Source organism: Cavia porcellus, unplaced genomic scaffold (genome assembly GCF_034190915.1).
Source record: "Cavia porcellus strain 051 isolate PalLab524CR breed Dunkin Hartley unplaced genomic scaffold, mCavPor4.1 scaffold_1, whole genome shotgun sequence".
Taxonomy (NCBI): Eukaryota; Metazoa; Chordata; class Mammalia; order Rodentia; family Caviidae; genus Cavia; species Cavia porcellus.
In genome coordinates, this window is record NW_026947484.1 from 44863814 (window position 1) to 45151357 (window position 287544).

At 41.8% G+C, this 287544-nt stretch overlaps 9 protein-coding genes, 1 non-coding gene and 2 pseudogenes across 16 annotated transcripts; 6 read left to right on the top strand and 6 right to left on the bottom strand.

Moving 5' to 3' along the window:
- Nucleotides 1-8916: 8916 nt before the first annotated feature.
- Nucleotides 8917-23274, top strand: Lrr1 (leucine rich repeat protein 1). Of its 2 annotated transcripts, none has more exons than XM_013154753.3 (4): nt 8917-9660; nt 12915-13016; nt 16110-16831; nt 22482-23274. In XM_013154753.3, exons 1-4 carry the CDS (start codon nt 9466-9468, stop codon nt 22720-22722), a joined length of 1260 nt encoding a protein of 419 aa, XP_013010207.1. In that variant the 5' UTR covers nt 8917-9465; the 3' UTR covers nt 22723-23274. The 2 variants fall into 2 exon arrangements, with proteins under 2 accessions (XP_013010207.1, XP_003471969.3); XM_003471921.5 differs by having other exon boundaries at nt 8919-9660; nt 12918-13016.
- A 4730-nt stretch (nt 23275-28004) lies between these two features.
- Rpl36al (ribosomal protein L36a like) lies at nt 28005-29442 on the bottom strand. The gene is made up of 2 exons (XM_003471798.4): nt 29295-29442; nt 28005-28424 (listed from the first exon to the last, which is right to left on the bottom strand). The coding sequence occupies exon 2, from the start codon at nt 28405-28407 to the stop codon at nt 28087-28089; it is 321 nt and encodes a 106-aa protein (XP_003471846.1). The 5' UTR covers nt 28408-28424; nt 29295-29442; the 3' UTR covers nt 28005-28086.
- Nucleotides 29443-29515: 73 nt separating this feature from the next.
- On the top strand, nt 29516-32008 carry Mgat2 (alpha-1,6-mannosyl-glycoprotein 2-beta-N-acetylglucosaminyltransferase). Its single transcript, XM_003471799.4, has one exon. The coding sequence runs from the start codon at nt 29968-29970 to the stop codon at nt 31309-31311; it is 1344 nt and encodes a 447-aa protein (XP_003471847.2). The 5' UTR covers nt 29516-29967; the 3' UTR covers nt 31312-32008.
- A 1391-nt stretch (nt 32009-33399) lies between these two features.
- Nucleotides 33400-43050, bottom strand: Dnaaf2 (dynein axonemal assembly factor 2). The gene is made up of 3 exons (XM_003471801.5): nt 40916-43050; nt 35560-35703; nt 33400-34527 (listed from the first exon to the last, which is right to left on the bottom strand). Exons 1-3 carry the CDS (start codon nt 42644-42646, stop codon nt 34027-34029), a joined length of 2376 nt encoding a protein of 791 aa, XP_003471849.2. The 5' UTR covers nt 42647-43050; the 3' UTR covers nt 33400-34026.
- Nucleotides 43051-48989: 5939 nt separating this feature from the next.
- Nucleotides 48990-84470, bottom strand: Pole2 (DNA polymerase epsilon 2, accessory subunit). The gene is made up of 19 exons (XM_003471802.5): nt 83234-84470; nt 79099-79199; nt 77882-77957; nt 75256-75333; nt 75028-75121; nt 71698-71772; nt 69266-69349; nt 68428-68484; nt 67688-67736; nt 66822-66894; nt 64243-64415; nt 63159-63248; nt 62563-62617; nt 61911-61970; nt 61746-61823; nt 60081-60189; nt 58303-58479; nt 56199-56266; nt 48990-49115 (listed from the first exon to the last, which is right to left on the bottom strand). Exons 1-19 carry the CDS (start codon nt 83497-83499, stop codon nt 49097-49099), a joined length of 1782 nt encoding a protein of 593 aa, XP_003471850.3. The 5' UTR covers nt 83500-84470; the 3' UTR covers nt 48990-49096.
- Nucleotides 76256-76363, bottom strand: LOC111757394 (U6 spliceosomal RNA). The gene has a single exon (XR_002791754.1). It is a non-coding gene; the product is annotated as a U6 spliceosomal RNA (small nuclear RNA).
- Nucleotides 84471-88509: 4039 nt separating the features above from the next.
- Klhdc1 (kelch domain containing 1) lies at nt 88510-136934 on the top strand. Of its 3 annotated transcripts, none has more exons than XM_013154696.3 (13): nt 88510-88827; nt 100097-100167; nt 100848-101031; nt 101388-101506; nt 108149-108227; nt 110712-110795; nt 113493-113576; nt 114186-114244; nt 121622-121734; nt 123355-123427; nt 128744-128828; nt 130463-130515; nt 135390-136934. In XM_013154696.3, exons 1-13 carry the CDS (start codon nt 88732-88734, stop codon nt 135571-135573), a joined length of 1284 nt encoding a protein of 427 aa, XP_013010150.1. In that variant the 5' UTR covers nt 88510-88731; the 3' UTR covers nt 135574-136934. The 3 variants fall into 3 exon arrangements, with proteins under 3 accessions (XP_013010150.1, XP_003471852.1, XP_063103280.1); XM_003471804.5 differs by having other exon boundaries at nt 88512-88827; nt 100848-100965; XM_063247210.1 differs by lacking the exon at nt 88510-88827 and adding an exon at nt 93358-93414.
- A 1796-nt stretch (nt 136935-138730) lies between these two features.
- Klhdc2 (kelch domain containing 2) lies at nt 138731-148589 on the top strand. Of its 2 annotated transcripts, none has more exons than XM_063247230.1 (13): nt 138731-138958; nt 140650-140729; nt 143098-143215; nt 144873-144988; nt 145120-145201; nt 145355-145438; nt 145926-146006; nt 146080-146138; nt 146402-146511; nt 146862-146895; nt 147860-147947; nt 148030-148082; nt 148278-148589. In XM_063247230.1, the coding sequence occupies exons 1-13, from the start codon at nt 138806-138808 to the stop codon at nt 148399-148401; spliced, it is 1182 nt and encodes a 393-aa protein (XP_063103300.1). In that variant the 5' UTR covers nt 138731-138805; the 3' UTR covers nt 148402-148589. The 2 variants fall into 2 exon arrangements, with proteins under 2 accessions (XP_063103300.1, XP_023421677.2); XM_023565909.2 differs by having other exon boundaries at nt 138733-138958; nt 146862-146934.
- Nucleotides 148590-149307: 718 nt separating this feature from the next.
- Nemf (nuclear export mediator factor) lies at nt 149308-194123 on the bottom strand. 3 transcript variants are annotated; one of them, XM_003471805.5, is made up of 33 exons: nt 193965-194123; nt 193092-193160; nt 192845-192947; nt 190613-190738; nt 187929-188077; nt 186428-186495; nt 184538-184624; nt 183263-183336; nt 182028-182098; nt 181872-181947; nt 181139-181201; nt 177904-177981; nt 177609-177817; nt 177006-177197; nt 176591-176654; nt 174907-174995; nt 169366-169469; nt 168723-168785; nt 167194-167306; nt 165157-165214; nt 162685-162743; nt 162462-162582; nt 160938-161214; nt 159540-159582; nt 159376-159425; nt 157042-157195; nt 154505-154582; nt 154175-154372; nt 151932-151964; nt 150436-150536; nt 150294-150337; nt 149998-150077; nt 149308-149765 (listed from the first exon to the last, which is right to left on the bottom strand). In XM_003471805.5, the coding sequence occupies exons 1-33, from the start codon at nt 194021-194023 to the stop codon at nt 149688-149690; spliced, it is 3231 nt and encodes a 1076-aa protein (XP_003471853.2). In that variant the 5' UTR covers nt 194024-194123; the 3' UTR covers nt 149308-149687. The 3 variants fall into 3 exon arrangements, with proteins under 3 accessions (XP_003471853.2, XP_023421676.2, XP_063103249.1); XM_023565908.2 differs by lacking the exon at nt 190613-190738; XM_063247179.1 differs by lacking the exons at nt 149308-149765; nt 149998-150077; nt 150294-150337; nt 150436-150536 and having other exon boundaries at nt 151936-152050.
- LOC100720072 (epidermal growth factor receptor substrate 15-like) lies at nt 194022-218900 on the top strand (annotated as a pseudogene).
- A 2739-nt stretch (nt 218901-221639) lies between these two features.
- On the bottom strand, nt 221640-222535 carry LOC111757368 (solute carrier family 35 member E3-like; annotated as a pseudogene).
- Nucleotides 222536-250122: 27587 nt separating this feature from the next.
- On the top strand, nt 250123-253467 carry Arf6 (ADP ribosylation factor 6). The gene has a single exon (XM_013154727.3). The coding sequence runs from the start codon at nt 250276-250278 to the stop codon at nt 250801-250803; it is 528 nt and encodes a 175-aa protein (XP_013010181.1). The 5' UTR covers nt 250123-250275; the 3' UTR covers nt 250804-253467.
- The last annotated feature ends 34077 nt before the right edge of the window (nt 253468-287544 follow it).

Genomic DNA, 287544 nt, shown 5'->3' on the forward strand with positions numbered 1-287544 from the left:
CCTCCTATCAGATATTCCTACTGCTGGGCTTGTTCTAAATCCAAAGTTATTACTTTATTCACCACAGAAACTTTCTTAAAGAGATCTGAATTTTATGATGGTGCCCACCTAAAATCCCAGTGCTTTGGGAAATTGAGGCAAGAGGATCATAAACTAAATATATAAATGAAGATATCTTCTAAAACTTTCAGGCTGAACAATAAAGGCGTTAGTTCAGCAAACAAGTTGTTTTGTTTTGTAGTAGTGAGGATGGAATGCAGAGGCTTCACACAACTTTAAAATTTTTTTATTTTCTTGCTTTTGAGAAAAAGCTTCCCTAAATGCCCAGGCTGGGTTCTTTGGGGGGGTGCGGTAAGGGGGTACAGTTCAAGACAGGATGTCACTATGTAGTTCAGACTGGTTTTGGATTCACTAGAACTCATTATGTAGCCCAGGCTGGCCCCAAACTCTCAGCAATCCTTGGTCTCAGCCTCCCTGGTGCTGGGATTACAGTTGGGTGCCACCATGCCCAGCAGTCTCAAACTTTTGATCCTCCTGCCTTACCTTCCCAAAGTGCTGGAATTATAGGTGTGTGCCCCCTGTCTGGCTTTTTATGAAATGTTAGATGACATTTAGCATTGTAAAAATACCTCCGGAATCTATTTCTAATGTTCTAGGTCAGACAAGTTTACTCTTACTCACAGATTATGCCTTGCTCTTGTAGACACTCACATGATAATGTTATTATCTCTAACCTAAGTGAGCTACAAATCAGAGTAAATTTCATGAAGGGCACAAAGGGAAAAGTCAGAGAGATTCAATTATCTGTTGAATGCTTAGTAAATGCCAGAAACCCACATAAATAAGTGAAATGTCATTTTAAGTGCAACTGGAGTCTACAAAAAGGAAGGGCATGATAGTAAAAAAGGCTTAGTGTAAACTGAACTGGATTTTGAAAAATTAATAGAATTAATTAGAATGAGCAGCAGAAAGGGGGAAATGAATGTGGCAATGCACCTCTGGAAGAAGAACTAATTTTACAGAAGAAAAATAAGTCTACATGTTACTTAATTCCTTTTGCAAAAAACCTGTAGCCCCATTTTTAATTGTTGTGAATTTCCATTTCACAGTCTTTAACAGACAGAAAAGATCAAAGGGCAGATTTTATTTGTATGATAATAAAGAGAAAAGTATAAATAGGTGCTCAAAGAATCCTTCCTTTCACAATTCTCTAAAACAAAAACGTGTGGGCACAAGAATATCAGAGCCAAGTATTGCAGTCTTTAAAATGTGGAAGCTTGGGAGGTTGAGAGTTCGAAGCCAGCCTGAACTGCATAGGGAGACTCTGTTGCAAAAAGACAAGCAAAACAAAATAAATAAAAAAACTCCAAATGTGCCAAGAAAAAAAAACAGAAAAGAGCTATAAACTTAGATACATATTTATTTTTACATTCATAGGAGTTTAGTTCAGTGGTGTTAAGTGCTTGGCAAATGCGAGGTCATGAGTTTGATCTCCTGCACAAACCAAACCAAACAAAAAACCCAATGTATTTTACAGTCAAATATTATCATTTCATTTTTTAAATAGGGCAATTTTGTTTTATTTTTGAGACAGGGTCTTGCTAATAATTGCCAAGAGGGCTCAAATTTTCAATTTTCCTGCATCAATCTTCCAGAGCTATGGGATTACAGGTGTGCACCACCACATTCAATTTAATAATCTTATTTAAAATATTTTTGTGACTAAGAGTACTATATAGCAAAATAGTAGTGTTTAGCTAATTTGAATAAGCACTGGGCTTAGTCTCCAGCACCATCAAAAAAGGTGGTGATAGTTGAAAATGTTTTGGCCCAGACAGGACTCTGTAGCCAAGAAAGCCTCAACCAGAACCAGGAAGCTCCTATTTCCCCCGCCCCTGGGAATTTACCTGTGACACTACCTTCCCACCCCTGGAAATTTACCTATGGCACCAAACCTAGGACCAATGGGCTACCTGTGCATCCCTAATGCCCACCTTAGGTTCCACCCCAAACCGAAGCTACTTATGTGCCTCACTCTACATGTTCCGCCAGAGAGAACACTGGACTCCAGCGGTGGGTGGTGCCGGTCATCTCTTTCCGTATTCTCACAATAAAGGCCGCTTTTTGTTTTATACTTCTCATCTTTTGGAAATATTTTTCATCTTTTGGAAATAATCCTATCATTTGGTGCTGTGACTCGATTGGCAGGCAATTGACTCCTGGGACACACCCACTTGAGTCCCCCAGCCGATTCACAAACCAGCTAACATCCTAGATTAATTCTGCGATTTTTCCTCTTCCGAGATGTCCTTGTCGCCAGCCGCCTGCACTCACCATTGGCCAGATTGATTTCAGGTGAGCACTCTCCGGGGAACTCTTGGCACTGGGCAGCCCCAGTCGACTGTTCTCCCCATTCTTGTGGGTCTGTGGCATTTTCACATCCTTAGGACAGCCCAGGGCAGAGTTCTTTCTGGGCGAAACTGTGTCCACAAGATAAAATCTCTCACATTCTTTGGGTTCAGATAGCCCAAAGCAGAGATTTTTGGACTGCCCACACTGAAAGGCCCTCACTTCCCTTAAAGCCTTGCACTTTCATGGGCAAAACTGTTACTGACCTCACGTGGGCTCCACTTGTAAATCTCTCAATGACGACTGGAATATATGAGTTTTTGGAACCTTAGCTGCCGTGTGGTGCCACAAATGAGTGACGGCTTGTTCTCTGGACCACAGCTTATTTCTTGCCTGAATCAGTCATGGGAAACCTATTTTCTAACTCCCAAAAGATGCCTTTACAATGCCTAATTTCCAATTTACATACTCTAAAAATTAAAAGTACCATAAAAACTAAACAATTAACTTTTTACTGCCAGGAGGTCTGGCCAACCTACCCACTTAGTGGCAATCGTTGGCCCAAGGAAGGAACATTTGACCCCTGCATTCTGAGGAACTTGTATGATTTCTGTCAGGCCGGCAACAAGTTATTAGAACTCTCTTATATTCAGGTCTTTCTTATTCTAAGAACACGCCCATCTCTCATTAAGTCTTGTGCTCCTGCTGAGATACTTTTAGCTAACTCTACTGCGCCGCAAACTTTTCCATCCTGCCCTCAGGATTCACTTGATGACGTTTCCCCGGTCTTTTCCTGGCCACCGCCTACCTACCCCCAAACTCGTTCCCTGCTATTGCCTCCTGCCGGACCACTCTCCCCTCCCCCTATGCCTGATTCTCTCAGCAGTCCTGGTCCAATGCATCACAGTTATCTCCTGCTGTGCGGTCCTCTCCCTCTCTGCCTTCCAGGACCCATAACTCTCCCAGCAACTCTAATCACTCTGTTAGTGCTTCCTCAAAGTCTCTGACTCTGTCTCCTGATAATTCTCTGACCTCTACAGAGAATTATTCTCACTGCCCGCCCACCATACTCAATCTTGGTCGCTATGTCCTTCTGGCAAGCTGCGTGACTGTTCCAGCTTGTGCCAGGAACGGTCACCATGTTGCAACCCTCTGCCACATGACAGGGCGCTGCCATCTTGGGATGGAACTCACGATCAATGGGTGCCCCTTTGTGGCTCCTCTTGTGAACAGCAACAGCCGCCCTGTTGCAGTCCACATGACAGTTCATTGTGCTGCCGACAGCAATTCTCTCGCTGCAAGGCACACAGTGAGACACCATCTGCCTGTGTTTCCTCATCCCAGGGTGAGCAGCAGCCACTCTGTAGCTGCTCTGCAGATAATTCCTCACACGCGTCTATCGGACAGATGGCTGCTCAATGGCCCTCTACTCCGCAATCTTCTCCTCAAGCTCTGCTACCACTTCAGGAGCAAGCTGGCCCTGAGGGACTTGTTAATATACATGTGCCTTTTCCCCTTTCTGACCTATCTCAGATTACTCATAAATTAGGTAGCTTCTCTGTTGACCCACAGAATTATATCAGGCAATTTGATAACAAACTTTTACAACAGGTCCAGGAGGCTAATCAAAACCCAGCTGTGTTCCTAAATCGGCTTTCTAATCCTCGCACCCCGAGAGCAGTTCCAGCTTCACACACTGCGTTGGGCTGCCTCCCAGCCCCTCCCCCGTGTGCCATCATCACTACCGCCTTACACATTTCCAGGGGCAGGCACAGCCCACCCCTGGGTACTATGTCCCGACGCTCGCCCCACCCCCACACTGGGCATGCTCTGCCAGCACGCCGCAAAACAGCAGCTCAGTGGCTCCGCTCAGGCATGCTTTTTTTTTACAATTCAGCTCCACTCAAAAGGTGCTATTTTTTATTACAATTCTCAAACCATTTAATCAAGATTATTGGCCAACTGCTAATTTTACCAGCCTTGTTTATCAATCAAAGCCTTCACCAATTTCCTGTTTAACAACTAAGGTTATAAATTCCTTTTTGCTGGAAACCACTAGCTCTGTTCCAAGTCAAGGGTTTTGTTAAAAGTTTTAATATTGTCTAAAAACAAAATTTTATTTGTTTTGGTTCATACTACCGCAAATAACAGCTTTAAAATAGTAAATGTGTTCAAAATTTGACAGTATTAGATCAGTTTTCATAGATTTATTCATAAGATTGGTAAACCTTTACTGAAAATGTTTCCATTAAAATGAGATTATACTCCAAAAGGGGGAGGGCAGAGTAAAGACTTTTTTATTAAATATATAATTCCACACAATACCCTAAAAGCGATATGCCATCCATATAAACTGCTCTCTGATCTAAAATGCCAATATTAAACTCCTGCATACTTACTTAATTCTACTGTAGTCCAAATCCCAAACAAAAGGCAAAATTTGACCTTCAAACCTTAGAGAGATCTTAATATGGTTTTTCATATTTTTAACACTTTTGACATTTGGAGTTCTGAAGCAGGTAAATCTGCACAAGGTGGAACTGCCTGCCCCCCCCCCCCGGACCACGCTCAAATACAGCAGAAGACATTGGGCCACAAAATGCCCCATCCTGGCATTCTTTGAGACCTTACTTCAGGGCTGCTGGACTGTCCTAGCTACCAGAGAGTGGGTAAGCCATCCTAACTTCTAGCCCTCACAGGAAATGTCAACACTGCCAGATTCATCGCCAACAACAATTACTGCTGAAGACTGAGGGGGTTCAGGGCAACAACAGCCCCCTTTAAGGTGTCCATCTCAGAGTCCAAGTTGACTAAAGTCTCAGGTAAGACAATTCTCTATATTTGTGGACATAGAGTCCATATATACAGAGTTCCACCTGAGTTTTCAGGCTGCTATATTAAGTCTTCAGTCTCTATGATGGGGTATTGATGGTCAACCTATGCCATTTACAAACAAGGCCTATTTCATACAGGTCCCAGTCCAAAATATACAGACTAACTTAGACACACTGAGGCCTCAACAGCTTCCACCTGTTATCGCTAGTAAACCTCTCCTCAGTGATATAAGACCACCCCCTTCCTTTCTTATTCACCAGTTTGTCAGACAATCCTGGTCAAGACTGACAGATATGTTTTGTTTACTCACTTTGTTTATACTTTTTCAGGATACATAAAAGCCTTTCCCACAACCAGGTAAACTGCTGATACAACCAGGTTACAGCGACCCATGCCTAAATCAAAGTTGCTAGACTGCCATCCTGGTTTCATGTTCACTCAGGTTAAGCGGTGCCCTTCCAGCCCTAATCTGATCATTCTGAGTGGTCATCTCATCTTCTGTCACCCACCCATCTCCGTTTCACAATTAACAGGCTAAGTCATGTTTTGTTATCCACTTTGGTTCCTAATTTCTTATGTTCTATTAATGATCATTTTTACAGCGGGACTCTTTTTGACAGTCTTTCCCAAAGACTCTCACATCATGCTTAAGATAATCTTCATAATGTTCTATGTGATGACTGTCATAGTTCTTTCTACCCTCAGCTGTCTGGTTAAACGTGACATCCCTAAAAGCCTGAGCCCTCACCTTCCCTATACTGGTACACCCACCACCTTCCATACTCCCCCTATTTTTTCCAGTTCAACTCCTGGACTGGAGACAAGTTTTACATGTCTAAATCAAAGGCACCTTTCCTTCTACCTCACCTGGGTCCTTAAATATGACAGTGCCATGTCTCCTCATAACATCTTGTCTCTTTGTTTTTCCATTCTAATATACGTGCATTCACCAGTGAAGTTGTCCTGGCTAAAACACCTGGCAACAGTGTCTACCTGGGCATCAACCTTCATCCTGTCGACTCCCCTAGGCTCCAGTACAGCACCCTCTGCCAGCAGGAAGTAAAGAGAGAAATCTTCGCCCCTTTTCATAATAATAATCATAAGACGGGATATGAAAGAGTTTTGGCCCAGACAGGACTCTGTAGCCAGGAAAGCATCAACCAGAACCAGGAAGCTCCCATCTCCCCTGCCCCTAGGAATTTACCTGTGACGCCATCTTCCCACTCCTGGAAATTTACCCATGGTGCCAAGCCTAGGACCAATGGGCTACCTGTGCATCCCTAATGCCCCCCCTTAGGTTCCACCCCAAACCGAGGCTACTTATGTGCCTCACTCCACATGTTCCACCTGAGAGAACACCGGACTCCAGCGGTTGGGGGTGCAGTCATCTCTCTCCGTGTTCTCAGAATAAAGGCCGCTTTTTGCTTTATACTTCTCATCTTTTGGAAATATTTTTCATCTTTTGGAAATAATCCTATCAATAGATAGGAGATAGCTCTTTATGATAGTGTAACAGTTATTTGTTAAGTATACATCATTGTTTTACCCAAAAATCACCACTGAACTGTTATGTAATTCTCAGGTACTTAAATTATTTAACATTTACTGAATTCATGCTTCAAAGTTAACACCAAATAAAGCAAAGTTAGCACCAATAAAGTTTTTTGCCTTTAGTTTTTGCTTATTTCTGCTCTTAATTACAGCCAGGCATGGGGATGGGTATCTCTAATCCCTGGATTCCGGAGGCTGAGGCAGGATAGCCAAGATTGGGCTACACTAACTGCAAGGTTAGCCTAAACTACACAGTGAGATTATTTCATTTTTTAAAAAATTATTCCTAGCTCTCAACTGCGCTTAGAGGCAAAACATATTTAGCATAGTTCTAATACTGTGATAGCTCGGACCCCAGAATAAAACCCAAGGAAGCAAGAAATTAAAATTTGGGGAGCAGGGGCTGGGAATTTAGCTCAGCGGCATAAGCGTCTGCCTTGCAAGCAGGCAGTCGTGAGTTCGATCCCCGGTACTGACAAAAAGGAAAAAGACAAAAAAAAAAAAAAAAAAAAAAAAATTGGGAGCAAAGGCTTTATTTTAGGCCAGGCTTTGGCTATGCAATCCCTGGGAGCCAATATGGAGACTGAGTGCCTGACAGCTAAAAGTCAGGGCTTTTATCTTGTAAAAATCACAAACAGCTGCTGGTCTCACAATGGGGGGTGGGGCAGGGCTGGGACACACTACAGAACAGGAATGTGGCTAGATTACATTGGGAAGAGCAAAGTTCAGATAAGGGTTGGGCTAACAAGCAAGCCTCCCTGCATACAAGCAAGTTTAGATTGGACAAACATCTTCTTTCCCTTAGCAGAGAATAGAGAAGTCTAGCAGTAATTAACAACCCCTGTTAGCTTGTCTTAGCACCACATCTGTTATTTATAGAGGGCAACAATGGTTAACATATCAATTAGGTAAGATTTTACAATTCTTTAAAGAGGAGAGCATTGATTAACATATCAATTAGGTCACCCAGAGGGAAAAGGAAAACAGAGTAAGGCGCAAGTTACAGGTATTTTGCTATGATACAAATATAATGAAGCTATTTTTCCTGCAGTACAACAGCAGAACTTCCTGTAATTCCCTTGAAGTTAAGCATTTCTTAAAGAACAGCACATTTTGTTACAGATAGCCGGATGAGGGGTAGGGAGGGGGTTACAGGAAACTGAAACCTAAGGCTTTTACAAGCTTTCTCAGGAAATTGAAACTTGACCTAAAAAGATAGGAAGGGAAGGGGGGGGGGGGCTGAGCGTCACTTACAAAACAGAAATGAGGTGCAAGGGTTAAAACTAGGCTATAACAATACTTTGAGCTATTTTATTTTCTTCTATATCATCCAAAGAACAAAAATAGTCTACAAAGTTCAGTAGTCCTTGAAAATCCTGGGTTAATTTCTCCTGTAGCCTACTGATGAACTGATACTAAATCCTGAGTAGTGTTTCAATGTTCTACTACCTATATATGAAAAAATATGAAATGGGGAGAGTCGTAATTTATTACCTTAATCACTACTTGTCCTAAATTACGGTTTTCAGAATATAGATTCAACTGTAACATTTTAGGTTCAATATGCTGGTAAACAAGGCTAAATCATAATTTAACAATAAATCATAATTTTGTCACATTTGAACTGAAAATTGGTATTTTTGGACCCAGGAATGGTGCTGTATGCCTGTAATCCCTGCAGGCTGGCAGGTTGAGGTAGGAAGATCAGAAAGTGTCAGTTAATAGCCGGGAGATCAATCCTCTTCACAAGGAAGGAAGAGGACAAGCAAAGCAAAGAACGGGATGGACAGAGAATATGTCTTAATGCAATTTCACAGTTATGAAAGTACAACTCAAACAAAATGTTTAAACACAAGGCCGGAACCACAGTAAGGCAAGGGAGGCGCAGGGCACAAAATTCAGCGAGGTAAGATTAGAAGCCCGAGGGTGGGCGCCTCCTTTAAACTTGCGCCCCAGGCCTCGCGCTCACACAAGCTCAATAAATGGAATATAGAGTCCGAGGAGCATGTAGGGTCTGGGGCGCCTTGCAAGCTTCAGCTAAGAGAAGCTTTCGCTCCTTCTGCCCAGCCACCAAGTACGATTTGCTCTATCGGCATCGCCAGATCCAACACAGTCTCTCCTCCAAAGGTTCGCTGACTAGAGAGTAGGGAGAGAAAGAAACCCTGTCCTTTCAAGAAATGCCGCGCTTGGGGCTGGGGATTTAGCTCAGCGGCATATGCACCTGCCTTGCAAGCAGGCAGTCCTGAGTTCGACCCCCGGTACCGATAAAAAGGAAAAAAGACCAAAAAAAAAAAAAAAGAAAAAAAAAAAAAAAAAAAAAAAGAAAAGAAATGCCGCGCCTTCGCGGGCTTTCTCGAAGGCTTGTAAGGTCCAGGCGCCCTTCCCAATAGACTCCAGGGGACCGTGCCGCCTAAAACACCACCTGCAACGGCAAGCGCGCGGGGCCTGACGTGGCGTCCTCGCTGAACGCCGGTTTCGAAAAGCACGGGCCGGGCGGCCAGGCTATTAGTGTCCGTACTTTGCCGGTCCGGGGCCATAGCAGGAGTTCCGGCTCGCATCGGGAGGGCGCACAGCCTCCGCAGAATCCGACAGGCGCGCGACGACCGCACGAGCAGCGCAGGCAGATCTGCGGGCAGCCCCGCAGGGCTGAGGACCCTGATGGCTGCGTGGGGAGGCGGGAAGGGGGAAGTTTCAAAGCCCTAGTAGCTGAGTTTCCGCTGCCCGGGAAAGATGAAGCTGTACTGTGAGGTGGAGGTGGTCAGCCGGCACTTGCCAACTTTGGGGCTGAGGAATCGGGGTAAGGGCGTCCGCGCCGTGGTCAGCCTGTGTCAGCTGCGGGGACCAGCGAAGAGCGAGCCGACCGGCCCACGCCCGGCCTGCCTTCTCGTCTCCACCCTGAAGGACAGGCGCGGGACCCGCTATGAGGTATGCGGAGCTCTTCCGGGACTGGGGAGGGGACGCTCTCAGGCTTCACGAAGGCAGTTGCCCTGCCTGTGTCCAAGCCTGAACCCCACTCCTCCTCAGCACTAGGGTCCAGCGAGGTTCCCTTACAACCTCGAGGAAAAAAGCTTTAGAGTTAGTTTATTTTTGGGTTAATTTTCTTGCCTTTTTCTGTGACTCAGAATTTACAGCTTTGCTGCTCTGTGTTAATAGCAACCTCACCCTTTGATTTTTGTAATTTCAACCTACGTGAAACTACTGCAAGTGAGGCTGCTGTCTACTTGGGAAAAGCAGAATCAGTGAAGCGGTCTAGCAGACTTTCTCCAGAGACTGTTAGAAGTTGAAGTAAAGTTTTTTTTAAAAATATAAGATTCATCAAGTGTCTTTATCAGACAGTTTGTAAACGTGCAGTACTTTTGTGCCTTGCATAAACAAAGCCGAGGGAACAAAGTTCATCGTTCATCCTTGCATCTGACACTTGGCTGGGTTTTACATAACTCTCAGGATTCTTTCTCTTACATCTTGTATTCCACAGGGAATATTTGGTTGCGAAAAGTGTTATTATCTCCCTGTCTCACTCAGAATCACCTAATGTTTAGTACAAGTCCTTGAAAGTTTACTCCTCTTCGTGGGATCCAAAATACGTATTTTTTTTCCTTAACTTCACTTCAAAATAATATATATTTTTTAATTGAAAGAACTTTACAAGTCACTCAATGTTTTATAGATCAGAGAACAGTTGGGTGACTGTTAACTTATAGCTAGAATTGGGTCTCCCATTTCAGGGTCGTTGCCTTCCACACACCAGACTTCTTTAACACCCAGTTCGGATTTTGCCTCTCTTAAAAACCTGTAATGTTTTCTCCCTTAAAACATCTACTGCATGAATAGACAATAGCTGGTGGGGATCCCAACCAAGGTTTTATTGTGAACCCCTAGGGGGAGACTTTTTTGCGTGCAAGGTGCTGTTCTAGATACTGTGGGAAATAGCAAACTTGGTATAGTCACTGACCCTCAGAGATTAGAAAGAAAGAAACCGAAACCACAATATACAAATAATACAAAATGGGTCATAATAAGTGTTCATAGTAGAACATCAAAAACAAAAGATAAATTTGGATTAGAGGAGCATAAGAGGGTGGCAGAATGCTCAGGATATGGTGGACATACAAACAGCTGATGCTAGGCCTGGCCTTGAAGAGTTGTTATTGGTGGCAGGTGAGGCAAGTACCTGGGCGCTCTTTCTTTCTTTTTTTTTTTTCTGGCTTTTTCTTTTTTATCGGTACTGGGGAATCGAACTCATGACTGCCTGCTTGCAAGGTAGGCGCTTACGCCGCTGAGCTAAATCCCCAGCCCCATGGGTGCTCTTTCTTAAACCCTTTATTTTTCTACTTCATGACTTGAGCTACCATATATCAAAGTATGACTTCTAAATTTGTGTTTTAGTTCTCTCCCTTAACTTTGGTTTTAAGTCTCCCTGCTCCTGGAAATCTCTTGGATGTTTCAGCATTTCAAAATCAGAATGTCTGGAAATTCATTTTCCTTGCAACCCTAAACCTGCCTGCTCTGCAGCTCATTAAATAGCAGAAATTTTAAAGCCTTTGCCTCCCCACATCCAGCATATCAATTCTACTTCCTAAGAGGTTTTTTTTTTCCCCGCACTTTATTCTTTTCTTCTTCTGGGGATTGAACCATGGTTATGCCAGGGTAGTGTTCTACCCCTCTCTTAAGAGTGAAGTCGAGGGGCTGGGGATTTAGCTCAGCGGCATAAGCATCTACTTTGCAAGCAGACAGTCGTGAGTTCAATCCCCGGTACCACCACCAAAAAAAAAAAGAGTTCTCCTTACTTCTACCATTGTTCCTCCCCAACTGCAACCCCCTCTCCTTCAGAGTTCCAGCTTAACAATGCAATTAGAGGGAATTCAGGTTTTATTCTTAATACCTGGGAACCCAGGGCCTCACCCATGCTAGACAAGTGCTGCACCACTGAGCTATATCCTCACCTTTTTTTTTTAACAGTTTTGATATATGGCCCACGCTGGCCTCAAACTTGCAATACCTTTGGTTTAGCCTCTCCAGTGCTGCAATTACAGGTATTGGGGATTGAAATTGCTTCAATGAATTTCATTGTGTTTAGGATAAAATCTAAATTTGTTTTGTTTTTTGAGACAGGGTTTGAGACTATGTAGTTGAGGTTGGTCTTGAATTCACTGTGTAGCCCAGGCTAGCCTCCAATTCTCAGTGATCCTCCTGCCTCAGCCTCCATCAGGTGTTTGCATCTCTGCCATATCCAAGTACTTTACTTCCACATCTGCCAACCTCTCAAGCTCCTCTAATCCACAGGTGCCTGGCCCCTTCACTTCAAATCTTTAAAGTCATCTTCCTGCCCCTAGAGTGGGTAAGATTTCCTTGATTGGGTTGTGGCATCTTGCACTTCTCTTAATGTTTTTCATGCTTATGATTACTTTCATCCGATTATTAACTTATTAAGTGTAGTTATCAGTATTTTTTTTTTTTTGGTAGTTTTTTGAGACCGGGTTTCACTCTGCAATTGACGGTGGCCTTGAACTCACTTTGTAGCACAACCTGACCTTGAATTTGTAGTAATCATCATGCCTCAGTCTTCCAAGGGCTGAGATTAAAAGCATATGCCATCTCATCAGTACTTTACCAGGCCAGTCTTATTTACTACTGTGTCCCCAGTCTTGTTTCCTAGTATATGGTGTCTTCTAGATAGTTGTTGAAGTCTAAAGAGGAAGCATCATGAAAAACTGTATCAATCACTGTTGCAGCTCTAGGAAGACAGTAGTAAGTGAGACAAGAGGTCTGAAACCCTCAGGAGCTGTCCATCTGAAAGCAATGGACTGAGACTGTGAAAACAAATTACTACTGGCTGTTCTTACTGTAGATACATAGTTGAAATAGGAAAAGAGCCACATTATCCAGAAAGATATAGGAATCTGCTCTCAGAAAAGGAGTCTGGACAGGGCAATAATCTACTATAATGTAGACAGAGGACTGAACTCAACTGCCAAAACTTCCAGACTTCAGGATTAAAAGCCAAACCAAGGCAGGGATGTAGCTCAGCAGCACAATGCCTGTCTGGCAAGCATGAGGTCCTGAGTTTGATTCCTGGTACAAAAAATAAAACCAAACCAAAATCTGGCAGAGTGATTGACTATAATACATATTGTTAAATAGCAGTGTTACTTTTGTCCTTTTTTCCTGTTGGTTTTAAGCAGCTAAAGGAGAACATTGAGCAGTTCTTCACCAAATTTGTGGATGAAGGGAAGGCCACTATCCGGTTAAAGGAACCTCCTGTGGATATCTGTCTAAGTAAGGTATGGTATTAAAAACAGCATTCTTTGGGTGTGGTGGTGCATGCCTGTAATCCCAGCACTCAGGAAGCTGGAACAGGAGGATTGCCATAAGTTTGAGGCCAGCCTGAACTACATAGTAAGATCCTGTCAATGAATGAATGAATGAATGAATGAATGCATAAACGATGTATATCAGTGAATCAGTCAGTAGTTTGTCTGTTTTCTTTAAAGAAGAAGCTGTTCAGATATCCCATACAGCTGGCCTAGAATAGACTTGTGGGTATATTAAAGAGTCAATGGAGGGAAGCAGCTTCCCAGGTATCTTTGCTTTCTAAGAAAGCAGAGATTGCTTTAGTTAGGATCCCAGAATGGGGAGGAAAAATGGGTTTGTATCTATGCCCATGGAAAAGCTTTAGGATATTCTAAGCCTGTAACTGTCTGGCACATCCCCTATCTTTTTAAAATGTATTTTGAGACAGGGTCTTGATAAATTTCCCAGACTGGGTTCAAACTCTCAATCCTGCCTCACCTTCCCAGAGTGCTGGGATTGTAGGCATGTGCCACCACACCTGGCTTTGATTTCTTGATCTTCATCTTAACCAATCAGAAACTACTTTCTATCTAAAAGCAAGCTGAGGTCTAACAATTTAAAAAACAACCAGGCTTGGTGATGTGTGCCTGTAATCCAAGCCCTTGGAACCTGAGACAAGAGGATTGCTGTGAGTTTGAGCCTAGCCTGGATGCCATTCTGGGTTCAAAGCCAACCTAAACTGCAAAGTAAGAGTCTGTCTCAAAAAATATAAAAAAAATAAAATAAAATAAAGCCATATGTGGTGGTGTAAAACGATAATCCTAGCTTTTCAGGAGGCTGAGGCTGGACTATTTACAACTTTTGAGGCCAGCCTATCTTAAAATATAAAAATTGGGCCAAGATGTAGCTCAGTAATAGAGCAGATACCTAGCATGCAGGAAGCCTGAGTTAGAACTCTAATCCTGAACTACACTAATTTCTGGAATGACAAAGCTGAGTCTGTTACTTCTAATTTTATACTCTGTCTGTGGATCATTATTTGTATTAGTTTATTCAAAGCACTACCTGAAAGAGCAGTAATCTCACAGACCTTAGTGTACACACTTCTACCATGGGAGGCTCAATCCACCCTGAGCAATGTAGCAACTTAGTGAGACGCTGTCTAAAAATAAAAAAAGCTGGGGATGTAGCTCATTCGAAGGCTCTGAATTTAATCCCTGGTCCTACCACTCCCCCAAAATGAGTGATTTCATTATTTGCCAATCATAGTGCCATTAGTTCCCATTCTTTTTAAACACTGTAGATCTTAGCACTAGTCATTCCTCTTCCCTTAGTAACACTAACTCCTTCATTAATAAAACCCTAATGTCTGTGGCAGAACACCATCTTGCTTTACCTGCAGTGTGCTCAGCTATTCATTTGACTCCTGTCTGAAAGGACATTTTTTTTTTCCTACCCCTGAAATAAAGGCTTTATTTCAGTCCTCTACTGTTCTCCCCATATCTGCCCTCCATAGTGGGTGACTTTTCCTGCTGTAACTGTTTGGCTGAGGTCTTCAGGCTTTCCACTCTTGGTCTTTGGTGACACTGCTGCCAAAATATTTTGCTTTTGTCACGTAAATCTCATGCTGAGAATGCTTCAGTGATTTCCCACAGCTAGACCTTAACATCCAGGCTCGTTCACAATGTACCCTAATCCTGTAGGGTACTCTTTCTAATCTTGTATTCCTGTGCACAGCTTCCCCATTCCAGCAAAACACGATTACATGCTTTAGTTTCCCAGCTTCTTGAAAGTTTGTTTATCATTCACTTTTTTTTTTTGGTCTTTTTCCTTTTTATCGGTACCAGGGATCGAACTCACGACTGCCTGCTTGCAAGGCAGGCGCTTATGCCACTGAGCTAAATCCCCAGCCCCTTATCCTTCACTTTTAAACTTTGTGAAGCTTCTAAAATATCCGTAAAACATTAGCTACTTTTATTGGTGATTTAGTTCAAATCATTGCTTTCTGTTCCTTGCCAGCGAGAAGCAATGTGCTTTGCCCTTCATGTTTCCTAGCACTTTGTTGCTTTTGAGGAGGGTTGTTACTCTGCCAGCTCCTGGTGTTTGTGAATGGTAACGTGGGCATTTTGTAGTACTCAGCAAGCCTGGCCTCCTGTGTCAGAGGCACTGAGGATTTGGGTCAGTTGATTTTATTTAACTAAATTAATTTGTTTTTAAATTTTATTTATTTATTTTTGGTCTTTTTGAGTCAGGGTCTCACTGTGCAGTTCAAGTTGGTCTTGAGTGCTCTTTGTAGCCCCGGCTGGTTACTCGAACTCACAATGATTCCCTTGCCTTGGCCTCCTAAGTGCTGGGATTACAGAAGTGTGCCACCATACCGGGTGGGTCAGTTGATTTTAAACCCCAGGTCTTAGATACAATCTTTATTGCTTTCTAGCCTTAGGTCTTTGAACAATTTTCTGTAGAATATGAACCCTCAGCATAACTTTTTTCTTTTTCTTTTTTGACACAGGATCTCACTACACAGTTCAGGTTGGCCTGGGGCTCACTATGTAGTGCAGGCTGGTCTTGACCTTGCAAACAATTCTGCCTCGGCCTCCCAAGTGCTGGGACTCAGCATAACTTTTTCTCAAAACTTTGAAAGTTGACATTTATTTTTTAGTTAAAGTGTAAATGTAAACTTTATTTTTTTTATTAGATTTCGTTGGTACATTTTAGATACACATAATGATCACATTCATTATCGAGAATCTGTACTTGTACGTGATATAACTTGTTTTTGTTTTTTTTCCTTCATTCCTCTACCCTCTTCTCAACCCCCTTCCCCTCCCTATAAAAATTGAAATTTAAATCAAATAAAATACTAAAAATTCATGTTTTACAGACAGTTTCAACCAATGGTTGTGTCACTTTGTATAACTGCGGAACTGTAACATCTTTTCCTCATTAAAGGACTATACATGAAGCACAAGGTCATGAGTTCAATCTCTAATACCACCAAAAAAAGACACATAATATTTGTTATATGATTGCATTATATAAGAGTGACTATATAATTATTTTAAATTATTCTTTTTCCTCAGGCCGATCCTGGCAGTTTAAAGAGTTTCCTTTCAGCTCTGAGACTGGCTCATAGAGGCTGTGATATCAACACATCACTTTCAACGCTCACATCAGTGAAGAGTTCAGAATTTGAAAAATTTAAAACTAAAATGATTATCACATGCAAAAAAGAATATCCCCTAAGCAAGAACTTTCCATACTCCCTGGAACATCTTCAGACCTCTTACTGTGGGCTAATCCGAATTGACATGCGCATGCTTTGTTTAAAAAACCTTTTGAAATTAGATTTGAGTCATAACCACATAAAAAAGCTTCCTGCTACAACTGGAGACCTCATACACCTTCAAGAACTTGACTTGAGTGACAATCACTTGGAGTCATTCAGTGTGGCCTTTTGTCAGTCTGCACTCCAGAAATCACTTCGAAGGTTGGATCTCAGCAAGAACAGAATCAAAGCACTCCCTGTGCAGTTCTGCCAGCTCCAACAACTTACCGATTTAAAACTAGATGATAACGAATTGATTCAACTTCCTTTCAAGATAGGACAGCTAAAAAATCTTCGTTTTTTGTCAGCAGCTCGAAATAAGCTTCCAGTTTTGCCTAGTGAATTTAAAAATTTATCTCTTGAGTACTTGGATCTTTTTGGAAATACTTTTGAACAACCAAAAACCCTTCCAGTTATAAAGCTGCAAGTGCCATTAAGTTTATTGGAGTCTACTGCAAGAACCATGCTGTGTAAGAGGTAAGGTTATCAGAGTCATAAAGTGTAGCACTTTGGTAGCATTGCAGTATTGTCATGAAAGTCAGAGTCACTGTGGGAGAGCTTCCAGTGCTGTGTCCAACTGACTCCTTGCCCTGCTGACCTTTTTCTGTTTTTTGGGTTTTGTTTGTTTGAGACAGTCTCACTATGTAGTTCAGGCTGGCCTTGAACTCACTATGTAGCCCAGGCTGGCCTCAGACTTGGGGAGGTCTTCCAGCCTCAGCCTTCTGAGTGCTGGGATTATAGGAGTGAGCCACCAAACCTGGTTAAATTTTTATTTTTTTATTTTTTGGTACCGGGGATCGAACTCACAATCTCATAGTTGCCAGGCAAGTGTCTGTGCTGCTGAGCTGAATCTCCAGCCCTAAATTTTTATTTTGTTTTACGATTTTTATCATTAGTAGCACATGTTTGCAATGTATGCTTTTTCACGTGTACTCTCTGCCCCCATGGCCGTCTTGATGTCTCTTACCTTGAGTAGTTTTTCTCAAGGAAGTCTCGTTTCTTACTTCCTCACTTCATTCAGTTTTCTGCCCAGATGTCATTCTAGAAGGGTCTTACCACAAGGCTTGGTGGGTTTGTGTGTGGGTTGTTTTGTTTTACTTTTTGGTCATAATACTTATTGCCTGGCCTGATACGTTTTTTAACTTTTGTTTGCTGTCAGTATTTCCCACAAGAATGTAAGATCTGTAAGGGCCGAACTTGGTTTACTGTCCATTATTCCCCAAGGCAGTGGCTTGCTGCAACGAGCTGTTTGTTACCATTGAGAGCTCTAAAAGCTTCGCCATCACTGTCCCGGGATCTCCATGGTGTTCCCTGCTCCTGGAGTGTCTTAAACCCTTAATAAATTATTTAATGAATGGTCTTGTCCCTCAAGATATAATCCCCTGAGCAGCAGCCACGTTGCTCCGAGCTTCTTAGAGGTACAGGTTTACAGCTGCACCCCAATCAGAAACTGAGTGGGGTCCAGCTCACTAAGTCACCCTTAAGTTTGAGAAATTCACTTTGGCATAATGATAGAGCTCAGTGTTTGGAATTAGGGCCTTGCCCCTTCATACAGCGTTAGCAAATTCTTTGGGATTTTTGTGTGAAATTTTCTTGCTTTTTGAGACTGCTGTGTGGTTTAGGCTAGCTTTTGAATGCAATAACCTCTTTGATTAAATTTTCTTATCTGCGAAATAAGAATAATACCTGCTTTATAGAGTTGTGAAGATAAATGAGGTAGTATGAAGCCAAAGCATTTGTCATACAGAGCGAGTAACTGTTGATTCTCCTCTTACCTTTAGACACTCACTACAGTTTGTTTTTTGGGACTCTGAACTGTCTTTACTCACTTTGTTCACACTTTCATATAGGTGTGAAAGTTAAGATGGAAAACAACTATTGAGTGCTATAAACTGGTAGGGAGATCATATTACAAAAGAGATGCGCACCTGTAATCCCAGCAAGTTTGAGGCCAGCCTCCGCTACATAGGGAGTTCAAGGCCAGTGTGAACTGCATAGTGAGACCCTGTTTAACAGACTAATCAGTCAGTAAAAAGATTGCTGGTGTGCAGAATTGGATGCAGTAAATGTGGGATAAGGCCGAAGGACTTGGATCTCTAGCGAGTTCCCGGCGAGTTCTCAATAATTATTAATTGGTTATATTACTTTTCTTATCTGACAAAGATAAGTGTGATGTTAGCTGTAGAGGAGCTTGTAGAGCATATGGCTGAGATACAGATCATGAAACTGTTCCTGCTGAAAAGTACGTTGTGGGTTGGTGAATAGTGGTGACAAAGCTAGGGCACGCGTGCAGCAGGCTGTTTGTATTAATGAGATCTGTTAAAGGTTTGCCGTCACTGGTGTGGACCCTTTTCAGATGATATTGGGGTAGAGTACTAAGAAATGAACCCAGAGCCTTTGCTCTGAGTGACACCCCCCTGCAAACCCTCCCCACTTTTCTTTTTTTTTTTTTTTTTTTTTAAATTTTATTTAAGGAGAAATAGAAAGAAAAAAAAAAAGAAAAAGGGTACAAGTTTTACAGAATTTCAGAAAAAACAGTAGGAAATCACTAGTTAATAGATTACATATTGTTATCTTAGAAATAGTTGTTCAAGTTATAAAATAAAAGCATATAAAGTGGATTTTCAAACAGTGAGACGGCAAACAGTTCTGTTTAATGATCCAACAAAAACTTAGCAACATGGTTATCTATCTTATACACTTAAATATACATGCAGTTATATCCTTTAGAGCACTTTCTTTTCCTTTGTTTTGTACAATGACAGTTACACATTTTGGGTTTTATTACTCCCACAGTTCTTATTACTTTTTTTTGAAGAGAGTAAAACCAAATGTGACAGGACAGAGTCAGTCAAATCAAAAGGATGGACATAATATATAATGTAAAAACAAAATACAAGGTGATCAACAATGGTTACCATACTACCTCTTGCTATCTTAAAAAGAATTGCCTGTATCATCAGTTATAATGAAATTGAACAAAACAGTAAAGAATAAAACCAAAACATTGGAGACATTACAGGACTTTAAAAGAAGGTAATAGTCAACCAGAATGGGCGTCATAACAAATCTTATTGTCTTCACAGTTGTTGCCTATACTTTCGAACTTGGTACTAAGCAATGCAGAATAGGGGAAAATCAGTCAAAACAAGATGGTGAGGGCAATACAGGGTTTCAAATCAAGTTAATAGGAAATCAAAGTGGGTTACTACAATATATCCTGCCATTTTTTATTTATTTTTCCCTTAATTAAAAAGGTAAAAATAAAAAATAATTAAAAAAAGAAGATTGAGATAAAAGAGGACATAACAACAAAACAGCGCAGGTCAAAACATAACCATTTAAGCAAAATAGTGTTTCACCACAAGATATCCTGACATAGAAGTAGTTACCATAGTGTCTCTTTCCTTGAAATCTTTGAGTATAACTTCGTATACTGTAGCACCAAACATATCAAGACACTATAAAACCATTCAAGAGAATGACCTTATTACAGGGTATTTAGAACCAGTTAACAGAAAATGAACAATGATTTCTGTATAATCTCCTTGTCTATAAACGTTTTTACTTATATTATCATATAATAAAATCCGATAAGATACAACCTTTTAAGACTGATGGAGACAGAAGAATACAAGTTTGATAGGACTTCAAAACAAGATGATACTAAATCAGCACTAGCTATTATGATGTCTTCTTTTCTCCAAAATAGCTGTTCCTACCATCCAACCTTCTCTGCCTCATTTCTGTTGAACTCTTTTTCTGTCTTGTCAGTTTGTCTTCTTCATTTCACTTTCTGCTCCATTCATTGTGGCCTCTCCACCACTGATTCTGGAATCTTGCTATTTTCCTTTTTTAGAATATCTTGCAGTATTCTCTGTAGAGTTGAATTGGTTATTGCAAATTCCCCTAGTTCCTCTTTATCCTGGAAGCACCTTGTTTTTCCATCAATTTCTAGGGACAGTTGTGCAGGATATATCCATGTTGGCTGAAGGTTATTATCTTTCAAAGCTTGAATTATTTGCCCCCCACGCTCTTCGTGATTTGATGGTTTGTGCCGAGAAGTCTGCTGTAATTCTGATGGGTGTTCCCTTGTAAGTGATCTGTTTCTTGTCTCTGATGGCTTTTAATATTCTGTTCTTATATTGGATTTCTGGAATTTTGATTATTATATGCCTAGGTATAGCTCTGTTTGGGTTGTAGGTGGCTGGGGTCCTGTATGCCTCATACATCTGAGTATCTTTACCTTTTGCTAAATTAGGGAAATTCTCTTGGATTATTTCTGTGAATAGCTTTTGTAGTCCATTTGTTTGTGTCCCTACTTCTTCTTCTTCTTTTTTTTTTTTTATCAGTACCAGGGATCGAACTCGCGACCACACACTTGCTAGGCAGGCGCTTATGCTGCTGAGCTAAATCCCCAGCCCCTCCTACTTCTTTTATGTTCTTAATTCTTAAGTTATAGATTCTCTTATCATCTTCTAGCCTTTGTATTATTGCTGTTTGTTTTCTTGTTATTTTTAAGAAGTTTTTCATTTAATGCTCCCACATTACAAATCTGCCCTCCAGTTCAGATAATCTATCCTTAGTTTCTTTCAAGCTGTTATGCCAGCTTTCAATAGAGTTTTTAGTTTCCTGGTAATCTCTTTGAACCTGCTTCACGTATTCTATGTTTTCTCTATTTTCTGTATCAAACAATTCTCCCCTTTTTTTCTGTTCTTCTACCATCTGTTTTTTTCTTGGGCAGTGCTTTGCATTTCTCTAACTATTATATCTTGCTTCAGGTCATTAATAACTTCATTCCTGAACTCGTCTATGAGGCTCTCAAGATAGCGCTTTTTGTCTATTGGTGCTGTGTCTGATATTGCATGTTTTCTGTCCTCCTTTGCATTTACCTTTCCTGGATCAGTGTTCTCAGGACTGGGGACTGAGGACCCTTTCTTGTTGCTCCCTCTTCCCATACTTTTTGTTCCTTCCATACAAGCATATATAGGAGGCCCAGTTTCTTTCTTTGTCGGTTACAGTTTGTTTGAATCCGCCGGCTAGGTGTTCCTGCCCACTGCAGTGCAGTAGGGAGACACAGACCCGGGCACCCTCTGCTGGGCCCGCCCCTCCAGGTCAACCTACTGAAGGTTTCACTGCTAGGGTGCATAGGCAGGTGCTGGGACCTGGTTTGGGCTAGCCTGCTGGGTCTTAGTCAGCAGTGTCACCCAGGCCAAGCGCTCTGCACCAATCCCGCTTGAGAGGGCAATATGTGACTAAAGTCCCTGCAACGTCCTGTTCCGCCTAGTCTGCCCGGTCCCAGAATGTCCTTTTTGGAGCCTCCTACTCTATGGAAGGGTCCCCATTCCGCTCACTCACTGCAGGTCAATGCAGGGCTCCCTGCCAGTCCCGCTTTCAACTCCATTCGCCGATTCCCACTCTCAGAGCTTTCATGTGTCTCTCTCCCTGCCGTGCCAATTTGGACACAGCAGCAGCAGCATGAAATTCAAATCACAGCTTCCCGTGATGTGGATTCCAGCTTCCGCACTGAGATTTTATCTGTTCCTGTTACAGCATGGGATTGCATTTCCAGTTGGTTTCTCTCAGCTTAGTTTGTTCCTGGGTCGGCAGGGTATATCTCCCTTGCTTAGGACTCCTTGCACCGCACCATTCCTGGATTCTAAGCGGGGTATCAGAAAGCCTCTGTAGCTGCTGTTTTCTATCCACCATGTTCTCCTGGAAGCCACTTTTTATTTTCAAATAAAGTCTCCCTGAGTTAACCAGGTGGGCCCTAAATTTGTAATCCTATTACCTCAGTTTACAAGCATTTGTCCTTATTCTTTTTTGTCTTTTTGAGATAGGGTCTTACTATGCAGTTCAGGCTGGCCTTGAGCTCGCTTTGTAGCCTAGGCAGGTCTCAAACTCGCAATGATCCTTCTGCCTAAGCCTCCCAACTGCTGGGATTACAGGCGTGAGCCACCACACCCAGCTCCATTTGTCCCCTTCTTACCATTTGGGAAAATAATATACTGAGTCCTCTTAAGTAAATCATTTTCTTTTTTCTCATAATTCAGTGTCCTAGTAATTCTTGTACTTACGTATAAAGTTCTGCTTCATCTAGTAACACACGATTATTTTTTCCCAACAGGATTCCGTATGCCTCTCATCTCATTCCTTTCCATCTCTGCCAAGATTTGGATACTGCAAAAACCTGCATTTGTGGAAGATTTTGTCTAACGAGTTTTATTCAAGGAACTGCCACCATGAACCTGCACTCCGTCGCCCACACTGTGGTCTTAGTGGATAACATGGGTGGGACTGAAGCACCTATTACCTGTTATTTCTGTTCTTTAACCTGTTACATTAACTCCTCAGATATGTTCAAGTGACGCCACGCTGTGGAAGAAACTTCACTTTAGTTACAGATCAGTCAGGGATTAATTAGCTTGACCATGTTGGTTTGGAGACAGGGAAGCTTTCTGTATGCTTGCTTGCAGAGGAATGGGTATGGGCCAATGTTAAGTCCTCTAAGACTTTGATCTCATTGAAACCAAATTTTATTGCAGGGTTAACTTATATTGTAGTGTAGGTTGTAGGGTTATCTTTTGTATTTACTTTATTCATTCATTTTTGCAGTACTGGGGCTCAAGCCCAAGACCTTCTAGCCAAACTACATCCCCAGAGAATTATTTTTTTTAAACTTTATATTTCGAGACAGGGTTTTGCTAAGTCACTAAGCAGTCCTCCTGCCTCAGCTTCCCAGAATGCAGGGACAACAGCGTTGTAACACTGCAGCCAGCTGTTTTCTCCTTCAGTAGTGGAGATCAAAACCTGAGCTGTGTGTATTAGAGACAAAAGCTGTATTATCAAGCTATGTCCCCAAAGCAAAGCGAAGTTTCTATATGCCAGAAAAATAAACTTCTGAGTATTAATGTTCTAAATGATAGTGAAGACTTCACTGTTAAACTGTGTACAGGTTGGTCACCCTTAATTCAAAATGTGAAACTTCATACTTACTTGGTGGGATGTCCCAAGTGGAAGATTGCACCCTAGCTCATGACAGGTAACAGTCAAACTCAGGCCTTCTAGAAGTGTGGTACTGTAGGAAGTTACCTTCAGGCTATGTGTACACAGAGATAGGAAACACAAAAGAATTTCGCCCCACCCCCAGAATAGCACATGTTGTGTATACAAATAGTTGAAATGTAGAAGAAAATCCTGAAATCCAAAATACTTCTAGTTCCATGCATTTCAGATGAGGAGTACTTGATATACTGCTTAATCTCACCACTCTGTATTCCTCACACATTTCACATACACTAAGCATTAAGTAAGAATTGCTTTGGGAAAAAACTTCAGCTTTTACAGGTTTTGGAATAGCCATCACCTGTCTTTTTGTGTGTGTGTGTTTTTCCTTTTTATCAGTACCAGGGATCGAACTCATGACTGCCTGCTTGCAAGGCAGGTGCTTTTGCCACTGAGCTGAATCCCCAGCCCCCAAATGTCTATTTTTTTTTGTCTTTTGTCTTTTTCCTTTTTATCGGTACCGAAGATCGAACTCACGACTGCCTGCTTGGAAGGCAGGCGCTTATGCTGCTGAGCTAAATCCCCAGCCCCCACATGTCCATCTTGATTCTAATTTTTTTCTTTTTGGAGTTGAGAGGAACCAGAAACTTGGTGCATTATTGATTGTATTCTGTTTGTTTTTGTTGCCTTGAGGATTGAAACCAGGAGAGCTCAGCTACATTCTCAGCTGTTTTTCTTTTCTTTTCCTTCATTTTCTTTCCTTTAAGACAGGGTCTCAGTAAGTTGCTGAGGCTGCCCTGGAACTTGGCAGTCTTCCCTCCTAAGCTTCCAAATAGCTGCCACAGTGCACTGCCATTCCTGGCTTTCCACCCAGATTTTAAATTAAAAACTGACACAGCCATTTTTTAAGTGTGCATGGCTTTAATCCCAGCTACTTTTTGGGAGGCTGAGGCAGGAGGATTACAAACTGTAGGCTAGTCTAGGCACTTTATTGAGACTGTTTTGAGGGGAGGGGATGGAACTCCAACAACAAAATAAACTGAAAAGGAATGGACTTGAAAACATTGTGGAAAAGAGAATCAGTACTAACTGTTCCATCTGTTCATTCCCACTACCCCACTTCCAGTCACTCTCTCCACCAGACCATTAAAAAACAGCCTCTTCACTGGTTTTGGGGAATAAAGGAAAATATAAAAGTTTCCAGAGACAACTGTCTGGGTTAACATCTTACTACTTGGGAATAGAGTCTCTAGGTTATTTTTTTTAAAACTCCTGTTTTTGTTTGTCTAAAATGTGTCTCACTTTGATCATTTTTTTTTTCTGAAAATTCAAATTATTCCTGAGTAAATACTGTTTTAAATGTTAGAACACTTTAATTAAAACTTTACTGCTATATGATCTTTAAAACATAATTTTCAATGCTGATTTCTCTGGGAAACGGTATTGGACCAGAGGTTGAATTTAAACTTGTATTGAGGGGCTGGGAATTTAGCTCAGCGGCATAAGCACCTGCCTTGCAAGCAGGTGGTTGTGAATTCGATCCCCGGTACTGATAAAAAATGAAAAAGACAAAAAAAAAAAAAAGAAAGAAAATTACAAATAAATTTGTATTGATGAGAGCGGGGTGTGGTGGTACACACCTGTAATCCCAGCACTACAGAAGGCTGAGGCAGGGGGATCCCTATGAGTTTGAGGCCAGTCTGGATTACAAAGTGAATTCAAGAGCAGCCTGAATTACATAGTGAGACTCTGTCTCAAAAATCTTTTTAAAAATATTTGGGGGACAACCCACTCAGGACCCCTTCCTTCTCTCAGACAGAAGCTTTCTTTTTCTCAATAGATATGTTCTGCCCCTGGTCTCTGATGTTTTTAGAATTCTTCGATTCTAGAGAAGACAAGCTTATGCCACATATCTAGTAGGTTGGGAGTTTCATTCCCCTCTATCAGTTGGAGGGTTCCACCAACATCATGGACGGAAACTGAAAGCTGTACGCCTACCCAGGAGAAAAACGCCTGGTGTCTTTGAGGGCCTTTGACTGCTGATCAACAGCTATGACCCCTTCAGCCTGGAGAAGCCAGATCGGTGTTCACCATTACACAGCAGTCTGGTTACTTCTGCAGAGGGGGTTGTTATAGGCAGCTGAATTGGACAGAGGGAGTGTGAGCAGTCAGTCAGGGCTGGGACCTTGGAACCAATGCAAAAGGCCAGATACCCAGCAACTATGGGGGGACAGACCTCAGGACAAAGGAGGAATCCGGTGCACCTACATGCTTTCTAGGAATGAGCATCAGGAATTGATATTCAGCTGGTTCTCTGTTGCCTTGGGGAAGCTGAGGGCTCGCTGTCCCAGCCTCCTACAGCAAGAGTCCCTGCTCTTTATGCATGGCTGCTTGCTGCGTGACTTGCTCCCCCATTTGTCCCAATTTGGTCAGTTTTGCCTGAGCAGTTACAATTTTATTAGTTGTCCGTGGTCCTGTCCCACCTCATGACCATCTGCCTTGTGAGTTCCCATTTTCCCCTACCGTGCGCCTGCCTCACTTTGGGGTTTTTCCTTGTGAAAGTCCCTAGAAGGAACAGTCTCTGGAGCCAACTCAGGACCCCTTCTGTATCTCTGACAAACGCTTTCTCTCAGTACATATATCCTGCTTAAAAAAAAAAAAAATAGATTGGCAGGTTGTAGAGATGCTTGCCTGTAATCCCAGCACTTGGGGGGCTGAGGCAGGATTGCTGGAGTTGAAGGCCAGTTTGGGTTACATAGTTCAAGACCAGCCTGAACTGCATAGCAAGAGCCTGTTTCAAAAAATTTTAAAACATTTTATATAGCTAGTGATCAGTTAAACTCTTGCAGCAAAAATTATATTATAAAATAGTGTATTATTGGGACTGGAGGTACAGCTCAGGAGCACAAGCGCCTGCCTGGGAAGCACAAGGACTTGAGTTCAACTCCCAGTACTGAAAAAAACAATACAATATTTTATATCATGGTCCCTTTAAATTTGAAAAAAAAAAAAAAACAACTGCCATTTATTTGTCCCCTACCCTGTCCCAGGTGCTTTACATGCTGGATTTTAAGTCCAGGCTCCATGCTGCCTTCTATAGTTAATTCAGATTTATACACGGTAAGTGGCAACTACAAGATAGCACATTGGCAGTGTGTCACAGTACTAGGGATTGAACCCAGGGCTTCATGAATGCTAGCCAAATGCTCTACCACTGTATTACCAGCCCCATGCATATATGGATTGATTGGGGTTATTTTATTGTTTATGGGTAGATTGGTTGAGACAGGGTCATGTATAGTTCAGATTGGCTTTCAACTCACTGCCATATAACCCCGGCAGACCTCAAACTCATTGTGAATCTCCTGTCTCAGCCAACTGCTGGAATTACAGGAATTACAGGCTGGAATTACATACACTACATCTGACCTGACCCCTTTAATTTTGCCATATAACCCCGGCAGACCTCAAACTCATTGTGAATCTCCTGTCTCAGCCAACTGCTGGAATTACAGGAATTACAGGCTGGAATTACATACACTACATCTGACCTGACCCCTTTAATTTTTGATATAGGTTCAGTTTCTTAGGGTGGCCGGCCTTGAACTTGTACTCTTCCTGTCTGGACTTTGAGTAGTTGTAATTAGGTGTGTACCTCAGACCTGACAATTGTCAGCTGTCCCCCAGTTGAGGTCTTTACCTCATCTAGTTCGTCACACACAGGTCTGATAGCCTTTATTTCTTAATCTGATCAACTCTTCCCAGCTGCTCAAAAATTATGAATCCACCCAACCTTATACCAGAGTCCCCTTTATCCAGTCTTGAGTTACCCAATCAACTCCAGCCTGAAACTGTGAAATGAGAAAATTCCAGAAATGAACACTTCCATGTTTTAAATTGACAATGAGTAGTTATGACACTTTGCCATCTTGCCTGCCAGGTGACACCTTTGTCCCAAACATCCAGTCTATCAGCCTGGCCTGCAGTAACCTCCCCTCATTTTACTCAACATTGCCCCCCAACATACAACCATAGTGATGCTGGCACTTTCATTACAGTATGATCATTTGTGTTTTTATTATTGTCCCTAGTCTTTACCTTATGTATAAAGAAAAAAAAAGATGCATTTAGGGTTTAGAACTAGAGGACTTCAGGCATCCATTAGGGGCATCTCACAAGTAACCCCAGTTGATGCCCCCTGTTCTACTTAACACAAAATTAACCAGAAAACAAGTATTGGCTTTTCCTCCTTAGTGACTAACCTCTAAAACCTGATTATAAAGTTTGAAGCAAAACTCCTGTCCTTACAAATATAAAATTCCACTCCTGTGAACCAAATTTAAAGGAAGAATTTCAGAGGAGGATGCATCTTAATTTACTTTCATATAATTTTGTCATTTTATTTTTGTGGTACTAGGGTAACACAGAACCTTCCCACTGAGATACATCCCAGCCCTATTTGAGGCAGAATGTCACTAAGTTGCCCAGTTTTGGCTCAAACTTGTAATCCTCTTGCCTTAGCCTCTGGAGTTTTGGGATTATAGGGGTGTCAGTCACTATGGCCAGGCTGCCCTTTCCTTAATTAAAAACTACATATGAAAAAGAAAATTTACGTTAAATATGCAATTGAATCAAGAAACAAAGATTGAGGTTATGGTTACTACTGCATTTATTTTCCTACAGCCTGTCTTCCCACAGCTTCAACACTTTTGCCTTAAACACAAAGTTTAGAACTGGATCACTTGGCCCTTCCTCTTCTTGTCTCCTCCTAGTTCAAAATGCTTGCATCTCTTAATGGCCAGCATCCTCTTCGATCTGCAGTTAGGTTCCACACACTCCAGCCTGAGCACAATCTTCTTGGTCGTTTTAGCCTTCTTCCGGAAAATAGGTTTCGTTTGCCCTCCGTAGCCACTTTGCTTCCGATCGTAGCGCCTCTTTCCTTGGGCATACAGGGAATCCTTGCCCTTCTTGTACTGGGTCACTTTGTGAGGCTGATGCTTGCCGCACTTCTTACAGAAAGTCCTTCGGGTTTTAGGTACGTTGACCATCTTGGCAGTAAAGCGGTCTACACGATGAAAAAGGCAATAAATATTTTAAAGTAGAGAACATGAAACATGAAAAGTTAAAGTGCTTTACAATTAAAACACCATCACATAAATCAGTCGTGTAATCTACCCATTTTTTTTTTTAAACACAGGATCTCGCTGTGTAGTGCAGGCCCGTCTTGAACTATGTAATTCAGGCTTGCCTCGAATTCATACCAATCCTCCTGCTTCAGCCTCCTACGCGTAGAGATTACAGGCGCGCACCCCCACATTTTTGGACCGTTTCCATTCCTGGAAGGGTCTGGGGAAGCGCTTTCTGTAGTGTGAGGCCTGGCTTTCCGACTCTCAGCACTGCACGCACACACACACGGGGAGCACCAGGAGTCGCCAGGACAACCGGTTCTCTGTCCAAAGTGGCTTTCCTTAACGCTTTAACTTGTGGCTGCCCAGGAAACATAAAATGTGGTGCCGCTCTCTCCTCCGCGGAAAAGATAAAACCGAGTTTCCTGAGGACTCCGTCCCCTCCCCCACTTCCTCCATTTTCTAGGCTCTCCCGCATGGCTGGCGCAGTCCACCGAGTAGTAACTTCTGCGACGACCCGCCCCGCTCCTTCTCCAGAATTCCATGGACCTGGTTTCACTTCTCCCTTCCGCAGTACGCGGGCCCGGCAGCCGCCCTGAGGGCTGACGTGTCCTTAGCCAGCCGGCCGGCCGGCTTCGCAGTCCGGGCCGCCACGCGGGCCGCTCTCGGGATGGAGGAGCCAGGCTCAAACGCCATTAAATCACGGTTGCGGGTCTCCTCCGCCACCTTCTGTAAAAGTCCACCCCACCCTTGGGTCCTAAGCACTGGGGGTTCCTGTCCCAATCGCCTAGGTCCCTTTCTCCACTTACCGATAGATCCGAAGCCCTCACTCCTCGCCTCTCGCCGCTCGCGCCTCACAGGAAAGGAACAAACGGGGCGGAAGTAGGAACTGAACTTAAGCGACAGGGCTGTAAGCCAATAGGAAGCTGGCTGCTGCGGCCGGAGGCCTCAGGACGCGTCTGCGAAGCGCCAACCCGCGGCCTCGGGGGGCGGGCCGGAGGGTGTGGGCCGGGGATCCGCGGCGCTCTTTGGGCCAGTCGCGGGTTGTCAGAGCGGTATCCGCTGGAGCGGTGCGAGTCTGCGTCGCTCTGTCTTGCAGGTCCCCATCCCGAGTCAGGATGAGAACGCGGGGGACGCAACGCCCTTGGAGGCGCAGGTAACCAAGCTGGGGTGTGGTGGGTCCGTGGCTGGGATTCTTCCGGAACCCGTGGTGCTGAATGGAGAGGACCGAGGCGACGCCGAGCCGCGGCTCCTAGCGGCTGCAGCTGCCAGACCAGGATGTGCGGAAACCGGGCGACGCGGGGCAGCTGAGAGCCTTCGGGCCCTGGGACCCGCGGGGCCCGGAATGATGTAAAGAGGACAGCCGCGGGGGCCAGTTCCTACCGCCGCAGGCCCAGGCAGTGGCCGCCGCCCGCCCGCCCCTTCCGTATAGAGGCCGCCAGCTGCTTTCCGCGCCCGCCCTCGCTCCCGGCCTTGGAGACCATGAGGTTCCGCATCTACAAGCGAAAGGTGCTGATCCTGACACTCGTGGTGGCTGCCTGCGGTTTCGTCCTCTGGAGCAGCAATGGGCGTCAGAGGAAGAACGAGGCCTTGGCCCCTCCGCTGCTGGATGCCGAGCCCGCTCGGGGTGCGGGCGGTCGGGGCGGGGACCACCCCGCCGTGTCGGTGGGCATCCGCAGGGGCTCCAACGAGTCGGCGGTTCCGCTGGTCCCTGCCGCCCCGCAGGCCGAGACGGACAACCTGACGCTGCGGTACCGGTCCCTGGTGTACCAGCGGAACTTTGATCAGACGCTGAGAAATGTAGAGAAGGCTAGCACCTGGGCCCCACGGGACCTGGTGCTGGTGATCCAGGTGCACAACCGGCCCGAATACCTCCGACTGCTGCTGGACTCACTTCGAAAAGCCCAGGGCATTGACGACATCCTAGTCATCTTTAGCCACGACTTCTGGTCTACAGAGATCAACCAGCTGATCGCTGGGGTGGATTTCTGTCCGGTTCTGCAGGTGTTCTTTCCTTTCAGCATTCAGTTGTACCCAAATGAGTTTCCAGGCAGTGACCCCAGAGATTGCCCCAGAGACCTGCAGAAGAATGCAGCTTTGAAATTGGGGTGCATTAATGCTGAGTATCCCGACTCCTTTGGTCATTATAGAGAGGCCAAATTCTCCCAAACCAAACATCATTGGTGGTGGAAGCTGCATTTTGTATGGGAAAGGGTCAAAGTTCTTCGAGATTATACTGGCCTTATAGTTTTCCTAGAAGAAGATCACTACGTAGCCCCAGACTTTTACCATGTCATCAAAAAGATGTGGAAATTGAGACAGCAAGAGTGTCCGGAGTGTGACGTTCTCTCACTGGGGACCTATACTGCTAGTCGTAGTTTCCACGGCATTGCTGACAAGGTAGATGTAAAAACTTGGAAATCCACAGAGCACAATATGGGTTTAGCCTTGACCCGGGAGGTGTATCAGCAGCTGATTGAGTGCACAGACACTTTCTGTACTTATGATGATTATAACTGGGACTGGACTCTTCAGTATTTGACTGTATCTTGTCTTCCAAAATACTGGAAAGTGCTGGTTCCTCAAGCTCCCAGGATCTTTCATGCTGGAGACTGCGGTATGCATCACAAGAAAACATGTAGGCCATCCACCCAGAGTGCCCAGATCGAGTCGCTCTTAAATAGTAATAAGCAGTACATGTTTCCAGAAACTCTGCTGATCAGTGAGAAGTTTAATATGGTAGCCATTACTCCACCTAGGAAAAATGGAGGGTGGGGAGACATTAGGGACCATGAACTCTGTAAAAGTTATAGAAGACTGCAGTGAAAAAAAAATTTCAGAAGCAAAAGTGACAGTCTTCTATTTTTGATATTTGTCTCAACAGGATATACAATTGAGTAATAAAAAGGTTTAGGAACTGGTTTCTGCTTTAATGCAAAAATCTTTTTCTTGTAAAAGGTGTCCAAATATATAGTAATCTTTTCAGTTATGTCTGGTTAAGATTTAAAAGAAGTTTTCATTTTGGGAGTTGGGTTTTGAAGTTCAGACCGTCTGCTAAAGGTCATGATTATTGGCATTTCATAGGAGAGATAAGGAAAAGTTTTAAGTTGCATCTTAGTCTTTTTATCTAAAATTTTGTACACTTTTCCACTTTCAAAACATATTTTAAGTACAGCAGAATTTAAAACTCATAGCAGTAAAAAGTATTACAATGAAATTAATAGAGTATTAATGGAACAAGTCCAATTTCACTGACATGGTTATTAGCAAGGAATTGCTTCAGTGGTTTAAGAACTCAAAGGTTAAGTCTGTTAAAACACCCTCAGAGCAGTCATTTTCAGTATTATGGATTCTTGAACTGTTGTGTTAAGATTTGCCTGTGCTTTGAAAACTTCATAGAACACTTTCTTTTGGAATGTATTTGATAAGAAATTTTAAATATTGTTTTCACCTCAATGTAGAAACAGTGTTTTTTTTTTTCTTTTAGTGCTACCAAAATAAAATACTCATTTTTGCATAAAAAGATTCCTAATCATTTTGCAGAGTAAGTTTTAGTTAAAACTTAAATTCAAGACATTCTAGGTTTTGAATGTTAGTTTTACAACTAACGTTTATTTACTTATATGTACATGATATGAGTTTAAAATAAAACCCTATTCATGAGTCCATTCCCTATGACTTTCAAATTAGTCAGGCATAGATAAAGAACAATAAAAAGCTGCTGCATAAGGGAAATACAGCCCAAATTGTTTTTGAAGACCAGAAATGTTACAAAGTTCAGTGGTGCCAAAGTGCAATATCTAGTGCCAACTTTAACTAAAGTCATACTTTTAAGAACAAATACAGGGATGGGGGGTGCACAACTGTAATCTGAGCTATTGGTACACTGAGGCAGAAAGATCACAAATTTGAGGCCCACCTAGATTACATAGTGAGACTGTCTCAAAAATGAAACAAAGCCACTGTGAGGTGCACACATGTAATCCCAGCACTCAGGAGGTTGAGGCAGGAAGATTGCCCTGAGTTTGAGACCAGCCTGGACAATATAGTTCAAGGTCAAGCTAAACTACATGAGACCATCTCAAAAAAAAGCCAAAATACAGTAGATGTAAGTTCTAGGGGTTTAGTTAAATGGTAACAGAATTTGCTTTCATGTTCCTGGATTCAATTTTCAGCACCAAAGGGCAGGTGTAGTAAGTAACAAAAAACAGGCTTAAAATTTACTCCACATATTGTCTTTAACTGTATTCAACCAAAAACTATTCATAAGACTAATTTCTGTGCAATGATATTACTATAGGAAATTTTAACCCCAGAAAATTTAAGACAGTCTCAACAGTTATTAATTTAAGATTGACAGGGTGGTTGAAAAATGGATGCATTCATCAAAGGTGAGGCAAACAGTTCCCTTGCTGTGGGACACATTCACACTACCCTCACATCCCAGGCTGGTGCCCATTTCCATTTCAGCCTGAGGTTCTAAATGTAAATCAGAGTGAATCACCAGGCTCTACAGCAGCTTTTGGCACCCTGACCTATCTCCTTTTCAGTTCAAAGAACTGATTCCCAGAAACACTGTACATCGGCTCATGGCTTGGGTCAGTGCTATGTCAACAAATTTTTTTTTACTATTTTTTTTCATACTGTCTAAAAAGTTTTGTGTAAAAAATCTGGTTAAACTTTTTGTCTCATACTTTTGTGTTATAAAAGAAACTGTCTTGATGTAATAATAGGACAGTTTGCCTACTGGAGCAAATTGCCTGATTTTAAAAATTCCGTTGAGATTCTTAAATGTGTTCTTTAATACTAAAATGTTTTGATGTTTAGTAGTAACTTCAAAAACTGAATTTTGAAAGTCATTAACCATATATTTCTAATATATATCTTGTGTGACAGGAAAAGAGTAAAACATAATTGATGCAAAAATACTAAATTTTATTTGGTATATTTGTAATTATTTAATCATTAATACAGATTAAAAGTTCTTTTGCCTCTAAGAACCTGTCTTCAACATAAACGTATCACACTTGAAACAAGTAGTTTTGAAATTCCATTCTTGCACAGATACTTATATTTCTACTTCCAATCTTGAAAACTCCTTTGTGTGACAAACACAACTTATGATTATTTACTTTGAAACTTTATTAAACAAAGAGAAAATAAACATCAGAAGTCAATAAATAGATTGTATTAAAACTAAATGTTTTACTCTCCACTAGAAAAAAACCTCCAGACTAATCACAAAACTAGTATTTATATCATTAAGAAAACTGTTTAAATAAAAATATCTCCAGTTCTCCCAATTTAAAAATTGCAAATTTTAATTTATATTTTGTATTTTTTGGAATATCTTCAGTTTTAGTAAACTATTTCAGATTCCCCAAGTTTTTTTTTTTTTTTGGTCTTTTTCCTTTTTATTGGTACCAGGGATCGAACTCACAACTGCCTGCTTGCAAGGCAGGCGCTTATGCCGCTGAGCTAAATCCCCAGCCCCAAGATTCCCCAAGTTTTTAAACATTCAAACTGCAAAAATACACTGAATTAATCCAAATCATACAGCAAAGAATTCTGAAAACTGAATGCACAATGAGTCACATGATCTTTAATAACCTGCACACTACCGTCTTGCATATTGGTTTCCTTTATGCTGTCAAAATCAGTTGTATTATGAACTACAGTTTTGTTCAGGGACGAAGATTGGTGGCCGCCATCTAGATTTTTTTCTGCAGTTATGACAGGTTCCTTTAAATTATCTTCCTCATTGGAATAAGTAGCAGTTTTTTCCTTTACAAATTCAGGTTCCATTTTTGCCTCAGGTTCCATTTTTCCTAGTATCGTTTGAGAAGCATCAAGAGGGTCCTGCTGCAAGCCTGCAGCTGAACCACAAGTATCTATTTCTGGTGCTTTAACTGACATGGATGAATCAGAATCAATTGTAGACGCTGTAAGATGGTCTATATTTTCATTTTCAGTGAGAGGACATCCTTCATTGATTATTTTTTCCTTTCCTTGCAGCTGATCAGGATTACTACATTCTTGGAACTATCAAAGAAAAAATGAGATTAATAATTCTTTGAAATACATCAAACTGTACCACTGCAAAATGGTTTTTAAAAAGCTATATTGTAAGAACCCTTGCAGATCTGCAAATATACTTCCATGCTTTCTCCTCAAAGTTATCCTTGAAATGCCACCATTTCTAACTGCTAGCTTGGCTTTCATTATCTGATTGAATCCTTTCCATCACTCATCTTCAGTATAAAATAGTGCAAGCTTTTAAACAATGGTCTGAAGCTGGGGATTTAGCTCAGTTGCTTAAGTGCTTGCCTAGCAAGCGTGAGGTTGTGAGATTGATCCCCAGTACCAAATAAACAACATGACAAAACAAAACACATGGGCTGCAAAACCCTTAACAGTCACTAAAGGATATGGTTAGATTTCTTGAGCTTTCTTGAATTTCTGTGATTCTTTTTTTTTTTTTTTTTTTTGTGGTACCCGGGGATCGAACTCATGACCTCACACTTGCCAGGCAGGTGCTTAGGCTGCTGAGCTAAATCCCCAGCCCAAATTTCTGTGATTCTTCAGAGCCATCTCTCCCCTAATTCATGTATCAGTGGTGCTTGTCACTGTTATTTTTGTGTCCAATACTGATGACTACAAAAATGATCAAACTTAAGGGTTGGGGCTGGGGATATAGCTCAGAATGAAGCTGTGTTAGGCCCCTGGTACCACCCCCTCAAACTCCACTTCCCTCCAAAAACATCACAAAAACAGGAGCAATCCTCCTGCCTCAGCTTCCAAATGCTGGCATTACACAGTGCAAATTTAAGTCTTAACTGGAAGGAATGGATAAATACTATGACATAACTGCCATAACTTGAAAGTCAAAAGAGACTTCTATCTTCTAACCATGGAATGTTTAAGCACATAAAAATATACAGACAAAAGTCTTTTTTCTTCCACTATGCCCAGCCATATATAGTACATTTTGTTTTTAAGTCATGACATTATGAAATCAAGAACTAGGCCTTAATCTTGTTAGTCATTCCCCCCAAAAGCCCACCGAAATCTTACCTTTGCATGAATCTGAATCTTCTCATCAGTAACCTGAAGAACTTCAATTAGTGGTGGTGTTGGGGACACTGTCTGTTTGAATGGAGGGTTCAGGACCTCTTCAAGAAACAAATTAACATTATCTTCACTGACAAATAACCTTTCCTAAAATAAAACGGAAGAAAAAATATTCTGCCTTATAAGGCATACCTGACACAGTTGTATCCAAAAGCAATTTATAAAAGCCCACACAGTTCTGGATAACTTTTTGAAATATTATTTGTTTTGTTTTGGTTTTAATGAGACAGGGTATCCTTGTATAGTTCAGGCTGGTCTTGAACTCACAATGTGGCCCAGGCTCCCTCTCAAGAGACCACTCCAAATTATTCCTCCTGAGTGCTGCCATTACAAGCATGCACTATGACATCCAGCTACAACATTGATCCTGATGTTATTCCTGTGTGTTGGCTTGGAGAAAGGAAATTTAATATTGTACAGAACAAATACAAATTGTACAAAATATGTATGTATAATTTTTTTTTTTTTGGTCTTTTTTGAGATGGGGTCTCGCTATGCAGTTCGGGCAGTCCTTGAGCTCACTTTGTAGCCCAGGCTGGTCTCAGAACTGGCAACAATCCTCCTGCCTCAGCCTCCTGAGTGCTGGGATTACAAGCGTGAGCCACCACACCCGGCTATAATTATTTTTTTTAAAAAAAGAAATGTTTAAAAAGCATTGGTTCTTTTTCTAAGTTTACTAAATCTGAGCTCTTACCAGATACAATATTACTCACGAATAATATATTTTTTCCTCTTAATACTTCATATTAATAACCTCACTTCTGAGATTATGTGTGCTAGGCAGCTTTTTTGTTGCTGTGACAAAATACCAGACACCCACAATCGAGAGATGTTTACTTATTTTGGGAGGTTGTTTTTATTTTTTTATTTTTGTACCAGGGATCAAACTTATGACCACGAGCTTGCAAGGCAGGTGTTTATGCCACTGAGCTAAATTCACGGCCCTTTTTTTTGTCTTTTTGAGACAGGATCTCAATATGTAGTGTGGGCTGGCCTTGAACTCTCTCCTAGGATGCCATGAGCCCAGGTTAGCCTGGCAGTCCTCTTGCCTAAACTTCCAAAATGCTGGGATTAGCCAGGCATGGGGGCTCACACCTGTAATCCCAGCATTCAGGAGGCTGAGGCAGGAAGATCATTTTGGTTGAGACCAGCCTGGGCTACAAAGTGAGCTCAAAGCCTGCTTTAACTGCATAGCAAGACCATCTCAAACAAACAAACAAAAAACAAAGTGCTAGGATTATAAACTTTTACCACCATGCTTGGCTTCCATTTTTGGTTTTTGGAGGCTTCAACTGGGGGCAATCATCTTGCCTCACCCTCCCCAGTACTGAAATTATAGGCTTGGGCCATCATACCCACTAGATGTTTATTTTGGCTGTTTTGGTCCATGGCAGTAGAAATACAGCATGAGGGCAGGTGGGAAGAAAGCTGCTCGACTCAAAGCCATCCAGGATGCAGAGAGCAGGGAAAGAGCTCAAGTGGAAGAGGCCTGGAACCAGGTACAGTGCGTGACACCAGATCCCAATTGCCCACTTCTTGCAAGTATTCAGGCAGTCCATTCTTCGGAGAACTCATCAATGGATGATGCTGCAACTGAATCACCTCATCAGGAGTTTCTTAATCCAATCAAGCCCTTGAGCTTAACCAGCTCAAAATGTAAAATGTAATACAGTCTTATAAAATATAATTCAATCAGTTGGACATGGAAGCACATAGCTATGAGCCTAGCACTCAGGAGGGTGAGGTAGGAGGATCACCCCAAATTTGAAGCCAGCTTGAGCCAGTGAGTTGAAGACCAGCCTACAACACAAAGTAAGACCCTGTTTCTTTTTTTTCGACAAGGTCTCCTTACGCATTTCAGGCTGGCCTTGAGCTCACTCTGTAGCCCAGGCTAGTCTCAAACTCGCAATGATCCTCCTGCCTCAGCCTCCGGAGTGCTAGGGTTACAGGTGTGAGCCACCATGCCCACTTTAAGACCCTGTCTCTAAAACCAAAGAAAAAAAGAAACAATACAATTCAGTTGTAGAATAATTTCTAATGAGCTGGCTAAGAAAGACACAATCTATTCAAATATTGTGTGAACAGTTTTCAGTATTAGGCTATGTAAAAGCCAACTATATTTTATTTAAAAGAAGTATATTCTATATTTAAGAACTGAGGTACTGCTGGGAGTGATGGCACATGCTAGTAATCCCAGCTCTTGGGAGGCCAAGGCAGGAGGATCACTGGGAGTTGGAGGTGAGCATGAACTACAGTGAGACCCCATCTCAGGGAAAAAAAAAAAAAAAAAAAGACAGCAAGCTGAGGTACTTCAGTGTAGTGATAATATACAGTTATTTATAAGAATAGGGGTGGGGGGGCCGGGGATTTAGCTCAGCGGCATAAGTGCCTGCCTTGCAAGCAGGCAGTCGTGAGTTCGATCCCTGGTACTGATAAAAAAGAAAAAGACAAAAAAAAAAAAGAATAGGGGTGGGGATTTAGCTCAGTGGCATAAGCGCCTGCTTTGCAAGCACGCAGTTGTGAGTTCAATCCCCGGGACCACTAAAAAAAAAAAAAAAAGAATTAAGTGGATTTCATGCCAGGTGTTGGGGTACATACCTATAATCCTAACACTTTGGCAGCTGGGACAGGACGACCTCAGCAAATTCAAGGCCAGGCTAGAATACATTGCAAGTCCTTGTGTCAAACAAAAGAACAAAAAAGTGAGATAGATTTCAGGACCCTGACATGGAAAGACTTCCAAATCATTCGAAGATTTAACAATCAGTCTCATCTGAATCCCAAAGCAATGTGCTCATATTCCTGTCAAGTGGCTATAGGTGTGTTGGGGTATAGGAAGGGTAGCAGTATTAAACTTTTTTTTTTCATAATTTACCACATTTAATATTCCATCATTTTCCTTAACTATAACAAATTTTATAATTACAAAATAAATATAGCTCATTTGATCCAAAGAGGGAACAAAATGAAAATAATCAAGTTTCAAGTTCTCTTGCATTAAACAGTATGTGAACTTGTGAACACCTCCAAAAAAAAGGGAACTGGGAAACAAAAGTTTTTCATTTAGAATACTGTGTTACAGAAGTGCTCCCATCAAAAGCATTTCTAATGTTCATGCCTCTGAAAAAGACGTGTATTGCCTCGCTGCAAAAAATATACCAAATAGTATTTTTCCCTTTTTTTCTTTTTCTTTCCAAATATACTTTTTAGTTAAAGAACATATGACAGAAACGGTTCTGATTAAAATAGACAATTTGCATAAACTTCTCATTCTAATGACTGATTTTACTATAAGTTTCTGAACTTAACGACCCTGAAACTCAAGAAAATCCTCAGTGCATACTTAAGATTTTAAAAAATATCTTTAGCATATATTTCTATGTAAAATAACAATTCTGGTCTTGAGAGCCACAAAAGTCCCTCTATGTTATTTTCATACAACACACTTAATAATCATTATTCATCTCCCACTGCCCAGATTTGGGATTGAACCCATTCATGCTGTGCTACATCCCCAGTCATTTTACTTTATTTTGAGACCAGGTTTAAACTGCCTAGGCAAAGACGACTTTCAACCCTTCTGCCCCAGCCTCCCAGGCATGCAGTATCATGTCTTTATGCTTTTTTAAAATTTACTTTTACTTACATCCTGGTTCAGTATAATGTAAAGCAACAGATTTAGACATGATGGTGCCATCAGCCCTAGTAAATATAAAGATTAATGAAGTACTTATGATAAATCTATTTCAGGTTTCAAAGATAAAGAGAGCTGCCTTAATCCTATCTTGGTTTAGTTTCTTTGCTAAAATCTTAGCATACTAGCAAATAAGATATATTCTTGGTTTTTTTGTTGTTGTTCATTTGGGTTTGTTTGTTTGTTTGGTACCAGGCATAAAACTCACAACCTCAGGCTTATCAAGGAGGTGCTTGTGGCACTGAACTAAATTCCAGACTCTCTGCATCTGTTTTTTGAGACAGGGTAGTTCAGTTCCTATGTAGTTCAGGCAGGCCTCACTGATCCTTCCGCCTCAGCCTCCCCAGTGCTGGGATTATGGATACATGCCACCATGTCCATCTTCAAATATATATTTTGTTTTTTGGGGACAGGGTTTTGCTGTGTAGTTCAGGCTGGCCTTGAACGCTCAGACTCAACCTCCCAAGTGTTGGGATTACAGGCATGTAACTAAAATATATTCTTGAATATTCTCTTTACTTGCCAATAAATTTTACTTCTCACATTGTAAGTTATTTTTATATCTATTAAGACAAAGGAAAAAACAAAGGAAAACTGTCTTTTCCTAAATTTATACACAGTAAACTACACAATGCCCAGTCCCACTTCTACTGTTTGCACAGTACTGCAGACAATGTAAGTGCTGTTCAATAGGAGTTACATGTCAGCACCATGTTAAAAACTATAACAGGGCCCTAAAGATGATTAAAAGAGACAGCCAAGTGCAGAGAGGCACCTGCCTGTATTCATAGGACTCTGGGAAGCTGAGGCAGAAAGATAAAAGTTCAAGCCCAGAGGGAGACTGTCTCAAAATTCAAGGGAAAGGGTGTCTGCGGATGTAGTTCAGTGCAAAAGCACTATAGTTCAATTCCCAGTGTAAGACAGCAACCACCAGAGGGCAACTTCAACAAACTTACCAACTATAATCAAGCTGCACTATATGGAGGAAATGAACTGGAATTCAAAATGACACTTGAGTCTTAACTTCTCACATCAGAACTGTGTGGCAAAGACTGAGACATTTCCCCTTGGGAAACAAATTATTACTTTCTCAACTCAAAAAATTTGTGAGTTGGCCACTTTATGCACTTATTAGGTAGAATACAAAGACCTTATTTATCATAGGGAATTTACCCATATATGATATGTTTGATTCTCTTTTCTTTGATGCACTTGTTAAACTTATTATCTCTCTGAAGGCATGAGCAGTTACACTGCTCTTTTCTCCAAGGGAAAACATTCAATGTTTTGTATACAGTCCCAGAAGTCTATGAACTCTAAGAAGCCACTGGGTCTCCTTGTGACTTGGTTAGGATAAACTGAAAGGATGACTGTAATAGCAAATTTTAAAACTGAGATGGAATCTTTCAAATATTAAGGCTTTACAAAGTTGGACGTAGTGACGCACGCCTATGGTCCCAGCACTTGGGAGGCTGAGGCAGGAGGCTCGCTGTAAATTCGAGGCCCGCCTAGGATATCTAATGAAGCCAAGGCCAGTCTGAACTACACAGTTACTCCCTGTCTCAAAAAAGCAAAATAAAACAAGACTCTAGAAAGAATCATTACCTCCAAAGAACTGCTGTTTAAACCACAGTACCACTCTCGCCAATGTCCACGGCTCTCTGGAGATTTGGCCAGCACTATCACTGCATTGTTCGAAGAAACGCTAATCTCGGGTTCTTTAGAACTCAATTTATTCTCCGGAGCAAACCGCAAGAGCAAGGAATAAGCTAGGTCTTGTGCGAAGAAGCTCAATTTGTACCGGAGAGGATTCAGATCGCCTTGAAGGCTTTGTGGCTGAACCCCGGACACTTGAACTAGCAGAATCAGGGAGTCTTCGTCCTGACTGCACTGCAGTGGAGGACACAAAGGCTCCCTGCTCCCCGCCGCAGGGCCTCCCATGGCTCCGTCCGAGCGCTCGCCACCCGCGCCCTTCGGGTCTCGGATGGGATCTCCGCACGCGTCCCCGCTTCCCGCCGGGGAGTCCCAACCGGCGCCCTCGGACGAAGCACAAGGGGAACCTCCACCTGCGACCCCAGACGAGCTCCCAGCTCCAGGAGGCAGCTCCTTCTCCAGGCCAGGTGACCTCAAAAACACGTCCACGTCCGGCTCCACAGACACAGATACCAGCTCGCCCGGCGCGCCACTAGTCGTGTTCCTTACGTCACTTCCGGGCGCGCCCGCAGGCTCTTCCGGCGGCCCGGCGGGCTCTTCCGGCACCGAGCTGGGCACTAGGCGAGCGCCTGAGTGTGCTACAGGCAGCGTGACTACTAGCTGCCGCCGCGCCTTGTTAAACTGCGCCTTGCCACGGCTGTCGTCCACTGGGTACGGGAGCGGGAGCCGCAGCCGGTAATCGGGTTTCCTCGAGTCGAGGCACAAAAGCTTCCCCGACACTTCCAGCGCTGCCTGCTCCGCCGAGCGCAGCAGCGGCAGCTCGATGGTGACCACCAGCTCGTGCGGTACCGGGCTGGGCGCCGAGTCCCGGGAGCAGCGGTAATCCTGGAGGTCCACGTGGTGGCGCTGCACCACGCTGCACCGCGGCTTGGTGGGCTCAGGCTGCGGCGCCGTCTCCGGAGGGGAGGGCGCCAGGGGCCGCGGGCCTGCAGGGCTCTGTGCAGCCGCGGGAGGCGGGTAGGGGTAGGGGAAGTCGGGGAGAGGGCCTTCTGGAACCCCCTCGGGCCGGCCCGCGCCGCCTCCCGGCAATGGTGTGCGCAGCACGGGGGCTTCCGGCGTCCCCTTGTACTTGATCTTCAGCGTCTTGGCGTTCCTGCGGTCCAGCTGGACGCGGAATCGCTGCTCCACAGCCTCCAGGGCCGTGGCGTCCAGCATTCTACGGAAGCGCGCGTGGCGTTCGGCCAGCGCGAGCGCATGAGGATGGAAGACAACATCGTAGACTGTGTAGCGGGAGCCGCCGCGTTCCGCGTACTGGCGGCCGGGCGCCAGACTGTAGGGTAGAGACCAGTGGCTGCCGGACCCCGAGTCGGGCCGGCTGCTAGGCGCGTCCAAAAGCGCGTTGCTGCACACGTTTACGTAGCAGCGGCTAGCCCCATCCAAGCTGGTGCGCAACACGTAGCCGGGCTCAGGGTGTACGAACCGCACCTCCACCCCGCGCTCCCGCTCCAAAGCTGTGATTTCTGCCTCGTAGCGCCTCCGGTTCTCCGGGTCCGTGATCTCCTGCGCGTACTCGGAGAACATGCGCCGAAACTCCGGGTCTTGGAAAGCAGAGGTGAGCCGCTGAACCTCCTCTCTGCTCAGATCCAGATTCTCCAGCGCCGAGGAATCTTCCGCTTTGGCCATGCTGTCCCGCGATTCCTCGCCCTTGTACCCCGTCCCAGGGATGATGACCGGGATCCTGTGTGGTTAGGAATATCCCATTCGTGCCGAAAAACCGACCAGAGTTAGTAACGGCTCAGGGATTGAGCCCTGGGCAGCGCGTGACTGTTGCCATAGGAACGCCACCCACACCAGGAGGAGGGGCTGCTGCTGCCTGAAAATGCTAGAAACCGCTTCATGATTTCTTCAGAAGAGCCATCGAGCTTGCGTTTTTTAGATTTCTATTTAAGTGTTATAATTTACAGCGTTTTGTACATAGTTTCCTTAATTGTTCATAACACCTTAATATAAACAGAAAGATGAACATAAAGTGTTTATAACACTTTAAGATAAACTTCATAGGCAACATGGGGACCTTAGAAGTTGCCAGGGGGGCCTGTCACCTGTGAATTCACGAGCGGTGATTAAAAAACCTAAACTTTTCTGCCTTTTTGCGTTTTGCTAAACCAACAATTTAACCTTAATTTTCGTCTTTTTCCTTTTTTAGATGTTCTGCCATACACTTTGCCCAATTAAAACTCATTTGGGGCTATATGGGCAGGCTAGTCATAAGCAAATACCACCTGCCAATAAATATATAAAACTTAAGCTTCGTTAAAAATAAAAATGTATGTATAAGGTACTCCATAGCACCTATCAAAATGGCAAAGACTTGTTCACATTATTGTGTCCTCATGATGGAAATAGAATTTGTAATTTGCATATTATTTAATCCAGTTACACTTAGAATATCTGACCCAGTACTAACAGCTTTTAAAAGTTTGGGAAGAGTATTGAGTTCAGTAAGAGACTGACAGAGCAGATTTTGGTATTAACATGACAGAATTTTATGGTCACGGGGTTTTGTGTGTGGTGCCAGGGATGGAACCCAGTGTCTCGCTCCTATAGCATGTGCTCCATTATTAAGCCAAACCCCAGGCCCAAAGTATATTTACTTACTAGGATAGTTATTCATTGGTAGCTGGTCCATTCCGTGACATTTTTCTATTCTCAACAACACAACTCAATTGATGATGTGGCATTACTTCAAAGACAAGACCTTTTCAGGGTGTTGCTCCTGCCTCATCATACTTTCATAGTTTGTTCTGCAGGTGTCATCCCATTCAGTTTCTAGTAGAAATACTCCAAGGCCCCAGTTCCATGTCTTCACCATCTGTGCTGTCCTTCTCAAATGCACACCCACAGTATCAAACTTGGATTTCAGGATCCAAACTCTGGGTTTCTATATGCGGCTGCCCATTTGAAGTTCCCATTAATGCTTAAGCCTCTGTGACTTTTTTGTTTGTGTGTTTGTTTTGGTGTTTTTGAGACAAGGTCTCATTGAACTCACTGTGGTGCTGAATCTGGCCTCAAACTCCTGGTGATCTTCCTGTCTCAGTCTCTTGAGTGCTGCATTTACAGGTATGCACCACCCACACCTGACCCTAGCCTCTGGGTCTTTTTCTTTTTCCTCTCAGGCTTGAAATGACCAAAAATAGAATTCCTGACTCTTTTCCTTTACCAAACTGAAGCAGTGGTCTCCTAGAACTGATTGCCCCATTGGTTTACAGAACTCTTAATGTCGCCAAGTTTTCCTTGTTTCTTGATCCTCTTCTGTTTTTTAAATGAGGGAGTCACTCAATCTAATATTTTAGATAATAATAATATATTTTATTTCTTAAAATTTTATTTTAGAAAGAACAAAATAAAACCGAATAAAGCCAATCAAAACTCGACAAGGAGTGACACAGGATTTCAACAATGGTTACCATAGTGCCTCTTGTCTTCAAAATAGCTGACCATACCTTCAGACATTGTAAAAATAAAACAGAAACAGAATAGAACCAGGGGCTGGGGATTTAGCTCAGCGGCATAAGTGCCTGCCTTGCAAGCAGACAGTCATGAGTTCGATCCCTGGTACCGATAAAAAGGAAAAAAAGACCAAAAAAAAAAAAAAAAAAACCCCCAGAATAAACCAGTAAAACAAAACAATGAATGAAATACAGAACTGCAAAACAAAATAGTAAATCTAAAATGGCTAACATAATGTATCTTGTTATCTTCCAAATAGCTGCCCAGACCATCAAATATAACAAAATCCAACAAGATAGAAACACAATGAAACCCAAACAAACAAAACATTGAGAATGATACAAGATTTCAAAACAAGACAATAGGGAATTAACAGTGGCCACCACCTTCAGAAGGAGATCCCACATGGATGCTATATTGCGTAGTTATTCTCTGAATAGATGATCAAACTGCTAGCCTTAGGCCTATAAAGTCAGTGAAATACTAAATACTACAAGCATTAAGTTGTATTTTACCTCATCTGTCATCACAGCCTGTGTTCCTCCGGGTCAGCTGGTTGCTGGGGGGAGTGTTAAGTTGGCTGCTCTTGTCTTTGCCCATGCGCCTGAAGGGGCTGGCATCTAGCTCTACCCCAGTCAGCCTGCACATGACACCAGTTCATGGGAAGTTTTAGCTTCTTGTTGACTTCTTGCTCTCCTAATATTTTTTATTTTATCTAAGTGCATAGCATGTAGAGATTAATCCAAACATGTTACACATATTTTGTTGTAGATACCAGAACAAAACAAAATCATGGTCCAAGGATGTGAAGCAAACCTGCACGCTCATGTGCTAGAACAATATATTGGAACAAGCTCTTTGGTAAATTGCAGTTGAGCGGATGTAGTGGCACAGCCCTGTAATTCCAGCACTTGGAAGGCTGAGGCAGGAGGATCACTGCAAGTTTAAGGCCAGTCAGGGCTACAAAGTGAGTTCAAGTCCAGCCTGAACTGCATAGGGAAACCCTGTCTCAAAAAGAAAAAAAATGCAATGGAACATAATACATAGTTGAGTATGAAATTTTGAGAGTTTAACAAATACATCAGCACAAGGTATGTGCCAGGTTGTGTGTTTGAAACATTGTTCATCATCAGATGGACATGTGTATGCCCCATATAGTAGACTTGTGTGCAGCCAACAGTATGGTTGAATTTCACAAGTATAATGTAAAGAAGCCACATGCAAAATAATACATGACTCCATTATGACAAAACTTAGTTACTGTTAGAAGTTGGGCTATACAACTGACTGTCAGTCAAATAGTAAAAATCTTTTAAAAGTTCTTTAAAAATCTAAGAAAAATGTGAGACTAGTGATTGCCGTGGGTGGGGTTGGAATCTTGTGATGGAAGGAAAACAGCAGCGAGCTTCTGCTGGAGGCTGCTACTTAATCCTGGCTTACTGTGGGGTGTGCAGTTTGTGAAGTGATTGAGTTGTGCACTGAACAAAGGACTTCCTATATCTTATACTGTAAGACACTCCCAGGTACATGTAGGGTGGGATTAGTGACTCCAAAATTGTATCTCCTAAGCACTGTGCCCTAAGAAACACTACTGCCTGCTAGGTTTCTCCACTTAGATATCTGACAGGCATTTCAGTATGTTCAAAAACATATATACTGTTTGTTTTTTTAATCATCTCATTCCTCAGTCTCAATAAATACTACCTACCGGGTACTGTAGCCTAAACCCCAGATGTGATCGTGGATGCCTCTCTACTCATCCAGTAATCCCAGTTACCAAATCCTGCCAGCTTACTGTGCCCCCAGGTACATCTTTCCATTTTTGGTCCAAGCCATCACCATTGGGGTTGTAAACATCTGCAATGGCTTCTTGACTGGTCTCATCTTCAGCGCTTCCTTTTGGATCCCCCAGTGCTGGGGACGGAACCCAGAGCCACACAAGGTAGATAAAGGCTCTACCATGGAGTTACACCCCCAGCCCAGCTCTCCCTTTCTTACAATCTTTTTACAGTTGGCTCCTCAGCGATACTGAAAAATCACTATATCACTTCCAGTAGCAGCATAACTGTATTTTGTCTGTACTCGACCTCTGGGCAGATTAGATTCCTGTACTGCCCAGTCCCTTGAATCTCTAGAACTTAAAATACCACCTTAGTGACTGACTCTTCATGGCACACTGCTCCTAACTCCAACACCCCATGTCACACTGCCCAGCTTTTATTTTCACCATACTCGATTTTTTTTGTTTTAGGGTAGGACTGTCTGAAGGTAAGTATTGTGAAATGTAAGGCTTTGCTTTTGTGACTCCCCAGGACCTAGGATGTATTTATTCATCTCATGAGGGAGTACAGCACAGTAAAGAGAACAGGCAGTTCAGATGTGTTTTCTTGTAGCATTGCAATAGAACAGTGTGTCCAAGGAAAGAACTGAGAAAAAATATCCCACAATTTAACAGTGACTTTTAATGGTGGAATTACAGGTCATTAACACTTTTGTGCTTAATTGTACTTTCTAATGTTTTGACCATGAATTTGTTCAGTAAAGGTGTTTTGTTTTGGGGGACTAGGGATTGAACTCTGGGGCTTTTGTGCTTGCCAGGCAGGCACCAGGCAGGCGCTGCAGTGCTGAGCTACATCCTTGGCCCTCAATAAAGTCTTTAAATGTTTTGCCATTTAAGTCTTAAAGCTTTTATATCTGCTGTTGTCTCTTTTGCAATTTTTTTTTGAGGGGGTTACTGGGGATCAGACTGCTTGCCAGGCAGGTGCTTGTGATGCCAAGCTAAACCCCTTACCCTGTTTTATTTGTTGTTTTTCTTGTGTGTGTGTGTGTGTGTGTGTGTTCTCTTTAAAATTTAAAAAAAAAAAAACTTTTTATCTGCAGTAGTTTCAAGGCATAAAACTAAGTTCTGGCAGGTCTTTAAAACATGTGCGTATAAAATCACACTCCTTTCTATTAGAACTTTAAAGTCAGAGAACATAACCCCATTAGTAATCAATTTATTCCAAGTCACCTTTGTAGCTACAAGATTTTAGGTAAGTCTTACCTTAAAAAAACAGGTTTTCGGTCCCCTGTATAGTAGCACAAATCTGTAATCCCAGCATTCTGAGAGGCTGAACCAGGGGATCCAAGTCTGAACCCAGGCTGGGTGATATACCTCATCTCCTCATCTCCAAATTTAAAAAGGCTGGAGAGGCAGATGAATGTAAAGGTTCTGGGTTTAATTCTCAGTACCATTCCCCCGCAAAAATCCCCAACATGTGTGTACCATACTACCTAGTGACAGCAAATCACTAGTGGCTGTTTGGAAATGATGACCTTCGATTCCTGAGTCTTCTGAAACTGTATGTGACATTACACGTAGGGCCAGGCTTGTGGGTGAGTATTGGTGCTGGGCGTTCTGAATAAAAGGCCCACGGGTTTTGCTACATTTCTCTAAGTCCTGTTTTAACATCAGGGTAATTCTAACATTCTCAAATTTTCCATTCTCAAACCACATCTCAAACTGCCACTTTGTGCATATTAAGTTTCCTTCAGGAATTTTCCCTTCACCATCACTTTTATTAGTTCCTCTGCGCCCCCCCCCCGCCTCCAATGCTAGTTAATTCTCTGAAAGAAATATCTTCCAGTTCAGGCTTATAATTTGTGACTGTACTGTTAACAACTTCCTGTCATTCACTCAGATTCCTTTCCCAACAGCAGTTTAACCAGCTCCTTAAACTAAAATTAAGGGGAGGGAAACGAGTTGGCACGAAATAGCCCAGCATGCTCCTCTGGGTTGAACATGGAAACTTAATCCCCACTACAACAGTATTGTGGGGCCTAGTGATAGGTGACCAGGACACAAGGGTGGAGTGGATGGGTTCGATAGGTATGGCCTCCTTTGGTTTCTGATGCAAGTCCACCTTGGACTTCCGACCCGTGGAACCAATCCATTTCTCTTCATTATAAATTACCCAATCTCTGGCATTCTGTTGTAGCAGCCAGACAGACTAAGACAAATGCTGATTCAAAATAAATACAGGGCTGGGGTTAAGTGCGTAGCACTCACCTAACATTGAGGCCCTTGGATTGATCCCAGAAGTGTAAACACCAATACAAAAAAAAGTTATCGGGTCTTCCAAGTGTAAAAATCATGATTTCAAGTTTCCAGTGTCATAATTATGAAGCCTGCAGTATGATGTATGTAGCCTGAAATAAAAGATTTTCACAATTGCTAAATCCTGTGACTTACACACTTTGGACACTACCCAATGTAATCTTAGGGGTCTTATGATAGTAATAACCTAAGTTGGACTAAACAGCCGCAGACTTCTAAATACTTATGTTTTTCTTAAAATGAACATCAGAGTATGACTAGTATAAAAATAAACCTTGCTGATTAAAGCAAATGTATACAGTATATCTTTACACCTTGCTGCCTGTTTTTAAAGGCCATCGAGAATATTTTTCCTAGAGAACTTTATGAAGAATACTGTAATATTCGTTAACAATTTCATACCAAATTTCATGAAAAAAATTTAACACTGAAGTTACTATAATTTTATTATAACAATATCAGAGTTATATAAAGATATAAAATAAAGTAGAAAACATCAATTTTTTTCTTCAGATGGCCTTGAAGAATCAAAAGCCTTGAAGTTTGCTGAAAATAGAAAAAACAAAATTTATTTTGGAAACCTAAATTGTACATTTATATTTAGTATAAGCTAATTCTACAAATAGGTCAATATATGTACACTGTTTCAAATTTAAAACGCAACACTAAAAATGTCTTGTACCCCAGTTCTGCTTCCCCAAAGCAGGAAATCTTTATAAAGATACTCGGATCATGTAAGCACATATCTATGATTAACTTCACAAATGTACATAAGTGGTAGAACACGATACTTACTATTCCTTTTTCATTTTGTTCATACTTTATAATTTAAGTCCTTCCTTTATGGCTTTGAAATTTGGACAAATTAGAAAACTTTAAATTTTCTACATACATTTAGATATACGTACATTTAAGCTATTTCTTACTTGTGGTACAAAAGCTGCAATAACAACCATGCCTACTTTTCTGCATAAGCCCCAGTATACCTTCAGGATAAATTCTTAGAAATGGAATCATTAGTATATACATTTTAGATCTTAAAAGTGCTCTCTGTAAAGGTTTTCAACCCATTTTTCATTCTCTCCAACTGTGTGTGAAAATTTGTATCTCCCTACATCACCAATAGCATGTTTTCAAATAAAACTATTAGTATATGCTATATCCCATTTTTTTATATCATATAGAAAAAAAAGCAGTCGTATAAAAAAGAAAGTATATTTGACATGGCTTATGGTGCCTTTCTTGACTATATTCTGTTGTTAACACCATTGTGGTTTGGCAACTAGCCAACAAATGGCTTCTCAGGACAAATTAAGTAGCAGAAAGACCTGATTATTTCAACAAATCTTTTTTTGGTACTAGGAATTGAACCACTGATTTTGCATTTGTCAGGTAGGCACCACTGCTATATTGTGGGCCCCAATGTATCTTGAAATTTTTTCTGTTCTCCATATATGTATACCATCAATATGTTTGATCCAGCACTAAAAAGCTTCCTCAAATTACTAATAATACTCAGTTTTAGTTTTGAGATTATGTCTAGGCTTTTCAGCATCTGAGGCCATAGAAGATAAAGGAACTAACTCTTTGAGTTGGTTATGGTCAATACATTGTGTCAACTTGAGCAGTTTAGAAGTTTCACTGAGAGACTCAGCAGGGAGCCAGGGTTTGTTCTTTGTAAATATCCTCATCCTGTGCAAAGGAGGGCAAGGAGATTTTGTGAGTTCTACACCCACCCTGGAAGAGCGGGTGTCTTCCTGTGTACAATATTAGCTAAGAGAAGAGGTTTATTTTCTCCTTTTTTCTTTGGCTGGTTTTGCTCTGGCTGCAGTCTTAGTGTTGCTCCAGAGCCATGCCACCCTACCTTGGAACTAGCTGATTATGGACTGAAGCCTCCAGAAACTGTAAGCGAAATAAACCTTTCCTTCCTTCATTTTGGGTGTTGGATGTTTTGTCCCAACAAGTGAGAAAAGTAATTGAGACAAGAGTTCAATAAACAGTTTTATCACCTACTGTGGCAAGTCTTATGGTAGAAACTTAGGAGGAACCAACACTTAAGAACTGTAGTAGAAATCTGCCTAAAGCACCTAGAATACAAAAATGATTCTGCATGGCTGTTACAAGAAACGTAATCCTGGCATGTGGTACATGTCTCTTCCAGCACTCTTGGAGGCTGAGGCACAAGGATTACAAGTACAAGCCCAGAGTGGGCATTTTAGTGACTTGGTGAGACCCTTATTTTAAAAAGGACTGGGGCTTTAGCTCAGTAACAAGGCCCAGGGTTCCAATCTATAGGACATACCATCACCACCAAAAAACCAAAAAAATCAGCTAATTTCCAATTGTGGTTTATTTCCCAACGCAGTTTGTTTGCTTATTTTTCAAGACAGGGTCTCACTATGTAGTACAGGCTGACCTTGAACCCACTATGGAGCCCAGGCTAGCCTCAAACTCACAGCCAATATCCTGCCTCAGCCTCAGGTTTTACAGGTGTGTACCACCACATATGGCTTCCGAACTCATTTTAGATAAAAGAATAGACTTCCGGAAGAACATGGCGGACAGATAACAGCAACTACCGGAGGCTCTCTGAAAGACTCGGCTCAGAAGCCAGGAATGGTGCGGACTAAGGAGACATAAGCAGGTGGAGATATGCTCTGCTGACTCAGGAACGAACTGGGCTGAGAGAAGCCAACTTGGAATGCAGTCCTGGTGCTAAAACAGGAACAGAAAAGACTCGGTGTGGAGGCTGGACCCCGCGCCATTGGAAGCCGCGATTTGGGTTTCCCGCCGCGCGGCGGCTGGCTGCCTCTACAGCGGCTCGGCAAGGAGAGAGACGCGCAGAAGCTCTGAGAACGGCAATCTACGAACGGCAGGGAGGCGTGCACTGACTTGTGGTGAGGTGAGTGAGAGAAACTGACACTCTACCACAGTTTGACTCCAGCAGAGGACTTTCTGGGCCCGAGCAGTCCTGCGGGAGCAGGGTGCGGTGGCGACTCCTGCCACACATCCCTCTCTCGGGCAGGATTGGTGAAAAGTGCCTGGCCTGCGTGACGCTGCCGGCGGACCTGGTAGGCTGTCCCAACCCAGATCCCAGAGCCTGATGGTGGCCGGGAGGGGAGACGCGTAGGCTGCCTGGTCCGTAACTCCCTGGTGCACAGCGGTGAGCGGGAACACCTAACTGGCGCAATTCGATCAGGCTGTGGCTGACTGGGAGAGAAGCTGGGCCTCTTATATAAGCTTGCATATATAAGGAACAGAGAAGAAGAGGCAGAATGGGAAGAGGCAGCAACAAGAAAGGCTCCTCGGCCCCCAATTCTGAGAAACAGGCAATAGCAGACACCGCACCAATACACATAAGGCACCATATAGAGAGCCTCATAGACCAATTCAGGAATGAAGTTATCAACGACCTGAAGCTAGAAGTATGCAGAATAGTTAGAGAAATGCTAAGTACCACCCAAGAAAAAACAGGTGGTGGAATGGAAGAACAGAAAAAAAGGGGAGAATTGTTGGATGGAGAAAACAGAGAAAGCATAGAATACGTGAAGCAGGTTCAAAGGGACTACCAAGATACTAAGAAGTCTATAGAAGACTGGCATAACAGCTTGAAAGAAACTAAGGACAGACTATCTGAACTGGAGGGCAGACTTGTAATATGGGAGAATGAAATGAAAAACTTCTTAAAAATAACAAAGAAACAAACAGCAATAATACAAAGACAAGAAGATGATAAGAGGATCCATAACTTAAGGATTAAGAACATAAAAGAAGAAGTAGGGACACAAACAAGTGAACTACAAAAGCTACTCACAGAAATAATCCAGGAGAATTTTCCTAATTTAGCAAAAGGTAAAGATACTCAGATGTATGAGGCATACAGGAACCCAGCTACCTACAACCCAAACAGAGCAACACCCAGGCATATAATAATAAAAATTCCAGAAATTCAATACAAGAACAGAATATTAAAAGCTGTAAGAGACAAGAAACAGACCACTTACAAGGGAACACCCATCAGAATTACAGCAGATTTCTCTGCACAAACCATCAAATCACGAAGAGCGTGGGGGGAAATAATTCAAGCATTGAAAGATAATAATCTCCAGCCAAGATTGAGATATCCTGCACAACTGTCCCTGGAAATTGATGGAAAAACAAGGTGCTTCCAGGATAAAGAGGAACTGGGGGAATTTGCAACCACCAATTCAACTCTACAGAGAGTATTGCAGGATATTCTAAAAAAAGAAAAATACAAAGAATCCAGAAATAATGGCAGAGAGGCCACAGCGAATGGAGCAGAGAACAAAATGAAGAAGACAAACTGACAGCTACTGACAGAAAAAGAGCTTAACAGAAATGAGGCAGAGAAGATTGGATAATAGGAACAGCTATTTTGGAGAAAATGACATCTTAATAGGTAATACTGATTTAGTATCCTCTTGTTTTGAAGTCTCATCTAGCTTTTGTCCTTCTGTCTCCAATGGTCTAAATAGGCTGTATCTTATTGGATTTTATTATGTACGATAGTATAAGCAAAAACCTTTTAAAGACAAGGAGATTATACAGAAACCATTGTTCATTTTCTGTTAGTCGATTCTAAATACTCTGTAATGCTGTCATTCTCTTGAATGGTTTTACATTGTTTTGATATACTTAATGCTACAGTATACGAAGTTGTACTCAAGGATTTCAAAGAAAGAAAATATGGTAACTACTTTTAGGTTAGGATTATCTGGTGGTGAAACACTATTCTGCTTAAATGGTTATGTTTTGATCTGCGCTGTTTCGTTGTTATGCCCTCTTTTATCTCAATCTCCACTCCATTATTTACTTTTTTATCTTTATCCTTTTAATTAAAGAAAAAAAATAGCAGGATATATTATAGTAACCCACTTTGACTTTTCATTACCTTGATTTAAAGCCCTGTATTACTCTCACCATCTGGTTTTTAACTGATGTTCCCCTATTCTGTTTTGCTGGATAGTATCAGGTTCGAAAGTTTAGGCATCAGCTGTGAAGATAATGAGATTCATTATGACGCCCATTCTTGTTGACTTTTATCTACTTTTGAAGACCTACAATGTCTCCAATGTTTTGGTTTTGTCGGTTTTATTCTTTACTGTTTTGTTCAATTGTATTATAACTAATGATATAGGCAATTCTATTAGAGATAGCGGGAGGCATTATGGTAACCATTGTTGATCACCTTGTATTATGTTTTTACATTATCTATAATGTCCACCCTTTTGACTTGACCGATTCTGTTCTGTTATGTCACATTTGGTTTTACTCTCTTCCAAAAAAGTAATAAGAACCGTGGGAGCAATGAAACCCAAAATGTGTAATAGTCATGGTACAAAAGAGAGGAAAAGAAAGTGCTCCAAACTATATAACTGCATGTATATTTAAGTGTATAAGATAGAAAATGATATCACAGAGTTTTATTGGATTAATGAACAGAACTGTTTGCAGTATCATTGATGGAATGTCCACTTTACAAGCTTTAATTTTGTGACTTGAACAATTATTTCTAAGATGACAATATGTAATCCATTAACTAGTGATTTCCTACTGTTCATTTTTTTCTGTAAATCTGTATAACTTGTACCCTTTCCCTGCTTTTTTTTTCTTTTCTCCTTAAATAAAAAAAAAAAAAAAGATAAAAGAATATAAAATGCTTTGCAGAGGTAGATGTAACAAAAAGGTAAAAGAAAATTCAAGTAAAAAGAACATATAGGTCACAAAAATTGAAGGTTTAGCTAGTAAATTCTCTGCAGCTATAGAGAATGCTGTGCTCTTTAGTAACTAAAGCAAAGGAAAGCCTAGATTTAGTCTTCCTAAGAAAAATGTAATAGTACTTCAGACCAATTTCTCTTGTCCTAAGTGGGGAAAGTTCCCAGTAAAGTTTGCATAGCAGGTTAGATTTTAAATCTGTGTAAGTTTTACATCAAACATCAGTCAATCAGTCAGTCGGTTGGTATAGTCCAGGCCACCGGGACCAAATCCCGGGCTCTCATAGCCAGTGTGGAAGAGCAACCAAGAGCAGACAGAGCTGGGAGCCTGTGTCTTCACTGTGTTTTTAAGGGTATCATGTGGGCTGGGTATAGTTAAAACTGTTCAGACTTAAATTAGAAGCTGTAGTATCTGCAACTTTTGTTTTTTAGTACTAGGGACTGAACCTAGGGCCTTCTTACTATGCTACATCCTAAGCCCTTTGTATTTTTATTTTGAGACAGGGTGTCACTAAGTTCCCTAGGCTGGGCTGCAATTTTCAGTCCTCCTGCCTGAGCCTCCTAGAGTTCTGGAATTACAGGCCTGTGCCACCACAAATACCTGTTATCTTTTTTTTTTCTTTTTATCGGTACCAGGCATTGAACTCACGACCACCTGCTTGCAAGGCAGGGGCTTATGCCGCTGAGCTAAATCCCCAGCCCCAATACCTGTTATCTTTATAAGAATGTGTGTTTACTGTCTAAGAATTAGACAGTACCTGAGAGATAGAGTCAAATCCCTATACAAAGGTGTCCCCACTGTTAAGCAATGCATGCCTACATAAGAGATTAAGAAGCAAAGGTATTTTTCCTTTTTAAATTTTTTTGAGACAACTGTTTCTTTTTTTTTTTTTTTTTTTTTTGTCTTTTTCCTTTTTATCGGTACCGGGGATCGAACTCACAACTGCCTGCTTTCGAGGCAGGCGCTTATGCCGCTGAGCTAAATCCCCAGCCCCAAGAGACAACTGTTTCTTGCTATGTGTTCTGGCCTTAAACCCACTGTGTAGCTCAGCCAGGCAATCCTGCCTCAGCCTCCAGAGTTTTGGGGTTACAGGAGTTTGCCATGACACTTAGTTTAATTTTATACTTTTAAACATTGTTTAAAATTTGTATTATATATTTGTTTTCTATGTTTTGGTGTGCTCATTTTAAAAAAAAATTCCTAGCACTTGGGAGGCTGAGGCAAGACTGTTGCGAGCTCAACATCAGCTGGGGCTACATAGTGAGTTAAAGGCCAGCCTGAATCAGAGAAAATCTCTATCTCAAAAAACCTAAAAAAATTTTAAAAAGAAGAAAAAAGAAAGAAGAACTGCATGTTCCTGGATTCTACGAGCAGCCATCTGATGAGTCTGGGGTAGGAGCCTGGAATTTCACGTTTTTACCCTCAGCGTATTTTGATGCAGTGATCTGCAGATCACCTTGTGAAAACCACTTTCACCAGGTGACTCTGCATTTTCTTACCAGGATCTCCTTTCCACTCAGCTCCTCTCTTTCTCTACACTCACGCCCAGCTCCCTGAGACTCCTTCGCTGCTGGTTTGAGGCCAGCACCCAGCCTTTAGAATGAACCCTGTGGACGGCCGGGCTGAGCTGTGGAAGAGTAAGTGCATCCTTGCAAGTCGGCCTGCAAGAAGCCAGCCCCACTCCACGGCTGGCCTGAGATTTCACTCCACAAAAACAGTTCCTGGTCAAGTTCAACACTAACACACCAGCAAGTATTTTCCAAGAAGATCAGCCCAGAACATTCCCAGCCAGCCTGACAGGCATTTTAAACAATCTCAGCACACAGCTAGAGGTCATGTGAGGTTCAGCAGTGACAGCAAGAGAAAGCCCCTAGTTTCTGTGTGCACACTTACCTATCTTCTACTGTCTTGTTGGAAGGGTAAAAAACCTTGAATGAAAATCCACTTCTTGGAAAAGAGCCCTTTAGGGAAAAAAAAAATGCCTGTTAAATGATTTCTCAACTTTTATAAAATAACCTCTATCTGGGGCTGGGGATTTAGCTCAGTGGCATAAACACCTGCCTTGCAAGTGTGTGGCTGTAGGTTTGATCCCCGGTACCGATAAAAAAGAAAAAGACAAAAATAAATAAATAAATCTCTATCTTTTAAATTAATAGCCTCATTTCTTTACTTTTTAGGCGCCAGGGACTGAACTCATGACCTCATACTTGCCAGGCAGGCACCAATGCTGCTGAGCTAAATCCCCAGCACTTATCATTTAAATCAAATGCCATAAAAGTCTGTAAGATATAGCTATAAAATAATGTGACAGGTTTTTAAATGATCGTTATAGAGAGAAGGTTGTTACTATAAAATACCTGCAGTTAAAGCAGAAGTTCTTCAAGTTGGCTAAACAGTTTTATGCAAACAGATTTGATTAAAAAATTCTTCAAAGTGGCTGTTCGTACCATAAGAAAGAAAAAGTATCATATAATGCTAACCTTGCATCTGAGATACTCAGACCATCACGTTTGAGTCCTCCCTGCCTCTTCACCCAAAGAAGATGGGCTTAATGCCCCCCAATGCATCCACAGAACAACTGCACAGAGTAACTTCCTGTCTGTGGACCTCTCTGCTCACCAAGCAGGGCGTCTGTCTCTCCAGCCTGTGCCCCAGCCCCTGCCTCAGTGTCTGGCCCACAGCAGGCACTCATTTACAGGAGTGCCCAGAAGGAACAAAGTGGTACCAAGAGCAAGTTTTGTGTTTGCCCAAAAGGTACAAAAGTTGCAATGAGGGTATAGGAGGTGGTTGTTTACTCATAGGATTAAAAAGTAAAAAAGTCCAGAAATAAGATGTAGCCAAATAGAGCATTAACGATGAGAATGCCGAAAGAAATAAGGAAACTGGTCTCACTGGTGAAGGGTATGGCCTCACTGTCACAACTGGGGGACACTATGGCATCTTGCAGGCAGAAGCCAGGGAAGTTGCCTCACAGCTTGTGATGGACAGAACAGCCCCCATGACAATGCATTATTTGCTCCAAAAGGTCAAAAGTGCTATGGTTAAAGTAAGCCAGAAAAATGAGTGTGACAGATGTTATCAGGAGCAAGGCATGGCTTTTCTAGATGACTCAGATGAAGAAAAGTCTGATTCACAGGAATCTAGGAAAAATGCAGATTAAAGATAATTTTTTTCACATAACCAACTGTTTGTGTCATTGTATTATTCTGTAAGTTCAAGAAGTCAGTAATCTAAAAATTCTGAAGCAGTTTCAACATTCTAAAGTACTTTCTAGGTTCTACATAAAAATTAATAAAATGTGTCCTAATGAAATTTCATTCATTGGCCTTGGAGTTTTTTTTTTCTTTTTGCTTTGTCTTTTTGAGACAGGGTCTCCCTATGCAATTTAGGCTGGCTTTGAGCTCACTTCATAGCCCAGGCTGGTCTTGAACTCTCAACAATCCTCCTGCCTCAGCCTCCTGAATGCTAGGATTACAGACGTGCACTACCACATCCAACTGCATTTGAGTTTTTGAGATTTGAGACTTTCCAAAAATCACAATCCTTGGGGCTTAGGATTTAGCTCAGCGGCATAAGAACCTGCCTTGAAAGCAGGCAGTCATGAGTTCGATCCCCAGTACCGATTTAAAAAAAAAAAAAATCACAATCTTCTCAAAGGATAAGAAAAATTAACCTTAAACCAGGTTAAGGGAATGAGATACAAGCTCTGAAAGCAATTCCCAGAAAAGAATATCATAGTGATTACGTGACAGGAAAGATACACTCATTTGAATTTATATGTTTTGGCATGCTTATTAAAAAAACAAACCACCTTCACATGATGTTATAGTCATATCCTATTCTTAAACTTTATGTGTAAGAGCCTTCTATATATAGTAAATTCAATATTTTGTTACTAGTACATTTGTACTTGAACACCTATCAAATATATTTAAAATTTAAATGTGCTGTACACTTGTGATCCACAGTGACTATAGAAGGTTCACTGCATTCTTACAGGGTTTATGCAGAGGCAGTCGGTGTTGGTCACGGTGAAAGGATCGTATTTGTCGGCAATCACGAGCAGATCCGGCACAGGGTACACTCTCAAAGTGTAGTCATATGCCCAGTACACCGGGCACACGTAGAGAGGCAGGGGAGTCAGGTGACCTTGTGAAATGACCGTCTTTGCGAACTATGAAAGAACTCAAACAAAGCCAACTGCAGTTCATATGGGAAAGTGAGACCAGCCATACAATTTCAAAGTAAATATTAATTACCATATGGACTATATATTAAAGGATTTTAGGGGAAAAACATGTTTTTTTAATCTTAATTACCAAAGAGATCGAAAAAGTTTGAGAAAACAAAGTTTTGAAGCATACAGCTTTGGAAAATAGTGATACAAAGTGAAATTAATTGTCCTGTGCTTTAGGAAAAAATAAATTGTGACTTTTCATTTAATACAATATAACAGTGACTTCTAAATAATCATATTGGAGTGACTATATTTACAGGTATCTAATAAATTTGTGTGTGTGTGGTATTGAGTATTAAACCCAAGAATTTCTCAAGCTATATCCCAGCCCATTTTCATTGTGAGTCAAAAGCTCACTAAGTTGCCAGGGCTGGGCTCTGATCTGAATCCTCTGGCCTTGGCCCTTGGGGGTGCTGAGACGGCAGTGTATCACACCCATCTGACAATAAACTCATTTACTAACTTGGTTCATCAGAAACTAGTTTCATAGCTGAGTAAAGCCAAGAATCATTATTTAGCATACATAAATTTAAAATATTATAGAATGAATAACAATTGTGTTCCATAGGCCCTACTTCCCACCTGTCTAATGGAGATACAAGTAACCAGGGATTGCAGTTGTGTCAAGGACCCTTGAAACCACAAGATAAACACTGCAGTCTCCTGATGTGTAAATCCCACAGCAAACACATAGTATACATGATAAATAGGAACATTTTATTAAATAAAGTTGCATATACTTTGAAGTACAATTGAAGAGATTTAAAGGCAAAATTAAAGGGCTGGGGATTTGGCACAGTGGCACAGTGCCTGCCTGGTAAGTGTGAGGTCAAAAGCTGATACCCCTCCCCACAAAAAGGGCAAAATTAAGAGATTTTTTAAAATTTCATTTGTATAGGGCTTTTTGTTCTGCCCAAAAGGAATTCTTCAGTAGATACCTAAGAAACCTTGACTTACTAACAAAAATTCATTTACTAATAAAAATATAACCAATTCTTTGAAGACAGGATCTTGGTATGTAATGCAGGATGACCTTGAACTCAGCATGATCCTCTTGCCTCAGCCTCCCTAGTGTTGGGATTACAGATGTGTGCCACCATGCCTCACTATAACCAATTATTCTGATGACAAGTAAATATCATATTACTGAGTTAACAAATTGTGTATAAAAACTATTACAGCACATGACTGTAATCCCAGCAGTCAAGAGCTGAGGCAGGAGGATTGTTGTGAGTTGGAGGCCAGCCTGGGCTACATAGTGAGACTCTGTCTAAAAAAAAAAAAAAAAAAAAAAAAAAAAAAGATTCCCAGTACCAAAAAAGATCAACAATAAACAAACCAAAAGCAAAATTGTGTATAATAGATCATGTAAGGCACTTTAACAGCCAGGTATGGTGGTGGCTCATGTGTGAAATCCCAGCACTCAGGAGTCTGAGGCAGGAGGATCACTGAGTTTGAGCTGTGTGTGAGTTCAAAACAGTCTGAGACACAGTGCAAAATCCGCAAGAAAAAAAATGTTTAACAAAGACTTTACTTACATGATTAGGAATATCCAAATTGCTACTAGGAAAATGGACACAGTTTCTGCACATTTTATTCACTAAATCTTCACGAAAGACAATAATTTCTTGTGTACAATACTGAATTCTGAAATGAAAATGGAAATTGACTTGACTTCCTCCCAAAAAACACAGAATAAAAGAAAAGCAGCAGGGTGGCTGGGGTTTAGCTCAGCAGTACAGCATTGCCCAGCTTGTGCAAGGTCTTGCATTCTGTCCCAGCACCGTGAAAAGTAGAAACAAACCAGATAATTTTAAAGGCAAATATCTTATAATACAAAGCCATCTGCAACTACACCATTCACCACACCAAAAATTAAACCAGTCTATTTTTTTTTTTTTATTAGTACCAGGGATCGAACTCACAACTGCCTGCTTGCAAGGCAGGTGCTTATGCCACTGAGTTAAATCCCCAGCCCCTAACCAGTCTATTTATCCAATTATTTACTGAGCTGTTAATAAGTGCAGAGAACTATTCCAAAGGGATACAGAAAATAAACAACAAACATGCTAATTATATGCTATGGCAGAAGATGACTAAGTGTAAAGGAAAGAGAAAAAGGTTGTTGAAAGCAGGATCTATGTTATGGTTTGTGTCTAGATGTCCCCCCAAAGCCTTAGGCAGTCATACACAGAGCTTCTTCAGAAGTGGTTGAATCTAGAGTGTGACTGCTTCACACTGCAATGCCAGGTTACTAAATTGGTCAACTGATTGGTTTGCACCATCCTAACCCCAATAGCCTAGATAAGAGTATAAAAGGTGCAGAAAGATGCTGTTAAGGTCATTATTGCTTTTTTGCAGTCTGCCTGCCATGAACCGTTTCTCCTCTGCGATGCCCTGCTACCGGGCCACCCTACCTTCTAGCCACCCCATTAGGGACTGAAACTTCTACAAATTGTGAGCCAAATAAACTTTTCCTCCCTTAATTTAGGGTCTCAGGTATTTTGCCTCAGCAACGCATAACTATGATAGTCTAAAAGGCTGGTGTATCAAACACAATGATTGGAGGAGCACAGGTGTGGCTGGGCCACAGGCTTAGAAAGGGATAAGGGGTCGAAACACTCAGAAAAACTCTGGGGGCAGAGGAAACAGGCAAGGGAGGCCCAAAGACTGGAATGTGCCTGCCGGGCTCAGGATCAGCAAGGCTTGTATGAAGGCAATAAACAAACAAGAACTTGAACTCTTGAAGCTGTCAACTGGGCATTCAGAGGAGCTGATGCTTAGGCGACCAGATCTGGGTGTCTGGTGTCTGTGGGAAAGGTGTGGGCTATAGGGCTGAATATGGCAGTTGCCAATTCAGAGGTGATACTTCTCTATTGATGAATCCCTGTGCATTTGTTTTTTTTTTTTTTTTTTTTTTTTTTGTCTTTTTCATTTTTATCGGTACCGGGGATCGAACTACGACTGCCTGCTTGCAAGGCAGGCGCTTATGCTGTTGAGCTAAATCCCCAGTCCCTCCTGTGCATTATTTAAGCTTGTAAGCTTACTGCAGTAAATTTTTAAACACAGTTAAAATATTTTCAAAGTTTTGAGAAATTTAAAATAAGACAATTTTTAATTGTCAAAATGCAGAAACAGTTTGAAAAGTGAAATGAATATTTAAGTGAAAGGAAGAAAGTATAATACAAAATACAACTATTTACCTGCAAGGGTTAGTAGTAAAGACTGAGTACGGGACCCTTTGTCTGAATTCATTAGTGATGCTTTCAGCAAGTGGTGGCCTGTAAAAACAATTTATGTGCTATGATATGTACTTTCAGATTTCACAGAATAGTCTTGACTTTTGCAAAATTCTGAGTGAAAGTTACCTTGGTAAGATGGAACCAAATCCAGGATCCTCTGGACCAGGTACAAACACAAAACGACTACTGCAGTGAAATTCAACATAATTCATTTAAAAACTGTTTTATGGCAACACTATTCAGTATTCTAAAAACAGGTCACTCCCTGTAACTGAATCATGAGTTTTAAAAAATTTCTAAATTTTACACATTTCAGTAAACTGCTAGGTCTCCAATAGTGTGACAACGAGAATGTTTTATATTTGTACTGTCCAGTTATTGAGGGCTTAAACTTTGGCCAGTGTGGTGGGAGGGCTACACTACGCTTCCCTGCCACCAGTGCCACCACTAAATTTTATTAAAGTTTAATTAATTTAACTCTAAAGAAACATATGTGCCTATGTGATATTGAAGAACGAAGTTATGGACAAATAATGTCACCAAAAATATGGTTAAAATTATCAGTATCCCCTTTAATACTTTCTACTATCAATCTATAGAATAGTGTAACATACACAGTATTTTGGTGTGAGTATATTTTTATCACAGCTCTTTTAATTAATTTTCTCTTCTTTTGTCTATCAGTTTCTTAAAAATCAATGATTCAAGTTTTAGGATTCATTTTTGGTTTTCAAAAATAAAAACTATTTGAAAAAAATGTAGCAATAGAGATCATTACCTTTGGTGAATATTTGGATGTTCACATATTATGTCTGCCAAAGTCTTTAGGGAATCTAAAATTTTAAAAGGATATTAAATTTAATGTGCATATAATATATACAAAATCAAGTTATATTTGATTGAACAGAATTCCAAATCTTTTGAATGAGATTAAAATATAGTTTCTTATTGCTTTAGTTTGTATATATAGAGAAACACTTTTTTTTTTAATCTTTTTGAGATAAGGTCTTGCTATGCAGGTCAGGCTGGCCTTGAGCTCATTTTGTAACCCAGGCTGGTTCCGAACTCACAACGTTCCTCCTGCCTCAGCCTCCCAAGTGCTGGAATTACAGATGTGCATCACACCTGGCGCAGAAACACTCTTAAACAGAGCCTCAAACCAGACGTGGTGATGCATACCTGTAAGCCCTGCACTTGGAAGGCGGAGGTAGAAAGATCTCCATGAGTTCAAGACTAGACTGAGCTACAAAATGAGTTTCAAGGCCAGACTGAACTACACAGCAAGGCTCTGTCTCAAAAAAGCAAATAAATAACAATGAATCAACACACACACACACACACACACACACACACACACACACACAGCCTCAATACCTTTCAAAGCCTGAACTTGATTTTTCCCATATGGTGCTGATGAAAAGTTACCACACAGAATAAAGCATGTTGGAGGTGCTGGTGAATAACCTAGAAAATTAAAAAATTTAAAAAATTTTTTCTCATCAAGTTGAAAATTCTTTAACCATAGTTTTTGTTGTTTTGAAATGAGGTATCGGGCCGGGGATTTAGCTCAGTGGCGTAAGCACTTGCCCTAACAAGAGCAAGGTCATGAGTTCAATCCCCGGTACCAAAAAAAAAAAAGAAATGAGGTATCACTACAATGCCCAAGTTGGCCTCTAATTCTTGAACTCAAATGATCTTCCAGCCTTTCAAGTAGCTGGGAGTACAGTGTTCCACTGGGCCCAGCATTTCAAGACGCTTCCCTGCCACCAGTGTTGAGGGCCCATACATACTAAGCAAGTCCTCTACTGTTAACTACACCCTCACCCCCTAACTGTGTTTTTATTAAAAAGTTACTGTCTTGACAACTGATTTTTTGGGTAACAATAATGTCCATTTGTTGAGAACTTAGTATATGTGATGGCCTGTAGGAGTTTAATGACCCTCAGAGCATCCCTCCACTCGGAGGCTAAAAGAGGTTAATAAGCCACCCAAGGAGTGAGGGAGGCACCTAACATGGTTCTGTCAGTTCCAGCAGACCAAGCTGTCAGCCTCGGTCTCCATGCACACCACGCTCAGCACCAATTCTAACGTGTGATGAGTATGCACGCATATAACATGGTTATTTTTCAAATGTAAAAATCGCTTTTAAATTTTCTTTAAAAAACTCATGGCAAGATCTTGCTGTGTTGCCCAAGTTGTCTCAAATTCATGGGTTCAGGGAACTTTCTGCCCAAGCCTCCTAAGTAGCTGGAACTGACATTCACCTCCAGCAAGAATTTAGTGTTAAAACATGAACCCTCGGGGATGGGGATTTAGCTCAGCAGCATAAGCGCCTGCCTTGCAAGCAGGCAGTCATGAGTTCGATCCCTGGTACCGATAAAAAACGAAAAAGACAAAAAAAACAAAAACATGAACCCTCATCACAGTTCAAATAAAGAATGGAAAAAATGATACTCACCAGAAAACATTGTGTGAAGTTTTTCCAACACTTCTACTTGGTCCAACCAGACGTCAGATATAAACACAAACATGGCATCTTTATTTTCATCTTCAAGTTGTTTTAGTTTTGCAGAAGTCTTTACAGATGTATTGAAAGGCCCTCCAAAAAAATTAATATTTCCATAGTATGCCCTATGTAATTATAACATAATTATTATCATCAACCTTACGGTCTCTTCACCAAGAAGTTACAGATGTGCTGAATGTCACAAATCATGTAGAAACACATGGAAAATGCTAACAGCATATTATTAAATTACAAAAAAAAAAAAAAGAAAAGAAAGAAAGAAAGAAAGAAAAACTGGTTACAAAAGAATGCCCGGGGCTGGGGATTTAGCTTAGTGGTATAAGCGCCTACATGGTGAGCGTGAGATTGTGAATTTGATCCCCAGCACCAAGAAAAAAAATAAGAATGCCCCGTATGCGTCCTTTTATATTACCCCAAAAAAGAGAGCAGAGAGAAACCTTCACCCCAGGCCCTCCTGCCCCAGCTCTGGAGCCTCTTCCATTGCCAGCCTCCTGTGCCCAGGTGTTCTCTGTCCTCTGTCACCTCTTTTTAATGAGGCCAAAAAAAGAGTGCAGTATCACTCTGTCCTACTTCCCCTGGGACCATAAGCCTAGCAACTCAAATTATTCATTGTGTCCACAAGACAATTATTATCTTCTACCTTATATTCTCTTCACTGAGAAATTAGGATGCCTGCAGCACTGTGGGTGTACAGATAGATTTTAGCTAGAACCCATAAGTAACAAGAAGCCATTTATATGCACAATATTTACGTGTGTATATTTAAAACAGTCTTAATAGTTTCTCTGTTTGACAGAATTAAAGGTAATATTCTTTTAATGGTGTCTTTATTATATTTCTAAGTGCCTTTTCCCCCCAATCATAGACTACATTAGTAATATAAAAAAAAAAAAAACTCCGTGTGTGTGTATCTGTGTGTGTGTGTGTGTGTGTGTGTGTGTGTGTGTGTGTGCATTTGGGATTAAACCACCCTGCTTTATGTGTGCTCCACCACTGCACATATCCTCAGAACAAAACGGTTATGACTCAAATACTTACAATGCAACACAACAGCTGGCCAAGTCAGCAGGTTTAAAATTAAGAGCACATCACTCCTACTAAGAAATCTTGTGACTTTGGACAAATTACTCAACACTCCTTAGGCTAAACTCTCCTGAAACACAGCAGCTAGACTCATACTCATTACACGAGGTTTCTAGAAGCTATAAGAGATAATGTGCAGAAGATATTTAGGGCATACATAGTTCTTAGTACTTGTAAGCACTTGGTCATGGGTGCAGTTATTGTTGCTGACACAGTATGGCAAAAGTAAGGCCTTACAGTTACAACCTTACTGTCACTAGAGGAATTTGGTAAGCACATATAATTGTATGACTCAAGTATACACCCAGATGTAAACCAGAGTATCACAGAAAGAAGCACCAATCGAGGCAAACCTAGAGAAATTAAAGCTGAGAAAAGCCTTTCTAATATCTTCCTTGGTCCATGGAATTTAAGGTACAAAGAAGGAAGCAAGTAGAAGACCTGACTGTTTACAGGCTCCCAGCAGGTAACGATATCAAAGCAGCAGCCAGCTGAGACCAAGCAGGTCACACAGCCCTGCCCTGGGTGCACGCTCCCTGCAGTGCACTGTTGCCAGGTGCAGACTCAGGTGCCCTGTCAGATATGCAGCTTCAGATATACTAGAGCTTTGTGAGAAGCCTCCTAATTTCTATACACTGGGAACTAATTTGAAATGTTGTTGAACAACTCAGTGGGAAAAGAGCACACTGTATTCAATCCTCAGGGCCCCAGCTACAACTTTCACACCATCATTCAGCCTCTGCTCAAATACTTTGTGTGTGCCTGTGTGTGATACTGGGACTTGAACTCAGGGTCTCTGCACTAAGTTATATCCTCAGCTCTTTTGTTCACTTATTTATTTTTGAGACAAAGTCTCAGTTACTAAGCTTCCCAGACTGGGCTCAAACTTGGGATCTTCCTGCTTCAATCTCTAAAAGTACTGGATCACAGACTACAAATGAGCACCACCATGTCCAAATTTTACTTTGAGTAATAGGGAACTCGCTTCACTCTGAAAGGTTCTTTTGGAATAGTTCTAATATTATGATGCTTTTGCTTATATCAAGGAGCTACAAACTATCTCATAACAGTCATATAACTTTTTTCATAAAGACCTTTATGTAAACATGGTAATTACATTCTTCTAAGTGTTTTCCTATCTCTTTTATCTCACTTCTTACCAACCTTATAGACAGGTAAGACAAGTACCCTGGAAATCTTCCCCAGTGAAAGCAAATGTACAGACTTGTTACTGTCACTAATCTCAGGCCAATCTGCCAGTTTTCAGCTATACATATAAAAACTGGGTCTTCCAACTCTCATTTTCCATTGCTCTTTCCATCTTAACACAGAGCCTGAGATCTTGTAATAATTACAATAATACACATATATTTACTGCCTTCAGTATTATCAAGTTCCTGTAGAGTTTAAATCAAACATTTTAATACCTGGTAGTACTGGAGGGTTCAGTGGGTGGAAACCCAAAAGCATTGACATGAAACACTTGATCTTCAAACCATCCTGAAAAAAGATGAGAAACAAATCACTTCCACTTGCCCAATTCTCTCTCTAGTCTGCAAGGACAAAACTGTTATACAAAGCAAAACTGCCAGGCTAGAGTCCATGCCTGAGAGTTAACTACAGAATCTGCCAACCCCACTGGCCCTCATTTAACAACTTCAGAGCCATAGTCTAAATCCTATCAATAGCTGGGCTTGGTGGCACACACCTGTCATCCCAGCACTTGGGAGGCTGAGGCAGGAGGATCACTGTGAGTTCCAGGCCAACCTGAGCTACTTAGTGAGTTTAAGGTCAGCCTCAACTATATGGTGAGTCCTGTCTCAAAAATAAATACATAAATTCTATAAATTAAAGTTCATTAACTAGAAAGCGATTCTGAAGTAAAGCACCTTTTTGGTGCTAAGGGGTTATACTTTTTAATTCCATAGTACATGCTGGAGTATAGAAAAATTACATACACTATATATATGTACTAGGAAATGTTTCATTTTATGACCCTATTAAAATCTAACAAGTTTTTTCCAACTTTATTGAGGTATAGTTCACATACCATTCAATTCACCCTTTAAAAGGGTACAACTCGGTGGTTTTTAGTGTATTTAAAGGGTGTTACTCCTATTAGCTTGAAAACAGATCTATCATCCTGGAGAGGTTTCTATTTGCCTATCAGGCTGGGTTCCTTTATGTTGACAAAAAGATGCTGTCATAATCAATGTCTTCCTAAACTATATTATGTGAATATATCTCACCCAGTGTAGAAACAGTAAGACAGGAAGAGAGTACAGTGACTTACCTTCTGCCAAGACAAAGCACGCCTCTGTGTACAAACCACTATGGAACTGGTACACAGCTGCTGAGGAAAATTGTTCTATTTCTATGTCTGAAGCAACAGTAAAGTCAAAATACACACTGAGCCCAAGATTTCTAAATTATGTAATTCAGACTTCCATGAACAGCTTAGACTTAGACAGTTTTAGATTTTAATGTTCCCATGTTTACTTAAAAGGTAGTTTGGTAATACTGTTTTGATCATTCTTATCCATATTTTAAACTTCCTCAGTGGTTTATCTGAAATTCTCCAAATAAATACGATTCAAAGTCCTTTTTTGTCTCTTAGGATTGTACTTCTATTGTTTCAAATACAGTCAGTTTCTCTAATTCATGTCACATATTTTGTTTTATGTTATTTATTTTTTTGGTGCTGGGGATCAAACTCAAAACCTTGCACTTGCCAAGCAGGTCCCTATGCCCTGCACCCCCATCACTACCACCACTTCCTAGTACAAGGATCGAACCTACGATCTCACATTTTCCAGGCAGGCACTTGTATCACTGAGCTAAACCCCGGCACTCACATAAATTTTAAAAATATACATTTTAAAAAGTAAAGAAGGTGGGAGTGGTGACACATGCCTGTAATCCTAGTGACTTAGGAGATGGAGGCAGCAGGATACCTAAGCCTAAGAATTTGAGACCAACCTGGATAACATGGCAAGAATCGGTCTCAAAAAACAACACAAAATAAAAGGATATAGCTTTACTAAGATCTAGTTGTACTGTTCCAGTAGGATCTTCCAAAAAAAATTTCCCCTAAAACAGAATTAAAAGAAACACATGTACATTTATGTAAAAATAAATATTATGAAAAACTAATTAAAATATTAACATTTTACAACAGAAGAAAATAGAGCCAAGAACACATTTTTAAATATCAGCGTTTCCCAGCCGGGATTTTCAGTAATTTGGGGACCTCAGACTAATGAGTTAACTGACCTAGAACTGTCACAGTGTCCTGAGGAATGGCTGCTGCAGATCAAGAGCTAGCCATAGGCACCTGGACTGGCCGAAACAGGAAGGCCTCACCAGGTGCCTCTGCCTGGAGCCACAGCCAGCAGGACACCAGGATGTGGTCTGTAGCTCTCAGTTCAACCAGATGCTGCTGGACGCTAGTTTCGGACTATGCAAATTGGGCACCTGGACAAGAAACCCCTTCCTGCTGTCTACTCAGGAAACACAGATGAAATGGTCATTTAGTGTGTGAAGCGAGTTTCCAGTGAAGAAAACCTTCCTGTGGAAATGCTCCATGGCACCAGCATTTCACCAACCCAGCCTGAAAAGAAAAACCTGCTGCTTACTGAAGTTTAACTTACCTCTTTTTTTCCAGTTTAACTTTTACTTTATTAGTATGTATTTGCAGTACATAACATTTACATTCCATGAATGGATTGGTACATGTACATAACACATGTACATAATATACTTTTTTAAAAATTAAGTTTATTGGTACTGTTTAGATATACATAATGGTCACATTCATCACAGGGAATTTGTACCTGCACATGATCTACTTTAGTTCCACTTTTTAACTTACCTCTTTTAACTGGGTTATCATTCCAAGCACAATCACATCTCCGATCTTGGTTGTACTGCCCAGTAAACTTTCTATTGTTTTAAGCTAAAATAAAGCACAAAAAATTCTAAAGATTAAAAGGGCATTAAGAAATTAATTTTTTCCTAAGTAAGTAAATTTGGATGTACATTTTGGTTTTTACAGGCACTTAACAGTAGAAAATCAAATAAAACTTAGAAAGTTTATATACAAAAAGCTAAGATGCCACACTCATGATGGGCTAAAGAATTATATACTATAAGTAATATAAAATACTATATGAATTCAAGCTTTTACCAATGACTAAAACCTTATGACATATCATTCTGAATTAGTATATCTTTTTAAAATATAGAATATCAATTTTATATATTTGACTGATCAGTACCTCTCCATATTCAGTGAATTTTAAAAAGTTATATTCTAATTTTATTTAACATATTGAATAGTTGTCATTATTAATTACATTTTCCATCTAACCTTTACAATCTTATCTGAAAGTTAAAGCAGTAAGAATTGGGACACCATCTTTAAAAATTCACTGAGTTTTTCTATACACATCTCTAAATCTATATTAATAACATACATCTAGACAGTCAGCCATCTGTATCTATGGGTTCTACTTCAGTAGATATAACCAATTTCACATCAAATATACTTGAAAACAAAACTGTGCCTGTATTGAACATGCACAAATATTTCATTTTTGTCATTATTCCCCAAACGGTATAGTATAACACTCAGAGTGCTTATAGTGACTTAACATTGTAAGTAATCTAGAGATGATTTTTGTTTACTATAAAACAAATTTAAAAATAAAAGAAATCTAGACATACATAATTCCACCATCCCCTATAATTACTTAATATTTGATAATAGGAGTTTCATTTAAAAACTCAACTCTAGGAGTCAGGGATATAGCTCAGCAGCACAGCATGACAAAGGTCATGAGTTCGATCCCTGGTACAAAAAACAAACAAACAAACAAACAAACAAACTCAAGCCTAACGCAACAGAGAATGAAACTCGACAGATTATTTCTAGCCGGGCCATATTTTTAGTTTGCCAAGGGAGGTTACTGCTCAGCTACTATAAATGGATTTAAATAGGTAATGAGCCAGCATAGCTGCAGAATTAAACCAAAAGACTGTAAAGAACGAAATTCAGCTAAGCCTCAAAGTTTCTTTGGCAAAGAGGAGAAAAAATTGCTTCTGAACAATGAAATCTGAGTTGCCATAGGAACAAAATATATACGAGAAAAACTGAGAGGTCTTTGGTAGGAAAATGTAAATAATGTCAATTTTCTTTCTTTTTCTTCTGTTTGTTTTGTGACACCGGATCTCACTATACACTTCAGGTTGACCTGGAACTCACTACATAGCCCAGACTGGCCTCAAATTCATGGTGATCACCCTGCCTCAGCCTCCTGAGTACTGGGATTAAAGGGGTGCACCACTATTCCTGGCTCAATAATGTCAATTTTCAAAAGTCAACCCAATTTCTAGTCTAAGAGCAGTTAAAGAAACTGTGAAACACTACCAATGTTTTCTCCCTGCAGTGCGGCCAACATACCAACTTGAACATCACCCATGAGTGTTTCTAACAGACTGCTTTTCTAGAGTCCTGATCTACTGCGGTAGAGAAGTCATGAATCAGAAGAGTCTGGGCCTCTTCAAAGCCTCATGGAATCGCTGAGGCCAGCATTTGGCATGCTGACGAGAGGGACAGCGCCACGGCAGTGCAGCCAGCCATGTCACTGGAGCAGCAGCAGAGCGCGCTGGAACCTGCTTTCCACAGTGTACGGGTATATAAGGGAAAAGAGCGCACACTTCTCATTTTTATCCTCAGAAAACAGCTTCCCGTCTTCCGAGCCCCTCAGGTGTGTTCAACCCTGGGCCGGGAAACAGTCTTATATTCATTCTAGAAATGCTTCCTTAGTGTCTTCTTTAGTTAGTGTCTGTTTCGGGGCTGGGGATTTAACTCCATGTTTCCTTAGTACCTTAAGTAAAGTTTCTACTCCCAATCAAGGAGCACATGTTAGCTGAACAAGTGTGGCAGTGTGTGCACTCCTCAGGGGACCAGTGTTTGTTAGAGGAGGGAAGGCCGGAAGAGCAATGCTGCAAACTGGCCAGAGCCAGTGAAGCAGCCCACAGATGCGCTGGGAGACTGGGGGACATTCTGGGTGGCCACAGCAGGTGCAGGGGGCTGTACTGGCCTCAGAAGGAAGCAGTGACTTCTGTCAGAGTTCAGGACACAGCTCTGGGTGTGGGGCTTTCTCAACAGCTGGCACACAGCCAACTGGTTAGCTGAAGTGCAGTAGTTATTTTCATTTAGAATTCAGTCAACTGAAATTAAATAATAAATATTAATTTTGTATACTTACAACCTCTCAGGAAGTAGGATAATATGCTCACCTGGAATTTGCTTCCCATTGCATCAGGGTGAGAACCAACCACTGGCGGAGTAAATAATTCATGTCTGTGGGTCCTCTATTAAAAAAAAGATTCAAATGAATTACTGAAGCAGACATTTAAAACTAAGGTTCATTAAAATAGGAAGAAGACCAAACGCTGCCCTAAAATTGTTACTATTACATATTCTCTACAAATTTGAAAATGAAAATAATTCAAGAGCATACAGATGTCTAGTAAAATCAAATTAAAAATTGAAAATTTCACAGACAGCCCAGGAAGGCCTGGGCCACAGAAGTGCTCCATCTTGGCCAGGGATCAACTCAAGGATGAACACGTGCCTCAGGCGAGGCCAGTACAGGACACACTCAGCTTCTGCAGAACTACCGAGGAAGAGGAGCTCTCCTTCTGAGAATTACTAGAGCTGCCAGTGCAGTTTTTCTCACTCCTTGGAAGGCTCTTACTTGAAAGTAGTCAATTATTAAAAAGAGCAAGACAGAGAAAGCAAGATGCCCTGTGCCACTGTGTGAGCACCTGGATCCAGTCATGCTTGAAACCAGCAGAGCTCTGGACTTCTCAGTCACCCGAGCTAAGCTAACATGTTCCTTTTTCAGATTTAGTCAATTTGAGTTGCTCTAACTTCAAACTAAAAGAGCCGCTATAATATAGAACTTCCATGCCAAGTCAAGAAATTTATGTTATAGACAACAGAAAATAGACTCAGAAGGATGATAAAATCAAATTTGCTTTCAGAAGGTTAATTGCAATGAAAATATGAATGGCTAGACATGCAGTCTTTTCATGGCACAGAAATGATGCTCAGAAGGTCTAAGTCAGATTTCCAAAACAACCTAGCACTTTAAAACACTCTTTGTTTTTGAGACAGGGTCTCACAATGTAGGCCATGCAGGCCTCAACCTCACAGGAATTCTCCTGCCTCAGCCTCTCAGGTGCTGGGGTTACAGGCATAAACCACCACGCTTGGCTGCTTTAAAACATATTTTAAACACATAGAACAATATAACACTGTAAAATATAGTTCTTAAGAAACAAATGTGGAGCCAGGCATGGTGATGCATTTGCTGAGGCAGGAGGATCATTAGGAGGCTAAGGCCAGAGGACTACCTAGTGAGACCCTGTCTCAAAACAAACCAGCCAACAAACACCAAAAGAAAACAAACAAAATTACTGAACAGCTCTGTGATAAGCCCTGTGAGTTGGGTGTATTGCCACATTCGAGTAATCCCAGCACTCTGGGAGGTTGAGGCAGGAGGATTGTAAATTTGAGCCCAGTCTAGGCAATTTTAGCAAAACCCTGTCTCAAACTAAAAAGTAAAAATAAAAAAAAATTTTAAATGGGCCTGGCATGTAGTTTTAGGTGCAAAAGCCTTGGTTTCAATCCCCAATACAATAACAACAACAAAGAAAGCAATGTGCCAAACCAAGGCAGAAGAAATTAACAATGAGTCTACAGGCTTGTAAGAGAGAGAAACACTGACTCCCCAGCAGGGCCAGTTCTTTTTTTTTTTTTTTTTTTTGGATACCGGGGATCGAACTCATGACCACACACTTGCAAGGCAGGCGCTTAAGCCACTGAGTTAAATCCCCAGCCCCTATAGAGCCAATTCTTAAGGAGACATTTCTCTGGGCACAGTCTAACTGGAAATCAAGAAGGGCTTCAAAATAGGAATCTGAGAAGGGCCTCCCAAAATTAGCATAGTTTTACTGTAAACATCAGGGGGAAGAGCAGTCAGCAGCACCAGCAAAATTACAGAACGTCCCACATTTCAAGCTGGGTGTGGTGGCTCACACCTTAATCCAGCACTCTGGGAGGCTGATACAGAAAGACAGATAGTTCAAAAAAAAAAAAAAAAAAAAAGAAAGACATAGTTCTAGCCCAGCCTGGGTAACAGTATAGACCTTTTTCTTTCAAAATATAAAAGAAAGGCTAAGGATGTAGCTCAATGCCAAGATCCTGAGTTCAATCCCCACTTCCCATTTTGCTCCAAGTTCTGTATTTCAGTTTTGCCTCCGGCAGACAATGACTAAGGGAAAAGAGACCAGGCCAGAATGTGTGACAGATCTCAAATACTAAAGCTAATGTGCACTTAATTCAGCTGCCTTGAAAGGCTCGATGTGAAACCAGGAGACCAGAGTCACAGCTGGGAAGATAAATGCAGGCAATGGAAGCAGCCGTGAACAGAGATCCTGGCAGCTGTCCCCACCTGTCAGGGCTCACTGCACTCACCTCCGGGCCACACCAGCCCAGCCGGCACTGCCCTCGTCTCCTCCTCTCAGGTCTCAGCCCTGAGCTCCATTTCTCAGCCCTCTACCAGCCTCTTTCCTCAGCTCCAGACGAGCTGTCACTATGCCCTCCCAGCAGCCTTTGTGCAACGCCTGGAGGCACATGCCATTGTGGGGCTCTGCCAGCACAGGGCCGGACCGGAGAACCAAGTCCCAGCTTCAAAAGTGGCGTCCACAGTGCTCCCACATCCAGGGCCACTCACCCTTCCAAAGCCCTTCCCGTGCCCAGCCTTTCCCACATCACGCCCAGCTTCTCCTGGACTATGCCTGCCTTCATGCTGCCACCCCACTTCTACCCGCCCCACCTGCCACAGGGCACTGTGTCTCCCATGCCGCCCTCATTCTTCCAAAGGATGTGCTCCTCCCCTCGAGGGCCACGCACTGAAGACCACAGCAGGCAAAGCTGGGCTCCAGAGTCTAACAGCCTGGATTCAAATCCTACCCTTACCTACTAGCTGGGATCTTTGGGCAACTCACTAAACCCTTCTGGGCCTCTGTTTCCTGTCCTCAATGGAGGATAATGGTAGCATTTATACATCTATTAAGTGTTATGGAGGAAATGAGGCAAATAATTTATATAAAGTGCTAAACACAGTATCTGGCATGTCAAAACGACATATTAAATGGCAGTTCCTTTTGAAAAAATTGTTTTATTAAGGGTGCTCTGTGGGTGTGTAGGGAGGGGGGTACTGGGAATCAAACACAGGGTGCTCTACCCCTGAGCTACATTCCCAGCCCTTTTTACTTTATTCTGAGACAGACGGGGCCTTGATAAATCAGCCAGGCAGGACCTGAACTTGCAATCCACCTGCCTCGGCCTCCCAAAGTGCTAGGATTACAGGCATTTGCCACAGCAGGTTTAAAAGGATTCTCTTCTACCTCTCTATATTCCCTATGTGGTCTCAATTACAGTCCAGTAACAGTCTACAGAACAAGCAACTTGGAATACAGAACTCGGTCCTCTACATGTCCCTGAGATTTTCTGAAACAGAGTCTGCGTTTACCAGCAGCTGTCATTTGTCAGCTTACCTGATGTAAAATGGTGTATCGTTCGCGGTACAGCTCTGCTTTGTCTCTTGCTGTTCCAAATAAATTTGGTTCAGGGTGGTTGGTCATTAACAGACTGGAAAAAGGAACAGCTGTCTTTATTATCATAAATGCACAAAGGTAGGCAAGGATTGAAACATGAGACTATACATCTTTTGGAAAAAAAGGCACATTTGAAATTAATTTAAAATCAATAGCCAGTACACTTACGGGAGAAATTTTTTTCTTCCTGAATGGTACACGAAGCGTGGAACATCAAAAGCTCCTATGATATTGAAAATATGCTCTCTGAAAAACATCCCACAAAATACAGATCTGATTTACTAAAATGTGGTAATTCTATATCACATATAATCTATTTTTCATATTTTCTCAAATCACATACATAATTTTTCTTTTTCTTTCTTCCTTCTTTCCTTCCTTCCTTCCCTCTTCCTTCCATGCTTTCCTTTTTTCTATTTTTCTTTCTGTCTGTGGGATTAAATCTAGGGTTTCACACATTCTAGGCAAGCACTCTACTACTCAGCTGATTCCCTGATATTTCATTTATTTTATTTTATAAAACAGGGTCTCAATAAATTGTCCAGCTGGTCTTGAACTTATAATCTCTTTGCTTTGGCCTCCTGAGTAGGTGGTTGATAGGCATGCCACCACCATACTCAGCTCATAATTTCTTACAGTGTCAAAAACAACAGGGATAAAGTTTTAGCTTGTGAATTCTCCTTCAAGAGACAAGAAAGCATTCCTGATATTCTCAAGAAATAAAATCAATCAAGTTAACTTCTAATTGAGAATCTAAAAAAACAAAAAAAGGAAAACAACTTATCTGCTGAAAAAGAACATATACACATAAAATATTTCTGCTAAAGAAATCTTTCTGTAACTACTTTATGATATATGAAGCATAAAAGGATCTGATTCACTTCCAACAATTTTTAAATCTAAAGTATTAAGCAAGGGCTGGGGATTTAGCTCAGCAGTACAAGCACTTGCCTGGCAAGTATAAGGTCATGAGTTCTTTTTTTATTTAAAGAAAAAAGAAAAAAACAGAAAAAATGGTAGAAATAATACAGAATTTCAAAAAAATATTAACAGTAAGAAATCACTAGTTGATAGTCTTAGAAATAGCTGTTCAAGTTACAAAATCGAAGCATAAAAAGTGGATAGACACTCAAACACTGACAGTGCAAACCATTCTGTTCAATGATACAAAAATATGGAACGCTTCATGAATTTGTGTGTCATCCATGCACAGGGGCCATGCTAATCTTCTCTGTATCGTTCCAGTTTTAAATACATGTGCTGCTGAAGCGAGCACGAGGTCATGAGTTCTATCCCTTCCCAGTTAAAAAAAAAAAAAAAGAAAAAAAAGTGTTAAGCAAAAAGTGTTCCAAAAAAAAGTTTTATAGGGCCAGAGATATAGCTCAGTGGCACAGAGCCTCCCTGGCAAGCATGAGTTAGATTCCCGGTACCAAAACAACAACAACAACAAAAAAAAAGTTTTATAACCGAAAAAGAATTCTCAAAAGCCTGACATAATGCTAGAGATTTATAGTGTCAGGGATAGAAAACTAACAAAATAATTTAATTTCAGATACTGTTCATAACATAATCATGCCTCAAAGAGTTTAAAAAAAATTTGTAACACTTTTACATAAATACCCCAACCTAAAAATAAATCTTTCTTAAAATTATTTATCTCCCAAACTGGAAATGGTAAATAAATAAATAAATGACACAGTCCTGGTTGTAATAATAAGAAAGGCAAAGAATGGTTGGACTTGGAGAAAACCTAAATTCTAGACACAGCTTCACTGGTTTCTGGTGGATCACTCTCAGTGTGTTATCTAAGGTGTCAGGCCGCTCCTTCACGAGTATATGTGAGAGCATCTTTCTTGTGCTGTGACAGAATGACTCTGCCTGACAACTGTAGCTGCAAAGATCTGTGATCATTGGTCCCCACTAGAACCACACAGATAAAGAGCCTGACAGAAATGTCAGGCAACTTCAGAGCAAACAACAGGTAAAGCCTATTTTTGGATTATAACCCTTATACTCCACCATTATGAATTCCTGTGGATGACTTCAAGGCATGACACTGCACTGTGGTATTTTAGAAGAGTTTGCAAGAATAAAATCAAAACTCTTCAACCTCTCTATTTTTAGCAGTTCTAATAAAGTTCTGAAAGAGAAAAACCCATTAGCCAAAATAAGGATCAAAACTCTTTTTGATCATTTCCATTGTCCCAAATAGGAAAGAACTGTTAAAGTGAAAAACTGTTTCCACGCTCACTGCCCCACATATTTTCCTGCCAGTTAAATTTCATTAATTTGAAAGTATCATAAGGAAGGGAAAAAAGAGACATTCAGAGAAATACCACCCTCCAAAGTACTGCTGCATAAATTCCCAAACTTAAAAATACTGGCGAGTGACAAGAGTCATAAATGGAGGTTTTACCCCCCTCTGCATTCACAATGTGACCAAGTTAAGTCACTGAACTTCGGCAGGCTCAGGACTTTCCTAAGAGCAGAAGTACATTACGCTTCTGAGACTCAGTTCCATTCATTAGGAATATAAAGTTGGATTGGCTGGACACAGCAGCAAAAATCAGTAATGGTACAAATAATACTGTTACTTCATATCCTAAGAAAACATTTTTAAAAAGTCATTTAATAACGTGGTTTATAATGGAGACTGTCACTAACAACAAAAAAAAATCCAAATAATGACAGGGACCACTGTAGAAATGTTTACTGATTATGACCCTAACAAGTAGTTGAAAACAAGCACTCAGTAACACCCCAATAGAGAAAAGCGCTAACTTTAGGCACATACATAGTTTCCTCAGCTGACCGACTGCATTCCTGGACCGCAGTTTCCACTGCAGATCGTTCAATCATGTTTGATGACACTGCAGAGAGAAGTTCAAGGTCAGATTTCCATTAGTTCTAACAGAAGGAGTAATGAGAAGCATTTAATAAATGTGTAGCACTGTGCTTAGTAGTTCACAAGCACCATCCCATTAGACAACGGCCTCTTTAACACTGATGCTAGGGTGCCCATATCTTATGTGTAGAAAGTGTAAGTTTGAAAAGTTGAACAGGCACCCAAGAATACACTAGAAGGGGAAGAACACAACACAAATCCAGGTCTGATCCCAAAATGAGCAAGTGAATGGTTACTCAGGGACATCTTCAGGCGAAATGCTACATGCCATCTTCAATTAACATATGATTAACATACACAATAATTACTGGTAAACATCATTTTCTAAATTTTCAGTTGTGAAGAAATTTTTTAAAGGGAGGTTTCTGTTTAGAATCTGCCTTTAGAAATGAAAATGAGATATAACATTTCCCTTCATATCAAAGAACACGTTGCATCCTACATAGTTAAATATTCAGTACCAGAACATGAGTGAGCCACACCCACTTCTAGCCTTCTGGACACTGGACCTATACTAGAGAGAGTCAACATTTTTTTTTTCTGAAAGAGAACAGCATTTCTTCTTTGCAGGCCCATGCTTGTGGTGTCAAAGTATTTAACTGAAAGATCCCCGAAGGAAGAATTAATCTTGCACACTTTTCTCCTCTCCCCTCCAAATATTTTGAAAGAGCAAGAGGCGTGCAGATAAACAAGTGACCTCAAAGGATAGTACAGAAAAAGATTCTGTGCTCACTCCACCAAGGTAGAAAAAGGTGAAAGGTTTGTTTGTTATTTTGTTTTTGTTTTTTGAGACGAGTCTCACTATGTGGTTCAGGCGGGCCTTGAGCTCACTATGTAGCCCAGGCTGGGCCTGAACATGCAATAATCCTCCTGCCTCAGCCTCCCAAGTGCTGGGATTATAGGTGTGAGCCACCATGCCGGCTGGTAAAAGGTTTTCTGGGGAACGTCCTGATGTTATAACTGAACAGCTCTCTTGGAAGAAATACTACCATGCAACACTGGAACACAACACTGAAGCCTCAACTTCTCTTTAATAAAATATATAAATCTAACTGAGATAAAAAGCAAGGTTAATAATTCAAGAGTTCTCACAAAACGCTGCTTACAAGGCTGCTTTTCCACTGCATCGATGATCTTTTCCAGGGTATCTTCAAGCTCTAATTCATTGACAGACTGCAGAGCTTCTGTGAGGTACTTAATAGCTTCTCTGGTAAGACAGAGAAAAAAAGGTGAAGCAGGTCACTGGTTATTAAAGGCTAAAAATTCTATGCTGAGAAGTAGCAAATACTCAACAAATTGGTATTGAAATTAAGATCCAGGGGCTAGGGATTTAGCTCAGTGGCATAAGCGCCTGCCTTGCAAGTGTGCAGTTGTGAGTTCAATCCCTGGTACCGAAAAAGACCAAAAAAAAAAAAAAAAAAAGAAATTAAGATCCAGTGTCACAGTGCCTGCCGGCAAGCACAAAACCCTGAGTTCAATTCCCAGTACCAGGAAAAATAAAAGAAATTAAGATCCACTTGCTCCTCCCATGCAGTGGTTGGCTTTTCTGTACTTTCTGAGCAAAACTGTCCTTTCTTCCTCTGCTCACAGAGCCATTGTTTTTGTTTGTTTTTAAAAAGGTACCAGGGATCAACTCAGGACTGCGCACTTACAAGGCAGGCACTTCTGCCGCTGAGCTAAATCCCCAGCCCCCTCACACAACCATTCTTAAAGCTCCAAGCCACATCCTCCGTCTAAGGAGCCTTCCTAGAGCAGCCCCACCTGTTGCACACTCTCCTTCCTTCTCTAATTATTAAAAATCACCCTTGGATACACAGTACCTTAAGTTGGTATTTCACATTAGCCTTGTAAAATTACTTTACACTTAAGGCAAGAATTTGTCTGCCCTGATTTCAAGCACCACATCCTGGACACAAGAAACATCGATATATTTATTAAGTTGATAAGGTATTGGCCCTGGTAGTCATATAATCAGTTTTTAATTGTAAAATTAGAAAAAAGGCTGCAAAAAACATTGAATATGGGCCAAGGATATAGCTCAGTGGCACAACGCCTACCTAGCAAGTGCAAGGTTATAAGTTTGATTCCTGGTACCAAAAAAAAAAAAAAAAAGAGAGAGAGGGAGAGAGGAAGAGAGGGAGAGAGAGAGAGAGAGAGAGTTTCATCCTTATAAGCTGGGGGTGGAGGTACATGCCTGTAATTCCAGCAGGAGATTGAAGCAGGGGGATCGTTGTAAGTTCAAAACCAGCCTGGGCTACAAAGTGAGCTCAAGGCCAGCCTGAACTGTCTAGTAAGAACCTGTCTCAAGAAGACCAAAAAAGAAAAGAAAACAGAAAAAAAAAAAAAAAAAAAAAAGAATATAACCACAGAAGCTAGAAGCTAGGTTTATATTAAAATAACTTTTTAATACCAATAATGCTCAGAATGAGTGCACTTAATTAGCTGGCTAGAAAAATTTTGTATTTGCAGCACACTATTTTACACTTCCACCAATGTCATTCTTCTGTTCCTGACATTAACTATTGTGTACTGGGGCGTTTATTGACTGTCATATTGTAGTTGTCACATCTCTACTAGTTCTTTTTTTTCTGTTTCTTATAGGTAACTAAGCTGAATTATTAGATAACTTGAGAATTGGAACTTTGTCATCCTTTAGTAGGGTACTAAGTAAGCTTGAAAGTGATCCATAAATATCTGCTGACCTCTGGTATCACATGCGTTTTGGATGACAGCTCTCGGGACGGACTAAAGCTTGTCAAGCCACTAAGAATCTGGCCTTCGCCATATGCTATCAGACTCATCCAATGTCTCTGGCCTTTGTGGTGCTTGCTTATTAGCTTCCAGGTCCACATCATTTATTCCCAGCCTCCTCTCCACTAACCAAATCCTGCCCATCCTTGAACAACCCAATCTAACTCTCCAGTGAAGCCTTTTCCTGACTTTAGAGCAGTTTATTTACCTTGTCACATACTCTCATGGTACTTCTTTCTGTAAATTCTTTTCACAAACGAAGTTCAGTAATTGTTAAGTTGTAGTTTCACATTCCTGGTACATAGACTCCTAACTAATCCGTCTCCTGATATTCACGCCTGTGTGCCATTCCTTCAGCTGAGTGTGAGCTGTAGCTAACAACTTACTTTTAAGAATATAGTAAAAAGAGCCGGGCGTGTAATCCCAGCACTCAGGAGGCTGAGGTAGGAGGATCATTGCGAGTTCAAGACCAGCCTGGGCTACAAAGTGAGCTCAAGGCCAGCCTGAACTGCATAAAGAGACCTTGTGGGGGGGTAGGGGGAAGAAGAATATAGTAAAAGGGAGAGAATACTTTATTGTGCTATAATTTCAAAAATAAAATTTAGAGCTGGAGATGTAGCTCAGGGGTAGAGCACTTGCCTAGCATGTGTGAGGCCATGATTTAGATCGCCAGCACCATCAATAATAAAAATTTTAAAATAAAGTTGTAAAAGTAACAAGAAGTCACTCTCTTAAGTTCCCGAAACTGTGGTTTGGGTTTTGCCAGCTGACTCTCTCAATGGCTTTGATGAACCTACTAGTCACATGCTAGGGGGAGGCCCAAGAGAAGCCTGCAGCCTGTGAGACAGACCCTGAAGTTGAGGACCCAACCAAATCATACCTGAATTCCTGACCCATAGAAGATTCGGGATAGTTGGCATGTGGTGCTTAAACCTCTACATCTTAGGGTAACTTGGTACGCAGCACTAGATAACTAGTTAATAACTCTCCTAACCATAAAGCTCCACAGGGTTTTAGCCTCTTATTCTCATTCTCCTAGCACAGTGCTTTGCAGCTGAAAATTCAAGCATATTTCTGAGTTAATTAATTAACAACAGTTTAGTATTAGGTGAAACTCTAAGTTTAAAAAAAAACAAGTAAATTAATCAGCTGTTCATATTTTCAAAATGCACACATTCCATTTACTGCAATAAGAACAGCCATTGTTAAGTACTCAAAACACAAATGGTGACCAGGAGATGGGGGGAAGAATCCCTGCTACTGCTGGTAAAAATGTAAATGAATACAATTACTTCGGAAATCAGTATGGAGATTCCTCAAAAAAACTAAAGCAAATTCCATTTGACCCAGCTATACCTTTCCTGAGGATCTTCCCAGAAAAGCTAGTCATCCTCTACAGCAATACATACATATCCATGTTTGGGGCAGTTCTACTCACAACAGCTAACTTATAGAAGTGAGCTAAGTGCCCATCAACAGATGAATGGATAAAGAAAATATGGCAAGTCTGGTATGGTGGTGCCCACCGGGGATCCCAATTCTAAGGAGGCTGAGGTAGGAAGACAGACCAAGTATCAGCCCATACAGTGAGTTCAAGGCCTGCCTGCATTACATTGCAAGATCATGTTTCAAAAAAAACAAAAAGAAAATGTGCCATAGATACAAAGGAGTACTACTCAGCCATAAAGGAGGATGCAATTGAGTCACTTGTAAGAAAATGGATGGATCTTTAGACAATGCTAAGAAGGTAAGTTACAAAAGGTTAAATATTGCATGGCCTCACTAATATGAGAGACTCAAAACACAAAGCGCAAAATGCAGTGGCAAGTTATGAACAGGAAGGTAGTCTTTGTAGCGGTGGGAGGGGGCGGGGCCGGGGAGGCAGAGGGAGTCAATCAGATGAAACAGCTGAATGTGTACTCTCAAACTCCCCGGCTGAACACAACCCCTAAGTGTCGCAAACATGCATTAACAAAAAATTAAATACTGTATTCTAAAAACAAAGCCGATTTAATAAGAAAAATTCTGGAGATGTTAAGAGTCCTAAAAAAACACCGATGTGCTAGGAAACCGGACTTCCAGAGGAGCTGTAAAGGAAAGCTCAAAAAAAAAAAAAAAAGAAAGAAAAAAAAATCCAACTGATCATCTGAAAACAAGCTTAAAATCTACCCGCTTTTTAATTATCCAGGAAACAAGACTTTAGGAGGTCTATGTCTCGGCCTGCACGGGGCCCCAGCTGGGGAGATCACGCCGCGGTGACGCGCAGCGGGGACGGAGCAGGTCACAGCCCGAAGCCTCGCCCCGCCGGGAGAAGCGTTTGTTTCAGCCAGCAGCGAGGAATTCCCGCGGCGGCAGATAGGCCTCTCCGCTTAGGCCTGCGGAGAGCGTCCATCCCTCGTGTAAGGTCGCGGCGCTGCCCGCGCCTGGGCTTTCGTGGCGGCCCAGCTTCGGTGCTCCGTCCCGCTGGCCAACACGCCCGGGCCGACTCACCCTCGCAGCAGCAAGCCGCGTAGCTTGAAGGCCGAGAGAGCCCGGCTCCGCACCCGCTCCGGCGCCATGTTTGAGATTTGGCGCCACCGCCGCTGCTCCGCCTCCGAGGGCGTGGTCAGATGTGACCACGCCTTTCTCCACGCCCCCGGGCTAGCTCTACGCTCTCCGACGCTGTGCAAAACCTGGAGACTGTTGGTGTGCAGGAGTACATCTTCGGCGTGTGGTGTAGAACGCGCTTCCCTTATCCACGTGCAGCCTGGAGCCATGCGGCGGAGACAGCTGTGTGCTCTTGTTCCCTCCACGCAGGCCCTGGAGACTTTCCTTGTTGTCACCCAGGTTTTCCCCACGGACACATGAAGCTACCACAGATCCCCATAGATTTTCAGTTAAAGGGCTTTCTTTGCTCTCTCAGGCACCTTAACTTCAACGCGGTCAAGCCTAGGTGAATTTCTGGGTTAGGAAAGTACAGAGGAGAGTGGAACAAGTCAAATCACAACAGGAAGGAACATCCAGACACTTCCAGAATATGGAACAATCTACAGGCCAGCTGATTTGCCCTCTTTTCAGAGTTAGCGTCACGGATGGTGAGAGACAGAAGGACCAATCCAAAGGGTGCTCTTGGCGTTCCTGATTGTACACTCCCTCCCACTACCTTTAGAGAGGACTGACTGTAGCCCCACAGACTCTTCAGTCATGGAAGACACGGCAGCCTCTGCTCTACAGTTTTGTGTCGATGCCCTGGGGAAGCATCTGTCTTCAAGCAGCTCTATGAAAAGCACCATATGTTAAGAGATTGAAGCCTCCTGCCAAAAGCCAGCAATTTACCATCCATATACCAGTGTGCGTGAGCAATTTCGGTGAAAGCAGAACTTTTAGCCCAGTGAAGTCTGCCTGACTACAACCCCCACCAATATCTTGACTGCAGCCTTAGAAGAGATCAGAGATTGAATCCTCAGCCAAACTGTCCTCAAATTCCTGAGATAATAAACCTCTCTTATTGTTTTAACCCACTAGATTTTTGGGCTAGTGTGCTAAACAGCAATAGATAACTAACACGTATCTTTAAAAAGACTTTAAAAAAATAACTTGGATTCTAGTTTCAAAAAAATATGACAGATATTTGGAATGCAATTTGGGAATCTTGGCTATGAGTTGGATATCAGATTAAGAAACCTATTTTCTTAGATCGGCTATGTAGATGAAAGTCTATTTTTAGAAAATGCATGTTGAAGTGTAACATTGCCTATCACTCTCAAGTAACTGCAAAATAAAACACGGACACACACACACACATATATATATATATATATATATATATATATATATATATATATCTAGCATGGTGATATAAGTAATAAGTGGAGGATGAATAAGAATTCATTGAACAGTTTTTTCAGCTTTTTTTTTTTTATCGGTACCAGGGATCGAACTCATGACTGCCTGCTTGCAAGGCAGGTGCTTATGCCACTGAGCTAAATCCACAGCCCCTCAGCTTTTCTTTATATTTGATTATTTCATAGTAAGAAATTTTATAGAAAAAAATATCCCAATTTCTGTTTTCTACCACAATCTGATAATGATTTCCTTTCTTCCAATGTTTTCAACTTCTCCTTTGGCTCCTTCACCTGGCTGGCACATAAAATCCCTATATATCATTGCACAACTAAGTACACATGACTTCCAAGTTCTTATTCTGTCTCTCTCCACCTTCAAGGTCAACTGAGTACCACCCCAAATGGACTCACTGTCATCCTGCTGCTCTCATGTTTTCTAAACCAGTGAAGCACTCTACTTACCTGTCAGCCAGGGACCCAGCCAATACCTAGACAGACAGCATCTCAGATTCCTTCCTCTTCTTCCTTCTCCATAAGCCAATCAGCTAGCAAATCTCTACCGTTTCCTTTCTCTCTCCATGGCTAGGATACTCGCTTAGGTCACCATTCTCTCCAGGTAGCTTTAACTGCCCTACAAATTGGTTTCTTCCCAACTTAAAATGCTTCAAAATCTTGCCTTATTGGTATGAACAAGGCACCTTCCCTCTCCTGGTCCTTCTGCCACAGGCACTTGTCTCCCTCCTCCTATTTGCCTAAACAACTTCCGCTCATTCTTTCTTACTTCAGACTTTCTGTGTCTCAGGAACCCTCCTGGCTTCCCAAAATCTGAGGTAAATGTAGGCCTTCCTCTATAACCCCAGGTATCCTAGAGATTTTCTATTTTTAAACCACCGCATCTTGGTCATTGTTTGCTGGACAACAGACTCCACTAGACTTTCAGGTCCGGTAGGACCAGTGTTCCATAAAAATACAGTACTTTGCTGGGTGTAGAGTAATGCACTACAGTAGTTCCGGCTCTTCAAGAAGTTGAGGAAGGAGGACTACTTAAGCCCAGCATTTTGGGGCCATCCTGCGCAACATGGGACCCCGCTTCTTGAGTAAAAACACAGAAGCAGTGTTACTTTTAACTATAAAGAAATCAAGTGAGAATTCAAATAGGTGTGATTGAAATATAAGTAAAATACACAGATCCAAAGTTCAGGAGAATGTAGGTCAGTGTATTTTGGTACAATGTGTGCACTCATGTAACAATATGAAAATATACATCTCATCCACCACTCTGGAACATCTCATACTTTTTCCATCAGTTCCCACTGCTTATTCCCAGATGACCACATTTCTGCTTTCTACCTTTTTTTTTGGCAGGGGTGTGGGGTCCTGGGAGTCAAACTTAGGACTTTGTGGTTGCCAGGCAGGTACTGTGCCACTGAGCTATACCCCCAGCCTCTATCTAGTTGTGTTCCTTTTGGATTGCATATAAATGCAATCACACAGCATATACTTTTCTTGTATCGTTTCACTAACAATGTGGACTAGGGTCACCCATGTTGTCACACACATTTATCAGCAATTCCATCACTTTTTTATTTCTGAGAAGCGTATTATGTATGAGTGTAAACACTGGTAATTCACTCACCTAGTAACAAAGGTTTGGGTCCTTATATGCTCAGTTGCATGTCATTTTCTGTATGTGTATATATTTTAATTTTCTGGTGTAAATTCTTAGAGGCAAAATATGTAGGTCATGTTGTAAGGGCACAGTTATAGAATAGCAAACTTATAGACATAGCAAGGGAAAAAATCAAACAGTGGCCTCTGCCTATCCTCCTGCTGCTTGTCACAGAAGCACCCTGCTAAATTCAGTCTTGATCCAGTCCAGCTGCTTTTCTTCTGCTAACATGCTGGGTCAATTTGTTTGTCCAGCTTGTTTTCCTTAATTAAAATAATTTACATTTTTTCCAGCTGGCTTCAAGGACTCTGTTTAGGACAATGTGGCACAGTCAAGGCCATCTTTAACTTTGCTTGCTCTGCTCAAACCCAGGACGTTCCTAAATTATGTAAACAATTCCTTCTAAGTAAATCTGTTTAAAATTAGCTTGCCTGACAATATATGACTTAATGCAATTCATGTAACCAATCATGTAATAACCTGCCATCTGCCTTTCCTTCCTGCTTGCAAACTGTATTTAAACTTAACTCAAAGCTGACTCATGATAGATGATTTGGACTGTGTTACCTTCTAGATTCTTCAGGGCAGTCCTCCATTTGGTTTGATACTGCTTTTTCTACAGCAATATCATATACGATTTTATTTTATTTGGTGCTAGGGATCGAACTCATTACCTCACAACTTGCCAGGCAGGCGCTTATGCCACTGAACTAAATCCCCAGCCTCACATGTTTATGTATATTCTTACCTTATAATATGTAGATGTATAGGCCTTTAACTTACTGTATGGCCCACGCTGCCCTTAAACTCACAGCGATCCTCATGCCTTTATATCACCTTTAGTACACGCAACAAGAGACAAAGTATAAAAGTTGCTTAATGTTAGAAATCGGATGTGGTAGGGGGCTGGGGATTTAGCTCAGCGGCATAAGCGCCTGCCTTGCAAGCAGGCAGTTGTGAGTTTGATCCCCGGTATGATCCCCGGTACCGGTTAAAAGGAAAAAGACAAAAAAAAAAAAAAAAAAAAAAAAGTCAGATGTGGTGGCACAAGCCTGTAATCCCAGCACTCTTGAGGCTGAGGTAGGTGGACTGCCATGAGCTTGAGGCCAGCCCCAGCTACACAGTGGGTCCAAAGCCAACCTCTCTCTCTCTCTCTCTCTCTCTCTCTCTATATATATATATATATATATATATATATATAGAAAACCCCTTGCATAAAACTGAGTCCAAAAGGCTACACGGAAATGGGAAATGAAAGCCCTACAAACTTAACAACATAGTTTGTTAAGACTATGAGAAACTGTCATTGTTATATGTTCTTGGTGATGATACAATTCCTACAGAGGGAAATTCAGCAACATCTGTCAAAATTGCATATACATTTATCCTCTAACTCTGCAGTCCCCACTTCCTGAACCCTGCTTCAGACAAATTTGTAAAACTACAGTCATATTTGCATATAGTTATTCATCACAGGATTGGATAACAAATACCCTCAACCCATATTTCCATCAATAAAGTCTTGAGAGAATAGATGATGACATTCACTCAATGGAATGCTATACTGTGAAACTGTCAAAAGGCCCGAGGAAGAATGCTACACGGGAATACGGCCCAGTACACTGCTAAATGGAAGGTTACAGAATTGCGTATAAATATTAAATTGCGTATAAATGTTTCCTTTTGTGTTCAAAAAGGGGGAAATACTTGGGGCTAGGGATTTAGCTCAGCGGCATAAGTGTCTGCCTTGCAAGCAGGCAGTCTTGAGTTCGATCCCTGGTACCGATAAAAAAGAAAAAGACAAAAAAAGGAGGGGGGGGGGATACTGTGTCTGTGTTTATTTATATTGTCTCAAAGAAACGACAGAAAATATTGCCAAAGTGCACCAAACCCAAATGTCATCTGTGATGCAGAATGAAGAATTCCTGGAAAACCAACCGACCCAGACTCTAATGAAGCCTTTGGCTTCAGCTTCCGGTCTGAAGAAATAGGCAGTATGGCTACAAAAATTGTTAAGAAAGCAACCACAGAAGCAGATTATGGAAAAACAGAAAAACTAATCCATTTCACAAATGGGGGGGGGGCAGAGACCGAGAGAGAGACTGCCCTTTAAAGAGGCATAGTGATCAAATATAATGCTACTATAAACCAACTGTAAAAGACATTTTAAGAGAAGCAAGGAATTTGACTCTGGATTGACTCCTGAGTCAGGCTGTTCTTGCAAAACACAATCTTAAGTGAGAATAAATCAGTACGTAGCTCGCCTCCTAGGAAGCCGACTCCCCTTCCTTATTGCTAAGAACCAAAGAATCCTCGCAGGCCACGCGTGCTTGGCTCGGCTTCCCAAGCGGGCGCGCCGCAGCGCAGACGCACTGGTCCCGCCTTCCCACCAATCTCGACCCTCGACGCGTTCCGTCGGCGCGTGCGGACCGGAGTCGAGTCTACGCGAGGCCGCTCGGCTGAAAGGGGCTTCGGAGAGCCCGGCGACGGCACGGATGGCGGATTCGCAGCTGTTCTGCGTGGCGGAGGAGCGCAGCGGTCACTGCGCCGTGGTGGACGGAAACTTCCTCTACGTGTGGGGGGGCTACGTGGTAAGGGGAAGAGGCGGGGCGGGACGGACTCGCGCCGGGAGCCTGTCTGACAGCTTTGTCCGAGGGGACGTCGAGCGCCGCCTACACAGAGCCCGCGGTGGGCGCGTCCGGGCGCCCCGAGTGCGGTGTCCCGGTGCTCAACCTTCCGGCCTTTACTTCCTCTGCTGAAACCTCGGCACCCGGGTTCCGGGCGCTTCCCACCGCCCACCGACCTTAACACCGGGGTTCTCCCAGACAGTTCCGTGGGGCTAATTAGCACCTTAAATCCTGGCGCGGACTTGAAAGGAGCCGAGGACGCCGTGATGTATTGTTGTGTATTTTTTCCCTTTTCCTCACGGCGCGACGTTAAATGAAATTTGGCAATCACTGAAGCAGTTAAAAGTTTCTAAGCTATTTTTAGTGACGTTTACCAATGGGTGATTAAGGATTTTTCCTCCCTCGAATTTTAAAGTAGACTCATAGTAGCCGCAGTTAACCAAAGAATATTGTGGTTTAAAATTTTGAGTACAGTGGAGCTAGAAATGTGTGTGTTTTGTTCTAGAATCATAGGATTTTAGCAAGAATTATAATCAGGAAAACAATTGAGGGATGTGTGCCAACGTGGCAGATTTTTTTTTTTAAAGCCATCTGGAAGCTCTACTGAAAATAGAACCTACATCTTCTGAATGCATACAATAATATGACAGACCTCTAACGTGATGAAATCATACAAATAAAGTATATATTATGTGTGGCAATAAGTCTCAGATGCAAGTTGGTTTTGTGTTTATTCTTAATAGAGTTGCAGAAAAATTAGAACTCATTTTTGAGCGTTTACTATATCTGGCATGTGCTCTGAACTCTCCTGACCCTAATCTTGTATAATCCTTGTTATCATCCTGTAAAGTAGCCAGTGTCTTCATTTTGTAAAGACAGCCAATGAGAATAAAGATGATTTGGCAGCAGATTGCAACCTAAATATTTGAAATATCCCAAAACTGCTTTTTAATGATAAACTAATACAAAATTAAATGATTGCTAATATTTCCAGGTTTTTTTTTTATAAAAATAGGCTGGATATGATGGTTTTGTGCACCTTTTTTTTTTTTTTTGGATTGTTTTTGATAGGATTATATCCAGAAGATGAGAAGCATAAAACAAAAGAGGCCTTTATTCTGAGAACAGGGAGAGAGAGAGAACCGACACCCCCGGACCGCTCGAGTCCGGCTTTCTCTCTGTTGGACACGTGGCTGGGGGTGTATATAAGTAGCCTAAGCTTACCATAGTGCCCTAAGGCCATTAGAGATGCACAGGTATCTCATTGGCACACGTTTGGCGCCAGGGGCAGATTCCTAAGGGTGGGGGGAGATATAGTCACAGGTAAATCCCTAGGGGCGGGGGAGATAGGAGCTCCCTGGTTCTGGTTGAGGCTTTTCTGGCTACAGAGTCCTGTCTGGGCCAAAACCCTTTCAGTTTTCTGATTCTGCCACTTGAAGATGTAAGGTGTCAATTTTTATCTGCTGTATTGATTCTTCATTGTTGTAGAGGTTAAGTGAAAAAACTTCAAATAATGATCTGTGGGTAGCACATGCTAGTAATCCCAACTACTGGGGAGGCTGAGGCAGGAAAGTTTAAAGTTCCAACCCAGTCCAACAATGTAGTGAGACCCTGACTCAAAATTTCAAAGGCATCCCTGGGATGTAGCTAATTGGTAAAGTTCTTATCTAAAGTGCAGGTGGTCTTAGGCTTAATTTTCAGTACTGCTAAATAATCTTGTAATGTATCTATATAGGTATATTTTAGATTTATTGATGAAATGTCTCATCAATGTAGAATTCTTTTGGGTCCATTAATAAAATGTATTGAGGTTTTTTTACATCTTACTTTAATTTTGAAACCTGTGTAATTGGTAAGATTTCAGTTCTGGGCGGAGGATATAACTCGGCAGGACAGTGCCTGGCAAGCATGAGGTCCTGAATTTGATTCCTAGTTAAAAAAAAAAAAAAAAAAATTCCAGTTCTTCAAGTGGCAGTTACTGAATTGAAATATTTCTTTTCCCACTTCTTATTCATCTAGTCAGCAGAAAGGCTGTAAGAACCGTGCTGGAAAATACAACACAGGTTTAAATCTATTCCTTTTTGAATTCTGGGGATCATCAGGAGCTGAACTATGTCTAAAACATAAATAGGAGGAAAAGCAAATTAGGAAACAAAAGAAGACATGGTGTATCATGAGAAAAAGTAGACTCTCCCCAACAGTTGTTTTAGTAGAGCCTCCTGAGGAGCTACCTAAGCATTGCGTAGTCTGGAAATATTCCCGTAATCAATAGCAAAGAACATTGACTCCATGATTCCACATTATATATTCCAATCACATTTTTTCCTCATTAACACAAACCATGTGTGGTAAAATTGGCAAACATGCATTCTAAAATTCACAGATCTCTATTTTAGAGATAAGTGATTATCTCATTATTGAAAAGATCTCAGAAAACAAAGGGTCTGAAAACACTACTAGTGGTAAGAGAAGTGATGTTGGGGGGGGGATATTAATTTCTAGTTTGTGCCAGAAAATCCTTTTATTTAGTTCTACATCTTCTCCTTTACTGGGACTCATAAAACGTTGGTGCTACCTCTAGGGACATTAAAAGTCATAAGCAGTTTTTCCTAATTTGGGAGGTAAAGCTGAGTATCTACATTTGTTGTTGAAAGTATGTGGCCTCAAACATTTTTTTAAAAATGTGTTTCCCTAACACAATTGATATTAATACGTTTTCCTCTTAGAAAATAACTGTATAAATATGATTTGATATTTCTTAGGAAGAGGATCAATTTAGAAAATGTTTTAAAAGAATGAAGGTAGGAGGCTGATAGTGCCAGTTATTAACATGTATCACAACACTATAGTAAGTCAGAGATTCCAATACAGTGTAGACAGCACTGTAGAGCAGGAAGGAAATTGCATAAACAGCTGAGCATAGAAGACTACTTTACATTTTATTGATTTGTTTCTCTTGTTTTTATTTTTGTTTTGGTACCTGGGATTGAACTCATGATGTAGTGCTTGCTACTTTATATTTTAAAAGTAGCATTTCAAATCTGAAAAGCAATCACAGTGCAGTAAGTAGCCCTAGGATCATTGGAGAAAAATGTTATTGTAGCCTTAGTATTGACAAGGTAGATATAGAAAAATTAAACTACTGTATGGGAAAGGATTATATTATTCTTGTAAGATCCTGAGCTGAGGAAAGAAAATCTGAATTGGGGTGAAAACTAAAGACTTTTTCAAACTTTTTAAAAAATTAGTTTATTTTTAAGCAGCACAATCTGAGAGGGCAAATGATAAATGGGAAAATACTTGTAACATATATAATAGACAAAGATCTTATAGAAATATAAAACAGTATCCCCATTGAAAATGAGCAAGAAATAAGCATAATTTGTAAAAGAACTAGAAATAGTGAGAACCAAAGAAACTCAGCTAGAGACAACAATAAGATTTTTCTTCTCCAGTTTGCAAAGATTAGAAAGAGTTTTAGGGAAAAGCATAGAGAAATGAACTACTTATACACTTTAATGGGGTACACCCATATATAACCTTGTTAAGAAGTATAACAATGTGTATCAAAAGCCTTATGCTCTCCTTAACCTAACAGTTCTGCTTTACATATTCCTGAGTGATCACTGGGATCATCTATGACGTGTGGAAGATGTTATTCTTTTTACGTTCCAGAGTCTGAACCTCCTTTTTCTGCTTTTGGTATTCCCCCATTGAGTGACCGCTGTTGATGTGTTTATTTTTATTGTCTCACTACCTCTTACCCCCACCAAATGTAGTTCTACGAAGACAGTTTGTTCCCTTCTGTATCCCCAGTGTGTAGAACTGGTTGTTAATTCATAGGAGGCTCCCAGTATAAACCTGAATGTCAGATACTTTCAGCTTCACTCAGCGCTAAATTGTGCACAAAATCCTATTGGTTAGGTTAATTTGTGCTAGATTTGGATTTAGGAATAAAGGTGTAAAGATCTAGGACCTTAGGAGAATTCTTTACCACGGCAGGACAGTTTCAGAGGCCCAAGGTCCCTGACGTGAAAGCCAGTGAGTGCTACAAGCTGTAGTGTGGTACTCACCAATGACTGTAAAACTATTGCACATCTTGATTTCAGACTTTGCTCTTTCTGTTTGTTTATTCATTTATTTGGTGTTAGGGATTGAACCCAGGGTCTCTGCATTGCACTGCATCTTTGCCCCTTTTATATTTTGAGATGGGGTCTCCCTAAGTCACTAAATTGGCCAGACTGGGCTTGAATTTGTCATCCTCCTGCCTCAGCCTTCAGAGTGCTACAATTATAGGTGTGTACCACCTCATACAACTCTATCTTGAATATTGTTAATTTTTTAAAAATACTTTTACCACATATGTATGTCTAAGCAATCTGTTATTTGGTTTTAGGATGATAGTATGTTTTATTTCATGATTTTTAGGTTTTGTTTTTAAGATGATGTCTTGCTGTGTTGTCCAGTGTGGTCTCTGACTCCTAGACTCAAGTGATCCTCCCCTAGAGCCACCCTGCTGCTGGGACTACAGACGTGTGTCACCAGGCCCAGGTAGTTTAGAGATTTATGGATTGCTTCCTCAGTGGTATGTACTTGTGTGACTTGTGTTGTTAATTGGTGACCAGTTTGGTTCTGAGATCCCCTTCATGGTTTATATGTCAGTGGCCCCCTCAAGCCTCATGCAATCATGGATGCGGCCAAATCTAGTGTTGTGAATGGTTCACTGTCTAGTGCTTGGATTGGTGGTACTAGTGCTATGCCCACCCAGGAGCAGAGCCACCCATACAGTGTAATGGCGGGAAGAAGGCATGTCACTCTCTTTTGGATGTTCGATGTTTGCTGTGGCCTATCATGCCACGCTGAGGTTTGGAGGCAGCTGTGTTTGAACTCAAACCTCCAATCTGTAAGAAAGAAACCTTTCTTTCCCTAACTGGGCATCAGGTATTTTGTCTCAACAATGAAAGTAAAAGTAACTAAGGCACCCCTTTGTTAAATGCTTTGAAGACTCATCCTTGGCTACATCTATATTGTTGTGTCACCATCTACATTGTTTTTAATCCATTCACGCTTGGTGAATATTTGAATGTTCCTGTTTTCTTGCTATTATAAAGAGTGCTACAGTGAGCATTCTTAGAGCATGCCTCCTATAAGACATACACAGGGACATGCATGTTGTCTAGGGCACGTACCAAGGAATGGAATGCTGATCACTTGTGTAAATTTACTTGGAGATTTCAGACTGTTGCCACTTTTTTTTTTTATCAGTTTATACTCCCACTAGCCTCCTTGCTCCACATCTTTGACAGCATTTGGTACCATCTGCCCTTAAGTTTTTTGCCAGTCCAATGTGTGTGACATGATATTTTATAGATTTGTTTTTGTTTCTGGGATTGCTGATAATTCATAGTGTCATTTCATAACTTTATGGACTATTCTTGTTTTTTCTTCATTGCAAATGCTGGTATTGTGCCTTTTGATCATTTTTTTTCCCCATGGGTGGTTCCCCCACCACCTCACTGTATACATTTTATTTAAGTTTTCCAGTGTATTGGCATCAATCTAAATTGTTCTTAATATCCTCTGGTTAATCTCAGTAGCAGCTATAGGTATGTCCCCTTTCCCATCCCTGAAGCTGCTTATTGTAACTTCTGGATATATTATTCAAGGAGGGGGGAAAAAAAGCTACCAATAAGCAATTTTGAAAACCAAATTTTGGGTCATTTGATCCTCTCTATTGTATTTTTCCTATGTTCCTAATATCTGTTCCTTTTTATTTCTTCCTGCTTTCTGTGAGTCTATGAGGTTGCTGTGTCTTCAATTTCTAATGTTGGATGTTCAACTCATTCTTCATAAAATTCTTTTAAGCTTATTATATAGATATTTAGGGCTGTAAAGTTTCTTCTAGCCAGGTGTGGTCGTGTGTGCTTGTGATTCCAGCCTTTGGGAGGCTGAGGCAGTCAGATCCTGAGAGTTCAAGACTATCCAGGGGTACATAGTGAATTCAAGCCCACCCTGAACTACATAGCAAGACCCTGTCTCAACAGAACAAAACAGTGTCTTGTAAGCACCACTTTAGCTGCGTCCCTTAAGTTGTGATAAAGCAGAGCTCTGTTATTTTGAAACTTTACTCTGAGCTACATCTACAGCCTGGCCTTGGCTTAAACTTGTAGTACTCCTGCCTCAGCCTTCTAGAGGGCTGGGATTACAGGTGTGCCCGGGGTTTTTATTTCTAATTTGACTCTTTAATTGTTTAGGGGGATATTATAAATTTCTACACGTTTAAATTAATTTCTAACTTAATTGTGGTGTACTATGTAATTTATAGATATCTGATACCAGCCCTTTACAATATTTTTAGGCATCCTTAAAGACTAGTATGTAATCAGTTTTCACAAATACATTATTTGTTCTTATGAAAAGTATACATTTGAGCTATTGGATGAAATATTTTTATATGTACATTTTATTATCTCTGCTAATTATATTTTTCAAATCTCCTATACCTTTATTATTCTGTCTCCCAGCCTATCAATCACTATGACAGGAAATAAAATCAACTCTGCCTTAGGCTTGCTAGTTTTTCCTGGTGGCCCTGTCCATTTTTGCTTTATATGTGCTATTTTTTATGATGTACTTGAATTTAGAATTGTTATATCTCTCTGCTTAACTATTTTATTGATTTGTAACAATCTTTGTCTATAGTAATGCCATTTGCCTGAAAAGTCTATTTTGCTAATACTAATGCAACAATGTCAGTTATTTTATGGATAATATTTGCATAGCATTTTTCTACCCTTTGATGGAAACTGTGTATCTTTGTATTTTATGTACTACATATAGACATATTTATATCTTGTCTGATATTAGTTGTATTTTATCTAAGAGTTTTCCGTATTTTCTTATTTATTTATTTATTTTAGCTTTTTTGAGACAGGCTCTTGCTATGTAGTTCAGTTTGGCCTTTAACTCACTGTGTAGCCCAAGCTGGCCTTGAACTTGCTGTGATCATCCTGCCTCAGCCTTTTGAGTGCTGGGGCTAATTTGAGTATTTTCATTTAATCTAATTCTGATATACTTACTTTTTCCTCTTTTTAAATTTTTTTTAATTTTTAAAATTTTATTTCTTCTTTAACGTTCTCATTTTGATGATGATTTTTCCCTCTTTATTTACATAGGAAGTATGATTTATTTTTACTTATTTGGTAGTTACTCTGTTTCAACATGAATGATTTACAAAGCTCAAAGTTAAACTTTTCCTTCCTGTCATATAATAAAGTTCAAGTGACTAAGAAAGCTTTAAGTCTGATTATTTCTTTCCCTAGTTAGTACTATCTCCCTTCAGGCAATTAGGCATCTAAACAACTCTCTTTTTTAATCTTTAAATTTATCCATAAATTTTCCAATGTCTTGTCATATCATTCCTTGTTGCATTTAAAATATTTAAGATCATTTTCCTTTACCTAAAGTAGTACATCCATTAAAATGTCCTTTAATCAAAGGTGTGTTATTGACCAACTGCCTTGTTTTGTCTGAAAATTTCATTTTACTTGGGTTCTTACAAAATATTTATTATTTATTTATTGTACCAGGGATCGAACTCACGACTGTGTGCTTGCCAGACAGGCACTTATGCTGCTGAAATAAACCCCCAGCCTTAATTTATTTATTTTTTATTTATTTGGTCTTTTTGAGACAGAGTCTCACTATGCAGTTCAGGCTGGCCTTGAACTCACTTTGTAATTTAGGTTGGCCTTGAATTTGCTATGTTCCTCCTGCCTCAGCCTCCTGAGTACTGGGATTACAGGCGTGCACCACCATGCCTGGCTATAAAGTATTTAAAGTGGGTATAGAATTCTGTGTTGAAAGTTACTTTCTTTAAGCACATGAGCTAATGTTACTCAACTTTCTGGTTTGCTAATGAGAATTCTGTTATTAGATGGGCTGAGGATATTGCTCAAGAACAGAGCACTTACTTGCCTGGCCTGTGGGAGGCACTGGTTTCCATCCCCGGGTCGGGGAGTAGGGTGGAGTTCTGGCACCTCTGTCCCTGATGGTCAGCTTTTCATAACTGAAACAGATACCTGAGACGACCAACTTTTGAAGAGAAGAGGGTTATTTTGGCTCACAGTTTGCAGGTTTCAGTCCATGACTGATTGGCCCTGCTGCTTTGGGCCTGTGGTGAAGAAACAAATCATAGTGGAACTGAACTGCTCACCTTGTGGTCAGGAAGCGAGAAAGAGACCGGGTTCCCACTGACTCCTTTATGACCTCACCCTGGAGACCTGAAGCCTCCCACCAGGCTGCCTGCTTCTGCCGAGAGCTGGGGACTCAGCCTTGACCCCTGAGTGTTTGTTAGGGATGTCTGAGATTCTGACTTTAGCAATGACCATTCATTTTCAGTCCCTCTTCTCCAGCTGTGCTTAAGGCTCTTATTTTAAGGCTCTTATCTTCAATGTTCTACTATTCAGATTTCCTCTAATGCATCTAAGTATGGATTATTTACTTACCCTGTTGGAACTCCTTAGGGCATCCCAGATCTCAGAAGTGGTGACTCTCAACATTTTACAAATTTCCCAGCTTTCATCTCTTCCACTGCTACCTCTTCCCCATTCTTACTAGTCTGTGTAATTCTTCCTAGACTCACTTCTTTTCTTTCTGCATGTCTCTTTGCTTCTTTTTAAAATATATTTCATCTTCCTGAGCTGTGTTCCTGATGAAGCCGCTCATGTAACTCAGCAGGATGGCCCTGGAGGAGTGGGCTTGGGAGAAAGGCAGGCTGAGAAGCTGGCATGGGCTGGTTTGACGAGAGGTTGAGAGTTGATGCCATGAAGTCTTCTACTATGGATTAGTCAGCCCGGTGTGCGCTTTTCTTTTCTTTTTTGTGAAAGGAAAGGAGAAATGAAAGTCAAGGGACAGTGGAGGAAAGATGCCAAGGAAAGCATGATGATGTAGAAAAGAAGGGAGAATGTAGGAGCAGAGTCCTACTAGGCCCAACCTTTTTGGTTGTGTGCTTCATTTATGTTCTTACGTTACCCTTGTATAAGATTGATAAAAGCAACTTTAAAGCATAAAATGAAATTACAGTCAGTTAATAGGGGCTTACCCATCCACTCAGCCAGAAATACTCCATCTGCCTCCTGTGCATGAGGCACTGCTGGGCTCTGAGAATTAACTGTAATAAGGTGCAGACGTGATCTCTGCACTGGTGAAGCTCAAAGTGCAGTGGTTTTCACAGCAAGTAGATGTGGCAGAGAACAAACTTCAAGGGAAAAGTACTCAACTGTGTGAAAGCACTGTGAGGGCCCTCGTGCCCTTAGTCTATTCTGAGAGATGAGGGAAGTACCAGTTAAACTGATTCCCAGAAAATAAGTAGGCAGATTCACAAGTGAAAGGCAGATTGAGATTTGGAGGAATGGAGGTGCTAGCGTAGTGCAGAATAGAGTTTCGGAGTAAGTATCTATTGTAAGAGCAGTAGGAAGCCCCAAAAGGCCGTAAGCAGAACCCATACAGGCGCCATTTCTGTAATACTTCTTTTGGGAAAGTGTGCTCACGAGGCTACGAGAGCTTGGTGCTGTTACCCCTAAGAATCATTCCAGCTCTCCTCTTGACGGTAACATTTTTACATACCCATCTAATATAGATCCCTCAGTCAGACAGAGTGGAGATTTCCTGAATATCAATGAATTGGTTCTGTGTGTGTAAGAGAGGAAAGGACAGGAGTGCAGGAAAGAAGAATGGGGGAGAGAGGAAAGGAGTCAAGATACTATTTTTTAAATTTAGCAAAATTTTAAATATGCAGCAGTGAAAAACAGCTAAATCTACTAGGGATGCTTTTTATGTGTCATAGAGTTTAGAATTCTTAGCTGGGCATGGTGGCACACACCTGGAATCCCAGCACTTGGGAAACTCAGACAGGAGGGGTGTCATGAGTTTTGAGACCAGCCTGGGCTACAAAGTGAGCTCAAGGCCAACCTGAATTGTGTAGCAAGACTCTGTCTCAAAAAGAAAAAAAAAAAGTGTTCTTTTTTTATTTGTACCAGGGATCGAACTCATAACCGCACGCTTGCAAGGCAGGTGCTTATGTTGCTGAGCTAAATCCCCCACCCTTAAAAAAAAAAGTATTCTTAAGCTGATATTTTGCTTTTTAAAATTGTTTTTAGTACCTTAAAAATACTATTTTAAAACTGCCTATCTTAAACTATCCTGTAGATTATAACAAATCACATCATTATATAAGGGTTTGTTTTAACCCTCAAAGGCTTTTGTTGGGGAGGTGTAGGTATGGTGCTGGGGATCAAGCCCAGGGCCTTATGCATGCTGGGCAAATATTCTACTGCTAAGCTATTTCCCTTTCCCTTTTCACTGTTTTTTTTTTCTTATAAATTTAAATAAAATTATTATACTATTCTTATGTCTCTTCATAAATGTCAGAGTATACTGTTGTTTTGACATCTGTAGAGATTTTCAAATTCTGAATTATTACTTTGACTAATCTTTAGCTTCTAGACCTGAATACCTACTACTATGCCTCACATATAGTAGGCGCTCAAAAAATGTGTTCCAGCTGGGCATGGTAGTACATGCCTGTAATTCAGCGCTCAAGAGGCTGAGGCAGGAGTATTGCCGTGTTTGAGGCCATCCTGGGCCATCTAGTGAGTTCAAGTTTAGCCTGAACTACATAGCAAGACCGTCTCAAAAAAAAAAAAAAAAAAGTTCAGTGAACAAAGGTACTGGTCCAGTACTCTTAATTATATTTTCAAAAAATTTCCTTCCTCAGTTCCTTTACCCAAAATGCCCTTTTTTGATGTTCCTTTTCTCTGGCTTTGTTTTCATTTTTTGATTCAGGGTCTGTCTATGTTCAGGCTGGCTTTGAACTCGATGAGCCCAGAGAGGCTTCAAACTATTGGCAATCCTCTGTGCTCATCTCCTTCCTGGCTTTATAACTGTTAATATTCTTCTATAAATCTTATTTTGCTGTTTTTCCCTTACTTAGAATCCCTTTTGAATAACTACTCTGTCCTTTCATGAGATTTGTATACTTGCCATTTTATATCCTAAACCTTTATTGTTTCATTTTCTCTTAGATCTCTTTTGATCTATCTTATTTTTTACTGAAAATAATTTTGGAGCCTGATTTCCATTGTAGTATTTTAATTTCAGTTTTTATAATCCCGAGGAACTAATTTTCACTCTATAACTAATGAAGGTAATTTTATGTTTTCTGTATTTATAGTCCATTGAAGACAATGAAGTATATTTGCCTAATGATGAAATTTGGACCTATGATATTGACAGTGGGTTGTGGTGAGTAATTTCAAATTGCAGAATGTCCGATCTTAATGTCTTACAATGTTTTCGTAGGCTGAGGGAGTTTGAGACCATGCTGAGAAAGTACTGCAGCAGTTATGTTGTCCCCCTCTCCTTTTCTTTCTATGTCTTTTTTTGTGTCTCTTTTCCTTCCTTCTCCATTCTGTTTTTTCATTTCTCCAGTGGTTTTTTTTTGTTTGTTTGTTTTGGTTTTTTTTTGTCTTTTTGGGATAGAGTCTCACTGTGCAGTTCAGGCTGGCCTTGGGCTCACTTTGTAGCCCAGGCTGATCTCGAATTTGCAGTGATCCTCCTGCCTCAGCCTCCTAAGTGTTGGGATTTCAGAAGTGCATCACCACGCCCAGCTATCTCTAATCTTTTTGAGAGAGGGTCTCCCTGTATCCCAGGCTGGCCTTGAACTCATGACAAGCCTCCTGCCTCAGCCTTCCTAGCTCCTTCTCTGTTCTTTGTCCTTTACTCACCCTGTCAGGACCAGTGCTTTGAAGACTTTTATTCCAGTGATTCCAAGTTCTGACATCATGTGTGAACATTTCGTGATTGTTTTCTGTAGCAAGTTGAAGTCCTTCCTCAGGGTCATCTTAGAGTGTGGATGGTGTCGGCCACCACTGAACTCTAGCTGTAGCTGGAGATTGAAGGGGTGTGTGTGGTTCTCGCTGCAGGAGGATGCACCTGATGGAAGGAGAGCTCCCCACCTCCATGTCAGGCAGCTGCGGCGCTTGCGTCCACGGGAAGCTGTACGTGTTCGGAGGCTATGATGACAAAGGATACAGCAACCGAGTAATGCTTGCTTTTCATCATGGAGCACAGCAAGATGCGATACGAACGTATCGTTTCCACTCCCAGGTTTACGGATAGGTTCCAAAGAAGATAAGTGTAGGAAATGTCGTTTGTAATTAGAGGGTTTTACAGACAGATGGGAATGCAGCACTCCTGCTCGCCTTACATGTCTTCTGCTTCAGAAGTAGCTGCATAGTTGGTATCCCTGATGGAAAAATGCACCTCAATACGTCTTCAGTAGCATTGTTGCTTCTCAAACATTCTTCTTTTCATTCATTACATAAGTTTAAATTTCTAACAGGTGGAAATTTTATGTATTAAAAATTAAAAAGTGATCATTAATTTTTGGATTACAAATCTGCCTAATGTAAATTTAATCTTCGAGTGTGCTGTCTGCTAATAGTATTTTCATCTTTTAAAAGCTTTATTTCGTTAATTTACGAACAAGAGATGGAACCTATGTTTGGGAAAAAATCACCAACTTTGAAGGACAGCCACCTACCCCTCGTGATAAGCTTTCCTGCTGGGTGTATAAAGACAGGTAATGAGCTACACACTACAACTGCTTTTATTAAGTAAGGTGTAGTTTTTCCCCAAACAGAAGAAACATAAAAGTGTGACTTCACCTAAGTTATCATTAATAGTTTTGAGGGGTGTACTTGGGACTGAACCCAGGGCTTTTGCACACAGCAATGTCCCTAGCCTTTTTTTTTTTTCCCTTGGTACAGGGATTGAATTTACAATCTCACGCTTGCCAGGCAGTACTTAGGTCTCTGAGCTAAATCCCTATTCTGTGTAGCCTTTCAATTTTAAGTCAGCGTCTCACTAATCACTACATTGTTCACATTAGACTCAAATATGTAATTATCCTGCGCCTGCCAACCAGAGTGCTGGGATTATAGGACTGTCACAGGGCCCAACTCCAGATTAGTTTGATATTAGTGGTAACAGCACTTTCAAACCCTAGGTGAGAATTTCTCCAAGTCATAAAAGTGAACATGGTAGAAGCAATTATTTGATTTTTTTACATATACTATTTTACTTAATTTTTGACTAGTTAATCAATTCATGTGATTGTACAACTGTTTTTCTTTTTTGAGATAGAATCTTGCTATGTAGTTCAGGCTGGCCTTGAACTCATTGTGTAGCCTAGACTGGGCTCAAACAGCAGTCTTCCTGCCTCAGCCTCCCAATTGCTGGGATTACAGGTGTGCACAACCACATCTGGCTATGATTCTACAGTTGAAGTCATATTAGACTATACAATGAGGCCAGGTGTGATGGCACAAGCCTGTAATCCCAGCACTCAGGAGGCTGAGGCAGGAGGATCACTGTGAGTTTGAGGCCAGCCTGGGCTACAAAGTGACTTAAAGGCCAGCCTAAACTGCATGATGAAACCCTGTCTCTAAAAGACAAAAACAAAAAAAATACAGTGAAAGTCTGTTACCTATTTCTTTTTGCATCCAGTCTTCTATAAGCACCAAAAGACTTTTTATTGTTATTTTTGTATTATTGTAATGGTTCCCAAACTTGTCTGCCATTGGAATCATCTGGAGACCTTTTTCTCTCTGTTTGGCTGAGTTCATTTAAAAATTCCAAAGCCAAGGTGGTAGCCCAGATTAATTAAAACGCCTGTGAATAGGAGTTTTTCAAGATCCTCAAGGGATTCCAGCATGCAGACAAGTTTGGGAGCCTCTTAGTGTTGCTTTTCACAGAGAGAAGCAACTACATTTGTATATATGCATTTCTGTCCTTTCCCTCTCTCCTCAAACAGTTATCAGTGAACTCTGTGCTCTGTTCTGCAAGCCTTGCTTATTTTAGTTAGCAAACTTGTTATTGGTTTTTAAATAACTGCATGGTATTCCCCAGCGTGGATTCCTGGGCTTATCCAGGCAGATTTCCAGAGTGGAGTTTTAAATACCAGCTCTCCAGCAGGGCAGGCAAGAGTTCTGGAAGGTCGTGCCTGCAGTCTCCAAAGGTATCTGCACAGTCCAGGCAGGATGTGGGCGTGGCATTGCAGCTAAGAGGGTTGTATCTCCCTGTGCCTGAGGGGAGTGGTCCCCAGGAGGCGGGTTTGGGTGGGGAGTATCTGTACTGACCACGCTGGGGAACTGGAGGGGAGGCAAAACTGGGATCAGTGCCAAGAGTGTTCACCCTGCTTCTCATGTGGGAAAGCCCGGCTTCTATTCACCGTGGATGTTGAGAGTTCACCATGGAGAGTTGAATACAGAAAAGTAATTGTCATTATGCTGCTTCGTTAGGCTTTTTTTGGTTTGTTTAATTTTGTTTTGTGCTTTGTTTTTCCTGTCACCTCAACTTGGAAGAAACATTGTAGAGTTTGGCAGGTAGAGGCAGTATTGATCTGTTTATCTGGGTTTTGCCTACACCTACAAAAAAGACGTGTCTCTGTGGACATTTATGGGCTCACATCCTGGTGTGTTTTTTTTTTGTTGTTGTTGTTTTTTCTTTTCTACCTTGCATTTCCTAGACAGGCACTTATGCCACTGAGCTATATCTTCAGCCCTCCCATTGATTTCTGTGAGCCCCTAGTGTTTCTGCTTTTGTTTTTCCAGGACTTACTTTACCTTTCAAAATACTTTTACCCTTCAGAATTTGCCTGTTGTTTAAAAGTGTGAAAAAGTGTATGAAACAAGCAGGCCATTGGTGGCATCCTCCTATAATCCTAGCATTTGAGAGGCTGAGGCAGGAGGATTGCAGTGAGTTTAAAGTGAGCCTGGGCTACATAGTGAGTTCAGGCCCATCCTGAACTGCACAGCAAGACCCTGTCTCAAACAAACAAAAGCAAAATATATGAAACAGTTTCCCATTTTAACCATACTTAAATGTACACTTTATGTATTTTTTTTTTTTTTTTGTCTTTTTCCTTTTTATCGGTACTGGGGATCGAACTCACCACTGCCTGCTTGCAAGGCAGGCGCTTATGCCGCTGAGCTAAATATCCCCAGCCCCAATGTACACTTTAATTATTAATTATGCACAATGCGGGGCTGGGATCCCCGGTACCGATAAAAAGGAAAAAGACAAAAAAAATTATAATTATTCACAATGTATTGTAATCATCATTATTACAGAGTTCTAAAACTTATTCATTACTCCAAACTCAAACTCTATGATATCTAGTAAGCAGTATCTCCCCATTTTCCCTTCATCTAATCCCCGGTGGCCTCTAATCTCCTTTCTATGAATTTGCTCCCTAGAGACATTTCATATAGTATAATGTTTATTCCTTTGTATCTGGCTTATTTCTCTGACCATAATGCTTTAAAGCTCATGCTGTCAAGTTTTAGTCTTTCCTTCTCGTGGCTGAATAACATTCCATTACACACACATGCAGATACACACATTTTTTTTCCACTTATCAACTGATGAATATGGTTATTCTCACCTTTGGCTGGTGGGAATAATGCTTCAGTGAACAGTGGCGTACAAGTACTGTTTTAGTCCCTGTTTTCATTGGTTTTGGTTACATCCCACAGTAGAATTCTGGTGATTTGTAGAATTTGGTGATTATGTATGTGAGGTTGTGCTGCTGCTGTTTGGCAGTGGTGGGAATTGAACCCATCCTAGACAAGCTCTCAGCACTGATCCACCTCCTCTGTTATATCTGTAATTAATTTAGAGTCTTAGCAAGTTGCTCAGGATCACCTTATACCTGTAATCTTCCTGCCTCATCCAGCCAGATAGCTGGGATCACAGGCATCTACCACTGTGCCGACTCTACATTTAAGTTTTTGAGGAACTACCCAACTTTTCCATGGTGACTGTACCATTTTACCTTACCAATGGCAATGTGCAGGCATTCCATTCTCTTCACATCCTGACTGGTGTTGGTTATTTTCTAGTTTGTTTTTGTTTTTAATAATAGCCATTCAAGTGGGTGTGACCTCTTACATGGTTTTGATGTATATTTCCTTAATGAACAGTGATGTGGAACCATCTTTCCATGTGATGTGCCTACTGGCCACTTAAAAAAAATCTTTGGGGAAATCTCTATTCAATCCCTTTGTCTATTTAAAAAAAATTGTGTTGTCCTTTATTGTTGACTTGCAAGCCTTTTTTATATATACTAGATATTCATCCTTTATCAGATACATGTAGTTTTCTTTCAGTGTGTTTTTCTGGTCGCAGAATTGGGGCAAGGCTGGATTTATAAAATGAAGCAGGAAGTATTGCCTGATCTTCAGTTGTTTAAAATGGTTTGAAAAGGATTAGTGTTAATCATTCTTTTTATGTTCTGGAGGTGGTTGCCAGGTGTGACGGCACATGCCTGTAATCCCAGTACTGGAGAAGACCAAGGCAGGAGGATCCCTGAGTGTTCCAGGCCAGCCCAAGCTACAGAGTCAGTTCAAGGCCAGTCTGGAGTGCAGAGTGAGACCCTGTCTCAAAACCCAAAAGACGGGGCTGGGGGTTTAGCTCAGCGGCATAAGCGCCTGCCTTGCAAGCAGGCAGTCGTGAGTTCGATCCCCGGTACCGATAAAAAGGAAAAAGACAAAAAAAAAAAAAAAAAAAAAAAAAAACCCAAAAGACATAAATGGATGAATAAATATTTGGTAGAATATTCCCAGTGAACCACCTAGTCCTGGGATTTTATTTTTGAGGAAGATTTTGATAATTGATTGAATCTCTTAACATGTTATGTTTATTTGATTCTTTTACTTCTTTAGGCGTTTTTTTTAGAAACATCTCATTATGTAGCCCAGCTGTTCTCCAGGGTTTTTTTGTTTGTTTGTTTTTTGTCTTTTTTTGAGACAGGGTCTCACAATGCAGTTCAGGCTGGCCTTGAGCTCACTCTGTAGCCCAGGCTGGTCTCACACTCCCAATGATCATCCCACCTCAGCCTCCCGAGTGCTGGGATTACAGGCATGAGCCACCATTCCCAATTCTGTTCTCCAATTTTGATTCTCTTGTCTCAGTCTCCTGAATGCTGGGATTACAGATGTGTATCATCACCACTACTGTATATGAGTCTTTCTAGGAATTGTCTGGTTTTTGTTTTTTTTTTTCTTTTTGATGTAAGATGTCACTATATAGTTCAGGCTAGCCATGAACTCACTATGTAGCCCAGGCTATCCCCTAAATCCTAGCAGACCTCCTGCCTCAGCCTCCCAAGTACTGGGATTACAGGTGTGTGCCAACATGCCAACTTTCATAGGAATTTTTAAAACTCTTATCTAGATTGTCCAATTGTTGACATGCTGTTTTTCATAGTATCAGTTCTTATTTTTTTTCTGTAATGTCGGTAGTAATAGTAACTCTTTTTTTCTTTTTTTGGTGATGCTGAGGATGGAACCAGCCCTGCGTTTTCCCTAGTCTGAGTATTTATCAGTTTTGCTGATCTTTTCAAAGAATCAAGCTTTTATTTTTGCTGTTTTTCTGTTTACTATTTGCTTATCTCCCTTCCCATCTTTGTCACCTCCTTCCCTCTGCTCTCTGTGGGTTTAATTTGCTCTTTTCTTTCTAGCTCCTCTGTAATGAGTGCTGTTATGTTATTGACCTTTTTTAAATGTAGGTATTTATGGCTGTACATTCCTCTCTGAGGCTTGCCTTTGCTGTGACCCGTTAGTTTTGTCATATGTGTCATTTCATTCGTTTCAAGGTAATTTCTAATTTCTCTTGTGATTCCTTCTTTGACTCACTAGGTTCTTCTTTGACTAGTGAGGATCTTTATTTGTTTTTTTATTCCTGGCAAGGTACCCACACAGGTCACTATGCAAATGAAGATATAAGTGTGCTTATTCCTAATTGGTTGATTTTCAGCTTGACTGTGGGTTATAGTTATTGATCAGGTCCAGGTGCCAAAATGGGGCTTTTCAAAGGCTGTTTATTTTGGCAGTTGAACAGGAACATGACTGAGCAAGGCCTGCAAAGTTCAGTTTGTGGTTCCTTGGGGAGCCTAGCATGTGTGACTCCTGAGTCAGCAAATGGCTGCCAGACACTGTTTTCCTTGAGGTACCTGGAGCCTGTTTTGGAGATTCAGCTTTTCTTTCTTACATTTTTTTGGTACCGAGTATTGAACTCATGACCTTGTGCTTGCCAGGCAGGTACTTATGCCACTGAGCTAAATCCCCAGCCCAATTCAGCTTTTCTTAAAATCCAGTTATTTCAAAAGGCCTTCTCTGATAATTCGGTGTCTGGGTCACCTCTGAGTTACTCTCTTCTCTTGACTATGAGTCACCTTTTTTTTTCTTTTTGGATTTTTTCTTGTATCCTGTAATTTTTCATTAAATGTCAGGCATTCTGTACGAAAGGACAGTAAAGACTGGAATTAATTATACTTATCTCTGGAAAAGGACATGCCAATCTCTTTTTTTTCTTTCAGGCTTCTAGAAAGGGAGATGAGTCAGGTCAGTCTGTAGTTGATCTGTGAATGGGCTTGGTGGTAGCTTTAGTTTGATTCAGTTTCAACGTGGGCTTCAAATATTTTGAGGCAGAACTCTCACTAGGGCGCTGTGTGTAAGCTCTGAAGATTTTCAGCTGTGTTTTGAAGCTGAGTTTCCACTGCTCAAAACCGTGAGAGATCTGCTCTAGAGCCATTTGGGAGGACTTTGGGCCAATAGAAGTTCTGCGTGCTCTCCAGTGCCTGTGCTGTCTGTACTTTGGGAAATCTCTTTCATTCCTGCATCTCTTCCCCTGGTCTTCCTATACAGGCACTTGCCATGCCTCTCGGGCGTTTCTTCAGCTCTCCTGTCTGATCCCAAATTTTAGTACTTTATTCTTTTTTTGGTGTGCTGGGGCCTGGGGATCATATCCAGGGCGCCACATGCTAAGCAAGTGCTCTACCACTGCTACACACTCAACCCCAGCTTCCAGATTTTGATGACTGATCCTAAATCCATCTTAAAGACTATGCAGAAGAGTCAAGAGTGGGTTCAAACTCCTGCCGTTGCCACGTTTCCTAAGTACTAACTTGCTATGCCATCCTGTATGCATCTGTAAAAACTTTGGATGGTTTCTCTTTGCAAAGTCTGTATGTAGTGCTTTTGCCTTCCGCCCAGTGTTACAGCAGGGGTGAAAGCAGCCCTGTGTCTCTTCTCTTCTGTAGAGATCCTCCTCACTTTCCCAATTGCTGCATTAGATATTTGTGACTTCTCTTTGATTTTTATTTGAAACAGTGATCTTGTAGTTTACTTTCTTGTTTAGATTATTTGTGTTTGTTTTCCAGATTAATATATTTTGGTGGTTATGGGTGTAGGAGACACAATGAACTTCAAGACTGTTTTGATGTTCATGATGCATCTTGGGTAAGAAAGTAATCATTTTGTATTTTATTTTAACAAGTTTTAGAAATAATTAACCTAGGGGCTGGGGATTTAGCTCAGCAGTATAAACGCCTGGCTTGGAAGCAGGCAGTCGTGAGTTCGATCCCCAGTACTGATAAAAAGACCAAAAAAAAAAAAAAAAAAAAAAGAAATAATTAACCTAATCTTTCCTTTTTTCTTTTCTTTTCTTTCTTTCTTTTTTTTTTTTTTTTTTTTGGTATGGAGACTTGAAATCAGAACCTTGTGCTTTCCAGGCTTGCCCTGTGCTGCTGAACTGTATCCCCAGCCTTAATCTTTCTAATTTTAAGAGCTCCTAATTTGCTATAGTTGACACTGTGGAAGAAAATGTATTTTCCCTCATTTAGATTTGGATCTAGCTAGAAGAGGGCCTCTCATTTAATAAATTATACCCTCTTCTGTTAGCCAGATCAAGGTGTTACCACAAATTGGGAGAAATTCACTTTTATGTAAGCACAGTAACTATCAGAATTATTCAGGGGCTGGTGATTTAGCTCAGCGGCATAAGCACCTGCTTTGCAAGCAGGTAGTCATGAGTTCGATCCCCGGTACCCATAAAAAAAGACAAAAGAGAAAAAAATAATTATTCATAGCTCAGACTGGATTCTACAAAAGAATAAATTAGGTTGTAATGCTATTACTTTTCCTGCTTATTCTTACTAGTTAGAGAATAGGTCATTATTTTTAGTTTTAAAAAAGTGAAATCTCTTAAATGATGACTTTAAAAACATTGATATCAGTCTAGACTGATATTTAGGCTCCAGAATGACCAAACAAAGAACAGATAGATAAATGAATGCACATCACCTGGACAGATAGATTAGAATGCTCCATCAGGCCTACAGGAAAAGACAGACAAGCACATCCTGATACGTGAAGACAGAGCCAGTGGCAGATCCATTATTTATGCAACTGTGGATCCATATGGATAATGGCAGGAAACAAAACTGAACAGTTGTCTACGATGAGGTACCAGAAGAGATCCCATTCTCCTTTCTACCTCTGCCTCCCAAGTGCCGGAGTTATAGGAGTGCATCACCATGCCTGGTCAGCCTTGGCACTCTTATATTGGGGCAGGGTCATCTTTTCTTACGAGGGACTGTCTAGTAGGCTGTGTAGCGCTCCCTTGGCCTCTCCTCTAGTTGTAATGACCAAAATATCTCCAGATATTTTCAAATACCATTTAAATGACATTTTAAATACCATTCTCCATCTTCTCTACGCTACCTAGAGGAAGGCTTTTCTCATTTACCTCACAGTTTTGTAGTGTCTTTTTATGCTATGTAACCCTTATCATTCCATCCTATGATTAATTCTGTCTCTCCTTCCTTCACAGCAGATCTTACTTTCCCCAAAGAGAGGTTATCCATCAAACACTGTTACATCCCCAGTGCCCCACAGTGTGTGGCACAGAACAAGGGGTTGAAAAACCCTGTGGAGGTTACCAGAGATTTGTAGATCCCAGCAACTTCCACAGATAAATAGGCATGACCTCAGCCTCAGGTCGTAACTCTTGGTTTGCTCCCAAATGGAGTAGGAAAACCAGATAGTGGTTTTTTTTTTTTAAATTGGAGGGGAGGAAATGTAGATTTTATTCTTTTTGCTAACAAAAATGTTTTTTTAAAAAATTTGTACTTGTGCTGGGGATTACTTTCAACAGATTTCTAGGTTAAGATCTTAAACTGCCAGGGGTTTAGCTCAGCAGCACAAGCACCTGCCTGGCAAATGTGATGTCATGAGTTCAATCCCTGGTACCAAAAAATAAAAAAAGATCTTCTTAAACTATATATATATAAAAGATCTCATTCCTAAGAAGCATAGTAACTCGTTTTAGTTCTACCTTCTACCAGCACATGCTACTGTTGCACATTATTTATTTATTTATTTATTAATCTATTGGTACTAGGGTTTGACCTTATCAGCGCAAACTGCATGGCAGAGTAGGAGTGGTGGGAACTTGCTGGGAACGGAACCATGCCTTCTGATGTTTATGACAGCACACATTAGGTTCTGAGCACGTATGTAAGAAAGCAGTGTTGAATGTAAATAATCATTCTGTCCTGTGCAAATGTAGAGACAAACGTGAAATCGTGGTTTACCAAAGCAGTGCTGAGGAAAGAAGGGTTACCAGGAGCAGCTCCCACTGGCCGGATGTGTACTCTGCCAGGGGTAGGGCGTGCCTGAGCCTTGTGGCTGTGCTAACAGCAGGCTTGGTTTTTTAAGGGTGTCTGTTATTTGCCTATAAACATGTGGCAAAAATGTAACAGTCATGTGAAAAGGAAAGCTTTGAGGGTTTTTTTTTTTTTTTTTTTGTCTTTTTTGTCTTTTTTCCTTTTTATCAGTACTGAGGATCGAACTCACGACTGCCTGTTTGCAAGGCAGGTGCTTATGCCACTGAGCTAAATCTCCAGCCCCTGCTTTGAGGTATTTTAAAATTTTCTGTTTTAGGAAGAGCAGATATTCTGGGGATGGCATAATGACATCCATGTATTTGACACAAAGACACAGACTTGGTTTCAACCAGAAATTAAGGTAAGTGTTGTAAAAGTTGCCTTTATATTCAAATATTCATTGATACTTAAAAGAAGAATCCAGTTTCTTTCTAAGATACTTAGATTTTAATACATGCTTTTGTAATCATGTGCCAAATATTTCTCTTGAGTATTGCTATCAATACCATTTTTTTAAAAAAATCCTGCTTTTCTCCATGTCAGATAAGATTCTCTAGAAACAATCTTTTTAAAAGGTACCATCTTCATTCTTTGCGCCAAATATCATACCCTAATTTAATGTGAGGTCTTTATTTATTTATTTAAATTTTTTATCGGTACCAGGGATCGAACTCACAACTGCCTGAATGTGTTAAAAAGTTCTTTTATAAAACCAGGCATTTGCTCAGCCCTGTAACCCCAGCAAGCTGAGGCAGAAAGATTACAACTTGAGGTCAGCCTGGCCTTCCCATCAGTTCAGGACCAGCCTGGACCCCTAGTGACACTCTTTCTCACCACCCCCAAAGTCTTTTAAAACAAAGTTCATAATTTTAAACACTTACAGGTTTTGTTTTTTTGTGGCACTGGGGATTGAATCCAGAGTTTCACACTGAGCTATACTCCCAGCTCATTTTTATTTTTGATTTTGAGTTGCTTGCCCAAGCTGGGCTCAAGCTTGCAGTCCTCCCAGAGTGCTGAGATCGCAGGCATGTATGCCTATGTTTTACTAAAAAATCAGAGCTTTTTGCAATTATAGCATGACATTGTCATGCTATAATACATTGTCAATATTCATTCATTTACTAATGACCAAACACAAATTGAAATTAGTTTGAGCCACTTAGCATGGTGCACACAGTATAAGAGCCAGATAGAGAAATGCCTCAGGACCTGGAGCCTGTTTCTTAGTACCATTGCACTACTTTTGTCTCGCCCCATCTGTTCATCCTCCTCTTTGTTCTCCTGCTTCACTCCATCCACTGCAAACCACGTGGGCTATTTAGGAAGGAACAGAACCTCAGCTACACAAGTGGTTCTTTGTGTTATGCTCTCCAGTATTCATATTAGTCCTAGAAGGGGACTCCGACTCTACTTGGGTGTGTTTCTCCTGTCACAGCACCTCTGTTGCCAAGGGGATGCCTGGCCAGTCGTGAGTCACATGCCCATCCTGGGGTGTGTGAGAGGGGGCAGGGTATTATGAGTGTTAAAGCTCACCAGAACTAACAGGAAGGAAGTCAAGCAGGCAAAGCTAACATTGTCCAGTAACGTAAATACATGACTGAAACTCCTTACAGTGCAGTGCTGCTGATGGAAATGCTGGGAAGTTCTGTTTCAGAGTTTGATCCTCTTGAGGGGCACTATTTGCAGGCAGTGAACTTCCGGTTTCCAGTGCTCTTCTATTCTCTTCTTTTCAAATTTTAGTACCAATCAATTGTCACTTATACTTGTTGATTGAATTCTCCTTAAATCAGCGTTCGAATTTTAAGAGTTGGTATCATTTATTAGTGGAATAAAGATAATTTATGTCAGCAGGTAGTAGAGAGAAATACTCCTGAGGCTTAGTCTCCTGAAACCACACCTAATCGCTTTCCTGCATTGTAACCCTTCACTTCCCGAGAACTAAGGGCCTAGAAATACCAGGATGGGGTAGTAATACAGGTTTTGACTTGGCAGAAAGGCCAGGGCACAAAAGTCTTACATGATTTTCTCTCACTTATTTAAATGTAATCAGTAAGATCTGAATTATTTCTTACCACATTGACTTGTAGTAAGCCTTGAAAGTTTAGGGAGTTATGATATTGGGTATGGAATGTGAGTTTCCTGTGTCCGTGTTCAGTAGCCAGCGAGCTGAATATACTGGGTTCTTTCAGAACTTGGATGAGGTACATACACAGGGGAACCCGTCCTAGACATTTGGGAATAATGGAGATGATTTTCTCTTCAGTTCTCTGAGAGAACCCAGGGCCTCTCTCTGTATTGCTGAGCACTTTCTCACATGTGCTCTCACCCTGCAGCCGCTTTTCCCTCACCTCTTACTCATTCACCAACTAAAAGCTTCTCTAAAGAAAAGATGAACTTTTATTTATCCAAAGTAAAGTATAGAGAAGCATTATTTAATGAGAGGTAAAGCATAGTTTGGCTTAAGCCAGCAATGCAGTTTCTCTGAATTTGAGGGGTTTGGGGGGCATATTTAAATTTTTGGAGACTGAGATCATCTCATTTTACACTGCTGATTCCTCAGATTAATTCTGTGTGTGATGGTGGTGTATTTTTAAATTTGACTTTTAAATCACTTATATTCCAAGCTAAAATTTACATGGAATTTTATCTTGTTAAATAATATCAGGCATTTAAGAAAATATCTTAGAAGACAGTGTGGTGGCACAGCACACTGTAATCCCAGGTGCTCAGGAGTCGAGGCAGGAGGACTGTAGGTTTGAGGCAGCACAGTCAACTTGGTGAGAGAAATTTAAAGAGGAGTGGGGATGTAGCACAGTGGTAGAGCGATTGCTGAGCATGTACAGTTCTCTGAGTTCACCCCCAGCAGCAAAGGGAGAGAGAAATGCTTTAAACAGTAAAGAAAGAATAATTTTGGTTCTTGAAGAGTAGTACTCTCCTGTAATTTATTTTTAGCATGAACTTTTGCATTAGGCGCCTCAATGTAATTACATCAGCAGCTGAGTGCTGACGTCTTACTGATGTTTCAAGCTTGGCACTGTGTTTTGATCTCTGCTTGCAGGGTGGAACTCCACCCCAGCCACGCGCCGCGCATTCGTGTGCAGTTATTGGAAATAAGGGTTACGTCTTTGGTGGACGTGTTCTGGTGAGTATTGTTAATGGAAATGGTGTTATATCTGATGCTTGTTACAAAAATGTATCCTCTGATTTTTGTGAAACAACTGAACATTCAAAAACTCTGGATATAGCACTTGGGAGGCTGAGGCAGGAGGATCATTGCAAGTTTGAGGCCAGCTGGGACTACACAGTGAATTCAAGACCAGCCTAACTACATAGCAAGACCCTGTCTCAAAAACCAAACCAAAACAAAAAACATAAGCCCTCTAGATATTAAAATACCATTTCATACTAACTTTTATTTCTCTTCTGTTTCCAAAACAAACAATACACAAGCAGATGATTATAAATCATATTTTAATGAAAGAATCCTTCACTTTAATGCACATCAGAAAAGCTTAATTTCTTATCATCTGAACCCTGATAGTTTAAACCCATTTCTTCCTTTTTCCTTTGACACATTCATTGGGGAGCTCTATGTTCATTTTATTGATGCTTACAACTGCTTCCCAGTATTTAACTTCTAACAGTAAGGGGAAGAGAGACCCCCTATTTTTAATCTGAAGTTATCTTAAATTAACACTGTAGTGTAGAAAAGGTATTAACCATAGTCTAATGTGATGCACTTTCATTTTAGCAAACACGGATGAGTGACTTGCACTATCTAAACTTAGACACCTGGACCTGGTCTGGAAGGTATGTTTGAAATCTAGGTTCATTTCAATCTACAGGACTGTGTGTGGTTACAATCCAAATCTGGGTTCCTAAAAAAATTGAATTTTTTTTTTTATTCTTCAGATTATACGTCAAAGCAAAGAATATACCAATTTAGTTTGTTCTTTGAACTGTATAAAACATTATTGTAATCAGAGGTTGTAAGGAGAACAATTAGAATCAGGACACAGAATGTATTCTGTTATTTTATGATGGTCACCCAGAGTTAACACAAGAAAGTGCAGGAAATCTGTCTACAACACCAAAGACCCAGAATATTCAGCCAAGGGCTTGAGTCCCACAGCAATGTCCTGCATGAGTCCAGATGAAGACCTAGAGCTCATGACAATGCCTCCCATGAGTCCACTGAGAGCCCACGAGGACTCACACCAGTCTCTTTTATGGATCTGTGCTGGGAAGGCCCCAAGGTCAGCTGTGGACACTAGAAAGTCTGTGCCAGCAGGGTGAAGGAGCTGTGCTGGTAGGTTGAGGGTTCTACACTGGAGCTGAGAAGTCACGCTCAAAACAAAGACCAGGGCTGCCCTGAAAAGCACCCAGCCATCCTCAGCGACATGGAGGTCCCGAGCTCCTCCAATGATAAGCACAGTCAAATACATGCCAGAAAGCCAGCATAATGAGTTTGTCCTAGAGATTAAATGCACACATCTTCCCCTCCTGAGCCAGAAAGTGATGCTCGATGTAAGGACCAGAGCTTCCCCAAAGTGAACCACAGCCACTCTCACCAACACGGTCACAAGCTCCTCTGATGACAATGGTCGAACTCACACTGGGGAAACTAATCTTGAGGAGCGCCTCCAGGAGAACCAATGGCTCAGAACAGCAACACTAAGGGAAACCACAATGGCCCACTTGTCTTCTCCATGTCTGTATTTATACTGGCAACTTTCCTCAGGTGGAACATCTACACTCAGCACTATGCTGATTTAATTTAGCTGGCATTAAGTTGACCACAGTTTTTAATCCATAACAAACATGAAGCTACTAAGAGTTGTAAACTGATTGTAAGAAAGCACTAGTTTTATAGTGAGAAGAAATGAAGGAGTGGTTGAGTGAGGTCATCTCACATGAGTAGATAATAAAGAGGAAAAGTCAGATTTTATTTATGGTTCACACTATATATTAACAATAGAATAAACAGATTTAACTATCAACTTGACCATTTGTGCAGGGAAATGGAGTCAGAGCTATGTATTATTCTAATGTATAAATAACATCACAAAAAGTATCAACAAAGCATAGCACATTGTGTTTAAAGTGAGCTGGGCTTGTTGACAGAAGCCTATAATCTTGGCTATTTGGGGGGCTGAGGTAAGACGATCACATGTCTGGGGCCTAGTTGAACCTAGTGAAACCTTGTCACTAACATATAAACTAAAGTAAAGAGCTTCTGAGCATGGTGGTCCATGCCTGTAATCCCAGTACTTGAGAGGCTGAGGGCAGGAGGATCGCTGCAAGTTTGAGGCCAGCCTGGGATGCATTGTGAGTTCAAGGCCAGGCTGAACTACATGATGGCACCCTGTCTCAAAAAAACCTCCAAAAAACCAGAAAATAAATAAGGCTGAGGATGTAGCTCAGTGATAGAATGCCCCTGGATTCAATCCCTAATATAATACATACTTTCATACAATGCAGTACAGTACAATACAATACAATACAATACAGGCATTGTAAAAACTTTAGTAAAGATTATGTAAACCTCCATTTTATAAACAAAAAGACTGATGATAAGACCACTTAAAATTAAATATTTCTTAGCTAGGAATGGTGGTACACACATGTAATCCTTGGGAGGCAGAGACAGGATTGCTGTGAGTTTGAGATCATCATGGATTACATAGTTGACACCCTGCTCCAAAAAACTGGAAAAAAAATTAAAAAATAACTTCTTATGAGGCATGGTGGGCAGCTTGTGATCCCAGCTCCTTAGGAGACACACAAGAGGGTTGCAAGTTTGAGGGCAGCTGAGCAAGTTAACGAAACCTTTTATAATTTCTAAGTGGAAATTATAAAAATTCCAAGGAGTGTAGCTTCATGCTAGAGAATCCTTGGGTTTGACATACAGTACCACAAAAATTAAATAATAAATATTTCTCTAGAAAAATGTACCACATTAAAAAAAGAAAAAGAGAAAGAAAAATTATCACAAAATTTAATGACAAATTTGGAAATGCACATTGAAAAGGTAATATTTATTATATTTAATATATTGGGTCATTTTGGGATGCAGGGGTATTGGGAATTTAACTCAGAGCTTTCTCACACTTGCCATCTGTGTTGTTTACTTTCTCTTGTTGGGACAAAATACCCAACACTCAACATTAAGGAAGGATATTTATTATTTTTTAACTCACAATTTGTACAGGTTTCAGTCCATAGTCAGCTGGCTCCAAAGAAGGGTGGCATGGCACAGGGGAAACACTCCAAGGTGGCAGGAGACAGAAAAACAGCAAGAGCAAAAAGTAGGGGGAGAGCAAGCCTCTTGACCTGCCTTGTAAGCAGGCTACCATCCCACCAGAAGGGGTGTAGAAATCGCAGAATTTCAGTGCCCTTCTTTTGCACAGGCTGAGGATGTTTACCAAGTAAGGATCCTGACTCCCTGTTGAGCTACTTAGTTAAACTTCTAAACTTCTCAAGTTGATGCAATGTATCAACCATTAGGTGGACCTCTTGTCCTCTTGGCAACCTTGACACTTTTTTTTTTTTTTTTTTTTTTTTAGACAGGGTCTCTCTATGCAGTTCAGGCTGGCCTGGAGCTCACTTTGTAGCCCAGGCTGGTCTTGAGCTCATGCAATCCTCCTGCCTCAGCCTCTCAAGTGCTGGGATTACAGGCATGAGCCATCACTCCAGGCCAGACACATTTCTTTAAACAGGTCTCCAGATACAAAGGCATGCTTATTCTTACTATTTTACAACTTGAACATTGCAGTACAGGCTTAACAATACTTAAGAGCCAGTTTAAAGTCTGTCCATATTATATTACATTAGAACCATAAAATTTTGTCTCTGGCCCCCAAAGATTCCTGCACGTCGCTTTATGCTAAAAGCATTTAGTCCATCTACAATAGCTGCCAAAGTCCTAACAGTTTTAGCATTACTGAAAAGTCCCTAGTCCAAAGTCTCTGAGATTCAAAGCAAAATCTTAACTTCAGGCTCCTACACAAATGAAAACAAAGTAAACACTTGCAACATATAATGGCATAAAATAAACATTTTCATTCCAGAATTTATCCATGGGGATACAAAGGATTAGGACCAAAGCAAGTCCAGTCTCCAGCAGGGCAAACATTAAGTCTTGTAGTTCCACATCCAGCATCTGAATCAACCTGTGGCAAATTGTGAGCTGCAAAAGGCTTGAGTGACTCCATCCCTATGGCTGTTCTGGTGGTTGTAGTTCCCATGGCTTCTGTCTTAGGCCTGCTTTCCTCCCTCCATACAGCTTTCTTTAGATGATCTATGTTCCATGCTTTTCCAAACTTCTAGGGTCTCCACAGGACCTTTGGCTTCATACTCACAGCATCACACACTGCCGTCAGGAGCACACTGCCTGGGCTCCCAGACCTTCTTCTGAAATCTGAATGGAAGCCTTTTTAATCCCATAACTTTTACATTCTGCATGCACCTAAAACCCGCACCATGTGGATGATGCCAAGGTCTGCTGCCAGCTGGAGCAGTAGCCATGCTTTCCTCTCTTTGTGTAGAGTATGAGTACCTGGATTGCTGGGCACTCTAACTCCCAATTCTGAGGAACAAATTTCCTGTGCCACCACCATTCTGAAATCTGGTGTGGCCACTGCTGCCATTCTGGAATACGGTGCTCTGCAACTTTCTCCTCAAAGCAGTCTTTCGCTATCACAATTTTGAGGCTGCAAAGGGTGGAGTCCTGCTGCTTCTTGTGATGCCCTCTGGCCATCTTTTCTATTCTCCTGTTTCTTCTCAGTAATGAGTTTCCCCAGCTCTGTCTTTGCAGTCCATAGGTTTATTGGAGCTGCCTTTCCGACCAAACTCACATTTTAAATCATCCTGCTAGGCTCTTTGCTCTTGATTCTCAACATAGATCTGGCTAAAACCCACCAATAATAGCCATACCACCACCTTAACATTTGATTGCCTTCAAGTTTCTTCTGCCATATTCATTAGTCTGCTACCCTTAATCTTAGTCTCAGGCAAAATTTTTAGACATGAGCATAATACAAACTGTCTGCCAAGCCATAACACACATCATCTGAACAACAAATGCAGTCCTTCCCAGCAGAAACCTCTCAAACCTGGTCTTTACTGGCAGAATTTCTGTCAGCCTTCTGATCTCCTGGACTCCGATCAGAATCTTTGATTCAGAACAGCATAAGGCATTCCAGTGCTGCTCTTTCAGGTGACATCTCCAAACCTTTCCTAACTTTTCCCACAAGTCATTCCTAAAGGCTCTTGGGCCACAAGGCCAGGCACAGTCACAGCAATGACCCCACTTCTCTGGTACCAAATTCTGTTTGGTTACTTTTGTCTCATTGGTGGGACAAAATACCCAACACACAACTTTAGGGAAGGAAAGGTTTATTTAGCTCACAGTTTATGGAGGTTTCGGGTGATAAATCAGTTGGCTCCAAAGCAGGGTGCCATGGCACAGCAGCAGTACTTCAAGGTGGCAGAAAAAAGAAAAAACTGCAAGAGCAAAAAGTGAGGGGAGAGCAAGCCTCTTCTCTGCCTTGTATGGTAAGCAGGCTACCACCCTATCAGGGCAGGTATAGCAATCTCAAAATTTCCACGCCCTCCTCTTGCACAGGTTGAGAATGTTTACTAAGTAGGGGCCCTGGCTGCCCACTGAGTTGCTTAGTGAAGCTTCTAAACTTCTGAGGTTGACACAGCACCGTCCTCCTGTCTCAACTTTCCAGAACACTAAGATTATGGATGTGTGCCAGTAACACCTGACTGTAACACCTTCAACAGAGAGGGGAGGGCAAAGGTTTACACAAACTCAGAAGATCTCAAAGAAAAACACAAAAGAACTCAATAGAAAAATGGGCAAAAGGGGCTGGGAATTTAGCTCAGTGGCATAAGCGCCTGCCTTTGCAAGCAGGCAGTCGTGAGTTCGATCCCTGGTACCAATAAAAACAAAAAAGACAAAAAGAAAGAAAGAAAGAAAGAAAAATGGGCAAAGAACATGAATAGCAGCACAAAGAAATACTAATAGGTGGCTGGCAGGGTTATCTCAGTGATAGAGTATTTGCCTAATGTGTGAAGTCCTGACCGAACCCGTCACCATGAAACAGAAAAAATTATTTCAACATGATGTTCAACCTCATAGACTATCAAAGAAATGGAGGTAAAAGTAAGTTTTCAGTTATCAGATAAAAATAATTATAATGATCATTGTGTGCTAGGGAGTAACAACACAACTTGAGGGAGTACAAATTGGAGCTATATTCCTAGACAGTAGTCTAGAAATATGTTTAAAATATAGAATAAAGCATTTACTTTGATTCAGAATTTCTTCAAAGGTATGGCAAGTTTACGTATGTGTGTGAGATTGTGTGACTCTAAAAGACAACTTACAAGATATTTCAGTGAAAAAGTTACAGAATAGAATATATGGTCTTTATTTTTAATAAATATGTTAATATATGTCTAAGGCCTATAAAAATGTGAGGCATGGTAGCTCACACCTATAATATCTACACTCAAAGGATGAGGCAGGAGGATAGCAAGTTCAAGCCCAGCCTGGCAACTTAGGGACTTGGTGATATCTTGTGTCAAAAATAAAAGGTGCTGGGGATGCAGTTCATTGTGAAGGCCCTGGGTTCACTCTCCAGTACTGCAAAAAAAAAAAAAAAAAAAAAAAAAAAGTTAGTGTTAGTTTTTATTGCTAAGAGACAAAATTATGAGAGAGTCTCATATTTAAAAAATATTTTTATGACTATTAAATGCTTAAACTGAAGTGTTTCTTTTAATGAACAAAAACAATGAAACTGTCTCTATTTTGGAAAAAAGAAATTACATATTTGAAAGAAGGCTTGTTATTCTGAAGCATTCCAGAATGTTGAAGAATGCTGTTTCCTCACCTTCTGAATTAAACTTTTTGTGACTTATGTATCGCCCACTGATCAGACCCACCACCTCCCAAACAAGTGGACGATGAAGGCTTAAATAAGAGACAAGTGATGTGATTATAGGGTTCCTAAAGGCTCAAAACCCTTTAGCAGAATTCGAGATTCAAGCAGGCTCAGACAAAGAACTCTGGGCAGCCTGTATTTATTTGGTTTTCAAACAAGGAAAGGAGTTAGGCTAGAAAATGGGGGAAACTGAATAGGAACTTGGGAGTTGGTTCAAGGACTCCTCCTAGTAATAAAGTATGTTGATTTAAGAGAACTAGTTTATTTCCAGGTTGATTGTCATTGCAGGCTGCAGTCAGTCTTTATTATCTACTAATTGGGGTGGGAGTCAGGCGTCCTCAGCTGTGGCCTTATCTTGGCCTCTGAGATGTGACAGCATCACAGGCTACGACAGGCCTCAGCCAGGACCAGTGATGCACAGAGGTTCACTGCCCATCTCCAGACAAGGGGCTTAAGTTTGGGATAGACTCAGAAGTAAACACAGAAAGCCAGGTGGTTAATTCAAATCCTGCTCGGAGCCACTTCCTAATGGTCTCCATCACTAATGCTTATGTTTCTTATTTCTATTTTTAAGAGGATATTTGAGTGAAAACTTGTAAAGGTTTATCCTGGCTCTGGAATGACATGTGTGTTTTCATTTCAAATTATAGTAGTTAGCATTTTCAGAGGAAGATAATGCCTTGGTAATTTCTGTAAGTAGACTAAAGTAGAAACAGTAACTGCAAAACTTATAATGTCCTTAGAGAAATGGATTAAAGACACAAAACTAAACATAAAGCCACACTAAAAAGTTATAGACAGGAAAATAACTGCACTGAAAAACTGAGGAAGGATGTCGATTAACCAACGAGAAAACACACATTGTGAATGAGCTGGGAACTGACTGTTACTTTCACCTGTGTTCTGTGGGCAGGTGGTACGGATATTATGCTAAAAGAAGTTGTTTAAATTCACCTAAGAACTTAATGTTTTTTAAGCTTTAATGCAGTAGGACTAGCAAAATCGACTGTTTTTGTTTTTGTTTTTTGGGTTTTTTTTTTTTTTTTTTGGTACCAGGGATCGAACTCTTGACCTTACACTTGCCAGGCAAGTGTTTATGCCATAGAAATAAATCCCCAGCCCAAAATCGACTTTTTGAACAGTAAAAAAAGTTTTTCTTTTAAAATCTGAGATGACCAGAAAACCTTTTATTTGACTAATACCTAGGTTAAAACTTTTTTTCCTCTTGCTACAGGATTCGTGTTAATGGAGAAAGCCCAAAACATCGGTCATGGCACACTTTAACACCAATTGCTGATGATAAGCTTTTCCTGTTTGGAGGACTAAGTGCAGATAATATTCCATTAAGTAAGTTGATTAAAATCTAGCATGTGGTACAATTTTCGGTTTTTAAAAATCATATTTCACATATCTAATGCAGTCTCACCTTCCTTTTCTTTCTACTTTTCCCTTCATTCCCTGCTATACAATTCCATTAAGAATTAGGAAAACCTCTGCTCTTCTACCCTGGCTGTCCACGTCCTCCAGTTTCCTAGCTGGAGAGATGAGAAAGGGCAGTGAGCTTAGCTGAGTTCAAGTCCCTTTCCACTCATGTTCTGTGATTCTGTCTCCCGAGGACCTGTTAAGTACTCAGCAGAATTGTGTGACTCCTGTCACTGCTGGTCCCAATAGATCTGGATTTTGTGATGCAGTGTTTTGTTCTGTAATAAAACTTCTGCATCAGAGTAGACAAGTGACCAAGAAAAAGCACTTCCTGATTTGACATGTGAGATGTAGTTTATTATCTTAATCTGGAAGTATTCTATGACTAGAGGTGTTTGTTGAAGAACCTCATGTATCATAGAAACCAGGCTGTGTATACAGTATACAGAACCTGATATTTAACATAAGTTTATCGAGCTACTTGCTACTTAACATAAGTTTATCGAGCATCACTGGTACATTTGGCCATTTGCTGATCACCAAACACCAAAAGCTGTTGGAGAAACAGTAATTCCTGATAAAGGATGTTCTTGGAGATTATTGTATTTCTCCAATTTATGACTTTTTTTAATTTAAAGAGATTTAGAGTCACACTAAGAACTGATGTCTAGGGGCTGGGGGATTTAGCTCAGCGGTACAGGTCTGCCTGGTGAGCATGAGGTTGTGAGTTTGATCCCTAGTACAAAAAAAAAAAAAAAAAAAAAAAGAATTGATGTCTATTTTTCACTAGAGGTTAGTAGCTTAACTTTATAAGATCTAGTGTTCTTAATACTTATTTTCTAGCTTTGATCATTGACCTGTGGGAAATTAGATGTCTTAATTCTTAGTGTTATACTCAGTTGCTTCCTTCACTGATTCAATTTAAGATTGGTCCTATGGATACCATGAAATTATTTTTAATTTTGTTGATGGTAATAATGGCATTGTGAGCCAGGTGTGGTGACACATGCCTGTAATCCCAGCACTCAGGAAGCTGAGGCAGGAGAATTGTTGGAAATTCAAGACCAGCCTGGGCTACAAAGTGAACTCAAGCCCAGCCTGAACTGCAGAGTGAGACCCTGTCTCAAAAAGACCCCCCCAAAAAAAGATATCCTGGTTATGTAAAAAGTATCCAGTTTTTCAGCAATGCATACTGAAGTATGTATGGGGAAAATGATAGGCAATCTATGGTTTGATTTAATAATTCAACAACAAGAATAAAGAGATTAAGAGTATTTGACAGTCTTCTTATTTTATTTTTGGGAATCAAACCTAGGGCCTTACATGGGCTAAGTATATTCTCTGACTCTGAGCTATACTCCAGCCCCAAATCTTGCTACGTTACTGGGATATGTAGGTCACCCTACTTTTCCATATATGTATTCATGAAAAAATTTATGAAAAGATATGCATACACACATAATAAATGTAACCATCAATTTGGAAAACTTTAACACTGTATCTCAAAGACCTAATCTTAATTTCTGAATTCCTATAATATTGCAGGTGATGGTTGGATTCATAATGTCATAACAAATTGTTGGAAACAGCTCATACATTTACCTAACACAAGACCCAGGTAAGTCTAATAGTTAAGAATTTTTAAAGTATTAAGATATAGCACTGAATTTATAGTGATTGCCATTGAAATTATAAGCTATCAGGAAGGATATCTTTCAAATGAGCTTTATGTCACTTAAATAATTATAAAAGTTAAGTAAATTTTATGTAATTGTTGGAAATCATCTATCTAATTTTTACCCATATTTGCATATTTTATAATTTTTTATTTTAGGTAAATTCATCATCTTGCCTGATAAAATATGAAAAGGATCATTTAAAACATCTCATAATGTTAAGCTTTAAAATTTGTAATATTTTAATAAGTAGACAAGAATAGAGTAGGTTTTAATCGTTATTTCTTTTTAAAAGACGTTTTAAGCAATTTAATGAGAAAATTTTCTTCCATCTTGACCTAATAGATGACAGAGTATTTTCATTTGTTAATAGCCTGAGGCTGGCTGTGGTGGCGTACACCTGTAATCCCAGCACTCAGTAGACAGGCAGGAGGATCACTGCAAGTTTGAGGCCAACCTAGGCTACACAGAGAGTCAAGGCCAACCTGAACTACATGGTGAGACACTGTCCCTCCCCCCAAAAAAAAAAAAAATACAGGCTAGGGAGATAGCTCAGTGGCACAGTGCCTGACTGACAAATGCAAGGTCCTGACTTCAATTTCCAGTCCCCCCCCCCAAAAATAGTCTGATATATTCATTTATGTGAATTGTTTTAAAAAAAAAAGTAAGTGCTAGTTATTTGTGGTACATTATAGATCAAAAATTATAGAAACAGTATACTATCATTAGATAAGAAATAAAAACCAGAAGTATGGTAGTTCTTATTTTTTCAAGTTTGATTGAATAGTATAATAAAAGTATCTTCATGGGAAATTCAGATTAGACATAATAATCAGAGTAACAGATTATATTTCAAATATGTTTACTACAGATTAAATACTAGTATAAAGTCAATTTACTGATATATATTTTTGTTATTTTATAAGTGATACGTAATTTACTAGAAAAAAGCTCTAAAAGTATATATTCTTTGGTATGTCTAGATCTATTAATATGCACTATACATTGAAAGTCTTGTAATTACATATGTGATTCTTACATTTTTACGTATAAAGATTCATCAGAATATATCCTGAATCTTTTTTGAAACATATTTGCTTAATTTAAAAGTTTAATATTGAGGTCAGAGTTCAGTTCTTGCACAGCTGCTTCTTAGCTTTTTGGCTTTAAAGTCACTTGAAACAACATCAGTTTTCTTGGCTGTGAGATGAGGGATTTGGACTGGACTGTGTCTTTCTTCCAGTTTTTTTTTCTTTGATGAATGTGTTATAAACCAAAATGGTAGTGAAAAGATTTAACTTTAAATAGCTCCTATTTTTATGTTTCAATCCTTAACAAATGATTAGAGTGACACAACTATTACCAGTAATGTGCTAGTTAGAACTGGAACTGTATAAAGAGATTTCTTTCACTTCAGCTGATATGTCATGTAAATAATATGCTTTATTAGATGTTTAGGTGTTAAGTTTAGAGCAGCTTGGAGAGGACATAAACTATCAGTCTGTAGAACAGACAGCAGGTTGCAAGCTAGATGTCACCAAAATCAAGGCAGGAAAGGCTGTCCAGTGCTCTTCGATGATGAAATCCAGACCAGAGTTTCCTTAAGGCAGATAAAACAGAGACAGATCTCTCTTCGGGCATCAGGTGAGGAGGACAGGCGGGGTCAAGTTGAGTGTAAGGAGAATGTATATGTTTGTGTATATATTTATTCTTTAAATGAAAGTCACAATTTACTTACCATTCAGATGTATTCTGAAAAATTTTGAAGTTACAATTTGAAATGTAAGCAGCCCAGTGCTCCTCTTAGAAATCCAAGGTGAGGGACTGGGGCTTTAGCTCAGTGGCACAAGCGCTTCTCTGGCAAGTGCAAGGTCATGAGTTGGATCCCAGGTACCTAAAAAAAGAAATCTAAGGTGAGGTTTCTTGCCTTCCACACCAATGACATTTTGAACCAAATAACTCTTTTAAGGGCTGTTCTAGCCATACCCATGACCTTTACCCACTAGATTTGAGTAGAGCTGTTTTTCCCTTTCTCACATGTGACATCGGAAAAGGTTCAATGAATTGCCAGGTTCCTTTTTGGAGGACCAGTCGCTCCTGGCTGAGAAGCACTGTTCTGCAGTGCAGTTCTCTCTTCTCCGGGCTTCCCCTCACTTAAACTGTGTCAGTTACAAGCTGTCTGCAAAGCCATTGTCGGGCCGCTTTGGAACAGCCATGGGGGAGGCCTTCCTGCACATCTTTTAAAGGTTTCGGTAAAGTGCTAGCATTCAGAGACGTGATGCTGCTCAATGCCATGAGTATCGCCAGGGTTATACATGCCTTCTCTCCCAAAAATTACTCTGTCCCTTCCTATGTATGGGATGCTCATTCCGTAAGTCTCCCTGGTGGCTTCCTGCTGGGACTGCGGATCTGCACTGATTTATGTTCTAACACACAATTTGGAGAACTGGGCAGAGCATTTCACAGACAATGTATGTAGTGACTTAGCTGTGTCCTGGGTCACAGGTGCCTGTCATTCAGTATGTGCATGACAAAAGCATTTGATTTAACAAATTATGTATACTTAAATACTTGAAATACTGTTCGTATTTATGAAATTTAAGTAAAAAGGATTAATGTTCCAAAGCTCAGTTTTGTAGCAGTATAGTAAGTGATAATATTTCGTCGATTTAGGTATCTGTTGCTTCAGAAGTTTTTCTATTAAGAAAAGGAATTGCGAGCCAGGTGTGGTCGCACTCACCCATAACCCCAGCACCAGGGAGGCTTAGGCGGGGAAGTACAAGCTCAGACCAACCTGGGCAACTTAGCAACTTATGGAAACCTGATCTCAAAATAAAATTTTTAAGAAAAGGGGACTAGGGATGAAGCTCAGTCAGAGACCTTGGGTTTGATCCCCAGTACTAGAAAGAAAAGTGCTCACAATTAAAAAATCAGTAACTTTGAGTAAAATCACTAACTTTGTAAAAATTCTTTAATTTATTCTGTAACATTAGGACATTTATACTTTTTTTCAGAGAATTAGAAATATTGTACTTTATAAACTATATAAAACTATAAAATTTAAAAAACTATAAAATTATTTTTGATAAATATAAATAAATATTTTGAAGCCAGGCATGGTGGCGCAGTCCTGTAATCCCAGCACTCAGGAGGCTGAGGCAGGAAGATTATCTCAAGCTCAAGACCAGCCTGGGCTATAAAGTGAGCTCAAGGGCAGCCTGAACCACATAGTGAGACTCTGTCTCGAAAAGACAAAACAAAACAAAAATAAATAAATAAATAATAAAAATCTGAAATAGAGAGTGGATATGAGCTATCAGACCATTGCCAAAGAAATTAGTGGATCTCTTTTATAATTTGTATATTTAATCATTGAATAAACTGTATTTGTATTTTATGTTCGATTTTGCAAAAAATACCATACTGGGCATATTTAAATAAAATTGGAATACCCAGGTTGTACCACTGTGCCGGGATACAGTTGTAACCACTTTGGGGCAGGGACCACGGGGATGCTTAGCCTTCTCTGATTCTGCGGTGTGAATCCTCCCCAGCTGATGTCAAAAACCTGAGCCTGGCAGAGAGAGGCATGGCCAGCTTCACCTCACCAGGGAGCTGGGCCCAGCACACCCTACGGCCAGCTCTGACCTCATGGACTTCATAGGTTTTTTAGAGAGCTAGGACTCACACAGGGCAGATAATTAAGGTAATAGACAGAGCAGTTAATTTTCAAATGTAAGTCAGGAGAGTATAAAATGCACTTCACGTGGTCTGCAGTGAAACCAGTTTGGATGGGTTATTAGTAGCACTTACTGGGGCTTGTGATTGTGTTTAAGGCTTAGAAAGAATGACCTTTCTAAATGTAAGAAAAAAGTGAACAATTCCTACAGGTAAATACAAGCCTTTTTTCCCGGTTAAACAAGGAAGGAGAGTTGTCTGAAATTGAGGGCTTATTTAGGAAGAGGCAAGAATTAAACTTTATGAGTAAAAGAAGTAGCAGTTGATCATAAATATTAGGCTAGAGAAGCCAGCAGTTGGTTCTAGTCAGAAAGTTTCCATAGTAAGTATAGTTTACTGCAATTTATGTTTCAATATAACTAAGATTCCAAAGGTCCCTAACACAGAAATGATTGATATTTGAGAAGATGGAATGCCACTTCCCTAATATTATCATTACACATCATATACATGTATTAAATTATCACAGGTATCCCATGAATATGTGCAAACATTATGTGTCAGCTAAAACTTTTCAAATGTCTAAAGAGCAGAACTTTTGCAAGTATTATTTATTAGCTGTATGTAGGCAGAGAAGGTTAAGAACAGAACTCTAGGAGCATACTGTGGTGTTCTGTGCCCAGAGTATGAGGGGGCTGACCGTGGACATCGGCCTGTGGGAGTGGCCACCGGGTGGGGCACAGCGGCAGGGTCAGCTCAGAGAGGCCTGGAAAGGTGCCTGGGCAGCGAGGAGGGAATCAGTTCCTTTGTCACCTGTCGAATTTCAGGGGTAGTGACTGTGAGATGAAGGGATTAGAGAAAGGTCAGGTGATAGAACAGTTATTAGGGATCAGCTCCTTAACTAAAATGAAGTGATTCTAGGGCTGGGCATGATGGCACACACCTGTAATCCCAGCACTTGGGAGGCTGAGGCAGAAGGATCACCGTGAGTTTGAGGCCAGCCTAGGCTACATAGTGAGCTTACGGCCAATTTGTATTACATAGGGAAACTCTGTCTCAAAAGAAAAAAAAGAGAGGGAATCAAAATATATGATATACAGGTACAAATTCCCTATGATAAATAGGATCTTTATATCTAAATTCTACCAATAAATTTTTAAAAATTTTTTGTACCAATAGATTTAAAATTAAAAACTATTTAATGAACTCTAGGGGAATATTTGAAATGTAACCCGTTTGCTTCTTGTAGTGCACACATCTGTAATCTCAGTACTTGGGATGCTGAGGCAGGAGGCTCACCATGATTTCTAGGCCAGCCTGGACTACATTGTGTGTTCAAGGCAACCTGAACTACATAGCAAGACCCCTGTCAAATAAATGGATGGATGGATGGATTGATGGATGGATGGATGGATAGACAGACACACAGACAGACAGATAATAGATAGTAACCCCTTTGAGGATATGTCAGCAGTTCAAGTTCAATCAAAAATTTTAGAGTGTACAGTTTACAAGTGACTTGTATATAATACCAGTTTCTTCCTTGATAGTATTTCACTGTGTATAATTTTCAATTGTAGATTATGGCACACAGCCTGCTTGGGAAAAGAAAATGAAATAATGGTATTTGGTGGGAGCAAAGATGACTTACTTTCCTTGGATACAGTAAGAAAATCTTTTACATAAATATTTTCTCTGTGTAATTATGTTATTCACACCGAACAGCTACTCAGCAACAGGGTTGCTAATCTACCTTTGCAAAATATGGAAGGAAATAAAATGTTACCTTGAGAATGTTTAATCTTCACATGGTGGCTTTTGGGAAGCATTTCAGGATTTTTAAACTCAAAAGGTGGCATGCAGTATTCAGGGAGGCTGACGCAGGAAATTGCTTTTTTTTTTTTTTTTTAGTTTACTGTTTTTATTAGTACATGTTTGCAGTACATAATGATTAGAGTTCATTTCTTGTGGAGAGTGGTACGTGTGCACAGCACACCTTGATTGTTCTATGTCCCCATCCTCTTCCTTTCCTGTCCCTGAGAATTCCAAGTTTGAGCACAGACTGGGCCACTTAGCAACTCACCAGGACCCTGTCTTAGGAAAAAAACAGTGGTGGGGACGAAGCTCAAGTGTGAAGGGCCTGGGTTCAGTCCCCAGTTGCGCAAACAAGCCCGTAGTGGAGGGAGGGAGAGACGAAGGAGGGGAAAAGAAAACAGCCGAAGAAGAGTTCCCTGGCTAGGTTATTAAGATGAGCCTTTAAAGGATGACACTTTTCTTCGAACTTTGTGAAACTATGGGTGTCTATAATTTTATTGAATTAAAATGTGTATCTGTTTTGACACATAAAATACACATATATGAGATAATTGCCCATAAAATTTGCTAATTTAAGCTTTGTAAGGTAGTACACACCTGTAATGTCAGCACTGAGGGAAGCTGGGTGGGAATATTGCTGTGAGTTGATAGACCATACAGTGAGTTTAGGGCCAGTCTGGGCCACATAGCAAGACCCTGAGTCAAAGAAAAAAATTTTAACCAATTTTAAGAACTAAGTGAGACACTATCAGTATTGTCTGAGTTACTTTTCTTGTTACTAAGACAAAATACCTGACACCTAGAGTTAAAGCAGGAAAGGTTTATTGTAGCTCAGTTTGTAGAGGTATCAGTTCATAGTTGGCTGGCTCCCAGGCAGGATAGCATGGCAAAGCAGAAACAGTTCATGGCAGGCAGAAGGCAGGAAGGCAGCAAAGCACAGTGGCCACAGCAGCCCTCTTTCTGTCCCTTATATTCTGTCCAGGCTACACGCCCTTAGGGCGGGCCTTCCTACTCTCCACGCCCAGAGCCATGCCAAACCATTAAGTGGACTGATGTAGTGACCACATGCCCTTGATCCCTGAATCCCACACTCCAGATCCAGCCTCCTCTGAGCAACCCCATCTAAGGCCACACGAGGCTTTGGGGGGACATCTAGACCCAAACCATAATAAGTACTGTTGATGCCACCTTTTATTACTTCTGAATCTCACCCATAACTTCTTCCTTCAGGAGAAAGCCATTTTGTTAAAACACTTAAAGTGTATTTTCTTTTCATTTTATGCATTTGTGCATACTGATTAGGCAGGCGTGGGAGGGGTGTATACTTGTATGTGTGCTTTTCATGTGTCTGTATTACTAACTAGAGAGAAATATATTTTTGCTACTTTACGTAACTTCTTTTACATTTATAAAATAAAAAGATATATTTAATGCACTGCCATTTTATCAAAAATCCCTGATAAGGTGTTTTTTGTGTTGACTAGGGTCACTGTAATGATTTACTGATCTTTCAAACACAGCCTTACTCACTACTCAGGTAAGCAATCAGTATTTTTACATGGATATGCTATGAGGATATGATAATTTATTTCTTTGTCCTTCTTGGGAGGAGTTATCTTTTTCAGGTAGTTTATCACTTGAAGTCAAGAAAATGTTTACATCTTTCTAAGAGTATCCTCAGACCCAAATACCAATGTGACTTTTATTTAAAATATATGATGCAATCACATTTTTTCCATTTATAAAATTGCTTTAAATATATATGGTAATATTAAACATACTATAGTTCCTTAATTCTAAGATTTTGATATTTAACTCTTAGAAATCAAAATGTATCTAATAATTATACATTATGTATGTTTTCTTTAAATTCAGCACAACATCGAGTGTAAAATAATCTGTTTAATTGCAAACCTGCGATTGACTCAGTGGTGACTGACAGTGTTGTAGCTGCTCCTGTGGATGCCGAGCTGAGCCTGAGCAGGCGGTGGCTGGGGGAGTCGGAGGAAGGGGTGGAGAAAGGTAGACATGAAGAGGTGCAGGGCTTTTATGTGTGGAATAACGGGTAAAGGCATCCGAGGGACAGAGGCCATGTGGGAGGGAGAGCATGCTGCATTTCAAGGCATCCACCACAGCTTCTAATTGTTCTATGACCTGGTGACTTGTCTTGAGTTAGATCCTCATGGGGAGCTTCAAAAAACACTGACACCTGGGTTCTGCCCCTGGGTCACATGGCCTGAACTTTGAAGACCATGGCTGCCACGATTTCTAACACTGCTCAGCCTTTCCCGTGAGTGCTGTGCAGGGCTAAAGGATCATCTGGGCACCCAGGAGAAGCCAAGCCTGCTGAGAGGGGCCGGTCTTTCTTTGTGTGCTGCTGGGAGGAAGTGGTAAGGAGGGAGCTGCTGCAGGTACAGGACAGGAAGGAACAGTTGGCAGTCACGGGTAGTGGATTGTCACCACAGTCAAATTAGCCTTTGACTGGGAGGAGAATACTTTTAAAACCTTGGAGAGAGAAGAAAGTTAGGATATAAAGGGAAAAATCTGCAGGTTGGGGCCAGCACCTTGAGAAGGTTTTGGTTGATAGAGTCCATCTGATAAGTATCGGGTGGGGGAGTGAAAAGGGGTGCTGCTGAAAAGCTGGCACCCTTGAGGGGTGCTCTGGGCTCCAGAAAGTGAGGCACTGTGTCCAGCTGGGTGTGGCGGGGTGGGTAAGAAAGCCTTCTGGAAGGAGACTGGAGCTGTCGGCTGAGAAGTGCAGCCTTCGGCCTGGGCTGGGTGGGAGAGTGAGGCTCGACTGGGGGCTCCCTGGGGGCTCCAGATGTCCAGGGCTGCAGGGTGAAGGGAGCGGGGTGCGAGGAGGAAGAGGAGAAGAGAGTCCTGTGTGGAGCAACGCGCCATCACATGTGAAGTGACTTAACTCCCTCCTGTCCCGTCCTTGTGCCTCCATGCCGCCCTCGTCTAGTTGCTCTGGCCGCTTCCAGCACTGTGCTGAACAGGGGAGGCGATGGTGTTCACATGGGAAGAGCAGGGGAAAGGAGGAAGGGAAAGGAAACGGCAAGAAACAAGGAAAAAAAGGAAACAAAGCTTGTACATGGGGAGGGGCAGGGCTGAGGGGAGGGGGGGAGAGGGAATGAGGAATCGCTGTGTGCGTGCAGCTGCAGGCTCCCTGTGACCACTGTGAGTGCTGGGTAGACCTAAAGTGAACCCGAAGACTTACTAACATAGAAGTTAAAAAGAAGACTTCTCATCCGGAGGGGGACGCGGGTGTGGAGCAGTTCAGGGAAGGAGCACCCTGACCGCAGTGACACAGCCACGGCCAAGTCCCAGGGCCGAGGGCAGCGAGGTGGCCCGGGTGACCCCTGGCACGAACCCGTGTGTGCGGAGCAGCAGCAGGAGACCCGGAGGTGAAGGAAGCGCTGCCCGAAGGGGACACGCAGGACCCGGTCTAGACTGAAATAAGAGAGCAAGGACAGAGACCAGGGAGGCGCAGTGTCTGTGGGCTGGCCATGCACTGCTCTGGAGGGAGGCGAGGCTGGGGTGGCCAGCGGGGAAGGCAGGGGACAAATCTGAGCCCAGCCTGTGCTTCTGGGGACCGCGCCTCTGTGGCTGAGGTCATTGAGCTGCTGAGCCCAGGGCCAGTGGCGGTATTTCGTGCGAAGCTTGCTTGGCACTGCTGGCTGCGGTGCTTTCCAGCCCGAGGTCAGCAGCGTTTTGTGCCCACTGCACGGATGAACAGGAAATAGCTTCCTTTCTTTGCGCACGATCCAGCGGATGACGTGCGGGCCCTGCCCCTCGAAGACACATGTATACGGATGCGCTTTCTCAAAGAAATAGTTCTGTTCTTTGTTCAGATTTCAAAAGATGAGATCTATATGGACAAAGAAATTCATTTAGTGTGGAAAGTGTATGGTTAAAAAAAAAACGACACTTCTTCCTTGGGAAAACACGATTGGATGGTCAGGTGGCACAGTGCTTCGGGAGGGCCTGGAAAAGGCTGGGGTCAGCAGGGGAGTCCCGTCACCAAGTGCTGCTATGAGGGCCGGAAGAGTAAGTCCTGGAAGGCGGCTTCTGTCCTCCTTGCGCATCAAGGCATCTGAGATGACCATTGCCTGGGCGTGTCCCTCAGGGCGAACTACCGGAGACCAGGCCAGGCGACAGCAGCCTGAGCCAGCTGCGGACAGGTGTGAGGCTTCCATGGTGTTGGGGACCCCAGTGGAGCCCTAGGAATCTGGTGTAAAGTGCCCCAAGGAGGCAGCTTCTGCTGAGGGATGTCCTCTTGGCCGAGCTCTCCACTGTCCCGGGGAGAGAGGCCACTGGGGGACAAGATTGCCCAGCCCATAGGGAGCCTCCCAAGGTGGTCACAGCAGGGCCTCCATGTCTGTCTGATCCCTGATCCCGGGGCACGGGTGACCTCGAAGGCCTGTGCCCAGGAAGCTGGTGGGGACCGGTGCCTGCCATGCCTCTGCCAGGCTCTGCGCTGCCTCCCGTCAGCTTCTCCAAGGCCACCTCTGATGCCCTTTCCAGGGCCTGAAGTTGCCTGGCCAGGAAGGCAGCATCACTGTCCAGAGGACGGAGCTCTGGCGCAGCCGCAATGGAGGATTTTAACAGGGAGAACAATGTGAATACATTCCAGAAATTACAAAACAACAGAAACCCACCTGTGAACTGTCACTCACAGAGATTGAGTTTGGGATGTATTTTTCCACTTTGATGCTGTTGCTAAACAATATGAGTGGATTCAACCACTCCAAGAGGCCACAGGACATGGGGCCAGGGGCAGGCGCACGTCTAAAGCTCACTGACACTGTCTTATAATCCAACTTTATTTTTGGTGCCGGGGATCAAACTTATGACCTAGCACTTGCCAGTCAGGCTGTTATGCCACTTAGCTAAATCCCCAGCTCACAATCCAACTTTACACTTTGCATGGATCATCATTTGGGTTACTAGTCCCGTTTATACTATTAATGGCAATATGCATATAATTTACTAGATTAGTGGTGCATCTTTAGGACTACTGCACTTTGGGGCTGTTATAAAAGTGAGGCGTGAGCTCCAGCCTGTCCAGCATGTTCCTGCAGAGGTCTCCCTGGCTGGCGGGGTCAGCGTGGCCCCTTCGCCTGGGCGATGAAGCCCATCTGGGACTGCTGTCCAATTCCTGTGGAACTCAGCACCCGTCCTAGGCCTGGCCGCAGCGCTGAGTGCCTCCTTACTCCTCCACTAAGTCGTGCTCTCCTGGGACTGCGAAGTGGGTTTCCTGGGGTGGCTTTTCTGCCTGTACTGTTTCAAGAAGACAGCGACGAGGAGCAGCAGAGCCACCCTGGCCCGGCCTCTGCACCTGTACCACCATGGAAGTCTGGGGCTCTGGTGCTTTCCCCTTCAGCACCAGGGTGGGGCATTTAACCACTCACCCTTGTCAGGGAGACCAGGGGCTTCGCCACGGTGCAGGAGGGTGTGCACAGCTGCAGGGTGCAAATCCGGGCTTGTAAAAGTGACCACAAGACCTCGGGGGCGGGGATTAGTGGGAGGGCGTTTGGGAGACCCCGGGCTAATCCCAGGTTCTGGGGGGAACAAGTCATCTAGTTCTAGTATACCCTTTTAAAGAGATTTACTTACTTATTTGAAGTTTAGTTGTTGAAATAGTTTTGTTTTGTGTGTGTGATAATTCTTAAATTGCTTCTGGTTTAAAAGTATAAACCTATCTCAGAGTAGCATCAGATAAAAAGGGAATGGTATTTGGAAATAAGCGCACTAAAGGGACAGTGTAGAGGGGAGGATGAACACCAGGCCTCCTGAAGGGTAGAAATCAAGCGGTCCTCTGCTGGCACCAGGCTTCTCCAGCGTGTCTGCCCTCCAGGGCCAGTCAGGTGCACAGCCTGCACTCCTGACTTTGTTTCTGTTGGACTTCATTCTGTTACAGTGTCTGTGCAATAAAAATGTGATTATTGTTGTGCTCTTAGAAAAAAATCTTATGTTGCAGACAACATAGAGGAAGTACATTCTTATGTAAAGTTTTGTGGGCTTTTTTTTTTTTAAACAGGAATTGAACTCAGGACCTTGCACTTGCCAAGCAGGTGCTGTACTGCTGAGCTGCACCGCGGCCCTTGTGTGAAGTTTTATAATCATTTTTATTTTTAAGAATACTTAACTAGGGCTGGGGGTTTAGTTCAGTAGCAGAGTGCTTCCAGTGGTAAGGTAGGTCCTAACTTCCATACCTAGCCCTGAAAAATAACAATGGAGTACTATAAATATTTTGTATTATAACTTAAGGTCCAACAACTAATATTTTTTTTTTTTTTTTGGTACCAGGGATCGAACTCATGACTGCATGCTTGCAAGGCAGGCACTTAGGCCAATGAGCTAACTCCCTAGCAAACAACTAATAATTCTGTAATGTTCTGTTTACAGGTCATGCCTTGACTGCATTGGTAAAAATGCTATCATTTTAAAAAGTCAGATATCTTTGTTACCTCCTAAACTCCTACAACAAGTACTCAAAAAAATAACATTCTGGACTGCAGCTAATCACCGGGAAGAACAAAGAGTTCAGAAAGAAACAGACAAGAAGTGCCAGGGGGTCAGTAGCAGCTGAATGGATGCACACCCCGCCTATAGGATACAGCAAGCCATTCAGTCAGATTCCACGCCCTGCTGCAAGCTTCATTTCAGGATAAAGTTTGATACAGAAACGTCCTGCAAAAGTCACATATGGCATGGGATTTGTGGACATAAGATGCGAATGTAGGTTCCTTTATTTCCTTGTAAACTGCAGAGCAAATATCCTTACTTACAGAAACTTTCTGAAACTTATAACAGCTCTTAATGTTTACAGGAAGATTATGCAAATTTGAGAAAAAATTACCCTAAGGATTTTATAAATATATATGTGTGTATTCATTTTTCAGAAAAGTATACATTTTCTCAGATTACTTTAAAATTACCTAAACATCTCCTTAAATAGCTCAGTTATTAAATAACTTCTCCTTCAATAACTAATAAATATGGCCAAAAATTACACAATGGGCGTGGCATTCACATGGAACTCCTGCCCTTTTAGCACTTTTCTAGCGTCCACAGGCTGCATCAGAGCTTTCTTTGAATAGAATACATGTTTTCAATTTTATATCCTTTGCCACCACTATTAGCTAGTCCAGCTTTTAATATAAAGATCATGTTTTATGGTAGAGAAAGTGGAGACTAATTCATCATACAAAGAATTTGGATAATGAGACATGGAACATTTATTAACGTTTGAAATACTTAAAAGTTTTCATGGACCAGGTTTGGTGGATTCACCTATAATCCCTGCACTTGGCAGGCTGAGGCAAGAGGATCACCACGAGTTCAAGGCCAGCCTGGGGTCCATAGTGAGTTCAAGGAGGCCTGAACTGCATAGCTGCGTCTCAAAAAAATTTTTTTTTTGCCTTAGAAAAATATTGCTAATGTCATTTTTGTAAGCACTGAAATGGGTGGTAATCTATTTTGCCTTTATTAAAATCCCTCACTTTGGCCCATATTGCTCTAGAGCTGATACTCAAGACACCAACATGTTCAAGATCTGGTGTCTTCTCGTTTGTTTTTAATGTCACCATCTGTTCAGAAGTGGAGCACTGTATAGTCCCCCAAATGGTACTTCCACCATAATTGAGACATTTTTCTTTGTATTATGACACTCATGCCCTGCCATTGACTAACTGGTTGTAATTACTAATTTTATACAGTGTATAAAATTACTGGCAGCTGGGCTAAGTCCATGCAAGTTTTGTCAAATTAAAATGTTAGAGAAGTGTTTCTGTAGCCTGTGGTCTTTGGTTAGAGAGATTTTTATCCAGATACACTGTATTGTGGATGTGCAAAGCCATTTATGGAATTTTCTGGAATATTTTGTGCACGTTTTATTTATTGTACAGAGCGTTACTTTTTCGGTGTTGTCATTAGATTGTGCAAAAACAATGTCAGTGTGCGTTGTGATTTTATTTTTAAGTCTTCATAACAGATCTAGCCAGTGAATCCCACGAGTACGGCAGGTTTTCGGGGGCCCACCTGGGTCCCGGGAAGAGGGCGTTCCTCTCTGGGCCGCTTGGTGCGGAACACCCGGCACCGTGGGATTGGCACCCTCAAACGTGCTCTCATTCAGGCTTCAAGAGCTTGAAACCCCCACGCTCCATGGAGTTAGGGAACCGGCTGCTGCCGGCTCGGAGGAGACTTTAGGGACGAGCCGTGCCCTGAGAGCCCTGCTGTAGCTGCAAGAAGCAGAGGAGCAGGAACGAAGGCTGGAACCGGGCCGGACCGGACCGCGCACAAGGCTGAGAATTTTCCTCTCCTAGCCGGGCGTGGTGACACACGCCTGTGATACAGGCGCTGGGGAAGCCGAGGCAGGAGGGTCGCTGCGAGTTTGAGGCCAACCTAAATTACATAGCAAGTCCTGTCTCAAAAAACAAATTTAAAAAAATCCAAAAATTAGGACACTGAAATACCCTTGTAATGCCCGCTATCAAGGCGAAGGCAGGAGAACCTGAAGGTAGAGGTGATTTAGCAAGATTTTGGCCCAAAATAAAATCTACAGATCGCTGTGTTGTGTCTTGGTAAAGCGCTCCTGGCTTCCATCCCTAATAGTGGGAAAATTATGTCTTAAAGTACTAGGAGTGGAACCCAGAGCCTTTGCCGGCGCCACAGCTGCTGCCCTGAGCGTTGGGAGCGGGGTTCGCTGACCGCTGCCTTTGCTCCCCGTCCAGCCAGCGGCCCCTGCCCGCGGCTGCCCTCCTCTTCCTAAGGAACGGACTGCAGTGCGCTGGGTGGCGACGCAGCGAAGATCCAGAGCCGCTGCCTTACACCTGGGGAGGCCAACGACGAGTTCCGCCAAGTGAGAGGGACCTTTGTGGGCACAGGAGGACCCTCACAGCTGGTGACCCACCGTGCGCGCCTGGCCCCTCCTCAAGGTGAATGGCAGGGTCCGGACTGACCCAGGTGCTGGCAAGGTCACCCTTTCATCAGGCTGACACTGGTTACCTGCGTGTGGTGCCCGGCGGTGCGGTCACCAACAGGGAGAGACGTCCTGGCTGTGGATGTGGCTCCCGTGGAATATGCCAATGGCAACAGCGTGGCCACCAGGCTCTCCCATATTTTTGTTACTGGCAAAGTCAATAAACCATGGATTTCTCTTCCTGGGGAAGGGAGACCCACCTCACCATTGCCAAAGAGAGACAAAAGGCTGGCAGCCAGGGAGCAGTGGGTGAAATGGTCATAGGTGACAGGTGGGACGTCATCAAAAAGAAAAAATGAGACAGTCTGACTAAATTGCCCGAATTCAAATGTGTGAATCCTCCTGCCTCAGCCTCCCAGAGTTCTGGGATTAAGGACTGCGCCTTCGCGCTCAACTCAGAAGGAAAAAAAGTTGTTTAATGTAGGACTCTACCGTAAAAACAGGAGGCAACTGGAGAGTCTTTAAGAGAAGTAATCACACCTGATGCCATTTACACAGCAGGCCGGGACCCTCACCCAAGGTCGCTCAGCACAAGTCCGTGCCCGCCGGAGCCGCGCCTCCCCCGACTCCGGGAGCACCGGGCGGGCCTGGCGGCGGGTGGCCGGTGGCGGGTGGCTGGAGGACGCGGCGCCACCTCGTGCCCGGGCGGGGCGACGGCGGCGGGAGGACCGGCGCTGGGGGCGCTGAGCGCTTCCGGAGCGCGGCGGCGGCGGCGGGCGCGGGGCGGCGCTTCCGGGGCCCGGGCGGAGGCGGGGCGCGGCGGGGAGCGGGCGATCGCACAGCGGCCCCGCCCGGCCCCGGGCCGCCGCCCGCGCCGCGGTGCTCGGAGCTGCAGCCGAGCATGGCTGAGGGCGCCGCGGCGCCGCGGGAGGACGGGCTGCCGGGCGCGGCCTTCGCGGGCTGCGAGGCCGCCGAGCTCGCCTGCCCCGCCGAGCGCAGCGGCCACGTCGCCGTGACCGACGGGCGCCGCATGTTCGTCTGGGGCGGCTACAAGGTCAGTGCGCGCGCCCCGGCCCGTTACCCCGCGGCGCGGGCTGCGGCGGGCGGTGGGAGGGCGCGGTGGGGCGCGGCTGTGACCCCAGCGCCCAGGAGGCTGAGGCAGGTGGATCCCCGAGTTCCAGGCCAGCCCGGGCGCGCTCCATAGTGAGCTCAAGGACAGCCTGGACTGCACAGCAGGATGCACTCAAAACACGGCCACCACCGCATTAAGAAAGCATCGAGGCGGGCGTGCTAACTCACGCTGTGGGCTCCGCATGCGGGAGGCTGAGGCAGAAGGATCGCCACGAGGTCCAGGCCAGTTAGACGCTCGCAAAGGGAAACAGAAGGAAGCGGTCCCCGGGGCGAGGAGTAGCTGGACCGCCGCTCCTCGGTCCCTCGTGAGCGCTGGCATCGGACCCCGGCTTGTGGAGCCGCTTGCGGTGTTGCTGGCGCCCGGACTCGGGTGTCTCCGGGCTGGAGCGCGCGCTGCTTCTGGCCTTAGAGCGGGGTCGGCGCTGTTTCTGGAGCCGCCTCACGCCCGGGCTGGGTCTGTCCACCCACCATAAAATTCTGTTACTCCAGTTCGGTTAAAAGCGTCCCCTCCCGACGGCTGGAAGGCCAGGCCCGCTGCCCCTGGCTCGGGCCGATGGAGCTCGGGGCGCAGCGACATTTGGGGGCGCCGTGGGCGCAGGGCGCGCGGGCGTGTGGAGGTGACAGGGCTGCCGAGGGGCAGGCGCGGAGCCGGGCGCGGTTCCCAGGGATCCGGGATCCTCCGGCCGCGCCGCCCAGCTGGCCCTCGGTTCCGGCTCGGCCTTCCCGGTCCGCTTGCGCCTTCGTCGGCCGCGAGCAGAGCGGAGCGCGCACAGGGCGGCCTGGCCGTGCCCGGCGCCGGCCTCCAGCCGCTGGCTCTGGCGTGGCGGGGACCCCGCTCGCTGTCCGGGGCTGACCGCGGAGCGGGACAGCGGTCAAGTTCAGGGAGCCGATGCCTGGCTCCACGTCACGGCGCGAGGTGGCCGTGGGCGAATCCGCCTCTCTGGACGCCGGCAGTTACTACTTTGCCGCTTGGGGTGCGGAAAGGAGTCGGTGGGGAGCGGTCGGCGCTGGCGCAGAGCTGAGTGTTGGGAACTGACACCCGGAGAGAAATGGAGACCGAGGGACTCCGTTTTGGAGACTTGCTTAGCAAGAGCGAGCGAGCAGGCGCAGGACGAGCTTGCTGCAAAACCGACGTGTGAGCCCGGGTGGGCATGCCTGTGGCCCGAGGTCACTGCACGGGTGACCTCTGAAGCTGCACACTCTGCAGGGTGCGCTGTGCAGGCCTTTGACCTTTCCCAGAGCCGAGGGCTCTTGTGACGCCACTGCCACTGCGGGAGGTGAGAATTTGAATTCAGGGCTGTCTGAGCTCTGCCGTAGGATGCTATGAGAAAACCGTTTTATTTAACGTAAGTGTAAGACATTTAATCTTCCATGACGTATTATTTGGTGTTTTAGAGACAGGGTTTTGCTATATACAGTTCAGGCTGGTCTTGAACTCACTACAAAGCCCAGGTTGGTCTCAAACTCTGGATCCTCCTGCCTCAGCTTCCCGAGTGCTGGCATTATAGTTGTGCACCACCACACCCAACTCCATGACTAATAACTAATTATTACTCCAAATAATTAGTTACTCCAAGTGTGTTACTTATATTTGCATTTTCTGATTCTTCCTAGAGTAATCAAGTCAGAGGATTATATGATTTTTATTTGCCTAGAGAAGAACTATGGATCTACAACATGGAAACTGGAAGATGGTAACTGGGTATTATGGGACTAACAGATTGCTTTAAGATTGCAAAGTAAGGGCCCAGAGATGTAGCTCAGCAGCCAACACCTGCCTGGCAAGCACAAGGTCCTGAGTTCGATTCTTGGTACCAAAAAAGATTACAAAGCAAAAATAAAATTAAACCTAGTGAATAAAAACAATTGGAGATGCTACCTTATCTGTACATTCACAAGTGTTCTGGTTTAGCTCAGCTGTTTTTTGTTTTCTTTTTTCTTTCTTTATAGTCTCTCTTCAGCATAGTTTAGTCATTACTAGATACTTTTTGACCTGAGGAGAAATCTCTACTCAGGGCTCCGTGGAGTCCCACGAGGTGGATGGAGACGTCAGATCCTGGCATGGAAGGATGTGATTTCCACACGCTTTTCAAAGCTGGCACAAGCTTCCCTTACACAGTGCCTGGGATGAACTCAGGGTTTTGCTGTTAGAATGGGCAGTGCTTGGCTGGGCACAGCGCTGCGTGCCTGTAATCCAGACTCCGCAGACGCTGAGGCAAGACACTGTGCCTGCTGCTTGCCGGTTGCTGGGGCAGATTCCCCGGCAGGCACAACCTGCAGGAGGAGAGATCCATGCAGCTCAGGTCTGCAGTCCAGGCTATGCTGGCTCCGGGCACCACCTGCAGCTCAAACCCTGGCAGCCCAGGAGCAGCAAAGGGAGGAGCCAGAGTCTAGAATCCTTCCCGATCACACCCCAGTGCCAAACCTTTTGACCCCACTCTACCTAACCTAGCACTATACCAAAGAAGGGCGGGAGATGTAGCTTAGCACTCCCTGGGTCCAAACCCTAGTGGTGAGAAAGAAATATCAAGATTTTTATCTGCTGGCAGTGAAGCTCACTGACAGGAAAGCTGGAGCATGCCTGAGGCCTTGGCTTAGCCTCCCCAGCAGGATACATTTACCGCAGGATGTACATATATTCATATATGCGAATGAAATTATGTTCTGCCTACAAACCAAGCTAGGCGTGGTGGTGCAAGCCTGTAATCCCAGCACTCCGCTGAGGCAGGGGGATCTCTAGCACAGACTTCATGCTTAGCAAAGATAAAGTGGTACCTATAACCAGAATGTATTGTTAGTAGTGCGAATATTTGATTGACTTTTTTTTTTTGGAGCGCTGGGTACTGAGCTACATCTCCAGCTGTTTTGATTTTGAGGTCTTGCTAAGTCTAACACTGCCTGGCTGGGTTCGAACTTGCCACCCTCTCACCTGAGCCCCTGGCAGGCTAGGATTCTGAGTTACCGTGCCAGGCTCAGACCGAGCATGCACAGAGCACCGAGGAGAGCCAGGCGCGGTAATAAACAGTCTCTGGGCGGCGGTAGTGTTACATAAGAGTCTGAGTCAGAGTCACTGGGGTGTCTGAAGGGTGACTGAATTAAAAATAAACCCGTGGATCTGTCAGACGAGGAAAGCTAAAGTTTTCCCTGTGGGTTCCTGGCCCACAGAAAGAAAGGCGGTTCCGGGCAGGTGCAGAGAAAGCCAAAGGCGTGGAGGAGCATTCGCCGCTCGCCTCTGCGTGGGTGGGTGCAGCTGGGGGGCCCGCTGGCAGATGGAGAGGGGCCCGGTTCAGAGTGGCGCGAGAGTGGGAGAGATCGCTGCGCCCCATTTTTTTTTTTTACACACGCTTGTCTGCTTTATTTACTTAGACCCAGCATAATCTTTTGAACAATTATTTTCTTCATTTTTATCACATGCTACATTCCCATGCATACTAGGGTTTTATGTGGTCACTGTATTACACATTTGATTTTATATCACCCTTGTCTTTAGTTTCTTTGGCTAATACATGTTAATATTACGTTGTAACTATCTTTCCAACTTACTCTTCCTGTTTAAATATTTTAGTCTCCATTGCCTATTTAATCTTCCATCATAAAATTTTATGCATCCCAAAATATGCTTCTCAGAAAAGGAAGATAAAATCACTTTATCAGTTTCCATTGCTCTCCCTTAATAAGATGCTACTAGATTTTTTTTTTGAAATTTCATTCTATAAAACTTAATGTGAGGAAGATTGATATATTTACAAAACAACATTTTCGTGAAGGATTTGGTTTACTTCACAGTGAATAATAAGGATGATAATAATATGAGAAAAAACAAGTTCACATTCTTTTTTTGTTGTTGTTTTGTTTTTTTGTCTTTTTTGTTTTTTTATCGATACTAGGGATCGAACTCACGACTGCCTGCTTGCAAGGCAGGTGCTTATGCCACTGAGCTAAACCCCAGCCCCAAAGTTCACATTCCTCATACTGCGCCCCATTCTTATAGAGGAACGAACTGGTGTGTGCATTGCTGACCTCTTGGGAATCTCACATTCAGTTCTGCCTCCCCCACCCCAGGAAAAAAATGAACACCGAGGGCGACGTCCCCCCTTCCATGTCCGGCAGCTGCGCCGTGTGCGTGGACGGGGTGCTGTACCTGTTCGGAGGCCACCACTCGCGAGGCAACACGAACAAGGTTGGTCCTTCCGAGTGAAGCGTGCATGTCAGGGCCGCTTTGTGCTGCACCTCGGACAGTTGGATCGCTCGGTTCTCTGACCGTTGGCGAATGTCTGTAGTTTATTACGGGAGGGATATGCATTTTAGGCTTCTCTCTACCATCCGGTATTCTCCCGGGTCTTTGGTGAGATCTACTTTTGGGGGACATCCTGTGCAGCAGCCCCGAGGTCGAGCTTGTGCTCTGTCCCCCACCTTGAGCCCACCATGTTAAGTGGACACCATGAACAAACTTAGAAGGAGCGAGGGACAAGACAAAGACAAGACGTGTAAGGCTGCAGGGAAGGGTGGCGAGGAACAGAGCCGCGCCGAAAACCCTAAGGCTGAATTAACACGGGGGGGAGGAGGGGTGGAATTTCAGATAACATCCCTAGAATGTAGTAGCTTAAGACAGTTTGGATATTTTCCTTATGTTGTTCCAAACAGAAGAAAAGGCTGTCTGTTCTGTTCATCCCAGTAAGAGGTGAAGTTTCAGACAGGTACCCTCAAACTGGGAGGCTCGTGTGTGTCATTTACTATGAGGCTGCTCAGTAAGCACCTGTGGTGCTCAGGTGGCCCTGGGGGCCTGAGGGTAGTGAGCCCCCCCCCCCCCCCAGATTCTGTCTGCAAGGCCAAACGCAAATGAATGAATGCAGGGCCGAAGGAGGCAGACCAGGAGACAGAGGAGCCTTGGTGCAGTTGGGTTTGTAAGTGAGCGAATGCAGCAAGCCATGTTTACCCAGGAGGCCATGCTTGAATTAAAAACAAACCACAAGTGAAGTCGTGGTGCACAGACAGAAGCAAGCACATCTCTGTAAGGAAATGCCAGGTGGTTTTGTGGAGGGGACTCGTGGCCAGGGGCTTCAAAGTGTGCTCCCTGGGTCCCTGGGAGAAGGCATCTGGGGCGGGCGCCATGCTTGTGTTGCTGCTCCCTTTAGCAAGCACAGCTGTTTTGCCTTTATAACCAGGTTTTGCTGTTGGAAAGAAGGGCTGTAAACTTGGATTTGGCTCTAGTTGAGCCACGAATTATTCAAAGCCAAGCCGGGGAGAGGGGACTGGGCACCGGCTGAATGTGTGGGGAGATCAGCTGACTTTGGAGGGCAGCCCCAGAAACACTCTCGGGTGTTTTCAGATAGACCGAAAGGCTGCTCTATTTGGATGGGAAACATCTGAAGGACAGACAAACTTTAACCTTTGTAACAGTGATGCACCTGCAGCTCTGATAATAAGGGAGGCAGGCAGGGGAGATGTGCTTAGTTAAACTGAACCCGAGGATAGAAATGGACCTGATTTTTTTTTTTTTTTTGGTAATGCCATCTTGATAGGCAGATGTTCGGTTAACTCCAAGCGCTCGCAAGAGAAGGAGCTTGTGTTAGAAAGTAAATGAACAATGCTGATTCATTCATCATGAAAGTGTGGCTAAGAAAAAACTGAACCAACAGCGCTGTTGCCCGTGTAGGTTATTTACATTCTGTCATGAGTTCATAATCTTGACTCATACCAGGACGGAAGCCAGTCTGCGGTCACAATGTCAGCAGCACTGAATTAGACAGCACCTTGTTAGAAGTCAGGAGAACTGTATGCTAGCGACAAATTTCTCTCCCATAACCAAATCTAACCGCAGTCATTGCTTTTGTCAGTTCTACATGCTGGATTCAAGGTGCACAGACAGAGTGTTACAGTGGGAAAGAGTTGACTGCCAAGGAACCCCTCCATCATCGAAGGACAAACTGGGAGTCTGGGTGTATAAAAACAAGTGAGTTAGAAACACAAGTGCTTCCATCCACGCCAGCGTTCATTTTCCATTCATACCAAATGTCAAAAAAGAAAAACACCCGTGTCCTAGACTACAGAGGTTTGCATTTTTATTGTCTTTTCATCAAATAGGTTAATATTTTTTGGAGGATACGGATATTTACCTGAAGATAGAGCACTGGGAACTTTTGAATTTGATGAAACATCCTTCTGGGTAAGCAGGGTTTCGTATTTGCATGTGGCCTCCTCAGCGTGCCAAATAGTGCACTTCACATCCACTAATCGCTGTGCTCACTGGCTCGGACAGCAGTGATAGCATTTTACAGGCATTTCTGAGAAAATGACTCAGACTGTTACTTCTCTGTAGAATTCAAGTCACCCAAGAGGATGGAATGACCACGTACATATATTAGACACTGAAACGTTTACCTGGAGCCAGCCTCTAACTACTGTGAGTTCCTGAAGAATAAGCAAAATTACTTAGGGGAGAAAAGGGATACAGCAGAGCTGGGAGACTTTATTCATTCTCGTCTTCTGGAGAATCTCGGCTTTGTTATTCTAATGGAATCCAGGACTCATGTGTGAAGATGCTAACAGAGCATGCTGAGTGGTAGCTATTGCTTATAATTAAATAATCTAGCTTTAAATTAGAACTTGTTTAAGGGTTAGATTTCTTTTCCTGCCTCCACGTCTGGCTGTATTTTAAAAGATAAAAGTAACCATGTTATATTAATCAGCCCACTCAGTAACATCTCAAAAATATAAAATTTGCAGGTGTGACCGTCAGTTTATAGATTACTTTACTACCTGGAAGTCTGTACTCCAGCTTTGAGGAGCTCAAGTACCCGGCAGAGTCTTAATTGACTTCCAGAGGAGACTTATTTCCCTTCTGCTTGCAAACAGTTCACTTACTAATTTCCTCCATGGCTTTTTAACAGGGAAAAGCGCCGTCCCCTCGTGCTGCTCATGCTTGCGCAACTGTTGGCAGCAAAGGTTTCGTGTTTGGAGGCCGATACCGCGTGAGTAGAGCGACAGCTTCAGGGCTTGCTCTGAAGTGTTCACAATGGTAACCAGCTCACTGTGTACTTTTAGGATGCTAGAATGAATGATCTCCACCATCTCAATCTGGATACATGGGAATGGAATGAATTGTAGGTATCACCTTTTTTCTTTATAAACCGAACATGCTCTGTGTAGTCCTTAAAGACTTTTTATTTCCAGTTTCTACAAACATGTGCCTGACATAAAATGCTCAGTGTTTGGTGAGAAAGTCTGAAGTTGAGAAAACATAGCATACGCATAAGGCATGTAGCTGCCCACCTCAGGAGGCCTCGAGTCCTCTTCCTAACCTCAGACGCTCTCCACCAGCACCCTGGCACTGCACTGCTCTGCGTGACTCGGGCTGTCATTTCAGGATCCCCCAAGGCCTGTGGCCAGTCGGCCGGTCATGGCACTCACTCACACCGGTTTCTCCAGATCATCTTTTTCTCTTTGGAGGATTTACCACGGAAAAACAGCCACTGAGTGAGTCCTTTAAAATATGTATACATCACTCACATAAATGAACAAGTAGCTAAAAATAAATGAGTTGTAGATGCCTACAAGATTGGCTGGAAAATTTGGTAATTCTGACCTTATAACTTAATTGGGCTTATCATACATCCTGCCCAACAGTTTCAACAAACCACTCAAAGCATTTAAAATCCCCACTGCAGGGCTACAGTGTACGGGGGCTTTCTTGGGTAACTGCAGAGGATTAAAAAAGAAGTATCAACTGGCTTTCTACTTTCTCTTGCTAAAGTTGTATCCTTTAAGGTCAAGATCATGTTGTAAGAATGAACACTCCATAGCTTTGCTTCTTTTGTCTCAATCAGGTGATGCCTGGATTTACTGCATCAGTAAAAATGAGTGGGTACCCTTTAATCATCCCTACTCTGAAAAACCAAGGTATGATCTGCGTGTGAAAGATAATTTTTAGTGAATGGCTGAGGCCCCCTGTGCAGGAGACTGGGAAGCACGGAGAGTGTCCTAGCTGCACTGCATCCATCTTTCTTAAAAAGATGTTGGTCTTCACTAAGCTTTAACACCGTGCTGCTCAAAGAAAACCAGTACCGGCATCAGCTATATTCTTTCCATTTCCTATGGACAGATAGAGCTAGATTTGTTACCTCTTTTTTGATATCAGGGATCAAAACCAAAAAAACAAAATCAAAGGGAAATCTAGGAAAACTGTAAAATCTTAAGAATGTACGTGAAAAAAAAAATCCCAAGAACTGTTGGATTTATAGTAGCACTATATAACAAAGTTTAAGAGGTCAGATTATCCCTCCCACCAAGCCTATAAAACAGTGATAGTTATTTTTCTTGTAAACCCTGAAAATAACTGCTAACGGCAGTGATACAGTCAGCACTGGTGCTCAGAGACCATGCAGACATCAGCCTGCATTTCCCCAAGCTTCAAACTCCAGCCCGTGCCACTGAGATTTCATTTGCTGCTAAAGACCTTTCCAAAGAATTACCAGGCTCTGAGTAGTCCTAGGTTTGCTAAGGCTGGGCTTTCCGAAAGCCCCGAGCCAGCTGGCCTTGCCAGTGAAAAGAGGAAGGAGCAGGAGAGGGAGAGGCTGCATTAGACAGATTGCTAACAAAGGCTTAGAGAACAGTTCAGACCCCCTCGCTGCATACACAGGGACACCGACAGAACACAGTATTCAGAGAAACACCGATTTTTCTAGTGGAAGATTTTATTTTTCACTATGATACTCAGTCTCAACTATCTTGGGATTTCTGCTTTACCAGCTCTGCTCTGTAGTGTAAATAAATGACTGCTTTGGTTGTGAGTGACTCTAAACACAAGTTACTGTTTTGAATGTAGGCTGTGGCACACAGCTTGTGCCAGCGATGAAGGAGAAGTCATCGTCTTTGGAGGGTGCGCCAACAATCTCCTGGTCCACCACAGAGCTGTGAGTGTCATGCCTGCTTCCCTGCGTCCCCGAGATGGACTGCCCAAGTCCACTTCTAATGTGCCCTTCATCTGTCTTTCAGGCACACAGTAATGAAATACTTGTATTTTCAGTTCAGCCAAAATCTCTCGTACAGTGAGTAACTTTTCATTTGGCACTGAATTCACTTTTTTTAAACAGTAGGTTTATAGATTATTTAAGAGCAACAGTGAACCTTCACTGACATGAACGATCAGTTCTATGAAAATCTTTAAAGAGTTTTTTTGTTCAAGTTCATGTACTTGTAACAGTCAAGTGAAGTTATTTTTCTCTTTCTGTGTCCACTTCCAGGCTAAGCTTAGAAGCAGTTATTTGCTTTAAGGAGATGTTGGCCAGCTCGTGGAACTGCCTTCCAAAACACCTGCTCCACAGCGTTAACCAGAGGTTTGGCAGTAACAACACTTCTGGATCCTAAGGCTTCGTAGATAGATAACGCCTCTGATCGCCTTGCATGGACACAGCCCTGTAACCCTCAGATCATGGTCATTTGTGTAATATATGGTTGTAGTTTGCAACTATTTGGTTTTAATGTGCACGTGGATGGCCTAGAGAACCTATTTTTGTGTCTATAAAGTTTACAATAAACGTATTTCACATCAGTAACTCTTCTCTGTGAAAGGAAAAAATTAATGGTTATTATATCCTTTTTGGTAATAACTTCAGGTTATAGTTCTGTAGAAACAGTAAATCTTAACATTATCAAAATAGAAGTTTTGTTTTTTAAAAACACTAAACTTTTGTTTTCTTTAAATAGCAAGAATGGTCTTAATTATGACCTAGCATTACAAATAGAGTAAGTTTGTCTTTTTCTTAAAACATGAACTTTAAAGCTAAAACTGCGCTCCACAGGACTAAGAACCATGAAGGACCAGAAGGTATGCAGCACAGTGTAAGCTCACTGCTGTAAGTGGTGATTTCAATCAGTAAAGACCCTGGAGGAAGGGAGTAACATGTAACTGTCCTGCGGGATAGGGGGCAGAAGGAGGCCGGTCAGAAGCCTTGAGTAGTAAGCCCAGAAGTGCACTTCTGTGACAGAGCAGGCTAAGATGCTCTAAACATGCTACTGAGAACTATTGAAGATGGAAAAGAGAATGGCGTAGAACTCAGATTACAAGGGAAAAGTGAAGGATGAAGATGTGTACATGCATAGAAATGACCACTGCCAGTGTTTTCTAGGTGTTACCCTTGAGCTTATTTGTGGGAATTATTAATATTTATTTACATTTGGTGTAATATATTTTTGACGGTTTTCAAAACACAATCCTAAATGTTTAATTGCCCCCACTCCCACAACAAGGACAAAAAACCCTTGGGATTGGCCTGTTTTATATATATATATATATTAGATGCTATATACAGTAGACTACTAAATCAGTAGTTTAAGCAAATTGAATCATGTCAACTATCCAGTTTCTTTAAATCATTAAATGAATACTTAGTATTAACCTCCCAATTTCAACAAAATGTGGTATAACTACAGATTAGCAGTTAGCTTTTGACATGTACTTTAGGAAATCTATCATAGATGGTTTTCCTCTATATAAAACTGGAAAAACCAAGAATTAAGTCCTTTCGGTGAATACAGCAAGGTAATGATTCATTCATTTTCAAATGCAGAAGTCCTGTTACATGGTGTTTTCACTTTAACTTCCCACGGGCTATAAAATTGATTCTTCTCATATATTTAGGAATTCATTTCAGCTACTTCCTTTTTACATTCAGAAGGTTGGGTGCAGACACTTTCACTTTGCCAGGAATGTTTCTTGATAAATCTGTGTCCTAAAAAAAGAAAACTGCTGAGTATCTTCATGTCCTAATGATGAGCCATGTTTCTGTATAACACTTCTCCTCTGCTGTCAGGAGAAGGCAGTGCCAAAATTTTTACCCTCAATGCCTTTACTACTTTACTGCTTCTAGTAAGACAGCATTTCCCATCAAAACTACAGAACGTAACTTCTGCGGCTCTCAATCCACCCTCCAGTCCCCACTGGGGCCTGAAGGCAGACTTTACCTTTACACTGCGGAATAAATCCTTTTCTCTTGCCGTTGCTTCCTTGGAATGCATGAAACTATTCAAAGCTGTTTTTGCAGCTGTAAATTAAAAAGGGGGAGGGGGAAGAGATCTACTTCTGTTCAGTCTCTGAACTGTTTAAAATCTTTTTCTTTTTTTGAGACAAGGTCTTGCTAGGTAGCCCAGGCTGGCCTCGACTTCACAGCAATCCTCCTGCCTCAGCCTCCTGAGTGCTGGGATGATAGGCATGTGCTACCATACCCAGCTTAAAATCATAATTAAAATAAATTACATACCTTTTCCCTTTTTCTGAACTCCAGGGGTAAGTTTCACTTTATATCTTTAAAAATAAATTACATGAGTTACTAAACAGGGATTACAAAACAGTTCCTAAAAGTCACCATGACAACTGTTTAGAGTAAACTACAGGTGACTTACTTGTAGTTTGTCATGGTCGTGTAAGGTGCACATATCGGAATGGCAAACAATACTATATCTTCAGGGTGTGGACAGCCTGTCAAAGAATCAAACAGATTTTCCTACAAAGGGAAAACAAAAGTACAGAGATATTTATACCAGCCTTAAACAAGGTACGCCTGAGTGGTAGAGCACTTCTAGCATGGGTAAGACATTAGGTTCAGACCCCAGCAGCACCACCATCCCAAAAACTATAAAACTGTTTAATTATCTATCTCAACCTATTTTCTTTTCTTGTGAATGTATATACTCTCAGCACCAACAGCACTTAAAGCATGTTTAACTATTTTTGAGAACTTAAATTTTTGCCTATCACAATATTGAGAAAAATAATTTCCAAACCACCACATATTTTTAGAGAAAGGGAGAGTCAATATTATTACCACAGCTGCAGAAAATACTCAGAGGATGCACCTCAGTGGCTATAAAGACATTTCAGTCAGCTGCATGGAAATGGAACTTACACTTTGCCTAGACCAGTGATTCCTGGCCAGGGATTCTGCTCCCTGCCCCAAGAACACTGTACAATGTATGGAGACAGCTGTGCTTTTCATGTGGGGAGGAGGAGATAAGGAATCGGGAGATACTGCTGGCATCCAGTGGGTGCGGCTGGGGATGCTGCTGAAGGCTTGAAATGAGACTGACTGACCTGGAGGAGAAGTTATCCACTGCGTAATGTGAACAGTGCCAAGTGAGAGCCCTGGCTGGTGGAGTCCTCTCTCTCACTTCTTAACCACATAAAGAGTCCACCCAAGCACCACCTGGGCAGTGCCTTTGTTTATGCACTGACTGTCTCGAGCACGGCTCAGGCAGGTACATTTCAATCAGTCGATTCTTCCATTGAATAAATTGATAAAGCTGTCATTTTTACAATTCCTATTATCTTTAAAAAATTAATGAAAAAACATGCAACTTTTGGTGGTTCTGTATTTAAATAATTGGACTATTAAGTAGTTGAGAAGCCCAGAGCCTATGGCTTCTCACTTGGTTTGCCGCTTACAAATTGTTCATACGTTTAAAACGATATAAGTAAAGAAAAAGAAAAAAAGAGAAAAAGCTCAGCGGCATAAGCACCTGCCTTGCAAGCAGATGGTTGTGAGTTTGATCCCCGGTACCAGTGAAAAGAAAAAAGAAAAAAAATAAATAAAAATAAAACGATATGAATAAACCCAAAATTAGGATAAAATATGTAGTAATGAACTACAGTACTTGAGTGTTTGCCATATGCATAAACTTCTCTAAAGATGTATCAGTTCAAAACAACTCTCCTGCTTGACAGTTATCATCCCCATAACAATGAGGCACAAAGAATGTTTCCGAGTTTACACAGCTGTGTCTTGCAGAGTGGGGATGGAAAGCCTGACTTCAGGTGCTACAGTCTTAAGGAGGCAGTAGTTGTGTCCAGTGTCCCAGGAAAGGACTGCAATGAGCCCCTGTAACATCTACACAGGTCATACCTCATTTCCCTGTTGGTCCAGATCTTGTTCTTCCTGTTCCAAACATAAAAATGGATAAGTCAGCTATGAAATTCCACACCAGTAGGGCCAGGAATACAGCTCCATGGCACAGCACCTGCCTGGCAAGCGCAAGGTCCTGAGTTTGATTCCCATACCCCCCCCCCCCCCCGAAAAAAAACAAAGACATTCCACACCAGTAAACAGTGAGCAGACAAATGGGATGGATACAAGCTGCTACATTCAACCTATAGGTCCAGTGCCCCAACACCCTGAAGGGGATTCGGTGTTTTGTATGTGTTTACTGTGTTAGAAAGCAGCGCAGTCAGAAACAAAACAGCTCTCTAAAGCCGAGAAGGAGGGCATTTCACATCAAGTATATGGCAAAACAACAGAAGCTGCTAAGACAACTTAAAATAACTGATCTTGATTATGTTTACCAGGAAAAGGCAATGGAAAATTCCAGTGAGAACTTCTTCCTTTTTAATATATTTTCAAGCATTAGAATAAACTTCTCAAATACTAAGATACACAGTGTTGTGAATGTATATAAGAAAAATTTATAGCGTTACTGCCTTAGTCTATTCAGGCTGCTATAAGAAAATAACTTAGACTGCATATCTTAGAAACTGGGCCGGAAGGGCTGGAGCTCAGCGGCCTAAGAGCCTGCCTTGCAAGCAGGCAGTCGTGAGTTTGATCCCTCGTACTGATAAAGAGGAAAAAGACAAAAAAAAAAAAAGAAAGAAACTGGGCCGGGGATTTAGCTTAGTGACTCAAGCACTTGCCTGGTTAAGCACAAGGTCGTGAATTCGATCCCCGATACCAAATAAACAGACAACAGGAATGCCCTTCTCACAGTTCTCCAGGCTGAAGTTCCCAGGTCAGGACACCAGCAGACCCACTGTCTGGGGAGCTGTGCCTTGAAGGGGTGCTTTGCTGCTGGCTCACCAGGAGAATGGGCGCTCTACTCCCTTCAGCCTCTTTTATGAGGTTTAATCCTGTTCCTATCACTTTGGGTACTTAGGGTCTAACCCAGGATTTTCAATGGGGAATATAAACACTCAGACCATCATACCAGGCCATGAAAGAACACTAATAACATCTCTCATGAATATTTTTGAGTATAGGATTGGCGGAATAAATTACAAATTATGCTAATCTGAAGCCAAAATAAATTGTAGGATAAAAGCAGTAATACTGTTCAACATGAAGCCCTGAATTGGCTTTCTGGTATCAGAAAACAAAACAAAACAAAACAAAAAAAAACCAACCAACCAATAAACAAAACACTATTCAATAGGGAAGAAATGTAATACAAAATCCCTGTAAGCATCACGTATACTAAACTAAGCACAGAATTATAACTCAGGCTTTAAATACAGAAAAACAATGCTGATCCTGAAAGTAAAACTTTTGTATTTTATACAAAATTATAAAACCTTAATGCTCAATTTCAAAATGTAGATATTCATGCAAGAAGAAGCACTTAAGCCTGGGCTTCTTGTACTCACATAAAACCAAAAGGGAAACATCTTTGTAGGAAATGCACAATTGTCTCTTCTCACTACTTTTGCAACTCAGGACTTGGCCTTTAAACTCTGACTGCTTTCAACATTAATAAGAGAGTGCAACAACATACAATCCTATTGAAAATTCATCTTTAAGATACCCTCAGGTCCTGGTATGATTCTAAGAACCTATCATAATCAAATAAAGCCACTCCAGAAAACTGACTTTTTTTTTCTTTTTTAGCAGCAAAGTTTTATTAAAAATAGGGCAGGAAAAAAAAAGCAGCAGGCTCTGCAGAATGTAAAAAGAGGACAAGTAGCACACCCTACGGGGTAGGGGGGCCACATGCAAGAGACTGCACAGTGGCTGAAAACAGATTCTTTTCTTGTGAGGTGAACATGATAACCACTACACTATGGAAACTACAGATTCTTTCTTTTTTTTGTCGTTTTCATTTTTATCTGTACCGGGGATCAAACTCACAACTGCCTGCTTGCAAGGCAGGTACTTATGCCGCTGAGCTAAATCCCCAGCCCCTATGGATTCTTTCTAAAGGTGCGATATACTTCTTGCCAGCAGGCTCGGTGTGTTTGGGTGGTGTAAATTTAGTCTCTCGGTGGTACTGCAAAGATGGCTTGCCATGAGCAAGAGCGCTGCCTTCATGCACCCTAAGTGCCAGGCCCTGGAAAGCTGGTCACTGTGCGTGACAGTACCATGCCCCAGGGTGGCAGGCTTACCTTGTCATCGTGAGCATCATCTATGGCAAAGTCCTGTACCTCATGAGTTAAAGCCTCAAGGGACAGTGGCGTGGTCTTAACGCCATCAGACACCCTCTGTCCAGCTCTGGGTTTTTGGGGTTGTTTCTTCACAGGTTCATCCTTTGCTTTTCCTTTCTTCCCCTTCTTCCCTTTTTCTTCTTTGTTTGAACCTGCAGACTAATTTATAGAGAGAAAAATCAATTAATGTAAGTTGTTACCAGTATTATTAAAATTTTAGTGAGGATGTATGACCACGGATGGGTTGGATGCCAGTGGAAAAGTAAAAGAAACACTTTAGATATTACTTACCCCCAGTAATTTCATAATAAGTTCACGATCTTCTTCATCCTGATCTTTGTACTTTTCCTTCATTTTTTTCATTTTACTCTATGAAAAGAGAGTTGGGGAAATTTAACAATAAAAGAGCTAAATATCTGTGAAAAAAAGGGCACTTTTTAAGTTCTCTCAAAAATGGTTTTGAGCCAGGCAGGGTGATGTGTGTCTCCTCAGAGGTTGAGGGAGGAGGGACTTACCAACACCCTGTATGAAAAAGAAAAAACAAAACAAACAAAAACCAAGAAAATGCATCTCAAAAGTAAATAAATAAATAGGTAAATAAGGGCTGGGGATATAGATTAGTATAGTATTTTGGGTTAGGTTATAGGTAACAATGAAAACTGAAAATGGCACCACTTTCACTAAGAATTATAGAGGGTTTTAAGATACATAAACCATATAGTACTTACCCTCAATGAATTTACCCTATGATAGAGAAAAGATACACACAGAAGAAAAGACAAGGCCAGGAGTGATAATACACACCTGTAATCCCAGCTTTCTGGCAAGCTGGCACAGGAGAATCACAAGTTTGAGCCTAAGCCAGGTGTGGTTATGCATGCCTGTGCTCCCAGCACTCAGGAAGCAGGGGCGGGAAAACTGCATGAAGTTTGAGGCCACCCTGGGTTACACAGTTCAACCTAGCCTGCACTAACTACAAAGCCACAGTCTGTCTCAAAAAAATCTAAACCAAATTTGAGCCCAGTTTGGACAATTCAGCAAGACCAACTCAAAGTAGAAACAAATAAAAAAGGGCTGGGGATGTAGCTCACTATGAAAACCCTGGGTTCAATCACTAGTAGCAGAAGAGCAAGAAGAAAAAAAAAAAGATAAATTAACATTTTAAGCACTATAGGAAATATGCAAACACATTATCTCTAAGATAATAGAAAAAGACATTTTTCATTTTGCATGAACTACAGAAAAGAAATATAGTAAAACTTAGAAGAGTTTTGTTGTTTTGCTTTTTTTGAGGCTCAGTCTTACCATGTAGCCCAGGCTAGCCTTGAAAACTTGATCCTCCTACCTAAGCCTTCATTGTCCTGCGATTACAGGTGCACACCACCATGCCCAGCTGCAAGTTTTTCTTAAGTATATATTGCAGGATTTGGAAATATAGGAAAAGCAAAAGTAAAAAGGTAGCTGGGGATTTAGCTCAGTGGCATAAGCACCTGTGAGGTCCTGAGTTCAATCCCTGGTACCAAATAAAATAAAATAATAAAAAGGTAAATAGTAGTAATAACAAGTCACTGTATTTGCTTAGGATCCTGGTCCATATAAGAGGAAAAACAGAAATAAATAGCAGGGCTAGGGCTAGACACACATTATAGAGGTTCTTAACACCCTGAATTGGGATGGGTTATGCTGCTCAGTGGCACAGCACTTGCCTAGTATGTGTGAGACCCTGGGTTTGAGTCCCAGCATGGCTAAAATAAATCCTAGTTTAGCTAAAACTTAGCTAAACTTTAAAAATGTTAATACTTTGAGACAGTATGTTGCTAAATGCTCAGGCTGGTCTTGAACTTGCAAACCTCCTGCACCATCCTAACTGGGATTATATGAATGTGCACTACGCCTGGCCTATGCCATTACATTCTATATCTACTATCTCTTCTTCATCCCCTTTAATAAAATACTATGCACACACATGCACACACACACACACACACACACACACACACACACACACACACACACGTATTAATCAAGAACTCTATGCCAGGTGTAGTGGTGCCTGCCTGTAATCCCAGAATTTGGGAGGCTAAGGCAGGAGGATCATCTTGAGTTCAAAGCCAGCCTGCATAGTGGGACCTTACCTCAAAAATAAGAACAAAAACAGAAATAAAACTTGAACCAAAATCATGCTGACAGCTGAAAAAGAAACTACTAACTGTCAAAAAAGATCAGCTATGAGACTGGAGTTATAGTTCCATGGTAGAGTGCTTGCCTAGCACAAGCAAGGCCCTGGTTTTAGTCTCCAGATTACAAAGAGAAGATCAGTTTTCACTTATAAGCAGGTAACTCTGGAAAATCGCAATCTCTTTCTCCTCTCGACAAAATGAGAGCCTCAGTGGAAATGATCTTACAGCGCGAAGGGACCTACTTAGGATCTCTGTGTTCCCTAAACACTGAAGTTTTCCAGTTAATTTTCTTTTTTTTTTTTTGGTACCGGGGATGGACTTCATCACCTCGTGCTTTCCAGGCAGATACTTATGCTGCTGAGCTAAATCCCCTTTCCTTTCTTTTGAAACAGGGACTTGCTAAATAGTCCAGGCTAGCCATGAATTTTACTATGTAGCCCAGACTGGCCTCAACTCTTGGCAATCCTCCTGCCTCAGCTTCCAAGCTGTGTGCCATCATGCCCAGCTTTGTCAGTTTTCAAAGTCACACCGGATTATGTCTTTTGCCTACATCCTTCTATTTCAATTAAACTTTTAATAAGTAAGAGGAACCTCACAGCTCCCACCAAGAACCACATTGTACTCATGCATCTCTCAAAAGCTCATTACCTTCTGTCCTCGCTTCATGGGCTGCACACCTGCGACATTTCTGCTTGTGTTCTGATGAGTTTCAGAGTGCACAGAACTTTCTTTTTCTTTGTCCTTTTCTTCTATCACTTCTAAATCCCCTGAGTCACTTGGAAGTTTTTTCTTCTTCATTTCCCTAAATATAAAAGTAATAAAAGCATTAAATTCTTACAATTTCAGTGTCAAGGATACAGCTCAGTGGCACTGCACCTATCTGGAAGTATAAGGTTCAATTGCCAGTACCAAAAAAAAAAAAAAAAAAAACTCTTAGAACTTCAAATTCTTGGTGCCATAAAAAAAATTACAAAGGGGAAGGAGAACATGAGTAATATATAAAAGATCATGGCTTCTGCTTAACTTGATCATCTCCAGGCTACTACGGCAGGCAGGCTACAGCAATCATATATCCAGAGAACTGAAAAATTTTTACCTCTTGGATTTATCTTTCTGTCATCAGCTAACACACTGTCCCCCTTGGCTTATCCTTCCCCAGGTGCACTCACTTAGCTGAGAACCTTCAGGCCAGGCACTGGGATTTGAATTCTTTGTTTTCAAATGAACTTGAGAGAACTCTTAGATATCCAATAAAACACACTAACTGGTTACATAAGTGGGTGTAAAAAAATGAAGATTAAAGAGGAAGGAACACTGAATTGCTTTGGTATTTTTCTTTCTATTCTTATGACTTCCTGTCATAAGAGCCCATACCCTGTCCTGCCTTAATTTTATATATTAATCTTCTCCTTCATATCATTTTCAGAATAAAGTCCTACCTCTTTAGCTTGTTATTCCAAATTCTCCATTTCTGTCCAAATTACCTGTTTATCTTATCATTTATCAGTGCATAAACTAAATGTTCTCTCCTGTTCACCTGTCTTTTTTACCAGGTCCCCAAAGCATCATATATGACTTCTAAACTCCTCTCCCCTTTGTTAGCTAATGCCGGTTTTTCTTAGAGTCTCTCTCTTTCCTTATCTTCTTGGGCCAAACTTCTACTTCACCTTCAAGCTACACTTCCAGCGAATGGAGCGGCGGTGAGGACCAAACCCAGGGGCATTCTACTCTTGGGCTACACCCCCAGCCCTTCTTTATTTTGATACAGGTTCTTGCTAAGTTGCGCTGGTAGGATTCACACGTGCCATTCCCTTGACTCAGCCTCCTGACTGCTGGGAATACAGTCATGTGCCATCGTGCCCAGGGTCACAGGTGGATTTTGATGCTATTTCCCAAATCATCTCAACTCAACAGCGATCTCTTCTTACTCATACTGTGTCACTTTCAGGTCACTCATGACTATTTCCAGGACTGAAAACCTCTAGAAGATGTGAACTTGATGTCATCTCCTTATACACTCTGTATCTAACACAGTGCAGTGTATTCAGAAAGCTCTTTGTAATTCTTTCACAGTTTTCTCACACAAAACAGTTTTTATTATCTATTCCAGTCTGGAAGCCTTTTCTAGAGTGCTTTACTGGTAGCAGTTCTCTCTGTTTATTTGCCTCCAGAGACCTGTTACTCAGTGCAAGATCCTGAGTTCAATCTATGGTACTAAATAAATAAAACAAAAAAACTCCCTGGCCATGGAAGAGCACAACTGTAACCCCAGTACTCAGGAGGCTGACACAGAAGATCACTGAAAGTTTGAGGCCAGCCTGGACTACATAGCAAGACTCTGTCTCTAAATGAATGAATGAATGAATGAATGAAAATCAAAGGACTGGGGTTGTAAATTCAATTAGGAAGAATGTTTGCCTAACATGCATGAGGCCCTGGACTCAATCCCTAGCACCACACATTTAAAAAAAAAAATCAAAATCTACACTAAAAAATTCTAATTTCAAGTATTTCCATATATTCCTATCAGTGTTAAAACCAGCCTGTCTACTTCATAATTTATAACCACTTATACACATGTTTATGCACTAAAAGTTCCATCTTATTACTTGATCTCCTACTATCCTGACAGATTAGGTCCTTACACCTTCAAAACATAGAGTTCAATATCAAAATTTAAAGCTTTCTGCTAAATCTTGGTAAATTTAATAAAAGAATTTTTTACAACAGTCAACTGCTCGGTGATAGCTGAGTTGCCAAGTTTGTTTCTGTTGTTTTGTTTTGTGACTGGGCCTTACTACGCAGTTTAGACTGACTTTGACCTCACTTTGTAGCTCAGGCTGGCCTCGAAGTTGCAGCAATTCTGCCTCAACTCCCCGAGTGCTGGGATTACAGGTGTGCACCACCACACCCAGCCTGAGCTGTCAATTTAAAAAATTATAAAAACATGCTTTTCAGGTAGGACACACAAATGCTGCCTACCTTCTTTCCTTGGCTGACAAGTGTCTTCGGCTCTGTAATTTATTACCACTCTATTAAAACAAAAGAACAAGCAAACATAGCAAAATCCTTATGGTTAATTTTTGAAAAGTTAAAATTATTTATCAAAACACAATTTTTTTCATAAAATTTTGAAAAGAGCTTACTGAATCAGAAGATTCTTCTTTTGAAGCCAATTTCTGGAAAGACCTATGAAAACAAAGAAAAGTCTACTGGTTTATAAAAAAATACTAATTTCAAAACATTCTCAATTATTTCCAATCTTATAAACTTTCAAATTTTGTAAAATTAGAAAAAAGAAATACAATCAAATTATTAACCTTTTTTTTTTTTGTCTTCTTGAGACAGGGTCTCACTACGCAGTTCAGACTGGCCTTGAACTCACTTTGTAACCCAGGTGGATCTGCAACTTGCAGTAATCCTCTTGCCTTGGTCTCCCGAGTGCTGGGAGTACAGGCGTGTGCCACCACACCTGGTCTTTTTATATATTCTTAAACATAAATAACGATAAGATGTTGAAAACTTATGTGCCAGGGGCTGCTCAATGCTTTACATATATAAAATTGTACCAAAACTCTATGAAAGGGTACCGCTCCATTTCACTAAGAACAAAGCTGCAGCGTATATACAGACACATTCTAAGACTCAATGTTGGTCTGTCTGATTCCTAAGTCTTGTGTTTTTCTTTTTTTTTTTTTTTTTTTTGGTCTTTTTGAGACAGAATCTCACTATGCAGTTCAGGCTGGTCTCAAATTCACAATGATCCTCCTACCTCAGCCTCCTGAGCGCTGGAATTTCAGGTATGCGCCATCACCTGTCTTCCTAAGTCATTTTATTAGTCCAATAATAATGCTTTCTAAACTGGTTATTGATAAGACATTAAAACCAAAGCCTCTTTTTATGAATAAATGGAATTATTAAAAAATTGAACTGCACTTGTTAGGTTATTAACATTCAGAACCATTTTTTGGTCTGTATTTTAACCTATACTGGCCACTTTTGTATTTATGTACTTTTCTACCCTGGACCTGGAAGTTTTTTAGAAAGAGACCCAACTGAATGTTAAAAAAAAAGAAGAAAACAATGGAGAGTAGTGATGGCAGACATTGAAGCTGAAAACTGATCACATGTGCAGGGCTGGGGCGTGGCCATCCCAGGAACAAAGTGCACCCAGGGCACCCAGTGAAGAAGCTGCTTCAGCCCAAAGAAACACCAAGCTGCTGGACAAGCCAAGCAATGGGTTGTTAGGCAAAAGGACACCGCGTGTCATTAAACTGCTAAAATATATAAATAAATGCCCCTGCAGTGAAGGGCCAGTTTCCTTCCTCCCAGCAGGACAGGGCTGCCCATGACCCCAGCTTTCTGTGTCTCATCTTTATTTCTTCTTCTTCTCCCTGCCCTAGTGGTCCTCTCCCTGGAAACCTCAAGAACTGCACATATTGCAGCAGAGTAAAAGTATGAAGTTAATCTTGGATTGTTTTATAAGGATTAGCTTATCATTATACACTTACAAAATAAAATTAAAACGACATCTTTGGGATTACCTTTGGGACTGAAGGTGAGACAAATCAATGGCAGTATCAGGGTACTCTACCCCTTCCTCTTCGTCCTTCATCTCACCAGCAGGCTCCTTATCTTTCGTAACCTCTTCAGGTTCGCCTTCTTCTTCAGAGCTTTCTTCTTGAACTAACCCCTCTTTCATTTCAGCTACACCGCTCTGAACAGTAACATCCTCTTGGCCAGCATGAGTCACGAGTTCCACTTCTACAGGTTCCTCAACCAATTCCTCTTTATCTTCTTCACTACTGGTGTCACCTCCATCTGCAGAATTACAGCAAAGTCAGCAGTGTACAGGTCTGCCAACAACGGTATATGCTTTTCTTAGAAAACATCATAAAAGAATTCCACTAACTCTCTGCTTCTCCAAAAGATAACCAGAAATACACCTGCTCATTTCCACAGGGTACTACTTTGATTTTTAAAAAAGATACTCTGCATTAATAGGTTAGATTATCTGATTCCTGACATCTTCTTACCACAGTAACTTTCTCTGCTGGCCACTGCTACCATTACTACAATCAAAATCATAACTTGCCTTTCTTAGATATTTCCAAAAACTGAGATAATAAAACTAGCTATGAAGGGCTGGAGATTTAGCTCAGTGATTGCTCAAGCACTTGCCTGCTAAAAGCAACGTCATGAGTTCCATCCCCAGTTCTAAAAAATCCAAGCAAACTAAAAGAAACGACCACTTCCTACAGAAAATTCTTTATGTAGAATTCTGCAGCTTTTATAATTTGCAAATGAAAACTAAAGTTAATACCTGTTATGTGACTGACAAAACAAAAGTATTCATACTGTGGCAAAAAGAATACTGGCCAATAATAACAGACTCCAGTTGCCTAACCTATATTATAAGATGCTACCACCCATCTTTCAAGAATGGTAATGAAAATTTTTAGAATATTGTATATAAAACACTTAACACAGAACCAGCAACACAGTGAACATTAATTATCAGAATCTGACAAATAAGAGTTGTAAATGAAATAATGCAATATTTATTCCTAAAAATGAATGCCCCTAAGAGAGAACTGAAAAAGTAGTTAAAGGGCACACTGTCTCTAGATTCCTTAGACTGGTGGATAAATTTACTCCAGCAACTACAGGTGCTTCCTCCTTGAAGCAAATATAGTGTTAAATCAACCCAAACTCTCATATGAGAAATTGTGCTTGCTACGAATTCATCCTTTTATCATTTCTACTTGGTGATCCTAAATGTAAATGCTAGTTCGCATACCTTGAGCCACCTTTGGTAAGCACATTTATGGATTACCCATTAAACACTGAAGTCCTACCACTTAAAGATACACTATAATTATGGATCCATGAAATACTTTTTAATTCACTGGAATATTTCACATTTCTATAATACAATATTCAGTAAAACTGACAGCATTTTCATTTTTGAAAAATTTCGGTTATTCCAAGAGACATGATCACCTAAATAAGTATTCAGACACAAAACCAGACTTCAGAAAGTGCGGCTGATTAACAGCTGGAACTACCTAGTTGCTCCATGTCTTCGGATACAAGCTCACTTGTGCAGCTTCCCAGTGTCTCCATGTCTTCATCCTGTACTCTGACTTTTCGTTCACCCCGATGTCTCCAAACACAAGACTCATCTACCTACAGAAAAAGCTCTCTTTTACTGATGGAACTTTTAGGTAAAATATATAAAAATGTAAAATGAAACAAAACAACCGAACATAAAAAGAAGCCAAAGGGTACCTTAAAGAGAAAACTAAATCCCATCATTAGATATGAGGGAGGAAGGAAATTCTTCTTTCCTACAAAAGATAATGCACATTAATTTTCATTAAAAGATCAGTTTTCTCCATTATTTGATCTGCAAATATCTGACACCACTGATCATATCCACTTTGTCTTTCACTCTGATATTAAGGGCATTTCCCATTCATAGAATGTAATTACTTTTATTTAAAAGGTCAGGCTATGGGGCTGGGCAGACCAGTCATTTTTGTTCTGAGTTTCCAAAGAACTGAGGGATAGTGCAAAGCTGAGAACATTCACATTCATATGTCTATTATAAATTTTGCAAAGAATCTGAGGCCCCCACAGGTGTATTTTTAGGAAAATGAAATTATAAACTCCTGAGAAGCTTCTGTAGGTGCTGAAGGATACATTCCTGGCTCCTACAGGTTCCTGGGAAGCCATTCAAAACCAGCCCTGGTGTGATCAGTAAGATGCCTTTGAGTTTCTTCTGTGTAGTAACAATATTAACCGTAATATGGGGTGGGGGAGCTGCTGGAACAGGGTTAGGGTTGCTATATAATGGTTTGTGTCTAGATGTCTCCCTAAAGCCTCATGCAGTCTTAGGTGCAGCTTTTTCAGAGGTGGCTGAATCTACAATGTGTGATGCTGGGATTAAAGGTGTGTGATTATTAAATCAGTCCACTGATTGGTTTGATAGCACCCTAATTCCAGTAGCCCAGGAAGAGTATAAAAGGGGCAGAAAGAAGCTGCTATGGTCCCTTTCTAGGTATGCTACCTTTTGCCTGCCATGAACTGCTTCTCTTCTGTAATGCTTGTCTGCCACCCTGCCTTACAGCCAGCTGACTATGGACTGAACCCCCTACAAACTATGAGCCAAGTAAACCTTTCCTCCCTTGAATTTGGCCATTGGATAGTTTGTCTAAGCAATGAGAAAAGTAACTAAGGCAGAGTGAAGGGCTGAGGCGAGTCTGCAGTGGACCCAGTGCCCACCCACATCTATAGAAGTCACTGGATCTCCCACATTCTGTCTTCACGTATGCAGTGCCTCTTTGTTGGGATTGTCTTCTGTGAGGGCAGGGATGCATTCCTGGCTCCCAGATTCCTGGGAAACAGTTTAAAACCAGCCCTGGTGTGATCAGTAAGACGCCTTTGAGCTTCTTCTGTGTGGTAACAATATTAACCATCCTGAGCACCTTCTACCCACTGCTCCAAGGTGTTCTGAAGCAGCCTTGGTGCAGACCCAGGGAAGGGGCCAGTCTGGGTATCTAGCTGTTGGCTAGGAGTGGCAGTTTCAGGTGCCCTTGGCTGCCCAACATGAGGCACACCCACTTAGGCTAGGGTAACTACAGTCACCAGGATCAAATCAGGGAGTGCTGTACTCTTAAAATTCGTTTGTGTTGCTTCTCTGGCTATAAGGCTATCTTGGCAACTGCCTGGAACCTGTGCACACAGGTAAGTCTATCTGATGGACAGCAGGAGGGGCCAGAGCTCTCAGACTTAGCACCAGCCCCTGCCCAAGCTGTTGTCCAGTTCCAGCTCTGAAACCATCTGGCAACAGTTTTGGGTGGGCCTAGGAGTTACCGGGTCCCAACTACCTTTTTATGGCTTGCTGTGCCCCAGGTGATCCAATAGGATGTCATCCCTGTGAAGGCTCCTTTCAGATGGTGTCACCCCGTCCCTGGAGTCTGTCCTGAGCTTGCCCTGCTGCCTAAGAGCACTGCAGAGGGAAGAAGCAGGCAGGAAGGCCGTCACTCCACCCCCTGGATCAGGTACCTGCCACTGTCCCTTTTCTCTGGGCATTGGCCTCCCTGGACCGGCCTGCTGTCCCTTTTCCACTGCCAGACACTGAAACCTGAGCTGCAGTGAGGGGCCTGGACCCTGAATGAGAAAGGCCTTTCCCTTCCCTCTTGGGGCCACTGGGGGAACAAGGCAGAGGGTGGGAGTGTGAGTTTGAGGAAGAGGAGGGGAGCCCTTCGGTGTTTCCCTGCTGCCTGTTATATTCTATGTCAACCATGTGACAAGAATACAGTTTACCAACTGCCACCTGACTTCTGTGTCTTGTATGAGAGGTTCCTGTCTAAAGTTATCTTTTTTTTTTTAAAGTACCAGGGATTGAACTCATGACCTTACACTTATCAGGCAAGGGCTTGAGCCACTGAGCTAAAGCCCCGGGCCTAAAGTTCTTTTGAGGTTAAAAAAAAAAAGGATCAGGCTACATCCTCTCATCTTAGTAACTAAACTGTGAAAGTACATTCTCATCAATAGAAATACAGATGACAATCACATGATGAGTGCTAAAATTTGCCACACAAAGGCAAAACTTTGCTCATCTCATAACAGATTTCATGTACGAAATTGACGAAATCAAATCAATTTGTGTCCTGAAAATACTTGTAGATGGTTCTCAACCCTGTCTCCCTAATCCCTGGCAAATCAGGGATATTTTTCACCCCTGTTGTTCGTTACCTCTTATCATGAAGCTTCCGGTTGTCAAATATTCTCCAGTTGGTGCTGTTTTAGAAACCTAAGTAAGGAACACAATGATGTATTATATTTCTTACCTTAAGAAATAAGAAATTTTTTTTGCATTCGAGTGGAGAAAGAAGTCATATTTAAGGGAGCAACACAATGTCCTGAAAAGCATAATTTACCAAAAATTCTCAACACTTAAGGACAGTTACCCTTAAATGATAGATGTCCTTAAATGCAGCAACCAAGAAATAACAAGGTGTCTACTACATCAGTAATTTTCAAATGCCATGGACTACAGCCACAACTACTGCACTCCTTTCTTCCACCATGGGATGTAAGGAGAAAAGTAAGGATGATTTAGTATGTGTATTACAGAGCTACAGTAACTAAAATAAAACTGTTATTTATTAAATCCTTTTGAGAAACTTTTTGTTAATAAAATAGCTTTTCATTTCAAGAAACAATGGCAAGAGCAGGTTTTTAAAATATTCTAAAATCAGTCAATCAGTCATACCCTGGCTACCTGGGAGGCACGGAACTGCAAAACTGAGCCTGGCCTATGCCAGGAAAGTGAAACTCCGTCAAAAAAAAAAAAAAAAAAAAACAGGGAGCAGCTTATGTGTCTGTGTCTAGCAGAACAAACTGAATGAATTTACTCTGTCATTTGAAAACATTTTTATGAATCTTCAAAACCTGAAATCTGACAATGTTTTTGTCATGAAGTTATTAAAACATCATTTTAAAATCTCATAAAAGAATCAGAACTGTGGGGGATGAGGTGTCACTTTGTAGGCCAAACCCCCTCTAACCTGCAATTTACAATAGCCGCCCTGGTATGTGAGAAGGAGGTAGAATAGGAATGCCTGTTCTCAGTGAGACCCCTCACCCTCTGGAATCCATACTGTGAGCTGGCTTTGTTTTGCAGAAGTCTTGAGGAAGTGGCTGGCCACCCTTTGTGACACTAACAGCAGACAAATTAACAACATTCTTGAGCTAATGAATTTCTTCCTGGGCTAGAGAAGTTATGAGAACTGGTTGTGATTATTTACTTCACTTAGATAGTTTTAGAATAAACATTGTAGTCTGTCACGTTGTAGCTTGCCACAAAGAATGCCTTTTCACTACTTAATTATCTGGGCTCTGTGAACTGATCGGGTTTACTATATATGAATCCTAAAATAAAGATTGTGCGTGCAGTGCAGTGTAACGCGGTGCAGACAGTAAAAGTGCCGTGTCCTGTCTTCCTTTCCGAGCGCTGTACCCCCCGTGTCCCGATCAGGCGTGTGTGCGTGTTTACCTTTCCCGGAGTTCAGAGTGCTCTAAGACACTCACGACACAGAACCACTTTTATAATAGTGCTGTGGTAAAAAATATAAACTATAAGTATTAATTCCCAAAAAAAATACCACAGATAATAAATACCAAAAGCTATAGTAGAATAAAACTAAATCTGAGGGAAGAGAATAGAATTGAACTCTTTATCCTACCATACAGTTTTAGGACCTTGGAAAAGTATCTGTTTATCAACTTTAATTCTTGAAAATATGAAAGGAGTAGCAATGTGACTTCAAATATGGAACAAAGCATCATCAAGTAACTCAGTATTAACCACAAAGGGCAACTACTAAGCCAAGGGAATACAGAAGGCATAGGTATACTTTCTGGAAGCACAAAGAGAAACTCCAATAAAGATGAACAGGAGCAGGACCTTGTAGGCCAAAATGCCACCGTAACTGGAACACTCTTTTTATCCTGTATAACTACACTAATATTCCTTTCATCTAGGTCTTTGCTCAGATCTTACCAGATGGGCCTCCCCTGACATTTTATAATAGTAGCTCCTAGAGCACTCTATCCAATGTATGCTTTAACATTTTTTCTTGCTATCGGATAGCAAGCAGATATTTTTCTGTACCACCTAAGTGGCTCTATCAAGGTAGGTACTCTGCCCAATTTATTTCTGTACCTTCCAAAGTTGGCGCTGAGCATAGCTCTTAATAAATGAAGACAAAGGACTACAGCCCTTATTACCTGATGATGGTACACCCACCAAGCACTGGTGATAACTCGTGCATCCCAAGCAGCACTGTAGCAAAGCGCCATTGTGCCTGCCTCAGTCAGTGTCCGTGGAGGGACGACTTCCCCTGTAACAACAACGCTGCCTTTTAATACCCAAGAACAGATTCGCCGAGAGCAAAACATGAAGGCCTTCTGTAACAACAGATTCAGTCTTACTGTGTCATACCACCTTTTATTTTAATTACATTTACATGACAGGCTTTTATTTTATGACAGGATTTTAAATGACCTATGTAAAAAAAACAAATTTTATTTATATCAATAATTCTAAGTTAATTCTAGAAAGTATAATTTAGAAAAATAAAAAGACCTAACCAAAGAAGATAAAAGTTTAATCTTTGCAAAGAATCACACCGTTTTGTTTATTCTTTTTTTTTTTTTTTTTTTTTTTGGTACCAGGGATCAAACTCATGACCTTGAGCTTGCTAGGCAGGTGCTTATGCCGCTGAGCTAAATCGATGGCCCATTTTTTTTCTTTTTTTTGTACCAGAAATTGAACTCATGACCTGGCACTTGCCAGGCAGGCACTACCTGCTGAGCTATATCCCCAGCTTGTTCTTCTGTTCTTTTCATATTTATTTCTATTCTAATCTTTATTATTTCCTTCCTAACTTGGGTTTTTCTTTTCTGTTCTTAACATGCAGAATTATTGATCTAAGTGGCAACTTTCCTCTTTTTTAATAGAAATTTCCAAAAATTAGTCATTTACAGTTAGAAATCTTCCTCAAAGCAATGCTTCAGAAGCATCTCACAAGTTCTAATACACTGTTTTTCTTTCATTCATCTCAAAATATTTTCTGATGCTTTTTGTGATCTCCTCTTTGAGACACTGCTTTAGTGTGTCATTTAACTTCTATACATGTATGAATTTTCCAAATTTTCTTCCATAGGTGGTTCCTGATTTCACACCGTTAAGGTAATGAACTTACTTTGTATGACTGCAGTCATCTTAAATTTACCTTGACTTGTTTTGCAGTGTATCTTGGACAACATTCCAAGTGTAATTGAAAAAAAAAAAAAACTTTGCTGCTGTTAGGTAGGATTAGGGATAGGGTTCTAGAGATGCTGGATTGATTTAGTTGGTTTATAAAACATTCAAGTCTTTTATTTGCTTGTTGATCTTGTGCCTAATTATACTATGACTAAAAGTTGAACGTTGAAATTCCAAGTATTTATCGTAGACCTATTTCTCCCCTCAATATTGTCTATTTTTTCCCATGGCTTTCTTCTTTTCTAATACATGTACTTGGTGTCAAAAACAAGTAAGAAAAAATAAAAAATAAAAACCTAAAAATACTGTCTATTTTTGCTTCATATATTGAAGGACTCTACTGCTGGATATATATAAATCTATAACTGCTATTCCTTCTTCATGGAATAACCTTTTGTCATGATATCCTTATAGTTCCTCTAAAAATATTTTAAAACAAAAATAAAGTATTTGAAGGAAAGTAACATTCTGAGTAACAGCAATATATTACCTGTTGGGTTCTTAATTACACAGCTAGTAGCTCCATGAAGATCAGCATGTACATAAATATCTCCTTAAATAAAAACAAATTAAAAAATGATATTTTTAAGCTTTTTTTTTTTTTTTTTTTTTTTTTTTGGTCTTTTTCGTTTTTATCGGTACCAGGGATCGAACTCATGATTGCCTGCTTGCAAGGCAGGCGCTTATGCCGCTGAGCTAAATCCCCAGCCCCTTAAGTCTTTATTTTTTCTATTTTCTTTTCCTTTGTGAGATGGGGTGTTACTATGTTACCCAGGCTGGTATAGAATTGCTGGGCTCAAGAGACCCTCCTGCCACAGCCTTCCAGGTAGCTGTGATTATAGGCATGCACATAAGAATCATTATCTAATCTTGAAATAAATAATCCAATTACTTAAGAGAGAATGGTTTAAAGCCAAAGTGTGGTGACACATAATAATACCACTACTCAGGAAGATGAAGCAAGGGACTGCAATCCTCAGGACAGCTCTGCTAACTTAGCAAGATCTTCTCAAAATAAATTTGAAAATTACCTGGGGGTATAACTCAGGAGAGCCTTGCCTAGCATGGGTGGAAGACTGGGATGAATCTCCACTACTAGAAAAAAAATATTTTAGAAGTTTAATCTTACCTACCTGGTGTCAAATATCTTTTCACAATTATTTCATTCTGTTGTTGATCTCGACCGCCTATAATTAAATAGTTCTCTGAGCTAATGAACCATAGAAACTTCTCAAACCTACCAAGTTGAAAGGAAATAAAGTTAGTACTTGTTTCTTCACAGCTACCGGAATTTATATCCCACTCACAAATGAAACAAAGCAGGAAGCTATCCTGCCTGTGTAAGATAAGACAACTTGATGGTTTATTAAAGCATCAACCTAAAAACCTGAAACATAAGGTATTCTTCAAAGCAGTCTTAGAAGAAATTAAATTCTACATTTAAAAAAGAATCTTCTCACTGCATATAAAACCGCCTTCTTAAACTCAAAGGTAACTTGCGATAATGAAATACACAAATCAAAAATAAAACATGTCCAAGGGTCCTTTAGGTTTAGCTTTAAATGGGGCACCAAGTAGGCTCTGGACACATGGTAAAAAAAGAGAGCTTTTATTCTTCTTCTTCCTCAATTAATCAACATAATTCATGTCTGTATAGATGATATTTATACTTCTTTTATACAAAAGGTCAAAATTTTCTTTCAGAAAGGTAAAACTGAAACTTTTTCCAACAGACAAAGTAGGACTTTGTAATCAATGCTATCAGGATGAAAAGTATATGCACTTATATAACATTTAGAAAACAACAGACAATATAAATGGACATAAGTATTTACTATAGTATGTATGATAACAGAGAATCTTCAGTATGGTTTAATCTGTAATTTTAAAAGCTTCTGGTTAAAGATGGAAGACTGCACACAGGCATTAAATCAAACTCCTACAGAACCCCCAAACTGTAACAGGAAAAGGATTTTATTAGCATTTTCTAATTGACTTGTGATTGGGGAACATATACTTGTGGTTCAAAAGTTTTAAGGACTACGTAAGAATACTGAGAAATTTGGCATGTCTACCGTTCTCATCAGCACTATCAAAGAGGGAGCCACTGTGATTAGCTTCCTGCATGTCTCTCCAATTCGTATGCACAAAGACTAAAACATTTATTCTAACTTTCTTGTCAGTATTTTAGACATATTACACACTGCTTCACATACTGCTGTTTTTTTTTTAACTTAAAAATGTATCTTCCTCGTTGCTGAATGGATATACAATACTTATTTAAGCACTGCATACTGACAGTAAAGGAGTAGCTAAAAAGAAAAGCAAAGAATTGAAAGAGAATGGGAGAAATAAATCAACATATTTCATAATCATCTTAGAGCAACAGAGAACACAAAGAATACAGAAGAAGTGGAATAAATAGAAAGCAAATATTAAGATGGACAGACTTAAACCCAAAGATATCAGGATATTAGAGATCACATAACAGTGTACTAAATGCTCAGATAAAAAGCTAAAATTGACACACTGGGAAACAACTACAACACACAAACACACACTACACACACACACACACACACCCTTGAAAACACAGAAAGGTTGAAATATAAGGACATAAAAAGATATGTCATGCAAACATTAATCAAAGAAAAACTGGCTTAGTTATACAATGACAAAAAAGTTAAAGAATATTAAAGTTAATAAAAGGCTCTTATCAGGAAGATTTAACAGTCCCATATTTATGTCACTTATATGGTCTAATATAGGTGAAGCAAAAACTTGGAAAAGTACAGAAAACAAGAAATGGATAATCCATAATGATATTAAAAAGCTCTGGCCTGGTGTGGTCATGCATGCCTGTAATCCCAGCGTTCGGGAGGCTAAGCCAGGAAGACTGCTGTGAGTTCCAGGCCAGCCTGGGTTACATAGTGACTTTTTACAGCCTGTCTAAACTACATACTAACACCTGGTCTCAAAAAAAGTTCTTGGGCCAAGAATTTAACTCAGTGGCTTAAGTGCCTGCCTGGTATGCATGAGGTTGTAAGTTCAACCCTTGGTTCCAAAAAAAAAGTTCTTAGGTAAAATTTTTGCCAATACTTTTCAAACTTTATACAAAGACTCAAAAGAACACTGCTTACCAGAACCAGAAAATCTAAGTAATCCTACTAAGAATTTTAAAAATTTTTCAAAAATTTTCAAAAAAATTTCCGAAAAGAAAATTCTAAGACTACTCAGCTTTAAAGGTGAATGCCATCAAATATTTAAGGACAATTAAAAAGAACACGTCCCAATTTGTTTTATGAGAAAATAAAACCTTGATACCAATACGTGAGAATAACTTTATAAGAACTGAAAATCACAGCCCATCCTATTCATCAATAGAGATGTCAAAGGCGCAAGAGGATGAGGGCATAAAGACAACAAAATTTTGATATGTGGTAACAGACAAGCGGTCAGACTCATGATGCCATACCACATGAGATGACCGCAGAGAGATACAAGAAACTATCTACCATGTCCAACTCACAAACACTTTGGAGATGGCAGGAAACAGGGTTTAAGAATGGGAGAAGAATGGGCTGGGGATTTAGCTCAGCAGCATAAGCACCTGCCTTGCAAGCAGGCAGTCGTGAGTTTGATCCCTGGTACCGATAAAAACGAAAAAGACAAAAAAAAGGGGGAGGAAACAGGACTGGCTGAAAGCTCTGCTCAGTTGCTTCCCTAGACCTTTCCAGCTCTGGATTTCTAATTTCCACACTAACAGAAGTAGGGCTAACAAATGTAACACTGTACATTTAACATGCAGTACACATCTGAAATATCCATGCTACCACCAAGCTCATTTCTACTGGGCTCCCTGAATGCTGACAGCCAGATCTTAATCTTATAAGTGGAAGAGAGAAAGAATCATTCTGGGTCAGGAGAACAGATCAAAAAGCAAAGAGTTGAAGCCAAGGGTACATACATGATGGCCCACACTGATTATGTCAGAAGTCCAATCACCCAGCAACTTCCAGCCAGCCGTTGCTTGTTTTTTTCTTGTGGTACTGGTGATTGAACCCACGACCTTCCCACTGAAGCACACCCCTTTCCCCCCTCACTGGTTTTTTTTTGGAGACAGGGTCTCACTAAATTGCCCAACCTGGGCTCAAATTTGCAATCCTCCCCCTCAGCCTCCCAAAGTGCTGGAATTACAGGTATGCCACTATGGCCAGTTCCACTCCGTGTTTTAATACTCTTCTAAAAAACACTGGCAGACAATCCAAGAACACCATATATTACTGAAAGTCTCCAATGTCAAAGCGGGAGATAACACTAACACAGATTTAAAAGGGGGGTGGGAGCTAGGCTGCCATGGGGACTGAGAAGAGACTGAGCAAGAAACAAACCACGCCTTCCTGTGAGCAGAAAGTGTGCGGGCTGGGAAACCAGAAGAGGACCCCTGCCCCACCCCCACCCCCGCCCCCTGCAAGCAACTGGCTGCCTCAGGCAACTGAGGATGAGATGACAGCAAAGCTTGACGCTTGCACTGTTTGACTGGCTCTGCAGGCCTGGGCTGGTGGTCTGGGCATCTATTTGTAGGATAGCAGTGTGCACGGTGGCAACTGGAGGGCATTTCCTTCTGTCTTACTTTTGAAATCCAGTATTTTGTTCCATTTTACTGTTTTGTTTTATTCCTATATCTGGTAACCCGAGCAACTATTCTGAAGATAACCGTATGTAGTATAACAACCACTGTTAAATTCCTGTCATCATGTTTTGAAAACCTATATAGCCATTTTTGTTGTTGTTTTGCTTTTGTTGCTGGTACTGAGGTTTGTCTGCCTCTTAATTTTTCTGTTTTTCTGTTTTCTCTTTAAAATAAATAAAAGGAGGTAGCAAGTAAGATTATAGGAAGACTTTTCATTGAAAGATACAAAGATGGAGTTATGGAGGACGAAAATGTCTAGAGATTTAATGTATGGGCATAAGGACTATACTTAATAATACAGTATTGTATCCTGGAAATTTGCTAAGACACAAGGTTTTAAAAACTCTTACCATCTCCCGCTGATGAACTTGACTACAGCAATCATTTCACTATGCACAGGTACACCAAAATACGATGTTGTATACCTTAACATACATATAATAAAACCTAGGTTGGGTGAGGTGCCACAGGTCGGGAATCCCAGCACTAGGGAGACTAAGGCAGGAAAATCACTGCGAGTTCAAGGCCAGCTTGGACTACATGGCCCAAAAAAAAAAAAAAAAGATAAAAATTATCTTTACACATGCCTGTAAGCTCAGCACTTGAGATTTGAACCTGGGCTACATAGTGAAGCCCTGTATCAACCCCCCCCCCACCCCGCCTGAAACAGTAACAAACAAAATCTAAAGGAACAACTAGAAGAAGATGATTTTGCTAGAAAACAGTATCAAAAAGAAAAAAGACAAAGCACTGAAAATAGAAAATGCAAGAAAATTGGAGGACTCACTCCGGAGGTTTCATATCTAAAAAATAAAGATTTTCAGAAAGAAAAGAACAAAACAAAAAAAATGGGCAGCTTTTCAAGAAGTATATTTTTAAAATGTCTCAAAACTGAAAGTTTCCAAATTAAAAGAGCCTATAAAGCAACCAGTTTAGTGCATTAAACAGCCTCATCAACCTATACTATCATGAAATTCTGGAGGAAAAAAATGAGAGGAGGAAAAAAAGAAAAGAGAATGTATAAGCATCCATTGTATAAGGCAAAAATAAGCTGTATATAAAAATATCAACATTCAAAGCAACACAAGAAGCTGGAACTTGGCTCAGTAGTACAGCACATCCTAGCACTTCCAGCACTGCCAAAAAGCAAAGACGCTTAGAGAAGACTGGATGTGGTGGCGCACACCTGTAATCCCAACGTGCTAAAGGGCTGTGGCAGAGGACCAAAAATTTAAACTAAGCCTTAGAAAGACCCTGTCTCAAAATAAAAAATAAAAAGTGGTTAGGGATGTAGCTCGATAAGAAGACACTAAGTTCCATCCCCAGTACCAAACATGCACACTAAAAAACAAAAACAAATGAACAAACAAAAATCCCCAAAACTAGAAAGAAGAAATCAGTCTAAAATAAAGATGGTCAAAACTTTCAGAGACTTGTCACTCCAGCCAGGAGACACTACTAATGGAATTCCAATGTGTCTGAAACATTTGTAAGATTATTTAGAAATTAGTAGTTAAGAATAAAAACTTTTAAAATGCAAGTTAAGTAAAACCAGAGAAGACAAAAAACCAAGCAAGGAAGGAAAAACTAAATGCAATTTGGCTCAATATTCATAACAATGTTACAAAGGAACATCACTCTGAGGAAAATCACTCTGTAACTTGGATGTATGGAACAAAAAGCAAGCTCTTCATCTCCCATAATGAGAAGACAATAAATGAAAACAAAACTTAAGCCGCACCAGTATAAGTATCTTTCAAAGGGAAATGAAGGAAACTATCAACACAATCCTTTAAAGTAGCTAGCAGTACTTTCCTCTGAGATGGGATTAGGCTTGCAATGGGATGAGGGAGGAACAATTGCAGGGCCACTGTTTCTTTTTCCAGCTTGGGGTGGCTACTGGTTTTGTAACAAGCTTTGTGATGTGCATGGATAATTTTCATAGAAACAAAACCTACATTATAAAAGGTAAAACACTTACCAATATACTTTTCTTGCTTTTTGAATAGAGGTAACTGTTTGAACTTCTTTTAGTGTTTGCTTTGTTTTCTTTTCTGCTGACTTGAATGCCTATTTATGAGAAAATAATTTAAGCTATTTAGAGTACATATAAATAATATTAAAACATACAAGAGCTTTTTAAAACATCACAAAATGGTACTAGGCACACACACACTCAAGAACTATGAATACAAATTTTGTGCTTCAAATATTAACTTGTCAAAGATTTACCATATGCAAATTTTGCTCGTTATAAAAATTAAGAACCATCTTATTCATTACCAGATTCTAAGTGCCTACAATGTTGTAAGTGCTAGGCTAGATATGGAGATATAATAGTAAATAAGGCTGACAAAGTCCCCACACCTCACTGGGTTCTAGAAAATACAACTATTAAATGTATAATCATTCAAATAAACATAAGTACTTGAAGTGCTCAAATAAGCATATCATAAGTGCTTTAAAAATATGACAGTGTAAGAGGACTCCATTTATATTGGATTGTGGTCAAAGGCATCACTGAGAAAATAATACTTAAGCCAAAGCCTGAAAAACCAATGAAGCTATCAAAGAATAAGAAAAGTACAATAAACACAAAGAAAAAGCCCAGCAAGTACTAATCCAAGAACAAAATGTCAAGAAACAAGGTTGCAATGAGCAGTAGACATGGAGCCAAGTCATTAAGGTTACTCATTTAACGGAAGTACCTGTTCTTTTACAGGCATATTCTAGAGATCAGAATCCAGCAATGAACAAAATAAACAAAGATGAGTGGGTGACTTTTTTTTCTGGACAGGATCTCAGTATGCAGCACAGCTCAAACTCATGATCTTCCTGTCTCAGCAACCCAGCAAACCCTGAAAATTCTGAGGGAAAGCATTCTAGGCAGAAAGAATATTAAATACAAAAGCTCTTAAAGGACAGCAATACATCATGCTTTTAGGAACAGCTACAACTCCAAGACAGCCAAAAAGAGTGTGCAAAAAAAAATGGAGGTGATAAGGTCAGAGGGAGAGATCTCGCGCTGTTAAGGCCAGGAGAAGGGCTCTGGACTGTACTAACATGTGAAATGCTTGGAATATTCTAACCTCACCTGTGATTTAGAAGGGTTACTATGGGTGCTGTGCGAATAGGCTGTAGCAGAAAAAAGTAGGTGATCCAGTAAGAGTATGTTACAGTCTATGTAAACTCACAGATAACGAATGCCTGATCGCTGAAAAGTGAGATGTGGCCAGATTCTGATTGTCCTTTTAATGAAGAAATAAAAAACTGGGCATGGGGACACATGCCTGTGATTTCAGCATTTGGGAGACTGAGGCAGAAGGATCACTGAGAATTTAAGACCAGACTGGGCTACAAAGTGACTTCAAGGTCATCCTGAACTGCATAGTGAGACCCTGTTTCAAAAAGACAAAAAATAAATAATAAAGAGTGAATGAAAAAAAATCTATTGACAGATTGGATATAATTTGAAAGAATAATTCAGGATATCTCTAAAATTTGAGCAGAAAATGAAGGTGTTACTTGCTGAGATGGAAAATGGGGAAAAGAGCAAGTTTGGGGAAGAAATAAAGTACTAAAACCATACACATTTAAAACAAAATTAAATTTGAAAGATTTTTGATTTAGAAAGTTTAATTTTAAACATAAAAAATATTAAGTACCTTCTCAGCAGCTTCAACAGTCTTTTGTGTTTTCTTAGCAGCATATCTCTTATGATCATAATACCTAAAAATAAATCTCTCTTAAATTTTAATCAAAATCTTTATTCTTTATTTCTAACTTTATAGATTCTTCAATTACATAGAACAAAGTTGCATTATGCACAAAACTAAATTTTAGGAAAGGTGTTTTCACCAAAAGAAGTATTTGCAGGTAAAATAACAATTTTTTAATATTCTTTTTTTTTTGTATTTTTGTATTTTTACCAGTACCAGGGATCGAACTCACAATCACACACTTGCAAGGCAGGTGCTTATGCCGCTGAGCTAAATCCCCAGCCCCAATTTTTTAATATTCTTAATGCCTCTTCTGACTCACTACAAATATCTTACCTAAAATTTATACTTAAATACTTACTTTTTGGCATTGGCATATGCTGACAAGCTGAGATCAACATCAACAAGCAATGGTTTATTTTTCTGAGGCTTCTGTAGCTGTTTATTCTTTTGCTTTTTCTTTTTTCCTTTTGGTAGTTCAGTTTCATTTTTCTCAACACTGACATCACCATCAACGTCATCATCTTCCTCCTCTGATAATAAGTATGGATTTCTATTAAAAATATTCAATAGTATTTCACTAATGTCAATGACATCTCTTGTATTTTCAATTTATTTTCTTAATGAAATTATAAGTGGCTTATAATACTCTTTGGGTTTTTTTTTTTTTTTTGAGACAGTGTCAATATGCAGGTCAGGCTGGCCTTGAATTCACTATATAGCCCAGGCTGGCCTCAAACCCACGTAGTCCTCCTTCCTCAACCTCCTGAGTGCTGCAATTATAGGTAAGCACCACCATGAGTGGCTAAGTACTGTATTTTTAAATTTCATTATTTATTGTAGTGTAATTTTTTCTATTTCTAAGAATAAATTCCTACATATAAAGTCTTTAAATGAATACAATGAACTGTTAAATAACAAAACGAAGACAAACATTAACTACTTACATAAGAATCAAACTTACCTTAGCAGCATTGTAACATGATTTGTTTGCAGTTTTAATTCTTTGATTGCACTTGCGACAGGGTCCCCTTGAGCTTGGGCTTCTTTCACAATGACCCCTATTTCTGTCCAGTCTATCTGATTGGCTAAAGCACTTCGAACCACCTGAATGGCTCTGTCCACTATTTGTAGGTTCATCTCTATGAGCTCTCCTTTCAGTTTGTCTATTTCCTTAAGAGAAAACCAGACACATTTACTATAATCCCAGTTGAGGTTGTTATTTTGTAAAAAGCCTCTGAAATGGCTAAGCACAATACCTGAGCCTGCTGAAGAGCTTCTAATCTGGTTTCATGATCCTTTCGGACATTATCTAATTTCTTCAATGCTTGTTTTTCCTTGGGTGAGAAAACATGTTATTTTAAAATCTGTGTTCATCCTGCCTCCTGGTACCCTCTCTCTCGGCTTACTTTCTACAAGTCACTAGCCTGACTCCACCCCGCCTCATCCATACTGTCAACTAGTGAGCTCAAGTTCCCCCCATGCCTGCTTTCCAAGCCTGGACTACCCACTCCCATAGAAGATGCTGTGTCCTCCTGACCACCTACCTCCCCATGTGTCATACTGAAAGGTATTCTGATTGCAGGCTACGTTTGTGTAAGATGTCCCTAACTCCCCTGGCACTAGTGAAACAAGCAGAATTCAAGACATTTTTTTTTCATGGTATAAAAGTAAATTTTGGTGAAATAATTCCCTACAAGGCATACAAACATGTTATTTTATTGTTAATTTTAGTTTTATCTACATTATTTCCAGTATTTTAAAAAGCAGCTCCCTCCCCAAATTAACAATACAGAGCCAGGTATGGTGGCACACACCTGTAATCTAGGCACTCAGTAGGCTGAGGCAAGAAGATCACAAGATGGCCAGGGATGTAACTCAGCAGTACTCAGCACCTGCCTGGCAAGTGCAAGGTGCTGAGTTTGATTCCTAGTACCAGGAAAAAAAAAAGAGGATCGCAAGATGGAGCCCAGGTTCAGTAATTTAATGAAACCTTGTCTGAAAATAAAAAAAAAAAAAGAGCTGGGGATGTAGTTCAGTGAAAAAGCCCTGGTTCAATCCTCATCACCACAAAGCAAAAACAACCAACCAACAAAAAAAGGTTCATGCTGGTTATCCAGCCTTTTGTCTACCACTTTATCATATATAATTTACATTCCAAGGCTACTGATATATAGACAAATTTTCTAACATTGTAACAGCACCACCAATTAATGAGTATTTACATACTTGATGAAACATTAAAAAAATTTAAATCATATTTAACTATTAAAAGAACTTAAACCAGGCGTGGTGCCACAACCCTGCAATCTCAGCACTCATGAGGCTAAGCCACAATAACTCAAGGCCACCCTGAACTATCCAGCAATGCCCTGATCAAAAAACAAAACACAACAACAAAAGAATCTTAAAGTGATTCTCAAAATAATCACTGGTACAGACTATGAGTATCCCTTGTTCTAAAAGCATGGGACCAGAAGTATTTCAGATTTTGGAATTTTTTGGATTTTAGAACATTTGTATAGACATTACCATTTGTGAATCCCTAATCTCGAAATCTGAAATCTGAAACATTCTGGGTACTGATAATGCTAAAAAAGTTGCAGATTTTGCAGCACTTCAGATTTTTAGAGATGCCCGTTGATATTCTGATGTACATAAAACCACAGGGATCGGGGCTGGGGATTTAGCTCAGCGGCATAAGCGCCTGCCTTGCAAGCAGGCAGTCCTGAGTTCGATCCCCGGTACCGATAAAAAGGAAAAAGACAAAAAAATAAAAAAAAATAAAACCACAGGGATCAGTGTTACAGTTAAGCATCTATTTATAAGCCTAAGTACTGTGACAACATGGTGATCTCGTTATATAATGCACTGAACTATCTGCTTTGAAACGGTACTGTCAATGTTTTAAAACTGAAGGAAGCCAGGGATGGTGGCATTTTTAGAGTCCCAGCACATGGTAGGTTTGGGCAGGAGGATCACAAGAACAATCTCAGCCAGAGCAATTTAATAAATTGGCAAGACCCTGCTTGGTAAACAAAAATTTTAAAAAACAAAAGGGCTGAGGATGTAGCCCAGTGTGAATGCTCTGAGTTCAGTGCTTAAGTATCACCTGAAACAAACAAAAACAAAAATAAAACTGCTAGCGCCAGGGATTTAGCTCAGCACCCTAAGTGCCTGCCTGGCAAGCATAAGGTTGAGAGTTCAATCCCGGCTACCAACAAACAAAATACTGCTAAAGGGGACAGAGTACAAAGATTCATATTATTTGAATTTTTTGCACAAACATTTTAAGACTTCATTAATATTTTGAAACAAACACTCCAAAGGCTTGGTCAAATGGGCTGGAAGACATGATACACAGAAAATATATTAAAGATCTAGTTTTAAAGCTCAGTATTTTTAAGGAGGGGAAAAGGATGGGGAAAAAAAGGAATCAAGATATATTATGTAACAGTCCAAATTCCTTATGATGAATATGGCCATTATGCATCAATAAACCCCCAAAAAACCACTATGTATGATTAAAAATTTATTTAATCATAAAAAAAAACATTTTTTCCTTCTCTTGCCCATTTAAAATCTCCCCAGAACAACAGTCTCATAAATGCAAGTTTGAGAAGTTTTTGGTTGCTTTAATAAAGCAAATCATACCAGTGTATAAATAATGGTCTCAACTTCTCATTCCTCCCGCCACCACCACCACCACCAAGGTACTTGAGATGTTTTTGGTTTTTTGAGACAGGGTCTCACTACATAATTGAGGTAGCCCAGGCTGGTCTCAAATTCACAGCAATCTTCCTAGCTTAGCCTCCCAAGTGTTGGCAATTACAGGCATGTGCCGCCATGCCTGGCTATCTCCCTTATCTGAGTGTATCTGACAAATGGAATGTAAGAATAAATGAGGACATGCTTTACCACAATGGGACCTTCCTTGGACCTCTATTATAAACCAAGAGATCAAGGAGTTCCCATATCTCTTCCCCCACTATTTCTGAAATCCTTCATTGTACTCATTCCTAAGTGAATGCATCATCCCGATTGCTGTGTCTAGAGGGCTGCTCCTAAAGCCTCAGGCAGTCATGGTGGGCATTTCAGAGGCAGCTAGTATGTGTGTCACTGGGATTGACTCACCGTGCGATGCTAGGATTAAGAATGCTGGAATTAAGAGTGTCACCTGACCAGGGTGGGAATCCTGGATAAAATATCAGGTACACAAAGAGAGCTGCCATTGTTGCCACTGGTCACTTGCTCGCTCTGGTGTCTTCTGCCACAGCATGAACTATTTCTCCCTTGTCATACCCCTCTGCCATGCCACCCCCTGCCTTGGTGCCAACCAACTACGAACTGAAACCTCTATAAACTGTGAGCTAAATAAACTTTGCTTCCCCAGTCTGTGGGTATTGAGTATTTTGTCTCAGCAATGAGAATCATCTACCCATCAAACCATTCTAAGACTAGCTGGTTTAATATAAGTTTTGAATAATACCATACCTGCTGTAAAGCTTTTAAATCAATTTTCTGACCTTCTATCTTCGAATAAAATTCATCCACAGCCTTATTTAAAAAAAAGAGAAAAACTAGCTGTAAAAAAAATCATGTTCTCTACTTCAGTTTGCACATAAAGAATGTAGTCTATTTGTTTCATAATGCCACTCAAAGAACTTGAACAGATTTCCAGTAAATTATACAGCGAAACTATCAAAAATCAAATTACAGCCAAGCATGGTGGCACATCCTTGCAAATTCAGCACTCTAGTGGCTGAGTCAGGAGGATCACTGCAAGTTTAAGGCTAGCCTGGGCAAATACTGAGCTCAAGGCGAGACCCTTGCCTTGAGCTCAGTATTTATACTGAAAATAAAAAATATAAAAAATAAAAAAAAATTAAAAATCAAAGTACAATGAAGTCCTTGGTCCTTCTTTTTGAGACAAGAGTTTTGATGTACAGTTCAGCCTGGCCTCAAATTCCCAGCGATCCTCCTACCTCAGCCTCCTGAGGGCTGGGATTACAGGTATGCACCACCACACCCAGCCTGATCCTTCATTTTGAAATAAAGTGACAACAATTGTTTACAGAAGCTATAACTGTGACAACACTGACTTTCAATGCCCAGATTCGTAGTGACTGTGAGGTTAAGAATATTTTCAATTTCTCAGTGAAGCAAGCTGATACTAACAATGCATACAGTTTTGATGCTGATTGAAAAACAAAAACAGAAAACCCACCTTGTCAAATGATTCAAATTCTATATATGGGCATTGAGAATGTTGGGAAAACAAGAAAGGATGAAATTCCTCATACCTGTAAAATATATTTATTATATCACATTCAAGAACATCAATAAACACCCAAAGCAAATTAATCCTTGCCTACATGCTTACGTGAGTATGTCTTCAGCTGGTTTATCTACTTCCAGGCTTGGTTTTATTTCTCTTTTCTGGATGATATACCCCTACAAAAATCCAATGTTAAAATCATTTCATAACTGAAATCATGTTCAATCATACTCATAATAAAGACTACTCTATATATCTGGCACTGATTTTATTTATTTATTTATTTATTTATTTATTTATTTATTGTCTTTTTCCTTTTCATTGGTACCAGGGATCGAACTCACGACTACCTCTTGCAAGGCAGGCGCTTATGCCGCTGAGCTAAATCCCCAGGCCCTAATTTTATTTTTTATAAGTAAAGAAATACCTGGAACAGAGAAGGAAAGGAGTCATAAGATAAAATGTTATTTTTAAAATGTTTAACTACTAGAGGGTTATTTTTAAAAACCACTGACAAATTAAAATATGCTTCTTTGTATAAAATCTACTCAAGAAGACATTTCCAGATTCTTCAACTTTTCAGAAATGGTGATATTGATAGACATCATACTTCCTATAAAAAATAAGGAACAAGGGCTGGTGTATGGTATGGTGGTAGAGCACCATCTAGCATACTGTCAGGCCTGTTGGGTGATTCTCAGCACAAATACCTCAAAAAACAACAGCCAGACGTAGTGGCACATGCCTGTAATCCCAGCAGTTGGGAGGCTGAGGCAGGATTGCCATGAGTTCAAGTCCAACTTGGGCTACACAGTAAGTTCAAGGCCAGCATGAACTATATAGCAAGACCAACCCCATCTCAAAAACAAAACAAAACAAACAAGAAATTATAAACCAAAAGGAATTTTAGAAAGAAGAAAAGGTTACCCTGAGGCTGGACATGTACCTCAGCAGTACTCAGCATGCACAAGGCCTTGGGTTCAGCCAGGCATGGTGGTGCACACCTGTGATTCCAGCACTCAGGAGGCTGAGGCAAGAGGAGTACTAAAGACTAAGGCCAGCCTAGGATACACTGTGAGCTCTATATGGCAAGACCCAGTCTCAAAAATACAAACAAACAAACAAAAAAATCCAAAAAGAAGGTCTTGGGTTCATTCCATAGTATCAAAAACCAAAATTTAAAAAACCCATAAAACTACTACTCTGGAATAAATACATTACAAGTATCAGTTTTCCAAATTAGGAAAGTTAAATGCACATTTATTGATCCTCTAATGAACACTCAATACCTGAAATCCAAATAAGCCATAACAATATACACAAAGTACACACAGTGCTACCTTTCCACTGAAGTTGGATGTTGTTTTCACGTAGTCTTCTGCCTTCTGCATACAAACAAGCACTTTTTCAATCTCTAATGGGGGAATAAAAAGAAAGGAGTTTCAGTTAAGTATCAATTAACAGGCCAGAGGACACATACCTGTAACCCCAGCACTTGGGAGGCTGAGGCAGAGGATCACTATGAGTTCAAGACCAAGCTACAAAATGAATGCAAGATGAGCTTGAACTGCATAGCAAAATCTGTCTCAAAAATGCAAAACAAGAGGCTGGGATTTAGCTCAGTGGCATAAGTGCCAGCTTTGGGAGCACAGGGTCATGAGTTCAATCCCCAGTACCAAAAAAAAAAAAGATGCAAAACAAAACAAAACAAAGTGTCCATTAATCATTCTTAAACAACCATGTAGGAAAAAACAGAAAAGTATGAAATAATATAAAGTGCTCAAGAAAAATATACCTTTTCATATACCTTTTCATATCCTAATTGGTTTACATAATGGTCAGCATATTTCTAAATCATTTGTCTTTCCTTTCATAAAAGCCACTTTATGATAAATTCCTGAATATATTTGGGTCTACTTCTGCTTTTTTATTCTGTTCTTTCTCTAAAAAGGTACCAGACTTTGTGTGTATGTGTGTGTGAGTGATACTGGGGACTGAACCTAGGGCCTTACACAAGACAGAAAGTGTTCTACCTACCAGTGAGCTACATTATTGGTACTCTTTATTGTTGCTATTTTTATTATTTTTACGTACTGGAGAACAAACCTATAGAATTACAAAATCCTAACTCAATCATACAACCACACCAATGAACTACAGAAATTCAAATGCATGCACAACACTATTTCTAGTAGCACTCCAAATCCTAAGTCCAAGGGGTAATTATTCAACTTCTCAGAATTATCACTGCCCCACGTTCAGTAACCACTTCAAAACTTTATAGAGGATGGAAAGGGAAAATGTTCCAACGTCAAAGGTGAGGGGTAGATCAAGAGACTGAACTGTGTGTTACTAGGAATAAAGCTCCACACTAGACTAGACACCAGCAATACCCACAGGCATAGGACACTCAAAGGTTAAAAGTATTTAAGTGTATAAGCTATCTATTATTATTTGATTAGAAATTAACAATTAAAAAAAAATAAACAGGGGCTTGGGGTATATCTCAGAGGCAGAGCGCTTCCCTAAAATATTTGAGACCCTTGGTTTGATTCCCAGCACCACAAAAAAAGAAAACCAGTGGAATGGACAAAACTTATACCATGAAGACACACCTTTGCTTTCAAGTTTTTCATCCACTTTGACATTGCCAGAAAATCCATTTTCTATGAGACAGTGCTCAATGAGAGCTGGTCCATAAGCTACAAAAGCAAAAGGAATCGTTTTTAGTATTATCTTGTAAAATTGAGTATTAAAAACACATGTTTCTATTACCACACGAATGTACTCAATAAAAACAGCCAATGGGGGGAAAAAAAGCCAATGAAAACAAAAATAAGTTTACTTATTTTGAATTGTTATTAGAAATAACAACTTAAATAGTTACAGACATTTGAGATTATAATGAACAAAGAAATAGGTGCAAATTATAGAAATTTAATGGCATTTACCACATATGAAAAAAAAAACTATAAGGCATGGTCGCTCATGGCTATAATCCTAGCACTTGAACAGGCTAAGGTAGGAAGCCAGAGTTTAAACCTAGCTTATACAACCAACTTAGCAACTTGGACCTTGTCTCAAAAAACAGTATATACATAGACATATAGGTATGACATATATACATAATATCTATGTATACTATACATTATATATATATATATATATATATATATATATATAGTTATATACATATATCTATATATATGATGTAGCTCAGTGTGAAGAGACCAGGTTCAATTCCCATATCACCAAAACAACAACAACAACAAAATAGAAACCACAATACGGGGGGATTTATTCCTGGAAATATAAAGCTTGTTTAGCAGTGACTGGTGTGTCAATTTAAAATGAGCAAGATGGGCCAGTGGTGTAAGTGCTTGCCTAGCAAGCACAAGGTCATGAGTTCAATCCCCGGTACCAAAACAAAAGAGCAAGAGGCTTTAATAAACATTTCTCAAAAGATGACAAATGACCAAGAAGTTTATTTTTTTAAAAAAATGCTCATCCTTACTAATCATCAGGAAATACAAATAAAAACCACAATAAAATGTGGACTCAGGATTTAACTCAGGGGCACAAGTGCCTAACTCGCAAGCATTAGGTCATGAGTTTGATCCCCAGTACCAACACCAACAACAAAAAAAACCCATAATAAAATACCACCTCAATCTAGTTAAGAATGAGAATTATTAAAAAGAATAAACACATAAGTGCTGGCAGGGAAAGAAACTAGTTTCTCAGAATATCACAGTTAACACTGAAGTACTAATAAGATACTCTATACTACTTTTAAATAAAATCTGATATATAAAATTTGAACTTTATGTAGTATAATTTTCTTAGGGTAGGGGATGTAGCTCAGTGATAGGCCTACCATCAAGGAAGCCCTTTAGTACCAAAGCCAAAACACTTTTGTTCCCTTGAAAACAAATTCTTTTTTTTTTTAAGAAAGGAAAAAGTGAGAATGTCTTTATTCCCAGAAAACATGATCATCCCTGTACAGAATCCAATGAAATTAAAAAAAAAAAAAAGCTATTAGTCCTGATATAACTGAGTTTAGCAAGTTTGCACACTGCAAGATCAATGTACAAAAACCAATTTTATTCCTATATAAAAGCAACACACAACTGGGAATTGAAAATATAACTTTTATAGGAACATCAAAAAATACTGACTACCTAAGGATAAATCTAACAAAAGATAAGCAAAACGTGTATACAGAAAAACTACAAAACATTTCTTAGAGAGATTCAAGAAAAACTAGACAGAAAAAAATAGGTTGTTAGCTATGGACTAACATAGCTTAATCCATAATTATTTTTATTTATTTACATTTTTAACACGACTTTTTCCCACTCCCCTACCCTCCCTTTTACCCCTCCTCCTTTTCCCTTTCACAAAAACTTTGTGAAAACCAATTCCTAAGAGATCTTTTTAAAATTCCTGTTTAAATTTTCAACCAGAATAATGTGTCTAAAAAAAAAATTATCTTGCAAACTCACGAAGTAATGGGTTAAGAACTCTCTTCAGTAATTCCCCCTTAGGTGCACTGGCTATTACATCAGTCAATCTGTGAAAACAATTGGCACATCTCTTACTATCTTATATTTAATAAACCTTACACCACTGTTCACATTCATACTACTTTCATCTGTATCAGTGTCATGTGATCTTTACAATACTCTAAAATACAACAAATTAGTTCCTCTTGTAGGTGAGAAAATGGGTCTTGAAAGTAATTTATTCAATATTAATAGGTTCTTGAACAGCAGTCTGGGACTTGAATCCAGATTTTCTAAGATAAATCAGTAGTTTTTCAACTAAATCACAATCCTTAGCATCAATGTGCTCATATATGAGTGATATGAGACTCTGTATACAAAAGTTTAATGGCGTTTGTGAATTGTGCCATATCTTAAAATCTAAACAGCATCTGAAATGGCTTTACCAAGTAATCATTTAATAAAAGTTCTTCCCATTTGTCTTTTTTTGTTTTCCTGTATTTTTTTCTTTTTAAAATTAAATAATTAAATAAATAAAAATTCTCCCCAGGGACTAAATTTAGGGCCTGAACACTGGGCTGCATCCTAAGCCCCCATTCAGCCGTTTTGTGACAGGCTCTCGGTAAATTAGAATGGCAAGGCTGTGCTTCAATCTGTGACCCTCCTCCCTTCACCTGCCAGAGTAATGGGATCACAGACCTGTGCCAGCACAGCTGGTTTAAGAACTTAATGCTGGGGATCAGTGTGATAACCAGCTGCATCAGGTTACCAGTGAACTTGTTAGAAATGCAAATTCCGGGGCTGGGGATTTAGCTCAGCAACATAAGCACCTGCCTTACAAGCAGGTGGTCCTGAGGTTCCGATAAAAAGAAAAAAAAAAAAAAGAAATGCAAATTCCTGGGCCCAACACTACATCAAGTAAGTTAGCAAAGACATCCAATTTAGAGTTTCACGAGCCCTTCCAGTAATTTTGATGCATGCTCAACTCTGAAGACTTGCACTGTAGACTAATGGTCAGCAGAGCCTTAACTATCACCATCTTCCCTACTTCTCAAGTAAGCCAGAATTTCTACCTGCCTCTGAACTCTGCCCAAGACAGTCTTCTCAGAGAACAGCTAAGATGTCCTTACTTTACAAAAAAAATCATAAACCTCTGAAGTAACCCAAAACTTTGTTTGGAACATGCCTGTGATCCCACCACTCAGGAGGCTGATGCAGGAGGACTGCCATGAGTTTGAGGCCAGTCTGGGTTACACAGTGAGTTCAAGGCCAGGGTGAAGTCACATACTGAGACTCCATCTTAAAAAAATAAATAACCAACCAACATCCACATTTTCTACTCCCAAGTAAGGTTTAACTGCTTACATGCATATTTATTTACTTCCAGCAGTCTAAACTTGTTACGCAAGTAAATAAAATATTTATGAGTTCTTCATATTCTGAAATATGACCAGTATGCCTTTTAAAAGTCAGAACTGAGTTTACAAGCAAAAGATGTTACCTTTCCAAAGTAAGCAAAGGTTCAGCAGCTCTAGCATGATCCACTGGATAGCGTTCACGAACAGCAAATTTAACATCATCTGCCTCATCAGTTCGAAACCTTAGGATATTTAAAATTAAGTACTCATAATCTGTAAGAACAATGTTCCCCTGCAATAGAGTAAAATACAATTTAGTGCTTTCCTAAATCTGCCTTCAAACTTCAGAAAAAGTAAACAGAGAGTTGGGTGTGGTAGTATATGTCTGGAATCCTGGTACTCAGAAGGCTGAGCCAGTGTGATACTGAGTTCGAGGCCAGATGGGACAACATATTGAAACTCTGCCTCAAAAAGAAAAACAATGTAGCTAAAATAACAAAAATGAAGTTATGAAACAAACACCAGTCACATCAAGTGCTCCTTGTAACTGCCTGGCCCAGACTAAAATAACACAAGCAAATTCTAAAGACTCCAAGTTTGAAACAGTGAAGGAATCCAGAGGGACTTAGAGCATATGGTCGGGTGGTGCTACAGAAGTTACTACCAAGCCACAGGAGGGCAGTAATGTAGCACCACCTTGATGATTACCACCTGAGCTTACTCAGATTTGCATGAGGCAGGATGCTTATTAAGAGAAGCAGAACACATACCTTCCAGAAGCCAAGCGAAGCATTATTATATTTTCTCTCTTTTCTCTTTTTTGGGGGTTAGAAGAAGGAGGGATATAGGGTCTCACTATGTTACTGCAGCTGGCCTCAAACCTGTGGGACCATTTAATCCTCTTGCCCCAGTCTCACAAGAACTAGAACTTCAGGCATGCACTACCATGCTATATTGCAACTCATTTTTTAATATCAACAGTTTTGGCCAGGTGTGGTGGCACACACCTTAATTTGGAAGGCTGATGCAGGTGCATTCCCAAGAGTTCAAGGTCGGCCTGGGCTTACATAATGTAGTTTAGTTCCCAGACTGAACTACAGAATGAGACCCTGTCTCAGAGGGAAAAAAGAAAGATCAATAGTTTTGTGGCAAGAACAATAAAGACACATGTGTAAACATCGTATTGTCTCAGTGTGAAAAGCTGAAAGAAACAACATATGCCTAAGTGTATGTATATGTGTATATATAAAAAAAGGTTAAGATAGTTATACTACTGATTTCTCTGAGTTCACTGAAGAGAAAGATTTATGCCAGTATTGCTCAAACAATTGAATGTAGATGTCTTATGCTCTGGCTGAATGATCTGGAGATGACAAAGCACAATGTATGTACTATTGTCATGTTTTAAATTTTGTTTTAGCTTTTTTTCTTGAAATAAAATGCATTTGGAAAAATAAATAAATAAATAAATAAAAATAGCAAGATAGAAAACTATTGTGATAGTGGATAGTTTATGTAGGCAAAAATAAATAAAAAAATAAAGACAAAAGAAATTATTCGCGGTGGCATAAGTGCCTGCCTTGCAAGCAGGCAGTCATGGGTTCGATCCCTGGTACCAATAAAAAGGAAAAAGACAAAAAAAAAAAAAAAAAGAAAGAAAGAAATTATTCGCTAAACATTTAGAATTAAAGATCTGATTTCAAGGCATGGTGTAACTCTAGCACATATGTGAATCTAACACTTGGGAGGTTGAGGTAATAGGACCGTGCTATCAAGGGCAGCCTGGGTTACACATTGAGTTCAAGGCTAGCATGAACTATATATTGAGACCCTCAATAAACCAACAACAAAATATTTACAAAAAAACTGGTGAAGGGTACACAAGAATTTTCTGTTATCTTTGAAGTGCTTCTATAAATTGAAAATTATTTCTAAATTTAAAAGGTGGTTTAGATTTTTAAAAGAGGGATATTACACAAATTATGCTAATGAAGAAATTTTTATACACTATGGCGGGCATTTTATGATGGTTATAGGACATTTTTTTTTATAGGTATACTATCATATTTTTTATGCTTTTTTTTTTTTAGTACCAAAGATCAAACTCATGACCAGGCAGGCACTTATGCCACTGAGCTAAATCCCCAGCCCCCCAATGCTACTGTTTTTTGGGACATGAGTCTCACTATGTAGTTCAGGCTTGCCTTGAACTCATGGCAATCCTCCTGCCTCAACTTTCCAAATGCTGGTAACATGGACGTGTGTCACTATTTTTTTGACAGGTGTTCTAGTTATCTTTTTAAACCATATAACCATCATCAAATACTCACATAAAGAGTTCTGTGGGTTATAGCAAATGTACTTTTGATAGGTATTTTGCTGTTTTTGATTGGTATCCTATGTATCTTTTTTAAAAGTCATATAACCATCATCAATATCCCTATTAAGAGCTCTGTTGAAGCTAGCAGTAGGGCACACACTTGTAATTCCAGCACTCAGGTGGTTAAAGTAGGAGGATCATGATTGAGTCTAGTCTGGCCTGTATAGCAAGCAAGACTCCTTCTCCCTGGAGGGCGAGGGCAGGAAGACTGTTGATTCAAGACCAGTCTAAATCACCCAGCAAGACCCTCTCTCAAAACAAAGCACAAAACAACAAAACAAAGAGCTGTGTTTAATTAAGAGGCAGACAATGTCAGGTGTTCACAAGGCTGCAGGATTAAGAGGACACAGCATCAGTGGAAATAATTTTGCGCTGAACATCATGAACATTAAAGAAGGCAGGCCCAATGAGACTATTCCTTCATCCCTTCAGTCAAATTTAACTTACCCTATCATAGAGCTCAATGATTAAGTGATAAGCAGCTTCGTCACTTCCAAACTGAAAATCTACAATTCTATCCACACCAAGCTGTTTTGCACTGACTAATCTCCGACTCTTCAAATGTTTTCGGCACTAGCAAGAAACAAAAGAAAAAGAAAAAAAAAGAAACTACTTGGTACTTAATTTTTTAAAACATTCTTTTCATTACCACCAAGAATATTACTAAAGTGACAACAAAAGTCAGAGAACAAAAGCTAACACATGACAATCAAAACATTTTATTCTAGACAATTACTAACTCAGAAACAGTATATTTCATTTTTTAAAATAATGAAAAAGAGGGGCCTGGGGATTTAGCTCAGCGGCATAAGCACCTGCCTTGCAAGCAGGTGGTTGTGAGTTCAATCCCCGGTACCGATAAAAAAAAAATAATAATGAAAGAGAGTCAGGTGTGGTGGTGCACACCTGTAATTCCAGCAGTTAGAAAGCTGGGACAGAAGAACTGGTGTAAATCTAAGGTCATCCCAGCTACAAAATGAGTTTAAGGGCAGCCTGGAATACATAACAAGACCCTGTTTAAAAAAAAAACAAACCCTAAAACAAAACAAAAAGGATAAAAAGACCCTTAATCAAGACTAGCCATACTGCTTGCTGTAAGACTCAAATTCCAGGGAAAATTTTAAAGAAAACTTAACCTAAAACCTTACAAAACTGTTTTATTAGTATATAAATTCACTTTTAAAATTAATGTAAACGTTGGGCAGGAGGGAGATGTAGCTCACCAGTATAACACTTGCTCAGCATATGCAAGGCCCTAGGTTTTATCTCCAGTTCTCTGCTCCCCCCAAAAATCATACCAAACCTTTTAAAACTAAGAAGATCTTTCCAGACTTTGTAGTTCAAATTAATATTCTCATTTTATATATCTATATATTTAGATATAAGACTTTTCAAACTATCTAGAATAATCTTCCCTTCCTTAATAGTTTTAAAAGTGGCATATATATGTGTGTGTGTGAATATATATATATATATATATACATACATACACACAGCTCCCACATATACACATGTCCATATATATATATATATATATATATATATTTTTTTTTTTTTTTTTTAAGATGGTCTCACTACCTTGTCCAAACTGGCCTTGAACTTGTGATCCTCCTACCTCAGCCTCTCAGAGTGCTGAGATTATAGGCCTGTACCACCATCCCCAGCTCAAAGTGATTTTTTGTTTTGTATTGCAATGCTGGGGATTGAACCCATGGCCTCACACACACTAAGCAAGTGCTCTACCCCTGTTTCCCAGCCTAAGACTTTGATTTAAATTGTGATCTATCTATAGGAGTTTTGTTTGTTTTGCATGCCAAACAAGGGCTATATTATTAAACAATGCCCCAAACCCAAGTACTGTTTATAAATATCCTAGAGGAGGGCCAGGGGTTTAGCTCAATGTTGTGAGTGCCTGCATGGCAAACACGAGGTTGTGAGTTCAATTCCTGGTACCAAAAAAAAAAAAAAAAATCCTAGAGGAAAAAATACAACCAGTTCTGAGTTTACTAGGATACTTTTATTCTAAAAAAAAAAAAGTTAAAATAAGGTAAAAGGTAACCTTGAAAGAACAAAACATCATACCACAGAAAGATAAGACAGGGATTCTACATCACGGTAAGTACAAGTAGATGTAAAGCTTGTTTTATTTATTTCCCTATCAGCAACTGCTGAAAATAATCTGCTCAGTGCCACAAAGGTCCAGTGGGCATCCTCAAACGTTCCAGCTCAGCCTGGGCATCTTAGTGACTTAGTGAGACATTGTCTCAAAATAAAAAATACAAAAACAGGAATATAGCTCAGCATGAAGATCTTGAAATAAAAAAGATAATGACTAAATTACTGTCATTGTGAGATAACTAATAAAAATGATGCTTCAGAATTGTTTTGATGGACAGTGGCAGGCTATGGTTTGGGGATTGTAACGTTAAATCAAATAAAACCCTGAACTAAAATGGCTACTGTGGGAACAAGAAAGAAGACTTGGAGCATAAGATGTGAAAGAAAACAGAAAGGTCAGTAAACACCAATGTGTTCATCCCATTATCAATTAACTACTCCCAGTACCTTGATTTTATGTGCACTTTATTCATAACAAGGAAGACCAAACAGTTTACAGTTTACTCAACTGTATAGTTTACTTCAAGGACTAATTAGCTTCAAAGATAATTTAGAATTTACCTTCATGGCAAAACTTGACGGCATCATGTTCTTTGGCCACTCAAATTCTGTTGTGTGAATTCGTATGCCAGATTCAAGTAAAAGGGTAGCTTTAACGTCTGGTCTGTAGATGAAGAAAATCAATGTTTTCTTTAGCGCATTTGCCAAATCTTACTCCTCGAAAAAGACCTAATATGTCAGCTTAAAAAAATCAGCTATCCCAGACTTAATTATCAAAGGTAAGACAAAACCTATAAATTGTTCTTACTTTTGCAGACGAATAAGGTATGTCTTATTATCCACATCATAAACATTGTTTACTCTCATTCCTAGCAAGCTGAAAAAACAAAAGAAACATGTAACAAGTTACACTACAGATTGAAACAAGAAAAAATGTTAACAGATTACACTACAGTTTGATACACAAAACTTCGCAAAAAAGCTCTGTGAACCAGGAAGTTTTTGGATCAGGGGGTGCGGACGCGGAACATGAAAGGAACTGGGCATTCTGCCCTAAAATTAAGTGTAACTATTTAAGAACAGAAGTGGTCTATCAACTCCAGGAACACTGTACAGTGCCTTATGTTTGTGAAATAACTCTAATTTGATTTAAAGTACAATCTTCTCCAATTACTTCATTACAAAGCAAAAGAAAATAAACGAGGCCCCAGGAAGTACGCCAAAGCTCACACGGCTGAATAACCGACCCGAATCCAGGTCTCAGTCCCAATCGACTAATCCCAGCTAAAAACAGCAATGCGCTCCCTCTCTGAGGTGAGGAGTGAGAGCTGCTGAAGAAACCAGGCCTTCAGTCTGGACACATCGGGCACAAATGACCACTCTGCCGTCTGCTTTTACCCAACGTTTGTTGTCGGACCCAAGCAACTCAGGCCGACAGAGCCACAGAGCTGCGACAGCGGGACACTAGCTGGTGACCCCAGCGCGGGTAGGGTGACACGCAGTCCCTGGACCCCCGAGGACGGCGGGGGAAGATGCCACGCGCGCGCTCCCACCCAGGCCTAAACCAGGTCTACAGACGAACACCGATAGGAGAAAACAGCAAGTCGGTCTGGCGTCCACCGCAAAGCCGCGAGTTCTGCCTCTATGCCTCGCAAGACACTGGTCAGCTGTGGGACCGTACCTAGCATTTAGCCCCGCAAGTACAGCGCGGAGGTCAATAGTACTAAAGCGCGTCTTCATGGCGAGTTTAGAGCGTCGCTACTGCAGCTTTACCCTCACAACCTGCCCGACTCGACGCCGCTACTCTTCTGCGCAGGCGCACTTGCCGATCTACGGCCGCCCAGAGGACTCAATATTCCTTGAAGCGAACGTACTCATGACCCTTGCCTTAAGAATTTCTCAATCTGCTGTCCTTTCGGCAGAGCAAAACAATAAGAAACCGGCCCAGACTGTTTTCTTGAATCTACATAGACTCCCTGAACACTTATGGACCAATCTGGCTGCCTTATTCCCCTGTGTTGGATGAATGAAACTAGCCTACATAGTGACCCCTGCTGGTCCTAGCAATCTTTTAATGGAACCACCAGAGATATTTCCCCAGGTGGGCGGTAGGGCTTGGTGTAGAAAAGCAACGACTCAGTCCGCAGCGTTTCTCCAACGTCTAGAATTTTTGAAATTTAACGAAGTACAGCTGTTTCCTGTGTCCTAGAATTGCTTTCTATGATCAAGGAACCCTCAAAAAGGAGCTCCTATGTCGAGGGGTCCTGCTGTCCCCGCGGACGGTGGGATCCTCGTAGGTGTGCCTATCCACGACGCTCCCTCGTGGGATCCAAAATGTGGCCGGGGAATTATACCTGCTTGCCCTCGTGATTATTCAATAGTTTCCTAGATAGTGATGAAGTCAAACCAAAACAAAAATAAAACGAGATTTCCCATTGTGGGGAGGGAGTGGATTGTGAGCATAACGAAATAAACTTGTTCGAAAGTGTAAATTCGGAACTTTTCCTTCTTTTAGGACACATGCGTGGAGGAAAAGCTACTTTTAGGTGAGAACTCAAAAGAGACAGGGTCTCACTATATTGCCCAGGCTGGAGTGCAGTGGCTATTCACAGGCGCGATCCCACTACTGATCAGCACGGGAGTTTTGACCTGCTCCGTTTCCGACCTGGGCCGGTTCACCCCTCCTTAGGCAACCTGGTGGTCCCCCGCTCCCGGGAGGTCACCATATTGATGCCGAACTTAGTGCGGACACCCGATCGGCATAGCGCACTGCAGCCCAGAACTCCTGGACTCAAGCGATCCTCCCACCTCAGCCTCCCGAGTAGCTGGGACTACAGGCGCGCGCCACCGCGTCCGGCGACTGCCACTGTGCTCAGACTTCTAGTGAAGCCAGAGCCAGTGAGCTGCGTAGCTATGCAATTAGACTTTCTACCGGCAGGCGGAGACTCTGAGCAGAAAAGGAGAGGTCAGAGTTTGAAACCTTGGGAGTTGCAGGTGCAAAGCACCTAGCTGTGTTTTGCGGCACTGTAAACCATACAGAATGGCTTTAAATTTGAAATGCACCGTTTGGAGGGTTTAAGATAGGCTGGAAACCAACTTGGCTGTAAGTCATATTCTAATAGTGATTGTATGAAAGATACTGTGTTCAGCCCCAAAGGCCTTCACAAAAGAATGGCTTTTGGGTTCTGTTTGTTCTCATAAAAGCAGTTCATGTGAACCCCACACATTCAGGATAACGCTCCAGGGCTTCTTTAAAACAGGGAAGCTGCCTGTGCACCGTTGCAAGTCCTGTAATCCCACCTGAGGCAGGAGGATCACAAATTACAGCCCAGCCTGGGCAATTTAGCAATTTAGTAAAACACTGTCTCAAAAATAAATAAATAAATAAAAATAAAAACGACTGGAGATGTAGTTCTGTGAAGACCCAGGGGATTAATCTTCAGCAGCAGGCAAACCAGTTATAATAAAATTCTCACCATAAGGCTTAAGATGGTTAAGACAGGGAAAGGACACAATGTAGTTTTCCATGGAACAATCAGCCACAGTTCTATGTTGTCCACCAAGAAAAACAGGCAGAAGAAGGTACATGCAGGAGTGTATGATTGATCTAAATCTCAAGTTTACAAGAGGACTTCATTGTTTAATACTGCATTCCATCATTTACTGTTTTATAATTTCTGTATCTTAAGAAAATTCTGAAAGAAGGATACTTAAGGACTTGTAGAAAAAAGAACACATAATAGGAAATAAGTCATTTTCTAATTTTCAAAGAGAGGGTAAAAAGCATCTATAGGCATCTATAGACATCTATAGCATCTATAGGCAACCGTGGTGATACACACCAGTAGTCCTAGCACTCAGAGGCTAAGGAAGCAGACTTATCATAAGCTCAAAGCCAGCTTGGGCTGCATGGTGAGTTCAAGTCAAGCCTGAACTACATAGTGAGACTATCTCAAAAACAAACAAACAATGAATATCTATTTAACTCCACCAAAAATTTAAAGGAATTTCTTAATGAATGAGTTGTAAGCACCTAACAGCTGTAATTCTCAGACCTGAGTGCCATTCAAAAATTCCAGGTATCATATCCAAGAATTGTGATTCTTTTTTAGTTGTTTGGCTCAAGTTCTGTACATTTTTAACTGCCAAAATGAAAGGAACTTGGGATTTCCCTGATCTCTAGATGATCACCCCCAAAACCGTAGTCTCCCTCAAAACAAGAGATAGCTTATTAATCTCCTTCTCCATTCAATTCAGGAAAATGTTTGACGGCCAGTCTGTGGGGTGTTTTTATAATTGAAGTAAAAGCAGGTAATAAGTAAATCACCATCTTACCCAGTTTAAAGTATACAATTTGTTAATGTTAAAATATTTACAGTGTTGGATAACCACATGCATTGCCTATTTTCTTAAAACTGATGTGGCTTTGTCGTTGAAGACCTACTCATCCAGCCTCCCAGGATCCGGGGGCACAGCTTCCACTGAGCTGGTGAGAAATAAATTTGTAAGGGCAGCCTCAGCACCCCAGAAGTGTTCTCTGATTGCACTTCCAAAGGGACCTGCTGTCCCTGAGCTGAGAGACGTAAATACCATGGTAGTATCTGGTGTCTCCGGTGGCATAGGCCAGTTGGTAGCACTCCATTGCCAAAGTCAAGGTGGCTGTAGTTAGCATGATAGATGAAAGGCAAGAAAACAATCAGAATGCTCTGGCTCAGGAGACGTACAGGGCAGACTGCTCAATCTTGGTGTCCCTAGAAGTGAGTTAGATGGGACACCTGCCCAGTGCTGACTTCATCTGTGCAAGCGGGCAACTTCCAATTCAAGAGACAAAGTGTTAACCACAGAACTGTAAGAGGAGAGAGAGTTACAACCCCTCAATCAATTTTCAGACTGAGTCAGTTGACAGATTATAAACCCTTGAATGAAGGGGAGCCAGATCCCTTGAGAAAGAACCCTGAGGCATGGTCAAGGAGCTGTACTGTTAATTGTCCTCACCGCCCTCCCCAAAGGGACGTATGACCTTTTATCAGGTTAACTGCATGTTGGGTAAAAGAAGAAACATCAGAGCTTTCATGGATCACTGGTTGCTGGCTTTGAACTGATGCTAATTCCCAGAGACCAAAAACATTACTATGGACCACTAATTAAGTCAGGGACTTAGGGAAGTGAGGTGATCAGTGTAGTTTTATCTCATGTCTGTTTCTTAGTGGGTCCATTATGTCTCTAAACTCATGACGTGGTTGTTTTCCCTGTTCCAGGATGCATATTTTGCATAGAAGCCACTAGAACTGCCTCTATCAAGAGAAATAATGAGCAAAACATGATTGCATTTCTGAAGGGATTGCAGAGATCAGTGCTATGAAGGCTGCGAAGAACTTCAAGTCCCTATGTAACCATCTGTGACCTAATTTAGCATGTGAGCAAACTGAAAGCCTAAGAATATATTCTTGTAACAAATAGCCATTGCAGCCAATTATAAGCACCTGAGCTCTATCCCACTAATCACAGGCTGCCATGTCAGCAAATCATATCCAATCAAGGCAAACACTGAGCTGCAACTATAAAGGTGTATCTGTATTTCACTTCTTCCTGAATGTGAATGCTCCCCGCTCACATCTCAGAGCTTTCTGAACCTCTTTTGGTTCTCAATACTACCTGATTTGCGAGTCATTTTTGTGCAAGTAAATGGATAAATTTGTCAAAACTTTTCCTCTTACTAGTTATATTGTGAACAGTAAAGAAATCTAGAGTGATATACAAAAATGTGGTTTTGGATGAAGGGGGCTATTTTTTAAAATCAGTGAAGTTTGTACTCTAAAAAGCAAATAAATTGTAAACATTTATGTGAATAATTATATATTGGCATTGGTGAGAAAAAAATACCAAAAGCAAAAAAAGGATCATATTAATAGATTTGAATACATAAAATTTTTAAACTGATGAATGTCTTAACCTTCATTTGATTGCTATAATAAAACACCGAGGCTGGGTAATGTATAAAGAGAAGACGTTCATTTAGCATGCAGTTTGGAGGTCGAAAGTGCAGTAGGGATTCAAGTACCTGGCTTGATTTTAAAACTAGGTACGTAAGACTGGGTCCAGTGGGGCCATCTCTTACTTTTCTACTGTAAATTTGTACATTAGTGTTGTAGTAGCTGCTGTACCTCTCAGTTCCTTTCCCTGAGGAATATAAGTTAGGCGCTGGAAATTGATCACAGGTGCAGGACTGGAGCATGGCTATGTCCAGAACAAAGAACACCCGGGGAAGCCACGTGAAGAAGCTACTTCAACCCAGAAAAACACCAAGCCCTTAGACAATCCAAGCAATGAGTTGCTAGGCCAAGGGATACCACGTGACATTGTGTTGTTAAATGTATAAATAAACACCCCTAAAGTGAGGAGCCGGTTCCTTTTCTCCCACCCAGAGAGTAAGGGCTCCACCTGATCCCAGCTTTGTCTCTTCTTTATTTTCCCATCTTGTGGTCCTTCACCCCAAGAACTTCAACAGCTGTGCACACTGTGGCAAATACAGGAAACAATCTATGTGTGTGCCTATGAGAGACCCTCCTGGACCTGTTGAGGTCTGGGAAGTTTATATTTGTAATCCTATGGAAAAGTTAAAAGAATTCTAGCAAATTAATCCCAATCTACTACCTCCATGTTGAGAATAAAGACACTAAGACATATTTATAGTTATGGGAAGCCATGTGGTCCTAAGTCTAGCCAGGATGAAGATTCATTGGAATAAAGGCCTCAACCTAGGGCCCAACCCTGATTTTATTAATTCATGATGAAGGAAGTGGTTTGAGGCTGAGTGACTGTGAGAATGATGGGAAATACATGGTACTGTGAGCTGGGCTAGCTAGGAGGCCAGAAAGCACCTCTGCAATATGCAGAGAGAAGGGTATGCAGAAAGACCAATCTGTATAACACCCCTGAAGTAGCATTTAATGTTTTGGGGGCTGGTACCAGCTCTGATATGCAAATTTTTCTGCTCTGGGAAGTCATAGCCTCTTATCTCAAGGCTGAACCCAGCTGACAGCCCTGGAGCCATGGCTTAATCATATTTTGCGAGTCATGGGGGTAAGGAAGCAGTAATTGCTGCCTAGCTTCAAAGATTACACATCAGCATCTCAGCTAACACTGTATACATGCTCAGAGCCAACTGAAGGGAAAAGGCAATGGTCTAGCCAGCTCTGTAAATATTAGTACATGGAGATGGGGCCAGGTTTAGCCACAATGGAGATAACTGCTCTTTGTTAAATGAGAGTCGTCCAGGTGTCTTCCACATTTACCCACTTGGTATGACAAATGACAATGTATGTCCACATGTGCAAAAGTGGCAAAATAGGATTTGGACTTACCTCATGCTCTGTGTAACTTTGTTTTGCACATATTTACCTTAGCATCACAGAAAGTCTAACAGGCCCAGACCACTTCAAAATTTGTTGAAAATTTTTTTTCTTTTGAATTTCTGGTAGAAATAGCCCAATTCAGTACAGTGGTACAAGAAAAATCAGATATGCAAGTTTTGGAGCAGGTAAAAATTGAATCATCAGATTATTCATGCATGGGTGATGAAGATGATCTATCATGGTAAAGCACATGCTTTCTTAGCAGAAGAGTGGTCTAGGTAGATGATGATGATGATGATGATGATAATGATGATGATGATGATGACGACAATGACTTTGAGTTGACTGTGTGAGTCAAAATTCCTGTGGCACTGAAATGAAGCAAGAATTGACTGATAGGGCAGGGGATTTAGCTCAGTGGCATAAGTGCCTGCCCCACAAGCATGAGGTCATGAGTTCAACCTCTGGTACAAAAAAGAATTCACTGATACAGATGCAAAGAATACTGAGCTCCTTGATTCAGATGATGAAGGAAATAGCAATGTGAGTACATATTTGGATATTCAAAATGTTGCAAAATAGCCATGCAACCAACTGGAATAATCCAATATTAGGTTTGTTTTTGTTTTTGTTTTGTTGAGACAGGGTCTTGTGATGTAGTTCAGGCTGGCCTTGAACTCACTTTGTAACCCAGACTGGCCTCAAACTCACAGCAATCCCCCTGTCTCAGCCTCCTGAGTGCTAGGATTACAGGAGAGCACCCCTATGCCCAGTTTCCAGTGTTAGAACTCTGTCTGAGGATCTTAGTAATAATGAAACATATTGGATGGAAAGCCAGTGGTGCCATGCCATAGATGTTGGAAATTTTAACAGACAAAATGCTATGAGATGCCATGAAATACACAAAGACTAAAATCCAAGTAAAACATTTTGTATGTACCAATAGCCCATATTTTAAAAATGACACCTCACTAGTGGAACTGAAAACATTCATAGGCCTGCTGTACTTATCAGGGTGTGGTAGATTAACTAATGGTCAGTTTGTAACACCCAGCTGAACTGAGCCAGCTTAATTCTAGGTGTTGATGGCCCACCTGAGGACTGTCACAAAGAACATAAAGGGGAAGATGGTGCATTGTTAATCCTCCTAGGGAAGCTTGTCATGCTTCCCTGATATGAACTCAGCTGTTCTCACTGTCGGAGGATCTTGGGTCCTTGCTGTCACTGAAGACGGCTGCTCTTCAGGGGAGCTCTGGTCTCACCTTGAACATCGCGCCTTGGCACCAGTGCAGATCCCTCAGTCTGCTGGCACAGATCCTACACTCCCCTAGGATAGACTTTCAAGCTTCCACCACTGATCTTTGGGGCTTTTCAGTGCAGATCCTTGATACAAAGTTGCATGAGACATTGCCATGGGCGCTAGGTCTTTAACTGGACTCATGCAGGACATTGCTGTGGGATACAAGCCCTCAGCTAGATTCTTTGGGTCTCTAATATGTGGACATATCTCCTGCACTCTTCTGTATTTGATTATTTTGGATGAGTATTATAAAATAATCCTATAAATTGTATGTCCTGTGTTAAATCTATTCCCTTGTAAATCCTAACTATAACACAGGGATGTTTTATGGTGATCACAGTAATATAAGAGATTTATGGAAAAGCAATGGGTCAAAATATGCCATAAAAATTTATGTCCTAAAGGGAGGGTGGGAGAAAGGGGGAAAAAATAAAATAGAAACAGAATCAAGCTGTGTCATGTACAGGCACAAATTCCCTATGATGAATGTGATCATTATGTATACCTAAATATACAAATAAACATAGTTAAATAAGAACAATAAACAGTATTACAAAAGTAAAAAAATGATGTCCTTGTAGATATGAAGACTTATGACACTTTCAACCTAGACATTTATCCTGGAACTCAGCCACCAGGTCCTTCTTCATATAGTAAAAAAACAAAAGATATTGCGCATAGACTTGTTGCTCCCACCTCCAAAACTAATTAGAATGTGACATCCAGTTTCCAATTAATGTTACATTTGCTAACAGAGCACAAGGTGACCAGAGCAGGAACTGTACGCAAGAACAAAGCAGAAAATCCAAATGAAATGTTGCAATTTCAAAACAGAAAATTGTATGCAATAATCTTGGATTTCAGAATAATGTTAGCCTCTTATTTGACAAAGAAAAACAAACTGGTACTGCAGATGTCAACATTTCACCATGATGGAAATATTGATGGGGAAACCTCAACAAAACAGAAGCCTGAGGTAGAAATTTTCAACAGTAAAACCGAATATGGGGTAGATGTTGATGAGTTATGCAGAAACTGTGATGTCACTTGACACATATAGAATTGGCCAGGGATTGTGATTTACTTGATCCTAAACATGTCGCATAAATAGTTTGACAGTTTACAAAAAAATAATATGTGCAAAATATCACAGAGAATGCCAGGGATATAGTTCAGCACCAAAAGTGCCTGCCTGGCAAGCACAAGGTCCTGAGTTAAATTCCAAGTACCAAATACCAAATATATCTCTATCTATCTATCTATCTATCATGGAGAAATTTTCTTAGAGGATTGGAACTGGAGCTCATAAAAGATCATTGAAAGCAAAGGAAAAACAAAATCTTTCTGCCTAGGGAACTACGCAAAAGAATCGTGGCTCATACTAGTGAGCTAACAGGTGAACAGGCAGACACATCGTCACAAAGACCTACTACAACAACAAGAGAACAAAAAAGATGTCAACTATGCCTTTAAAAAAGGAAAACAAAACACACGTACTATCAGTGTTAGCGATACTTGTGTATGGAACCTTTAGTTGTCACGTGTGAAGACTGCCTTGGGTGTGACAGTTGAAGTCAAACATTTCTGTGGTAAACCTCTGTTTGTGTTTACACTGTGGTTCACATAAGTTTTTATTTTTTATATTCTTTTAGGCTTTGTAAGCAAGTAAATTGCTGTGAAAATGCTGATATCTATTCTAAGCACTCATTTCATATTTGACATTTTATTTTATTGATATCTTATTTCCCTACCTAAGTACAGGTTGTAGAGTATAGTAGGGAGCTCCTGACAAAGAGAAGAGAGGTGACAAGACTGCCCCATATTCCACATGGGGATAAAGCTCAGTGGCACAAGCACATCCTGACAAGCATGAGGTTGTAAATTCAATAATCCCCAGTACCAAAAGAAAGAAAGAAAGAAAGAAAGAAAAGACTGCTACAGAACAAAGGAAAGCTAAGCACCTGTGCTGTCAGTGTGAGATGCATGCGTGGAACATGTAGTCCTCATGCGTGAAGACTGCCTTGGATGTGACAGTCAAAGCAAAGCTGAGTTTTTGTGGTAGAGCTCTATTGATATTTTCATTATAGTTCACATATGAATTTACTTCTGTTGTGATCTTTTTGGTTTTTATAAGGAAGTACACAGCTGAAATGAAAATGTTGGTGTTTATTCTAAATGCACAACATTGTAAAGATTTAATACAAAAAGGAGTTTAATACTTTATGTTGTTGATATTTTATGTTCCTGTTAACTACTGTATGAGGGGCAATCCATCAGAATATTACTATGGATATAGACACTCTTCAGAGACTAGTGCTGTCTCTGTCACAACACACATATCCAAATTAAAGACTGTGATAAGTTTGCTTATGCTATATAACAATCAAATCCATTTGTATATCTCAAGGCTCACTTTTGGTTTTATATCGGAATTTATGTGCACATTCTCTTGATTGAAGTTCTTCTCATTAAGTTTGTCATAAAGGATTCACAACCTGAAGATGACTAGAGGCCATTCAACCACTACTGACCCTCCTCCAGGTCCTTCAAAAGTATGAAGAAGGGAGCATTATAGAGGACGACCTGGTCAGCTCTCCTTGGAAGCTGCAGTCATGTCTGCATTAGTTAAACCAAGCTCACGTACTGATTTCCATGTACGGATGTGTGCAGAACTGGTTTGCTATTTCCTTCTCCCTTCAACTGGCTCTAAACAATGCAAAGCCAGCTGAGGTAGTGATATCTAATTCTTGAAGCAGCTCACAGTTCCCTGTTTACCGGCATTGTGTTCCTTATAAACAGTTGAGCACAGTGGGATGACAGGGCCACATAGCTGCAGGAATGTCAACTGGATTGAGCCTCAAGGTAAGAGGCTGTAACTTCCCAGGGCACAAAAGTTTACATATCAGAAACTGAAGCAACAAATCACTCCTCCTGGGGGCTGGGGATTTAGCTCAGTGGCATAAGCGCCTGCCTTGCAAGCAGGCAGTCATGAGTTCGATCCCTGGTACCGATAAAAAGGGAAAAGGAAAAAAGACAAAATAAAAAAAAAAAAATCACTGCTCCTAAATCAAAGGCTACGTCAATGGAGTTATGCAGATGGTCTTTCTGCGTTCTCTTCTGCCTGCACATTGCAGAGGTGCTTCCTCTCCATCAGGACAGCTCGGCTCATATTACTCACATAATTCCCACCACTTTCACTGTCACTCATCCTTGAGCCACTGCCTTCTTCACAAGTTAATAAATCCTGGGCGAGGCTCTGGGGGAGGGCTTTGTGCTGTGTGTCCTCACCTAGACTGGCTGCCCATCACTTTGAATATGTCTTAGTGTCTTTATTTTCACCATGGGTTGCACTGCAGGTGGTAGATTAGAACGAATTGACCAGGGTTCCAGTAACATTCTGATGAGATAACAAATTCAAAATTTCTCGAGCTGTAAAGAAGACCAAAAAAAGTGATTACAGTGTAGAGCCATCTGCAAACACTGTCACAGGAAACTGCCACTTCCACATGTGAATTCTTGGAGGGACTGATGAGACAGATGGTGGTGACAGAGGAATCTGAGGGAAGACTCAGTATTCCCCCTAAGGAGAGCAGTAGTATTTTCCAGATAACAGTTTGGAGGAAAGTCAAGCTGTCTGCTCCTACCTGGTCCTGCTCTTTATGAACCAGCGCTAGGATGATCACCCTAAGAGCCACTTGTAAGAACCTGGTTCCATCTTCTGGGACACTGGTCCATGTTGGCCATTTTATTCATAGTTTTTGCGGTGTTGGTGATTAACCCAGCGCCTCACTTTTGTACCCAGAGTCGCCACCTTGAACACCCACCTGGGCCCATTGTCCAGGGAGGCCTTGCATCCACAGATCTCTGCTTAAGCTCAGGAGCACTGGGTGCGTCGCCCTGGACTCCCTCTAGGGTGTGATATTTACACCTGGATGCATGCCATTGCCCGGAGTTTTGCTTCCTTTTACCTCTGCTTATCCAAAGAAACTTTGGCATCAATTAAGAGTTCCATATTTTTGATGCCGGAGGGGGACAGTAGACAGGTAGGCAGCAAAGGAAGATTCTCCTTACACCAGTTTGAAGAGATGTAAAAGGAGAAAGGGGGTGAAGTTTCCTAAGGAGAAAGTGTCGCAGGAGGAAAAGCCTTGAAGTGGGACAAAGTGGCCAGGGGAAAAAAGACACAAGAAAAAATAGAAGTGCAGCCTGGGAGGAAGCTGCAGGTGTCCTCTGGGCTTCCGGCCGGACTCCCACAGCCTGGAGACCCGCCACCCCACCTGGTCTCTCTTCGGGCCCCACTCTTCCCCAGGGCAGCGAACCCAGGCCGGACTTCGGCTTCTGGCTGCAGACCTCCAATGTCCCCAGCAGGCTCTCAGCTCCTCTCCGTGTTGTCCTGCTCAGGCAGGACTTGCCCTGGCCGGGGCTGGGAACTGGCATGAAGCCAGGGCAGGGTGAGCGGAGCTCAGCTCGGGAGCGGAACGCCAAAGATCTCAGAGTTCTGTTAACTTTATTTTGAGGCCTTCCGCTCTGTAACCTTGCATTACATAATGCAGAGATTGCTCATGCCTTTGGAAGTGGGGGCCACGTAATGAAAAGGCAGTAGGGAAATACACAGAAGCCCTCACTACTCTTCAGGTACTGGAGATTCAACCTAGGGGCCTTAATCACCGATCTATTTTTTATATTGAGGCAGAGTTTTGCTTAGTTGCCCAGGCCCTTACCTGAGATCTTGAGCCTCACTAATAGAGAAGGTGACAGAAGCCTGGGTCTTGCGGAGTCACTGTATTGGCTGGGTTGGGCTGGACCTGCAGACCTCCTGCCTCGCCTCCCAGACTCCTGGGATTGCATTAGCTGTGCTCCACCATCCCTGCGGGCCACCATGCTCGATGTGCTTCTCTACACTGACGTCCTATAATTTGCTGGGTTTTATTTCCTGGCCCTGGATTATCAGTTCATTCAAATTGTCTCCAAAATCTTCTACATCCTTGTCCCTAAGCTCATTAGCATACTAAGATTTGTTTTGCTTACTGATGTTATTCCTAAAACATTTAAATGGAATTGGGAAATAAACATTACTGTAATAAATTGATAGCCAAATAAATACATAAATCGATACATTCCTAATGGCATATTTCAAAACATTCCCTTAAGGAAAGGTTCTTAATTCACAGTTTACATAAATCTTGGGAAACCTAAGAATGGCACGCCACAGACATCCTGAAAGTTGAGTACTGAACAGTACTTAGGCTGAATCCCTCACCCGCTGTGAAAAAGCTTGTAGCGTTTACCAGGTTTTGAAAAGCCTCTAAATTCTACCGACAAGGAATTGTAGAAACAATGGTGAACAATGTCGAAAGTATCTTTGGGCTCCAGGAACAGTCTAGTGGCACAAAACACAAGCAGGTGAGGTGTTCTAGGCTAAGGAAACTACAGGCAGGGAGAGAACCTGGAGAGGGAGCCTGTGCTAAAATTGCTCTGGGTGTCCCAGAGGCCCCTAGTGAGGAATGTGAGAGGGAGGAAATTACACTGACCTTGGCCTGTTGAAGGAAGGGGGGGAGAGATGTGTTGGAGTAAGGAGGAGAGAACTTCAGGCATCTGCCTGTGCCAGAGTCCAGTGCCAAGAGACAGCTCAGCAATTCTGTGGTTGAGGCTGTAGTTGGTTCGGGGTAGGTGTCAGTAAGAGAAGAGGTTGGGAGGCATCAGAAGCTAGGTGATGTGGGTGATGCTGGGGATATAGGCGGGGGATGAGACAGATGCGCTTCAAGGAGATTTATTTCAGTACGGAGAGACTGTCAGTCAGTTCACAAAGAAGCAAACAAGATGTTTTTTTAAATTTGGTAAAGACAATAAACAATTTACTATCTGATTTATAAACAGTGGCTGGGGTGTTTCCTGTTGAGTTCTTCAGGCAGATTTGCATATAGTAAGTCACCAGTTACCTAGATTAGAAGTTACCACAGAAGTGATGGCAAGAAGAATGAAAAAATTGGGGCGGCATAAGCACCTGCCTTGCAAGTGTGTGGTCCTGAGTTGGATCCCTGGTACCGGGAATGAAAAAATTAGATAATGTCCGAGAAATCAAGGGTGTAGGATCAATAATATTTAGTCATATCCTGGTTAAAAGCAAATATCAACCTCTTTTTATTGACTATTTACTATCTATAAGGCACTTCCACAAGAGCTTTGTATGTTTTTCTCACTTATTCTTTTCACATTTCTGAGAGATAAGTATTGATCTTAATTCTGGAGAAAATTTAGACCCAGAGGATTTAATAGCTTTCCGAAGACCCCAGGATCTGGGAGCCAGGAGTCAAACCTACATGTGTCTCACCCCAAACCCTTCTGAACAGAAGGAACGAAAAACTGGAATGGATTTGAGGCAGAAGTAGGAGTGCGGGAAAAGTGATGATGCCTTGGGATCTGTGGAATGTTGGGTACCTTTGAGTCATCCAAGTAGAGATTTATCATTAGAGATAAATGAGTACTATATGATGCTTGGGAGAAAAATCTAGAATAGGGAGTGAGTTTGACTTGCCAGTATAGAAAGTGTATTTGTGGTCAACCTTAGGTGATATTGCCCCAGGAAATTATTTAGAAGGATTAGAATGCAAGGGTAAAGAACATCAGTGTTAGGGAGAGATGACAAACAGCCCACAAGAAAATGTACCTAGAATTATAAAAAGAATACTGGACAATAGCATTGCGGAATGCAAAGGAAAATAATATTTCAGTGAGCAAATGAGCAAATAGTGGCATTTTCTACTCAAAGAATATGCCTAGATTTGTCTGTCCATTAGTAGTGTAACAATAAGCCTATTAGAAATCTAAGAGGATGGTTTTGGTAGAAAAAATCCCATCCAGCTGGCTGAAGAGTGTTATGCTGTGCGTCTCAGTGCCTTCCCCTCCAGTGAGCCTCATGCAGTCCTGAGGGGTGGACTTTTCAGAGATGACTGCATGTAGAGTCTGTGATTGACTCCTGGTCCAGTGCTGGGATGAAGGATTTGAGAGCTACACCCACCATATGGCTGTCTCTTAATCACTTTTCACTTCATGCTGAGACAAAATGCCTGATACTGAAAATTAAGGAAGGAGAAGTTTAATTAGCTCACAGTTTGTGGAGATTTTAGTCCATAGTCAACTGGCACAAAGTGTGGCAGAGAAGCAACAGTACATGGTGGTGGAAGACAGCAAAGGCAACAAGAGCAAAAGGAAAGGACCACGAAAAGGGTCTTCCTGTCTCTGATGTTGTATGTAGGCCACCCACCCTAGTGTGGGTGTGGCACTCACACCAATAATCCCAGCACTGGATAATGAATCTATCACAAACTAGATTGCAATGCCCCCATGAATACATGAGGCTTTAGGGGGACATCTACACCTAAACAATAACAGGTGGGTGAGCTATATACAATATAAGGAACTAAAAGAATCTTGTCTCCCTTTGCCTGTTGCTTTTGCTCTCTTCCACCACCGTGAACTGTTGTCACTCTGCCATGTGCCATCGAGCCTTACAGCCAACTGAGACTCCAAGGACTGAACTCTCTACAAACCATAAGCTAAATACACCTTTCTCCTTTTAACTTTGGGTGGTGGGTATTTTGTCTCAGCAACAAAAGAAGTAACTAGGACAAAGAGTGACCAGAAACCAGGCATGGTGGTACAAGCCTATAATCCCAGCACTCTGGGAGGTAGAGTAACTGGGATTTCAAGTTCAATTCCAGTCAGGCCATCTTAGTGACTTAGTAAGACTTTAAATTAAAATGTTTGAAAAACAGAAACAAAAAGAAAGGGATAGGAATATAGCTCTGTGTGAAGGCCCTGCTTCATTGTCCCTTAGTTAAAAGAAACAATCAAACAAAAAGTGCATAGAAAACAAGGAAGTCTCAGTGGTGAGCATATATAACTTGGTCAAAATGTTGTTTCTCTGGAGCTAAGAATCCAAATCCAGATCATAAGCGAACTCTTTATCCGAAGTTAGGATCACACTGACAGCCTTAGAGGTCTCTTTTACCACCTCATGAGAAGACATAGTCTCCAGCCACCCCTTTATCCAACACTTTCTTGCTCATTAACTTTTTCCTTGACCTTTTATAACCCTGTATTCTATATCCTTAGAATTCCCCTGAATGCATGCAATCCTAGAAAACCATGCTTGGTTGTTTCCTTGTGCAAGTCACTGGCATAACCAGCAGGACCAAGGGGAAAGATTCATTCTCAGTGCACAGCAGCTCCCTCTGCAGGCCAGTGCCCACCACCTGTCTGCATTTCCTTCTAGGTCCCTTCTAGTTGGGCTGCAGCCATGGAGAAGCTTCATGGATACATGTCTGCTCACTCCAGATGTCCTCTCCTTGAAGAACTGGTACCTGGCTCCAAGTTTTGAACTGACAACCATGGGAAAACCGCATGTTTATGTGGCTGCCCCCTAGACATCCTGTACTTGGAGAACCAGAGTGTGAGTCCCTTCCTCAGTGTAAAGAGTGCATATCTGCCAGCCCCTCACTCCAATATCTCCGGTTATTTTACATAATGAATGCTAATGTGGGCAGCCTGACACCAGTGCATGCGTGCTTTCTGAGGCTCCAGGCAGCGGGAGTGCTCAGTGTCTGCTGCAGAGACAGTTCAAAGAAGCACCTGTGGTATTAACCCAGACACTTGTCTTGATTCCACACATAACTGTTGTCAGTAGCATTCACTGTCGCAGTTTCCCTGTGCGCTGCTTTGTGTCTGCATAGCCTCTCTCCTTAGGGCCTCTTTACCCTACAGCCATCTTCCTCAGCAGCATTACTGCTCCTGTAGTTCAGAGATTCTGAACAACAGATCAAAAGTAGCCCTTGGTCATAGCAAGCCTCTGTTCAGGGCAGAGCTTTACATGTTATTTCTACAGCAGGGTCAGACCAGTGCTACTGAGATCAGGGAGGAGGCTCTGCTCTCCTGGAGCTTCCTTCCTTCTGCATCCCGGTGTAAATTCACGTCCACTGGACACTGTGTACCCAGGTCAGAATAGGTAGATGAGCACACACTGCCACTGTGTAGCCTGGGAGCTGGGCTCGGGACAGTGAACCTGAGCCCGGTCCTGTCTGCTCATTATGAAAGATACAACCTTGGGCAATGCTCAGAACCCTTCGGGGCCTTAATTTCCTTACCTTTCAAATGGAATCTCTGAAACTAAGCTGAACAGAGTTGTTCTCAGGCTTACAACTCCTGCCCTGTTAGAGCAACCTAGAGCTATACAAACTATGAGTCCAACTCATTTTCCAACAGCCCTAGCAGGGAGGTGGTGGTGAATGAGGAGGCTGAGCTTCAGAGAGGTTAAGTGGCTTAGAGTTGCGGAAGCTAAGCATGGAGTGGCTCTTTTCCTTCTGACTCTCAAAATTTCTTAATAAACACAAGAAGGAAAGAAAAGGCAGTTATTTGGCTGGAGTGTAGGTCACTAGTGGAATAAGTGCTCTCCATAAAAGTCAGTCACCATAAAAGAGTCATGACTGGTGAATCTGAGAAGCTCCAGAAGTTTGAAAGCTTGTAGCTACAATTGAAGTAAGATTTTCTTGACCTTTAAAATAGGTGCTGCCATCGCCAGGTGTGGAGGTGCATGCCTGGAATCCCAGTACTAGGGAGGCTGAGGCAGGTTGATCATGATTTTAAGTATGAACTTCTCTCAGAAAACCCCAAAATAAATTTTAAAAAGTAGTCAGATGAGCTGGCATGTGACTGTAATCCCACCTACCATGTGATAGAACTGTGGGGGACCGGTGGTGGCTGAAAAGATAAGAAGCATGAAACATTAATGACCTTTATTGTGAGAATGCGGGAAGAGACACCCCTGAGCCCCTGGGGCACGGCATCTCCCCCCAGGGTCAGCAATCTCTCCGCGGAACACAGAGTGGGGGCATACATGTAGCTTAGGTTGGGGGTGGAACCTAAGGGGCATTAGTGATGCACAGGTAGCTCACTGGCACTCGTTTGGTGCCAGAGGTAAATTCCTAGGGATGGGGAAGATGGAGCTCCTTGGTTCCGCCTCTAAGGCTTCACCAGCTACAGTGTCCTGTCTAGGCCAAAACTCTTTCACCATGGAGAAAAAGCTCAGAGTTTTACAAATTTAACCTTCGCTTGGGCAATTTGAAAATGGAGACATTTTGTTTTTGGAGACAGGGTCTGGCTGTGTAAGTGGACTCCCTGTGCATCCCAGGCTTGCCTTGAACTTGAGGCAGCCCTCTTGCCTCCACCTGCTCAGTGCTGGTACTATAGGTGTGTGTCACCATGCTGAAAGGTTGAAAAACATTGTTTTAAAGGGCTCAGCGTGTGGCTTAGTTGGAAAGTCTTGGTTTCAATCTCCAGTACTACAAAATAAAAATACAAGTAAATGAAACAGTATAAAAAAAACAAGTTGTCCAAAACACATTTAAAAAATCAAGAACAATATTTGAAAGATGCATTTTATTTATTTTTGTAAGTAATACAATTTAAGTGTATGTCAAAATATTAACTAAAGAAAGCACTGCAAATACACACAATTGATTAAGTAAAGGAACTTACACTAGGAAATTTTTAGCCATCTGACAGGTTAGGAAACTGTTGCTGTAAACCAGAGAACACATTTTGCCAGTTGACCCCAATCTCAGGGACAGAGCCCACAATTACAGTGGTGTCATAATTCAGTAACTCAACTGTCCTATGAACAGTGCTGGGAAAATTTTGCTCTGTATTTCAAGCTCACCTTGGTTTCATCCTTGTCCATTTTGGGTTGAGTAGATCATTCTGTGAGTCCCTCACGCTCTCCATCTTGCACTTTCCTCTCTCTCTCTCTCTCTCTCTCTCTCTCTCTACCTTCCTGTGCTTTCAGTAGGAAGCTTGCCTTCATGGCCATGCTTCAGAACCTGCACAACCTGTTACGGGTGGGGGTGGAAATCAGTGCGGTCCACCATGACCTGCTGCTTCTGTTATTTCCTTTCTGTTTTGAGGTGGGATCTCAATAAGGAGCCCAGGCTGGCCTTGAAGTGGCCCCAGCCTCCCTCCTGCTGGGATTCCCAGCATGCACCACCTTGCCTGACTCTTTACATCTCTTCTGTAACTCTTTTCTACTCTAACATGCTAAGCTTTTCAACCATTTTTATTCTGTGGCCTTCCCACCTCCACAATCCCCCTCCTTCCCTTCCCACAAATCTAACAGAGTAGTGAGATCTAGGTCCCAAGACCTTTGCAATATGCAGGGAGAAAGTATGCAGAGAGGCTAATCTGCATAACTCAATTGGGTAGCATTCGCGTGATTTGGGAGACTATTGCTACAGACTCTGATATGTAAACTTTTGTGTGGGGGAAGTCATAGCCTCTTATTTTGAGGCTCAAACCCAGTTGACATTCCTGGAGCTCTGTGGCTGTGCCATTCCGCTGTGCTCAACTATTTATAGGGAACCAGATGTGAGGAAACAGGGAACTGTCAACTGGCTTCAAGGATTACATCTCAATACCACAGCATTTGCATTTGCATTTGCATTTGCATTTGCATTTGCATTTGCATTGCTTAGAGCCAAGTGAAGGGAGAAGGAAATAGCTTACCCAGCTCTGTACATGGAGATAGTGATGTAGGGGAATGAAACTCCCAACCTACATACATCTGGTACCAGTTCGTATTCTCTAAAATTGAAAAACGAATTTTAGGAACAATGGGAATTAAGAGCAGAATATATTTGAGAGAAAGAAAGCTTCTGTCTGAAAGAGACAGAAGGGGTACCCAGTGGATTGTCAAAGACTGTCTTTCCTAGAGACTTTCATAAAGTAAAATCTTGGGATGAGATGGGTTCAAGGTAGTTCCCTACCTTGGGAACTTGCAAGGCAGACAGACATAAGGTGGGACAAAACTATGGTTAACCAATAATATTAATTGTTCAGGTAAAATGGATTACATTGTAGACAAATGGGGAAGCAAGTCACATAGAAAGTGGGCATTCTTAGGGAGCAGTGACTCTTTCCTAGGGTGATGGGATGGTGATTCCTGATTTCCTCAAGATGATAGAGAACCATTTAGAATACCAGTCCTTACGATGTGGGTGCATTTGTTTGATCTTTTGTCTTGAGGCCTGGTCCACAGGAGGAGGTGTCTGTCTCCCCCACAGTTGCAAGGTATTTGGGCTTCTGCATTGGCTCCTTCCAGAACCTGGCCCTGTGTCACTACCTATATTTCTTTTCTTTTTTTTTTTTTTTTTTATTTAAGGAGAAAAAGAAAAAAAAAAAAAAAACAGAAAAAGGGTACAAGTAATACAAAATTTAAAAAATAAACAGTAAGAAATCACTAGTTAATAGATTACATATTCTCATCTTAGAAATGTTAGGTCTGAGAAGGGGAGGAAGGGGAAGGACTGGCCGGTGGTGGTGGCTGAAAAGATAAGAAGTATAAAATATAAGTAACCTTTATTTCGGGAATTCGGGGAGAGACCCGGCCCCCCGGGGCGTAGCATCTCCACCCCTGGGCCGGCAATCTCTCCCTGGAACACTCTCTGGAACACGTGGAGTGAGGCACATAAGTAGCCTCGGCCTGGGGTGGAACCTAGGGGGTATTAGGGATGCACAGGTATTTCATTGGTCTTAGTTTGGCACCAGAGGTAATTTTCAAGGGTGGGGGTATAGGGTTACAGGTAAATCTCTAGGGGCGGGGGAGGCAGGAGCTCCCTAATTCCGGCTGAGGCTTTTCCTGGCTAAAGTGTCCGGTCTGGGCCAGCAATCCTTTCAAGAAATAGTTGTTCAAGTTACAAAATTGAAGCATATAAAGTAGACTTTCAAACAGTGAGAGTGCAAACAGTTTTGTTCAATGATCCAAAAAAACTAAGTAATATGGTTATCTATCTTATACATTTAAACATATATGCAGTTATAACCTTTAGAGCACTTTCTTTTCTTTTCTTTTGTACAATGACAATTACACATTTTGGGTTTTATTACTCCCACAATTCTTATTACTTTTTTTGAAGAGAGTAAAACTACCTATAATATTTCTAACTAACTCAGCTGCCTGCAAGGGGCTTAGTTTAGCTATTGAGGAATTGTTAGGGTTAGGGTTAGAAGAGCCATCCAGGTAGTCTGCTACAGATAGGGAGAATCAAGGCCTAATTGATTTCTGAGAACAAAACAGAAAAGCAGCAGCTTTTCCCACTTAGGCAATGGGCACTCATGCTGGCACGTTGCAAGATCCAGAGAAGAATCAACATAGCTGAGATCTGGGTGTTTACATGTGTACACTCAATTGGTGGCACAATGCAGATGAATCTTCCATTCAGCTAATTGTTTGTCCCCTTTTCTAAGTGAATAAATACAAAGTGAGCCAAATATTCAAGGCTCTTTGTACACTAGAGGCATGAGGTCCCTGGTCCCCTCATTCTAAATTATCTCTGTGTCTGTGCCTTTAATCTACTTTACTTCCCTCTGAATAGGCATTTCTAGCAGGCCGATCTACTGAAAGAGTTTTGGCCCAGACAGGACACTGTAGCCAGTGAAGTCTTAGGGGCAAAACCAAGGAGCTCCATCTCCTCCACCCCCAGGAATTTACCTATAGCTCTATCTTCCCCACCCCTAGGAATTTACCTCTGGCACCAAACAAATACCAATTGGCCACCTGTGTATCCCTAATGCCCCGTAGGCTCCACCCCAAACCTAAGCTACATGTATGCCCACACTCCACATGTCCAACGGAGCTCCGACCCCCAGGGAAACAATGTCAGACCCCAGAGGGTCAGGGGGTCTCTCCCCGCATTCTTAAAATAAAGGTCATTTACGTTTCATACTTCTTATGTTTTCAGCCACATATGTTATAGCCACATATGTTTCAGCCACTTATGTTAGCCACATATGAAACACATATCATATGTTTCCCTTGCCGGGAACGGCAGACGAGAGATTCCTGGGATCCTCCCAGTCTGAGTCCCCTGTCATTTGCAGACGGGACTGCATCCTGGATTAATTCCTCACTTTTCATCACTTGGGAGCTGTTAAACTTGTCGCTGCTGGTTTACAAACAACATCGGCCCAATTTATTTGCGAGCGAATCCGGAGTTTGCTCGCAAGGGTTTAAAGGTTTGCTCCAGGCTGCAGCAGCAACAATGTCTGAACCAAAGAAGAATAAAAATATCTGCACAGAAAGATTGTTTAATGGAGACATTTATCTCCTGCCTGGATCCTCTTCCATCAGGTCGAGGCACCTCCAGCCTGGACAGTCACAGAGTTATGTAGAAATAACCTCACCCCAGTTCAGCACCCTTCTCCTGCAGCTAGATTAGCCAGGATCCTAACCTGATCTCTGTGGATAAGTGCCAAGAACTGAAAACTGTACTCAACTTTTTCATCTTTTCTATTTTATTTTGTGATTTATATTGTACACAACCCTGGAAGTACCCATTTTGGAATTGTATTTTTATAAACCAGGCAATTTCTAATTATCCTAGAATTTGGACTTGATTTGTTTCTTTTGTTGGCTTAGTTTTCAGTGCAAAGGGAAGTTACTCCTCCCCTGGGTCTGGGTCTCAGTTTCACGCTCCCAAGGGCAGGCAGAATCCTGTCAGGGTAGGAGAAAGTCTAGAGATACTGGCTGCACAGCATCTAGCTGCTTTGGGCCTGTTGATGGAGCCAAGCCTTATCTTTGAGCCAGGAAACTCAGCGCCCCAGTGTTGAAAAGAGAAGATTGTTGGTAGGTCCCCTAGCTGACACCCAGTACTCCGTCTGAATCACTGAGTGGGACATTGGTTTATCTAACTCAATGCTATGTATGTCATCAGAACAGCGTGTGTGTGAGTTCATCTGGTTGATTTCTGATGTATCTCCTCTGGTATTTCAGGCTGAGAGCAAATACAGGGGTGAACTTTCAGATTGGTATCTCAAAAGTAACACTGCCAAATGTTTTATAATGAAATATATTATGTATATTTTTGATGGGTGAAAAATAATGCAGACTACATTTTGAAAGAAAGAGAGAGAAGAAATAGAAACATACAGAAAGAATGGAAGTGCATGCCTGCAAATCGCAGCACTGTGGGAGGCAGGTAGATGGCAAGTTTTGAGCCCAACCTGGCCTACGTATCAATTTAGCAAGGCCCTGTATCAAAAAACAAAAAACAAGAGGTCTTCCCCTCCCCTGCATGATGCCCCTGCACCATAGCCAGGGCAGCCCAGCTCTCCCTGACACGGTCTTCAAGTGTGGCTCTGGTATAAGAAAAATGCTGTATAGACAGGTCGATACAGGCAGAAGGGTGTCGGTGTCAGATACTGTTGCTTTTCTGAAAAAAAAAAAAAAAAAAAAAATCAGACCTTCCCGACTTACTGCTTGGAAAGATTTGGAATTAGCAGACATAGATAAAAAGCATCCCGAACAAGAATTCTTTGTTGCTTTGAGTCTTGTGGCATGTGCTTAAGTTATTGGAGGTTTCCTGAGTAACAAGCATGGCTGCTCCTCCACTAAGATTCCACAGAGGGCCCAGAAACCCTTTTCTAACCAGTGGAGGCTCTGCAGCTGAGCTCCCATGGGCTGTAAAATCTAAAGATAAGGCCAAATAGAATGCAAGTTTAAAACTAGCCAATGGGTTTTTGTCGGGTGATCAAGTTAAACTAGTGTTGCTCAATGCTAAATTACCTGGGAAAATGCTCGGAAGATTTGGGAGCTGAGTGATACTGACCACAGAGGAAAGCTTTACAGTGATGACTTTGCAGTTACAGAATTTTTTCCTCTGATTGTCATTGCTTCTGTCTGCAAGAAATTTATCTGAAGAGTCACATTTTGGGCATACTATTGTTGGCCCACAAAGGTGTGGGGGTCCAAGAGAGGTATTTATGGGTGAAGCTCCCAGGTTATACGTGTAAGACATGAGCAAAAACAGCAGGCAGCGTGGAGCAGAATTTCATGTGTCTTCATTGCATAATTTTATAGTGGTTATTATCATGTATTTATATTTTCACATGAAAGCCTCGTTGGTGCATGCATCAATGTACTTGTTCATTAGTGAGTCATGGATAGATAACTGTGTGTTTGTGCTAGATAAAGAGAGCCACATCCTCAGGTACCCATGGAAACACCTTTACTTTGAGTGGTTCCCCACAGCTGCACAGAAAGAACCTTTGCCAATGTTCTCACCTCCACCTTTGATGCCACTGTCTGAAAGAAAAACATGGATTGTATCACCTGCAGGAAAAGCTAAATATGATGAAATAGTCTTGAAGACAGATACAGATATTCACTAGATCTGTGTCTGGATTGTAGGGCCATGAAATCTTCCTGAAAACAGGTTTACCTCCTAACTTACTCACCAATATTTGGGAGCAATATGTGACACAAAAACTATGGGAAGGATTCAAGTGTTCAGTTTGCTTTGGATTTCATTTAATGAAGTGAATAAAATGCTTTGGTCCTCCTCACTTTCTTACTCCTGAGACGATTCTGCCAGCAGACAGGATGACTACAGAAAAACATCATAAAATAAGTCCTGTTGCAGAGTTCATTGCTATTAAGATTCTAGATACCCTTAACAATGAATTTTGATTCAAAAGGGAAAAGAATAATGTAGCACAGAACCTTAAAGAGAGAGAAGATACTGTTAAACAGGATCTTCACAATAAAGTTGGAAAGCACAACGTTAATCTGCAAAAACCACAGGTCCAGAAGCAGCCAGTACAGGAGTTCCTCAATGAACTCGATGAGCAGAATGCCCAGCTTGAGAGCAGCTCAAAGACATCAGAAAGAAAGGCAGTCAGGTGAGCCCAGGTGATCTCATCTCTGAAAGCTAAAAAAAGTACTAAAGACTCACAGATTCCTACTGAGGAAGAAGAACTGACCAGTGTTGGAGAAGAGCTGAGCCATCTACAACAAAGAACAGCAGACTTGGAGCAGAGTGTGGAGCAGGAAAGGCTCAGCTGGAATCTCAACAGCACCTGAAAGATTCACGGCAGAAAATCAGTTCATGCAAGTGAGGCTAATGGAAATGAAAGGCCTGGAAAAATCATAATAATCAAGTGAACTGGTGCAGCAGCCCACAGTGTATCTTGTTAATGGTGCTACAGGCTCTTATAGACTTAGCCACAGCGGCAGCAAAGCAGCCAACCTTAATGAGCCGAAGGCCAGGGCAGCCTAGAGTCTGAGGCTGTACTCATGGCATCTCCAGCAGAAGTAGTTCGGAAATACTCCTTAAGGAATGCTGAGGAAAATGAAGTGGTGGCTGTAGCTGTTAATGAAAAAGCTTCTCCTGAAGATGATGGTGATAGACAAGAAAAACCGGAAGACCTATTTACTGTGGAGTCAGGTTTACTCAGGTCCAGTTGCAGACACAAACTTGGATTTCTTACATTTCAGTCCTTTTGTTGGCAGTGATCCTTTCAGGGAGGCTTCTTTTGGGAAGGTTGACCCATTTGGTGGTGGCCCTTTCAAAGGTTCAGATCCCTTTGCATCAAACTAATTCTTTAGGCAACTTTCTATAGACCCCTTTGTTGCTTCAGGTACTGACCCTTTCAGTGCACCCAGCATCAGAAATAATGCATTGGAAGAAACAATGAAGCTCAAATGACTCTTTCGTTCCTTGAAAGAGTTGTTCTTGCACTAAATGATTTGCAACAGACTCCTTTGCTTCTGGTTTGGGAAATACATCATTTGGAGGTGAATTTGCTGATTCCAGCACACTGTCAAAGACGAACAGTGGAGACCCTTTGAGTTCAGCTACGTTGCGTTCTCTCAGCACTGTGCTCATTCAAAAAAAAAAAAATGAGTTTCAGGAAACACGGGCCAAAAATGAAACACCCCAGCACTGCCACTGAAGACTGGGCCTCCAACAAGATCCTGTGCTTCCGTACCTGGGAAATGAGCCTTAACCAAATTGGATTCTCCAGACCCCTTTAGAGTGAATGATCCCCTTAAGCATTTTCCAGGCAGTGTAGCCCTGCCTATCCTGATATGTTTTGTGATCCATTCATAGGAGTCTTCTACTCCTATCACTGCCTGTAAAGAGGATGACCCAAGGGATTTTGCCAACTCCAGTCATAGCCCTGTGCTATTTCACCGTACGGCCAGAGCATCCAGGCTCCTGTGCTACCCTGGACCTGTGATTACTCACACGGAAGCCTGTGAAATTCTTAGTTTGCAGTATTCTCCCCTGCTTTGGATGTCTGAAGGAGGAGAAGAAAAGAACCTATTTCTTTGTGATTGGTACAAATTGGAAAGTGCAACTTCCTTATACTAAAAATACAATTTAATTTGTTTTTTTGAAAGAAGGAAAAATATTTTGTATAGATCTACTTCACTATAGAAAAGAGATACTTTGAGCATTTTAACTTGAAAATCAAAGTTTTCCTAAATAACACCATTAGAGCTTTAAATACACACACACACACACACACACACACACACACACACACACACACAGACATCCATACATGTGCTGGGAATGCAGCTCAGTGAGAAAGCCCTAGGTGCCATTGCTAGTACCACACCTAAAGAAAAAAATTATGGACTAAAGAGTTTTTGGAGACTATGTAATTCAAACCCTTCTTACTCAGTGTAACCTAGAGACAAGTATGCAATTTAGAAAAAAGGAAAAAAAAGGACTCTTCCACACTTCCATCTCTCTTTCTCTCTCTCTCTCTCCAAGAAATTCTGACTCTTCATCAAGAAGTTGTTATTTTTTTAAGAGATAAAATTTAAGTCATTTATTGTAGGAAAAAAACCAAGTCCAGTTATATAGTTAAAAAAAAAGGACGTGTTTTTTTCCAAGGCATGGTTTCTGTTTTGTCTCTGTACTTGCTCTCGGTTACCTGGTGCATATCAGGAAGTTTTTCTTTCTTGTGATGAGTGTCTTCAGGGTAAAACATCCCGATCTACAATTTCACACTTTATTCATTTATGTGCACACACCCTTACCCAACTTGCTCCACATTCCTCATGGCATCCCTACAGATACCACTCCTTTATTATAGTCCTGCACGCTGCCCTCGCGTTGTATTTACAGTGAAGAACGTGTACAGGGCACAGGTCAGCTCAGTTCTCAGTGCCCACTGCCATGACGTGGAGTCATCTGCATCATGAATACTTTCCTCCAGCTTCTGAGAATTAATCATATGGCAAATTAAACACACCCAGAGGAGATTTCCTCGAGATAGGAAATATCCGAGGTTTATACAGCAGGAGTGAGGTATTATGTCCTTCTCACCACAGTAAAAGGTACCTTTGTAAACTGGGAATCAGATATTGAAAACAGAAACAGAAAACCACACATACTAATCATTCCACTGGTTGATTGACAAGCTAAATTCCTCAAAATAGATTTTCAGTGAGATTTTCTATTTTAAGAGACCCAGGGAAAAAACTTCAAAATATCCCAAAAAATGTGTATGTATTTGTTATTTTGATAAAAGACACATAACAAAATGTATCATTTTATGGAAGGTGTATTTGGTACCTGTGAATATTTTCTTATGTTGCTTCTCACAGGAAGCTCATAATGTTCATGAAAACAATTATTTACTACCAGAGGAGTGATCTGACCCAATTTATTGTCAAGTTAGTTAAAAACTTGTGTCAATATTCAAAACTCAAATCTTGGGAGGCAGAAATACATTTTGCAATTAAATACAAGCTACTATTTATTTAATTGGAAAGATGTACCTCCTTCATATCTCAAAAATTTATTCCTTTTTCAAATGTGGCTTCAGAAGTATCTGCATAACTCAGTGACAGTGTATTTATCTTGCATATGCAAAGCTCTGGATTTGAGCTCCACAATCCCTTAAACACTAGGATCAACATCATAGCACATCACACAGTGGAAAACCACCTACTAGCAAGTAGAGAGATCTTATGTATCTTTCCTAAGAAGAATAGGAAAACTGACAAAACATTCTTCTGTAGTACTGGATGACAGAATCCTTTAACATTGTTACCAAACTTTACTTTGTGTGTATAGCGCTTGGTATAACTGAACTGTTCCATATAAATTTCCTATAGTCATCTTTAAAAAGAAGCACATATTATTTTGGTTTTTTAATTTGTTTGTTTGCTTGCTTGATGGATTCTTGCAGTGAGGTGCAGACTGGCTGGGAACCTGCCTCTCTCCTACCTCAGGGTCCCACATGATGGATTACAGCTATGCGTCGCCGTGGCCAGCTGAAGTTTTTGAGAACTTTTTTTTTAAGCTTAGAAAATTAACTGTTTTGAAAGCCACTAAAACAGTCATATCTGTGGCTAACGTGACTTTCTGCAGGACAGCCCGCTCGGTGTAGTTTTATTTTGCCTCTTTGATTCAGTCCAGCTCACTCAGCAAAACCAAGTTCTCCCTCGCTTCTCACCTTTACTTTTTCAAATAAACATTGCCACAGCTGTTTGCTCATTTCCTTCAGTATTTTCAGAAGAGAAGAACCTCAGTCTAACTTCAGAAGAGTGGTCATCAAACCCACACCTCTAGCGTTATTGGGCGAGCCCCGTCTGGGAGGACCCACCTGACCGCCGCCTGGCCCGGCTCTCCTTACAGCGCCCTCCTGCCCCTCCCGGGTGTCTTTATATCTCACCTGTTCCTTGCACTTGCCCAAGTGCACTGTGCAGAGCCAGCTTCTCCCTCACTCTTCACTTTTACTATTACAAATAAATTTAGTCATCATTCTTTTAAAAAGGTCATATTTGTAACAGTTATATTACTGCTTACAAAGCGTTCAATAAATTTTTCACTGCAATATCATCATGTTGCAAAGTAACTTAGTCAACATTTTTGTCGAGGCAAGTTGCCTTCTTCATAAAAACTGAAGGATGTGGTTCAAGTTTGCTCTTATTTCCTTCCTGTTCACTACTGGGTTTGAAGTGGGTACAGGCGAGAAGGCTAGATAATGCATATAAAATGCCAGCATCCTGATTGACTGACGTGGATCCTTAAACAAAATTTCCTCTTCACATATAGTAAGTTGTACATGTGATAGTGGTGTGTAACATGTTCCCAATGACCCAATAAGTTCATCTTGAAAGCTCTTACTTCAGGCAGCAGCAGCATCAGAAGCACAGCAGAAACAGACCAGGGCCGAGTGCTCCTCCCTCTCCCAACACTGGCTCACGGGCAGCACCGTGACCAGCAACACGGCAGGTGATCCTGGACACTGGTGATAAAGCAGCTGCGTTGAGGTTACTCACAGCTCACGCTGTTCGGCCCCTACTCACACTCGACTAAGAGTGGTAACTAAAACACCAAGGGCAGAAAACACCATTCCAAGGAATTAAACCTCACATCACAATAAGAATTTAGGGTTACACTAAAGTATTCAAGGCATCAGCTCGAGCTGACATCTTGTGCAAAAGCTCTTCTGTTAGCACGAGGTCTGGATGGCTGTAATCACCCACACAGCCGTGGCCTTGGCCAGCTGCTAGCTGTCCTGAGACAGGCTGGGAAGACCCCAAAGCCACGGAAGCTCAGCCAGCAGGAGGAGCTTGGAGCGGGTATACTTTGGGGTCAAAGTTGTCCAGCCTCTGGCAGAGGTACAAGCCCAGCCAGGTCACCATGAATTGTACGAGGGTCAGCATAGATTGTGGTACACACAGATTCATTTGCTGAGGAGCACAATGCAGATGGACACCAGCAGATTGAACAGGAGCCCGGTGTTGATTCATCCACGGTCCAGTTGACCAGCAATGCCTAGACACTTTCATGCTGGGCCATCCAGCCTCAGAGGAGTGGGCCCCTAAGGTCCCATGTTGTCCCTCCCACTAGGGATCATCACAGACACCAGTTGCATCCTTCTGGCCAGGGTCAGGCATGTTCCAGTCTAGTCACACGGGAAAACCAGTCACCACCATCCTCACACGCACTCTCTCTGCCACTGAGACCAAGCCTTTTTTGTTTCATTTTGTTTCTTGATATAAGTTTTCCCTATGTAGTTTACTCTACCTTTGAGCTCTCTCTGCAGCGCATGCTGGCCCTGATTATCCTGATCAAATTTGTGATCCTCCTGCCTCAGCATTGGTGTGTTAGGATTATAGGCGTGCACCCCCTTGCACAGTGGGGTCTTGTTACATTTATTAGAATATGTTGAGGCAAGCATTAGTATGAGAATGATTCAACAGATGAGAGTTCTCAAGGAAAGGGCCGTGCCTGACCTCTTAGCCATCAGCGCCATCCGATGGCACTGCAGACTAGGGAACCAGTCCTGGTCACATTCTAGTTTTATGAGACTCACTCTCTGTCTCTGTCTTTGTCTCTGTCTCTGTCTCTCCCCTCCCCCCCTTCTCTAGAGATTGAACCTAGGCTTCACAGAGTAAGCTATACCCCAAGTCCTAAATTTCTTTTCTTTTCTTTTTTTTCTAAACTTATTTTCTTTTGCACCTTTGGTCACACTGTTAATCAACAGCAAAGGATTTAAACACAGAGCTATGAACTCCGCGGTGCACGTTTCAATGACCTGATTTTTGTATAAGCTATATTGTCTCTACACATATCTCAGATTATTCCAACATGGTGGCCAAGAATGCCAGACCCTCCCCCCATCATCCGGATAAAAGAAAAATTCTCCGATGTCACAAATGTAATCACTAGGCTCTGCAAGGTTAGGGTATTTTCTTTTTCTTTTTCTTTTTTAGTTTTATTTAAAGAGAAAAAAACAAAACAGAAAAAGAGTACAAGTAATACAGAATTTCAAAAAAAATAAGAAATCACTAGTTAATAGATTACATATTGTCCTCTTAGAAATAGTTGTTCAAGTTACAAAATTAAAGCATACAAAGTGGACATTCAAACAGTGAGACTGCAAACAGTTCTGTTCAGTGATCCAACAAAAACTTAGGAACATGGTTATCTATTTTACACACTTAAATGTACATGCAGTTATATCCTTTAGAGCACTTTCTTTTTCCTCTCTTTATTGCAATAGCAATTACACATTTTTGGTTTTATTACTCCCACAGTTCTTATTACTTTTTTTTGAAGAGAATAAAACCAAATGTGACAAAATAAAAAGAGTCAGTCAAATCAAAAGGATGGACATAGTACATGATGTAAAAACAGAATACAAGGTGATCAACAATGGTTACCATAATGCCTCTTGCTATCTTAAAAAGAATTGCCTATATGATCAGTTATAATAAAATTGAACAAAACAGTGCAGAACAAAACCAATAAAACTGAAACACTGGAGACATTACAGGACTTCAAAAGAAGATAATAGTCAAACCAGAATGGGCATCCTAGTGAATCTTATTGTCTTCAAAGTAGTTGCCTATACCCTCAAACTTCATACTGAAGGTTAGGGTATTTTCCTCGTGTCCTTGAAGCACGAAAGAAAGGCTGGCCTCAAGCTTTCAATTCTCTGCTTCAGCCTTCTGAAAAGTTTGGGTTTTGTCCCTTGAGCACTAAAAAAAAAAAAAAAAAAAAAAAAAAAGCCACTATACTTCCAAGGATCCAAGAATGGAGATTGGAAGATAAGGGAAGTTGATCAGTTAGTTTACGCAGATAAAATTCAGAAAAGACTATCTGGGAATTCCATTGAAATTCCATGATGACGCATACCCAGAGCCAGATTGTCCAGTTTTCAGGGAAACTTTCTGTTCTGTTAACCCCAGCCAGTCCAGAAGCAGCAAATGCTTCCTTCTCCTCGGGGACTGCCCTCCTATCCAGAGCTCTCCCTGCCGGGGTCATCTGCCCTCCTGTCTGGGGTCAACGCAGGTTCAGTGCAACCTGTGCTTTCCTCCCTCAGGGCTTACAGAAATACTCTTAGGGGCAGGGTGGGATGAAAAGTATGCCACTGCTACCGCCCCCTGGTGTTGATGGCTGTTCAAGCATCCCAGGACCTGATCCTTTTCTGACTATCTGCAAGGGCTCAAGAAACACTTTGTATTTCACTGCCCCTGCAGTCTCAGGAGTTTTGGTTTAGATCCCAATTTTATATTTTCTTTCATTGTTCATCCCGGGCTTTAAAATGTTTTCCTAAGTTAATTATTTTGAGGTCCAAAGTTCACTTCCAAATGCACACTCTCCACTCAAAAGCCACACTCAGATCTTACAGCAGATCAGGACTCCTGCTTTTAATACCATTTTGAAGTAAATCTATCTTCTGCCTGCAATCTCCTTCTCTGTGTTCACATAAAAGCCCTCGGGGGGCAGCAGTGCACCACGAACTGTCCTCTAGTAGGCAATGATGAAATAGTAAAGGGACCAAGCGCCCTACATTTGCACAGGAGTCTGGGCCTCCGGAGTCCCGGCTCTGTCTCAGCTGGCCAGACCCGGGCAGGCCACTGTGCTTCATCTGGGCAATGAGAACCACAGTAGCTAGCAAAGCGTGAATACTCCTTTGTCTCTAGTTCTAAAATGCGCTAGCAAGCTGCAAGGAAAATGCCTAGGAATTTGTCCAGATTCTCTAAAATTGTTTGCGACATGGAGCTCCTCTTCCCAGCGCCTCCCAAGAGGTGACGCTAAGAGATCATTGAATTACAATATGTGTTCTGGTCTCTGCTCTGCTCTGTAGAGCAGACGGTTTCATTTTTCTCTTTGTGGATTTGTCAAAAGCTGAAGGAACAGTGATAACCCCTCATTGCATCAGTGGCTGTGCAGGACTCATAGCAGCTTCCAAGGTGAGTCTAAGTGAAACACAAAAACCATCTGTGAGGCTGGGCTTGGCGAAACCCACTCAGGATTCTAGCACTTAGGAGCTGAAACAGGAGGATCACTGTGAGTCTGAGAACCCACAGCCTGGGTTCCATAGTGAGCTTAAAGTCAGACCTCATTTGCTTCATAGGATAAAATCATCTTAAAAAAACAAACAAACAAACAAACAAACAAACAGAAGTCATTGTGGTAGTGCATGTGTACAATGCCAGCACTCTGGGAAGGAAAAAGGATCACAAATCTGAGTTCAACATAGGCAACATAGCAAGTTGGTGAGAGCTGTCTTTTTAGATTAGAAATAAAGATAGGGCTAGAGATGTAGCTCAGTGAAAGAGTCCTGAGTTCAATCTCTAGTGTTAGAAAAACAAATAAATAAATAAGAGGAACTCAGAAGCTCATCCTGGTAATAACGGTGGCTAGAGCATCTAACCAGAGTAAATTTTGTAGTTAATCTTTATGGTGGCTACAAAGCTAGAGAATTGCCACCCAGAATAGGGGTGTGTCTTAGTGGCAGAGTATTCCTAACATGTGTGAGGTCCTGGGGGTGATCTCGAGCACCAGTGAATTCTTATACTCATAAATAATACAAACACTTCCACTAGCAGGGGTAGTGCATTCCTGTAATCCTAACACTTAGGAGAATCCCGAGGCAGGAGCACTGTTTGAGTCTGGAAGTTCAAAGCCTGCCTGAGCAACATGGGGAGACCTTCTCTCAAAAGAAAAGGAGAAGCAAGAAGGAGGAGACGGGAGAGGGAGATGGAAAGGAAAAATCTGACTACCAACCCAGTATCCTCTAATTTATTTGTCTGCTGTTTTTGGTGATAGAGTACCTCCGTTTATGAACTTAATTTGTTGCATGGTTTTGGGGAAGATGCATGCGTTTCTGCCTGTGTGTGGAAGACGGCTGTAGTCATGTTTGTCACCTGATGTAGAGTCTGTGAATGGAAGCATAATTTTGCCGAGTGCTTTTGCTTGTGAACTGGATTGTTTGCTAACAGAAGCATTCACAAACTGAGATATTCTCGTACCAGGGAATTGAGCCCAAGGTTTTCTTATCCCAGTTACATCCTAATCCTTTTTTCTTTTGAGACAGGGTCTGCCTAAGTCAATAAATGGCCCAGGCTAGGTTTAAATTTATGATGCTCTTGTCTCAGCTTCCCAGCGTGCTGAAACTACTGGCATACTCCACCATGCCTGGCTAGCCTCTGACCAGTATGTAGTTTGTTGAAAAACACATTTGTTAATATTCAAAGAGCATGTCCTGAATTTACCTGCTGGTTGGGCAGCAAGGACTGAAGACTCATCCTTTTCAAACATGTCCCAGAGGGGCAGGTAACCTGATTGTTAAGTTTTTATGCAAAACAGGGAAGTGCAGAAGAATATGTAGGAATCATATATTCAATTTGTTGATTATTTCATGCCAAGATATTCGGCACCATATCCCTGATTACCAATCCTTACCCCTGGAAGGAGACTATGGTGAAACTGACACCCCCCATATTTTCTAGGATTTGTGACCCTAACTCTGGACTGAGTAGGGAAGCATAACCTCACTGCATACAGTTTGGAAGTATGGGATGCTGAAAAATTTTGGATTTTGTTTTGTTTACTTTTTTTAGTATATGTGCTGCTGAAGTGAGTCCCCCCACATACTCTTTTTTGAGAATGGTTCCTTCAGGCTGGTCTTGAACCCCCTATATAGCACAGGCTGGCCTTTAACTCCACGTGACCTTATTGCCTCAGCCTCCTGAGTGCTAGGATTACAGACAGGTACCACCATGTGTGGCTAAAGTAACTCTGTCTGTAGCATAGTTTTCTCTCACTGTGGAGGACACATTTCAGGGCCCCTAGTGGGTTCCAGATATCTGGGACATTATCTAATTTTACATATACTGTTTGTTCCTGTATACATAATTCAATGTGAAGACCTTGGGTTCAATCCCCAATATCACAAATAAATAAAAACTTAAATAACCAGGTGTGGTGATACATGCCTGTAATCCCAATATGCGGGAGGATCGCTAATACAGAGCCCAGCCTGGTCTACACAGTGGGCCCAGGACCACCCTGAACTACATAGTGAGCCCCTGTCTCAAAAACAAATAAAAGTAATTAATTAAAAACAATTCTAAAAATACACTCAACATTAAAAGTTTTTTTTTCTTTTTTGGTACGAGAAATCGAACTCACCACCGCATGCAAGAGGGTGGTAAAAACCACAGGGCCAGATGCAATCCCAATGCCCATAGTTGAGTGGTGCTAGGTCAAATTCAGGAATCCATTTAATGGGAATCAACGAGATGCGTAGAAATTATTTCGCTTCCTATTTTGGAGTTAGAATGAGAATACAGATTTTAAAGAGGCATTGCCACTGCTTCCAGTGTTTAGTAAAAGCACATCAGCCCAGAAATGACTTCTAAGCTCCTTTTTCTTTTCCTACAGAGTTGGCGGTTGAATCCAGGGACCTGTACATGCTAAGAAACCATTCCACGCCAAGTTACACGCCTAGCCCTAAATTCAGGTTATTTAAACGGTTGTCTTAGACTATTGCGCTAAGACCCTTTGAGGTTGCAACAGACTCTGAAATGACTGTGGGGGAAATTTTCTATTTATTCAGGAGATTTATATTTTCTCCTCTCAGATTTGGGGATTGAATCTAGTGACTCGGGCACAGATAAGCATGCCCTGTACTACAGATTCTTTGGCAAGGCTTTTTCTCCTTCATAGGAAGCCGTTTTTCTCTGGCTGGTTGTGAGTACACGAGCGACCCCTACTGGCTCTGAGGAAATTAGCAGGTTCTTGCAGAGCTGTTTTGACCGTAGTCCAGTAGGGGGCAGAAATGAGACAGTAGCAAACCCCTGAGCATTCAGTTAATCCGTGAACGTTACGCCCAGAGAGAACGTAAAATTAGAAACAAACCTGAAAAGAAGAATCAACTACAATGACAATATTTCTTTCTAGTGCACACGTTACGTTAATAAATTCTTAATACATATGAAAAAGTTCAATTTTTGGTCGTTACTGATGAAGTTTCGCAAACACAGAAATTTCCCAACACAGAAAGAGGTAAAAGAGACAGGGTCTCACTATATTGCCCAGGCTGGAGTGCAGTGGCTATTCACAGGCGCGATCCCACTACTGATCAGCACGGGAGTTTTGACCTGCTCCGTTTCCGACCTGGGCCGGTTCACCCCTCCTTAGGCAACCTGGTGGTCCCCCGCTCCCGGGAGGTCACCATATTGATGCCGAACTTAGTGCGGACACCCGATCGGCATAGCGCACTGCAGCCCAGAACTCCTGGACTCAAGCGATCCTCCCACCTCAGCCTCCCGAGTAGCTGGGACTACAGGCGCGCGCCACCACGCCCGGCGGTGGATTCGTGCAGCAAGAGCATACTAGAGGCTAAGCTCCGCTGACGTCACGGGTGGAGGGGCTGAGCTGGCTGCCTGCGGAGGACAGGCCTACGCGACACGATTGGCCCAGATGACCCTGTGACGTCTCTGGGCGGGGCTACCGTTCAGCTTCAAAGTGTTTGTAACCCGCGGCTGGAGCTCTGGGTTCCCTCCTGCGGCCTTGCTTCCTGCCTTTTGTTGCAAGCCTTGCGTTTGAGTTTCGCAGACGTTGGTCGCTCAGGGTTTAACGCTCATAGTTGTACACAGACAGGCAGCAAAAGAAGAGCAAGCGCAATAGTTCTTCGGCGTAGTCTTGCTTCCGCAGGCCTGAAGTCGTGCTGCAGTTTTGGGAGGCATCACCCACCTCTGTCCCCTGTCTTTGTCGTCTGCCTTCGCTTCCTGGACTGCTGGAGCAAAAGTTGGCCAGAGGGTAGATGGGAAGGAAGAGTTTGGACTTAACGGTCCGGAGGCTTTGTGGGAACAAGCTTAGGTTAGGTAGGGACAGAGAAAGGAAAAAATAAACCCTCCAACCATACTGGATATGCAGCAGCAGGCATTTTATTTGTCCTTGACCGCAGTTTTTGCAACTTTTGTTTCCTAAAAATTACTCTGAGCTACCGTCGCCGCCTCCGTCCTTGCAGCAGGTAATCTCTGTCTCTGTGTGTCTCTGTGACTCTGTCTCTCCAAGTGAAATAAATAACAAATTAAAAACCTGGGTCATACACGTGTAAATACCGCATTGTGTCTCTGGTGTGAGAAACCGAAAGTGTAAATAAGGACCAGAACGTATACTATGTGTCGTGAAAATAGAAAGAAAATGTTCAAATGAGAAGGGAAACTAGGGAGGAAGGGGAGGGCTAAAGGAAAGAAAAAGAAAACGAGTGATGAGAAAAGCAGGAAAAAAAATGGAAACAAAGCTCTTATAAACAGTAGAAAGGGTTAAAAGGGTAGGGGAGTGGGAAAAAAGAATCGAGTTATATCGTGCACAGGTACAAATTCTCTATAATGAATGCGACCGTTGTGTATACGTAAAATGTACCAATAAACTTAAGACAAGTTTAAAGAAAAAAAAAAAAATACTGGGTCCTGAAGAACGGAGCGTCCGTGTAAGAACTTTGATCAAAAGCAGCAAGGACTCCGGTGACCCGCAGTAAATGAGCTTAAGACGCCACCGATGGAAAAAAGTGATACTAATAACTTTTTAGCCAGGCACATAGAGTCCCTAGGAGACACCACGCTTTCCTTTGCAACCGAGTACAGCCAAGTGGGCCCCGACTGAAAGGCTCAGGTGCAGGGCGGCGCTTGCATTTTAAAACAGACGCGGCTCTCTGGTTCCGGTCTTTAGCCTTTTTTCAGCGCTAGATGGCGCTGTGCAGGCCCTCTGCGATGTCCTAGTTTTAAACATGAAAATAAGGAGCCGGGCGAGGGGAGTATCCTAGAAGGGTCAGCATTCAGAAGAAAGGAACCATGGATGAACAGTGCAGCGGACACCGGGGGACAGTCCTACCTCTGGACTGGACAGGAATGGACAGGAAGCTTCTATCGCGCTGAAATCACCAATGCTCTGGGGCTCTCTTAGCTTAGCGTAAAGATGTTCACAGGAGAAAGAGCCCCAAACAACTAGAACTTAGGGAGAGCAGAAAGCAAAAATAGTCCAGGTACCTAAAGGGCACTCCATTTCGGGGAAGCCTCCCCGACAAGAAGAGCTGGGTTTCCTAGTTCGAATGTTGTACTCTCCTACAGTTTGTATTCACGTTCACACCCATTGTTATTGTAATTATGGTGTAACCTAAACTTTTACATTGTCCCTCATTTGTCATTATATTTAAGAGTTTAAAAAAATTCCTCTTAGTAGTGGGGACCCAGGGCATCCACACTGAGCTGTATGCTTAGCCCCTCACTGTCACCTTTATGTATTTATTTATTTGCTGATCTATTTGATCTTTTCAAGACAAGGTCTCACTATGCAGTTCAGGCTGGCCTTGAGCTCAGTTTGTAGCCCAGGCTGGTTTCTAACTCATAGTGCTTCCTGCCTCAGCCTCTTGAGTGCTGGGATTACAGATGTGCGCCAAACCTGGCAATGTTACCTTTTTTTAAATTTTGAGACACATCTCACTAAGTTGCTCACAATCAGCTTGAACGTGGGGCTCTCATGCCTCAGCATCCCACAGTGCCGGAACTACAGGTAAGGTTTCAATTTTTCATTTAATTTATATTATTATCATTATTTTAGCAACGAGAAGGAGTCTCACTATTTTCCCTTGAACTTCAGCACTCAAGTGCTGTCCTGCCACAGCCTCCCCAGGAAGCTGGAACTGCAGCTGAGTGCTACCATAGGCAGAAGTTGTTTGCTTCTTAGCAATAGAAAAACAAAACAAAACTAGGCGACATCTGACTATGTGAGATTTTGCCCTTTTACAACGTAACCTGTATGACCTGCAAGGCAGGGTATGTAAGAGGCCGGTGCCCAGGTGGTAAAAAGAATTTACCAATAATTAAGAAATATAGAAAAGTTAAGAGTTTACTAATACACTGTCAGAAAGTAGCAGTGCAACAGAGAATCCAATCTTCATGCTGAAAGACTGAGATTTTGTTGTTCTTTCAAGACAGAGTTGCTACATACTTAACCCTGCCTTGAACTCACTATGTAGTCTGGTTGGCCTCAGGGGGATAGGAATCCTCCTGCCTCAGCCTAAGCCTGAGATTTTTACATTTTATTTTCAGGAGAGAAGGAGACTTGAAACATCATCCAGGTGATGATGGATCTCCTTCCTAACGATGGCCCGAGGTTATTAAAAGTATTTGACAGGGTCTTGTGCCCTTTTGTTGCCAGAAGACTGGCAAATGTGTAAGGCTGAACTAATGTTAGGGACCAAGGGGCTCAGATTAAATATATGCCTACTCAAAAGGGACTTTTGCTATTCGATTAGGATGAGAAGAATCAGTATTCTTCAAGAGGCTAAGCCTGATCACCTCTTGATAGATGCCTCGTTTCTGTGCGTGGCTTCCAAAGTGGAAAGTTAATGTCCTACCGCACACTCACCACGCAGCTGCGATGTGTTCTTCAAAGAAGCAGTGGGAAACCAACCCCGATTTCCACCTGTAGGACGGTGTATTCCGTGATCCTAACCTTTAGGATAGACAGTGCCTGCATCTCAAATAAAACATCTCGGTCTGTCTACAGAACTTCACACCACAGGACCTGAGCCATTTACAAACTAATCTTTGGGGGACACTAACCGGAAGGGGTCGAGGGAAGGGCCCTGTGCCCTGCTTCGGCGAGTTGGTAGCCACGCAGCATTTTGGCAACAGCACAGCGCCAGGGCAGAATGGACATAGGCTGCGCAAGTGCCCACTGCTGGGCCGCCAGAAGAGGAAAACCCTGCAGGGGTCACGGGGCGGGGGGGCGGCTCGCGAAAGGGGCGCATCCTGGATCGTTACCAGCCGGTATCCCATCCCTAGGCAGCGTGGCGGAGCGGGTCCAGCCACCACCTGCCGGGATCTCAGCAGAAATGGAGTAGGGAAGGCTGGGCGGCAGGCGGAGAGAGGGGCGCACCCCCACCGCAGGGGGCGCAGTCATGCGCAGATGGTCCGGAGGGGGCGTGGCTACTATCAGGGGCGGGACCACTTTCGGGGGCGTGGTCAATGTAGATAGGAGGCGGGGCCACACGGGGGCGGGGTCGCATGTGGAGGGGCGGGGCTCTTGGCGCGGGCTAAGCTGACCGCGACCTTGGGTGACTTCTGTCCCCCAGCAGCGGTTCAGCTCCGGCCTGTGTCCTCCTAGGAATCCCGTTCACCACCCTGGACAGACTGCCTGTTCTCGGTCGCTCACCACCATGGGGTCATGGTGCTGCCGGCAGGACTTTTATCAGGGCAGCTTATTTACACTTTAAGGACCTGGCTTTGTGGGCTGACCCAGATTCCAGTGCATTTAATAAATGAGCTCTGAACTGCCTAGAATTGCACTGTGCCAAAACCACGTTTTTTTCTTGATAACGCCCTGCTCGGAGGAAGAGTCTTTAATGCGGTAAATCCACAATGTCTCATCAATCCAGAAACGAATTCTTGTGGCAGGTTTTAACTCGGTAAATCCTCACAGCCGGCGTTAAAGTTGCTTATCCAGTGTGACACTTGGTGGGCCTATAAATTTACACGGAGCTTGTGGGGAACAGGTTTTTCCTCTTTGAATGTGTTGTAACTTCCGTCTGATAGTATGCTAAACTGTTCTGGCGCTTTAGAATTTAGCAGAACTCCATTATCGCATGGCTATTTATTACTCCGAGTCTGATCTGACACATAATAAATCACATCCTCAAACCAAAATCCTGATGTTTAGCAAAATTTACTGAGGGTATCGATTCTGTCTCTTCACCCCAATGTGGCAGGAGTCTTTGCTCTATTTATGTTAAAACTGGTTAGAATGTTTCCATTTTCGAACCAGAAATCTGAGCGTCTCCTGGGAGGTTGATCATAGCAAATAAGGGGGACTTCCTTCTACCATCTCTTTGAAGGCAAATATTTTTATTACTGTTTTGCTCTATTCTGATTAATGGTACTGCTCTATTCAATATTCTGTACTGATAAGTTCTATAGTGTTCTGTATCTCATCTTATTTTGATATGCGTGATTGAAAGTTCTTATAAAGTGATTTTATAAACTTTATAAACTATTATAAAGATAACAAAATATACTGTGATACCTATTACTGTTATCCTGGTAACCTGCTGTGAAGTTCTGTACCAATTTCACTGTATGATCTTAGTTGGCTTTATTCTGTCTTGCTCTGTTGTATTTTACCTCTTTCAAAATAAAATTAAAAGACTTATCACATTTGTTACAGAAAAAAAAGCATGTTTCCATTTTCATCAGCTGACCCTTGAAATTTGTTTCCTTTGTTTGAAGTATTTTCCTAAGTCTGTCACGCTCAGCCAGAAAAACTGGCAAATTGGTTTGTTTTTCTTACATTTCTATTCTCAAGTGTAATTATTTATCTAGATTTGGGTAGGAAAGAAAAAAATTGTTTTTAATTGTATATAAGTTTCACTGGCTAAAATGAGTGACCAAATGGGACATGATGGCCTAGGTGTATAAACCCAGCACACTTCGAGGTTGAGACAGGAGAATCACAAGTTCAGCAACTTACTGAGACCTTGACATCTTGTTGATAAGCCTCCTGTCTTTTTTTTTTTTTTTTTTTGTACAGTACACCTTTTTCTACAGGACTGTAATTTACGCTTATTGTACTGTAGTTTTATGTTCTATTATACACTACCATACTGCATGTAAAAGTTATGCAAATACAAATAAAGTTATCAAGTTGAAGTTTCCTTTGACCATTTCTTTGTTCTGAATATTGTTTTGTTTTGGTTTTTTGGAAACAAGATCTTGCTTTGTAGTGTAGGCTAGTCTTGAACTCACTATGTAGCCCAGGCTGGCTCAAACTCGAGGTGATCCCCCCAAGTGCTGAAACTAGTGGTGTGCACCACCACGCCGGGCATAAATATTGTAATGTGTATGCTACACAGAATTCCTCATTTAACAACCAATTCAGTTAATGACCTAGTCATGGGAATGTAACTCAGTCGTTAAACAAGGAGTGTCCATCGCCTGTTGTATTTTAGGTCCATTTGCTAAGTGTATTGTGCAAATAAACACAGCATTCATGGAAGGACAAATGTGTTCAAAATATATGTTATTTCTATAATGTCTGATACTGGGGGGAAATAAACTAGCTGACATCTTTTGGATATTGAGGCAAAGTTTGAGGTTGCTCATTTTGCCACAATATCCAAAATTTAGAGCCAGGTGTGGTGGCACACACCTGTAATCATAGCACGTGGGAGGCTGGGGCAGGAGGATCACAATGAGTTTGAGGCCAGCCTGGGCTATATAAGAAAATTCAAGCCCAGCCTGAACTATACAATGAGACCTTGTGTAAATAAATAAAATTTTAAAGCAGTCACAATATACATATAGTTTGCCTGTCTTGAGGCAGAAGGGAGTGATTTGGAACAGGCGCATAAGAGACCGGTTGATCACAGGTGATGCAGGCAGAACAGCTGTTTCAAAGTGCCAGCAAAACTTGGTGCACTCTTCTGACAGGGCTCCCTTCTAAGATTGTTTGCTTCCAACAGCTCCTTGAATGATAATGAAACTGATTCATTGGAGGTAAATCCTTGGATAGAAACAGATTCTTTGGAAGTGATGTTACCTTTGAAACTTTTGCCATGTAGAAATGTCTCATGTCATGGAGGGGTACATATTTTCTCAAAGGCTATATACACACTTCTTCTTTTTTTTTTTTTTTTTTTTTTTTTTTGGTGCCTGAGGTCGAACTCATGACCTTGCACCTGCCAGGCAAGTGCTTATGACCCTGAGCTAAATCCCCAGCCCCTAAATACACACTTCTCAACCACAAGAAACAGACAACCAATTAATTATCAGTTATTCTGGGCTCAGTGATGGTTTTGGGTTTAATTTTTGCCTTACACTCCTGGGTAAGAAGCTGCTTTTACTACATACTTCATCTGTCTTTTTCCCTCTGAGTTATTTACTACAGAGGAAGGCAGAGCAGAGGCTCCATTAATGCCTCACTGTCAAGAATATTCGGCATTTTGAATGATTTTTACTGAGTCAAACAAGTTCATGGTTCTGTAATATCTGTTGTTTTTTTTTTTTTTTTTTTTTTTTTGAGACAGGTCAGTTAATGATCTATTATCAGGAACAGAACTCAGAACTCAATCCTTAAACAAGTGTCAGTTTTGACATCTCTTATGTGGTGAGTGCCCCAACGTGGTAACTTTAGGGACAACTGAAGTTTTGGGAATAATTCACCATGGAACCCAAGGGAAGCATATAATTTCTCAGCAGTGGAATGACCAGAAATGTACCTAAACTGCCTTGACCTTCAGCCTTCACCCAGGGAATAGGACACTCCTAGGGCATTTCCTCTGTGGAGGAAACTCCTGCCTTCCTTGGACTCCTCCCCTCGTCTCTGAAGAGCTGGGAGGCTTGGAGACTGTGCACGGCCTTCAGAGATCTAGATGACAAACTGGTCTCACGTCTTTCATTTTGAAGGGGGAATTTTAAGCTCATATGTGTGGCTTAGACAACTTTTAGTATTACTTGGTTTCGATTTTATGATGCCATGGTTGAGTACATAATATTCATGGTGCTTGCTGGGGATGCTTTATGAATGTATTATGTTATCATAGTTCACCTGGTTAATCATTAAGAATATATTACATTGTGCTGTGGTTTCTGTATATGACCTTGTATCACCAAAGGGACATTCACACATTCCTCGGGGATTGCTGTTAGGCCTAATGCACCCTAAAAGCAGCCCTATTAATACAAAGAATAATGAAGGCCCAGGCCATTGCATCTGCTCAGCCACCCACTACACACACACACACACACACACACACACACACACACACACACACACAGAGTGATAAAGTTCTAATTCATTTTGTGGTAATACTCACTTCTCAAGGGAGAGAATAGCCTGGGATTTGATGAAGAACAAAAAGGCCAGGCCTGGTGGCAATGCCTATAATCCCAGCACTCAGGAGGCTGAGGTAGGAGGATCACCATGAGTTAGAGGTCAGCCTGGGCTGCATAGTAAGTACAAGTCTAGACTGAACTATATAGCAAGACTCTGACTCAAAAAAAAAAGGACCAAAAAAATCACTGCATACAATTCCAATAGTCTGTGAAAAGAGAGACCCTAGGGCTGGGGATATAGCTCAGCAGCATAAGTACCTACCTGACAAGCAGGAGGTCATGAGTTCAATCCCTGGTTCAAAAATAACCAAACAAAACAAAGAAAAGAAAAGAGACAAGCTATAGTCACAATGATATAGATGGATAAACAATATTCCATATATATCACAGAAGAATATTTGTGTAATGCTATACATATGGCAAGCATACAAATTATGAGCTATATCATTTTCAAAACTAATATTAAGGCTTTTTTACATTGATGTAATAATATTAATACAAACTAGAAGAGTGATTTATCCTCTTGATCATAACATTTATTAAAATACTAAGTGCCTTTGTGCATTTGTTCATTCATTCATATAAACCTGAAAGATCAACAGCAGAGACTAACAGTGCACTCACCTTGGTCTCCTCATTTATGATAGTGAGCAGGTGGAAGCAACCCGATTTGTTTGCCCAAAATGAAGTTCTGGCACATGGCACAAGGTGGATGAGTTTTGAAAACTTGTAGTGCAATAAACCAGACAAAAGAAGGAAAGCTATTGTTTCATCTTATCCATATTGTTAGGGCACAGTTAGAATAGAAAAACACATTCATGAGAGGGTAAAGTTAGAGATATTTCATAATCAATTAGAGGCCTCTGACCAAGTGGCTGTCCTGCTGATTCTGCTAAATTCATTTGGCCCTGACCTTGTCCACAGCTCACCTGCAGAAGAGCACTAAGAGTAACTGTTTATCCTTTAGGGCACCCTGGGCTGACTCCAGACATTTCTGTGTTATGGGAATGCCCTGAACTGTGCTCATTCTTGTAGGAACCCCCTCCCTGGTTCCTGGAGTGTTTCTATTGTTTCAAGACCAGCCTGTCTGTCAATATATGATTCAATGCATGTAACCAATCATGTAAGGTTTAGTCATTTGCTTTGTATCTCCCACTTCTAATTCTATTTGGACTAAACTCCTTCCTGATTCAGGACTGTTGCTTGGAAGGAATTATCCCTGCTAGAGTCCACTGGCATGAAATCCAACAGTCCCCTGGTGTAAAGATTAAATGCCTCCTTATTAACTCCTCAATGCAAAGAATCTTCTTTGGGTTTGGTTTGGCTTGCTTTGGGTTGGGAAATTTCCTGCAATAATACGAGATATCTAGAACAGCACATGAGTATAGAGCTTCTATTTAGGGTTAAGAGAAAGTTTTGGAAATAATAATGATAGAGCCGGACAATCCCAGTACTGGTGAGGCTGAGGCAGGAGGATCACTGCAAATTCGAGATCAGCTGGTTCTACAAACTGAGATCAAGCCCAGCCTGAACTGCAAAGTGAGACTCTGTCTCAAAAAGACAAAAAAAAAAAAAAAAAGTGCAGGTGCGTAACATTGTGAATGTAATTGTTGCTCCTGTTGTGCACCTGAAAATGATTTAAAAGGCAGATGTATGCTCAGTATATACATACATATATATATATATATATATATATATATATATATTCGCTCAAACATGAGAACCGGAAGCTTCATGTGCTTATTGTGTAAGCACAATTGATTCAGCCCCGGAGCCCTGGTGACTAACTGAATCCCACCCTGTGCTCTCGCCTTCCATAAGGCCTGGGGACGAAATCCGGAAGTGCAGCTCACTAATCACCTTGAGCCCCTCAGGGGAGCAGCGCCCTCCCTCGGTGAGTCACCGGATTAGCATAAATTCAGGTGTGGTGAGAGGGGATTATCAAGAATGACAGAGGATATGCTTCTGTCCCTATCACTCCGGAAATTCCAAGAGTGAGGAGTTCAGCGCCAGGAACCAGCAGCAAAACCCAAAAAGCATATTTCTGAGCGTATCACAATAGTAATACAGGGTGTGTGTGAGAGAGGAGGGGCTGGCCCGAGACAGTCCTGATTCTGGCATTGGCTCCCCGCACCGCCGCCTTAGAGGGACCCGGGAGGGTGGAGGGGAAGGAAAGGGAGGAGAGAGGAGGGGACAGGCTCCCCCTTGCTCTCACGCTAGGCTGCCCTCCAGGTCCCTGCGAGGGCTCTGTGATTCCTAGGATGGAGTGCGGCCCATCATCACAGTGGTGACGAAAGTCTGTGTCCCTACTCTATCTGTGTGTGGGGGGTATGGCAGACTGGGCCCCTGGATTCAGCCAGCGTGGAAGCCTAGGTCACCCTCCTGGCTCCTGCTACCATAGGTACATCAGGAGCCTCTGGTTTTCTTTGGTGTTTCGCAAGAGTAAACTTTTATTTTGTAAAAGTTTTCTGAATTCCTAAGTAGTGGCCATTTCTTGAACTTTGGCTAAAACCAGCATGCTTTGCTTGGGTATTTTCATTTTGTTAAGAAAAAAAAAAAAATTGGGGCTGGGGATTTAGCTCAGCGGCATAAGCACCTGCCTTGCAAGCGTGTGGGTCGTGAGTTCGATCCCTGGTACCGGTAAAAAAAAAAAAAAAAAAAAAAAATTATTAAAAAAAAATTTAGGGCCGGGGATTTAGCTCAATGGTGTAAGTGCCTGCCTGGAAAGTGCGAGGTTGTGAGTTTGATCCCTGGCACCAAAAATAAAATAAAATAAAATAGTAATAATAATAAAAATTTGCCAGGTGTGATGGCACATCCCTGTAATCCCAGCACTTGGGAGGCTGAGGCACAAGGATCTCTGTAAATTCGAGACCAGTTTGGTCTACAGAGTGAGCCCAAGGCCACCCTGAACTGCATAGCGAGACCCTGCCTCAAAAAGACAAGAAAAGAAAAGCACCTAAAGGATTGGTGTGCAGACCATCATCTCTGTTCACACAACCACTTCTTTCTTTTCACCAGAAAGCTAATTTCTGCGGCTACCAACCAGTCAGAGAACAGGCTGGGATACTGTCTCTCCGCAGCAGAATGTGGAGAGTACACCAGAAGAAGCAGACCAGTGCAGTTTTTCTTCAGATCTCATTCTAAATTTTTAGGAATAATAACCAGTAGGATAATGAGTCTAACCACCTGTGGTCCCTGGATTTTCCAGGGACTGCCTGGAAAATCCAGGACTACTGGGCTGCTGCTTCTGTAGCCTACGGATGCAGTGGGCAGTGCCCAGGGACATTATAAGGGTGTCAAACACATTGGGGTGCTTGATCTGTTTCCTAGAATCTTTGAGATACTCTTAAAGATTAATCCATATCAGCTGGGAATGCAGCAAGCATGAGGTCCTGAGTTTGACTGCCTATACCAAAAATAAAGTAAAATAAAATAAAGGAAGTATCTGAGCATACCGTACAAAATAAAAAAAGATTAATTCATATGAAAAATCTAGTAAAGTTCCTGGTCAATTTTTTTATATAATCGAGGTTACTACTGTGTAAGTATGTTAAACTGGACATGTTGGCTCACGCCTATAATCCCAGCACTCAGGAGGCTGAGGCAGGAGGATTGCCGTGAATTTGAGGTCAGCCTGGGCTACTAAGTGAGTTCAATGCCAGCCTGAATTGCATAGCGAGACCCTATCTCAAAAAAATAAGACAAAAACAAACAAACCAAAAAAAAAAAAAAAAAGATGTTGAATTCATCTCAAAAAAGATGTTGAATTCATCTCAAAAAAATAAGACAAAAACAAACAAACCAAAAAAAATGTTGAATTCATGAGATTTTTTCTTTCTCATAACATTGAAAAAATATAATAGGCGGTGGAAAGACCATTTTTACATTTGGAAACAAACTCAAATCTTAAGAGGCTGCTATGGATCCTAGCATCACAGCTTTTTCTGGAGTTAACTGAGTTAACTTGGAGACTCGGCACACAGGTAGCTGATCTCACACTGAAGACTGAATAGGAGCTGTTGCCTTAATTCACCAGAAATAGCACACCGCTAACCCAGGTTTAGGAAATTGTAACGTTACCCCCAAAGCTAGTGGCTTATGTGATTTGCCTGTTATTCGTGGGCATGTAATCCAGTACTTGTCTTTCTGAGCCTACTGGGATATAAACCTTTCTTCCTTGAAATGGAAACAAACTCATAAATTGTGCCCCTAGAAGCTGCTGCTGAATTGCTTACAGTGCTGAATTGCTTATTTACCTGGGATTTTACAACCATTTTCACACTCATAAATCTTGGTCACTGTGCTCAGAACTGTATCTTAGAGCAGGATCTACTACACATAATTATACATTAGTGGTTCAAAGGTTCTGAACACCATAAAAGCCACTCCGTTGTTTGTTCTGGGTGCACACACTTTGTGTGCTTTTATAAAGCAAAACCGAAAAGGTCATGGAGCAGGAAATCTCATATCATCTACCTACATCTGATTTTTTTTTTTTTTTTTTATACTAGGGATTGAACCCATGACGTTTGCACTGAGCTACATCTTCAGCCCCCTTACTTTCTAAATTTTGAGATAGGGTCTCACTAAGTTACTAAAATGCCCATTGTTGGTACAAACTTGCGACCCTCCTATCTCAGCCTCTCAGACTGTTGGGATCATAGGCCTGTGCCATCATGCCTGGGTCTAGGTATGATTTTTCAAGAAATGTTTCCCTTTCCACACAAAGCTGGATTTTGGATTAGGTTAATATGTCGGTTTACAATATTTCGAAGCTCTATTTTTCCAGTGCTAACCTTTCTTTTTCCTGCCCTTTTTATTTGTCTTTCCAACTCATTTTAAAAATTATTTTATTCATTAGCACTCTGGGAGGTTGAGGCAGGAGAACTGAAAAGTTTGAGCCTAACTAGCCCCGGAGATTTAATGAGACCCTGTCTCAAAATTTAACTCAAGAGTAAAGGCCTGGAGGGTGACTTTCAGGAATGTGTGGCAGATGTGGTTTCAGGATAGGGAACAGCAGAAAAACAATGTCTCTCAGGGCTGGGGGTTTAGCTCAGTGGCATAAGTGCCTGGCTTGCAAGCAGGCAGTCATGAGTTCGATCCCCAGTACTGATAAAAGGAAAAAAAGACAAAAAAAGAAAAACAATGTCTCTGAGATTTGGTGTCCAGATACTGGGTAGCAGCACGAGGAAGAGGAGGAGGGAAGTGGGTCCCCAGAACAGAAAAACAGGTATGGAGGACAGGATTGAAATTAGTGATTCTGAAAAGATTTGAAACCCCTAGAGCATAAGACGAATTCTGTCATCAAAGTGCATAAATGTTGGTCTCTCAGAGAACATTTATCTTTAGATTATTTCTATTGATGAATTATAAATTATAATTTCATGAGTTTTATTATATTAAACAAGGAGTAATTAACAGGAAAAAGTCACAAAAATAAAGTATCGAGTTTTTAATATTTGTTTACAAAAAAGCATCAAAATTTTCAACATCGAAACCAGGCATGGTGGCACACTCCTGTAATGCCAACACTCAGGAGGCTGAGGCAGGAGGATCATTGCAAGTTTGAGGCCAGCCTGGGCTACAAAGTGAGGTGAAGGCCAGCCTGAACTGCATAGCGAGACCCTGTCTCAAAAAGACAAAAAAAAAATTTTTTTTTTTCAATAGCAACTGGTTGTTGGTATACAAAGTCCAAAAAAACAACAGTAGGAATAAATTCCTAGGCTAGTTGTGGTGGCACACACCTATAATCTCAGTGCTCAGGAGACGGAGATAGAAGGATCCCTGTCAGTTTGAAGCCGGTCTGGTCTGCAAAATGAGGTCAAGGCCATAGTGAAGCCCTTTCTTAAAAACACAAAAAAAAAGAAAGAAAAGAAAAGAAAGAAAAAAATTCCCATATGAACTACAGTGAAAATACCAATAGCTTTCTACAAAACAATAACCTGTACTTCAAGACATTCTTACACGATACATTGTGTAGGAACAAAAAAATCAGTAAAGTATTAAATAATTTTTAGTATTAAATTCTTGCTATGTATTGTGCATTTAAACATCAGCTTTTCACATCAGCTTGTACTCCTTACAAAACCAAAAAGATCACATCAGAAACAAAGTCCTACACGAGCTACAATGAAAATAGCACCAGAGCTCTACCATGGAAATAGGCTTTGCTTAAACTGTCACACCCAAGGCAGTCTCCACACATCAGGACCCCGTGCTCCACGCGTCATCTTCCACTGACAGCAGACGTGCTTAGCTGACCTTTCCTGTGTGGCAATCTTGTCACCTTTGTTGTCTCTTTGTCAGGAGCTTCCTATTATTCTGTAATAAAATACCAACTATATAATGAGTAGTCAGAACAGACATCAGCATTTTCACTTTAGCTGTTTACTTGATTAGCGAACCTAAAAGATAACATCAAAAACAAAATCATACATGAACTGCGGGAATATAGCTCCATGGTAGAGTACTTGCCTAGCATGAACAAGGTTCTGAGTTCAACCCCTAGTACCACAAAACAAAACAAAAACCAGTACTAGTTTGCTTTTCTTTGCTATATACAAGGTAAATGTTGCATCTTTCTGACATTCAAAGATTGCACTACACAATTGTCTGCTTTGAAATTGTAACATTTAATTCAGAATTTCTGCTTTGTTCCTGTATACAGTTCCTGTGCTGGTCAACTTGTATTCTGTTAGCAGATGTAACATCAACTGGAACAGATGTAACATCAACAGGAAAACCAGTGGTCAGATGTCACATTCTGATTAGTTTGGGAGCTGGGAGCTGTAAGTATATTCACAACAGAAGAAGGACCTGATGGCTGAGTTCCAGGGAAAATGTCTAAGTTAAAAGAATAATTAGTCTTCACTTCTACAAAGATATAGCTCCTTTGGTCTTAAAAAGCAAAACTCACATGCACCAGCATTGTAAAGTCTCTATTAGTTTAGGCCAAAATAATTGTGATGTAGCTTTAAAAAGTACTCTTCTGATATAAAGTGAAATTGCTGAGGTCATCTGCTTCTCCCTGGAAGACATTATGCATAGCTCCATGATAGGAAATGTTTCTCATTCCAAAATCTTACTGATTCACATAACTGATATGAAAACTGTAAATTCACAAACTACCATGAGAGGAAATGGGACATAATGGTGATTCTAGAATTGTTATCTATCTTAAAATGACTTCCTAGTGGGAAAATGAATGCAATTAGATGTCCAACTTGGACATTGCTGGTATATTATTTTATCTTTGCTTCTACCAAATTTGGGAGTAAGTCTAAAAAAGAGGGATATTTATACATAGTAATGGGTAGCTGTGTTGGTTACTTTTCTTTCATTGCTGAGACAAAATACCCATCACCAAATTTAAGGAAGGAAAGATTTATTTAGCTCACAGTTTGTGGAGATTTCAGTCCATACCCAGCTCGTGCCAAGGAAGACTGGCACATGGCAGAGAGAAACAGATCATGCTGCAGAAGATAGCAAAAGCAACAAGAGCAAAAAGGGAAGAGTGTGGAGAGAAGATTCTATCTATCTATATATTGTTTGTAGGCCACACTCACCCTAGAGTGCCTGTAGCACTCATACCCATAATCCCAGCATTGGACCACAAATCAGTCTGCCACCATGACTGCATGAAGCTTTGGGGGACATCCAGACACAAACCATGACAGTAGCCAAAATGGTACAGTGTCTACACGCACGTTTCAGTTTAGAGTTTATGAGTTCAATTATCCTACTGCTGCCAAGTATTCTGTTTCACTTTCTCTTCATGTAACAGCAGCACTTGATACATTCTATTAAAAACTTGATAATATTAGCTATATTTTTGTTAAGTTTAAAAAACATCTTTTTGCAAGAATCTGAGATAGATTTATATTTTTATCTGTCAGGTCGAATGCCTTGTTAGAGTCTATGGATGAGTAAAGTATTACTGCATCACACTCTTCAAAAGGTGTATTTGGGAGTGCTGTATATATCTTGAAATCAAGGAATAAAAAATACACAGAGTTCCGAGTTTCCACAAATACTGATCTGTAGCTTTTCTCCTCCTCCTCCTCCTCCTCCTCCTCTTCCTCCTCCTTTTTTTCCTTCTTCTTTCCTACTTGCAGTAGGAGAACTGAAAAGGGTCTTTTGCAAATGGCAAGCAGAAACATCAAAATGACACCTAGGATTTGGAGGCAGATTTACTATTGTCAGTGGGCACTGATCAGGATCAAACTTTCAGGTTCTGATTTCTGGTGGCCTAAGGCTTATATGGGATATGCAAGCAGGAAGTACAGAGGCAGAATGGCTTGTCAGCTGGGGACTGGTTAATACAATGTGCATCACAGTGACCAGCCATTTCTAAGAGGTCAGACACAAGAGGTCCTGGGACAGGAAATATTACCTGGGCAGCTAACAAACTCAAGTATTCCGACTGGGGGTGGGGTGGGGATTTTCCTCTTCATTTTCACTACATTCCAGCTCTCTTTAGTATTTTATTTGGAGACATGGTCTTATCTAAGACTGCTGAGATTATATGTGTGTGCCATCCCATCCACCTTTTTAAAAATTTTGAAACAGGGTCTTATTAATATTTCCCAGGCTGATTTAAAACTTGAGAACTTCCTGCCTCAGCCTCCTGAATAGCTGGGGTTATAACCAAAGGCAGCCAAGCTGGGGCATAATTCATAGAATTTTGAATATGAACGTAATTTAACAATTAGTTGAGCAGCTCTCAATCTTACCTGCATATTACAATTATTTACAGATCTTTAAACAATTCTGGTGAGCAGGTGCTTCATGCCAATTAGGTTGACCTAACTGACCTGAGAAGTCGTTCAAATATTTTTGGGGTTGTAAAAGCTCCCAGCTGATTCCAATGTGTGTTGAGGCTGAAAACCATTACTGCAGTCCAGCTCTCTAAGTCCCCACATACACACACTAGTTGGGTAGCATAGAGAAAAAGATGAAAAGAGCACCAGATTTGGGTAACAAAAAGTGTTAACTTGAACCTTTTCTGTGCCATTTATTGACCCAGAGGAAGTCACCTACTCTTTCAGTACCCCGTTCCTTCAAGAATAAAGGAATAATCACGCCTGGCCTTAGTCAAAAGGAGAGACTTCTCCGTAAAGGAATAGAGATATTGATGATCAATAAGGGTGAATCACTTACCCAAGTTACACCTTGGTAAACCAAAATGTTTGGGAGATAAGGGTGTAAGCTAGCTCTTCTCATTGCCTTCTGGCAGTCAACCAAGTTGCATTACTGTTCATTGTCTAAAGCAATTAGCTATTGATTTGTAAAATATCGTCTAATTTAAATTCTTGTTCTTAGCTCAAGTATGCATACACACCCTGCATTTTGTTTTGTTTTGTTTTTGTCTTTTTTGAGGTAGGGTCTCACTATGCAGTTTAGGCTGAACTTGAGCTCACTTTGCAGCCCAGGCTGGTCTCAAACTTGCAGTAATCCTCCTGCCTCAGCCTCCTGAGTGGAGTGCTGGGATTACAGGTGTGTACTATCATGCTCCGTTTAGCACCCTCACTTTTAATGCACCTAAGGAGAGAAAGTTTTCATACTCCAGAGTAATTGTCAAGGTTTTCAATGGAATACACCCTTTTTTTCCTTTCTAATCAGATTGTATGGGTACATTTTAGATACAAATACCTGTCACATTCATCATAACTTGTACCTGTATGTGATATAACTTCTCTTTTTTTCCCCATTGTCCTACCCTCCCTTCCACCCCTCCCCCTCTCCCCATTTATAAAAGCTTCGTTTCCATTTTTTTTTTTTTTTTTTGGTCTTTTTCCTTTTTATCGGTACTGGAGATCGAACTCACGACTCCCTGCTTACAAGGCAGGCGCTTATGCCGCTGAGCTAAATCCCCAGCCCCTCGTTTCCATTTTTATCTCCTTTTCTCATATTCTTTTCCCTTCCTTCCTTCCCCCTCCCCCTCCCTTGTTTCCTTCCCTATCTGAACATTTTCTTCCGATTTCACAATATCTATTAACATTTTGGTCCCCATTTACACTTTCAGTTTCTCACACCAGAGAATGCGGTATTTACATGTGTCTGATTTAGTTCACTTTGGGACACACTTTTTTAATGGCTAAAGAGAACTAGCAGGCAGGTTCTTTCTCTTAGGGAGAAAATGAGAGAGTGAACTGTCATTTTTAATCCCAGAGTCCCTTTCAATATTTTTTTTTTTTTGTCTTTTTCCTTTTTTTATTGGTACTGGGGATCGAACTCACGACTGCCTGCTTGCAAGGCAGGCACTTATGCCGCTGAGCTAAATTCCCAGCCCTCCCTTTCAATATTTAAAAATATTTGCAGCTATGTGTGGTGAGAGTGGCCTGTAATCACAAAACTCTGGGAGGCTGAGGCAGGAAGATCACAAACTTCAATTCAGGCTGGGCAATTTAATGACTTAGTGAGACCCTATCTCAAAATGAAAAATAAAAAGGACCAGGGTTTAGTTTAGTGTGAAGACTCTCTGTTCAGTCCCCAGTACCATACTCCTCCAGTCACTTACTAAAGCTACCAATAACATTTACAAGTAAAAAAGATTTGGAACTTTATTATAATGTATACTAAGAATTGTGCTAAGCACAAGGATTTAAAAATGAAAAGACAGGCTAGGCATGGTGGCACATACCTGTGGTCCCAGCACTAGAAAGGCTGAGGCAGGAGGAGCTCTAGAAGTCTGAGGCCAGCCTAGGCTACACAGCAAGATCATTTCAAAAAACAACAAAGAAAAACAAACCACAAAAGACAATGACATAAACCACCCTTGAGAAACTTACAGGTAAAATTCCAAGCAAGGACTAATTCTTCTGCCTCAATTAGTAGTTTCAAGAATTTTTCTTAAGAGCTGTTTCATGGTAGCCCAATGTAAGGGTTGAATCCAGGACCTCACACATTCTAGGTAAGCAATCTGCTGCGGAGCTGCATTCCCAGCCTTTTTTTGTTTTGAAACAGGGTCTCACGATGTCATTCAGGCTAGTTTTGGACTCACTGTATAGCCAAGGCAGTGCTCCTCCTGCCTCAGGCTCTTGAGTGCTGGGTTAAAGCATTTGTCACCAAGCCTGGTCCCAGACTTTTAAATTAAAAAAACAAAACAAAGGGCTGGGGATTTAGCTCAGTGGTTCAAGAGCTTGCCTGGTAATTGTAAGGTTGTGGGTTTGACCCCTGGTACCAAAACAAGACCAAAAAACCACCTTAAAAATATAAATTTGAGACAGGGTCTTGCTGAAATGCTCCGGCTGGCCAGTCTTCCTGCTTCAGCTTCCCAAGTAGCTGAGAGTTTGCAGTTTCTTATTTATTCTTTATATTTCTACTGCTAAGAGATTTTTCTGGGATGACATGTTTTCAAACAGAGCTCAATTTTTGTTAAAACTGACTTCAGGGTTCAAAATGGTAAGATGAAATCATCATCAAGCAGGTATGTGATCAGGCCACCTTTATCTCGTAGCCAGAATTGATCTCATCTCTGAATAGGGGGAACACAAATACACAACAGGGACCTATCAGATGAATTCAGAACTACAGAATTCAGGAACAGGAGCAAACAGTGTAAGTACTGTTGTTGTTAATTGTATTTTAAAAAAGAAGTCCAAGCCACTTTTTTCAAATAAAGTTTCAAAATATTATTTTAGCCAGGGATATCACAGGCATATTGTATATGGCTATTAGATCAGAAATCATGAAAGTGTTTTATTGAGAAGCTTGACTTACAAATTGAAGAAATTTCTCACGGCCTTTGAATAAAAAAGTACAGATGGGTTTTTCTGTGTGCACTGCATAGCTTCTTTTTTCGGTGGGGGAAGGGAGACCTTACTGGGGATTGAACCCAGGCCCTTTGTGCTGAACTCTTCCCCACTTCTAAATCTTAAATTTCCCTAGATTGCTAAATTGCCCAGGAGAGGCTCAGATTTGCAATTCTGCCTTGTACATGTGCCACCACATCCAGCTAATTTTATTTCCCAAATAAAGATAACTGTGAAATAAAAATGCTATCATAGCATCTTCCTCTTCAAAACACCTATTTCCTGTTTTTCCTTTGATAAAACTTCGTATTTTTTCTTCACCGTATTTTTTCCACTTTATTAAAGTTCATTGGTACAATTTAGATACACATAATGAACAGTCATCATAGGGAATTTGTACCTGTACATGAAGCACCTTGATTCCCCCCCCCCATTCTCCTCCCCTCCTTACTTACAAAGCTTTGTTTTCATACTTTATTTTAAATCTAACTTTATCACCACTAGGTACAAAGAGTTTCTAAATCATTCACAAACATTGTATTTGTTAATCCTCAAGTGGGGTGGAGTAAGCAAGGTCAGTTTACACAGGAGATAAACTCGGCAAGGTTAAGGGACCAGACCCAGGCTGTAGAAATACTTTCAGACTGGAAATCCTACGCTAACATCATGCCATCAAGGTTTCTCAAGATTAACACTGAGTGGGTAGGCGAGAAGCTACGACAGATCACGTTACAAGGAGGTGACAAATACGAAGTTTTCACACTTTAAAAGGCACGGGGACTCGGGATAACACTGTAACTTTTAAGAACGTAGGATGGTCCTGGCAAGCCAGAGAGCCTGGGTTCAAATATTCAGAAGTAGCATGTGGGACAATCGCCAGGCAGCAAAGGCGTGGGTGACTCTGCCAGGCCGACTGCACCCGGAACACCGGCCGCCCACGTGTCTCCCCGGAAACACAGGACTCTAGAGACCGAGGGAGCCCACGAGGGGTCGCGGAAAAGCTAAGCGCAGTGAACTGGGCTTCGCTGGGAGCCTGAGGGCGCGCGAAGATCGGGGCAGGCCGTGGGGAGGTGGCACCGCATCTGGCGGGAACCGAGGACCGGGGCAAAGCCCGGAAGCAGCGCGGAAGGGGGCGTCGTGGGAGCCAGCGAAGCGCAGGCTCCACCGGGAGGTTCGCTCCCCTAGTCCGGGTGGGACCGCGGAGCGCAGAACCTGGGAGCCAGCCGCAGAACAGCGACAGGTGGGCGCTGGCCGGAGGAGACTGGCTGCGTGCGGGCCGCACCTTGCGGCCCTTGCGAGACGCCGTAGCCCCACCCCCTCGGCGCGTGGCGCTCCCGACGCGAGGCGCGCGGGCCGCTCTTCTCACAGAGGTCGCTCTTGTCCGAACGGTCGGCCCGTGCTGCGCCTGCGTGGTCGGGAGGGGAAGTGAGGCGGTTGCCTCCGCGCCTTTTCCGGCAGCGGCCGCGGCAGAGCTGGGAGGAGGAGGTGGAGGCCGGAGGGAGTCCGCGTTCGGGGCGGCGGCTGGAGGTAAACCCCGTGGGCCGAGCTGGAACGGCGGGTCCCTCGGCTTCCGTTCCCCCCTCCGAACTCCGGCGGTAACTCCCTTCTCCCTCTGTGTCTCTTCTGCAGGCGGCGCACCGAGTTCCCGCGAGGATCCATGACCTGACGGGGCGCCGGGCCGCGCTCCCTCTCAGGTGTCTGGGTTGGCGGTGAGCCTTGTGCTCGCGAGCCGGCGGGCGGGCCGCAGTTCCCCGCGGCGGGGCGAGGAGAAGGCGGCGGCGGCTTCGGCGGCGGCGCTCGCGGGCGCCGGGGGGGAAGGGCAGTTCCGGGCCGGGCCGCGCCTCAGCAGGGCGGCGGCTCGCCCAGCGCAGACTCGGGGCCCGCGGCGGGCGGCGACTGTGCGGCCGGGGATGCCCGAGTGAGCGGCGCGCGCGGGCCTCTGCCCCAACCTAGGAGGCAACTTGCACGCAGGCCGCGGGCGCCCTCGCGGCGGGAAGCCTTCGTTTCGGTTTTGCGGCGGCGGCCAGGGCGGCGGCGTTGTTGGCGGAGGGGACCCGGGACACCTGAATGCCCCCGGCCCCGGCTCTTCCGACGCGATGGGGAAGGTGCTATCTAAAATCTTCGGGAACAAGGAAATGCGGATCCTCATGTTGGGTCTGGACGCGGCCGGCAAGACAACCATCCTGTACAAGTTGAAGCTGGGCCAGTCGGTGACCACCATCCCCACCGTGGGTTTCAACGTGGAGACGGTGACTTACAAAAATGTCAAGTTCAACGTGTGGGATGTAGGCGGCCAGGACAAGATCCGACCGCTCTGGCGGCATTACTACACCGGGACCCAGGGTCTGATCTTCGTCGTGGACTGCGCCGACCGCGACCGCATCGACGAGGCCCGCCAGGAGCTGCACCGCATTATCAATGACCGGGAGATGAGGGACGCCATAATCCTCATCTTCGCCAACAAGCAGGACCTGCCCGATGCCATGAAACCCCATGAGATCCAGGAGAAACTGGGCCTGACCCGGATTCGGGACAGGAACTGGTATGTGCAGCCCTCCTGTGCCACCTCGGGGGACGGACTTTATGAGGGGCTCACATGGTTAACCTCTAACTACAAATCTTAATGAGCGTTCTCCACCCATCCCCCCGGAAGGAGAGAAATCAAAAACCCATTCATAGGATTATCGCCACCATCATCACTTCTTTCAATTGCCACTTTCTCTTTTGAATTTGAACTCGAGTTACTGTTCTATGGTTGGGGGGAGGAGGGTTGGGGTTTTCTTTTTCCTTTTTTTGGCTTTGCGTTAGATTGCTCTGATCTGACATTGACATGAACACAGTGCTAGATGCTCTTGTTGACCTCCAACAAAATGGGGTGGGGGAAATAGCATTTCTTGGTAAAGTCCTTTATAATGGTTTGATTTTTTTTTCTAATTTCAATAGATCTTTTTTTTCCAATGTATGCTTTTTTCCTTTTTGCCCAGTTTCCTTATCACTTGCTGTAGATGGCTTATTTTGCATCCATGCAGACTGTGTTGCAAGTCTGTTTCATCTAGTAAACTGAAAATTATTGCTTAATCAAACTGCCGTTTGTCTTTTATATTTAAGGCCTTCCCCCCAATTCTCCCTTATTAGTTCTATCTTTAACTTAGTAATTTCGAATGTGATCTTTTATATCTAAGACCAGTATGGTAAACAGCCCCAGTGGCAAATGATGAGTAATATCATTGTAACATGTTCCAGTTGAACATCAGTATGTTAAACAGGTAATGTAAGAAATTATTTGAAATGTTAGCTATTAAGTTCTGAAACACATCATGCATGAGTAGGAGTAAACCCCAAGTTTCCTATAACATAGCTAACAGCATAAAATCATGAAAATGTAACTTCTCAAGGACAGATTTTTTTCCACTGCAAAAGTTAGTAATTTTGCTGTTTTACCTCTTTAAAAATAGACTCCTTCCAGAAAATGGAGCAATAATGGTATATGCCACAGACACATGAACATTTGTAGATATTTTAAGTGACTTGGGCAAAACTGGAATATATACGTTTGTTTTAAACATCTAAGACCAGTAGTTTTAAAATTACTAAAATGTTTACTTTGTTCACTCATAAAAGCATTTAACAGTTGAGATTATATGCACCTTTTACCTAGTTGGAGAAATACACATTCCTGTTTTCACATTACAGCAATCAATTAAGCTGAAGATAAAAATCATTTTTTATAGATGAATGATCCACATCTCCATTAATTAGAACACTGGAAAAGATGTTTTATAAAATAAGGTATTTAATTTTGCTTCATTATAGGATTAATTCATGCAGATAGCTATCCTGTGGGTTTAATAGTACACTGTCTCCTTTAAGGAAGGAAATGTGATGAGTGGATGATGGGTAGACTTCAGGAATGACCAAGGGGAAGTGAGATTAGAACCTACAGATGACAATGAATGTAAACTTTTCAAGGGTAAGCAGTTTGCTCACTGGTGATAGCCAGATCCTAACAAGGTTAGCAGGTGGGGACCTGTAACTAGAGTGAGACCACTATGGTGATATTTTGAACCAAATGTTAATGCTTAATTCATAAGTGTGAAGCAGCATCTGGTTCTAGCCTTAAGGATTAATTTTAGTGATCCTCAAGGAATTAAACTTAGGGAAATTCAGAAATGTATAGTGCAAAGACAGTATACAGGAAAAGGTGGAGTGGGTTTTGTTTATGAGGGTATCTGAAAACTGAAAATGAGCGGGATATCACGGTATAGTTGGACAGTATTAGTCCTTCATGTTTTGGCCATATTGTACAATGGAGCTTTTACCAAAGATACATGAGAAGCGTAAGGATATTAAAAACTGTTCAAAGTAAAACTCAGCTTACAAAGCAGATGAGAAAAGGTGCTATGTTGTAGGCTCCTGGCATAGAGGGGTTTTTTAAATTCAGATGCAACTAAAGTATGAAGTTCTCGGTTTCACTTTAGTAGAAGTATCTAAGAATGAGGCTGATAAATACATTTAAGAGAATTTTGGTTGCTTTTTAAAATTCCCAAAGCTCCACCATAAATGTAATTGTTGGTGTTTTAAATGATTACATTTTAAGGTACATAAACATGGGTTATACAAATATCAATGCTATAGTAACATCCTGAAACAAGCACAAAAAGTATAAATGCCTAAACTGGAGGAAACTTGAAACCCTCATGTTACTTCTTAAATGTAGTATTTCTAACTTGTGACAGACAGATAGGTAGGCAGCCATTTTTTTGTGTCTTAAAAATAACTGGGGGGCATAGTTAAAATTTTATACATCAAGTGATTGCTATTACTGAATGTTGCAGGTGAGGTGTGGTTTATATTTTAGTTTATTTGAAATGTCTGACAAAAGAGGGTAGGGGAAGCAAATACTTGAAATTTGGAAAATCCTAACTAAACCTTTTGGAAAGAAATTGTAATTTTCACATTTTCTTAAGGGTATAAAAGGTTTATAATTGATAGTTAAATTGAACCATAACAATTGGTGATTGTGGAGCAGTTAATTACATTCTGCAAAAAAGTTAAACTCTTTAAGAATTGAAAAAATAATGAGGTTTTTGTTCAATTGCATTTCTGTATTTATGTGAAATTTTAAAATGCAGTAAGTTTTGAATGGGTTAATCTTGTCTGATAAGTAAATGAGTCTGTAGACTGTGATCTCCCCAAACTAAAAAGTACAGTACCTGGAATTGTGTTCCTTATGGTTGTAGTGTTGGTAAAGCACTAATATGCAGAAAATAAAGGAATTATACAGTGCAGTTTCTCACGTTATGTTACTTGTTGAACTAGTTAAATGGGATGTGTTGGGTGTGTTGTGCCATGTTATTTTCCAGGGATAGATCTTGAAAACTGATATAATTTGGAAGTCACTTGACTTACAAAAAAAAAAATTAGTTCTTACGAATGTTTAAGGTTTGCTCTAATTTTACTGGAAACAAGAACTTGTTTTCAAATTGCAATTTTAGCATTTTTAAGAGTGCAGACTTGCTTGTAAAGAACTGACCTAGAGAATTGGCTTAACCTTTGACAGTAGAATTGCATTGTAAAGTTTCTTTTAGAGTTAAAATTGATTATGTAATTTGGGGAGAAATGTAATCACTTAAAAAGTAAAATCATAAGTGAAGAATAACTTGTTGGAAAAATGTTTTTAAAATACATTTTTGTAAGCATTCCTTTTTATGTCAGTAATTTTTTTGTAGTTTGATTGTATAATATCAGTTTGATAAGATCAAGTTGTCGGTGATAGCAATAGGAAATATTTTCTCAGAAACGTATGGATAGCCATAATCTGAATGATGATAGAATTTACTAAATTCTCAAAGTTATATAAAATCATGTTGTGAGTAGGCAAGTACTTATCTCCCCTTAGAGGTAAGAGTTATATTTGTAAAACTGTATTTAGCAAATGAGATAACTTTCAGATTTGACTAATCCCTGACCATAATGTATTTGGAGTATAACATTCAATAGAATCTGGCTTTTTGCATGCTTAAATCAGATGGCAGAGACTGAGCAGAAAAGGTTACAGTAGCAGGAAGTTTACTAAACTGGAATATTTGGAGACTGAGCCATAGAAGTAGCCAAGCATTTTCTCCCTGCTTTGCCAATCTTAAAAGTTGCCAGACTAGTTGAACTGGCAGGGAAGGGGTGTAGATGAGATCAAAGAAGGCAGAACTGGTCTGTAGGGGACTGAGGAGTTATAATTGAAATTTGTTATTAAGTAAGCTAAAGTAAAAGTAAACTTCCAGAGAATTGGACTACAAGAACTAACCTCATTTTGTGATAGTAAGAAAATGCTTTAAAATATTTAACCTTTTTTCTCTTCACTGTATTTAAAATGTTGTGTGACTCCTTGAAAGAATTATGGCCATTTTGTTCTTGAACATCTAATCTCTTGTTAAATTATTTCATGTAGAATATATATTTCCTCCAGAGTATTTGTTTTGTGTGAGGATAGATTAAATTGATTTGAGACCCTACTAATGTGCCTGCAACTGTTTAAGTGCAGGAAATAACAAAATAACCTGGAAGCGTCTGCCTTTGTGGAACCTTTCTGGAACTTAATCTGGGTGCATGAAGGCACACTAAGAATCAGATGATAAAATACGTTATATGTTACGAATATGTGGTGTACTACATATATTTAGAACATGTTTACAGAAGGATTCATTAAGGCATTTAAGTGCAGGTGGGGCACACCTGTAGTCCCAGCACAAGTTGTGGGATGGGAAAACTGGCCAAAGTCAAATCTGTATGACCTGTTTTTATAAGGACTATACTAAGAATGAGTTTTACATTTTTTTAATTTTCTTTTTTTTGTCTTTTTTGAGATGGGGTCTCACTATACAGTTTAGGCTGGCCTTATGTAGCCCAGGCTGGTCTCGAACTCACAATGATACTCCCATCTCAGCCTCCCGAGTATGTGCTGGGATTACAGGCATAAACCACCACGCCCGGCTAAATTTTACATTTCTAAAATATTGTAAGGAGCGGGGGTGTGGCGCATACCTGTAATCCCAACACTCACAGGCTGAGGCAAGAGGATTGCCATGTGTTTGAGGCCAGCCTGAGCTACATAATGAGTTCAAGCTCAGCTTGGCCTACAGAATGAGACCCTGTCTCAAAAACAAAAAACCTCCAAACACATACATGAATAAAAGAATCACGAATAGACTATAGTCTGGAAAATCTAAAATTTGTATAATCTGTTTCTTTTTGAGAAGAATTTGTGGATTCCCAAGTCTAAAGACCAATTTGTGAAACACTGCCAAAATAAATGAAAATTTCAACAATTTAAAGTTTTTTTTGATTCTGGGTCAAGGTGATCCTCCTGCCTCAGCCTCCTCGCTGCTGGGATCACAGGTGAGCACTACTGTGCCTGGTTTAAGGCATTGTTGAATGAATGAATTAAATAAAAATTTTAGGAAATTGATTATCATTTACACAGTGAACCCTGAGACTGAGTGATCTAACCTGGATTTTCTAATTTAAGTATGTGAAATCAGTAGTCAGTTTGGATTTGATGAATATCCTCCTTTTAAGATTTTCTGAATCATTTCATCTTGTTCTGTTATTTTAATTTCAATTTTACTGGTCTTTGGATGTAAGATAAATGTGCTCCTCTGTTACAGTGCCCTTTCCTCCACACAGCCTGCATTAGTTTGGAATAAGGTCAGATAACATCATTCAGTTGTGGCTTTTACCCATGCAGCATTACTGTTACCAGGTCTTGTTCAGTATTTTGTATTATGAAACTTTGTAAGAGGAAGTGTTTCATCGACTTGGAAACTAATTCATTGTATGACACTTGGTTTCTTCCAGTATTACTCCTCTAACCACTATGAATTAGGAAAAGTAATTTATTGCACATGTAAGTTTTTCTTAATTGGAGAGTTCTATACTAATACAGTAAGACTATAAAAAGGGAAGGCTGGGCATGGGGGCACTCGCCTATAATGCCAGCACTTGGGAGGCTGAGGCAAGAGGATGACTGAGTTTGAGGCCATCCTGAGCTACATAGTGAGTTCAAGGCCAGCCTGAAATACGCAGTGAGACCCTTTCTTATAAAAGAAGAAAGAAAGAAAGAAAAAAAGCAGATAAGGAAGTTGCATGAAGGACATTTGCAAATGAGCTTTTAAAATAAATGAAAACCGTGTAGCTGATGGAGTCATCTATGTGAAACTGGTTCTTGATGGCCATGAAAGCTGTTGTCCATCGCAGCTGATTAGACCTGCTGGAGAGAGGAGAATGTTGGAGTTGGTGAAGAAAGGAGTTGGATTTTGATGTAATATGACAGGCCCAAAGGCTTTCTCCCCTTATCTTTATTTTTCAAAGTTTTGTGACTAAATCGTAGGTTGCCATTGGGTCAGAAGAGATGGATTTGGTGGGCCAGCGATGAAACTCAGAGGCACAGTGCCAGCTTGGCAAGCACGATGTCCTGAGTTTGATTCCGGGTACCCACACACAAGAAGACTGATTTGGGAGCTATTTGAGAATAACGAGAGTTAATGCTTGTTGAATGTTTGTCCTAAGCGTTTCGTGCATATTCTAAGCCCTTTCCACAGCCGTGGAGAAGGCTCCAGAGCCCTGAACACAGAGGCCTGTGCTACTAGACAGCCAGGCCAGAATTTGGGTAGAAGGACTGTAGTTTCTACTGGACTATAAACATGACTGAGGTGAACCGGTGGTCAGTAACTCGCCTCATTTTGTGTTGGGTGTGTATTTTCTAGAATGTGGCTTGTGCTGAGCAATTTCCCATAACTATTAATGATTATCAATAGGGTTTGTGGGGTGTTTTTGTTTTTATTTTTCCTTTCTCAGTACTGGGGATTGAACCTAGGTCCTTTGTGCTAAGCTACATACCCAGTCCTTTAAAAAAAAAAAAAAAAATTTTTTTTTTTAAGTCACTGTATTTCTAAGTTGCCCAGGCTGATCTCAAACTTGTGATCCTTCTGCCTCAGTCTCTCAGAGCACAGGAATTATAAGGGTGTGCCATGTGGCTCTGGGTTTGATTCCCAGGATCATCAAGAAGGAAAAAAAGGATTTTAGAGCCCTCAAAGCCTAAAGCAAATGATTTGGATATTGTTTAATGCATAATGGGAGCCACTATATATATGAGAGAGAGACAGAGAGAGAGACAGCAGTAGTGGGAAGCCTCTTAGATTCCAGGCACTGTACGGGGGGCTGTATTAGCAGGATAACTCCATACCCTTAATGCTCAGGAGGCTCATGGTGTGGGTGAGCCACACAGATAAGCATAGGGCTGTGCTGGGGTGCAGATCCATTGACTATGCTAGTGCAGGGCTTTCCTCTGTGGGGAATGGGTGGGGAGAAAGCAGACCTCAGGGAGTTCTGCCAGCTGTATATATGTATTTAACAGTTCTGCAAATTTATTTGGAAAGTATGCTGTGAACAGGTGTGGGAGAAACCAGCTCTGCCTAGCAAACTTGGGCTGAAGAAAGAGAAAAGGAGTAAAAGCAAAAACGTACACACCAAAAAAAAAAAAGTACACGCCAGGTCTGAGACACTGGCCTGGGCCATGGCGGGAAGTCAGGATAGCTTGCTCGAGATATTTTGTAGTAGGAATTACTCGTGAACAAGAGATGGGTGACATTTGAGGTAGTGCAGTACTTGATGTGCGGAAGGCAGAAGGTGTTAGCATAAAACCGGCAGGATTGGGCTGGTCGTGCACTGCTGTAATCCCAGCAGCTGGTAGGCTGAGGCAGGAGGGTTATGAGTTTGAGGCCAGTTTGGGTTACACACTGAGCCTGTCTCAAAAGCAACAGAGTACCTTACCTTGTCAGGAATTAAAGCTCATTTGTTATGCTTGGACCATAGGATGGAGTGGGATGAGGTAAAGATGGAAAATGGGCAGAGGCAAGATCATGAAGTGATTTTTTTAAGGAATTCTGGATTTTATAAATTGAGCGCTAGAAAAAGCCTTGTGGGGGGCTGAGTTAGGAGGAGTCGAGACCAGCCTGGGCTACAAAGTGAGTTCAAGGTCAGCCTTCTGAGCCATATGGTCTCAAAAAAAAAAGCCTTGTGGGTGTCTCTGTAGCTCCAGCTGGCATCAGATTTGAGATTCTCCTGCTCCAGCTTCCCTAGTGCTGCTGAGATTAGAGTACTCTACCACACCTGACTGGGGATTTTTAAACAGGAAGCTCCCTTGAGGTTTAGGGCACTTACTAACTACTGTATAAAGGATGGACAAAGGCAGAATAAAATCTTAGGCAGGTAACCCAGTGTAGATACACAAGAGAGAAATTCCTTGTTTGAGGCAATAGCCATACAGATGGAAAGAAATAAGAAATATTTTTTATGTTATTTCTAACTTTTTTTTGCTACCAGGGCTCAAATTCACGACCTCATATAACTGTTTGGTTTTTTTTTTTTTTACACTTTTTTTTTTCTTTTTCTTTGTACCGGGGTTCGAACTCATGACCACCTGCTTACAAGGCAGGTGCTTATGCCACTGAGCTAAATCCCCAGCCCCTCAACTGTTTGTTTTTGAGACAGGGTTTTACTCTGTAGTTCAGGCTGAACTTGACCTCACCATTTAGCCCAGGCTGACCTGGAGCTCAGGGTAATCCTTCTGCCTCAGCCTACCCGAGTACTAGGATTACAGGCGTATGCCACCATACCTGGCATCAAGAAGTATTTGAAATGTGTTTGTGTGGTTGATTTTGACTTTTGTCTTTTTGAAACAGAGTCTTGTGTGGTTCAGGATGGTCTTAAACTCACTATGTAGCCCAGGCTGACTCTGGGTTTGTTTGTTTGTTTGTTTTGGTACTGGGAATCAAACTCAGGACCTTGTACTTGTGCACTTGCCAGGCAGGTCCTGTGCCACTAACCTATATCCCCAGCCTCGATGACCTTGGTTTCTTAGCAGTCCTCTTGCCTCAGCCTCCCCAGTGCTGGGATTACAGGCATGAGCCACCACGCCCGGTTTATCAAGTATTTGAAAGGCATTTCTCAAAGTGTATTCTATAAAACAGTGGTTGTGGAAGATAATCCTTGGGAAAAAGTCTTCTGGGATATTTGGGAAATGCTTCAAATTGTATGTGCCTTTGGGATTCACAAGACACATTAAGATTCTTAGAAATCTTGCTTTGAAGAGGAAAAGCAATTCCCTTTTAACCTAATATTTCTCAAACCTATTTGAGGACAGAACCCTAATATTTAGAAAATACGTATTGCTATCCTGCAAAAATTGTCATTCTGAATGCAGGAGTTTGAGAACTGTTTTAGGAGCAGAACCAAGTTTTGACTGCCTGAGAGGTCGTGGGGGACAACGTGGCCGCTGCTGAAATTTACATAGACAAGGATATAAAGTAGGGAGGAAAGGGCAGTTTTTGTTTTTCAGTATCAGACTTGAACTCACAACCTGGAGTTCGCCTGGGAGGCACTTACACCACACTGAGCTAAACCCCAGCCTGAAAAAGGTAGTTTTAAGGGGAGGAGGAAAATCACAAGCCAATTTTTGTTTGCTTTTTCTGTTGGTTTTTGTGTGTTGAGGTGCTGGGGATCAAAGCCAGGCTTTTCTCATGCTAGGCAAGCGCTCCACCATGGAGCCACTCCCATGTCCCCCACACACCAGGGCTGAGGGTGTATTTAGGTCCCTGTGGCCTGGAATTTTCAATATCCAGCAGATAGGGCAGGTGTTCCTGCAATCTCTAGGCTGCAGAGGTTAGGTGTTAGCTTGAAACCACAGATGCTGGTGAGATTGATTCCCCCTGAGGGAGAAGGGTGGACGGGCAGAGAGGAGAGGGTGGTTACAGAAAAAACAGGAGCAAGTACAGTCAGGGAGAACCCAGATGATACAGCCTCTCAGAGAGAGGTGGGAGAGGAAGGAATTGCTCAGAAGGAATTGCTTGGAATTGGTGTTAGCATCTTTAGTAGCCTTTAGGCCTGTGGTCAGAAACTGGTTTGCAGTGAGACAGGCCATGGAGAAGCTGCTACTAGAAAAGTTCCAAAGGGAAGTGCTGGCTGCAGGGAGCTGTGTGGGAAAGCTGAGACCCGCTGGGTGCTGGGCAATCTTCCTGCAAGGCCTGCAGGTATCAGTGGCTGCAGGCAGAAAGGGAAGAACCTGCACTCCCACTCCGGTTTCTTACCGAGGAGAGAAGCTGGAAAAAGCATTTGAAAGATACCTTCACTCTTTAAGCTCTGTTTCAAATGAAGGTTTTCTCCTGGAAATGCCTACAAGGCCCACAGTGGAGTATCTAGTCCCACTGTAATTTCAAACACAGGACCTGTTGTCACCACCCCAGCCATGCAGGGGGTGGGGATGCTGCTCCAGTAAATCAGAACATAGCGATGCAGCTCAGAGCAGCCCTGAGGCCTCTGTGTGTGTATCAAACAGAATTTCTAATATGTGGGTCATGCGGGTCAGCTTGGTCTCTAACCAAACCTCTGAAGTATTACCAGTTTACTAGGAAACTTCTCTTAAGATCTGCAAATTGAATTTTAATGCTTTGTTGTCAGCATAGTGGTGAATCGTAGGGCATTTTCATGTACCATGTTTTAGGAGTTAACAGGGAAAAAATCGATGGGATGTGAAAATGGAGCATAGACTCAAACAAAAGTATGAGTTTCCAAGGAATAGCTGTGTGCTGATCAGGGTGCTGGGGCTTTTAATGCACTACTCAGAGCAGACCAGCAAAATACAGAATATCCCGTCCGGCTTTCCAGGTAAGGGACTTAACACACAAAATGTAAGTAATTTGCATAGGGTACCATGACCATTAAGAAGTGGTGGGCTTATACTCAAACCTGTCTTGGTGACTCTAAAGCTTCTAAGGTAAGAAGACTTCTAATTGCAAGTGTGTGTGTTGTGTGTGTGTGTTTTGAGTACTGGAATTGAACCCAGAACCTTTTCATTGAATGAAATTTCCAGCCAATTTTTTTTTTTTTTTTTTTTTTTTGTCTTTTCAAGAATGAGTTTCACGGGGCTGGGGATTTAGCTCAGCGGCATAAGTGCCTGCCTTGCAAGCATGTGGTCGTGAGTTCGATCCCTGGTACCAGCAAAAAACAAAAGTAAGAATGAGTTTCACTATGTAGTTCAGGCTGCCCTTGAACTCAGTATGTACCCCAGGCTGTCCTCAAACACACAGCAATCCTCCTGCCTCAGCTTCCCAAAGACTGGAATTACAGGCATGCACTACCAAACCCAACTGTCAAACCAATTTTTTAAAAAAGTTTTTATTTATTTTTGGCTTTTTGAGTCAGGGTCTTGCTGTGTAGTTCCGACTGGCATTGTCACTCATGGTGATCCTCCCACCTCAGTCTCCCGAGTGCTGGTGTTACAGGAGTGCTGAGATTACAGGCGTGAGCCACCAAGCCCGCCCCGCTGATCCAGCAGACCTGTCTGTCACCAAGGCAGTTCATCAGGCATTTGTGCCTGCTCCTGAAAACAAAGTGACATTCGGAGGGACAGGGACTTAGTGAATGGGGGAGGCACTGTCGGGGAGCTGCTTAGGCAGCTCGTCCTACACCAGTGGCCCTTGAGGCCCTGAGGAAGCGCAAGGCGTGGGGAGAGGAAGTCGTGGGGCGGAGTGCAGGTGCTGGCGGCTCTCTCCCAGCCGTGGTGCTCGACAAGCGGCCTCGTGCTGGCGTCCCCAACCCTGTCTGCCCGAGTGAGAGGACTTGTTACCCTTTTCGACAGCAGCATCGGCTCAGGCCGCAGATTTCCAAGCTAGGTAGCTGCCTCGCGCTCTCCTGGCGCCTGCCAGGAGCTCCTGGGCGGGACCTGCGTTCTGGGCCTTGCAAGCCTTCGTTTCCACTTTGCTTAGAGGGTTGGAGTTTGAATTAGATAAACTGAACTTATTCATAAAGATCTCAACATTTAAGATGTTTGCATATTTAAAGACCAGCAGGGGGGAGGGGAACCCAGACCTGTTTTCAAAGGTTTGGTAGGGCAGCCAAAAAATGCATTATTTTGAGGAAATCAGCTTTGCACCAGTGTCGCTGGACTGTTTTTTTGTTTGTTTGTTTTGTTTTGTTTGTTTGGTCGTTTTGAAACAGTCTCACTAGGCAGCCCAGGCTGGCCTCCAAATCAGCGATCCTCCTGCCCCAGCCTCCCAAATTCCGGGATTAGAGGTTTTTGCCATCACTCAGGGCTGGACTGTGTTTTTAAGTGGTAGGAGGAAAAAGTCTCTGAAGTTTTGTTTTTGGTACCAGAGATCGAACTCAGTCCTCGCACTTGCCAGGCAAGTGCTTACACCACCACTGAGCTAAATCCCCAGCCCCTAAATCTCTGAATTTTTAAAATAACTTTTAGGGAAATCTGTGTAGCAAGTTCTGAATTTGAGCCGCTGTTACTGAATTACATAACAGAACTTCAGTTTCAAAAGTACGTAAGAGCCGGTGGAAAAACTTGGTTTATTTAAACGGTTTTTCTACGGTAGCTAGCACCGGGGCTGTGAAGTAGCAGGGTTTCTTTTCCCCCTCGCTGGGAATTAAAATTGGAAGGGGGAGGGGAGGAGGAGGCCGCGGTGAGGCAGCAAGGTTGAATCATCCGAGGAAATGACTCACTGGCTCTGAACCGTAACTTTCCTTTGCTGACTTTGGGAGTCCAGCTCAGCTCTGAAAAACTTTCTTGCTTGCTATCAGTAAATTAAAAAAAGAGCTTTTTGTTTGGTTTGCTTTTTAGAAATCTTAGTAATTTGGATTCATTCTTTCAACAAATATTTGGTCGAAACAAGGATATTGTGTAGTAGATGTGGCCTTCAAACTAAAAGAAAGTAGTGATTTAAAACTCTGAGTGATGGCCAAGGTGGGGTGCATTCCTGTAATCCCAGGATTGGACAGGCTGAGGCAGGAGGCTCACCATCAGTTCAAGGCCAGCCTGGGCTACAAAATGAGACTTGTCTAAAAAAAAAAATTCTTTGTATATATATTTAGCTATAGCTAACACAGTTGTGATTTTTACTCAGCTTTTAGGACAGGTTTTTTTGAGGTTAATAACTGCTGTGTCATCAGTAAATTTAACAGGCTACACCTGGAACACAGAGCTATTGATTCATCTGTTGTGTTCTTATTTGGTACACTGGAGATCTTTTCCAGCCCACTAATTATTGTGTAAGGACTTTGACCTCATAACTGCAATGAGCACATTATGTTAGGACTTTTTTTTAGACCAGGTCTTACTACATCATTCAGGCTGGACTTGATCTCATAGTGATCCTCCTGTCTCAGCTTCCCAAGTAGTGGATTATAGGGGTGCACCACCATGTCGGTCCACATTATTGATAGAATTTTTGGCGTGGCTAAAAAGATAAGAAATATGAAATAAAAGTGGCCTTTATTTTAAGAATGTGGAGAGAGACTCCATGACTCCTGGGGTCTGGCTTTCTCTCTGCCGGACACGTGGTGTGGGGGCATATATATATATATATATATATATATATATATATATATATATAGTTTAGGTTTTGGCTGGTGCCTAAGGGGCATTACTGATGCACAGGTAGCCCATTGGAATTCATTTTGTGCCACAGGTAAATTGCCTAGGGGCGGGGAAGGTGACCTCAAGATAGAGCCCCTTGGTTCTGCCTCCCAGCCCCTCCCACTGCTACATTGTCTCGTTTAGGGCAAAATCCTTTCTCTCTCTCTCTCTTTTTTTTTGTCTTTTTCATTTTTATCGGTACCGGGGATCGAACTCACAACCGCCTGCTTGCAAGGCAGGTGCTTATGCCGCTGAGCTAAATCCCCAGCCCTGGCAAAATCCTTTCAATTATGATTCCCTTTTTTTTCGTAGTGGGGATCAAACTCATGACCTCATGTTTGTCAGACAAGTGCTTATGCCCCTGAGCTAAAACCCTGGCACACACTGTGACTTTTTGAAATTTAAAATTCTGCAATTTAAAAATGGTCAGGTCTGGGTAAAGACAGGTAAGTATCTCAGAGTACTGGTAACACTGGTACTGTTATGTAAAAAAAATATGAAAAATTTCAGCCATATATAGCTTATTTCTTAACTCCATGATTTGGGCTTGTTTTATAAGATTGGGCTTGGTATTTTTTTATCCTTCCCAGTTCACAAATACTTGCTTAGATAGTAAATGTATTTCATACAAAAACTTTGAATTTAGAAACATGCTTGAGATATTTTAAATCTTTTCCTTTTGAGTTAGCATTGCCTAAACTGGCCTTGAATTTGCAATCCTCCTGCCTCAGCCTCCTGAGTAGTTGGGATGACAAATATGGGCTGCCACACTGGCCCTTAAATACTACTTCTGTCATTAAGAAAACTTGAATTATTGAATGAAATATTAAATTATACTTTTTGTTTAGTGTATAGTAAGGTATTTTAGTATTTGTTGGGCACCTCACTAAACAGTGTATAGATTTTTAGACTGGTGTGACAAGGTTTTTGTTTTTTTGGCAGGGGGGGCCTGAGATTGAATTGGGGTCTTTGTACTGTGCTACATCTCTAGAGTCATTTTTAAATCTGAGACAGAGTCTAAATTGTCCACGCTAGAATCAAACTTTCAGTCCTTCTGCCTCTGCCTGCTATGATGTCAGCCCATGACTCCTTCCTTCTTGTTTCTTTTTTCCTCTCTGTCTTCTGTCTCTGTCTGTCTCTCTCTTGCTTCCTTTTTTTCTGATTGGTTGGTTGGTTAATTGAGGTAGGGTCTCACTTTGTGGTTCAGGCTGACCTCAAACTCACAATGCTCCTGCCTCAGCCTCCTGTGTGCTGGGATTATGGGCGGCAGACACCACCACACCGCCGACCTGGCATCTGCAAATTGCTTTCTGGGTAATTAACTCTATTTAGTACAGTTGGCAGGGTTATTGTTTCTGCATGCTTAGACCTGTTAGTTTTTTTCCCTTCATGCCTACGGTAATTTCTAGTTTGTTTTCCTGACTGTATGACACCCTAATAAAATCTGCGTTATATTTTCTACACCTCAGAGCCCGTGTTGCTTTGTTGGGTGTCAAAAGTGACTTACTAAAAAGAAAAAATGACTTACGGATCCGTAACTTTTGTATTCTGGACTGCAGTGTCCAATAGTAGAGAATCCGGGGCTGGAAACCTGCCATGCATGGGTTCCCCAGGCCACACTCAGGAAGGGGTGAGGGCTGAAGGTGGAAAATAAAGGGTTTCTAGAAGACAGGCCTGCACGTTCACAGCCCTTTTCAGTTTGCTGTTCAGCAGTCGGTTTAGAGAAAGGGCAGAGTTTAGAGTCAGGCAGATCTGTTTGAATCCCAGCCCTGCCAATCAATAAGTGACACTGAATAATTTATCTGTCCATTGCCTATCGCCAAAGGGGCATGCTGAGGGGTGGGGATGCTAGCTCAGGGGTAGACATCCTGCTTAGTTTGTTTCCCAGCCCCTGCATAAATAAATGGAAGGAAGGAGGAAGGAAACAGGGAAGGGAATGGTGCTATGCACTCAGCAGGATTTTATTGCTATAGGTAACTCATGAGAAAGCCCTTAGCCCAGTGTTTGGTACAGAAAGCACTCAATAGAAGTTAGTTGGGTTTTTCTCTTTCCTCTAATTTGGCAATTTAAAAATATCAAAAGAAATAAAATTAAAGACTTATCCCAGCAATATTGCATTTTGTTTCTTTGTTCTTATTTTTGGAGTAATGTCTAACCTACATCTTCCAAACTGGCCTTGAACTCGAAGTCTTCCTGCCTCGGCCTCTTACATTATTTAAGACACATCCTAGACGTACAATTTCACCTTTAAATATTTCAGTGAGCGGGGTGTGGTGGCACACACGCCTGTAACCCAGCATTTGGAAGGGTGACGCAGGGAGCTTGAAAATTCAATCCCAGTTTGGACATCATGGTGAGACTGCCTCTCAAAGACAGAAGACAAAACAAAAACAACTAGAAAACAGCAACAGTCAGCCAAAAAACAAGCTGGCGGTGAGGAGTGGAGACCAAAGTCCTGACTGCGAGCTGGTGATAGTTGAAGCTGAGTAAATGGGCACAAAGTGCATCTTACTAGTTGCATGTTTGAAAGTATCTATAAGGAAAAGCCTTAAAAATGATGCTGTGCTGGGCCCCGTGGTAATCCCAGCACTAGGGAGGCTGAGGCAGGAGGATCGCTGTGAGTTCAGGGCTAGCCTCGACTACACAGGGAAACCCTGTCTCAGAAAGAAAAAAAAAAAAAAAAGAAGAAGAAGAAGAAGAAGAAGAAAAGGATGCTGTACATGAGAAGTATTGAGGGGTGTGTCAAAATGGCTTCAAACCGCTGAGTCAGGAGTGGAGGTGCTAATTTTCCTTTAACCGCGGGAAACTGCAGCCAGGACCCCGAGGGAGGAAACAGTGTGAGCAGGGAAACCCAGAGGCTTTGTCTCCCTCCTGAGTCACCCTTCAGGGTGGATTCCAAGGCCTTGCTCCCGCCAACCTCATCACTGGGAGAGCCCAGTGACCCAGGCTGCAGCTGGAGGCTGAGGGGAGGAGCCAGCGCCACAGCCTCCGAGCCGGAGTAACGTCCTAAGGATGAGTGTGCACCGAGTTCCACATAATGACAGGCCAGAGCGTGAACGTGTGGGCCTCTTGTGCAAGGGCTGGCGTTATTCTATACAACTGAGCGTAGAAGAAAAAACTGCTTTAAATTGCCAGGCGTGGTGCCACATGTCTTCAGCACTAAGGAGGCTGAGGCAGGAGAATTGTTGCAAGTTCAGCACCAGTTTAGGATACACAGTGAGTGCAAGGTCAGCCAGAACTACATAGTGTGAACTTGTCTCAAAAACTGAAAACAAAAGGAAACCAAAACAGGTCTCCCCAAAAGCTGAAACAAGGGGCTGGGGATTTAGCTCAGCGGCATAAGCGCCTGTCTTGCAAGCAGGCAGTCGTGAGTTCGATCCCTGAAAAAGACAAAAAAAAAAAAAAAAAAAAAAAAACCAAAAGCTGAAACAATTGCTTAATGATGTTTAAAGATACATTGGTTACTGTAGAAAGCTAAAGATTTACTTTTTTTTTTTTTGAGACAGGGTCTCACTTGTGCATTTCAGGCTGGCCTTGAGCCCACTTTGGAGCTCTGGTCTCAAACTTGCAGTGATCCTCCTGCCTCAGCCTCCCAAGTGTTGAGATGAAAGGCTTGTGCCACCATGCCTGGCTTGATTTATTTTTTAGAAATCTGCAAATTTGGGGCCAGGAATTTAGTTCAATGGCAAAACTGTTTGTCAAGTGCAAGATTGTGAATTTGATCTCCAGTACCAAAAAGAAGAAAAATCTGCAAATTTTGTTGGGTGAAGTCTAGAGACTAATATATTTTAGAAACTTTCTTGGAAAAAAGTATTACCATTGTTGTATTTTAAAATTGACAGTCATCGGACCAGAGATATAGTTCAGGGTACAAGTGTCTGCCTGGCAAGCACAAGGTCCTGAGTCTGATTTCCAGTACCAAAAAAAAATTTTTTTTATAAAATAGGCCTAACACGTCAATCAAGCTTGATATTCTTTTTCTGAATGAGCACAAATTAATTATACATTTTAGTATATTTATACATGCACATAACATCTTTGGATCATTTCCACCTACCTGCCCCCCACCCTCTCCTCCCGCCAAAGTTTCATATTCTTGATCATTAATTTTGTTTTATTTTTAAAGACAATCTTGCTATGTAGTTCAGGATGGCTTTGAACTCAGTCATTCTCCTGCCTCAGCCTCCAGAGTGCTGGGATAACGGGTGCATGCTGGGATTACAGTTGTGTGCCGCTATGACCAGCATTTTTTTTTTTTTTTTGAGACAGCAGTGATTGCCCCTGCCTCAGTCTCCTGAATGCTGGGATTATAGGCACATACCACCATGCCTGGCTCAAGATTTAATTTTAAAGAACAAGATTAGAGGTTGGGCTGGGAGTATAGTTCAGTGGCAGAGCATTTATATACCATGCAGAAGATCCTGAACAGGATTCTTAGCTACACAATATAAAAAATAAAAAGATTTTTTAAATTACAAGTATCCATTTAGGGAAACAGGTACATTCACTTTTCTGTCCTACATGAATATAAAAATTATTAATTAAAACTTAGTCCAGGGATTTTGGTTTTTTTCTTTTCTTTTCTTTTTCAGACAGGGTTTGACTCTGTAGTTTAAACTGGCTTTGAACTCACTATTTAGTCCAGGCTAACCTCAAATTCCATGTGATCTTCCTGCCTCAGCCTCCTGAGTGCTGGGACTACAGGTGTGTGCCACCATGCCTAATGGGTTTTGGTACTCTCACCATATGCAGTAGATCAATATTATTCAAGTAACCTTTCCCTAAATCCTTGGTTCGGGAATTATGATCATTCAGCAAATCCACCCACCAGCTGTAGTCCTAAAGGAGCTTGTAGCGTATTACCAAGGGGTAAGGGTTGATTTCATTCCAATGGTGATGGCAGTTGGAGGGGAAGAGGTCAAGGATAAAAGGGGAAGTGACATAGAAGGGAACCAACACTTCCTGAGAATTCACTAGTCTGCGTTCCATAGCCTCCTCTCATGCCCATCTTTTCCTGCAAGTCCTGCTAGAAGCTACTTGGAATCTACAGCAATTGTTCTAGAGTCAGCCTGCCTGGGTTCTGGTCCTGGCACACACTCTACTGCGAGATCTCGGGCAAAAAGTGTATCAAGCATAATTGCATGAGAAGCAAACTTAGTAAAAATCTGAAATGTAAATTTAGCAGTGTCCTGTGTTATAGCAGTAGATAAAAGTGGGGGGCACACCCTATCCCAGGGGACAGAATCAGTGCAATCTTAGAAAGTATCCCCGGACAGCACTGCTGCATGTCGGGGCTCAATGCATGTTGGTCTTTAATTTTGGAACCATCCCAGTTTACCATGATGGCAAACTCAGGGTAGCTGATTTGCACTTAGGTTTAGATAAGAAGTGGTTTATCCAGATTCTAAAATGATTGTGGCCCGTTTAAGAAACAGTTTGGCAGTTCCTCCAAATAGGTGGAGAGTTACCATGGGACCTGTCCATGAAGTCCACCCACACTCCAGGGGTGGGCAGGGCAGCGGTGGGGCAAGTAAATATCGAGTGGGCCTCTCCAGCCTCCGGAAGGCCACTCTGTCCACCACGAGACAGGCTGCAAGTGTGCTGTGCCTTGGGGATGAGTTGCCCACCTCTTTTAAGGAAACCAGAGGGTTGATATATAGAAAATCTATTTATATTTTTAATTTTTAATATTTTGAGGGCTGTCAGGAATCGAATTCAGGACCTCACATTTGCCAGGTAGGTGCTGTGCCATTGAGCTAAATCCCCAGCCATATATAGAAAAATCAGACCTAGCATTCTCTTTTTAGTTTCAGGAAGGAACTAAATCTGTCATTTAAATATATCGCTACTGAAGAATTAAAATCCTAGGTCTAAGAGCAGGCAAGTATCTGAGCCGCAGGCTGCCCTTGGAAGAGAATTCCTGGTGCAGGAACCTGGCCTGGCAGAATGTGTCTGTGTCTCCGCATTCCAGCTGGCTTAGCACAGCACCAAACTGGGGTTAATCTTTGTGTGGCTGAAGGCTCACATGAACTTACTGGCTACAGGACTGTGTTACCGCGGAAAAACATATCCACACATTTGACATGGTGTATCAGTTTGGAATATTTTCTGTAATAGAGCAAAAAACCAAGGTCAAAACAGACAGGCCATGGTAGCCTACATGTGGAGGGATGCCGTCTCCCCTAGGTCTGGAAGTGGGGTCCCGGCCTGGGCTGTTGTCAAAGCCCTGGCAGTTTGGACTCCACCACACTGATCTTTAGTGCATTGTGCTTGTTGATTCCTTGCGCTAAGAGGCTGTGGGAGCCCTGGGTGCTCGGGCCCATTTCAAGGCAGGAAGAAGGGGCAGAACCATGGGCTAGTATGGTGTCACAGCCTTTCTAAACTATGAAGGAGCCCTGGAAAATAAGTACTTCAATTCTAGGCTCACTCGGGCAAGGGGACAAAGATGAAAGGGATGGAGACTGGGTTTTGAGTTTGCTTTATTGAACAAAACTGTAGCCCAAGAGTTGAGAAATCCTTTCAAAGCGCGCGCGCGCGCATGTGTGTGTGTGTGTGTGTGTGTGTGTGTGTGTGTGTGTGTGTGTACTGAACCCAGTGGCGTGGCACTGAGCTACACCTTCAGCCTCCCCTCCCTTTTTTTGTTTTGTTTTTTTGTTTTTTTTGAAACAGGATCTAAGTAGCTAAGTAGCCCACAATTGGGTTAGAACTCCCGATTCCTTTTTTTTTTTCTTCAATACTATAAATCGAACTCAGGACCTTGTGCTTGCCAGGCAGGTGCTGTGCCATTGACCTATATCCCTGGCCTTGGAACTTGATTCTCCTGCCTCAGCCTCCCAGCCTGGCGGAATTACAGATGCGCATCACCACACCTGGCCCTGAAGTTATTTTGAAATACAATTTGACAAGCCAAGAGAGGAAATTCCAGATCAGGGGTACAACTCGGCCAGAGACTAGAAGGAGCAGTGGGCCCCCAGTTCGGAGGAGGAGCCCAGCCTTGGATGGCAGGAGAACTCAGGAGTGTAGGGTGGGCTTAGCCGGGCAGAGGGTTTCAAATAGGAGCCCAGCTGCGGAGAAGGGATTGAGAGTGCCGGGCTTGGCAATGTGAACTGTAAGCAGGGTAATGCTTTGGCAGCTGGAAGGTGAGAACGGGTTCTTCTGAAGTTCAGCCCTGCTGACCCACTGTGCTGTTAGATGCATTCAGATGTGAGGTTAGGGTTAGCGTTAGGGTTAGAGGTTAGGGTTAGGCATGGCCAAATAGAAAAGTCTGGTGAATAGAAGATGAGTTTTCAATGCGTCCCACATTCCCGCATGATGCAAAGGCCTGGCCTGCGGATGGCTGCAGCCCCGCCTTCATCTCTCAGCCCCGCCCTTCCCTGCGCAAGGGCTCACGGGAGGTCTGCCCTGCTCTCCCGTGGGCCCTTGCAGTCCAGCAGATGTAAAGCAGGTGTTAGTTTTCCTCCTTTCTCCTGCCCTGATCTCATCGTTCGTGTCTCGAATTCTTTGTCTCTGAGTGATATCAACACTCATCTGACTCAGCTAGAAACAGCATCTTGTTTTGCTCATGGATCCGGTCAGTTTTACCTGTAGGCCCCATCTGTCACTTCCCACCGACTTTTAGTTCAGGCTACTATCATTTCTCACCTTTGTTGTTGTTGTTGTTTTTCTTGTATTTTATTTTATTGAAGAAAGCATAGCAGTCAGTTGTGTTGGCTTCAATAAATAAATGGTTAGCTTTAACCATTAACAACTGTGCCTCAGCATCAGTCAGCAGGGTCATTACTCCAGATTAATTGTTGAAAGACATGGAGAAGAAGAAAATTGGGGGGAAAAAAGTAAATAGTTTCTCCAAACTACACATTCATGGCATATTTAAAATATTTGGGAGTAAAAGCATGAATCCTCCATTAATGGTAAAGCAGTTGGCTACTATCCACAAAAAAAGACCCAGTGAGAGTTTACCAAACACTTTAAAGCTACTTTGGACCCTTAAGTGAGCAGCACTGTCATTGCCTTAGTAACTGCAAAGCGCTTTGCACCCTGCCTTCTCTCAATAAAATCTGCAGGGAAATCCCACTGTGCCTGATGTTTTTAATGTGTACTACACTTACAGCCAAGCTAAAAACTTTCTATATTTAGTTAATAGTGACTACCTCAAAATACCTTTTGAGGTACATTTCAACCCCCTGCAGTTGAAGATTGTTTTAGATTCATGGCTTAAAGAATCTTCAGGAACACTTTGCTTAAAAGAAACATCTCATTTTAAATTAATATCAGCTATTTCAAAAGCAAAAGAAAAATTACAGCTCTGTACCATGATGCAGGTTTTACTCAATAGCTAAAGTGTTTATTTATTTTTAGGTCATTTATTTTTAGGTCTCTCTCTCTCTTTCTTTCTCTCCCTCTCCCTCTCCCTCTCTCTCCCTCTCTCTCCTCTCCTTCTCTCCCTCTCTCCCTGTCTCCTTCTCTCTCTCTCTTTCTCCTGACTATGTAGCCCAGGCTGGCCTCCAACTCACAGCAATCCATCTGTCTCAGCCTCCTGAGTGCCGTGATTATAGGCTTGCATCACCACACCTGGTTTAGTTTTTCTTTCTCATAAACAAATGACTGATGAAATAATGCAGTGTCTTAAATTCTGGAATGTGGCAGGTTTTCCAATCTTCTACCAATACAAAACATGACCAGTTTATTACACAAGATTAATACAAGTTCATGCTCTTTGCGTTGCGGTGAAAAAACATTTAAAAGCCCACTGTAACACGTATCAACCCCCCTGACACATGTAATCATTATGTACAAACAAGTACCAATAAAAAAATGCAAAAAGTGTATTATTCCTTGAGTGTGATCAAACCTACAAAAGACATGCGTTTGAATCCTTTAACATCAGACTGTGGCCCGTTCATCTTCGGCGTGGTTTTTAGCACAGCGGTGATTCTCGGCTCTCCCAGCTCTCCAGGAGGCCTCCTCCGCTGGGTTCCCTTGCTGGGTCTCAGTCTGCTTCTCAAACTATTGCCCACTAGAGGCGGAGCGCAGTGGGAGGTGCCCTCTCTTCTGCCTGGCAGTTCTGACTGGGCCCCTAGGATCTTTCTCTTCCTGCTGTGACTTGGGGGGCGCCCCTTGGGTCTCTGCCTGCCTCAGTGCCCAGGTTTCTCGCAGTGCACACTCCCCGGCCGGCCGGGCTCCTCCACACCACGGTGCCCCTTCTCAGCATCTTCCGAAGTGGGCCTCTCCCCATCTCTCTCTGTCTGGGTCCTTGTCTCCATCTTCAGGATCTTCTGTCTCCATTCCTGCTTGGTCCCTGTCCTCTTCACATCCTTCACATAGTCATGGTTCTTGGGAGTGAGAACTCACCTTTCTTTTTCTTTTTAAAAAATTTTTAATATTTAGGTGTTTATTAAAAAGCGTCAAAATTTTCAACATCGACTATATTTTGGTGTACTAAGTCTAAAAAAGAACAACACAAGTAAATTCCTACTTGCGTACAATGAAAATACCAGTAGAACTCTGCAACAAAAAAGCTTTTTGATTCCGTGATGACACCTAAGGCAATCTGTACACAGGTGTCACTTACGCTGACAACACACGTGTTCTGTTTTTCCAGCCTTGCTTTCTTTCTTTCTTTCTTTCTTTTTTTTTGGTACCGGGGATTGAACTCACAACCACACACTTGCAAAGCAGGGGCTTATACTGCTGAGCTAAATCCCTGGCTTTCTTTTCTTTTTTTGAGACAGGGTCTCATTATGCAGTTCGGGTTGGCCTTGAACTTGCAGCAATCCTCCTGCCTCAGCCTCTGGAGTGCTGGATTAAAGGCCTGCATCACCACACCTGGCCTTTCCTGGCCTTTTTGTAAGACATACTTGACATTTCAGCGGTCTTGCTGTTTTGGTAGGAAATTTTTATTATATCATACAATATATAGTTAACAGGAACATAAATTATTAAAGAAATAAATTATTAAATTCTTAGTATGTGTTATGTGGTGTGCATTGAATAAACATCAACGTTTTACATCAGCTGTGTACTTGCTCACAAAACCTAAAAGATAACATCAGAAATAACTTCCTGTATGAACTACAATGAAAATACCAATAGAGCTTCACCACGAAAATAAGACTTTGCTTCAACTGTCACACCCAAGGCAGGCTTCACACTCGACGGCTGCATGCACTGACACTCACATCCTCGCCCGTGTAGCAGCCGCTCTTGTCCTGTCTCTTCCCTCCCTGTCTGGTCAGGAACTCCTCACTGTGTTGTACAGTGCACAATTACTGTTTTAACTGTCACCCAAACAGAGGAAGCCTTCATTCCCTGTGTCTGTGCTGGTTGATTTTTGCTCCATTTTGATATAGGGATAATTCGACCTGCAGACACATACCAAGTTCATGTTCCCCGAAGTCAGAGACTGAGTTCTAAGAGAAACGGAGGTTAAGGGTAGGAAATTTAGGGGGAAAAGGAATGGGGGGTGGGAAGGCTCCTGAGAGACAGGAGGGGTCCCAGAGGGTGGCCAGAGAACCCACTTTCTCTTCCAGACTTTTCTCCCTCTGTCTGCCTGGCTTGACAGAAGGAAGCCCAGGACCAGATTCTTCGGATTTCTGAGTCTTAGCAGGGAAACATCCACACCGCACCACCTTGAAATCAGAAATGACTCCCCTATTTCCTCCACGCACACTTGCTGCCCTTTTCCAGACGGGCTGTGCTGTGTCACGATCCCACGCCTTCCCTTTGCTACTGTGGCCATCCCATCTTTGGGTATTTTGGCCGCCCTTGAGCACCTTCTCCTATGGTGAAACTGCTCTTCTCAAGCGTCAGTCCTGCTTTCTGTTCCCATGGTAATTCACGGCAGCCTGCGTGCAGCACTGGTCCCAATAATTGTTCTTACTCAAGCATTTTACTTGACGCATAGGCAGTGTGCTGGGCGTGTCCGGTACAGTGCCTGGGTCCCAGCTCTCGCTCGGGGTATTTGTTCTGCACGTTGCTATGAATGTGTAAATTGTTCCCTGAAGGAAGACTAGGACAGGGGGCCAACTGGGCTAAAGGAACGCTCTGAAGTAGAAGATGGAAGACACAACAGCCAGATCTGCAGGAATCACTCGTTTCCCTGTCACCGAGCACCACACTGGGTAGGGGAAGTGAGCCGATCCATGTTTGCTTTGGCTCAGCTCCGTTTCCAGGTTACAACCAGCACAGATCTGAAGCAGAGCTCTTCTCTGTTAGTCTGATTTGCAGTTTCGCAATAACTCTTACAAGTACCACCACATTTCTTAAAGGCACTCAACCGACAGGGTTTTGTTTTGTTGTCTTTTTGAGACTTACTATGCAGTTCAGGCTGGCCTTGAGCTCACTTGGTAGTCCAGGTTGGTCTCGAACTTGCAATGATCCTCCTGCCTCAGCCTCCCAAGTGCTGGGATTACAAGCGTGTGCCACCATATCCTGCTAACCCATAGGTTTTCACAGTGAAGTACAAATCAATTTTAATTTGGAGACAACACAGAGGAAAAACGCCTGAAAAAAAATATATATAGTCTATTTCTTTGGTTGCTGAAACAAGGTCTCACTGTAGTTCAGACTGGCCTTGAACTCACTATGCAATCCATCCTGTCCTCCAACTCACTGCAATCGTCCTGACTCAGCCTCCTGAGGGTGGGATTACAGGCATTTGCCACCACACTCAGGCTGAATCTAGAACACACAAGAGAATTTCCTCTCTAGACCCTTACCAAGGTGACACAGCCCCTCACTGTGTTTGGCAATCACATGCACTCTCTGGGAGGCTATTTTCTGTTACGCACCATCAGTCTCGGTGCCATAACCTGCTGCCGGGGACACTTGGTGGCATCCGGTCCCTTCCTAAACTCACCAACACCGGAGGTGACGTCACCCAGGTTCTCACTAGTACAAACTCAAACCTTGTGCTCCAGACACTCACCGGCAATTGTGTGTAACCTCCACATAACAAGAAGATGAATCTCAGGCTTTCGTGTGTGCTTTCGTGATTTGTTAACTAACTCAAATACACTTACTGTGCAATGCTTACGGTACGGTCTTCTAATTCTACCTGTAATTTTGGGGATCCCCGAGTTCTCAGACTCTGTTAAATGTTCCAGTTTATGCGTCCCTTTGGCCTTGGCCCCTCTGTCACCTCTGTTCCACTTGGGTATGTGCCTTGTGTTTGGTTATTTCCTAATCCAATTTCTAAGCCATGGCCTCATCAGCTGCCTTTTCTTTTGCTAACCTATCTTGGCACCAGTATCTTTTTCTTCTTCTATTTTTTTTTTTTTCTTTTTGGTACTGGGAATCGAACCCAGGATCTTGCGCTTGCCAGGCAGGTGCTTTTGCTGCTGAGCTGTATCTCTGGCCCTTACCGGTATCCTCTTTTAACCCATCCCCAAGGTATTATAGATCCTGAACTTACTGAGCCTTTCCAAAGGTATCCTCTGGACTTCCCCCCCATATTTCCATTCCCTTGAATTTTCTTCTTTGAATTTTACCTTTCCCAACTAACCTCTTATTAAGGATTTAAAAATTTTGAGAGTGAGCCATAACTTTTATGAAAAATTGGGCAAATCCAAAAACAGAGGAGAGGAGAGGAGTGTCATCTCTGGACCTGTGAATTAAAGAGAGTGATTTCCGGTGTGTGGTGGTGCAGGCCGGTAATCTCAGCACTCAGCAGGCAGAGGTGGAAGGGGGGCACAAGTTTGAGGCCACCCTGGGCTACATAGTGAGACCTTGGCTCATTAAAAAGAAGAAGAAGAAGAAAAAGGAAGAGGAGGAGGAGGAAGAGGAAAAGAAAAAATAACATTGGCATAAATATATAAATATTTCTATTCTTTTTCAATTTTCTTTTAGCATGAAAATAGGTTTCCCTCTTATAAATTCCTAGTAAGTCTAATTTGTAATACTACATGTTCCATATATAATATTATAAAAACTAGAAGAAAAAAAAGTAAGCTGGGCATGGTGCTTCATGTCTGTAACTTCAGCTGAGAACAGGGAGGCTGAGACAGGAGACTTTCCCTGAGTTCATTTATGGCAATCGTCCTGTCTCAGCCTCCTGGTGCTAGGATTACAGGTGTGTGCCATCACACTGGCCAGCTCATAATCTAGTTGTGGAAATAATTTTTATACATACAAAAGGTTGAAGGACACTTGTAAGGTCATACTGTGCACAATTTTTCTTGGAAAAAAGTAGAGAACAATAAACTTCAATAAAGAAATATGAATAATATGAAATGAATGCAAACCAATTCTTTGAAGTAGAGGAATGTACTCGGATAAGGATGATAAGGAGGCAAAAGAAAAAGGAATTAGGAAAAGTGATTTGTATGACGGCAATGCTTTTGTGCCTTCAGGGAACTTTGGGTTGCACTGAGGAATGTTACACTTACAGAGATGACTTGACACTTGACTTATCACAGAACTGTTGAGTCTGTGACTGTACTATGGCCCAGTGCCACTTTGTGTTTTTGTTTGCTTGTTTGTTTTGTTTTTGTATTTTGGAGTGAGACAAGGTCTCACTACGTAGTGAATTCACTTATGTAGCACAGGTAACCCTCCTGCCTCAGCCTCCTGAGTGCTGGAATTGTAGGCACACGCTGTTACTCCCTGACTCTGCCTACAAGGAAGCTCTCTATTCAGCCAGTGGCTGGATAGCAGTTGAGGATGGCACTTGTCCTGCAACTCTTCACAGCTCCCTCTCTGGGCCACCAAGAAGCTCGGGATCTTTAACTACCACAAAACCACGCGTGGTTATTTCTCTAGAGCATCCTGGTCTTCTGGATGACCCCTTGTTACTTGTCAACCCATGTTCTTTCTTCATTCTGATTTTTGTTTTTGGTCTTTTTGAGACAGGGTATCACTTTGCAGTTCAGGCTGGCCTTGAACTCACTAGATAGTGAGCAATCCTGCCTCGGCCTCCCCACTGCTAAATTACAGGTGTGCACCACCATGCCTGGCCTCTGCACTCCTATTGTTTATGTATTATATAAAATTTTGTAGTCTTATGCAAATGCTCTTTAGAATAAGAAATAATATTTTAAATTTTTTTTATGAGCTCATGAAAATGACTGCAACTACAGAGATGAATAGCACCCAGTGCAGTGATGACATGGAGGAACTGGAGCGTCCAGATATCATGGGTGGGGAAGTAAAGAGCTTTTTTGGTAGCATATTAGAGAAATAAACATGTCTACTTGGCCCCTAGAAAAATGAGAACATGTTAGTAAAAAGACTTACAAAATGCTCATAGAAGCCGAGCATGGTTGCTCATGTCTGTAATCCTAGCACTATGAGAGGCTGAGGCAGGAGGATTCCAGTCTGAACCCAGCCTAAAAAATTTAACAATTTATCCAGACCTTGTCTCAAAAAATATTTATAGCAGATTTATTCATAATAAAACCACAAACTGGAAATAAGCTCTGTGTCCATTAATAAATATGTCAATAGAAAAATATATTATGGAGTATTTTACACAGAAGACCAGACCCTCCAATAAAAACTAAAAATCTGGGCTGAAGGTGGAGTTCAAAAAACAAAACAAAATAAAACAAAGCAGAGCAAAACAAAACAGACACAAACACAAAACTGTATGGATGAATCTCAAAAACAAACTGAGCCAAAATCCCTTCCATGAAAGAGTGCGTATTTTTTATTTCATTTATGGAAATTCTAGAACAAGCAAAACTAAGTCTATGGGGAAAAAATCAGAATGATCCTTTCGTTTTAGGGGGACTACATGTCATGCTTTTCAGAATTTATAAAACATCTTTTTTGGGAGGGTTGAGCTCAGGGCCTCACACGTGTCAGGCAGGCGCTAACCATTAGTACACCGACCCCAACAGAAGCTACCTCCCTGGACTCAGTTGATGGCCTCGCTTTCAAAACTAAGCTAGGGGCTGGGGGTGGAGCTCAGTGGTAGAGAGCTTGCTTAGCATGTGGGAGGCCCTGGGTTTAAACCCCAGCACCGGAAAAAGAAAGCATAAAGATTGAGGTGTCTAGCCTGGGTGTGACCTGGGCAGACCTGTGATCCTAGCCCTGGGGTGGCTGAGGCAGGAGGACCACTGCAAATCTGAAGCCAGCCTGGGCTCCATAATGAGACCATTTTAGGGAAAAAAAGCAAAATAAAAAATGAGTGAGACGTGATTCTACTGATCAGGGCTGGAAGGAAGTGGAGGGCGGGGGACAGAAGCCAGCTGACCACGGTATAAGGAAGTCGCTTTCATAGTTCAAATGTGTGGGAGGCCAGAATTCTACCACTGAACCACCAGTGCTCCCCGTAGTTCAGATGTAAACTGTTGTTATGATACATCCAAGAAGAAGCAAGGAGGGTGGTGAAACCAAATGCTGCTAAGCAGGTGGACTTAGCAGAAACAAAAGCAAAAGTGATGGAGATGTGATGATTAGGAATGCTGAAAGTGTGAACATTGTGTCACTTGGTTTTCAATAAAAGAGAGAGAGAGAGAGAGAGAGAGAGAGAGAGAGAGAGAGAGAGAATGAATGAATGAATTTCGGATTTGTGAAACAGTCCTGGCCTAGGGCCCTAAAGGCTCTGGGTTAGATCTGAACCCTAGAAAAACAAACAAACACACAAGAACATCAAAAAATACAAGTACTTTATCTTTAAATTTTTTTTTATTTTAAAAAGAGAATATTTTATCTTTTATAAACAGCCCCTGCATAGCTCACCTGCAGACTGTATTTTGGGTTTGGTTTTCCTATTCCAGATCTTTTTATCCTTTCTTGCTCACTCTTTCTGTATTTGTATTCACTGTCTGTCACACGTATTTATTGAGCACCTACTACAAATCAGACTCTGCCTGGGACACAGCCACGTGGAGAGCAGGGCGCCTGACAGGCTGTTGGGAGCCGCAGCCCCGAGCCCGGTCGCCTCACTTGGCGGACGTGAGGCCTGTAGTAAAGAGCAAAGCCTGAGGTAGATTACCCCTCCCATCGAGCACATTAGTTTCCTGCTTACCGCGTAAGCAACCCGCTCAACAATATAGTCTGCCTGGCAACTGATGATGTTAGCCAATCAGCTTGCCTTGCTTACTTTAACATGATTGGACACTGTATCCGTATATATACTGGTGCCACCCCTGGGGGGGAAGAAGAAGCCCGGAAGTAGAAGCCCAGAAGGAGCCGCGGAGAGCGGACCGGTAGAGGCTTCGGAGCGAAGCCCGGAAGGAGCCGCGGGGAGCGGACCAAAGGAGGCTTCGGCTGGGAGCGATCCCAGGGCAGGCTGTACGGAGAAGAAAAATAAAAAGAAAAGGTTGTCCACTGCCAGACTTTGTCGTGTGTCCTTCCTGCAGGCCGGGAGCGGACATCGACATTTGGAGGCCCGCCCGGGGACTGATCACCCCCGAGACGTGACAGCGGACAACGCTCCAGTACAGAGCTGCGAGACAGGTGAGTTGGGGATAAGCCTGGGCTCTGGGTGGCGCGCACCTACAGGGCTTTTAGACTCCCCTCAGGCTCACGCGTAAGTGGCGGATTCCTTGGGCCTCACGCGGTGAGTAACATATTAAAAGATGGGAAACATGTTAGGTAGCAACACTAAGAGCGAGGGTGGTTGTGGAGAAAGCTCTCAAGAGCTTACAAAAGTACGCAGGGTATCTGAGCAGGCCCAGTCAGGGAGCTCCCGAGAGGGGTCCGTCAAGGGGAACAAAGATGCTAAGGAGAAGGACGGGGCTCTAGCCTCGGAGTCGTCTGACTCCGAGGACGAGGGAAAGTTGAATGGCAAGGAGGCCAAAGAGACCAGCTGTCAGGAGCCCAAGTCGCTCGATAAGGAGTCACAGGGTTCTTTTCCAGCGTTGCGCCGCGAATTGCGCTCTGCTCAACCTGGTCTGCGGAGGAGTAGAGAGCTCCTGAGCGCTCCCCGGCGCGAGAGGGAGGCGATCCCTCGCCACGAGGCGGCCGCCTGGGAGCTCCCTCCCCTTTCGCCAGAACAGGAAGTGATGCACGGGCCCCCATTTTCCGCCCAATCACGGCCGCCGTCTTATGCTCTGCCGCCGGCGGGTCGGTATTTTTACAGGCGGCTTTGGCAGGGGGGACGCTTGTCTCATGAGGTACATCCACCTGGGATAGATAGTGGCCCCTACGGGATATTTCCTGTACAAGTAGCTATGGGCCAGGGACGCAATGCATGGGAGCCTTTTGAGATAAAGCAGATTAGAGAACTTAAAAATGCAGTTACAACCTTTGGGCCGACTGCGCCTTACACCATTGCCATGCTGGAGAATCTGTCTTCTGGGCCCCTCACCCCCGCGGACTGGATTCAGCTGGCAAAGGCGTGTCTGCCCTCGGGTAGTTACCTGGATTGGCGAGCCTGGTACGCAGAGTTCTCTGCAGAGCAGGCTGAGAGAAACGCCAATCGGGGAAACCGGGGGTGGAACAAAGAAATGCTTATGGGAGAAGGTCGGCACGCTGATGATCAGACTCAGTTCCCCGGCGCTGTCTATGAACAAATCAATGCCATAGGGCTCCGCGCCTGGAAGCAAGTAAGTGGTGCCGGAACAGCCTCCTTGTGTCTTTCAAAAATAATTCAGGGTACCACAGAGCCATTTGTTGACTTTGTGGCCCGAATGCAAGATGCTGCCGATAAGATATTCTCTGATCCGGGAGTGGCTCAACCGCTGGTAAGACAGCTGATTTTTGAGCAATGTACAAAGGAGTGCAAGGCAGCGATAGCTCCTCATAAGAACAAGGACCTCAACGCCTGGATTAGGATATGCAGAGAGATAGGGGGGCCGCTCTCCAACTCGGGAGTGGCTGCTCTCCTGGCCGCGGCTGTACAGCAGAGGGGACCTCGCGGGTCAGGAGGGGAATGTAAGGCTAAAGGGTGTTTTGCCTGCGGGGAGCCAGGACACATTAAACGTCATTGCCCAAACAATGCAGATGCTAGGCCTCGCCCTAGGAATGAAGAACCATATGTTTGTGGGCGATGCAAGAGGGGATCACACAAAGCTGAGGAGTGTAGGTCGGTCTTTGATGCTCAGGGCAACCGTATTTGTGGACGAGATGCTAGAGGGCCAAAAAACGGCCAGAGGGGGCCCCCTTCACAGGCGGGCCCCCGCCCCAGAGACAGGACAGCTCAGGATGGCAGCCTTCAACAAGGGCCACCCCTGGGTCAGCAGGTGTGGACCTCAGTGTCGCCTCCAGACTTATACAGAAGGTCACCATTAGGACAGATGGCGTTAGGACCCTAAATGACATGCAAAAACTATTGGGAGACATTAATTGGATTAGGCCATATTTACATATACCAAATTCAGATCTCAAACCCCTGTTCGACCTTCTGAAGGGAGACCCAGATATAGCCTCCCACAGGAGGCTCACTCCTGAGGCAAGAGCTGCCTTACAGAGAGTGGAAAAAGCCTTAGGTGGGGCTACCTTACACAGAATTGAACCAGGGAGACCCTTTGATGTCTGTTTGCTACAGACTAGTCTACAGCCTACAGCGGTGATTTGGCAGAAAGGACCACTACTGTGGATACACCCTAAGGTCTCACCTGCAAAAGTCATAGAGCATTACCCGGAGGCAGTCGCTTCATTGGCCCTTGAAGCGCATGATAGAGCTGTCCAACATTTTGGCTCAGGACCACAAGCCATCCGAGTACCCTATACCGCCAGCCAGATCAAGACCCTGGCTGCCTGCATAGATACATGGGCCATTCTGAGATGTGTTTTCCATGGGGATATAAACAATCAATACCCTAAAGACCCTATCTTGTCATTTGTCACTCAGCACCCTATAATTTTTCCAAAGGTTACTGCCTCTGAGCCATTAGTCCCAGCAACTACAATATACACAGATGGCTCCAAGACGGGGATAGGCGCCTATGTGATCCTAGGCAAGCCCCCGGTTACCATACAATTTAAACCAGATCAGCCTCAGGTGGTAGAACTGCAGATCGTTAAAATGATTCTTGAACGGTTCTCAGAAGCCATTAACATTGTCTCCGATTCTAGGTATGTGGTCAATGCTATGCAAGTGCTTGAGACTGCCAGTTTAATTAGATCCACTTCCACAGTGGCTGGACTATTCCTGTCTATCCAGACATTGCTTCAGAACAGACACCATAAGGTCTTCACCACCCACATAAGAGCACATACATCCCTGCCAGGGCCTATGGCACAGGGGAATGCGGCTGCTGATACTGCCACTCGCCCGTTATGGATTTTTACCTTACTAACACCAATCGAGCGAGCCCGTGCCTTCCATGATAAATTTCATGTTAATGCCAGGACACTAGCAAACCATTTCCATGTTTCCAGAGCAGATGCACGAGATATCGTGCGACTATGTGACTCCTGTGCCACATACAAACCTGCCATACCGATGGGAGTAAACCCTCGAGGTTTGATCCCTGGTGATGTTTGGCAGATGGACATCACACATATACAGGAGTTTGGGACTCTTAAATATGTTCATGTTTCCACAGACACCTGTTCTCACGTCATATTCGCAACAGCAGAAACAGGTGAAAAAGTGTCTAATGTGATCAATCATTGCCTGGCAGCTTGGGCCGCATGGGGCAAACCAAAAATATTAAAAACTGATAATAGACCAGCCTATATAGGCAAAGCCTTCAATGAGTTCTGCAAAATGATGGAGGTTCAATTAAAACATGGTATCCCATACAATCCCCAAGGTCAAGGAATCATTGAGAGGGCTCATAGAAGCCTCAAAGAAATTTTACAAAAACAAAAAGGGGGAGTAGGCCAAGGCCTGGCCCCAAAGGCACGATTATCCATGGCACTATTCACACACAATTTTTTAAATTTAAATAATGATAATTGCTCCCCAGCCGTGGAGCACTGCAACCCTTCCCCCAACCATAAAGGGTGGGTGAAGTGGAAAGATGTCCTGACAGGACAATGGATGGGCCCGGATCCAGTGGTCAGCTGGAACCGAGGCGCGGTTTGTGTTTTCCCACAGGAATCGGGACGAGAACCACTGTGGGTACCTGAGAGACTGACATGGGCGACAAAGCCCTCGACTGAAGATCAGACCTGCCCTACCGGAGATCCATCACAGACCAACCAACAAGATGAATAGAAATAGCGGTAGCCCGAAATGGACAAGAAGATCCTCAGGCATATGCATGGCTCGCTCGCCTAGCCTACGACCGAGTCTAGGGGTGGTGAGCTTCCCACACTCCTCCTCTAAAAAATTATGACATAGCTGGGTAGGAGAGTCAATGACGGGTAAGAGCGTACTCCCCCGGTGCGACTCAACCTAAGCCAGGCCCTACCCCATCCTGCACGTAAGCCGCTGGACTGTTAGATGCTGCCCAGGTCTAAATTTCTCTCCGAGGGGATTTCTTTACGGAGAGGAAATGAGTGCAAGCTTGTGTGCATCCAGGTTCCGTCCAGTTTGTGCCTGGCCCCAGAAAAAGGACGAGGGCCTCAGGGCCTTGGCGGACCATGGGACGGCCGACCAGGGTCTAAGCCAAGGACCTACGGTGGGCCTACACATAGGGCATAAGCCTCTGCACCCAGTCCAGGAAGGGCTACGATGCGCACATTTATAAAAAATAAATAAAAAAGGGGGAGATGTTGGGAGCCGCAGCCCCGAGCCCGGTCGCCTCACTTGGCGGACGTGAGGCCTGTAGTAAAGAGCAAAGCCTGAGGTAGATTACCCCTCCCATCGAGCACGTTAGTTTCCTGCTTACCGCGTAAGCAACCCGCTCAACAATATAGTCTGCCTGGCAACTGATGATGTTAGCCAATCAGCTTGCCTTGCTTACTTTAACATGATTGGACACTGTATCCGTATATATACTGGTGCCACCCCTGGGGGGGAAGAAGAAGCCCGGAAGTAGAAGCCCAGAAGGAGCCGCGGAGAGCGGACCGGTAGAGGCTTCGGAGCGAAGCCCGGAAGGAGCCGCGGGGAGCGGACCAAAGGAGGCTTCGGCTGGGAGCGATCCCAGGGCAGGCTGTACGGAGAAGAAAAATAAAAGAAAAGGTTGTCCACTGCCAGACTTTGTCGTGTGTCCTTCCTGCCGGCCGGGAGCAGACATCGACAACAGGCCACACTCTGCTCCCCTGGACCTCGGAATTGGACCTCAGGGAGACAGCGAATCAGCAAATTGGGAATGAACAAGCCAGAGAATCTGGAAGAGTGAGATGTTTTTCGGTAGTCACTGGGGCCTCCCAGTGCATTTGAGACTCAAACCTGGAGAAGTCCGTCTTGGGAAATCAGAACAAAAGGGCACAACTAACTAAAGTTAGACTACACTGAGAGCGGAGAGTAGTGAAAGCATGTTCCCCACTGTTCAGGACTCCAGGTGCAGGGATGGAAGAGATCACTTTGTCAAATTAAGGAAGTATCTACCTAGCATCATTACAGTGAGAATTTTCTATAAAGAAGTGGTTTTTTCTTCTGAGATAGGGTGTGTGTCTTGGTATGTTGCCCAGGCTGATTTTAAACTCATGTGCTCAAGCATGCTCCTGCCTCAGCCTCCCGAGTAGCTGAGGGGAAAGGTGTGCATTACCACACCCTGCTATCATGCTAGGTTTTTACCAAACGCCTTTGTGGCAGTTTTAGAGATGACCCTATGGATGATTTATCTTCCTAGGTCTGTGAATATGGTGAATTATGCTAATAGATTTTTCTAACATTAAACCAATCTTGCATTTGTAGAATGAACCCATTTTGCAGTTTTAACACTTTGCCTCTTACAAAGTTTAGTTGAATGACATTTTCTTAGATAAGTGTTCATATCATTGAAAATGTTCCGGTTTATTCTGTTGGCTAGATTCTATTTGCTCACAATTGAGGCTTTCATAGTATATTGATTATTAGTGATAGCGATCTGTAGTTTTCTTTTGTGTGTGCTATTGTTTGTCATGTTTTGGTGTCAGTGTTACTTTCATTGATATTATTACAAAGGAATATTATTTATAGTAACACTACAAATTATTATGCAAGATAATTTTTTTCTATCTGTGTTGAAGACTGAATCCAGGGCCTCCCATATGCTAGGGGAGGGTTTCACCACTGACAAAGTAGTAGTATGAATAGTAAAAAAATCTTAGTTCACTTTTGCAACTTTGATTCCGTAATTTGCAAGCAACAAAAACTTACTGCTCGCAGCTCTGAGGTCTGAAATCCAACATGAAAGCGTCGGCAGATGTGATATCCGAGGAAGCTTTGTCCTCCAAGAAGGGGGCCGTTAGGTTTCTGGACCTGACCGAAGCGGCTGGAAAAAAGCTTCTTCTTCCAGAAGGCTCCGCCCTCACGAACAAATCCTGCAGAACCCATCTCTGGGACCAGGGGTGGAGAGATATAAACACTCCCACCACAGCAGGGAGAATTCACTTTGCAAATGATTCATACTTTTGGATTTTTTCTTTTATTCTTCTATGCAGAGGATCCCTTTAACCAACATCAGAAATATCTCAACCATGGCTACATATTAGAATTACCTGGGGAGCTTAAAAGCTACTACTGCTAACTCTCAGACTCCAGTTTAACTGGTCTGAGGCAGAGACTGTGCTCCCAGAATTTTAAAGAGCTCTCAGTGTGATGAGCACCTGCGGCCACAGCTAGGACCCTGGGTGTAGAGCTCACCGGGTGTCGTGCTTTGGTGCAGAGGCACTGGACCACTTTCTGTTTCTTTGTTACAGTTGATCTGGATTCCCAAGTTTAATCAAAAGACATTGTCTTAGATAAGTGTTCACAGCACTGAAAAATTTTCCAGTTTATTTGAATATTTGAGCAAAGTCAACTTTTATGAGTTTTAAAATTTCTTCTCTGTGACTTTTTTTGGTTTTGTTTTGTAGTTCAGGCTGGCCTTGAACTCGCCAGATAACCCAGCTGGCAGTATTTGTGATGATTTTATGTGATCGTTCATTTATTTTGTGTATTTAAGATAAGCCTCCCCCCATTGATTTGCTAGTTAACGTTTTGCCTATTTTAATCCAAATGAATCAACAGTAATGCACCATGAATTCTTATTTTGACGTTCACCAAAATAGTCACCCGGAAAACCCCCTTTATGTGACAAGGTACAGAGGCGTGGTCACATTCAAATCACTGAGAAGCAGAGAGAAACTCTGTCACAAACTGTAACAGATATTACACCAATAAACATGTTCCCAGTCTGAGTTTCAGTTTTATGCATAGTTTCCTTTATATTTAAACACAAGGATTATGTAAAGCTGTACAAGAGTCCATAGGTCTGGTTTGTAGTATTTTCATTATTGTCATATTTCAGATACTCTAAAATGTCAAGTTTTACTTTCTTTTTGACCCCAGGGTTATCTGAAAGAGATTTAATATGTGAAATGACATTCCCCCCCCCCTTTTTTTTGCTTTTTAAAAAATTAATTTAAAAAATTAATTTTACCAGATGTGGTGGTGTATGCCTGTGACCCCAGCACTTAGGAGGCTGAGGCAGGAGGATTCCTGCCAAGTTTAAGGCTAACTTGGGCTCATAGTGAGACCCTGTTTCAAAAAACAAAACAAAAAATATTTTCCTGGTGTTACTTTATTGAAATCAGGATATCTGAACTTTCTACTTATTTGAATTAAATTTTTCTTTATGGCTAATTTTTGTGACTGTTTCATGGACACTTGAAAAGAGGGTATGTACTCTATTTTGAGGTCCGTCTATTTTGATCTGTCCATTAAATCTGCCTATTAACTATGTTATAGGTCATGTTTTTTTCTTTCTTTTTTTTTTTAACTTCCTTGTCTTGGAGAAGAAGTGTGCACTTAATCAAACCTTTCTATAAATATGCCTTTAACTGTTTGCAGCCTTCCATTACTTATTTTATCTTCTTCAGGTTATTTTGCAGACGTTGAACTGCCTGGTGCTGCTTTCGTCTTTACCCGTTCCTCTCTGTTTTTAGCAAAGTTTCATTTTGTTTATTTCTCTCATTTCTGACCCCC

Bases quoted from the DNA above. Each gene is read 5' to 3' on its own strand.
- Lrr1 (XM_013154753.3), top strand. From the start codon at position 9,466: ATGAAGCTGTACTGTGAGGTGGAGGTGGTCAGCCGGCACTTGCCAACT. The intron at 9,661-12,914 runs GTATGCGGAGCT...GTTGGTTTTAAG, and splicing joins GGCGCGGGACCCGCTATGAG to CAGCTAAAGGAGAACATTGA. The intron at 13,017-16,109 runs GTATGGTATTAA...CTTTTTCCTCAG, and splicing joins TGGATATCTGTCTAAGTAAG to GCCGATCCTGGCAGTTTAAA.
- Rpl36al (XM_003471798.4), bottom strand. From the start codon at position 28,407: ATGGTCAACGTACCTAAAACCCGAAGGACTTTCTGTAAGAAGTGCGGC.
- Mgat2 (XM_003471799.4), top strand. From the start codon at position 29,968: ATGAGGTTCCGCATCTACAAGCGAAAGGTGCTGATCCTGACACTCGTG.
- Dnaaf2 (XM_003471801.5), bottom strand. From the start codon at position 42,646: ATGGCCAAAGCGGAAGATTCCTCGGCGCTGGAGAATCTGGATCTGAGC. The intron at 35,704-40,915 runs GTAATGATTCTT...GTTTTATTTTAG, and splicing joins TAAACAGCAGTTCTTTGGAG to GAAAGGTTATTTGTCAGTGA. The intron at 34,528-35,559 runs GTAAGATTTCGG...TTTCTTTGATAG, and splicing joins AGATTCAGATTCATGCAAAG to TTCCAAGAATGTAGTAATCC.
- Pole2 (XM_003471802.5), bottom strand. From the start codon at position 83,499: ATGGCTCCAGGCTGCACGTGGATAAGGGAAGCGCGTTCTACACCACAC. The intron at 66,895-67,687 runs GTAAGTCACTGT...ATCTTTTTTCAG, and splicing joins GTGCTTTGTCTTGGCAGAAG to GATGGTTTGAAGATCAAGTG. The intron at 61,971-62,562 runs GTAATGATCTCT...ATTTCACTGCAG, and splicing joins CATCCAAATATTCACCAAAG to TAGTCGTTTTGTGTTTGTAC.
- Klhdc1 (XM_013154696.3), top strand. From the start codon at position 88,732: ATGGCGGATTCGCAGCTGTTCTGCGTGGCGGAGGAGCGCAGCGGTCAC. The intron at 101,507-108,148 runs GTAATGAGCTAC...TTTGTTTTCCAG, and splicing joins TGCTGGGTGTATAAAGACAG to ATTAATATATTTTGGTGGTT. The intron at 121,735-123,354 runs GTAAGTTGATTA...ATAATATTGCAG, and splicing joins TGCAGATAATATTCCATTAA to GTGATGGTTGGATTCATAAT.
- Klhdc2 (XM_023565909.2), top strand. From the start codon at position 138,806: ATGGCTGAGGGCGCCGCGGCGCCGCGGGAGGACGGGCTGCCGGGCGCG. The intron at 143,216-144,872 runs GTTGGTCCTTCC...TGCTTTTGTCAG, and splicing joins CGCGAGGCAACACGAACAAG to TTCTACATGCTGGATTCAAG. The intron at 145,439-145,925 runs GTGAGTTCCTGA...GCTTTTTAACAG, and splicing joins GGAGCCAGCCTCTAACTACT to GGAAAAGCGCCGTCCCCTCG.
- Nemf (XM_003471805.5), bottom strand. From the start codon at position 194,023: ATGAAGACGCGCTTTAGTACTATTGACCTCCGCGCTGTACTTGCGGGG. The intron at 168,786-169,365 runs GTAGGTAAGATT...TTTTTATTTAAG, and splicing joins GAAAAGATATTTGACACCAG to GAGATATTTATGTACATGCT. The intron at 167,307-168,722 runs GTAATATATTGC...TTGTTGTTACAG, and splicing joins TGTAATTAAGAACCCAACAG to GGGAAGTCGTCCCTCCACGG.
- Arf6 (XM_013154727.3), top strand. From the start codon at position 250,276: ATGGGGAAGGTGCTATCTAAAATCTTCGGGAACAAGGAAATGCGGATC.